The following is a 283,097-nucleotide window of genomic DNA, read 5'->3' as shown; positions in this document are numbered from 1 at the left end:
AAGAAAAAAAGTCAATTTATAGAAATTAGTGCGAGTGACACGAAAAAGACATTCGTTCTCAAGGCACGAAAAAAAGCTGAATTTCGTGTCATGGACACAAAGAATCAAAATTTTCGTATAACATGACTTTCTATGAGATCATGTTGCAATCATATTACAAAAAAAATTATGTTATAGATTTCTATAAATAGTTTTTCATGCCTGTTGCACGACTTTCTTTTTGTGTAATTTTATATATTGTTTTCTCAGTTTTTTCCTATTTTCTACCATTGTCGCTTGGGGTTAGAATCACTTTTTGTTACATTTTTAGACATCCTAACCAAAACACCAACTCCAGTCAACAATGATTTAAAAATATAAGGGGAAAAAAGGGAAAACAATACACAAAATGACACGAAAAAGAAAGAAAGTCAATTTATAGAAATTAGTGCGAGTGACACGAAAAAGACATTCGTTCTCAAGGCACGAAAAAAAGCTGAATTTCGTGTCATGGACACAAAGAATCAAAATTTTCGTTTAACACGACTTTCTGTGAGATCATGTTACAATCATATTACAAAAAAATTATGTTATAGATTTCTATAAATAGTTTTTCATGCCCGTTACACAACTTTCTTTTGGTGTCATTTTATGTATTGTTTTCTCATTGTTTTTCCTATTTTCTTACCATTGTCGCTTGGGGTTACAATCACATTCTGTTACATTTTTAAACATCCTAACCAAAACACCAACTCCAGTCAACAATGATTTAAAAATATGAAAAAAAGGAAAACAATACACAAAATGACACGAAAAAGAATATCAATTTATAGAAATTAGTGCGAGTGACACGAAAAAGAAATTCGTTCTCAAGGCACGAAAAAAAGCTGAATTTCGTGTCATGGACACAAATAATCAAAATTTTCGTATAACACGACTTTCTGTGAGATCATGTTGCAATCATATTACAAAAAAAATGATGTTATAGATTTCTATAAATAGTTTTTCATGCCCGTTGCACGACTTTCTTTTGGTGTCATTTTATGTATTGTTTTCTCATAGTTTTTTCCTATTTTCTTACCATTGTAGCTTGGGGTTAGAATCACTTTCTGTTACATTTTTAAACATCCTAACCAAAACACCAACTCCAGTCAACAATGATTTAAAAATATGAAAAAAAGGAAAACAATACACAAAATGACACGAAAAAGAATATCAATTTATAGAAATTAGTGCGAGTGACACGAAAAAGACATTAGTTCTCAAGGCACGAAAAAAAGCTGAATTTCGTGTCATGGACAAAAATAATCAAAATTTTCGTATAACACGACTTTCTGTGAGATCATGTTGCAATCATATTACAGAAAAAAATATGTTATAGATTTCTATAAATAGTTTTTCATGCCCGTTGCACGACTTTCTTTTGGTGTCATTTTATGTATTGTTTTCTCATTGTTTTTCCTATTTTCTTACCATTGTCGCTTGGGGTTACAATCACATTCTGTTACATTTTTAGACATCCTAACCCAAACACCAACTCCAGACAACAATGATTTAAAAATATAAGGGAAAAAAATGGAAAACAAAATGACACAAAAAAGAAAGTCATTTTATAGAAACTTAAGGCATCTCAAGGCATGAAAAAAGCTGAATTTCGTGTCATGGACACAAATGATAAATCAAATTTTTTGTGACTATAACACGACTTTCTGTGAGATCATGTTGCAATCATATTACAAAAAAATTATGTTATAGATGTCTTGTTTACAGTGTTTCTTTTAACTTAATAAATAACAGAAATACACCTATTTTAAGAGGTAGTTTTTATTTTATTTTCCAAATAGCATCACAAGCCATTCACACATACAGCCATTCAACAAACAAACACCTCCAATAAATGTTTCCAAAAAAAAAAAAATGTACATTTATTTTCATCATATATAAATTATAAAAATAGAAACTTAGAATACAACATATCTGTACATCAATAAACATATTTCATCATTCAAAATAAACAACCAAGAGCCTGGAACACTAAATGATTTGTTATTTTTATGAATATTAAACAAGTAATTGATAAGAAACTGGTAGAGGGTGAGGCTTTGTCTCAAACAATCACCACAAACTGACACAGGAACAGAATTAGGATTTTGAGAATTATGATCATGGGGTTACGTGTACCTGTTTATTAGTCAGCGCCGACTAAGATACATGTCCAGAAATTGTACATACCGGTAATCCAAGGAGTAACCTTCACTTTGCTTGGTGTAATGTTACAAATATATGAGAAATAAAAAAAATAAATAAATACAGAAAGTAAGACAGATCCAATGTTTTTTTATGTCAGTGGCATTTAAAAATGCATCAAAGATGGGAGAATAACTTAGGAAGACTCCCCTAGTGGTGAAAGAGAGAATAAAAAACTGATAAAACTCCCATTTTCTTGTATATATATATATATATTCACAGATATTTACAAACATTATTATGGCTACATAAATATAACACTCTTGCAGGAGTGCTCTTGTAGCCCCTGATTTATAATTTTAATAATTACAAATGTACTTGTCTCATGCACCTTCCATAAATACACCTTCAAAGAGGTACATTCTCTGTCCTTAAAGGGAAACTCTTTAAACAATCAATGATCTCCTTCATTTGATTTATTCATTCATGCTACAAGAGATGTCCATCATCATTTTGTGGTCCGTGTTGTCTTCATTAAACTGTGCAGATTAATAGTACGTGCTACATCTGGTCCCATACGGACGGCAGTGGTATGATCGCTTCTGAATTGACACCCCAAACATAACCAGCCCCATTTCAGAGATAAACAACAGAAATCCTCAGGCAATGGGGCTGAATCGTTTGGCAGTGACAAATCAAATTCACAGGATTGACATGTGACACGTTTTATGTTCCTTAATAGGCCACAACTGGATCATGGTTTTGCAAGGTCCCTAGGCTCACATCTTAAGATGCCTATACTTTGTTACTTGGACTGAGAGAACTGAAAGCCATAACCCGTATGCCACAGTACCCAACAGTAACAGTACTCCCATTATCGCTTTATTACTCAAGCAAAAAAGTAATCATGGATCCATTATATGTCATTAATTTGCTCCTGAGCTCCATCAATCACACAAAGCCCTTTTTAAAGGCGCACATCAAATCTGGTTGTCTGGTCAGATTTGACATGGCTCTGTGCTACTCTGGTCTGCAGACTGATAAAGGTCATTTTTGCTTTTAAAAAACCTTTTAAGTACTAGTACTGAGCACACAGAACTACACAGACTAGTATGATAGTAGTATGTCAGTGTATGCATGGCTTTGAGGATGGACCGGCAGCTCGTTCTTCTGCAACACATGCAGAAACGGTAGTATCTACACTTGAACGTATGGACTTAATGGAGTACAGCATTAGAGGAACTTCTAGCACATACTGTATGATTGTGTGTCATATTTATTTGGAATGTATGTTGTCGGTTTCTCTGATTGTCTGCTCTCTTATCCACACTTGGAAAACACAAAGAAAGTTGCCTGTGTTTATGAGCATGCATACTCGGCCTTATGCGAAACAAAGTGCATGTCTGTCTTTAGATAGAGCTCTCCTCACATTGTGCCAGTGGTGCTCCTCTTGGGAGTGGCAGCTTGGATAACTCCTCCTCCAACTCCCTAAGGTCCATCCCAAGTTCCTCCTCCTCTCCATCTGGTCCCGCCCTTTCTCTACCGTCCAGCTCATCGGCCAGGTTAACAGCCGACTCCTGCAGTTTTAGTCCACTTGAGTTGGTGTAAGTATGCAGGCTGTTGCGGCCGACTGCGTGCACACTGTGTCCGTTCAGAGTACCGTTCCGTTTTTCCGTTAAAGGAACGGCTTCCGAAAACAAACTGGCACTGCTCGGAGACTGTGGAGTGTCTGTAGAAGGAAGCAAGTCTCGTCCTTTTTCTAAAGTGGAGGATGAGTGCCCGCCACCCCTCTTGCCACCCTGCCGCTTTTTAAACAGGAATAACAATATAACGCCACAAATAACACCGAAGATGAATAAAATGAAGGGTAAGGCCAGGAAGTGACGGCCCCCAGCAATGGCCACAGTCTCCCCAACTCTAGGGTTGTCGAGAGTGAGGTGGTATGCGGCTTTGCGACAGGGTGGCTGATCTCTTCCTACTTCTTCGCATAAGCAAAAGTAGTTGCCCAGGCTATCCGGCGTGACCTGCACCTCCAGGTCATAGTTGTGGCTGCGGGTTTGACTTAAAGGAGGAGATTCCCAGCGGCATGGACGTGGAGACACTTGCACGCAAGAAAGCAGAATACGCAGACCCTCTACAACACGCATTTCTATTACTGGTGGGGAGCAATGACCTAGAGAAAATAAGAAAATTAGTGTTAGAGCAAGTGATTTATGAATATTTTAATACAAAAATGTAACATATGATGGCTTTAAGCGTATACTTTCAGATAAAAAGGTTTGTATGGTCAGTTAATTTTGCTTAAGTGAACCTAAACTGTCTGACACAATGGGCCCTATCTTGCACCCAGCGCAATTGACTTTGTCAGTGACGCATGTATCATTCGTATTCATTCCACAGACGCATGTCAGCAAACTAGGGAATGAACTTGCGCTCCCTGGGCGGTTCAGGGCAAAAAAGGAGGCGTGTTCTGGCGCAAACCATCCCTGATGCTATTTTGCAGTTTCAAAAAACAATTGCGCCACTGACCAAAAAAAATAGTCTAAAGTCAGTGGCGCGTTGCGCGTGGTTCATTATGTTATTTTAAGGGCGCATAGCATGCACAACGCGCACACAGTTTGCTTATCTAATCTACACAGATCCAACAGTTATTTTTGCAAATCATAAATTGTTACAATAAAAAATATTAACATATGAGATAAGGGAAATCATAGTGGTGAGCATTGTGGTGAGTTTTTATTTATTGTGCGTTAAAAAATTCTCATGCAAATAACGATTAAAATATTTTCATAAGTTTGTTGTGTGGCTGTATTACGTTTATTTTATGTAAATAATAATTAAAATGTTTTCATAAGAAACCTTAATGTATATGAACTTGATTTGTAAGTGTACTTTGGGGTTGGACCTTGCTTGCGTTTCTTGGGTCCGATTTCAAAGCCCCCAAACCCTTTCAGCGGTGAGGGTGGGCGCAGCGGTGTCCTCTGCTGGCGTCAGGTCATGTGTAGAGGCAGATGCACCTCCCGTTACACGGCGTGCCCGATTTATGCTGGCAAGGTTGGGATTCCCCCGTCTCCTGACATCATTGTAGCGCTTGGCGCAATGATAAGGATGCTAGCTGATGAGACAATTGTGGCTATTTCCTCTCACGCCTGTTTAACCGACGCTGATTTGGACGGGTTTCACCTATCGCCATACAAAACAACTTCTCTGTCTTTGACTGCTCTTACAAGAACGTGGGTCTCCTCGGCTGTGAACCACTCCTAGCGTGCGCCTGGTAAATCCGTCATAGTAATAGCAACCCGCCATGGAACTTGCGCCCTTGCGTTTAAAGGGAATGTTGGATAGCGTTCTGATTGGTTTATTTGACGTTACGCCCAAAGCACACCTATGAATAATGAACCTACTTCAGACCAACCCCTTATTGATTTGCGCCTGGCGCAAGAGTTATTTCTCCCGCCGGGAAAATAGCAACAGCGCCCAAGATCCGCCCACAAAGTCACTTGCGCTTTGCGCTTCGGACTTGCGTTTCAGATCGTTAAAATAGGGCCCAATATTACTGTATATATTAAAACAATGTACATTTCATAAAAAGATTCTCCACTTTCATTCAAAATCCTGATGATTTACTCACCCCATTTCATCCAAGATGTTTTTGTCTGTCTTTGTTCAGTTGAAAAGAAATCGAGTTTTTTGAGGAAAACATTCCAGGTTTTTCCCTCCATATAGTTGGACAGACAGTTTATATTTTCAAAGCGGTTTAAAATTGCAGTTTTAATGCAACTTCATAGGCCTCTAAACAATCCCAACCAATGCATAAGCATTGTTATTTAGCGAAACAATCGTCAATTTCATAAAAAAGTGCTTTTAAACCACAACTTCCCATCTTACACTAGCCATGTGACGCACCAGCGTGACCTTACGTATTACGTAATGATGTCGGAAGGTCACATGTTACATATGTGAAACGCACAACTGCGTACCATTTTTTTTTTGTTTGTAAAAACTGCTGTGGTAGGGATATGTCATGCGTAACCTTTTGACATGAATACGTATTACGCAAGGTCGTACTGGCGCGTCACACGGCTAGTTTTTATTTTACGAAAATGGCGATCGTTTGGTTGGATAAAACCCTTATGCTGGATTCACACCAAACGTGGTAGAAGCGACAAAGCGCGCTATTTGCCTGTAGTTGGACGCTTGAAAATTTTACTCGCTTCATTTGCGCGTGAAATTCTAGTCATCGAGACATTCGTGCGGAAATTTGCATCATGGGAGGGGCTTCTGCAACTATGCTCGCTTTCTGTAATCACGTCACTACTAGAGCAAGCTTCTGATTGGTTAGCGCGCCGTGATTTTTCACCAAAGTTCAGATTTTGCAACTCGCGCGTTTCCCGCAACAACGCTCAATTTGCATTATTGGCACGTCATTCGCATGAACTAGACGCAATACTAACCAACTGCAGAAGCACAGAACCATACGTCATGACAATCTGAGAATGACAGCACCAGCCTGACAGTCTGAGGGCGTAAGTGGGCCTTATAAGGCATTCCTGTACTTCTGTGTTTTTTTGGACCGTGTTTGGACAAGTGTTATGCTACGTACGATTTAACTTCGTGTCATGCAAATTTTTAGCTTGAGTTGAATATTTTCAACTTGTGTGAAGGCGCGTTTGAGGCGAATAGCGCGTGTTTTCGCGGCAATCGCGCCGCCCAATTCGCGTCATTAGCATCATCCCGCGCGAGGACGCGTCTGATCGCGTCTTCGCATTGACTTTGTATGTAATCTACTTGCGCAAATCATTGAACTCGTGTTTGGTGTGTAAAACATCTTGGATGACATGAGGATGAGTAAATTATCAGATTTTTTAATGAAGGTGGTAGATTCCTTTAAGGAGTTTATGATTGTTTCTGTCAGACCTACCTTCACCATTGTTGCACTGGCTGACCAAATCTACGACTTCACCGGGTCTGAAACACAAATGTATCTCACTGTAACTTTTACGTTAATAGTAAAGATGCATTAATGTATCAATGCTGTATCATTTTTTTCCCCAAAAACAGACACAAACAAGACAAGCAATGAGAAGCAATTGAGATATTAAAGAAATTTAATTTGTGATTTTAATCTCTTGAAAGTTGATTTCACACTTGTGAATATAAGTGTTTGTGAATTACCCTGCCATAGCACAAGCTTTATGCCTCCACACACAGCCGAGGACTTGGGCTCGTGCACATGCTTCGCAGGAAGTGTATGGTGAACAACCCACTACTGGTAACTTCACCAAAGTGAGAGGAGAACCAACCAAAGCCTCATTCTGTAGTACAGAAAAAGTGAGAGTGAGTTATGCGTTCAGTTTTTTGGGGGAAACAGGAAACCAAATTACAACATTAATCAAAGTTAAAGGTACATAACTGTTTTATATCCCAGTTAAAGAAACAGACCACAATAAACCATTTGTGTTATTACCTCATATAACATTATGTTATTCACTGGCTCTTGTGCAGAAAACAAGCTGAGTTCTTCAATAAGAGTTGCATTCGGGCCAACTACAGCAACTTTGTGTAGCTCTCCACGATCTATAAATGCACACATGTATACAAATGTTACCCAACATAAAGAAATACTGTATCAGTTCACACACGATTACGTTATTTAAAATATATTTATCCCCCCATACCTGTTCCAAGATACAAAACAGTGGCCGTTTGCTGCTTAAAACCATTGGGTGCTGTTGTCAAATTAACAGCAAGTTTAGTGTATGTGATGCCATTCCTGATCATCAGCGGTGCTGCCACCACACTGTTCTCCATGAGCGGGTGATCCCTCACAAACGTCAGCACTTTATCCGGCAGCTTCAGGCTGGACTCATAGCCCTGCTGCTTCAGAGCACTGTTCAAACACTGACACAGAACACAAGGCCAAAGTCAAGATAAAGATTCAAGGCCAGATTAAAACAGATGCTTTTTATATATGATATAGCCTATATAATATCATAGGTATATAATAGTGCTGTATCATGCCACAATGTATAAGATAGCATAGCATAGCATGGCATAATATAGAAAATGTTTGTAGTATAGTATAGTACAGAACAGTATAATAAATGTTGTATGTTGTAGTGCAGTGCAGTAAATGTTTGTATGCAGTTGTATGTCATAGTATATAGTGTAATAAATGTTTGTATGCTATGGTCTGTCAGTATAGTGTATAGCAGTGATTCTTAACCAGTGGTCCCCACAGCGGCATCTGATGGGCCACAAAAGCAGTGGTAGACTACTGACAAATGATTTCTAAAAATCTTTTATAAAAAATCTTTATAAAAGTTATATTCGCATCAGATTTTTCTTATAAATTTATATGATTTCAAAATGCATCATTTTTTGACATTTAAGATACTTTCAGTTGTTTGGCATATGCATCAAATAAAGCCGCATTTTACTTTCTGCATGTGTACAAGTATAAATCATTTCTAATGCAACCGCCGAAAAAATTAATAGACTTTATAATCAGACCATAATAGGGCATGTGAAATATGTGATTTAAAATCAGGGTTATTCCTTCAAATATTCACTTTCTAATATTAAAACATTAGCATTGTGTTGTTAAAAAGGAATTTGAACCTGTTTTCTTTGCAGTAAGAATTATTATTTTTTTTTGTTATTTTTCCAATTTCAATTTTCAGTAAATAAATGCAAATAAAAAAGGAATTTTTTGGCAGAAATATTTTTGGTAGTTAGATAGAATAAAACTATATATATATATACATACATTTTTTTTACTTAAACACATAACTTTAAATAGTACATTTATACAAACTATCTCTCAATTTTGTCTGCGGCTGTATATTTACCTTTAAATATGTATTTTCTAATAAAGATAAAGTCTAAGCCTAAAAGTCCAACTTTACATCTTTCTATTTAAATGTTTTTTTTCTGCACAAAATGACACCTATGTGGTTTGGTTTTTCCATTGGCAGTCATCAACATGACATTCCTCGTTCATCTACAGGGGTCCCACCAGGTGACGTTAAAGGCATGTCACAATGAATAGTTTTTTTTTTGTTTTTCTGCATTGATACTATCATGTTTAGAAAGGTGGTCCTCGGAATGTTTGGTCATTGGTGGGCTGTAAATTGCAAAAGGTTGAGAACCCCTGTTATACAGTGTAATAAATGTTTGTATGCAGTGGTCTGTGACAGTATAGTAAATGTTTATATGCAATGGCATGTATAGTATTGTATAGTATACTACAGTATAGTATAGTAAATGTATGTATGCAGTACTATGCCAAGTATAGTATAGCACAGTACATTACAGTATAGTGTAGTGTAGTATAGTATAGTTCAGTACAGAATGGTATGGCTTGGTGTGGTATGGAAAAGAAGAGTGTGTATTATTAAACATGGTATTGTGTGACAGTGAGTTTGCAGGTATTTACTTGTCCTGGTCGTGGTGTTGGTATGGGCTCTGGGTTAATCCAGTTCTCACAGCTCTTCTTTAGCTCTTTATAGGGACCATTCATCACCTTTGTGATCTCCTCCAAACTGTACACACACACTGCAGAAAGCTCCTCCCGTTCCCTAAACATCAACACAACGGTCAGGTGGTCAGAAAGTTAAAAAAAAATCACAAAAGCAAAATAAGAGCATGCTGAGAGAGATGAGATCAGAGAAAATCAGATCAGGTGTGAGATAGATCGATGTACCATTGTGAGGTAAATATCCCATAAAAGTGTGTGCTTCTGGGGTCTCCGGGTTGGTGCTGTAGAGTAAAGACATCTGTCAGAACGTTAAATCGCTGTCCACTTGCTCGATCTTCGCACACCAGCTGGGCCTTCAGAAACGTTGTCCACCTTTTCTGCAAAGTTTTCATACCACCTACATCAGACTGTGAGAGAAAGTGAGAAAAGTACAGTTACATAACATATCATATCAACTGAGAGCAGACTTCCTCTGAGGAAAACAGATTGGATTATTACCTTGCAGACTCTTGCCACTCTGGGAACTTTGACTTTAGTGTAAAGGTCGTACTCTTTAGCCACTTCAGTGAAGAAGAAGTAAATTTTATCATCCTCACCGGTGGGGTTGTTCGGCGCATTCTCTTGGATAAAGGCAGAACTGATAAACTCTGGATCTGTGTTAAGAAAACAAGCAGGGTGATTAAATCATGTTAAAAGTACACTTTTATTTGGTGGGTGTGTATCCAAGGACAGCGTGTAAATTTGTGAGGAGTGTCTTACCACTAAGCCAGTTGATGGATTGTTCAACCCGGATGCGTTCCTGCTCGACGCCCGTTGCCCTGGAAATATCATACATTGTGCCAAGGAAGTTGCTAGTGGCGGCAGTATAAAGAATCCCTCCTGAAAAAAGAGAGATTTGGGATGGGTTATTCTTTTATTTGAATAAATATTTGTGACCTTGCCTGTGAAAATCCAGCTAAAGTCATTTTTTGTGATTTACTGTTTTCTACATAAAACCATCCTATATAATGTAAAGAACATTCTGGGGATATATAACCTTGATATCTTTAATATTGACTGAGTAAGGTCAAAAATTGAAATCGATGTAAAAATCAATGACTGAAACCAAACTGATGCTTCTAATTGCATATGCATAATGATGAGACGGAAATATAAGGATAACGACATTTGGTCCCAAACTAGCTACCCCCTACTGTGTGCTAGCTGAATTTGGGTCATATTTGCAACTGAAGCGTTTTATTAAAATAAAATATAAAATATTTATTTTCAATGTTTATGCAAACAAATCAGAGTTTTAAAGGGGACATTTCACAAGACTTATTAAGATGCCATTAAATCTTTGGTGTCCCCAGAGTACATATGTGAAGTTCTAGCTCAAAATATCATATAGATAATTTATTATAGCATGTTAAAATTGCCACTGTAGGTGTGAGCAAAAATGTGCCGTTTTGGGTGTCCTGTTAAATGCAAATGAGCTGATTTCTTCACTGAATGACAGTGCCGTGGTTGGATAGTGCAGATTAAGGTGTGCTATTATCCCCTTTCTGACATCACAAAGGGAGCCAAATGTCAATGACCCATTTTTTCACATGCTTGCAGAGAATGATTTACCAAACCTAAGTTACTGGTTTTTTTTCACATTTTTTAGGTTGATAGAAGCACTTGGGACCCAATTATAGCACTTAAACAAGGAAAAAGTCAGATTTTCATTATATGTCCCCTTTAAACCTAAAATGGGTGCCAAAATTTAAAACCTTATACAAAAAAGTAAAAACGTAAAACATTTAGTAATATTTAGTCCAGAGGTTAATGGTTTAATGTAAAATATTTTGCAAACAGTACAGTCTACTATATACAAACTGTACTATTAAATTTAATTAAAATTGACACAATTTCACATGGCCAGGTCCTCCTATGACAGATTGCTTGTGCTGTGCAATGCAATTGACAGTTTTTGCCAGGTCTAGGGGTGGGCCGATCCGATATTCGGTATCGGTATTAGTCCAATATTGGCGAAAATGGCTGGTTCGAATATTGTAGAAGTCGAGGAGTACAATCCGATACAATACCAACATGGACCTTTTCATGGCAACTTGACGTAAAGCGCGACTTGCTGAGCAAAATTAATTTGCACAAAGTTGCACTTTAAATTGTCCAAAGTTACACCTTAAATTTCTTCTTGAATTTTTGTTTCATTAAGTCTTGATTTTGCACAATCATTTGTTGCACAGTAAAACGTTTGAGTTCTGTAGCTCTGTTTAAGATTTTTGTACGGCTAACAAATGTGTTATTTGCAGCTTAATTGATTAAAAGGGCGATAGAGATGGTATTGGATCGGTATCGACAAATACTCAAGGTTGTTGTATCGGTATCAGACACGAAATAGTTATATCGGCCCAACCCTAGTCATAGCATACATACAATTTTCAAACTAAAGTGTTTCATCAATATATTGTAATCTTTTTAAATTCACACCTGCCATAACAGCAGTATAGCGCTGAGTGGGTTGAAAGGGGCACTTTCCCTTCCCCGTCTCCATCTTCACACTGCCATCCTCAAGCTTCTCCAGTGAAAATGTAGAGATGTCCTACAGACAGCAGAGCAAACAGACAATAGTTATTTGTCCTTAAATACATCAGAAACTGGTAAAACAGGACAAAGTAGGGAGTAAGAGAGAGAGAGGGAAGAGACTAATACAGATTATACTGGTACCATCTAAATATACACAAACATCCTCCTAAAGTGAGATTTTGTTTAACCTTGAAATATTTTTGTATTTGATCCATGTGTGGCAGACACACACACACACACACACACACACACACACACACACACACACACACACACACACACACACTTACAATAAAGACACACTGGGGGTCGAAGGCGAAGGTTCCACAGGCATATATCCGTCCATCTTCCGAAAACTCAAGCAGACGGACGTAGTTCTTGCAATCGTCCTGTGAGGGGCAGCAGAGTAAAGAACACTCTTACGACAGGTGCACAAAGTAAACTATTGAGGAATAATGCCTACCATTCAGGTTATATATGAAGAAATTACTTATAACATAAACAATAGACTACTATTAGAAGAACTACTATTACTAATTACAAGCAAATTATTTAAAAGTAAATAGCAATTATGTATTAGTAGGTATAATTTACTATAATGGTTTATTTATTTATGAAAAACTTGGTATAGATGTATTAGATTACTCAAAAGACACATTTTGGAAAGTTGGCATGATGTTCTTCATGGCTCATATGGATGTTGTATGGGTGACTTTGAACCCATTGCTGGGCAGAACAGTGTGTATATTTCTGTATCTTTGACAGTAAATGGTAACCAGAGCTATATCTGAGACCCCCAGATGTTTATAGTAAGACCCCCCCCCCCTCCCGTGGAAAGCCTAGTCAATCGATTGTGATTGACGTGTCACAGTAGGAATAAGTGAAGGGCAATTTATAAAACACAGAGGATTTTTTTTCCACAAATGTATGCAGACATTGATGCAAGGTGAAACTTGAGAACCAACTTAGCTTGACATTTTTACACAAAACCTATTTTGGTACTATAAAGAACATAAATATATCAATAAAGATAGAACCATGCCATATTTATCAAATGTGATACTGTTGTAGATAACAGCCACATATCTAAAGGTTCAGTCATCTCAATCCTTCAGATCTTTCTCTTTCGCTTCCTTTCCTTCTCTGTTCAATCACTACACAGCTTTTGTTTGCTTAATCACACCCTTCCTGACCCTCCCCCATTGAGGCCTCAACCCACTTGTCAATCATCCACAAGCCCCTCCCCCAACATATAAATGCTAACCACAGATAATTGAGCTCATTAACTCTCTCGCTCTCTTACATTTGTCCCACGTGTCGCTCTTCGCAAAGAAAAGTGGATAGAGAGTTTGGAAATTAAAGTATTACTACATCTTAAAAATATTCTTTAAATCAAACAAAGCAGGCAAATGACTCATTTCCCATTCATACATAATTTTCTACCTTTTCAGAAAATTTTCAAAATTGCCTGCTATTTGTGTCAATAACGTCCCACATCATCTTCATGCACAAATCCTCACCTTAGTTTTTCCCTTGGCAACACAAGAGTTCCTCTTTTCTTCTGCAACACTCCACTCAATCTACATAGATATTGAAAGAGAGAGAGAGAGAGAGAGAGAGAGAGAGAGAGAGAGACAGGGATAAGTACTTCAGATTCCGTGCATGTTAAAAAGAAGCTGTGTCAGGCCTGAATATTTAAAGATTGTTTGGCATGTACAGTGCCAGTGATAATAAAAACAAGAGAATGTGCAGAAAGTTTCTTTGCAGAAAGTTCGGCAAAAAATGATATTAAACCCATGATTTACTCTTCCCCTAGCCGTCCGAGATGCATATGTCCATTATTTTTCAGACAAACACATTTTTAGTTATTTTAGAAAATGTCTTCGATCTTCCAGATGTTCAAATGTAAAGCTACGGGGTCCACCTCCTTCAAGTCCCCTTCTGAAGGTAATATGCGCTGTGTTGTTTTAAAAAATATACATATTTAAAACTTTATAAACGAAAATAACTAGCTTCAGGCAACCCGCCATCTTACAGTCCCTCCAGAAAAACGTGATTATGCGATCGCATGATTCAACCGCATAATCTGCCAAAGTCTGCATATTTATGCGGGGGTCGCATTTTTTCAAATACTACGCACTTTCGCAGCATAAATTACAGATTTCCGTGCGCAAAATATGCGGTCTTGCATGATTTCATAATCCCCCCAATTCAACCACGCCAATCATAACGACACGCCCCGTTTCTATAACATTAAATTACTAGCTAAAATGAAACTTAAAATGAACACTTGAACATATATCAGCGTGATAACAACTACCTGAAAGGACCAAAACCATCTTTCAGAAACTTTTATTGGAAGTGTATTTTTTTTTTTAATTTAGAGCAGAGTTCCGTTCGTTTGAATAGAGAGGGCGGGGTTTATGACTTGTACTGCAGCCAGCCACCAGGGGGCGATCAAAGAGCCAGTGGCTTCACTTTTCAAGACTTATGAGGCACACGCGGTATGAAGTTAGCGGAGGGCTCTCTGCTACTGTTCTGTGCCCCCACCCTCCGCATTTGTCATATGATGTCAGATGGAAGACCCCGTAACTTTAAATTTAAACGACTGAAATATTTCTAAAATAACTGAAAATGTGTTTGTATGAAAAATGGTGGACATATGCATCTCAGACGGCTTGGGGGTGAGTAAATCATGGGTTTTATATAATTTTTGGCCGAACTATCCCTTTAACGACACTTAGTTATTTAATTGTCGAATAATTTGGGTTAAAGCTGCAATGTGGGACTTTTAGAAGCATCTAGTGGTGAGACAACCAACGGGTCAGTCCACAGCTCACCCCTCCGAAACGCATAGTGAAGCTACAATAGCAGCCACAGGACAAACACATCATCATCTGAGACAATGTAGTAACAAAACATGCTCTTTAAAACAGTTTGTACATTTATGGCTTCTGTAGAAACATGATAGCGCGAAATAGCGACTTCCATGTAAGGAGACTAGCAGTGTATGTAAATAAAAACGGCTCATTCTAAGGTAATAAAAACATAAAAGTTGATATTGTAAGGTCTTTATATACTACTGACGATATGTATATTTTATTGGATTTCTGTTAAAGGGACACTCCAGTTTTTAAAAAAATATGCTCATTTTCTAGCTTCCCTAGAGTTAAACATTAGATTTTTACAGTTTTGGAATCCATTCAGCTGACTGGCGGTACCAGTTTTAGCATATCTTAGCATAATCCATTGAATCTGATTAGACCATTAGCATTGCGCTAAAAAATAACCAAAGAGTTTCATTATTTTTCCTATATAACTTGACTCTTCTGTAGTTACATCGTGTACTAAGACCGACGGAAAATTAAAAGTTGCGATTTTCTAGGCAGGTATGGCTAGGAACTATACTCACATTCTGGCATAATAATCAAGGCACTTTGCTGCCGTAACATGGTTGCAGCAGGCGTAGTGATATTACACACTGCCTGAAAATAGTCCCCTTGATTACTTTCAATAAAAAAATTGCAACTTTTAATTTTCCATCAGTCTTAGTACACAATGTAACTACAGAAGGGTCAAGTTTTAAATAGGAAAAATATCAAAACTCTTTGGTTATTTTTTAGAGCGATGCTAATGGTCTAATCAGATTCAATGGATTATGCCAAGCTATGCTAAAAGTAGTTCCGCCAAACCCGGAGATCAGCTGAATGAATTCCAAAATGGTAAAAATCAAATGTATAACTCTAGGGGAGCTGGAAAATGAGCATATTTTCAAAAAAAGTGAAGTGTCCCATTAAGAGAAGATCCATCTAAAAGTCCCACATTGCACCTTTAAAGTAATAGGTCTTTAAATTCGATCTCCTTCCGTTACAGCTTCCGAAGATTTTGAGTCTAATCTCAAAAATCGAAATCGAAAAATCCCATGCCCACGTGTACAGCTGTTCATATCAGTATAGGAAATGAGTTATCAAGATATCAGTGCTATGACCTCATCACAGTAGCTTTCTTTGATCTTATATCTAATATTACATGACACATAACTGAGTAATTTAGCTTCCAGACAATGAGCAAAGTGCAATGTCCTGGGCTCTGACACATACTGTGTGCGATGTGCTCGGGGGTAAATGGACGTAAAGCCACATTAGAGCGTGTGATACATTTTGACCCTGATAAGAGGAGACACTGAGCTGCTGGGCGAAATGGGAGGGCCGTCGGGAAGGGTTAATTTAGTTAGTGAGCTGCACTAGCGAGCAGGAATGAGATCATCCTTCTTAGCTTGATGAAAAGCATTGTCTTCAATCTTGTTAGGCTGTCTATTATGACGACTCGAAGTGAGTGTGTGCAACTTGATACTGTAACTTGGCACAGACATTTTTCATTGGACCAAAATGGCAAAGCTAAACTCATTAAACACTCAGGCGTCTGTGTTCCTCTTTAATAAGGATATATATATATAAAAACCCACATGCTATAATTTCAACAGCAGAAGAAAAACGAAAGCTCACCATCTTCCTCTTTGAAAAATCAGCAGTATCCACGGCAATGACAGCATCCCGTGCACCGAGGTACAGCATCCCGGAAGAAGCATTCAGTAGGAAGGTGCTGAGGTTATATATGCCCCCAAAATCTCGGGAAACCAACTTAGACATGTCTACTGAGAAAAAGACAGAAGGTTTCATTCAACCTCACCAAATCCAAGTAACAGACACATAATATACACACACTTTGAAATTTTTATAACATTAGGCTCATATGCCTGCAGCAAATTTAATAAACTGAGGGCGAGAGGAGAAAAAAAGACTGGTCACGCTCGTATTGTAGCGTGATATAAGTGTCCTTAAAAGCATCACCAAAAACTGACCCTAAAGAAAAGTGTCTACCCAAACACAAAAATGATTTGTGTGAGCATCTTCAAGCCATTAAACAGACACATTATGTTCAACACGAATGCTCTTTCTCTTGAGCGGTTCAGGCTGTTAATATCCTGTCCGCAGTTTAACGTCTGACCTCATGAGGACATTAACTGCAGATCTGATGTGAAACAGAAAGGCTGGCGGGTTGTTATCAGTGGCCCTGTGACCTTCAACATATCTGCAGTTAATCATGTGCATGCATGCATGGATCTGTTTGTGTGTTTGTGCTTGTTTGTACGGACTGTGCCAAATAGGATCTAAGCCCATGTGATCAGATTAATTACTTCTATGTAACCTCTTTCCACCCAGTCACCACTAATGCAGGGCAACTCAACTTTGCAGATCTCATTTCTAATTACCACACCAGCGAATTTCAATACACTTGGTACCTAGTAATAACAACCAACAAGACTCTGTGCTTTCACCCATCAAGAGTTTGATTATGTGAGTCATCATTATGCAGAAAAACTAGAGGGGTTACATGTGTCTGAATTCACACACACACATACATAGTTATAAAATAAGCTTTGATTGTCCTCCGTTTTAATGCGGGTTCATTCAAGGTTACAAAGCAGACAATACTGAACATTACTGGTGTATATTTTTTTTAATTCATGCTTGTGTGGCGAATAAACATAAACATCTGATGTCATTACAGTCGGGATTGATTGTGTTCGGCAGGGGTATGTTAAGAACTTGTTTACTGGAAAGCATAGTAATGATATACAAAAGTGACAGTAATGAATGATCAAAATAGATCTGTATGTTTTAGTTAGCTGTTTTACTAAAAATAAACTGCACCTTAAGTTGCATGCCGCGTGTTTGCACGCATATGCCTATGAATAATACCAATATTTAAAGGGATAGTTCACACAAAAATGAAAATAATGTCATTAATGACTCAACCTCATGTCGTTCCAAACTCGTAAGACCTCTTTTCATCTTCGGAACACAGTTTAAGATGTTTTATATTTAGTCCAAGAGCTTGTTGACCCTTCATTGAAAATCTACGTACATTATACTGTCCATGTTCAGAAAGATAATAAAAACATAATCAAAGTAGTCCATGTGACATCAGTGGGTCAGTTAAAATGTGTTGAAGCATTGAAAATACATTTTGGTCCAAAAAGAACAAAAATTACGACTATTACGCAAGACTAAAGTTACGTGAGTGCAGTGACGCGGATGACGTGCTATCCTCAGACATGTTTGCAAAGTTTTTTTTTTCAGACGTACAGTGCGCGTCTCCCTCAGACGATAAATGAAGCCCGGGCGCACAAAAAATAAACAAAAAAACAGCTGGGGCGCACCAGATAACACGTTAGCCGCGTCACTGCAGTCACGTGACTTTAGTCTCACGCATGCACTTCACAACAGACGCGGAAGAGAAGACAATGCTGAATAATGTTGTAATTGTGGTTATTTTATGACCAAAATGTATTTTTGATGCTTCAACACATTCTAACTGACCCACTGATGTCACATGGACTACTTTGATGATGTTTTTATTACCTTTCTGGACGTGGACAGTATACTGTATGTAGATTTTCAATGAAGGGTCAACAAGCTCTCAGACTAAATATAAAACATCTTAAACTGTGTTCTAAAGATGAACTGAGGTCTAAAGAGTTTGGAACGACATGAGGGTGAGTCATTATTGACATTACTTTCATTTTTTGGGAAAACTATCCCTTTAACAGAGACAAGCAGGCTTTAATTTGGGTAGGTGTCTGTTCTGTAACTTCCTGTGTCAAATCAGATTAAAAAAGCAATGCCTTTAGTGTACATATCATCGAAAGATGCAGCAATATGTGCCTGAAACATATTTTACATTATGCAGGAAAAGAAGGCAAAGGTACTTAAGGTGATTGCGCGTGGGTCGCATAAATCTTAATGCAATGGAAGACTTTTAAAGTATCTGCAGTATGCAAGAAATGCTGCATGCACTACAAAGACAGCATGTGACATCAGTGGGTCATTTAGAATGTGTTGAAGCATCGATAATACATTTTGGTCAAAAAATAAATAAATTATCACTATTAAGCAAGACTAAAGTCACGTAACTGCAGTGACGCTGATGACGTGTTATCCTCAGACATGTTTGCAAAGTTGTTTTTTCCAAACTTACAGCGTGCATCTCCCTCAGATGGTAAACGAAGCCTGGGCGCACAAAAAAAAGCTGGGGCGCACCAGATAACACGTCAGTCGCGTCACTGCAGTCACGTGACTTTAGTCTCGTGCATGCGCTTCACAACAGACGTGGAAGAGAAGACAATACTGAATAAAGCAACATCTTAAACTGTGTTCTGAAGATGAACAGAGGTCTTACGAGTTTGGAACGACATGAGGTTGAGTCATTAATGAGATTACTTTCATTTTTGGGGAACTACAGAGGCGAGCATGCATTAATTTGGGTAGGTGTCTGTTCCGTGACTTCCTGTGTCAAATCAGATTAAAAAAGCAATGCCTATAGCGTACATTTCATCGAAAGATGCAGCAATATGTGCCTGAAACATATTTTACATTATGCAGGAAAAGAAGGCAAAGGTACTTATGGTGAGTGCGTGTGGGTCGCATAAATCTTAATGCAATGGAAGACTTCTAAAGTATCTGCAGTATGCAAGAAATGCTGCATGCATTACAAAGACAGCATGTGTGTCACAATCTGTATGCACGCACAAACACAGACACGCACACAAACACGAGCACACACAGAGGTACTTGTCATCTGATGACATCACAAGAATGCATCAGCATTTTTTCTCAGTCACCAAACCAGCTTTTAGATTTCTGAATTAATGCCTAAAGACAAGATAATACACAGACCGGTGGTTTGTTTGATGTCAAATGAATATAAAAAATGACAGGATAACTATCTGTGTTTTTGATTTGTTTGTGTGCAAAAGTGAAACCGCAGGAAGTGCTTTACAAAGAAAAATATATGAAATTACAAAAAAATCCAAAAATAAACAATAAAATAATAGCAAGTGTTCAATAGCTTACATAAGGTAGAGGTTGCTTATCAATTTGATTAAATAATAAACTTTATTTACATAAAAAAAAAAATTGTCAAATGAAGATAAAATAACTTTTCATAAACAGTTCCAGCTCAAAACAACTTTATGGATAATGTTTAAAGCAGTACAATGGCACATCTTTAGTCTTTAGTTGTCATTTGTAACACATTTGTAGTATTTTCAGTCTTCTCTCTTTCCTTCTCTAGCTGCATCTCATTCAATCTGTGCCTCACAACCTGCCAGAAAGCCCCACCCAAGACTGATTGTCACTTCCAATAAGTGTCAAGCGAAAAGGAAAAGCAAAATTATATAGACATTTGCTTCAGGCAAGGTCCTCCCTAAATGTCCTTGTGTCACACTGCTTCCTGTCCCTCTAGGTCCTTCCAAAAATGTCCATCCCCCTACTGTGCATACCAACATGGTGTTGGTTCCTAGAGGTAGACCATCTGCCCTCAATCCCCCAAACCAAATGCCAATCCCTAAACTGTGTGTCTGACCGCTCATCTGAGGCAAGACACACAGTTGTGTGTATGCATGTGCACAAGGAAGGGAGACAGAAAAAATATCTGTGAAAATGTACAGTAGCTGATGCAATACAAAAAATGTCCATAATTCTGCCACATTTACATAAGCAAGAAGAAATTTTAAAATGTCGCTCAAACTCAATCGCTGTGCTGTCATGGGGTGAAAAAGCAGCAAACGCCGACTTTCTGCCATTAATCATTCATTCAGTCTTAGGACATTAATCATGAATGAAGAACCAGAGCTGGAGGGGTGCTTTCCTCATACCTCTTTTTAAATAAACCAAAATGCTTTTTTTCTTATCAACCTCTTAAACTCATGCCTGCTCTACTGTATAACCACACAATTTGTTAGATGGGTTACATAAATGTTCCCTGCTGGGAGATTCTGAAAATTGGTGCCTTTGGGAATATACTTTAAAGGGGTCATATGATGTGATTTCATGTTTGCCTTTTTCTTTAAAGTGTTAAAAGCTATTTATGCATATAGAAGATCCATAAAGTCTCGAATCCAAACAGATATTCCTTCCAAAAGTGAAGGCTCATCCACGCATTCCTAAAGCGCCTCATGCAAACACGCCCCCCACATATATACCTCTCTGGGTGCATCCGAATTTGAAGGGTGCGTCCTCTGAAGGCCCTATTTGAAGGCCATTTCGTAGACTCATTTAAAAGCCTTCTAAATCCTTTGAAGTATCCAGCCTTCGAATTGGGATGCACCCAGTGTGTTGGAAGATTTGCATAACAACACCCAATTTATTGTATACACAAAGAAAGAACGCAGAACTTTTATTTTCGATGTGAATTGTTGCCGCTGCTGCCATGCCGTGGAGAAGCTGTGCTTTGGGAGCTGTTATTCCAAATAAGGTAAGGGGCATAACATTTCAGTCAAACGCTTGAGGTTTTGGCCAATCACAATGCACTGGATAGTTGGCCAATTGGAGCACACAGCGTTTTTTATAACAATGAGCTTTGTAAAAATCATCGCATTTCAGAAAGTTTTTGACTTTCATCATTTGCATGATTTCTCTAGTTGCATGATTTTGCAACTGTTCACTATTTCTTCTCTACAGGGCTGTCACAATGGCTGTCTCATCATGATTTTTTGACCTCATCGTGATGATTTCAGATCACCACAATGATTGCACATCTCTTAAAAAACACAAGGGGGAGCTGCAGCACCTGAATAAATGAGAGAGTATCAGATGACGCTCCTTAACTGACAGTGTAACGCGATACATAATGCAAAGCCATTCAATACAGTGGGAAAAACAGCATTTAAAGAAATGCTGCAAAACTTTTTATAAGCAGTATGAACTACCAGGTAAAACATACATTTCCAAAACAGCAATTCCAAATTTAGGGAAGTGAAGGATGCTATTTTTAAGGATCTGTAAGGAATTGTTTTTTTTTTGCAGCCACTACAGACATGTGGTTCAGTACTAATATGACCTCAGTAGGATTGGCTACTATTTAAGGCCTGTTCTGGTATAGTCAGTTTATTTTAATTGCATTTTTATTTTCAGTAATTTTTCAGACACTTTATTGTGTTAATTTCTTACGACGGGTTTTCAGTTTTTAAAAGATATATTAATTTAATTAATATTAACTGTCAGGTAAACCTTGCAAAATATTTAATTTAAATAATCACAACAATGTGTGAAAATAAAAAAATGTATGAAAATTAAATGTCAAAACAATAAACAGACAATAAATCGTCATATTAGGCTATATATCGACAAGGACAAACCCTTATTACTTCTAGCGATATTACACTAAGTTCACACACTCACCTGGACTATTTTTTCAGTAATACTTCAACATTGACTCGTTTAAAATGATAACTCATACTGTGGTTTCCCCACTGGGAATTTTCTGAGCCTTATCTGCTGTCTCGAGAGAAACTGTGAGAATAAAATGCTGAATCTATGAATTATGATTTATTCTCCACTATCACTTTATGGTGCTGTGTGGAGATGGTATTACAGCTGACTGGCTAAATAAATAAAACCAGAGCCTAAGTGAGGAAAAAGCGTAAGATAGAGAAAAGGAGTATCTTTGGAAAGCACATAATGAATGCAATAAATGTAACCTCATGCATTTATTAGACAGTGCGGTGTGAATCATTATGAGTTAGACGAGAACAACAGATGTGACTCTGAATGATGTCACTGTGAATCATGCCTCACTTTATTCATAAATAATCTAAAACCTGAATCATGTTGATTATCTCATCCTTTAAAATATTGAGAAGGTGAAAAGACGCACTATACTGCACTTCATAAATTGGTCTGGATGATAATTGCAAGAGGTATTTTATAAATAGGTTTGATTTATACTACATCAGGACACAATGACGATAAATCCTTTCTCTGTTTCTTTGTGTCGAATTATCACTGAAAAATGCAGGGTAGAGGCTTTGCAGCTTTGCATATGGGCTATAAGATATCACATTGCATCAGGTGTATTTGGTTGCATTACATTAACACACTGTAATCGTTTTTAAAATAAAGTATAAAAAATAGCTTAAATACTATAAGATTAATCAAACTGGCTTTACATTTCAACTTAATATTTGACAAATTGACATTTTAACTGAACTTTAAAGGATTAGTCAATTTTTAAAAAAATAATCCAGATAATTTACTCACCACCATGTCATCCAAAAGTCGATGTCCTTCCATGCTCAGTCGAGAAGAAACCATGCTTCCCGAGGAAAACATTCCAGGATTTTTCTCATTTTAGTGGACCCCAACACTTAACATTTTAATGGAGTTTAAAATTGCAGTTTCAATGGACTGTAAATGATCCCAAACGAGGCATAAGGTTCTTATCCAGCGAAACGATTGTCATCTTTGTCAATAAAAATAAAAATATTTTTTTTTAAACCACAACTTCTCTTCTTCCTCCGGCTGTGTGACGAGCCGGCGCGAACTCACATACTTGTGTAATGCCGTGGAAAGGTCACGTGTTACATATATGAAACGCACATATGAAACGGACCATTTTAACCTAAAACTGACACAAAGACATTAATTAGTATCATTCCACATACAACACCGTTGAACGGTCCTCTTTCTCCACACTTGTAAACACTGGGATGTAGTTTCGCATACATCATCCGTGACCTCTTGACGTGATGACGTATTATGTGAGGTCGCGCTGGCGCATCACAGGACCGGAGGAAGACGAGAAGTTGTGGTTTAAGTGCATATTTTTTATTTTCTTGCCAAAGATGATAATCGTCCCTTATGTCTTGTTTGGGATCATTTAGAGCCCTTTGAAACTGCAATTTTAAACTGCATTAAAACTGTTAAGTGTTGGGGTCCATTAAAGTCCATTAAAATGAGAAAAATCATGAAATGTTTTCCTAAAAAAACAATTTATTTTCGACTGAACAAAGAAAGACATCAACATTTTGGATGACATGGTAGGGAGTAAATTATCTGGATTTTTTATTAGAAAATGGACTAATCCTTTAACTTATTGGGCCCTATTTTAACGATCTAAGCGCATTGTCTAAAGCGCACAGTGCAACTTCTAAATGGGCGTGTCCGAATCCACTTTTGCTAATTTAACGACGAAAAAATGGTTTGTGCGCCGATAAAGAATTTACAAACGGCTCTCCTTTCAGCACTTGGACAGCGTCACGAGATTTTTTAAGCATTACTTAAAAATGTTTCTCATCTCACTATATACGCAGGTACAGGGTCATCATATACAATAAATCCGTGAGGTAGCATTTAAAAAACATTTAAAAACAGATGTATTTGTTTAAAGCAAAGGATTTATTTACTTACCAGGCTGCAGGTGAAAGCAGCTCTTTGCGCCTTCTAACGTGACGTCTCATAATTAGTCCTCATTTATGTCCAAGAGACTCAATAATAATATTTTACATTCAATCCTTTAATCTTTCATATTTATTGCGCATTCATGTGTGTGATAAGCAAACCCGCGTTGTCCTCCCGTTTATAGGGGCATACTAATGCGCTCTTTAAATAACAAAAAACATATTGCGGCTATTTTTAGTCTATTTTAGTTGCCTCAAAATAGCAACGCGCCAACAATGCGCCTGAATAGCAACGCGCCAACAATGCGCCTGAACACACATCGTTTTTTAGACCAGAACGCTCATGGGCGGAAATGAATTTGCTATTTAAACAACGTGGCGCTAAACGTGAAAATTATAATTGCGCAGGGTGGAAACTAGCAAAAATACACTTACGTCGCGCATTGCGCTGCATTGCGCCAGGTGTAAGATAGAGCCCATTAACTTAAGTTAAACAATTTCTTAACTTTACAATTTGTTTAAATTTTAAATTTTCTAGCCTTTTTTAACTTGAAGCAACTCGTCACTAGTCAAACATTTTCACAGCCAATTTGATTAATCTTATTAAAATACTTAATGCACCAATAAATGTTTGATAGTGTAATTATAAAAAAAACATACAGACAAAAGTCTTAAATTTCATAGAAAAAAATGACAGAAACTAATTTACTCAAATATCTGACAAACAAGTATAATTGTTTTTCCTGTGGTTATATTTTTAAAGACTAGTTCCCACACATCTCAGTTGCTTGGTGCAATAAGGTCCTTAGGCAGTAATTTGTCAAAGTATGTGCATGGTGACTAAGTGTGATTGTTAGGGACAGGTTTTATGACAGTGGCCGTTTCTCAATGTCAAGGATATTTCCTTGGCAGGACTAGTCCTTACAAGTCACTTCCTTCAGAGGCTAGGCGAGGCTCCTCTTTAGAATTTGGAGAACATGTAAATGGAACAGGCTAGCAAGTGCACGCCATTGCGTCATTACGTCAGTAAAAAGGTATGCTTTCAGTGCTGCGCGCATAGAATTGTGGGTGATTTGAGAGCGGGAAGAGCGCAAAGGATACACATATGCATCCTTTCCTGTATATTGGATATTTTTCGAACGAAGGACTCAGTCCTTGGTTGCAATTCCAAGGATCCTCGACATTGGAACAGTCCTTCGACGGATGTAGATGATGTTGCATCCTCGAAATTCTGGCTTCTGAGGATCCTTCCTTGACATTGAGAAACAGTCAGTAACTTTCAATAGCAGGGGACTATTTTCGGGCAGTGCGTAATATCACTACGCCATGCTGCAGCAAAGTCACTGATTATTACGCCAGAATGAGAGTATAGTTCCTAGCTATATCTGCCTAGAAAATCGCAATTTTTAATTTTACGTCGGTCTTAGTACACAATGTAACTACAGAAGAGTCAAGTTTTAAATAGGAAAAATATCCAAACTCTTTGGTTATTTTTAGCACGATGCTAATGGTCTAATCAGATTCAATGGATTGTGCTAAGCTATGCTAAAAGTGGTAGCCCCAGACCCATTGATCAGCTGAAAGGATTCCAAAACGGTAAAAATCAATCAAATGTTTAACTCTAGAGAAGCTGGAAAATAAGAAAAAAAGTGGGGTGTCCCTTTAAGTCAGTAGTATCTTTTCTGTCCTCATAACTTTATGGGACTCGATTCTTGCTCTATGTCAATTGTTCGGCATTCACAGGATCAACCCCTAAATTATTCTGGACTTGACCACAAACTCAAGCATCTATTTGACATAACTCAATATGACAGCTTGTCTGGAGGCGTGACTGTAAACAACATCAAGAATAACTTAAAGTGACTGCAGAGAACTGTGGTGAGAGTTTGCATATAACTCCAATATTTAGCAGCTCTGCAAAGTGACCCGTGGAGAGCGATGTCTACGTTAACAAAAACAGGAAGGTAAATGTAAACATTCAATTTCCCACTAAGAGTCTGTGATAGGTAGATAAACTCAACAGCTGTTCACAACAGAAACACCTTTAACAGCTGCGATCTTGACAATTACTTAGTTTAAAATCACAATGGGTTTAATTAGATTGCACTTGAAATAATCCATGTAATGCTGATATGATATGGTCTATAGAGCAGCAGAGTCTCATGCGTGCTATGCAAATATCTTCTCTCATACTTCCTTCCTCTTAAGCTTATATATAAAGGTTTCTACATCTGACAGTCCTGCTCTTTTAACACTTACACACACACACACATACTCAGAACAACACAATACAGCTGGTGCATAGATGTACACCAGCTGCACATACAGTATGGGTTTTTGGTTTTTTGTGTGTAGTGCAAAGTTGTTCAATGGAGGCACAGCAGGCTATAGAGCTTGGATTAGGGTTAATCTATGATGGTTTGTTCTTAAATCACGTTTTACCTGAGATAAAATATCACAATGTCTCAGATCTTGTTGTCTCTCCAACACAAGACATTATGCAACATGAACCATCTTTCTTAAAGCTATAATCCATAACTTTTGCCTCTCTATCATCATCTGTGTTTGAAACATAAAATTGCAGTAATTTGCTACCCTGCACGGATGAATCTGATTATGTCTGTAATCACAGCTGATGCGGATCTGTCATTATACATAAACATGACCGTTGAAAGTACATACTAAAAGTCATATATCCCCCAAAAAATGTAATCTGAATTAGTTATACATCTGCCGCGTTCTGTTCTGAATGGCTAAATAAAAAACAAACGTTTCAACACAAGTCACATTGCTGATGTTTTACCTGTTCAGAGGAAGAAGTCATGAGGCCACATAATAAATTTGCATGTTTACATGGTATTTCCCATATGACGCTTAAAACAAAAACAAATTATTTTATTATTTTTATTAAATCAGAGAGATTAAATGCTGCCATCTATGATAGGTTTAACTTTTAAACAACTGTTAAAGGATTACTAAATTTTCTTAAAGAGTAACTATCGATCCGATTCACGATTTTACATTTCCTTTCGTGTATAAGTGTGTACTAGTACATGTTAACGATATGCAAAGGGTACAAACCCCAAAGGAAACGATGACGTGATTTCATACATAAATCTCTTTTCTTGGACTACAACAAACACACGGATTGTAGGCAACAGTTTACTTCCTGGGCCTGTTGACGTGGACACAACCGACATTATCATAATTCCTCCAGTTTTGACTTACCGCCTGTAAATTAACTCCTGTCAGCATTGCACTGTGAGCGAATCTTTCAAACATGGTAAGGAGTGTCATATTTCCGGCTGACGTCAGAGGTATTCACACTGAAAAAAAATGATTCATTTAATTTAATCAGTTTTTTTAAGGTAAGTGGTTGCAATCAATTTATTTAAGCTACATTTAAACAAAAGTTGTATTTTATTTTACTTTACTAATCTTTTTTGTTTAAATGTATCTTAAATAAATTGATTGCAACCACTTACCTTAAAAAAATTGATTAAATTCAATGAATAATTTTTTTCAGTGCAGGCCAATCACAACGTACAGATTAGATGGCCAGCAGGGACAGCGCTTTTCAGATCTATGAGTTTTGTACAAAATTAATGCGTTTGAGGAAGGCAGGAAATCTGGAGCTAAAAAAATTACGGTATGTGGAAATTAATGTGTTTTTTAAACAATAACCCACGCAAAAACATTGTATTATACCAAATACATAAAATAACATTGTTTTTAGCAATTTTTAGCAAGTTGTGTTTTAAAAGTGCATAATTTTTAATTTTCTTGCAAAAAAATGACAATTGTTTTGTTAGACTCTTATGCTTTGTTTGGGATTGTTTAGAGCCCTTTGAAGCTGCGTTGAAACTGCAATTTTAAACTGTATTTAAACTGTAAAATGTTGGGGTCCAATAAAGTATATTAAAATGAGAAAAATCCTGGAATGTTTTCTTTAAAAAATATATATTTTCTTCTCGACTGAACAAAAAAAAACATTGTGGATGACATAGGGGTGAGTAAATTATCTGGATTTTTTTAAGAAAGTGGAGTAATTCTTTAAACAAGATACAAACGGTCTATCCACGGCAGTACAGACATGCAATAGTAGTTGGGTTCACTTGAGGTAAGTTCAAAAAGTTATATTTTTTTGCGAAATAGCATTATAATAAGCTTATCATTGAATATTGGGGTAAAATAAGAAAACAGTATTAAACACAGATTTTCAATATATTTACCCCCCAAAAAAAAATTTTAGCAAAAAAATATTGCAGCTTTAACGGTTCCCGTAAGTAATTATACATTTTTAACAAATTTTTGGTTAAAATATTTATTTTTATTTAAAGAATAGCTATGTCAGAAACACGCACACACAGCAAATACCCAGATAACATACCACAAGGTTTTTCACTTTCTGCTTGCCTGTCAGACCACACTGATAGACAGAGTTAGCCTGGCTCATATCAATTACACCTTTTTTACGCGTACACATTCTTACAGGCTCGACAGATACGTTTCATAGGTGAGAGACAATTATCTTTTGCTGTGTGTAGTATGCTGTGTGTGTGTGTGTGTGTGTGTGTGTGTGTGTGGGTGGGTGTGTGTCTGTTTGCAATCAGCTAACTGGTCACATTGTTACTCTGAAATACATTGTGCATTTAGTGATTGATGACAGAGGTCATGCATTAAACAACATCCTGTTCACAACAGTGTGTGTGTGCGTGTGTGTGTGTGTGTGTATGTGTGTCAGCGAGAGAGCACAGGAACCCAAGTTTCCATGTCAAACAAGTCCTCTAAAGGTTATATTGTCTCTCTCAGTGATCCTTCTATTCTTCAAATGCTTCCGCTAAACTGGTTAATTTTACGAATACATTCATCAGTTTTTTTGTAGTTTGTGTCACTTTCCAAACACCTGTCATAATACACTTTTCTCAGTGATCCTGCAACGTCTGTAGAGCATCATGTACTCAACTCAGCTCAACCTTTATGTACAGAACATAAGTGTTTTACGAAGTGTTTTACATTGCACATTCATTCATAACATAATAATCCCCTTTATTATTTATAAAACCTATATGCAATTAAATAACTCTGTCAAATCGCTCACAATACTGTGATGCCCGACAGACCCGATGTCAGTCTGCGTTTCTCTCAAAATTAGATTTTTCGTTTTTGTTATATTTAAGAATAAGTAACTGGGTTCTTTTAACATCACAAACCAGCACAAATCAAGCATAAACGAACTGTGCTTGTTTGCAGTGATTTGGGTGACATAGTGTGAAGAATGACGTCACTGCCCCTAATCAAATTAGTTATTTCTAAGCAAGGTAAATAAATACACAAATAATTTTCACGACACATATCGAGCACAAATGAACAGCACTGATTTGGTACGATTTGGGGTGGAGAGTGACGTCACCGCTCTCGAAAATATTCTTCTTCTTCTATTTTTCTTCTATCTCACACAACAGCACAAATCGAGTACAAACGAACACCATCATTTTGAAGCGATTTGGACAACATGGGGTAAAGAATGATGTCACACAGCCCAAAAAATATGTTACAACACTCAAACACCAAACGGCACAAACCAGTGGCGGCTCGTGACTGCTCATCTGAGGGGCGCTAAATCAGAATAAGTGTTCGGAGTGTCATATGTGTTGCTTGCATTTTCAAAATATGTGCTTGTTGCATCACGTGTTTTGCCAAAACCGTTTATGATAAAAGAGACGCTCACGTTCACAAAATACATTCAAGACATTCACTTAATAGTAAACTCTGATTACGCATGAGATTATGCGAGTATCTGGCAAATGCGAGCGTCTCTTTTATCATAAACCCTTTAGACGCATCTGCAGCAGGCACTTATTTTGACAAGACACGTCATGCACACAGGACCTCTCGATGCGCAGAATACATATTTAGAAAAAAGGAACCAGACGGGCTACATACATGTCGTGACAACTTCGCATCGAGCGCCCTTGAAAAAAGAATTCACCGGCCGCCACTGGTACAAACACAGCACAAACAAATGGTATAATAGTTTTGGTGATTGTTTAATTATATAGGGTACTAACTTGACAAAATACAAATGTGTTTCCCAATAAGACTTAAAAAAATCAAACTACATGGCTGACCTAACATGAATTAGAAGCTTGTTCCAAGTTTGGGGACACCAACAGAAAATGCACAATCACTCTTCAATAGCAACACAGAGGAACTTTCAACAGGAATTGTTTAGATAAAGTGGTTAGCAATGGAAAGATCATGGATTCAGTCCCAGAGAACACAAATACTGATAAAAGAATGGTGTACATTGAATGCCCTGTATGTTGCTTTGAATATAACTGTCTGCCAAATGCATAAATGTAAATACAAGTGCAAAGAATTTCGAATATTTCACATTTTGCAAATATGTAAGAATATTTGATTGCATACATTTTATTCATGTGAGCTGAAAGATGCAGATGATCATTTAAAGCGTTATAAACATCACTAAAATAGCACCCAAATCTACACTAATCGATGCTAGAGCTACGATCAACTCCATGTTTTATTTGGCATAGCGATGAAGACTTCAAAGCATAGTGTTTTGGCAATGAACCCTCTTTTTGTATGTTTGCAGGTCCCGCATAGAGCTCAGCTGAGATTACAACACTTTAGACGAGGTGAGAAACAGTGCGAGAGAAGAAAAGAAAGAAAAGCAGGAAGACTGCGAACAAAATCAAAATGGACATCATGAGAAACACATGAGCATGCTGAGGAGGAATGTTTCGTCTTATTTCCCTCCTCACTGGTCTGGGTTATAAGATATGATGAGAGCGTGGTGCCATCACTAATCGCACTTGCCCCAAATACGCTGCTGCTCAAGAGGATTACGAAGAAGAGCGGGACCAAAGCTCAACCTAAAGCTCTCATACAGCACAACTCAGCAGGGAAAAACAGGAAAAAAAATGTGTGGGAGGCAAGCAGTGAATTATCTTCATAGATCATGAGTTAATTTTTTTCATAGACTATATTAGAAATCTTGAGGGAGAGATTCATTGAATTTGCACCCTCTGGTTGTGTTGTTTTAGCACCCAATTCACAGGAATGAACTAAACTGCCGCAGAAAAATGTGTTATTTTGGCATACATTACTGCGACAGAACCGCGTCACTTTAGCACTGCAGGCCAGACACCTGAATTGGCTGAGTAATGCTGGCCATTTTAATGTAAGCCTGGTTGCAATGCTTTCCTCCAGTAATTCATAAAAACTGCTGTCATTATAACTAAAAAAGTTCACAAACTTTAATTGAATAAATAAATAAATAAAACTGCTGAATGATTACCAAATCTGAATACCATGATATTTAAATGGTACCCAGAGGTTGTTTACAGAAAAACATAGTGAACATGACATTTTTTGTCCAAAAATGTGTGATGCATTGTTACTGTGCTGATTAATGTGGGAAAGATAAACACTACTTATTTAATTATATTTGGCTCTCGGTCAATATGTAAACTTTAAAGGTGCAGTGTGTAAATTTTAGCGGCATCTAGTGGTGAGGTTGCGAATTGCAACCAACGGCTCAGTCCACTGCCCAACCCTCGCTTTTGAAATGCATAAAGAAGCTACGATACCCACCACCGGAGAAACACTTCATCACAGAAGACAACTTAGTAAAAAGGTTTGTCCATTAAGGGCTTCTTTAGAAACATGGCGGCACAAAATGGTGACTTCCATGTAAGGGGACCCTCGGTGTATGTAGATCAAAACGTCTCATTCTAAGGTTGTAAAAACATAATGGTTCATTTTAAAAGGTCTTTATACACCCCTGATAATATAGTTTTGTATATTATTTTGCTTTTCTTTCAAAAGATCTTTCTAAAAATTACACACTGCACCTTTAACATCATAATCCCCATCACTATTCAATTCTTCAACATTTCCAACAAAAACAGGCCAAGTGCTGGTGTTGCCAATTAGGACATAGGACCAATAAGAAGCCCTTTGTGTCAGTAGGTCATCTAAATAGTCTCTCTGTAGTTAAAACTGTACTAAGGCTTTTAATCTTACTAAATACTGTGAGCTCCCAATCCACAGTCTTCACAGTCTTGGACACACGAGTCTGCCCGTCTGTCTGTGTATTTATTAATCTGCAAATCTATTTTCTGTTAAATACAGATGGCAGAGTAGAGTGAGGGTTGGTTTTCAGGGAGAAAACGCAATATAATCGCACAGCAGATGGAGTAGTCCATGCATGTAAGTTTAAGTCTCATGTTCCCCAAAGGGTCGAGTTCATAGTTCAAACGGCTGTTGCCATGCGATCGGCTTTCCGAAGCACTAATGATGAGTGCAAACATTAACTGCATGAGTTTGATGGAAATGACTAAACAATGAGCTTTATACTCACTGACAGTTATTTAAACAGTGCTTTCAATTTATACTAAGCTGTTTTTTAAACTACTAATACACACTCCAACAGTTAAAACTTTGGACCTGTTGTTTGTTTATTACAGTATATGCCTTTGCATGTGTCTCTGCCTGATAAATGAATTAATGTGAAATGTAATTTCAAAAATGTGACCCTGGACCACAAAAACATAAAGGTCAATTATTTTAAATTGAAATTTATACATCGCCTGGAAGCTGAATAAATAAGCTTTCCGTTGATGTATGGTTTGTTAGGACAGGACAATATTTGGCTGATATACAACTATTTGAATATCTGGGAGCAAAAAATAATATTGAGAAAATCATCTTTAAAGTTGTCCAATGAAGTCCTTAGAAACACATATTACTAATAATAAATATATTTTACAAATGCAAATAGTGCGAGCCAGCCAATTACGTTTATGCAAGACCGGAGCATGTGTTGCGGCCACTGTGATTGGCCGTAGGCCACGCTTCAGACAAGCCTTCCATCAAACGTTTACGCTTTCGCCCCGTGTGAATATACCGTAACTAGAAGAACCAAAATGGCATAGCATACTATTGTGGTATATGTTAGTAAATATAGTATGCAGTATATCATGAAGAGTATGGAAATTGTAATGTACCAAAGAGAGAGATAAGACTAAGTGAGAAACGCACATCAATAAGACATTTAGTTTTGACTTCCTTTGGCACAGTGCAAGACATTCTGCATATTTCTGCCACTAGCCTGCCATAAAAAGTCATAATATCATATGCACGTCACCCACAGAGAAGTGAACCCTTCAAAACAGGCTTTTCTGAGCCTCATTGTTAAAAAAAAGCACTATGGGCCATTTGCAGTGCATAATCTCTGAGGGAAGTCTCAAAAACAAGCTTTCATCCTGCAGCTCATACGTCAAGACTACTGCTGGGTAAATTCTGTAAAGGATTATCTCTGTACAGTTACCACATACTTAAAGGAACAGTATGTAAGAAATTTATATCAATTAATCATAAAATGGCCCTGATATATCACTAGACATAAAGAAATCATTTTCAACAGTGGTCTGGCCAGGATATTGTCATTTAAAAAGTGGAGTTGCAGCCCTCAACTGATGTTTATGTTGTCATTTTGTGTATTGGCCACCAGTTGTATGATTGCAGTACCAGTTTTAGCCACAAGTTTTGCTATTGCAATACCAGTTTTGGCCACAATCCTACATACTGTTCCTTTAAGAGATGTAAAAGATTTTAGTTTGATTTCATAACAAGTAAACTTAATTTAAAAAAGTGAATTTTAATTTTGAATATGAATTTTCACAATGTATTCGTTCATAGTCCCAGTTTGCATGCATGTGAGCTGGGATGGACTCCAGTGGCGGCCGGTAACTTCTTTTTTCGAGGGCGCTCCATGCGAAGTTCGTCACAACGTGTATGTAGCCCGTCATGTGTGTAGTTCGTAATTTCAAAATATGTGTTCGGCGCGTCGAGTGAACCTATGTGCATCACTGCTGCAGACGCGTCTGAAGGATTTATGATAAAAGAGACGCTTAAGTACTCGCATAATCTCATGCGTAGTCAAAGTTTACTGTTAAGGGAGTGTCTTGCGTGTATTTTGTGAGCGTGAGCGTCTCTTTTATCATAAACGGTTTTGATGCGTGTGCAGCAGGCACTTATTTTGACGAAAGACGTGATGAACATAACGCAACAAACACATATTTTGAAAATGCAAGCAACACACGACTCGGAACACATTTTTTTGAATTTGCGCCCCTCGGATGAGCAGTGACGAGCCGCCACTGATGGACTCATGTGCCAAATGTGCCAAACCTGACAATAAATGTTGTCTTATAATGAATTTGCATGTTCGTAGAGTAAGTTACTCTTACACGATCAATATCACAAATGTACTTAGTTTAGTGACATTAAGTGGTGGTAAATGTGGTCTCTGCCAACTAAACATTTAGTTTTTCCACAACCAACCCAAATGTAGCCTACTCAGTGCACACAATGAGTAAAATTCGGGACAAAAATACAAACAGGTTTGTCTTCACTGTTACAACTTAACTTATACAAACATGTTCATCTTAACTGTGTTTACATATTAACATGAGTTTAAACACACAGCACCCAGAGATTTTAATCATTTCCTCTCTTGGGGTTAAATATTAAACTGAACTGTATGTGTACTAGGGGTGTAACGGTACGTGTATTCGAACCGGACCGTTTCGGTTCAGGGCTTTCGGCACGGTGCACACGTGCACCGAAAGGCCGAATGCATTTTGTGTGCGCCTGTACGGAACATAATACGTGCGTTTCCGCACGAACATATTAAGTGGCGGAAGTCTCCGCGTTCAGTGCAAGTCTTCTGTCAAACATATAACATAATTCGGCCCGCAGAAAGATTTTTATTTACTTAGTTGTATATCCGTTTGATTATTGATGTAAACGTTTACGTGTCGTATCTAAAAGCGCATGTTAAACGCGTGTCAACGCGCTGCTTTGTTCTTTCAAAAGTCCGTGAGAGGATGCGCGTCTTTCGTTGCTACGCAATCATGAGACGCGCTTTCTGTGACAGCAAGAATAAGGAATGCGTGATCAGATTTTTCATCTGCACCTCACGTCAATCATATCATTGTCACAATGCGATCAGCTGGTCGGGACAGAGAAGAGCTGTAACCCGGGCTTACTCAGCTGTTACTCAGCTGCGGAGGGGTTCGTAAGTAAAGTCACAGCTTACATTGATGACACAAGCAAAGATTAGGAGAAACGTGCAAAAGATCAAAGATGGCTATGTATGCAGCTCACTAATCTCAAAATGAGTGTATAATAAGTATATCATCATGTTGCTTGCTATGCAGTTACACATAGAGCAGTAATATTATTTTTATACAGAGATGGTACATAGCCAATTCAATTCTGTGAGTTAAACAATCCAAAATAAATCAAAACAGAACATTTTTAGTGGCAAAAATGTAGGCTAATAGTTCATAAATGTATTCAGGAATTGAATTTGTTAGTTCAAGGTTTTAGTAGAAAAAAGTTTAAGAGAAGGTTAAGAAAAGAGTTACCTTCTGTTATAAAATAATGTAAAAAAGAACTTTGCAGTAGTATTTTATTTATTATTTTTTCATTTTATATATATTTTATGTGTTATATTTTAATAAAAAGTGTTTAAAAAAAGTGTAAACAAATTGTAAAAAAAAGTTTATAGTAATAAACAACCTGCAGTTTAATGTTTGCATTTTTCCCTTACTGTACCGAAAATGAACCGAACCGTGGCTTCAAAACCGGGGTTCGCACCGAACCGTGATTTTTGCGTACCGTTACACCCCTAATGTGTACTGTTCGCCATCTTGAAATCAAATGTTGAGAGCATTTCTCAAAAAAAAGACAAGATAGCAGATGGTTCAGTGATGACTCAGTTTCAAGAGCAGAATGCAACCTCTCTTCCCCCTCTCTGAAAATTTTAGGTCTCTGTCCCATCAACCTCCATTTCTCTGCTTTATCCTTGTCTAATCATTTCCTCATTAATTATTGATCAGATAACCTCTGACCTTTTAATTGAATTAGGCAGATGATGTGTGGGTGCGCTAACAACACTAAATGGACCTGTGGGCTCATGGGATCAGGGCACATCTACCAAAGTCTCAAAAAGACAGCAAAAAAATCTGTCCCATCTTGCTATGATTTGTCACAATTTGATGTGACTTTACAGCACTGCTAAAGGGGAGCAAAAAAGCTGCGCTTGTTAGAGGTAATGACAGAGGCCCAGACTAGTGTAGAGTTCGCAGTGGACTATTACTTAACAGCTCCTATGGTACAGTGTAAAATCAGAGGACCACTAGGGCTGATGTACCATTAGGACAGAGAAAAGAGGCATCATTTGGTGTTCTTTCACTCCAAAAAATAATGACAGAGGGAAATGTGACATTTTTTAGGTTATTATGTTTTTCGGTTTGTATTATAAAAATGGTATAACTTCCCAGCTAATGGCTGCCCAAACACAACCCAGACATTCAGGCAAAATTTGGACTGTGTGTGAAAATTTAATAGATGTCTCTAACCATAGCCCAAAAAAATAAATAAATAAATAAATCAAACTAAACATCTTGTAATCACTCTTGACTTTGCTTACATGATGGGATATCATAAAACTCGCAAGTTATTTAAAAAAAAAAACTAGGGGTTGGCAATTGTGGCATCGACGATCGATCATGAAAATCGTGTGTTTTTTGTGATATTGGCGGGATTCAGACGTCTGGTTAGCATTACAAGTGCCTGTATAGTAACGACTGGGTGGGTGTTTGATGTCGAGATGAGCTGCGGCGTATGACCTCAGTACCATGCATGATTAAAAAAAATCCTCTTTCTAAATGCACCCGTGCCGCGGCAACGGTGTGAAGCCAAACACACCTCACATTACCGTCACTGAGGCACTATGGTTTTCACTTTGGTAAGATGAAAATACAGTCAGTCAGGTGCAAAATCGACAGCGCCGTCACAAGTTCAATGGGTTATCATCTCATATTTAAACATCAAGAGATACCAGAGAGCCACATAACATCTTGCCTGAGAACACGTGAGAGGACAACACGACACAGCTAATCATTAAAATGATAGCAAAAGACTTAATGCTGCTTAATGTTATGAAGCTTATGCTTTGACTGGATGTGTTTTAAAGCGAGCTGTTATGGCACATCCACAACGGGAGTTAAAGTTTCTGTTCAGTACATAACTTAGTTTAAGTCTTGCATTCTGTGCAGATAGATGCACGTTGTATACAGTAATACATTTATGTTGTACAAGGCTTAATATTTTGCAGAGTGCGTTATATATAGAAAGCACTTTAGAATGTGTTTATTATTCATTTAGTTTCACTTCATCACGCAGCTTTTCCTGTTAGAGGTTTCTGTTAAAAACATTTAATTCATTAATAATCTAACATGTGTTCATTGTTCTGTTATAGTTTCTTCGAAATAAAGATTTATTTGAAAGGTTTTAATAAAAATATTTTAATTTTCACCATGATGTATATGCCCCGCCCCTTTGTTTGCTCAGCCCACAATTAATCGAGTACACTTTTTTCAGACCTATGGATTATTCGAAATGAAAAAAGACATAAATGCACATGCAACCAAATTCAAGATTATTTTGTCTAGAAGTTGGATACTCACAGCTGGACTATACTGGGTCTACAGTTAACCTATGCAGTGAAATGACAGCTACTGCTTACTGCGTTTAAACTATAGACGAGTTAAATAATTGATCATGTCTTTAAACTAATGTTAACGGTTAAAAAACTTGAAGATTGGAGAATAGTGAAAAGAGATAGAGAGACAGACAGACAGAGAGAGAAAGAGGTGTAAATTATAAGACAGATCTAAATGAAGGGAATAAATGAGTCATATGAACTAGACAGAGGAAAAATATATTTTCATTGGTGTATTCAACTAATCTAAAAACACACTTCACAATTACATCAGCCCAACCTACAGAATAAACCCACATGGGTGATTCTCGCGAAATTAGACTGATGAGGTGTCATGAAACATTTTGATAAAAAAATGCAAAGTAAGAGAATCAAAATAAGAAGCATACAGTTACAAACATCTCTTTATGTACTATTTTGCACATGATTTCAAATGACATTATACAAACCAATTCTGTTGTTTTTCCACATTAAAGGGGAAAAATGTCATTACCGCAACGTGTCCATGACTGGATGTGGGTTCTTTGACATGGAAATAGTTATAATTATAAAATCAAAAAAATAAAAAGCTTCAGTGCATGTTATACTATAAACATTTACAGTAAAGAAACATGATATTTGGTGATCATTGGTAAATGTAGAGACAATAATAAGGAATATAAATGTGTCCAAGACCAATTTTCTCATCCTCCGCAACAATTTTCAATCATTGTTTAGCCCTCAAGGAACTAACATTTTCAAAAAAAAAAAAAATGTTGGAAGGGACATAATTGACTGTGACACTCAAGATGGCTACCAGGTAAGCAGTTCTTATTTTTTCTCTCCAGATAAAAGTTGAAAATCTTAGTTCTCATTGCCGACACACAATTTGTAAATGCATATATTTAATGTAATATCATGTTGCAGTAATGATAATTTTTGATAATGATAATCTAAAAAATTTAAGAAATTCTATAGGAAGTATTTTTTAAATCCTCTAGAAATAATGGTTATAGTAAGTTCAGACCTTATTCTTATATGTGCAAAAAAATAGGCTTCAATGGCTTTTTAAAAATTCTTATGCTGGACACCTTCTAAGTCTGGATTTCGTGAGAATCACCCACATACCTTAAAAAGGACTCCAAAACTCCCTTAATACCTCCGTTCCACCTTCTCACTTTCACTATATACAATATGCTGTCTATCAGTTCTTTTTTGTGGCTTGCTATCACACACACACACACACACACACACACACACACACACACACACACACACACACACACACACACACACACACGCACACACACACACACACACACACACACACACACAGACAAATGTATAGTTCACTTACCTATGGAGTTCACAGTCCAAAAAGGCACATATGGAAAAGAAGAAAAAAAATAACATTAGTTAGACGGTCAAGAATACTTAAAAATTTACAGCTCACAGTTTTATGACACTATATTACATTCAAACGGATACGATTCTTACAGTATGCTATAATAAACTATAACATCTTAGTTGCTTCTTATATTTTGCAATCAGATCAAATGTTTACTTTTAAGGACTAACAAGCTCACTTGATTATTTGATTATTCAGAGTCTCTACCACACACTGTTATTGGATTTGAAAATTAAATAATATGGATGATTCTCGCGAAATTAGACTTATGAGGTGTCATGAAACATTTTGATAAAAAAAGTAAATGCAATTCATGTACTATTTTGCACATGATTTCAAATGACATCTTACAAACCAATTTTGTTGTTTTTTTCCACATTTAAGGGGAAGATTTGCATTACCGCAAAGTGTCCATGACTGGATTTGGGTTCTTTGACATGGAAATATTTATAATTAAAAATTAAAATAAGTAACAAGCTTCAGTGCATGTTATACTATAAACATTTTCAGTACAGAAACATGTGGTATTTGGTGATCATTGGTAAATGTAGAGACAATAATAAGGAATATAAATGTGTCCAAGACTAATTTTCTCATCCTCCGCAACAATTTTCAATCATTCAAAGTCCTCAAGGAACTAACATTTAAAAAAAAATAGTTGGAAGAGACATAATTGACTGTGACACTCAAGATGGCTACCAGGTAAGCAGTTCTTATTTTTTCTCTCCAGTTAAAAGTAGATTTTTTTTGGCATAGTACCTAGACAACTATTTGGTACTCATTACCGAAACACGAGTTTGTAAATGCATATATTTAATGTAATATTATGTTGTGGTAATGATACTTTTTATCTAATAATCTAATCTAAAAAAATTAAATAATTCTATAGGAAATATTTTTTAAATCCTCTAAAAATAATGGTTATAGTACATTCAGACCTTAATCTTATAAAAATTGGCCTCAATGGCTTTTTAAAAAATCCGATCCTGGACACCTTTTAAGTCTGGATTTCATGAGAATCACCCATATGTGTATTTTCTCTCTTAAAGAGTTTTAGAAGAAACATCTGAAATTCAAAATATTCATGCAGTGAAGAATGGAGACTGACAGTCATTCGTATATATAAAGAAAATTCTTGGATGACTGGCTCTGCAATAATATTATTCTGATTGTGGGCCTGTTATATAAAGATTTACTGCAAACTCCAATCCAATTTTTCCACCTGTGGTAAGTTAATATAAGCAGACATGTCTGGAGACCTTGAGCTAGGACATAACAGCCATGCTACAGTGATAACCTAAAAAGTCAGACATAATAACGCACACACCCACTCTGCTTCTGTTTTACTCTAATTAAAATAAAACCCCCTTAACACATGCATAAAACTATCACATGAGCTCCTGTTCAAGATTAAAAACACACCCGGCACACAGACACATGCGGATAGACACATAAGAAGCCTTATGATTCCAGTAAAATTGTTTATGTCACATCTGCCATTCATCTGTTTTGGTCTGCCTCTGTCTGTGTGGTACAAAACATCTTTGAAGCACATGCCACGCTCTCCAGAAGATCTGGGCTCAGTACGGCCACAAAGCAGCCAGTCAGAGCCGCTCACGAAGACAACAACAGGCTTGATGGACGACACTATGGCACATGACCGACTCTATTTGTGGCAGCTATTTTAAAACAAGACTGGAGTGCTGCTGAGTGTGTGCTTGAAGAGAAAGAGTCTTTAGGAGCACTTAGATGCAGTTCCGCCATGAGAAAATGAGACGCACTCAGGACAGAGAGACATTTCTGTTGGATGCAGATTTATCAATACACACAAGCGCACACACACCACTTCTAAAGAGCCAGCAAAGTTGCTCATTGTTCTTCATCTCAGGGACTGGCGGGGAGTGTAAAATAGCCCCTCTGTCCATCCTAATGTGTGTGTGTGCGACCCATGAGAAGCGAGACAGTCCGACCATTAAGATGAATTTTCCAGGGATTTCACGGATCTTCTGCTCAATAAGATTGGTGGAGCTACATATCAACCAGAGCAAACGGCTGGACGTGTATGTGCACGTGTGTGCACATTTCATTTCGTCCCCCATCATAAAACTATAATGAACTATATCAACCCTTATATACTGTAAGTAATACTGTGTCCAACTTTATCCCCCACATCCACACATTCATTTTATCACAACCCAGAACAGTAGACTTTTTCCCATCTGCTGAGCGCTGATGCTTTGGGCCAAAGGTTTAATCTAATGCCTCTGCTAAATTTAAAATGCATTATTAATATGCACGAGGTGAGGAATAGTTCAGCCAAAAGACGATCGTTAAGTTTGTATCCATGGCCCTTTAAAGCTGGGTTATCGTTTTCTGCACCAGACAAAAGCTAAAAATCAATACGATTTAAACAAACGGGAAAGTTTTAATGTGATCTGGCTGTTTCGTTTGCACAACAAGGGCATTTTAGGGTCCTGAATACGCACATTTTTGAAGACAGGTTTCAAAGTGCATGTTTTTGTATACTACATACGTGTAAAACTGTGATAACGGTGACATCATGTGCATGTGTAACTTCAGTCTATAGGCATGCCCAGTAAAACAACAATGCCAGCCTACAGGAGTTTATCTACGTTTTACAAAAAAATGTACAAAATTTTGCCACTTTGTTGTCCAGGGTCACTTTAATTTTATCGTTCGTCTAAACAAAACTGCTCGATGCTTTGGCTGTCTTGAATGTTTGTATTTATCTCTTTGTCAAAAGAATGTGCCACATAATACAACGTATTTAATCATCTTTGCGTATCTGTGTAAACCATAGACTGTAAAAATATAGATGTAGTGTCCGTGACGTCACCCGTAGGTTTGTGAAGAGCGTAAGTCGTGGATTTCCGAAAATGGGCAAAGAGGCGGAACGTGGGTGGAGCTGAGGTGTCTGGTTGCTAAATTCGCCCGCCTAGCTCGATGGTAGTGACAGCAGCGGCAGTCTACCTGTCACTCAAGTGGCCACTCCCTTAATTATGCAGAACTTTAAAGGGGGTCGCGCAGCTCAGCGTCGCGTCTAGAACAACTCGGAGGTATCGTAAACCGGAAGTGCACATTAAATAGCACGAGCTTTGTCAGATAGCGTCTATTTTTAAAATGCTAAATATACATTAGCAGCCAATGTTAATCAATTTTAATGCCGCTGAGCTGCGCATCCAGTGTGCGATCCCCTTTAGGCTTAATATCATTTAAACGGATGAGTTACAAAATATTCACCCCCTCACAGTTCTCATGAAGGGCAAAGTTATTTTTTGTACTAGGTTGTAAAAATACTTTTTTCTGCTGTAAAGTTTTTGGCCAGTGAATGAATTTCAGTTTAAGTAACTTTCGTGTTGGCTTCATAAGAGAAACCGGAAGGTTGCCCCTTGGTGTAAATGCAGATCTTTTTGACAGCGCTGTTTTGGTTTTCATTATATTTTTTATATACGCAATGGAGAAACTTTTCTATTTACTATATCGTTGTCATATAAACATAGCCTTGGTTTCTATTAGTCCAACAGTTAGTCCCGCCTCCAGAGTCACACCATTGGTTGATGCATAATTTGACATCAGACTGTCATACTCTTTACCCTCATTAGGTTTTCTGCCAACAAGTGGCTTACATATAACATATTTTTACATCTTTATATTTAGACTAAACATAACTAAACTTGTTCTCTTATTATTCACCACTAAAAATATTCACAGCCTGTGTCTATTTCGCTGTTTCACTTTGGTTTTGTGAGCCCTCTGTTTGACTCACCTGCCATCGGTCACATATTTAGTTCTACTGTTCTAGCTAACAACCTCAGTGCCATTTATCGTTAGTTGGTTATTCCCTTTTCCGCCACTTCTCCCTCTTCCGGGTTCATGCAAATCTAACTGCCTCTATTATCCCTGTGCTGTCCCATGCCAGCGGGAAGCCTCTCCTGGGAATCTCATCCCTATTTCTCATTAGCGTTTCACAAAGAGCTGGAGGACATTAGCAAATCTCAGCGGGACTTTGCTGCTGCCCACAAACAAAATGCAGAAATTTCAAGGAAAAACTTTTGTCTTCAAGCTCAGCAGGAGGCCAAATTCGAGCCAGTCCTTTAGGCGAACAGCTTGGTAGAGAAAAGTCAAGGGTGGATGGAGAATAGAGAGACAGAGAAAGTTGGAAGCAATGACATTTGGAAGAAAGACACAGGAGCAAGTTGGTAATAGAAAAAAAATGTGTGATGCTTCATTTTTAAACAACACATGTAAAATGTTGTGTTGCTTTCAAAAAATATCTAAAAATTTGAGTGCTCAGTGTTGATTTTTACAAGTGTTGCTTTCTGAGGTAACAGTATTTGGAGTTTTGAGTTCAGTATCAAATGCTATCCAAAATTTATTTGAAAAAAATAAAAGACTTTTGTAGTGTTTGTACACCACAGAAGTCTCACTTAAAACCCTATGAGAAACATGTGAGATTAATGGTGTCTAGAAATTTTCCATTTAAACTCATTGATGAGACTTGCATACATATGTTTATATGCTTCTCTACAGTGTGGTTTAAAATTAAAATCAAACCTTAAAAATGCATTATCGAAAACACGAACACAACAGCATTATTTGTGTTATTGTATCATTAGCCCTTTTCACACAGAGAATACGGAAAATACGTGCGGTATTTGTCCTGGATCGTTTGATTTTTGGTTCATTCACACTGCCATTGATTTTCCGGAAACTGTACGTGCATTCACACTCATACCGTAAAGACACGTGACGTATTTAAAGTCCTGCACTTGGTAGTTTTTTTCCACAGCTTCAGCGCGGATAGTAAAAAGCTTCCTGATCTCTGCTTCCGCCCAGTTTGCCGACATTTCTTTTGTTGTGATTGCTGATCTGTGTTTAAATCCCTGTATCAAAGAGCTAACTATAACTTTTTGTTGCGATGACACACGCATCCTCACTACGGCACTGTCGGCACAATCCCCTTACATGATTGTTTCTGCGTCTTGTTCACACAGAATGCTTTCCGGTAATGTTACTAGATCCTCTTTATTGAGGTGATCCCAGAACATTTATGGGACTTGTTTGTGTTCACAAAGAAGCCTCTCTGCCAATTTTACGGAAATTTTCTGGGACCATAGTGCTGTGTGAATGGGGTTATTGAGAAATTATTTGGAAATTCGGAGCATTAGAATGTGATTTAACTTATTGATTTCACAATAATATCAATCATGGTCTTGCTCAGTCAATACTAAAGATATCAATGTTATATTTGAACTGAATGCTCATTACATTATTGTTTTATGTACAACACCGTTAATCACAAAAAATGACTTTTGCTGGGTTTTCACAGGCAGGGCCACATGGTCTTAAAAAAGTCTCTCTATTCTGTCTGTTCTCAGAAAGAAGGAGGGTCAGTATTTTGCATATCGGCACTGCTAGTAGAGATGCCACAGAAGGACAAACTAAATAAACAAATCTGAAAGGTCGCAGAAAAAACGAAGGCAGTGGAGAGTCAACCTTTAAAACCACATGGGGCTGTTTATGATGGAATGCAAATAAGCCATCTGCAGGTGTATCCAGTCTTCCAGCTGAGCAGATTCGGTCCACATCACACGAAAAATATTGCGAAAAATGATGAAATAAAACAATAAACTAAGGACAATGTACAAATAAAAGTGTCTCATGACGCACATACCACAAAATCTGCGTTTTACAAACTAAATACTGAAACCAGGATGTTATTCAAAAGCCTTTATTTGCCTGTCACTGTACAACGTGTTGTAAATGGCACGTTATCTGTAAAACAGGTATCTGGACCTCTCTTGATGATCAACATGATGACCTTTGAACTGTACCAGTTTGCTCAACATATGGTCATGAGCTTCCACGTGAGAAAAAGGATGATATCACATGATGCCAAACATCAGAAGTTTTTCTCAATGAGGTTAAAAGACAAAAGCGATCACAGGTGCGGAGCATGCACGAATACAACACACACATACACACCATAGCCAGACACAGGATCAGCCTTGTCATCAGATACTGCTTTAAATCTTATTAGGTTTCTTAGTGGTCAATGTGTCCTTTTATTCTTCTTTCTCTACATACACATATCATCCAACCCCCTCCAATACTGACTTACCAAACATTTCTTTAATCCTTCACGTACACATACAAAAAGAAGCATATGATAGTATAAAGAACCTCAGAGAGAAAGATTTTAATTCACTTATAAAATATTCATAGTGTTCATTAGGTCAACTTCAGTACTGTACAGAAAGTCTTAACTTGGCTTGTTGTGAGCCACCTTGCTTTTCCTATTTGGTGGTTGTTAAACATTAACAAGGTAGATGCTTCAACATTCTGCATTCATACAAAAAACACAACATTATTTTTGTCTCTGATGAAATTCTCTTGGAAAACATTCATTGATAGTCAACAAAACCCTCTTTCACGGTGCACTGCCCAATACAATCACACAAACTCACAGGCTTTAAGGCACTACAGTACATCAGATGCCTCATAAAAGCATCTTCATTGAATGATTCCTGCTTTTCCTGTCCCATCAAAGAAAAATAGAGCAGGGAACATAATGGTGGCAGAGAGGAAGAGAGTGAAAGAAAAGAGCACCGGAGAGAGAAAGATTTACCAAAGCTTTTCTTAAAACCACAGACACTATAGCTGACTCATCTCATTGTTTGTAAACAGATTAATTCCCACAGTTAATGTGTGTAAAATGTCATCTTTACAGTAACATAGCCTAAAGTATAACTGATCCGCTGTTCATCCACAGGCTGATCATTTATCAAAGCCATGCCCGTATCAACTTCACGATCTTTGACACAAAGCAAACTTCCATTTGTGTTCAGCAAAGCAGAAAATCCAATAGCTAAACCTTTGAATTACTCATTTTTGCAGTATTTGAACCCAAAAGTACCAAGTGTTCTGCAAAAAAAAGGTAGATCAGAAACAAACACAAAAAAACAAAGCGACCTCCATAAAAACTCTTAAGCACATAAGCACACACGCAAAATACGTAGATATGCAAAAGTCAATTTACAATGACTAATCTATGCAAATAAAAGAAAGAGAGACTTTGATATTACAACACCATATAAGAATAATATGTTTTTTAAACTTTGGATAAAGGGTGATGTGCATATGTGAAAGTGCTATGTGGATTGTTGCTTTTTTTCATAATGTCCAGAAAAGTAATAAAAACATCATCCAAGTAGTCCATGTGACATCAGTGGGTCAGTTAGAATGTGTTGAAGCATTGAAAATACATTTTGGTCCAATAATAACACAAATTACGATTTTATTCAGCATTGTCCTCCGCGTCTGTTGTGAAGCGCATGCGCGAGACTAAAGTCACATTACTGCAGTGACGTGGATGGCGTGTTATCCTCAGACATGTTTGCAAAGTTTTTTTTTCAAACTTACAGCGCGCGTCTCTCTCAGACGGTAAACAAAGCCTGGGCGCACAAAAAAAAAAAACAGCTGGGGCGCACCAGATAACACGTCAGCCGCGTCACTGCAGTCACGTGACTTTCGTCTCGTGTAGATTTTTTATGAAGGGTCAACAAGCTCTCTGACTAAATATAAAACATCTTAAACTGTGTTCCAAAGATGAATGGAGGTCTTACGAGTTTGGAACCACATGAGGGTGAGTCATTAATGACATTATTTTCATTTTTGGGTGAACTCTCCCTTTTAGGAGGAGTGTGTATGCCCTAAACATGCATTCTTTACAGGTGTTTTCTACATCACCTGTTTGATAGGAAGTCTTTCTCCTCTCTGTTATAATGAGGTTTAGCCTCATGCGCTGATGTTTAACACACATACGCACATTCACGCACACAAATAAAATGCATGTTAGTCACATTGCAAAAAGATTTATCTATGCATATCATTAAAGGCATTTGTTTTCCTCTTTCAACTACTCCCAGTTATTTACAACTGTCTCTCTTCAATTCTGCACCCATCAACAACTCAAAACATACAGTGTGTTACAGATGTGTTGCTTCAGAGAAGCAGTGCTTTGGGAAAGAGAATGCATGGATGTGGGGCTATGTGCACAGTGCACACTTCCTCTCATGCACCACCCCCAACCTTACATGAGCACGTGATTTGACTGAAGGTTCTGGAGTCATAGTTCAAAGAGCCCGATACACCTACAGATCTCAGAAAGAAGAGGAGAGGGGGAGAATAGATGGGCGATTCAACAGACGTTATTAGAAGAGAACAAGAGCTTAACAAAAGTCTAAATATAAAGTCAAAATATATTGTGCCCTAGCTAAAAATTGCATTAATACGGTCTTTTGATAAAGCTTTTGAAATGGGCAATATATTACACTAACATATATTGAGTAATGGCCCTACGGCAGTGGCCGTTATAATAAAGATGATTTTATTACACGGCCTAATGAAATAAGAGCTGCTGTGATTCTAATTCATTTGCCTTTCATCGGTCAAACTAAAACAGGCTGAGGGTTTTTATAGAATGTGAGTACAGCCGAGGATACATGTGTAACTTCGTTCAAAACCGAATGGAAACTTTGATGAAGGGATTAAAGGTTTTTTTTCTGGTTTTAATAAACTAACTCACAGTTTAGAAAGAACAACAAAATAATTTCAATACCAGACTTATTGATGTGGGGCATTTGCAAAGGGAATACAACCAAGCCACAGCAAAAAGCTACAGCATTGCCATTTCAAAGTTTTACATAACAACTTACAAGACATTGTGCATCACTTATTTAAATGCTTAATGCTCCTCCATATTAAAGGTCCCGTTCTTCCTGTGTTTTTGAACCTTTGATTGTGTTTAATTTGCCCAATATAACGTGTTCATGTTTCATGTGTAAAAAACATGGTATTTTTCACACAATTTACTTATCTGTATACCGCTGTTTTCACTGTGCTCAAAACGGGCTGATGTCTTTCTTGTTCTATGAATTCCCTCCTTCAGAAATACGCAACGAGTTCTAATTGTGTATTTTGTTTAGTGTGTTGTGATTCAATAGCAGCTTAGCTTGCCGTTAGCTTAGCTGTCGACTGACGTATTCCTGTTGGCGGAGTTTAGTAAAAAAACTGTTCTAGTGACGTCATTAAAGCAGGAAGTAAAGGGCTGTAGTCCAAACCGGCCGTTCACTGTAGGCTTTGAAAGGGGAATTCTGGTAAAGAAAATATATCGCCTGGCAGTGAACTTTGAGCTTTATCATTTTACAGGTATTATTTATTCTATTATAGCAACATTACACACTAACTAGGGTTTTAAAAATGGGATCAGGGAGAACGTGACCTTTAAGAATTGAGAAAAACTTCAGTACTTTGTGTACTTTTTTGGAACTTTTGTGTTGAGTTCTCCGGGAGAGTGAGAGAGAGAGAGAGAGAAACAGGTAAAGAAAGAGAATTTAAAAGGAAGATATGATTTATTATTTAAAAGATGAGTCATCCCAGTTTCACAGAAGGCTGATGATGTACTTAAAGATGACGATAGTCAAAAGAAAAGAATCATGGTTCAGTATAAGCAGACAAGTTATTCTGAGATCATAGAAGAAAAAAACTTTTAAATATAACACAAGAGACCAAGGCCCAGTAAACGATAGGTGTGGTTTCCCAGTTAGGGATTAGCTTAAAGGACTAGGCCTTAGTTTAATTAGGAAATAAAACTAGTTTTAACAACCATGCCTTACTAAAAACATTACTTGTGTGCATTTTGAAGCAAAACAAAGGGCACTGGTGTATTTTAAGATATGTCAGTGCAAGCTGTTTTCAGTTTTGACAGCTCTTGCAGTTATTTTAGTCTAGGACTAGTCTAATCCCTGTCCGGAAAACCGACTCTAAGATTACACAGACTAAGTTTTCAGGCACAAACTACTTCACATGAAGCAGACAAGCGTCTGGACTGAAAACGGATCTAAATGAAATGACTCAGCTTTATCACGCTGCCTAAGCAGATACTTTATCAGTTACATGCTCCACTTAAACAAGAGCTGAACCTTAAACAGCCTGTCCTTGCAGCTCTGATAATGTAAAAATAAAAATCATTAAATCTTGAGGAAGAAACGAGGCAGTGAAGTTAGATTAGTAAACAACAATAAACTACATTAACCATGTGACAGAGGTGATGAAAAGGCGACAGGAAGAAATTCAGTATTTGGCTGTATGAAAGCCTAAACTAAACAACAGAGTAACAACTGAGTGTGTGAGTGAGAAAGAGAGCGAGAGAGAGAGTTTGGGTGTTTCTGGAATCTGTCCCATCGATCAATAAAGCTTTCCTTCCACTCAAGACCCTTAGTCACATGACTCTGTATTGTAGGGCATCTGTCTAAAAGAACAGGGGAATGAAGAGAAACAGACAAACTAAAAAAAGAGAGCGAACAAGATAGGGAGAGAAAGAAATAAAGAAACGTTGACCGGGTGCTAAAGGGCAGCTTCTTGTTTTACAAAGATCTAGATAACGAATATAAATCAATATTCGGATGGCTGAAATGTGGATAAAAATGCCAGGAAGATGTGCATCTCTTAGTTTAAATCTTACTATAATGAAAACACTTACAAGGAGCATTCCAAACACTGGGAAGCATTATAAGACAAATATCTCTTAAATATAGGCATAAAGGGATATTCGGCCAAAAATGATATTACTCACCCCGAAGCCGTCCAAGATGCATGTCCATCATTTTTCAGAAGAACACATTTTCAGTTATTTAAGAAAAAGTTTTAGATCTTTCAGTTAATCAAATGTAAAGTTACGGGGTCCATGTCCTTCAAGTCCAAAAAATGTGCATCCATCCTTCATAAAATAAATCCAAACGGCTCCACGATGATAAACAAAGGACTTCTGAGGGTAATCAGCGCCGCTTTGTTGTAGAAAAATCCACATTTAAAACGTATAAAAAAAATGTATAAACGAAAATAACTAGCTTCCGGTAACGCCGCCATCTTAGTCGCGTCTGCATTCAGGATGAGAGCGTACACAGTTTACAGCGGATTTCCACCAACTGCGGCTGCAGATCGGCTCCGCTGCGTTACGGCTCCGCACTCCGCCGTCCGCCAATACCCACAAGTTCCGTATTTGTTGCACAACGGCTGCGTGCTGAAGTGACGAGGACCCATGAGGTCTCGCAAATTCATATGATGATCGCGCCATATCTAGTTCTGTCTCCGCCTATTATGATGTTAAATTATGACGTTTTGCTGGACCAGCCCAGATCACAACACAAGATCTCGCAACTTCAGGTACACTGTAAAAAATACTTTGCTGCCTTAAAATTTTTTGTTAAATCAATGCAGATTTACAAGTCATGTCAACAGAGATGAGTTGTCACAACTTATAAAATATAGTTGAGAAAAGTCAACTAAATTTTATAAGTTATAACAACTCACCTGTAGTTATAACAACTCACCTCTAGTCAAGATAAATAATAGTAAGTTGAAATGACTTGTAAATCCGAGTTGACTTAACAAAAAAATTCAAGGCAGCAAAGTATTTTTAACAGTGTATGATCACGCGATAGTCATGGCTCCGCCCTGCGGAGCTGTCCGGCCAAAATAGAAGCTCTGCATATTTGTGCCGGAGGGCTGCGGATGGCCGGAACTGTGACGGAATCGGAACGCAGTCAGTGGAAATACACACATTGACTTGAATGGAAACCGATTGACTCCACCACCGTTCTGCAGCGGATCCGCAGCCTTTACGCAGTTGGTGGAAATTGGGGGTTACAAAGGTTTTTCTGCTGCTACTCTGTGCCCCCGCCCTCCTCGTTTGTCATACGTCACTAAGAAAAAGTGCGTAAACTACGCTAATACTCTCTCCTGAATACAGAGGAGTTTAAGATGGCGGTGCTACCGGAAGCTAGTTATTTTCGTTTATAAAGTTTTAAATATGGATATTTCTACAACACAGGGCAGGTTACCCTCAGAAGACTTTTGTTTATCATCCTGGAGCCGTTTGAATTTCTTTGGGGAAGGATATATGCACATTTTTTGAAATTGAAGGAGTTGGACCCCGTGACTTTACTGTTTAGCAGCTGAAAGATATAAGACATTTTCTTAAATAACTGAAAATGTGTTAATCTGAAAAATTATGGACATATGCATCTCGGAAGGCTTCAGGGTGAGTAAATCATGAGTTTAATATAATTTTTGGCCGAACTATCCCTTTGAAGTGATAGTTCACCCAAAAATGTATATCCTGTCATTATTTACTCACCCCCAAGTTGTTACAAACCTATAATTTCTTTGTTTTGGTGAACACAAAGGAAGATATTTGTAACCAAGCAGGAAACAGGAGCACAATTTACTTTCATAGTAAAAAGGGAAAATACCATGGAAGCCAGTGATGCTCAGAAACGGTTTGAGATTCAGATGTGTTTCTCTTTCTCTCTGCAGGGCTCCACTGTAGTATTTTTAAAATACATAATTATAGTGCCCATAACTAACAGTGAACATTATGAGTGTCATTGGGCGAAGAGCCAATACAGCCAACATTTCCAAACTTACTAAATGGTAGATTTGAGCAGGGCTGTAGGCAATGACATGACTGTATGACTGCAGAAGCCATCATCCTCCCCCACAAACACAAATCATTACTCTCACAATCCATTAAACTATACAGACACACACGGACACGCCCGTACAATACATGCATGTCTACAATCACACTCAGCCCATCCTGTTATCAATCATATGTATGTGACATGGGTCATTATTCCCCCACATACATATATTCATATAAACAAATGCTGACAAAGATAAACGCAAACCACTCATAGTAGATGTGCAGTGATTGAACACCAGTCCTTCAGGAAAGTACTCTCACTTACACCCTCCGGTCTGCCCTAGGCCAAATGCATCCCGGCTACCATGTTTGTCCAGTCATTAGGCTTTCGAACTGGAGTCAATGAGCCATTTGCCCACAGCAAAATGCAAAAAGGAAAAAAGAGGTGCTTCTTACATCCTGACTCGAAACCACATTTACCAGTGGAGGCACTTCACATTCCATCAGCTAAAAGCCCTGAACGGCCATACAACCCGATATTATCTATGAATATCAGCATCAGTTCAGCAATAGCGCTGTCCAGCTTGTAGTCCAATAAAGCCTGAGGAGAGTTAGTATTTTTGAGCAGCAGTCTCCCACTGGAATTTCTAATGGGTTTTTAGAGTAACGGTTTTTGATTTATGAGTAAAACAAGGCCTGTCGGGTTAACATTTCCTGAAAAGACTTTCACATTTTGTTCTGCAACACAAAATACGTACATTTGTACGTTTATTAAGTTTAATGCAACGCAGGGTCAAAAAAGGACGAACCCAATGCTGTCCTATGCTGGCTTGTTTCATCCCCAAAATGTTGGGTTGTTTTAACCCATTGTTGGGTCAAAATTAACATTTAACCCAATGACTGGGTATGTCCATTTTTGACCCAATGCAGAATAAACTGTTTAAAAATGTAAAAATACGATTGATATCAAATATTACTGAAGTCGATTAGACAGCAGTGTCTACTTCCCCAAAATTTGAAAACAATGTTTTCAAAAAGGTTTTCCAAACACACATCTCTCAATTGACGGGAAACAGCTGGTCCCACCCTAAACTCACACCATTGGTTGACGCAGATGTTGACAGGTCCATCCGCACAAAAAACACAGAAATGTTTTGACAGTTCCACAATTCCACCAACAAAAGGCTTTCCTATAACTGTATCTGCATATTATGCAAAGATAAAATTGTAATATTAAAAAAAAACATCTCTTTTATTTTATCAGTAGGAGTGGTTTAATTTACAACTTTTCCTACTTCCTCTGAATGCAAAAGAAGGTAAACTATCAGGTCACTTGGTGATGGGGTAGGAAGCCAAGGGGCGGGGCTTCTTCCTTCCTGGCTGGCTGTCTAGCACAATGGCAGGGTTTCCCAAATGAAACAACACTGCTGGGAAACCGTCGCACATAGACGAGGACGGAGGATTAACAGGAAGGTTTGGGTGAGATGTTGAGTGGCCTGTGTATGAGTGACTGCATGTGACTTCAAGTGATAATACCTCTGCCAAAACTTGTCACACATACTCGCTCTTCTTAAAGGGGACATTTTACAAGACTTTTTTAAGATGTCAAATAAACATTTGGTGTCCCCAGATGAATGTGAAGTTTTAGCTCAAAATACCATATTTATTATACCATGTTAAAATTGCCACTTTGTAGGTGTGAGCAAAAATGTGCCGTTTTTGGGTGTGTCCTTTTAAATGCAAATGAGCTGATCTCTGCAATTAATGGCAGTGCCGTGGTTGGATAGTGCAGATTAAGAGGCGGTATTATCCCCTTCTGACATCACAAGTGGAGTTACATTTTAATGAGCTATTTTTACATGCTTGCAGGAAAGGTTTACCAAAACTAAGTTACTGGGTTTTACTTTTTCACATTTTCTAGGTTGATAAACACTGGGGACCCAATTATAGCACTTAAACATGAAAAAAGACAGATTTTCATGATATTTCCCTTTTAACACAAACACTTTCTATGTTCCCCATTTAATTTAATTGAGATATTTTATATATAATAATGCATAATTAAGTCAGACATGCAGATATGTACACTTAATCCAGACTGATGCAAAACAATGTGCACTTTGGGGGCGTACATACCAAAGCTTTTATGCTCGCATCCGGCGTATGTTTTCAATTGTTTTCAATGAAAGCTCAGCATTTTTCAAAAAAGCCAGCAGCTAGCGCTTTTTTCCACGCTGAAAGCCGGCGCTCTGCGGTTTTTCCGCACTCAATGCTGAGCGCCAAGAGTTGAAAAAAATTCAGCTTTATGTGAAAAGCTCAGCTCATCAATGCGAGTTCTCACATGGCCATCCAATCACAGTGGAGAAGGAACAAGACAAATATCACAACAACCAACCGACGCATCATACAACGGCTGATAAACAAAGCAGAAGTATCACAGCGACCAAAGCCCTCAGCTGTAGAAAGCTGGCGCTCAACTGAAAAAACAGCTGGCATTCGGCAGCCTCCAGGCGTGATTAAAAGCTGTGGTGTGCACACCCCCTTAGTCAGTGATGCAAAATAACAAATCAGCTGGGATTCATATGCAAATAAAAATAATTTTTAGTGGGTAAGTTACCCTGACATTCATACTGGTGTCATATGGGTGACACCTCGGTAACGCATAGGTGTAGTTTATTACATTAATGCTAGGTATGTTCACAGCAGGCGTGACTCTCATTGCGCTCCCTATGTAGTGAATCAGTATTATAAACATGAATTAGGGCAGAAGCAAAAGCTAAACATTAACACACTAATGAACGAACTGCAGTACAAATAATGCCATACTATGTCACAAACAAGGCTAAGCTATCTATTGCAATGACATTCATACATTTCTAAGTCTGGCTTTGTATTCTTCAAATAGGTTTTACAGTATAGACTTGTCAAAATTTTTCATATACACAGGTGTACTTGCCAAGCACTAAGTCCAGTACAAACACATACAATCATCACAGCTTCATTTCCTGGTGTCAAGTCTAACAGTAGTACCGGATAAACAGGTTGAGTCTTACTCATCTGCAGGTTTTCCACGCTTTATTATTACAAGAAAAGATTAACCCTCGCAAGCCACAGCTGACCTCCATTCTTTATGCATTACACATCAGACCTGACAGACCAGTTCTCTCACTTATCCCACCTCAATATTCAAATACACACACTGCTGACCAGAGAGTCTGTGAGTAGGATTCTCTGTGTTTTTTTGCTGGGGTGATGATGACACTGTGTGCTAAGGGCAGGTGCATAAACAAAGCCATCCAGTCATGAGCGTGTATGTGTGTTACATAACAATGCAACACAGGGTGACTTTGAATAGGCATCCCTTAATGTGAACAAGAGATGAAACTGAACTGTGTTAAGACAGATAGGAGACACCAAAGAGGGATTCTATAGGAAAGTGGAGTGTAATCATTGTACATTTTCATTTAGGCATTTACCAGACGCTTTTATCCAAAGTTACTTGCAGTAGGAAAAACAATAATGAAGCAATTCATTTTAGGTATGATCTGTATTTCCATGCTATTTGGCACCGCAACACGCGCGCAATTTTGTGTCACTGTGCAAAATGCACACTTTTTGTGTCACCTGCTGATAAAGATAAACAATGTTTTGCCAGCACACCCAACGAGTGTGAGCTAATCAACAGCGAGATCATGTGACACTATAGTTTACATGTAAATATACACCTGTGGTGTATACTTTAAAGAGTAGTCATATGCGTTTTATAGTTCCCATGAAAATTTAAGTTGTTTGGCTTTAGTATGACGTCAGCTTTAAATATAACTATAAGCTAGTTGCTTCAAAATACTGTCAAAATTTGAATTAAGAAGATGTAAGGCTAGGTCTTACTTCCGCCAACATGATATGGCTCAATGATTTTGATGACATCATTCTGCAACTTTAGCTTCAAACTGAACACTATTGGCTATTTTAAAAGGAAAAGTAGGCCAGTCAATGTTTCCCGCTAACTACCACATTTAGTGGAATTTACGTCAGTACATTGAACAAAGCAACACATCGAATTTCAAAGCATTTCATTGGGTCTTAACAGTGCAGCAAAACATGCAATGTGATAGTAACACCGACAACTCAAAATGACTTTCCCTTTGGCAACTGTTCTGCTAGACTGGATCAGACCATTTATGAAATAGTGAAAGGGGGTCTCTGATTACAATGCTTAATACAGTCCAGTTATACAGGCCAGAAGGAGTCTAAATCTTCCCTAACTTTGTATTCATACTGGCCTGCTCCTAATACCCCAAGGCGAGCATTACTGTCAGTACACTGTAAATGTTCCTACAGTTTCTGTATGAATAGAAGTATGATCATTCATATCTAGTCTCTTTATCTTTTTATTACATTTTGTGACGTTTGTATATTTGTGATCCTGCCTATGAAAACCCAGCTAAAGTCATTTTTTGTGTGATTTATTGTTTTCTACTTAATCTAAAAACATAACCTTGATATCTTTAGTATTGACTGAGTAACGTCATGTCAAAGTTTGAAATCATTGTAAAATAAGTGAGTAAAATTAAACGTTGATGGTCCTAACCTGAATTTAACCTGAATTTCACAGACAGGGTCATATTTTTTTCTGAACTGGGTGGTTGCTAGGGTGTAGCTAAAGTAGGTGACCAAAGAGAAAAGAGCCCTTCTTAAAAGATACATATTTAAAGGCGGAGTCCACGATGTTTGAAAAACGCGTTGGAAAAGGAGACGGGCCGACTACCAAAACACACTTATAGCCAATAAAATCAAATCAAATGCCGGGTTGCGTATGTGTGGGGCGGGTCTATCAACAGAAGGTCCAGATTCTATTGGGGTAGGGGCGTATTTGTTTAGGTGATTTCAAATATCAACATTGGCTTTCAAACATCATGGACTCCGCCTTTAACAGCACAATTCTCTATAAATTATATATTTATGTATGTACAGTACCATATAGTCCGGAGTATAGTTTTTCTTATGTGTATGCGAACGTACACACACGGAAGAACGCACAGCCTTGCAAAATATAGTTAATTTGACTATTCATTAATTGTATTGAATGATTTGTACGTGTACACAGACATTCGACCCTTGCGCATTGCGACATAATGCAATGAATCTCCTGGGATACATTCTACATTCTCCTGTAGGTGCATGCACGTCCTACACGTTCAATGTACACTGGGTTTCAAAAATCCGTTGGTGGGAGTAAACATTGACCATACTTTGGCCTTTTAGCCTAGGTAGACTTAAGAATTCAGATGAACCCCTAACCATTGGTGTGAACAATATTAAACGCAACCCCAAAGAGTTTTTTTTACCTTAAAATAACGTTTCCAAAAAAGGTTGAAACCGGGTGAACGGCACTTTCGCTTTGCAGCCCTCTATCGGCCAAAACCGCACTACAGAAGTTTCCAACCATCAGGTCGCGGTCCTGTAATTTAAGTGAAAACTACAAAAACTTGCTTTATGGCAGACCTACAATCCAATCAGAGCCAGCGTTGCTGCAGTATTTACGACAGTGGTAATGGACAATTACGCTTCTAACCTGTAGGGGGAGCAAAGAGCAAAAACTCTTTAGTGTTGCTTCAATACTATACAGTACTACTACCACAAATGGCTTTCTGGGTAAACTATGTTGCATCTTAGGGTGCTTTCACACCTGCCTTGTTTAGTTTGGTTGAATCGTACCAGAGTTCGATTGCTCAGAAGGTGCGGTTCGTTTGGGCAGGTGAGAATGCAGCAATCGAACTCTGATGCGCACCAAAAGCGGACCAAACAAGCAGACCGAGACCACCTTGAAGAAATTTCGGTACGCTTTCAAACGAACTCTAGAGCGGTTAATTTGTGGTAAGAACACGATCCGAGATCTAACCAACCTAACTGCAAAAGTACTGCGCATTTTGGACTAAACCAGCTGCCGTAGTCAGATGCGCAGTGCATTATCGGATGAGGAAGGGTTTGTTGACAGTTTCTATTAGCAATATTAGCACAATGACAGATCGCGGACATACCATACGTTTGTCTAGAGTGCTGTATACAAACTATGTATAACAACCACGGAGACATAATTACAGCGCGCAGCCATCTGTCCATGGGGTCTGATGTATTTTCCTCCTTTTTGTTTACTTCCGGGGTTCCGTTGGAATTTCGCGCACGTTGATTCTGACCAATCGAGAAGCAGTTTAGGAAATATGTTCAAATACTTGGCCAATGAGTGATGTGGATCTTAGCACATGACAGAATTTTGGTTCGTTTCAACTGGTGCGGATCAGAGCAATCAGTGTGGTGTGAAAAGGAACCAAAACTGCTAAAAAAGTTACAATGTATAATTTTTTGTTTTTGGTCCGGAACCAAATGAACCAAACTACAGATGTGAAAACACCCTTAAATTATTTGTATCTAATAATCGTCTCTAACAATTGTCTCTTTTTCATCTACCTCCTATGTTTATTGCATCTATTATTTATTTATTTATTAATTATTGCCAAAGGTTTATTCCTTGGATTTTTTCTTGGTGGGCTCATCCACAGTAGTGTCAAACATTTAAATACACTGAAATACATTGTTACATATACATATACAAATGTATATTTCCGCACTGTTATAAGGAATGAAATACAGATGCAGAAGAGTTGAGAGCATGAACAATCCTAAGTACTATTCAAAAAACATGTAGTCTTAGTTTTAATTGCTCTGAGGCGTCTGCCTGAAGGAAGAGGCCTAAGGAGGTGACTAGCCGGATGTAGGGGATCACCAATCATTTTCAAAGCAACCCGAGGTATATTATTAATCTGGGTTCTCTGTTGATTAATAATATACCTCGGTTGCTTCAAAAATTATTAACAGCACAATGGGTTGGTTAGACCTCCATTTTTTAATGTACAGTAATCCTGTAGTTTGGTACCTAATCTTCTTTACCCCCCCAACCTCTTATAGTAAGGCCCAAACCTTAATTACTTGATTCCTCAACTATAAGTACGTTGAAGGATGTTGGTGGTCTCAAATCCTCTGGCATCTACAGACATGTGAGAATGATGAGGGATTGTGTATGTTGTAGAAACAGTGAGGCAAGAACAAGGATTATGCAAAAGCAACAGACAATAAGCAGAATGTCCTGAATGACCTGTAACTCTGTACGACGCTATTATATTTCACTAACGAAGGATGTTTATTTACACAGTAAAGTACTTTCGGCGATTACAAAGGTTTACAAATAAAAGAATCATGGTTTCATTGTGATAAAATATAATGATAAAACCATCAAAGGAGAAGTAAAGAAAACAGTGTGCGGCAATGAAGTGTGTGAAATTTGTACATTTGTGACCCGTCTGTGAAATCCAGGCTAGGAACAGATAAAAAGCATCAAAGTTTGATTTCACATTGATTTAAATCCTTGAAATTGCCTAACTCAGTCAATATTAAACATAACGAGGTTTTATTTTTACAGAATTAATTTTATGTAATTTTATATGAAGAAAACAGTAAATCACAAAAAAATATTTAGTGTGGGTTTTCACAAACAGGGTCACATTTGTGCGTCAGTATTTTATGAGTATGTACACCCGTTCACACCCAGAGCTGCCTGTAGTTTTTATGATAGTATTATTGACAATGAGGTCATAGTTGGTTTTAAATGAGTGTGTGTGTCTGTGTATGTGTGTGTATTATCTGTAGGAGTGTGGACATGATACAAGTTTAGGGTTTCACAGTTATTGAGTTTCTCCTGTGTGTGTAATAAAAGGATATGACTTCATGTGTTGATGTGTTAGATGAGAACTCAAAGACTAGTAGTAGTCCAATATGTTTAATGGCCGATATCTGACAGATTAAATTAAATGATCGCAAATGTGGCGTTGACAGTATTATTATGACAAAGTAAAGAAACAATATCGAAAAAAGACCAGAAAATGTTCATGCTTGTTCATTTTTAAATTGCTAAAAAAAAACACCCTGGCTCATTTGTCGATCTATCGCAATTCAAGACAACTCATGGCAACAGTAACTCCCATATAGTGTCCAAGAGTAAACAGTATACAGGTGAATTGCTGTAATGTATACTGTTATTGTGTGTTTATTTACTCAGAAGTCATTTTTACACATTAGCCGTGTTCCTGTTTGTTCTTTATCACACACTAATATATAACAAAGCCGAAAGCTCACTTCCACCATTAACAATAGCACACAAACAAGCACAAACAGTGGTATTGTTTGCAGGTCGCATTAATCCATATCACACACTCTAATCCCCAGTACACAAGCTTTTTCTCCACTTATCCTGCAGTAATAGTGTTTAAAAGAAGCTCTTAAAAATATTTGCTTATGAGGCTCGATACAGTGAAATGTTTGTGTAGTCAAGCATTCATTAATTATTAATGATTGTCTAAATGATAGAGTGTCTGCAATTCAGTTTAGATCCTGCTTTTCTTTCTCTGCTTTCCTCTCTGAAAGACCCACTGAGAGGCGTTCACTTTGCATCAGTATGTGTCTGTCTGTAGCTGTGGAGAATAAATAGATTCAGATGCTTTCACTGGAACAGACAGACACCCAGCTCATTCAAAAGTCAAAGAGTAGTGGGACACATTTATCAGCAGTGCACTGGCTTTCCCAGTTAGTGTCCTTGATCAAAACAACGGCGCACATCTGACAACACAAATAAATCCATTAACCACGGATCAGCATCCGACCTCTTTGTCTTTCTCTCTCTCTTTTATCCTCTCTCAGTGTATCCATCAAGCCTGGTTCTTACTCAGTATACAGTATGACTTCATTCATGTGTGCATTGCATTTTACCTTCAGCTGCCATTGGCGTAGTTTATTGTATGTGTCATGACGACAGAATGTGATTAACAATCCCTGACACACGACACAGTTTGTTTAAACTGAAGCATTCACACACCCTTTGAACACCAGGTGATCCAGCTGCACATACAGGTACATCTATAAATGGCATCATGACTTTTAACATTTACAGGAAAGTGAAAACAAATGGAGCAGTTTTAATGACGCTCATAGCTTTCACTCCAGTGAAAATCAAATTTTCCCAGAATTCATTTATAAAATTTCTGTATTGACAAATCAGCTTATGTTGAAAAAAATTGCTTTGGAAGTATCCCGAAAGTACAAGTTACTAAAATGTATACAGTATACATATTTAAATACATTAAATTTAAACAGTTGTTTCTTCTGACATCCAACAGCTGATCAGACAAAGCATTGTTTACTATGACTAAGCAAATACTGTACACTTTTTTTTATAACACAAGCAAACAAGCTTAACAACAAGTCTCAGCTGACTGTCACTAGGCATGGTTGCCTGGTAGCTCTGGACATGGACGTCTTATGAGAAACCATGAGACTAATGAGAGAGAAAGAGAAAGAGAGAGAGAGAGAGATAGAGAGAGAGAGAGAGAGAGAGAGAGAGACAGAGAGAGAGAGAGAGATGAAAAACACAGCAGCATGTCCTCTGTCACAATCCTATGAAGCTGTGTATATAAAACAAATACTTGTCTGGATTCAAACATTCAGAGCAGTTTAATCTCTAAATACTATACATGGTTAAAACTATATAGATAACTAAACATAATAAATACTTTATGCATGAATATATATTTTTTGCTGGTAAATGAAACTGCATTGTTTAACTTCTTGTCATAACAGAAGATATGCTAGAATCGTTTATGGTTTGTTTCACATTCCACGTTGCTGAACTTCTTTAAAGGAATATCACTTGTAGCATAACACAAATCCAAACCGTAAAAAATGAAACGCATAACCTTAGTTTGTCTAACTTTTTGATTGTATTATCCCAAATCTGTCATTTGATCTGCAGCATATTTATAAATTGATGTGATCGATCTCTCTGTGCATGTGGCATGCTCTGCCTACAGTCTATTAGCATGAGGTTTATTGACCAAACGTTACTTTGTGTCAAAGTTTTAGCACTGTGATGAGGTCACAGAGGTAAAAGGTCACTAGCTTTACTATTCAAAAACAGTTGTTTACTCTCATTTAATAGATGCTTGTGAATAGTAGCATTGCAAAGATAGCAATATTTTAATACTGTAATACTTTGTAATAATGCTTACTTACTTGAGAAGCATTTGCATACATTTGCTCCCTACTAGAGATGCATAACTATTAATCGCGATTAATCTATAGCAGAATAAAAGTTTTTGTTTACATCATATATGTATGTGAACTGTGTATAATAACTTTGTATAGATGAATGCACACACATGCGCGTATATATTTAACACATTTTTGCATATACATTTATATATTTTAGTGCTGGGCAAAGATTAATCGCGATTAATCGCATACAAAATAAAAGTGATTATTGCTATAATATATGAGTGTGTGCTGTGTCTAATTATTATGTATAAATATATACACACACATTCATGTATGTATTTAAGAAACATTTTCATGTTTATATATATTTATTTATATTTTTATATAATCTATATTAAATATAAATTTAAAAATGATATATAAATAAAACAATTCTGAAATGAATATATGAATGTGTGTGTGGTTAAATATACATTATAATTAGACACAGTACAAGCACATATATAATGCAAAAAAATCACCACTATTTTGCATGCGATCAATCGCGATTAATCTTTGCCCAGCACTAATATATTTATGTATAATTTATATTATATATATAAGTATAACTACTTAATATATAAATATGTTTTTCCTTAAAATTATACATGCATGTGTCCATATTTATATATACATATATGTGTGTGAACTGTGTATAACAATTAAGATGTAGGCAAAAACTTTTATTCTGCTAATCGCGTTTAATCATTATGCATCCCTACTCCTTACGATCATGCAGTGATAACTTTAGATTGTTTAAAAGTGATCCAAATTGTGATCATGTCACATCCACAATAAAAAAAGGATGTTTGGAAAACACTGTGATCCTTTGTTTTATGGTGGTTGTCTAGTTTATTATGCATTTTATAGTAGTATTTATTTATACTTTAAAGTTAAGTCAACTTTCGATACACAAGTTGACGCATTACTGTTTTACTGATTTTTAAAACTGAAATGTATTGGGTGTGTCCAGCATGGTTCTTATAGTAAGACACTAAAACAACGACACAGTTCATAAACAAATGTAAGATCTAAAGCCTTTGACAACTTCCTTTGTCGTTTCCTGTCTTCATAGTTGGATATGTGCCTCAATAAGTTTGCCTTTAGAGCGGTTTTCAACACACCCATTCTTGAGTAAAATAATGCTTTCAAATTTTTGCTTAAAATCAAACATGCTCATTTGAGGTCTTTACAAGTCATTACAAAAAGTTTGCTTCTAATGTTTCCCAGTGTTTTCAAATGCCACGTTACAACATTCTCAATCTGACATGCAAATCTAATTCTTACTAAAAATGACTTAACACAGATTGTGACCAACAGAGCCTGCACATAGCATGAAACGCTCTACCAATGGAGCATTGCGTCACCCTTACACATCAAAGGACAGGCAAACACAGGTAAGAGGAAGTGTTGAACAGGTGGTTATGGGACGACTCATACAAAGCTCAGTAATAAAGGTCTTCATAGCGATAAAAGATGACCCTCTGACGTGGAGATGAATCAGTAAGAGCTTCTCCAAACCGCTCCCAGGAGGAAAGCAATGCATTATTTAGTGACCTACATGCTGACTGAAACATTTCACTGTTACATATGAACATTAATGCAGATTCAAAAACACATCCACACAAACGAACCAAATTTTCTTTGTAAAGAAAATGTATGACACCCCAACCAACCAAACCTATCAACAGTAACTAAAAGCAAAATTACACAATTACCATTTAAATATTGACCCCAGTGAACCTCATCAAAAGGTAAATTATTAATTAAATAGCCTTAAAAACTCATAACTGTGACATTTTCCTGTACTTTACACTTCACCACTTTACATTAATGCAGTGAATCTGTGGATTTCAAAGGTATGGTGCGTCACAAGGACATAAAGGGAAATGCCTGGAATTGGCAAATGTAACTTTACGTCATAAAAAAGGCGTTCGCTGGAACTGATCTGATAAGGGCATGTATTAAAGGACCACTCCACCCCAGAATAAAATCTCAGATGTTTACTTCTTTCTTTCTTCAGTTGAAAACAATCGGAAATTAAAAAATATCCTGGCACTTCCTTGCTGTTTAATGGTATTGATTATGGATCAATGTTTCGAAGCTCTAAAAAGCGCATCCATCCATCCATCCATCATAAAAGTAATCCCATTGGGTTAATAAATATCTTATGAAGCAAAATGATAGGTTTGTAAGATAAAACAGTTTTGCCATTGTTACAATGCCTATGTAATGTAAATAGACATAAACAGTTCCAGGTTCAAATATAGTGGCATGTGAAAATTCATTGCTGCGCCTATTTTAATACTATATAGCAGGCGAAAATCAGCAGTCGAGGTGAGTAGTATGTACAACTACATAGTATTCGATTTGTAAGTGTGCATTTGATAAACACTTTACTAAATCTAACAAGAAATGTATTCCTTGTGATTAATTTGTAGTTGTTAAACAATGCATAAATAAAGTCATGGTCACGGTTGTTCTGATTGCATCATAATGTATCCGAAATGTATTCATACTGCACCAATACGTTTTCACATGCCGGCATAACTATGCTTAAGAAAGACATCTTGGATGACATGGGGGTGAGTAAATAATCAGTAAACATTCATCCTTGGGGTGGAGATAACCCTTAATGCATGACAGTTCCAGAGAGCCTAAATTTGGGCTCATTTAAAGAGCCATACAGATCCAAAACCGAAAATTGCCTGTATTGCAGTGTGTCATGTAGCTGTCCATCAATGTAAACAATGTGCAAAGTAGTTGAACCAAAAAGTGCACGATTAATAAAGTTATTGGCTTCTAAAGTAGGGAGTCGACTCTGAATCGCTGAAACGAGTCGTCATATGGATTGAATCTCCTGCCTGACTTTATCCACGTAATACTAACATTTTGCATAATAATCTCCGCCTACAGCCTTGCCTGGGAGAAACGAAAACTATGACCTGCGCACAGCTAGTTAGTGTGTAAACATCATATTACGCTGTGTTTTCAGTTTGTGTTGTTTTCACTACCAAAGGATGAAGATATGAAGAATCAGTGGTTAAAATGACTTTTTCAAGGAAAAAATACCCATATGGTTCAGTGCCCACTTTATTTGGAACAACATGCATCTCCTAACCACAACCTGTAACTTACATACTTTCTTAAAAAGTATGTAAGCGTAAAATGTTAGTGTCTGTTGTCATTTTTAATGCTTGGATTAATGATGAATAATGTGTATTTAAACTCTTAATATACTGTCAGGGAGTCACATTAGCAAGCGGCTAACGCATATGCACTTTTGTTTTCATTTTTGCTATGGTCCGGTTAGCTTACATACTTGCTTAGTGTAAAAACATACGTTTCTGTCATCGTTTTTATTGCTTGGATTAATGATGAATGATGTGTATTGATGTCGATAATGTCTTCTCAGTAAATCATGTTAGCACTAGTTCAATACATGTTGCACTATTGTTGGTCTGTGCCACTGATCTGTGGTCTGTGCGGAGACTGTGTCAGTTGACCAATCAGAGCAGAGTAGGCTACTGCGAATTGTGGTTTAGGCAGACTGAGTCGTTGAACGGCTTCACACGAATCGTTTGGGGATCTCTGAGAAAATTTTTAATTTATATTTTGAGAAAATTACAGTGTTTTTTGACATTGCATGCATTTAAACCTGTTTTCCGGCACTTATAAACAGTGATAGGATGCTTACATTTTGTATCTTACTGGCTCTTTAAAGAATACAGACATTTTACTGAGTCGCTTAACCAGTACTACCAATAGTAGATGATTAAATTCTCATTGTTGTCATTTTTTCTTTATTGTCACAACAATGTCACAATAGATTCATTATCAATGGTTTTAAATAAGCTTAAATTACTTTAGGCAAATATAATAAATTTTTTTGTGTGAAATATGACCAAGTCATATTCCAGACAGATTTTTACTAGATTCGTCTGCCTACATGACACAACTAATCGTTATTAGGCAACAATTGTGTGTGTGTGTGTGTGTGTGTGTGTGTGTGTGTATCCTATCCTACTAAAGGGGCTAATACGCAAATGCTCGCACCACAAGGCATGATTATTTCTTGTCACACTCTGATCTAACGCTCCTCTCTGTTACATCCATTCTGCCATGTCTCTACTTTAACTTCACTCTCTCTTACGATATGACAAAGCTTTCAGCGTGTTTAATATTTTCCCCGAGTGAAGTATTGGATCAAAGGCTGTGTGCTTTTAGATTTTCATCTTCTTTCTAGGCTAGTCTTCATCGTGCCCGACTCAAACCCCCTTCTGCTTTACTAAAACACAACACTTGAATTATCATAATGGAACAAGGCAATAATAATTTTTCAGCAGAGAAAAACACAAACACACAAATACACACGACTTCATGTAGCACTCTTCCCTGCCCAGCCTGGATACAATCCAAATAATTTCAATTTGTGAAAGAATCTCTCAAGAGGGACATGCATCAAAATAATTCCTTTGTCTGGGATTTATTCCTGCTCTGTCAAAAAAGATACATGCAGTCTAACCTTTTAGTTTGATGAGAGACAGAGGGTAGCATCTGTTGCACAGCCTTAAACACATGCTGAAAATCATTCAGCATCTCTTTCTCCTTTACTCTTCTATAATAAACACACACACACACACACACACACACACACACAAGAGCTAAAACTGCATCTGGACTTCTCAGCATTCACCTCTTTTCATATGGCCATAAGCATAACGGAGTCTTTGGTGGTTTTCTTTTCATTCTGATCCAAATTCAGACATCTAATCTCTAATATCAAGCTCAGGGTTGGGGCAACCCGCAACGAGTCAGGTCAGGAAAACCTCTATTTGACAACTTAACCTACATCAGTATTTCACAAGCCATCCTGTTTTAATTACCACCTCCAGTCCCCCCAATTACTGGCAAGCAATAAAGAAAGGGATGAAAGCGGGAAGGGCACCTAACAAGGCTTGAATTTTACATCCTCCACCTTCCGCCATGTGTACACACACACAGTGCAATCACAGATTTCCATTAGTCAGGTCTTTTCTGATTTAAATAGGGAGGGTCACACGCATGTTTGTGTGTATGTGTGTGCGCATGCATGTAGAAAAATCCCAGTGTTCCTTTGTTCAAGGTTGCATCCTGCCATTAAGATTTGAATAGGTTAGCTGGGTTTCCTTGCTGGAAAAGTCACACATTTAGAGCAGACCCCAAAAGCGAGAGAGCCTGGAAGCCACAAATATGAGCTGGGGTAGAAGAAAGAGATAATAAAAAGAAAGACGGTTCTAGTAGACAAAAAGCCAGAAAGCGAAGGTTCACCGGAATTTTACATTTCCAATGCCACTCCAATGCTAATGATATGCTGTACTAGCACTAGCGCACTAGCAATGCAAAGATCATGGGTTCGATTCCCAGGGAACACTGGACCTTGATGGCACTGTACGTTGCTTTGGATAAAATCATCTTCCACTTGTGTAGATGTAAACTCTCTGGAAGTTTTTCCCATTTTTATTCACAAAACAAAAACTGTTGGTCAAATTTATAAGAAAAATAATAGTATGCATGTCCACAACAAGTTGCAAGATTGTTGTTGTTCCAGAATTGTATACATTTCTTTGTTCTGTTAAACACAAAATAATATATTTTGAAGAATGTTTGAGCAGTTCGGTAGCACTTTAAACTTCGATAGGAAAAAATAATATGGAAGTCAATTGTGCTCCAAAAATGGTTACAAACATTGTTCAGAATATCTTCCTTTGTGTTCAAAACAATGTACAGGTTTGGAACAACTTGAAATGTTTGTGAATTAATGATAACAGAAACATTTTGGTGAACCATCCCTTTAAGGATTAACAAAAAAACCACTTATAACCAATATTAGCTGAGAAACGATTAATCGCGACTAATCGTTTGCAGAATTAAAGTTTCTTTCTTAAAATTATACATGCATGTGTGTGTATTTATATAGATAATTATTATACACAGTACACACATGATGTAAACAAAACCATTTATTCCGCAAACAATTAGTCATGATTAATTGTTTCCCAGCCCTATTAGTGACTAAGCATAATGTAATGCATGGGTGCTAGGAAGAACAACAAACATATGAAAACCAAGAACTACATCCAGAACTAATTCAATAATATCTAAGAACAGACAGATACACACTCCTCCAACTCTGTCATCATGCCCTTTCTTTCCTTCAGATCAATACTTTCCAATCAGTGCAGAGCTCAGCAGCTCTAGAGCTCTGTCCCATCCCATTGACTCACATGGCCTCATTCATCAATCATGATGCCTTATTATATATTCATGAGCTGAGTCAGTAACTGGCCAATGAATGGCAAAGACACAAATGCACTCTATTGTAAGATATGGCCACTGCATTGCTCTGCTGGTGCAGTGTTTGAGATCAAGTGCAAGTTTTTCAGGTCCAATATAACAATGCCAAACAGAAACAAATGTCAAAAAATGGTCCCTAGCTGGGGCAGTACCCTTTACAGATATTTACTTTTGGTACCAGTATGAACCTTTGATGTACTATATGAACTCTGTGGATGCAAAGGTGTACCACACCAATGATGTCTAGGGACTATTTTTTGACATTTTTTTCTGACAGTGTACTACACCGCGGTAGACGCACACACAATCCGGGAATACACTGAATAAGTACCAGACAGATCCAGGCTTAAAAAAATAGATGTTTAATTTAATAGGCACATGAGAAATTTAATGAGACAGCGAGAGAGACGCCTGCTACAACCCTGCAGTGTGAGTTTTATTGGGTGTAGCAGTCTGTACTCAGCTCATCTGGAAAAGGTTGCCACAGTAGGGACCGTTCCACCTCCCCCAGAGGGAGCATACACACACTGTATTTACAGTATGACACTTCAGCACAGAAACAGGTAGTTATATCTCCAGGTGTGATATACAGAAGCTCATAGTAACTGCCAGTAGTCGATTCACTGCCTTGAGCTACTGAAACAGTTTTGTTCTTAAACAATTTGAAAAGCTCCACACTGTAAAATATATTTGATAGTAATTTTACTTCAACCCTTTTCCTTTATTTTATTTTATATTTTATTATACCATAACTTAATTACACTATCAGAGAAAATTCTGACTTTGTCTGTCTAATTATGAGATAGAGCATCAAAGTTATTTCAATCTTTGACATGACCTTACTCAGTCAATATTAAAAGGGACATTCCACTTTTTTTGAAAATATGCTAATTTTCCAGCTCCCCTGGGGATAAACATTTGATTCTTACCATTTTGGAATCCATTCAGCTGATCTCCGAGTCTGGTGCTAGCACTTTTAGCATAGCTTAGCACAATCCACTGAATTTGACTAGACCACCAGCACCGCGCCAACAACAACGAAAGAGTTTCGATATTTTTCCTATTCAAAACTTGACCCTTCTTTAGTTACATCGTTTACTAAGACCGACGGAAAATTTTAATTTGCAATTTTCTAGGCAGATATGGCTAGGACTCTCAAACTGGCATAATAATCAGTGACTTTGCTGCTGTAACATGGCTGCAGCAGGCGTAGTGATATTACGCACTGCCTGAAAATAGTCCCCTTGATTACTTTCAATAACAGGGGACTATTTTCGGTCAGTGCGTAATATCACTACGACTGCTGCAACCATGTTACATCAGCAAAGTCCTTGATTATTACGCCAATTAGAAAGTATAGTTTCTAGCCATACAGGTATCTGCCTAGAAAAAGCGCAACTTTTAATTTTCTGTCTGTCTTAGTACACGATGTAACTACAGAAGAGTCAAGTTTTGAATAGGAAAAATATCTAAACTCTTTGGTTATTTTAAGCGCGATGCTAATGGTCTAATCAGATTCAATGAATTATGCTAAGCTATGGTAAAAGTGCTAGCGCCAGACCCAGAGATCAGCTGAATGGATTCCAAAACGGTAAGAATCAAATAATTAACCCTAGGGGAGCTGGAAAATTACCATATTTTCAAAACAGTGAAATGTCTTTTTAACGATATCAAGCTTATATTTTCACAGAATGTTCTTTACATTATGAAGGAAGATTTTAAGCAGAAAATTACTTTAGCTGAGTCACAATTTATTTGTTTTGTCTACACTAAATTTCTCTAAAACACAGAAGGGTTAGCAGGAGTGATGATGTTCCAGGTCCATTGAGTATGTTGATCCAGGAATATGACCTACTTGGCGTAATCATTATAAGCTGAGGACAACAGTCCATGCCAAGAGCAATGAATATATGCATACAAGTCAGTCAAATTGTCTACCATTCGATCTCTTTTGAAGAATTTTGGGGGCGGTTGGCTGAATATCTGTGCTAAGGAGGAGAGGGTGGGGTGTGGGTAGTGGAAACATCTGGCTTTGTATTCTGATATATCAACACATAGATCAACTTGAAGCCTACAAGGTCTCCTGCTACAGCTTTTGTGACAAAAAAAGGTTGATCTGATTGTTATACTTGAGTGCTAATGGATTGGAAATACTATGTAATGACATGTATCTTAAGGGTGTGTAGATATTGCGTGTATATGAAAGAAAGGCCCAAAGACAGAAATATGACAATAATGTGTATTTTCAAGGAAAAACTGTTATTACTGTAACAAAAAATAGCTTAACCATGACTGTCATTTTGTACCACGGCTGAAAAAACTAAGAAATCTGTGGTTAAAGAGCAAAATGCAAAAAGTTTAAGTAAAGGTCATGCTGTCAAATCTGACTAGACAACCCATTCACAAAAGTAGATTGACCTTAGACATTTGACCTTTGCTATCTGCCACAATGATCTTGCCCTCAATGTCTGAAAAGACCTTCATCAGACCTTGTGCACTGCTAGCTTGCTGTTCTCTTATTAAATTGCGATTTTTATAAGTACACAAATATAACCTTGAAAAGAGACTTTATACTGTTTTCATAAAAATAAAGGAGAATTTGCAAACACTCCCTCCCTTATCAGGCATGATACATTTACATCCATAAAATAAATAAGAAAAATAGGATCACAGACAAGACAAAACTATTTAGCTTCATTTTGAAAGAGACCAAGCAAAAGGTCAGGAATCTGACAAATGTTTTATCATACACAAGTACGCACATCCCCCCATATGATCCCCATTACAAATGCTTCACAGAGAATTAAATTGTTGTGCCACAAAATTAATACGGCTATCTTCAGTTTGCTTACGTTCGCTATGACATTTAACACAAAAAAATCCATTGCCTCTTTGTTGGGAATGATGTAGAAGGCACTTGTAAAGTTTTCTGCTGATGCATGGGAGCCTATATGCTGTAGGAGTATACAGTTTGAGAAAAATGCGAAAGTCATGACCACGTGTAGGTGGAGGTGAGATTTTACGAAACAGGGCACGGGACTCACCGTTAAACCTGCTGACTTATAAATCACTAGAAAACAATGCTTCCCATGTATTCGGATATGTTGTTACATTGTGTTTTAAGTCATCACAAATCTGATCATTCCAACCCAATTTCATTGTAGTTCATAACTATTTTATGAGGTTGGCTAATTTATACAAATTCTTATGAATAAACAAACATAGAAGGCTATTGGGAAGTGTGAAATGGTGACCACTAGCTGCTAATCAGTATCACATGAGCAGTATTATAGAAACTCAGCTATTCAAGTGCACCCATATATAAGCCAAGGATTTTTTTCTCTATACATTCAGGCTGGAAGTCTATCACAGAAATAACAGATGATGATCATCAGTATCGACATACTGTCTGTACCTAGCACAGGGGTTTTCATACTGTGGATCACACAGTGGCTGTCACTTGGCTGTTGTGGTGACACAAAAACTTAAGTCAATATGGTTTTAAACTTAAAAGCTTTTCATTCATACAATGATAAGGAAAATAAAAAATACAAATGTGTATTCTCCATATTTCCATTTAAAAATATATTGGTGGGTCTTGAGATAGATTATTCTTTTGGCTCCTGTAATGAAAAGTTGGCAAATCCCTGTGCTAGTAGATATTGGGTTGGTGTTATTCCCACTGCATGTTATGCACAGAGCTGATCTCCAATGGGTTATCTCAGGTGCGCAGGTGAGTGGTGTACAAAGTGCTTTATGAAAGTAATGCTACATGCTTTCAGATTTACATTTATAGAAAGCAGTTTTCCCAAACGGTCAAGTTTCGTTTTAAGGTAGCCTAATCTGCGTGTAAATGGTGTAGATTTTAAACTTTGCTGAAGGGCGAGTAGTGAGAGTTTCGGCTGAACTGAAGGCAGCCCGTGTGAACACATCCTCATGCAAACGCCGTCGTCATTTACATTTACAAATTCAGAAAAACAAAGCTGGGGAACAGGTAACTCATGCATATGGGTGATCACAAATAGATGAGCATGACGTAAGATAGAAACATCTAATTTGAATACAATTATGTAAAATTAATCGTACAGTGTTTGAGTGATGAAGTGAAACGCACACAGAGCTACAATGCGATGTGGGTAACAGATGTTGCATGCTGCTTAATCCATAAATACACATACAAAGTTATAAACAAATAACAAATGAACCAGAATTAGACAATTAAGTCCACGTGGTGACGTTTTTCTCTTGTGGTCATTGCTTAGAAAAGTGAGCGCGCACAGGTTGCCACCTGCTTCACGCATCTATTACTAGACTTTCTTTACTTCAGAAGAGGTAGACTTTAAAATAAACATATTGAACGACACTTTACGCATTTAATTTTAACTTCTATTTGAGTAATTTAAGTCACTGTTTTAATTATATCAAAGTTTACCGATCTAACAGCGTTTACTTCCTATCAGAGAGAGGACAAAACTGAACTCACCTTCATGGCTGTTGATAGTTGCGCTCCAGGACACGATGGCCGAACCCAACACACTTAAAACAAACAGACCAGTAACTGACTTCATGTTCCGACAATCCGAACCGCTCTTCTGTTAGTTCGGAGGAAATCCTCAATTTCCAGTCTCAGCTCCAGGTCATTGTACCGAGATGGTTGTATATTTTGGCTACGCACTGCACGGGATAGGTATATACAGCTACTGTATAAATACGGTGTGTTATTTTACTCAGCTTAATGTCCGCATATTCTTGCAGCACGCATTGGAATAGAAATCAAACGTTATAACGTCATTAGCAGTGTTTTTCTTTGAGTCGCGGAAAATAAACACCGGAACAATTCAGCACACCTTACAATAAAGGTATAAACCAATCCTTCTGGTGAAAATGTTAAACTTTTCCGAAGTTGAACACAACGTGCGATACATTCAGACTCGGAACCGTAACGCGCGTGTAGTCCTGCTTTCAAATCCTTCAGTCCGTGCACCGGCTGAGCACAATTTGAATGGTCCCACAAAAAACACCGAATATTCCCGTCCGAGCGAAGAAAAATGTTATATGTCCGAGTAAGAATAACAAATATAGTAAAAAGTGAATTTAAGCATCATAGGACAGAAAACCAAAAGACGTGTATTTGCTTTCCAACAAGACGCCTCAGCGATCTCTAGTCAACAGAGGCTATACGGTCAAATCCAAGAGTGCCCCGCCCCGTTTTCTACGTCATCAAACAGGTACGCTATCACAGAGGGCTTACCTCAGTCAAATATTATAGTTTTGGATATGTTTTTTAACAGTTTTCATTCAACAACATTTATATATTAATTCGTTTATTTAAATAATTAAAAATAATTAAATGACAGTAAAAATATATGTAATATATTGCATCGAGAGCTGTCATATATTTTTTGCTATGTATGATTGATGTTAGTCGTCGTTGCGTTGGGACCGTGCATGATGAATGAGAGGGTCATAGATGGAGTGGTAAATCCACCCTTATTCCCTACAAAAGCACAAGGGAGGGTGGATTTGCGCAGGGCACGACCCGCTGTCCATCTGCTGCTTTGTAATCCGTGGGTGCACTCTCTGGATTTCACGGGGAGCAGTACAAAGGCCAGCAAATCTAAGATACGGTCAAAGGTAATGGAGGAACAAGTTGTGAGTCTGAGATTATCTTTTTTTATTATTGTTATTATTTAAAAATGTATTCAACATTCAATTTCTGCACTTACCCTGCTGATGAAAAGGAATAGAAACCATCATAGAAATGTAACTTATAATAGGAAGTTTTAATGGAAACTATAATGGTCTCTCTCGTAATGTATTGGCTTGTTTTGGTGGGATGTTAGCTATAGGACAGATCGGAAGTACACAATTAAAGCTTACTGGAATACAGCCCAAAACACAGTATATAAAAAATGTTATGATGGTTCATAAGTAGGCTGTAATCTGATCTGTAACGATCTGTAATCGTTTTCTTGTCAGCAGGGTAGGAATAAGTGTTGACAGATAACGCCCTCCTCTGGACAGGTGAGCATCTTGTTTTTAAGCCAAGTGATGATTATAAACGAATTATTGTAATTGGAAAATTGAATAGTTTTTTATGCATGAACCAAATTGCGTACAAAAAAATATTTTACATGGGATTCTCACCATGGTCTTAACCTCTCAACTAACTGAACACGAATTCCTCTTAACCTATACCGAACTCCAGAAATGAACACTTTTTATGAAAACAAAAGGACAGAAGCAAGCACACAGGTGAATTCCTAGAGGCCCAGTAGAGCTATGCCTTTATGAACTGTCCCCATATCAGCTTCCCATGTCAAAATATGCCCGCATCATTTCAGACAACATAGAAAAACTGATCTCTGATCTGCTCTTAAGCTCTGTCTCCCCCAAAGGGCATCATTTATAGAAAGACCAATCAGCTATGGCATGCTGAGAAAGCCGTAAAGGGATTGTCATGGAACTTATCTGGTGGAGGACATTATTATTCTTCCCCTGATCTGAGGGAGTTACACAGTGTGAGGCCTGAACCCTTAAAGTGAGGTCTCGCTGTCCCCTGAGTGTAGAGAAAAAAGCGTTGCGGTGTACATAGAGACCCCTACAGAGATGTCTTTTTAGGGTATTTCTAAAGGCTCACAATCACAATGTAATATCTTAATGGAGGATGTAGAAGATCTTTGCGTTCGTGCGCAGACGGAGGGATAATACATTTTTCATACAAATTAGATATGGCTAAATATGTAAAATATGCATTAATTAAGGTGATATATCTATTAATTAGCAAGACCTATCAGATCAAATTAATAGTTTGGTACTCATTTGGATAGAAATCCATTAACAATTTATTTATGTGTATGTGTGTATACGCCAGTCCTCATCATCGGTCTCCAGACTAAGAGGTGACCTTGCAGAAGAACAGCATCAGACACAGTATCATAATTGGATTACTTCCTTGTCTGGAAAGGCACAGTAGTAAAAAAATCCTCATTGTAAATATGTGTGTGTGTCAATGTAAAAATAAGTACTGTACCAATTAATGTATCAGTGACAACACCACGATAAAGGATTTACATTATATAGTCACCAGGAATCACTTTCTCAAATGCAAAAAGTTATTATTCTATACAGCAGACCGAACTACTGTATGTGACCGAAAACTGTTCAAGGTGCATTGGCAGGCATAAGCCAAGACTACATGCACCAGGTCATATCAAACTGACAGTTACTCTAGGGCTGGAAATGGGGGGATTTGGAAGGACAGCGCGAGTGAATTTCAAGGACGGATAATTCCAGTTTAAATGTAGTTTAAAATTCTATCCGCATAATAGCCTCGAAACACTATAAATACAGTATAACTGGTTTAAAAATATGTCCACAACTAGAGTGAATCCCGGCAATTTCATCACTGGTGTGTGCACAGATACACAGAGATGTTTAAACTTAATGCACGAAGATGCAAGACATACATTTATATAAAACATATCAACAGCTGTGAAACAAAAGCAAAACGGGATCTACAATTGAATAATTTTACATACACATTTCCACAGCTGAATATTTTTCCATTCCATCAGTGTGTTTACCAGTTTATTGTGACCAGTCCCTTCCCCCAAACCTGTTCCTCTCACCTCCAATATCTTCTCCACCTCATTACTCCAACACTGTTCATTGACTGGCTTGGGGAGCATGTTGAGTCATCAGAGATAAAACGACAGGTCATTTAGCAATTCTGCCATTCGTTCCTTGGTCTTCTCCACATGTATGATACCAGTATAACTTGCACATTGACCTCAGGCAAGACAAAGGTAGAGTGATAACATCTCTAAGCATATCTGTTCACTATCTCTGGTCAACATCTCTAAATAGCCAATCTGGATAGTGGTCCCTGAGCAGAATGACATGTCAGGTGACTTTTAGCTTTGTACTGATGCTCAATAAGGGGGATGGTGAGGGTGTTACATGGATGTTTTCCATCCCCCATGGTAAGAAACGGAATCACTAATGTCAAGAAGAGTTTCGTTGTGGGAGTGCATGGCAAGAGGGTGTAAAAATGTGCTTTGACAATGACTCAGTCGTGATTTATTACTAAAGTTTGATCCTGTTTGATTTGATTAAATTATTTAAAATAATAGAAGACAGGGAAGATTGACATGGTGGCAAACTATATTCAAATTACACCATAGCAGCCTCTGTCAACGCTTAGACAAATCTACTGTATCTGGTCTAGAAATCCTTTTGGAATCTGGATTTAGTTTAATTTGATTTTAAGTAGATTTTTGTGGTTTTTAGGGAGGGGTAAAGTTTACAGATGTTGCTCGAACAGCCATGTGAATTAATCAAAGCATGCTCTAGTTTGGTTTTCATCTCCGAAGCCTCTAGAAGAGCATTTACACTTATGTTTCTTAAGATTTGATAGCTTTCTGATCAGTTATACCATTAAATGACCAAGTCTTAATTGCCATATTACAGTACACGGTCAGAAAAAATGGTCAATGTATGCACCCAAACTGTCACTGGGGCGGTAGCCTTTTAGAAGCTTTGCACCTAAAAAGTTCATATTAGTACCTCATTGGTACCAAATGTATAATTATCTGTACGTAATGGTACATATTAGGACCTTTTTAAAGGGTACTGCTCCAGCTACAGCTGGTGTATATACACTCACCTAAAGGATTATTAGGAACACCATACTAATACTGTGTTTGACCCCCTTTCGCTTCAGAAGTGCCTTCTACGTGGCATTGATTCAACAAGGTGCTGAAAGCATTCTTTAGAAATGTGGGGCCATTTTAGTACAGAGAACTCATTGTCATGTTCAAGAAATGAATTTGAAATGATTCGAGCTTTGTGACATGGTGCATTATCCTGCTGGAAGTAGCCATCAGAGGATGGATACATGGCGGTCATAAAGGGACGGACATGGTCAGAAACAATGCTCAGGTAGGCCATGGCATTTAAATGATGCCCAATTGGCACTAAGGGGCCTAAAGTGTGCCAAGAAAACATCCCCCACACCATTACACCACCACTAGCAGCCTGCACAGTGGTAACAAGGCATGATGGATTCATGTTCTCATTCTGTTTACGCCAAATTATGACTCTACCATCTGAATGTCTCAACAGAAATCAAAACTCATCAGACCAGGCAACATTTTTCCAGTCTTCAACTGTCCAATTTTGGTGAGCTTGTGCAAACTGTAACCTCTTTTTCCTATTTTTAGTGGAGATGAGTGGTACCTGGTGGGGTCATCTGCTGTTGTAGCCCATCCGCCTCAAGGTTGTGTGTGTTGTGGCTTCACATATGCTTTGCTGCATACCTTGGTTGTTACGAGTGGTTATTTCAGTCAAAGTTGCTCATCTATCAGCTTGAATCAGTCGGCCCATTCTCCTCTGACCTCTAGCATCAACTAAGCATTTTCACCCACAGGACTGCCGCATACTGGATGTTTTTCCTTTTTCACACTATTCTTTGTAAACCCTAGAAATGGTTGTGTGTGAAAATCCCAGTAACTGAGCAGACTGTGAAATACTCAGACCGGCCCATCTGGCACCAACAACTATGCCACGCTCAAAATTCTTTAAACCATTTTATCATTCAGTTTGGAGTTCAGGAGATTGTCTTGACCACACCCCTAAATGCATTGAAGCAACTGCCATGTGATTGGTTGATTAGATAATTGCATTAATGAGAAATTGAACAGGTGTTCCTAATAATCCTTTAGGTGAGTGTATTTTGACCATGTTTTCTAACAATGTGCCATTTGAATAATTAATAATTTTTTTGTAATCAATGCATGACATTTTAATTTCCAGATGGCTACATTTTCATTTTCCTTCTCTGTAAAAATTGCATTTATGTTTATAATTTTCAGATACATTATTAATGATGTGCTGTTTTCCCCATTGCACATACGTTTGATAATATAATTAGCAGCTTATTGAAAACTGTGACATTGGCAGAAACCAGCAAAGATTCAATCAGATATGCGTTTATCCAGTAGTCAAGCTCCTTGGTTTTGCTGAGAAAGAAAACGTTGGACTAACTACACCCGCACACCCAGAACAATAAAAATGTCAAACCATCCTGTGCCAGCACAGATTCATAACCTCTAATAATAGTTTAATATCATTAACCTACTATATAGTATGTACTTATACTAAAAAGACTCTGTTTGATTTAATAAGCACCTTAAGAAAGAGCCATTTGCTCAATTATATAGAAAAACTTTTCATTAAAATGAATTAGCCTGTATTGCTCAGACAGGTAGACATGCACACACGTTTAAAAAGACACATATATTCATGTACTCAGCTCCATTTGCTTTTGCCCATTAAATATAATGTACGCACTCTTCTCGTTCTCTCTTCATACATTTCGCTATTTCTACACCATTTACTCATTCAATTAGATTAGAATGGAGAAAGAAATGGATGAAAGGCAGAATAAGAAATCTGAGACTATGAAAGTGAGATGGTAATGGAGTAAAAGGAAAACAAAGAGAAAGCAAAAAAGGACACATTTTTGAAACAGAAAGATGTGGGCTGCAATCTGTTCAAATTCAGTCTTGATGATTAAATGAAACAAAAAGGTCAAGAATCATTATGCCAGCATTAATTATAATTATGTCATGAATGAATGATAAAAAAAAACACAGCACATCTATCTTTAAGACCCCATTGAATATGTCAAAATCATCAAGACATTCATTACAGAAAGCCACAGTAGGGGGTTTGATAAGGGGGTTGTTGTAATCGCATGCATCGAGTGCCGCACAAAATATCAAATCATCTACCAACAAATCACTTTCTTGATTATTACTGAGCAAACATCAGGGTCTTACAGGTCTCCAGGGAGCTAATAAACATGACATTTTCTAAACAAAGCTAAATATTCATGACTAATCTGCATACCTTGGATGGAAGGCCGACCTGCAATCATTAAAGGGACGATGGAAATTTGGTGTGCTATGCGTTTTGTGTCAGAAATGGGTCATAAACAAGAGGCTAAAGATTTCCACATAAACATTAAGTAAACTTTGATTACTGCAGGGAAAAAGAACCGACTAAATATACATATGAAGATAAAAGACTTGTAGTAGTAGTAGCTCTTTATTGTCAAAAGATCTCATAAAGAGGAGTGTTATGTGTTGACCTGAAAACTTACATATGGGTCATTCTACAGAAAAGGTGGAATTCGGGTGATGGAAATCTGCTTAAATGAACTTCTTTCAAAACACCCAAAACTTCTATAGCATTAATTAACTTGTCAAATCTATGAATCCGCAAAACAGGGAGCTTAATCTATGTTTAATTTTTAATACATTTTAATAAAGAATCCATGACGTTGTATCTTCAATACCAGACAAAATGAGAATATAATAATAGATAATGAATATGATAAAACTTATAACCTTAAACATTTTTCCATCTTGTTTTGTTTGTATGCTTTTATGTTGGTCAGTTAAAGGAATAGTGCTTAGGAGGAAGTACTCATTAGAGAAGACGGTAACACCAATGACGGTAACACCAATGATGATAACACTAATGACAATTTACAGAAAAAACAAACATTTTAACAAAATGGCTGCCATTAGCCATGTGCTATATCATCAGAGATGTAACTATCACATACTTATTCAGTATAAGGTATTTTTATGTAAAGATCTTGATACTCCCAGCTATAAAAAAGAGTAACACTAATGACATCCAAAAAAATCTTATATCAAAATTCTTAGATATATCATGATGTTTTAGACAAATAAGGTAAGACATCTCACAAACCTTTTGCGTTCCTCCATGCACTTCTTCCACTGACCTCTTGCCCCAAGAAAAACTTCAAAGAGCTGATGCATTGTTTCAAAATAAAGGTGCTTTGGGTAGGGTAACACCAATGACATAAATTTGGGGGACAAATCTTTATTTGATATTATTCATATGAATAGTGTATTTTTAACATTTAAGTGTTGTAGTAAATTCATACAGGGTTAAAGGTAAATGTAAATTAGATTTGTTTTATAAAAAACATGGTTTTAAATAATAAGTACACAGTTCAAATTCCATGTATGATCAAAGGGACAGGACAATTTTCAGGACCAGACATTTTAAAAAAAAGTTTAAAAAAGGGAGAAAAAAATTACATAAATAAATTCTCTCATCATGTTAAGGACAGTCTATATTTATTAAATATATATCATTATGGGATTATTTTGTCAAATTAAATGATTAAGGGCTCTGCAAAAGAAGGGACAAGCATTTCCACCTTTTTTGTAAAATGACCCATATACTAAGATTGATATACACTTAAAATAAGTGGAGCTGGTAACCGGGTCTTTTAGAATAGTCATGAATATGTAAAAGCAAGCTGTATGCATATATTAAAGAGCACATTTAGAAGTATAGAAGATGTCAGTAAGTGGGTTCCCCATATACTCTACAATGAGTCATTATTACTAATCCACCGTGAACGACCTAATCCAGAAATCCGACAGAGGGCAGATATTATGCTTTCAGTCTACGCCCCCACTAATTAAGAAATTAATATGCATGATGCAAAGCAAGGGATGCCAAAGAAGAGGGTGGATAAGTTTATACTTATAAAGAATCACGGTTATGTAAGTACAAATCTACTACCAGGGGCTAATCTCCATAAAGAAAAGCAAGCATGAAATTAAATTGGACTTTGAATATGTGGTACATTAAAAAAAAGAATTCCCCAAAAAAATGGAAATGGGATGGCTGCTTTTGAGATTATGTTTCCATAAATACATTCTCCTCATTGCTGTACACACACACAGAATAAACCACACAGAAAAAAATCTCCAACCCTCCTGAAACTGTTTTGGTTATTTTTCTGATTACAGGTTAAATAGACTCACAATCTAAGGAAAACTCAGTAATGTTTTTTTGGTTTTATGCATGATTTCATGGTAAATTTTGCATGATGGATAATTAGAATATGATGTACAAGGAGCATGAAAGAACCATATTCCAAAAAAAGGGATATGTAAGAAATATTTAAAAATTATTATGCGTATAGATAAGCCCCATTTCATACATGCCATAAAAATGCTTATTAAATCATCATTATTTGTGTGCATCACTACTTGAGAAAAAATACCTTCAAACATTTGATCACCAGCAAACCCCCCCAAAAATCGAAGAAAATAGAAAGGAAAAAATCAACAACTGACCCACATCATCTTCAGCCATGAGCAACATCTTTGCGAGTTTTTTCTGAAAAGTAGAAGGCGTGAAAGAGGGAGAAATGAAAGCAAAAGACAAATATGTTGAGAGTCACAAATTCTTCTTTGCTTGGGGATACTGCATTTGAAATTCAATTATTATATTTGCTTAGAGAGCCGAAACAGAGTTCATTAGATTTGCATAATGCTCAAATTATTTGGCAACTGTATATTGTACCTATAAGGCTCCCAGAGGCCGGTCAACCAATTAAAAATCACATTCAAAGAGAAGTTATACAAATATAGAAATGAGAAGCAGACATAGTGACTCAAAAGTCCAGTTCTAAATTAATTAAAATAAAATGACTTAAGCTTTGGGTTTGATATATAAAATCCAATACCATCTCCACCCCTTCCCAAATATATATATTTTTTGCTTTTTTCTCTTTCTTCGGTATGACTCTTCTTCTGGTTGCCATGGCAACTGTGTGTAAACTGTGAGCTATCTAACCAGAGGCTCTCTGGCCTTGGCCAAGTTAGACAACGAGAGCTTTAGGACCCTGGAGCCAACAGCAGCCAATCCATCTGCCACCATGTTGGCTCTAAGCCAATGTTGCAGTCCACCCCCTGCAGATCCAAGATGGCTGAATCAGACAAAAGCCAGTGGAAATGCACAGGTGGGGGGCATCAGGTGTTGCGTAGATGTGGCATCATATGGAGACTGTCTGGCTGTGAGAGGGGCTGGGAAAGCAAGCTGTCACTCAGTATGATGTAAAAATTGCATTATAGGAGCACATGTGTAGCTGCTGATGGACTGATTCTGTGGGGAAGATTTTTGGAAATGGTGAGCTCAAGACATATGGTCTTTGCTGCGATGGATGGACTTTAAAGAAACTATAATGAAAGCAAGGACAGTCTTAAAGGAATAGTCAATTTTCTCAAAAGAAAAATCCAGATAATTTACTCACCACCATGTGATCCAAAATGTTGATGTCTTTCTTTGTTCAGTCGAGAAGAAATTATGTTTTTTGAGGAAAACATTGCAGGATTTTTCTCATTTTAATGGACTTTAATAGACACCAACGATTAATACTAAACTCAACACTTAACAGTTTTTTTCAACGGAGTTTCAAAGGACTATAAACGATCCCAAACGAGGCATAAGGGTCTTATCTAGCGAAACGATTGTCATTTTTGACAAGAAAAATAAAAAAATGCAGTTTTAAACCACAACTTTTCGTCTAGGTCCGGTCCAGCGTGACCTAACATAAATGCGTAGTGACGTAGGGAGGTCACGTGTTACATATAAACGCACATTTGTGGACCATTTTAAACAATAAACTGACACAAAGACATTAATTAGTATCATTCTACATACAACAACGTTGGAACGGTCCCCTTTCAACACACTTGTAAACACTGGGGCGGAGTTTCGCGTTCGTCTTCTGTGACCTCTTGACGTCATGACGTATTGCGTGGGGTCACGCTGGCGCATCACGACCGGATCTAGACGACAAGTTGTGCTTTAAAAGTGTATATTTGTTATTTTTCTTGTCAAAAATGACAATCGTTTTGCTAGATAAGACCCTTATGCCTCGTTTGGGATTGTTTATAGTCCTTTGAAACTCCGTTGAAAAAAAACTGTTAAGTGTTGAGTTAAGTATTAATTGTTGGTGTCTATTAAAGTCCATTAAAATGAGAAAAATCCTGCAATGTTTTCCTCAAAAAACTTAATTTCTTCTCGACTGAACAAAGAAAGACATCAACATTTTGGATGACATGGTGAGTAAATTATCTGGATTTTTCTTTTAAGAAAATAGACTATTCCTTTAAATAAATCTGCTGAGATTTGAGGACTTTGGGGTCACTATAGGAAAACACTATAGTATACTCAATATCACTCAACAATATCAGATTACAGCTCTTCTTACTTTAAAATGTGCAGAATACGAACCGATTTACAGGATCGCAAATGAACCCTGGTTAAAATCTGTGTGGCCAAATGATATACCTGCATTTCCCATGTTTACATATAAATAAAGATCTGACTGCTCTTCTCTCCCATCAACTTGACCTCATTTTTGTCTTTGTTCAGATCAAAAGCAAAGCACCGTGGGAGTGTACAACAGAGAAGGGCTATGATGTGATGTCAATACATGAGAACAAAACATCCTTCTGCTGGCACATAAGAGTATAAAAAATCATTTTGGTATAAAAATTTTATGTAAGCGGAAATATCATGGAATTTAACTAAATGCGGTTTTATGCACGTCATACTTTATACCTCTGCATTATTTAGGAATAAATACAAAATTTATATTGGGTAAAGCTTGAAAAAGCTTTTAATGTTTTAACAACATTTTTCACATTTTGAATAACTGTTTAAATTTTTACTCTTATCTAAAATATGGAACTGAAATGGCTTCATTTTTAATGGGAATGTGAACAAAGAAGGTTATGCATGTCAACAAGATATTAAGGACATCAAAGATAACATTAACTAAAGCTGTTATTACAGACAGAGATCAGACTAGCTGGCAGACAGATTTTCCGCATTAAATCAAGTAAAAGTGTCTACCTAGTAATCATGTAGCTTTAACTAAGATCTTTCTCATCAGGGATCACTAATCCTTATTGAAAAATTTAAGAAATGTCACTGGATGATTGCTGGATGATATAATGCACTATTATGAAGAGGACGCTCACTGTAAAACTGAACAGACAAAACAAGACCATGTGACCTCCAGACAGCCGTGATCAATCTATGTTGGATTAATCTTAAAACCCTGGATTATAACTAAAGTATACTAGATTAAGAGGTTAAACACATGGGTTATTATTGTTAAGGGATGGTAAATTCTTTTGACAATATTTAAACATACAGCATTTTCATGGGTGTCGGAAGCCCAAAAAATGTAGGTGGGTCCAAAACATTTACTGGAGTAGATGCTAAACTGGAATGTGGGACTTCCATCGCCAGAATGGCCATGTTGAGCGTTGCATTTTGCAATTCAATTTTTTTTTCAATTCAATTCAATTTTATTTATATAGCGCTTTTCACAATACTCAATTGTTTCAAAGCAGCTTTACATTAATAGAAGCAGTAAAAGCACAGAAAAATGACAGATAGCACAACATAATACACAATAGCATAAGCTGTCAAATTTGCTGAGGCTATGACTCGACATTATGAACGAGCGTATTACTAATGTAACGTCTAGGAGAAGAAGCTAAATTAAGCCCAAGCAGGCTACCTCCCCGGGGTAAAAAACCCCCTAGGAGAAAAAAAACAAAAACCCCGGGTTGTTGAGCCGAGGAAAAAAAAATAAAAAGTCCTAGGAGGGAAAAACCCTTGGGAGATATATATGTATATAAACACATATAAACGGATAAGGAGATTAAGCGGGGATTAAGCGGGGTTTAAGCGGGTTCTGCCGGTGGTCGTTGGTCAGGCATCAGCTGGGCATCACAGTGATGGACGACCAGTAGATCAGAGGTGAGTCGACTTTCACATCTACCGGAACTGGGTCTGTTTGTCCCATTGTCCTCAGGGTCGAGGACAGGACAGGGAGAGAAAAACAAAATCATATTAGCGTAGGGGCCGTTCACATGTAATGCAAGTGTCACACAGTGATGTGGTTTAATCAGCTTAGTTTCAGACAGACTAACTATTGCGGCATAATTATATTATCCACAGTTGAGGATTTTGCAAATTGGGGGCCCACTGCGACGGTATATATGGTAACTAAGGGTCACCTTCTGATTTTTAAGAGAAAGAGAAAATGAAACCTGTCGACCCGTTTGACTAAGGCCTGTAGCCCCACTGTCGTCGTTAATGCAGGTTCAGTGGCAAACGGGTCTATATTGCATGCTATTTACAAGATCATGAGAAAACGCCAACATCGCAACCTGACCATACGTGCCAACCCGTTTGACTAAGGCTGGAGGCCCCACTGTCGTCGTTAATGCAGGTTCAGTGGCAAACGGGTCTGTATGGCATACTATTCACAAGACACAAAAAAGCGCCAAAATCGCAACCCGACCATACGTGCCAACCCGTTTGACTAAGGCTGGAAGCCCCACTGTCGTCGTTAATGCAGGTTCAGTGGCAAACGGGTCTGTATGGCATAGTATTCGCAATATAAAGAAAGCGCCAAAAAGCCCAACCCAACCGTACGTGCCAACCCGTTTGACTAAGGCCGGATGCCCCACTGTCGTCGTTAATGCAGGTTCAGTGGCAAACGGGTTTGTATGGCATACTATTCACAAGAACACGAAAGTTCCAAAATCGCAATCCGACTATACGTTAAGATAAGGTTTTTATTTATTTATTTGGTTGGTCTGTTTTATGACCGCGAGTGCTTTGTTCCGTACAGATAACTATTTCGAGTTAAGTACTTTTACTAGACAAATTATGCGAATGCTTTGTTGAAGAGAAAAGTTTTAAGTCTAGATTTAAAATTATCGACTGTGTCTGATTCTCGGACATCGGTTGGTAAATCATTCCAGAGCTTAGGGGCCAAGTAGGAAAATGACCTTCCACTTTTAGACACTTTTGATAGTCTAGGGATAATCAAGAGACCAGAATTTTGTGACCGTAGTGTGCGTGATGGATTGTATTCTGATAGTAATTCTCTAAGGTATGAGGGTGCTAGGCCATTTAAAGCTTTGTAGGTGAGTAGTGATATTTTAAATTGTATGCGAGATTTAACTGGTAGCCAGTGTAAAGATGCCAGAATTGGGCTTATGTGGTCGTACTTTTTAGATCGAGTAAGTACCCTTGCGGAAGCGTTTTGAACTAGCTGAAGCTTGTTTACTTGATTTGCATGGCATCCCCCGAGTAGCGAGTTACAATAGTCTATTCTAGAGGTCATAAAAGCATGGATAAGCTTCTCTGCGTCAGATGTAGACAGTATATGGCGTATTTTCGAGATATTTCTAAGGTGGAAGAAAGCTGTACGGCAGACGTTGGCGATATGACTATCGAAGGATAAGTTGCTGTCGAACATCACACCTAAGTTCCTTACCGTGGAAGATGGCACCACAGTGCAGCCATCTATGTGCAACGTGTAATCTGACATATTATGTTTGTAGCGATTCGGTTCAATAATAAGTATCTCTGTCTTATTGGAGTTCAGCTTAAGAAAGTTATGTGCCATCCAGTCACTAACATCGCTAAGGCAGTCTGTTAGCTTAGAAAACGTGTGTGTTTCGCTGGGATGTGAGGAGATGTAAAGCTGGGTATCATCCGCATAGCAGTGAAAACTTATGTTATGTTTCCTGATAATGTCTCCTAGAGGTAACATGTATAACGAGAACAGGATAGGACCTAAAACCGATCCCTGCGGTACACCGTATTTAACCAGGGAGTGATATGACTCTTCCTCGTTTACATAAACAAAGTGATAGCGATTGGTTAGATACGACCTAAACCATGCTAGCGCCTGACCACTGATACCAACATAGTTTTCTAGTCTATTGAGTAAGATTGTATGATCTATTGTGTCAAAGGCTGCACTAAGGTCTAATAATATAAGAATTGAGATTTCACCACGATCGGATGTTAATAGGAGGTCATTTGTAACTCTAAGCAACGCTGTCTCTGTGCTATGGTGGGGCCTGAATCCTGATTGGAACTTTTCATATGTACTATTATTTGTCAAAAATGTGCGTAACTGGCTTGCCACTACCTTTTCTAATATTTTCGAAAGAAAAGGGAGATTTGAGATTGGTCTAAAGTTATTAAGCTCTCCCTGATCAAGCTGTGGTTTTTTAATCAGAGGTTTAATAACTGCTAGTTTGAAAGATGTTGGAACGTATCCTATTTCTAGCGATGAGTTAAAGATATTTAGAACCGGGGTTGACACTACAGGAAATACCTCTTTAAGTAGTTTTGTGGGAACGGGGTCTAATATACAGGACGATGATTTGGATGACGTTACTAGTTTAGAGAGCTCTTCTATTGTAGTAGGTTTAAATGAATCAAGATGTTCGTGTGGTAGTCTAGTGTTAAGTGAACTAACGGGTAGAGTGGTGGCTGCCTGTGTAGCTACGATGTTTTCCCTTATAGCCGTAATTTTGTTAGAAAAGAAGTTCATGAAGTCGTTACTATTGTGTTGGAGTTTACTATTGGTTTCTGTTTGTTCTTTGTTTCTAGTCAGTTTTGCAACGGTGCTAAAGAGGAAACGAGGGTTATTATGATTCTCATTTATAAGCTTGCTAAGATAGGTAGATCTGGCGGTTTTAATAGCCTGTCTGTAGTGTTTAACACTATCTTTCCATGCTGCACGCCATACTTCTAATTTTGTGCTTCTATAATTTCTTTCCATTTTCCTAGTTGCCTTTTTAAGAGCTGCGGTGTGATGATCATACCATGGAGCTGGCGGCTTTTCTTTGATTCTCTTTTTTCGAATGGGAGCAACGGCATCCAATGTGTTAGAACAGACATTGTTTAGGTTTTCTATTACAATATCTAGATCATCACAGTTATCTGCATGTTTAATTTGGGACAGGTCTGGAAGAGTGCTAATAAAGCTATCTTTAGTGGTGGAAATTATTGTTCTGGCTAATCTGTAGCATGTTGTGGATTGAGTGATCCTATCTAGAAGTACAGTGTATGACACAAGGTAATGGTCAGAAACTGCATCACTCTGAGGTGATATTTTGATGTCATTAATATTAAGCCCGAGTGACAGAATTAAGTCTAATGTGTGCTTACGAGTATGCGTTGGCCCTGTCACGTTTTGTCTAACGTTTTGCCCCAGTGTTATATCCAATATTTCTGGCTAATTTCGGTTCGTTCAAGGTTAAACATTCCAATGGGCAATTCGGTTTTCGACTGAACAAAAAACAACAAAATTATATATGAAAACCTTTTTATTTTCAATATCCCTCACATAAATAAAATCTGAAAAATTCTGTTTTGAACAATCATAAGATAACAAGCCTGTTGGCATTTACTGTACCCAGACATCCTGGATTGTGTTCAGGGATATGGGCTTCAATACTAGAGGTAGGAGGACAACCCTCACCGAATACTGAATGACCAATTCAGACAACAGATGTTATGACCACATCTATAACTTGAACAAAAAAGGTGACTCAGAGAGACAAAATACAATCCATTATTTTTATTTTTTACACATTAAAGGTGCAGTGTGTAATTTTAGAAGGATCTCTTGACAGAAATACAAAATAATATACAAAACTATATTATCATGGGTGTATATAGACCTTTCATAATGAATCGTTATGTGTTTATTAAAATGAGGCGTTTTATCTACATACACCGAGGGTCCCCTTACATGGAAGTCGCCATTTTGGTCCACCATGTTTCAGAAGCCTTTAATGGACAAACTTTTTATACTAAGTTGTCTCCGACGATGACATGTTTGTCTGGTGGCGGCTACTGAACCTTCTCTATGCGTTTCTAAAGTGAGGGGTGAGCAGTGGACTGAGACGTTGATTGCAATTCACAACCTCACCACTAGATGCCGCTAAAATGTACACACTGCACCTTTAACAGAGAAAATGGTTAATATTGACAATATTTACAGACATAGTCAAATTGTTTTTTGTATCTAAAGCACTGTAACTGGATAATTTTGTTTTGTGTATTGTGTATGTATTGCCTTCGAATTTGCAAATATGCTATATTTTCAAAATTAAATGTCCCTAAAATAGACACACAAATGGAACACTCAGATATAAATAGTGACTTTTAAGCGTCATTGTGCGCATGGTGACAGGTGGTAACACAAAAATGAGTAGGACAACATGAGAATGACAGACATCAGAAAATCTCTAAAGATCAATATGCAGGTTGCCAAGCAAAGCGGTTTATAATGATATGTGTGTGGGTCAGGGTTTGCCTGCATTATGGTGGCCCTGAATGTTCATTCACTCATAAATCAGTGTTGTTCAACAAAATTAATTTATTGAGGCTGCTAGATTCCAACAGAGCACCTCAAATGAGAGTTTAAATATAAAATAGGCTCGGTATGAAGCCTTTTTTGTAAGTATGATTTCTTAATGCCTGACAAGGTCACAAAAGCATTGTACTAAATACAACATTTGTAAAAAAAAAAAAAAAAAAAGGAAAATTCCCCTGGGTTTACATCAAAACAATATTGATGTAATACTTCCCTATTTTTACTTTTATGAGACTTAATGAAATGGGTGAAAGAATGAAAAGACATCTGTAGTACGTTGAAATGCTGCTAAAAGAAAGCTGTACAAAAAATACTTGAGGAGAAATAATTGCACCACCCATGGAGGCATAATAATGAAAATCTTTTCCTCTCTCTTTGCCCGTTGGTTATCAAAAGCCTTCCCACTTTTCTGTAACTTAAAATGGGAGGGCACAGAGAAGTGCAGCACTTTGTCCCTGAAAAGCTGACCTTCTCTATCTGATGGAGACACAATGGCGCTTTCCCTCTTTCTACCTCTCTCTCTCTCTTTCGCTCCTCTCTTCGTACAATAGGATTAATGGCCTGATTTCTATTTCCCTCCTTTAACTCATCCAAGTGGGGAGGTAACTAATCCACTTACTCAACGCTGAGTAAATGGCACGTCCATTAGGACCCTTAAACGGGACCCTAGGTTTTTAATTGGTGCAGGGAGATTCTGATACAGCATCTGTTCTGTCACCATATGCTCCATCAGTGCCACCAAAATTACAAAACAAATACTATCTTTTTATGATGTATTAAAGAGTAGGATAGTAATGTGTCTACCCAAAGGTTTTAGATTTTAATGTCACAAACTGTCACATACACGTTTTGGGTCTGCACTAATGTTTTGAAGTTTTCAATATACATTTCTCATCAAAATCCTTCTAAAAAAAAGTGTGATATAACACATTTCGATAAAAATAATGCACCGTAAGTTTTTTAGATAAAAGCATCTGCTAAGTGCATAAAAGTAAACATGACAATGCCGTAAAGATGCATGCTGTAGCTACTGTAAAACAGACACAAAAGTCTTAGCACTGCTGTGATCTTCTCATTAAAGTCACTTTTCACTGAAAGTGGCTCTTGGCCAGCTGGGTTGAGAGATGCAAGGGATGCAATGCCATCTTGCTGTTTCTGGCAACAAATAAATTAAAATGAATCCAAACCTCCTTCTGTTTGTCTTTCCTCGCTCTGTTGATAAATAGCTAGCATGCTAAATCAGGACATGTGATTCGAGATAATATTTGATAAATCTGATATGTTTCTATTGCGTTAATGGTGGTGAGCCACTCAAGGTCTTGATTATTGTGTTTAGGAGAATAAGTGTCTGCACTTCTTCTCACTCTTTGGGTTTTCTCAGAAAAAAAAGCTTTAATGTGAGAGTTCAACATGATTAATTGATGTGGCACTGGGTTTCGCTTGGGACATATTAAGCATCAAAGCCTGTCTGTGTGTGAGAGTGGGAGAGACTGGGAAAGAAAGACAGAGGGAGACAGAAAGAAAGAAAATGAGAAGAGAGGATCTGCACTCGTTGACCCTCAGGGTGAAGCTAAGATGATTGCATGAGTCTTAGTGTTGTAAATGCTTACATAGACATTTTTATGCATCATAGGTGGCAAGAGGTGTGCACACTCCAACTCTTGAAAGCATTTTTTAAAAAGACTCAAGAGGGTGCAATACTGTAGTGATCAGTTTGATCAAACTCTATATTGTCGCCATTACTCTAGAAGGTTAAAAAACTATAAGTATTTCAAACAATAAAACAGTAAAAAATAATACATAACCAGGTTTAAGGAAATATTTTAAAATAAAAATATTCCTACCACCACTATCAGATGCAATCCATGCAATCTATCCACAAAAATTGAATTACTAGGCATCACAACCTCACACATCTAGCCATTTAATGACAGCTACAGCTATGATGACAGACCAGGGGTGAATTCCAATCGGACGTGATCATCCTTATGCCATATTCCCTTCGAATATCAAAGCTCTTGATGTGTAAACTCTGAAGGAGATGCAAATACTATTGCTTCAAATGTGCTTAATCCCGGCCTCTCGCCATTCAGAAATACCTCTTTGTAATTAGAATCCGTTAAACGCCACTTGGATTTGTTGGCAGAATCCGTTAAACGCCATATCGACTTTGTGCACATCTCTTCTAAGTGCACAAAATATAAATTAGATGAATGACGACACGCCAAACGACCGTTTATCACATTCAGGGCCATATTTTAAAGCAACACTATGTAGTTTTTTTTATCTTTAAATAATGTCTCTAAAATTATTTATTAATAATTTATTATTATATTATTTAACTTTTAACTGGACAAATTGTACTGTTGCTGCAACCTGAGCAGCCTCCTAGCTGCTACAAGCACACTCTGAAAGTGGCGGTGGAGGGTAGAGCACACAGCCCCGCCCCTCCCCCTGCTTGCAGAAGAGTGTCTGATACCAGGCACTGTTGCGCTTTTCAACCACATGGGGGAGCTGTACGTCATTTTTACATGGAAACTACATAGTGTTGCTTTAACAATCTAACCGCATTGTCTAAAACGCACGGCGCACGGTCTAAACAGGCATGTCCGAACCCACTTTTGCTAATTTAACGACGGGAAAAATGGTTTATGCGCTAAGCGCACGGCCTAAAAGGGTTTTTCCTATTCTCCTAATGAGTAATGGGTTTGTTTTGGGTGTAACGTGCAATAAACCTATTTAAACAATGTGGCGCTAAACGTGAAAATGATAATTGCGCTGAAACTAAAAGCAAAAGACACTTGCATTGCGCATTTCTGTACAAATGAAATGAATGTATGAGAGTCTGGTTGGACCAGACTACTCTTAGAGTCCCTTGACATGAGTCCATGATGGTGCACTGAAGTCGTATTTTTGCACAAACTCGAGCGTCACGCCGGAAATAGGATAAGAAGTTGCCCATCAGTGTGAACTCCTCCTATTCGTGGTCTGATTTCGCAAGGACTTCTGGGTTGGTAAAGTGCGTGATGCCTGCACCAGTGTGTGCTTCGCCAAAGACTGCAACAAGGGTGCGCTGATGAGCACACTTTGGAGCGTAAAAATTAAAGATGGGACACCCTACGGACTCGCAGACTAAGCGAGCATGCACAAATTAAGGCCACGAGACCGAACGTCTAAATGAAGTGCGTCATTTGGGACAGGGCCTCTGATGAAGCCAATACGGTGGTGACTTAAACTGCAATTCATTGACTGGCCACTAGAGGCTGGCTTCAAAAAGAGAGTCAATTTCAATAGACCTCCATGTTAAAACTTTACAGTAGAACGTAATATGTTTACAGCCTGGTACAAAAAGTGTTTTTGGTCTATATAGCTATTTTGCCCTTTATGACAACTGTGGGGGGGGGGGGGGGTTGTAACTCATCCGTTTAAATTATAATAAGCCTTAAAGTTCTGCATAATTAAAGGCGCAAAGAGGATGTTTCCGCCGACTGAGAATCCAAAGACCGTTACTGAGTTTTTAAATAAGCACATGCGTAAGAACAGCCTCCCTCCTTCACAGCTCAGTTCTCGGAAACGCCTTCCATAACACGTGCACGAGTATTTGCCCCCGAGTGTTTGTTTACCACTGGCATATGCTGTGTTGCGTCAGTGGAGTCATTATGTGAAATGATATGATAATAAACACATAAGACGTTAGATCAGTCGACGCTAACTTACTCCCATTTCAACTAGCATGTAGCAGACTGGTCACGGCCTTACAACTACAGTACAAGAACAACGTCAATATACCTGAATAACAGTACAACAATAATTATTCCACAAAGAAAGAATAATCACTGTTACCTGTCGAGGAGAATTTTTGCGACCTGCGCGTCTGTCTTGACACCTCTCTGTTCCTTCATTGCTCTCCAGCGTTGAAATGTTTCTCCAATAACAACTCTGGTTTGTTTACATTATTCTGACAATTTTCTCCTCTTCTCAGCGACTTTACGTCCTCCTTCGGGTTTCTTCTCTTCCATGGTGCAAATTCGAGGAGGAAAGCAGGAGCGACAATGAAAACAAACCGAAACTAAAGACTGAGTTTCATGCGCTATGCGCATGCGTCACTCGCGCATGCCATTACGTTTCTCACAAGGAACGTAATGGCAGTGATTGACAAGCCAGAGGGCCAATCGCTCATGCGATGATTGCGTCAACTATTGGCTGATGTTTTTAAGGCCCTACCTTATGCACAGATGACATATATTAATATTATTACTTTCAGTGCACCTAATAAATAGTCTTTTATCATTTAGTAAAGACAGTTTCAAGTAATATTGCAAAAATGTATTGAACAAACATCCTCTCTTCCACCTTTAAGGGTGTGGCTACATGAGTGAGCGGTGAACTGCCACTGCTGTCACTAGAATCGAGTTGGGCGGGCATGGTTTTAACAACCAGCCACCTCAGCTTCACCCATGTCCCGCCTCTTTACCCATTTTTGGTTATTCGCAAGTGATGCGCGGCCCAGATGGCAACGGCAGGCACCGCCTACTTTAAGCTTCAAAAAAGCTCTTCACAAACCTATGGGTGACGTCACAGACACGTCCATATTTTTACAGTCTATGTTTAAAAAGCATATGATAGCCGCCACAGGACAAACATGTTGTCATCGGAGACAACGTAGGGATGAAACGCACTCTGTAGAGCAGTTTGTCTGCTTAGGGCTACTGTAGAGAGATGACGACGACTTTCATGTAAAGGGACTCGTGGTGCATGTAAATACAAATGACTCATTCTAAGGTAATAAAAACAATACAGTTTATTATGTAAGGTCTTTATACACCACTTATAATAGTTATGTATGTTATGTATACTGCATTTCTGTCAAGAGATCCTTACACATTACACCTTTAACACTCATCATTAGATGTGCTACTACTTGCAACTTAAGTGTACGTTTTTGCCACAAAGGTTTGCATGCACCTTTTCAGCAAAAGACAGTCAAATTTGTTAAATTGAAATGAAGTGACTTTGTGAAAATATATTTTTCAATTACTGCTTAATAACATCTTTATTGTCATTATAGTGAAATTACTGTGTAACTAAACATAATAAGAGCCTGATAAAAAAATGCTCACTTACAAGAAAACATGTCAGATGCACTTAGAGGGTTTTGCAGCTGAACTCCATATAGCAGGTAATACAGTAAAACATCCTGATGAAATTTACAAGAGGAGGAGGACTAATAGAATACTTGATTTTCTCCCTCATCTGTGCAGTCAAGCCTGACCAGACACATCCACACTCCCGGCATGCATTTTTCTGAAGGAACCATAAGGCCTCACAGCTTGCGGGCAGAGTGGTGCGATATGACACTGCACTTGAATGCTTGGTACCAGTTGGCATTCAGTTGGCACAGTCTGCCTTTCCTGCCATTTAAATTTTAAAGTGCACATGACAAATATGAGGGCATTTGACTTTGAAAGTGTATTATTCTTTGTGAATTTACAGTAAATGAAAAAAAATGAATCAAAATAATTCAACCCTCATGTTGTTTTCAATCTGTCTGACTGCTTCACGAATTCAGATGTTAGGCAGATGTCAGACAGACAAGGTCAATCACTGTTGATTTTAACTGTACAAGTGCAGCATTAACATTCTTTCTACTCTTTCTACTGTGTTTTACAAATAAAAAAATACATGGAACAAAAAACAAAAATAAAGGTGCTGAAAGGTTTTTCACAGTGATTTAGAAGTGTCTAATGACCCTGCGCCTTCTGGTGTTTCTGGGTGAGGGGTGTTAAGATGTGTCATACAAGCTGATGCTTTTTACAGAAGTGAACTTCTTTTATGGTTCTTGTATAGCATTGACCTTTATTTAGTAGTGTAGTGAGATTTTTTTCAGGTGGACTATCTCTTTAAGTTCACTTCTGAAAAAAGCATCTAAGCTTGCCAGGTACAGTATGACTCTTTTCTTTTTCAGTGAACCACACAGGCCCATCTGTTTTCTGTGGAACAGCTGAATCACAGGGCCACCGAAAGCACAGGTCTTCAATCGCTCTCGCCGTATTTTGATGCCATATGACAATTTAGGTTCAGTAATTTAACTTTAATGGCAATGAGAAGGTTATTAGTCAGTAATTGAAATGTCTTATTTTCACAAATGTCACTTTAGTCATTTCATTGGTATGTAAAATATTGTTCGCTGCAAAACCTTCTACGTGCATGCAAGCTTTTTTGGAAAAACTTTCTAAACTTTTTAAAATAAATTCACTTTTTGTGGATGAGACATATAAAAAGCAGCAAAATCACTAAAGGTGCAACAAGAAACATTGCAAATGAATCAAGCACACATTAGGGGTGCTGTGATGCATCTGGGTGTCACATTCGGGTCTGTATTTAGATCCAAGTACTCAGAGTTGTATAGTACTTAAGTATTTTTACTTTCTACATAAAAGAAAAAATTCGTACTTTATTAGTGTTTTTCTTTGGAAAACAAACATTCCAAAACATATTATCATAAGTTTTACTCCACTACATTTCATAATTTCAAGTTTTTGGTTTATATTTAATATTTAAGTACATTAAACATCTAGTAATTTTTTGTACTTTTACTTAAAGGGGACAGAGAATGAAAAACCATTTTTACCTTGTCTTTGTTGAATAATGGTAGTCTACTCACATTCACAAACATACAAAAAGCGCTAAACATGCTAAACATCTCAGTCTCATAGAAATTCCTCTTTTAGAACTGTCAGCCAGAAAACAGCCCAATCTGAAAAACTGATGCTTATGACATCACAGGCATCTAACTGCCCATCCACTTTAAAATAATGGGCTACATTTTTTGAGTGGCAGCAAAGTCAGCCAATCAGTAATGAGATTGCAAGTTAAGCCAGTAACGGGGGAGCCAAATGCAAAACCAATTGTTTGACATTCCCCACCCTAATAGAGCTATCTGAGAGAGGTTTTTAGGAAGCTTTATCTAAGGCATTACAGACCCAAACAAAAAAATTTTTGTCTACATGTCACATCACATGCAGAACAAGAATAAATACTCCGTTCAACCATTCTATGTCACCTTTAAGTAAACATTTTTTTCGTACTTTTACTCAAGAAAGTAAAAGTACACAATTTTTATGTAATTAGGCATTAAATCAATTTTAATATGCAATATATAATGAATACACAGTATGATTCTATGCTTTAGAATGTAGTGAACATTTTTTAGTAAAGAAAAGTAATTTTTTCCCAAGACAAACACTCTGATAAAGCACAGATGTTTGGAAAATGTAACTAAAATACTTAGGTATTATACACCTCTGCAAGTACTGACAAGAGACGCAAGTAATTTTTCCTATTTAAAACTTGAATCTTCTGTAGTTACATCGTGTACGACCGACGGAAAATTGAAAGTTGGAAAAATATCAAAACTCTTTGATTATTGTTTTAGCGCGATGCTAATGGTCTAAACTATGCTAAAAGTGGTACCGCCAGACCCGCTGAATGGCCAAAACGGTAAAAATCAAATGTTTAACTCTAGGGGAGCTGGAGCATATTTTCAAAAAAAGTGTCCTTAATGTAGCAATGTACCTAAAAAGGCAAAACCTCCTATTGTGTTTAATATACCTGTAAAGGAATAAAACGGAACCTTAGGGTACCACCCAGAAAAACAGTTTTGTATCTTTTATGTACCTTTTTTTCTGAAATTGTAGTCTTTGTCAGTAGTCTTGGCAGTACAGTACTGATTCCTTTTCTGTTTCCACAGATTGAAAAGTCAGTCTTTGAGAGTTTTACGTCCTGTTCCTGTTCTTTCTGACCCCTGGCCACACCAGCACTACCTGTTTCCTGTATTCTAGCAATAGGGGCCATCACTGAGGAAACCAGCTCTCAGACAGAAGCATTTTAGAGTTCAAGAAGTACGGGGGAGAAAAAACGAAATCAAGTTTAAAAGTGAGAGAGCAAGAGAGATGTCATTTAGCCTTCAGAAAAATAATGACTTGCATATGAAAGCCATTTAGAACTGCTTAATGCATTTGCATAATGTCCATTTCAAATGTGCTTTGCATTGTGTTTTGTACCTGCGGTGCATTCACGCACATGTCATGCCCTGTTTCAGTACAGTAATTAGTCATTAGCCATGCCCTGCTGCTTTCGTTCTCCATACTTCAATCAGAAACACAGTCTGAACAAAGAAAGGACTTCACAGGTCAGGTTCCCTAATAAACATTGTCTTATCATCTCTTGAGGCAGGCTGGTAAACTCATCAGGGGCCACAACAGATAAGGCTTTTGAATAACAGAACTTTACAGAGAACAGCAACATGCTTTGCACAGTGATTTGAAACTGACTGCTTTTGAATGTGGGTGAAATTTGAAGATAGGAAAAATACTCCATAAACCATTGAGAAAATTAAAAAATATTGACATTGAATAAAACCACACTCACTAAAAAGTCCTTCCTGCGCCAAACTTGTCATTTCCTGTCCATGGGGAACTGTTCCATGTTGAGGGTCAACATAACAGCTATATGACGAAAAACCATATCAGACGCAATTCATCTTTCCATTTTTCCATGTGAATGTGATGATAGTGGAAGTTCAACCCTGCTGAAAAAAACAATAAAACCATTACAGAAAATTCTAATGGTTTCCATTAAATTATCAATAGGAACCATTAGCTTTTACCATTAAAACCACTACACTGTAGTGTGTTTTGGGCCATATTCCATTAGAACCAATAAAATTCCCAATAAGACCAATAGAATTTCTGTGATGGTGTCTATTGTTTTTTTAGCAGGGAAAGGCAACACATGCCACATGAGATCAAACAAATAGTAGCTGAAAAAGGATTACAAAATAATTTGAGGCTTATGTTGCGTTCTGTGTTGACATGTGCAGGTAGAGATTGATGTTTAAGGTAAAAAATTAAGTTTTAGTATAAGTAATTTTGGGCAAAACATGGTGCCCTAAACTATGGTATACATGATACACTCTTAAAGGGACACTTTTTAAAAAAATATTCCATATATTCATTTTCCAGCTCCCCTATAGTTAAACATTTGATTTTTACCATTTTGGAATCCATTCACCTCATCTCCGGGTCTTGCGCTACCACTTTTAGCATAGCTTAGCATAATCCATTGAATCTGATTAGACTATTAGCATAACGCTAAAAAATAAACAAAGATATTTTTCCTATTTAAAACTTGACTCTTCTGTATTTACATTGTGTACTAAGACTGAAGGAAAATTAAAAGTTGCGATTTTCTAGGCAGATATAGGAGCTATACTCTCATTCTGGCGTAATAATCAAGGACTTTGCTGATGTAACATGGCTGCAATAGACATAGTGATATTACGCACTGCCCGAAAATAGTCCCCTTGGTCACTTTCAATAAGTAACTGCGTAATATCATTTCGCCTCCTGCAGCCATGTTATGGCAGCAAAGTCCTTGATTATTACGCCAGAATAGTTAGTACACGATGTAACTACAGAAGAGTCAAGTTTTAAATAGGAAAAATATCAAAACTCTTTTGTTATTTTTTAGCGTGATGCTAATGGTCTAATCAGATTCAATGAATTATGCTAAGCTATGCTAAAAATGCTACCGCCAGACACGGGGATCAGATTAATGGATTCCAAAACGGTAAAAATCAAATGTTTAATTCTAGGGGAGCTAAAAAATTTGCATTTTTTAAAAAAGTGGAGTGTCCCTTTAAAAATAAGGGTGCTTTACGATCCCATAGAATAACCATTTTTGGCTGAACGGTTCCATAAAGAACCTTTAACATCTAAAAACCTTCCTGTTGAACAAAGTTGAACTGAATGAAGAAAGGTTCCTATAGATGACAAACAATTTAATAAAGAAATGGTTCTTCTATGGAATCACTGCGAAGAACCTTTAATGCACCTTTATTTTTAAGAGTGCAAAATATGAGATAAAAGGTCAAAAGATGTGGAGTTGAGGACTCTCCCTTTGAAATTCTTCAAACATTTTAAAAACTCTAACAATGTACTGTATATATGAGTTTTTCTTTAAGTAAGGATTTCTAAACTTCATTGTGTACGCAACATGTTCTAAACGTGCCGCTGAAGTACCTTTGTGAAACTGCTAGTGCCATCTCACTAAATTAAACTCTCTTTGTAGAAGAGACTTTCTTTATTCTGAGTGAGAAAAATAAAGCTTTCATGGTTTTCCACCTTTTCTCTTTTATTCCTTTTCCATGTGTGAAAAGATTACGACTCAAATCCAGCCCCCTCAAATTCATCTTTCATGCAAGACTTTTCAAAAGCTCTATTTGAGAGAGGACCATTTCCATGACAACGGGACTGGATTAGGTTTAAAAAAATACTTGCACCAATTGCAATTGTGAAGACCCTTGATTCTCAAAGGTGCCTGATGATTTCTGATGGGAGCGAGCAGAGTGACTGAAAAACTGTGCACAAAGGAAAACTAGAGCGTATAAAATTCATGGCAATTTTGGGATGTAATTTGGGCATTGTGTTTGTCTTTGTTAAATAAGGTTCTCATTTAGACTTTTTATATTTAAAAAAATACAAGCATGTAAAAAAATCTTGGAAGAGGTGCTGAATTTTCCATTCAGCTCTGTCTTCTCACCTCCATTCCCAAACGACATAATCAGGCAGCATGTGATAAACTCATGAATAGAATAATGAGGGAAACCCCTTAAGCGTCCTATTTAATTGGCATTCCTGTTAGCACCACCATTCATTCAATACTGAACGTAACTGTCGAACATATATTTAACAACACATGTAAGTAACATACAGTTTTATTTTTACATCCTGCATTACAAGCACCAGCACTAACAGATACTTGTGTGAAGCACCTGGGTGGTTATATAATTGCAGGTACATCTGGTGTCAAAAGTAATAATGTTTATTCATTATTTTACCACCCAGTCTCACCCTATGTCGTCAATATTTGACGACACTTGACCATTCGTCAATATGTGACGCGGAGGGTATACCTTTCGCGTCATTTTTTGACGAACTGGGGACTTCAATACTATTACGTCCGTTGCATTCTCTTCTCCTATTTTCTTACCATTTTCGCGTCGGTTTAGGGTTAGATTTACATAATGACATCCCTACCCAAACCTAACTCTAACCCCAACGCCAGGTGACAACTGTTTCTAACCCCAACGCCAGGTGACAACTGTTTAATTTCGCGTACACTGTTTAATTTCGCGTACACTGTTTAATTTTGCGTAATCTAACCCTACGCGAACCGACGCGAAAATGGTAAGAAAATAGGAGAAGAGAATGCAACGGACGTAATAGTATTGAAGTCCCCAGTTCGTCAAAAAATGACGCGAAAAGTATACCCTCCGCGTCACATATTGACGAATGGTCAAGTGTCGTCAAATATTGACGACATGGGGTGAGACTGTGTTATTTTAATAATTTGGCACTCATTGTCAGGCCATAACAGTGCAAAGTATCTTATATAGCTTAAAATAATGGTTTCCTGTTGTCTAAGTGAGTCAGTTCAGTGTCAGTCAGAGTCAATTTTGTTATATGCAAGTCTGCAAATCTGACCAAATATGCAATTTCTATAAACACTGTAAATTCATACTCAGGCACCTGTCCCAAGATAACAAAGAAATTTCGACAAGCTATAAAATTAGGTCAGTAAGTACAGTAAGTACACTGAAAGATTGAACAGTGCATGACTGAGAGGGGGGATGCGATTTGGTGGTAGGTATGTATTACCCCTCATGATTTCACAGCTAAATGTCATTGTATAAAGTTATGTTTAATTCAGTCTTTTTGAATAAATGAATAGCTATATTCTTCATGCTGCACCCAAAGACAAACAGTTGTCCTGTCATGCTGCAAAAAACATAAATCAATCTGCAGATCTAAACGGTATTCATTTTTTGTCTAATCACAGGCACAAGAATGTTATTTAAATCTAGTGGTTTTGTTCATGACTGAACCGATTTCAGATTAAGAGGTTTGGGGGTACTGAGAAAGAGCTAATCAAACACTTGGATGCTTGAAAATGAAAAAGGATATACAGGTCATGCAAAACACAATAGTGTAAAGATACCTCTGAATATGAATAAATTCAAGATTTTTCAAGAAAAGCAGACCATAAAACAATATGCGGAAAAACTGTATTGTTTCACTTTTACAAAATGCTTCTTATGCATTTTTAACAACAAATTGTATGGTTGATCGTAACATCTGGATTCTGAACTTCCATGAGACGGGTATTATCATCTGAGCACAATTTTGAAAAAATTTCAGTTGCAGTTCCCTGGTTTGCATAATAATTGGTTGCATCAGAAATCATTACTGGAGTTGCAATGCTTCAGCAATGCTTTCATTCAAATGCATTTTAAACAGGTTTAACTATAGCTATCTAAATTCAGATGATGGAGAGACGAGTAGTCACTGGGATCGAGAGGAGGGCTTGAACTGCTTGGTGACATGTTAAATGGTTTCTGATAATTGCTAAAATGTTACAGTGGTATGTTAGTGTTCCACTGTGAAAATCATTTAAAGGGACACTCACCATTTGCATTAAAGGGGCCATGGCATGAAAATCTGACTTTTTCCATAATTAAGTGCTATGATTGGGTCCCTAGTGCTGGTATCAACCTAGAAATTTTGAAAAAGATCAACCCAGTAACTTAGTTTTGGTAAACCATTCTCTACAAGCACATGAAAAAATAGGTCGTTGAAATTTGGCTCTCCTTATGATGTCATAAGGAGCTCTTATTATAATAATACCACCCCTTAATCCAACCACAGCACTACCATTTAGTGCAGAGAAAAAAATAATTCACAGAACAATTGAGTTTCAATTTCAATAAACCACTATCATTGTGATCAGTGTTTGCACTTCATCTGCTCATGTGCTTTTTAAAGGACACACCCAAAACGGCACATTTTTGCACACACCCAAAGTGGCAATTTTAACATGCTATAATAAATTATTTATATGGTATTTTGAGCTAAAACTTCACATATGTGCTCTGGGGACACCAAAGATTTGACATCTTAAAAAATTCCTGTGACATGGCTTTAAGCTTTGTATAGTTAGAACCCCAGTCATGTTTTTGAATGGTTGTGCATCATTTTCCCAGTTACTGCTGAGACAGGAGAAATACAGATTTCAATGTTGCACTTCCTTCTTTCAATGTGATAAAAATTATCATTTTGCATCATTGAAAGCAGGAAGTCCAATATCTTTGTTGAGGGGGTGAGACTACAAACACCCCTTTTCTAGGTCAAATAGGCACCAAACTCGAAATGTATGTTACATTTCGACTACAAATATGACACATTTTCAATAAAGATTAATATTTTACAGGTGAAATGCTCCTTTAAACAAACTCCACAAACCCGAAGTGTTTTTATGGGTTGTGTTCCTGTTCCCTTCCTAACTTGTAGACACTGTTTTGAGATGAGACATCCCCAAGCATTCCATAGCTTGGATTTCTGTTTTGCCAATTTAGTCAGGCGGTGTCACTACTGGGATTGAAGCCTTCGGCCTGCTTTACCTTATCTCTAAGAAACAGATGTGGAAGCTTCACGCTGATTTCTTCCTATACCAGAGAGGTGATGCGTCTTCATGTGTCAGGACTGATTTCACAACATAGCTTTTAGCTAAAGCCTCTTAAGGCTTCAGTAAGGGAGTCTGCAACAGTGCCTTTGCTTGGTGTCATAAATCACTGATTTTATTCATGCAAGAAACTTAACAGCTAAGATTTGAATTCATATTTTTACTTACCATATTACGTGAAAGTCGTGAAGCTGCACCATGAGAATCTTACTTGATCTCAAATTATTTTAAAAGAAATTATGAAATGAAAACTGATTGTTAAACTATATGTTTGATGTAATTGAATAGAGTAAAACATAATTTTTTTATTCAATTTTACTCAACTTGAGTCAATTCAAGTCGACTACCTACATGGATCTGTGGAACAGCATACTTGATTCTGATCACAATCTTTTTTCATGCCAGATTAAACAAAATACTAAACTGTCATAATATTTTAAAACAATATTTTATGTCCAATTATTTACTTGTGGCAAGAAGGCGTAGTAGTTTACATCTAGTCAGTAGTTTTCGCAACGTAAACCCCTTAGTATATAAAATACAGTATAAGCACTATTTAGTAAATATAAGCTATAGTAAACAATAGGCTAATATAGTAGTATACTCTTGTAATTATAGTATAGTATAGTAGTACAATGAATAGGCTTTTAATTACACTGTAGTATACTATAATATTTACTATAGTAAGGTAGAAACACTGTAGTATCTAGGCATTTCATTACAGCTTACTATATTAAATTGTAGCCTATAAATCTTTATATTTTTTATCTGTAATACAAGACGGTTTATTATATTATATTAGTGGTGCTTGCAGTTATGCAAAATTATATTATATTATATTATATTATACCCCTAGGTGCTCGTGTCGTGTGCGCGTGCTGTTTCGTTTCCTGCAGATCACGTGCACAAGCAAATATGGAAACAGAATGTTTTATGTGATTTAAAAACTTTGATGAATGTCGTTCGTCTTTTGGCAATTCTTCTCTCTGTTACAAAATATAACAATAATACAAAAGCCTGAAGACATTTATGCCACTACAAGTCAGCAACAACTTTTAAAATCACCAAATTTGAGTGACTTTACGTTAACTGGAATGTCAACGGTCAACGGTAAGGTTAGCCAAGCACGCGCAGCAGAGATAACTTACATCTGAAGACGGGCAAGTATTTGTTAAATAATGTAAATATCTATTTCTTTATATTAAAACTAATCAACAATTCTAACAATTAACAATATCTAACAATTACATCCACACTCTGGTTGCATTTTAACAAAACAAAACAAAGAACCAACAACAACAACACGTAGACCAGTAAAGATGGCGCATGCGTGTCACGAGTATCCCGAATCTGTGAGGGAACCGTACAGGAATACAGAAGAAACACCTGCTCATCCTTCATCAGCTTTCTCATCTGCTGATCGTCCCAGGACAGCGAGTCTGTGGAGCTGTGTATGGAGCGGACAAAGTGTCTTTTGTCCCCTGTGTCGTGCTTAAAACGGAGGGAAAGCCCGAGGCACAGCATTAGTGCGCTCAAAGAGCTCTCTTGTCAAGTGGGATAGCATTGATGAGTCCTTAGATTGCAAAAAGCCGCTGCCTTATTTAACCAGTTTGCCCCTTTTGCCCTGGTATGGCCAACAATATCACTCTTTGTGTTTTACAGAACATATTGATGCTCTCCGGTCTTTACTCATTTCTTTGAACACTTTGTTCCCATTAACTGATATGATTAAGCCCGATGTTTCCCGAAAGTTGTTGTTGTTATTTTGATATTGTGTTCTGTTGAAATAAACTTTTGGTTTTATTATAGAAATACCTGTACCATTAAGAGGGTAATCATATTTAATTTCACATTTTCACATTAAATATTTTTTTTGTGTGTGTGTGTAGGATAGCCATGAGTGTGAGAAACAGATCCTGCTCCTCCTCCATCCTTCAAGCATGCAGTTCATCCTTTACCAGACAGCCATCCCGTGTTTTGATAGTGGATGCATCGCCGCCCTGGTGGTCAGAGACATGCCCTGTTCTGTGTCAGGCTTTGGAAAACTTCTTTATTCTCACCAGCAGTCTAGCAGGTCCTGTCCGCCTGCCGCTACTCAGTATCTTTGCCATCAGCGTACAGCTGGAGTGCCTCCTACCCTTTGTGGTAAGGATAAATATGTGTAGGCACCATGTGCATAATCAAATAGTAAAATAAAACTGCACCTCTTTTAATAATCTTCAATTCCTAAATTCATTCCTTAATTTCTTTTGCTTCTGCAGCATGTTAAGGGGAATTTGACACGTCTTCTTTCCTGTGTGGAGGAACTGCGTTCTCTGCCTCGGGAGGGCTGTGTTCGGCAACGGGGGGCACTCATTAAACAGGCAGTATTGGACAGCCTGCAGCAGTTTAAACAATACATGTGTCATACAGCTCTTGGGGACATAAACAACAACTGCGTTGAGGTGACAGCTTGGGTTTACATCTCTAATACTGAAAGATAATTAGATTGGCATGAGCAAAGAGTCTGAGGCTGGTTTAATTCCTATAAATATCATAAATTCCTATTTAATGATAAGTCCTAACATAATGAAGACATGCCTTGGTAACTCATCTTTTAAATCAACAGTGAATGTCTTTTGATTTATGCTTTTGCCCCAGGCTTCATTTTAGAGTGATTCAACAATGCTTTCTTTAAACCACACATCACAAACAAAGAAATTGCACAAACATTCACATTTAGATTTCCTTCCACTGAATTCAAAGATCATTTAACGTCCACCGTCAGCCATGAATGGAGATGTTGGGGCACTAGCACAGACCACATGGCCCTCAGCAACTACTCTCCTCTCAGGAGGCTCCATTTAAACCTAGCACTAATGTCTCTCCACAGGAAGCAGAGCAGAGGTCAAGTGAATTTAATCAGATTATAAGTATGTTTTTTGTAGCATAAATAGGATTATATGGTGCATATGGGGCTCGATCTGGTCTCACTTTGCAGTGACAGTACAGCAGAGTTTTTGTCATGGTACAAAAGATGTCTATTATGTGATGATGTATTTATGCATTATAAAATTAGCACTGACTCCCTCCGTTTAAATATGCAACAGATCATAGCAGTTATTTGTACTATTCAATGGAATATTTCTTTAGCTGAGGGATTGGCTTTGATGATATTTTATGTTTATTACATTCTTACTGTGTCTGTTGCTTCATACAGTTAGAGAGAGAGAGAGAGAGAGAATGTTTTTGTGCTGTGTAGTTTCTGAGGAATGTTTCACTGAAGCCTTGACTTGGAATGTATTTCAACATGAGAGACAGCTGATGACCGTCAACAACAGCTTTTATCTTTGCAGTCATAAAATCAAGGCCATTACAGTGCATTGGGTTTTGCAGTCTTATGGATACACTGTGCATGCATTGTTTGAAAATGTCAGCAGAATTTTGCCGTGACTTGCGACATACAGAAAAACATCTAGCATATTATTTCAGAAATCAAATTTTTGTTGCTAATCGTATCTTAAAGAGCACATATAATGAAAATCTGACTTTTTCCATGTTTAAGTGCTATAACTGGGTCTTCAGTGCTTCTATCAATCATGAAAATGTGAAAAAGTTAGTTTTGGTAAACCATTCTCTGCAAGCATGTGAAAAAATAGCTCATTAAAATTTGCCTCCCCTTGTGATGTCAGAAGGGGATAATACCGCCCCTTAATCTGCACTATTCAACCACACACTGTCATTTAGTGCCGAGATCAGCTAATTTGCATTTAAAATGACACACCCCAAAATGGCACATTTTTGCTTACACCTACAAAGTGGCAATTTTAAAGGGTCAATCTACTTTAAAAATATGCTCATTTTCCAGCTCCCCTAGAGTTAGATATTTGATTTTTACCGTTTGGGTGATGCTAATGGTCTAATCAGATTCAATGGATTATGCTAAGCTATGCTAAAAGTGGTCCTGCCAGACCCGGAGATCAGCTGAATGGATTCCAAAACGGTAAGAATCAAATGTTTACCTTTAGGGGAGCTGGAAAATGAGCATATTTTCAAAAAAGTGGAACGTCCCTTTAAAGGTAGGGTAACAGATTTGATCCTGGAACATTTTTAGTTATGCTGGTTAAAAGTCTCCTCACATCCTGATAGCAATCACTGTGTTAAGTTGTTTAAATGTATTTGTAGAAATGTATGTCATCTGTGAAAGGCGTAGGACCAAAAAATGTCCAAACCAATCATAGATTTTGGTCCGAACGGACGTTTCCTTTTTTGTCCCTGATACGTAAGCGTAATTTGAATGCCCACCGCGCAGCGAGTCCACGCAGACACCATACGTCATCGGCGCGTTCAAGTGCGCTCACACAAGTCTGGGGCATTTTTTCTGTCTGGAGTTATTCACAGATTATGAAAGTGCAAGATAGATGCTTTTAAATGTACAAAAACTGCTATCTTAAACATGGAGAGGCTTCTTCGTGATCTCAACTAACAAAAAAAAAAAAATCTCATTATGTCGAAAGTTGTGCTGCCGAAGGGTGTCACTGGTTTCCGTGACGGGTCACATTTGTGACGTCAGAAGGGATAATACCTCCCCTTTATCTAAACTATCCAACCACGGTGCTGCCATTTAGTGCAGATATCAGCTCATTTGCATTTTAAAAAGACACACCCAAGCACATTTTGGCTCACACCAACAAAGTGGCAATTTTAGCATGCTCTAATAAATTATCTGTGGGGTATTTTGAGCTAAAACTTAACATACACACTCTGGGGACACCAAAGATTTATTTGACATCTTAAAAAGGGCTTGTGAAATGTCCCCTTTATATCCATCTATCAAATATGGGGTTAATGAACTGTATTGCAGGTTTTGTACATATACATAAAGTGAAAGTGACATGATTGTCAAGTATGGTACTGTAGTCCATACCCGAAATGTGACCTGGGGGGACCAATTTGGGAAACATGCCTTGCACAAGGTCACCTCAGTCACAACCTGCCAGTCATGAGACAACGATCAGGTTATAAGCCTGACTCTCTAACAATTAGGCCACACTCGCCCCTAATGGTTGCATGCCTGTTTTGCTCATTTTTGATGATCTTCGTTTAACTGCATGCTTCAGTAATAACTAACATTGATGGATTTTTATTTTGTAGGTGACCGTGTTGACCTGTCAGTCAGGCCACGCGGTTTTGAAACAGCTGGAGAAGGATCTGAAAAACTCTGATCTGATGAGTCTACGCAGACTTCTGGTTATACACATCAGCCTACAGCAGAGTCTCTCAGAAAGATCTCCAACCTGTAGCCTAGACATCCCATCTTCAGAAGATCACAATGACCATGAAGGTAACGAAACTTACATACCGGTAGTCAAAACTTGAAAGGGAAGTGTACTTTTAGTCACGTTTAAACTTAGAACTGCCCTTTATACCCATGCATGAAATACAGTAGGGGCACAATTAATGTGCAGTACTTCTGCTGTGTAACATCTGCTGGAATAATGGAGAGTTTAGCAGGCATAGTTTCCTTTCAAAAGATGAAATTAAAAGACATGACTAACATATGGCAAGAAATTTCTATCCAAAATGGCTTTTGGATTATGCTTTGTTCTTTGCGCATGCTTTTGCCAGGAGTCTGAGCCGTCTCTTGTTTTCTGCACAATTACTTTAATTAAGGTTTTGTGGTCGGCAATCAGGGTGAAACCCAGGCAAACCAGGCACCAATTCAGAAAACAGAGCCAAATCTGTATGTGATCTAAGAAGTTGTTATTTAGAAATCAAGAGATTGCAGGTGGAGAGACGTGCAAGGGAAGAATATTTATGTTTGCACATTATAAAAAAGCAAGAGATTACATTTAACTCCTGAAGTCAAGGAATCACTCTCTACATTTCATTTTTTTATTTTAGTTCATATACATGATTATGGTAATTGTTACACCCTCATTCACATAAATACAGTACCTGGGCAGTGTTCAGTTCCGGCCGAAATGTTTCTATTGGTTTCATTTAATGCTCTTTAAAGCGTGGGTGGCATGTACGCCACACAAATTTATTGACTGTCTGCAGCAGTGGGGAATTAAGTAGAATTTCGGCTGGTGAGAGGCAGCTCTGATACGCCTGTTAAACTTAAATGTCTCCATGTTTTACCCTTCTCCAAAAATGTTTACCGTAGTGCCTTACAGTATGTGTGTGGAATTTGTGTATTGCTCTTTTTATTTCTATATAGTAAAACTACATTAAACCTCCTGGCTCCCACTGCTATAGACTCAAAAGGGTACATCCATGGAAAATAGGGTGGGCCGGACATTGAGGAAGAGGAAAACTTCCATACAGCTGTGCAACAAATCACAACAGTTCCTTTCAATTAAAGGGACACTCCACTTTTTTGAAAATATTCTCATTTTCCAGCTCTCCTAGAGTTAAACAATTGATTTTTACCGTTTTGGAATCCAATCAGCTGATCTCTGGGTCTGACGGTACCACTTTTAGCATAGCTTAGCATAATCCATTGAATCTGATTAGACCATTAGCATCGCACTCAAAATGACCAAATTGTTTCAATATTTTACCTATTTAAAACTTGACTCTTCGGTAGTTACATCCCAGGCACAATTGAAAGCTACCAAGGGGACTTTTTTCGGGCACTGCGTAATATCATTGCACCAGCTGCAGCCATGGTACGGCAGCAAAGTCCTTGATTATTATGCCGGAATGAGAGTATAGTTCCTAACTTTTAATTTTAGTACACAATGTAACTACAGAAGAGTCAAGTTTTACATAGGAAAAATATCAAAACTATTTGGTTATTTTTGAGCGCAATGCTAATGGTCTAACCAGATTCAATGAATTATGCTAAGCTTTGCTAAAAGTAGTACCGCCAGACCCGGAGATTGGCTGAATGGATTTCAAAACAGTAAAAATCAATTGTTTAACTCTAAGGTAGCTGGAAAATGAGACTATTTTCAAAAAAAGTGGAGTGTCCTTTTAAGAAAAAGCTACTTCTTTTGAAAGAGCATTAGGTTTAGGTAAACACAATCCTTTTCTTGAATTAGCAGATACATAATATTAACTGCTGTACAGTCACAGACAAATCACTGAACATCAGACTACTATGATCTAGCAGATACTGTATGTCTAGTAAAGGGAACTTTGAGGTCATGCAGTCCATTGTGTTCAGCTGGATCAAGTCCACACCAGTTTTATTATTGATTGTTCTCGGAGGGGAGAGGCTAATGGGATAATAGCCTCATGTCAGTTGACTGTACACAAACACACAACTCCCTAGCTTAGTTATGACCCTGACTGCTCCCCACTGCTCCACAGACTCAGGTGTGAGCAGCTAGAACGACACTGAGGTCTCACATCCCTCCCTGTCTGACATCCTGTTTTTTAACTTCCAGCAGACAAGCTCAAGCACGAGGAGGTGCTCACAATCAGCATTTTAACTGAGGAAGGAAATAGGACTGAGTTATTTGTAAGAGAGATAGCCTGTGTTCGAGAGCTCTTCTGCATAGTACATAGAGAGAGAAAGAGAAAGAGTTAGTGTTATCTGGGCCACTTTCTGTCTTCAAAGGCCGTTTCATTCCTATTATACTTGATAAAAATTGGAATTGATTTGAATATTTGACACATTTTGTCAATACACCACAATGACAGTAAACAGACATTATTGCTGTCAGTTTTTCCAGTGACAAAGCAAACAGAAGTCATTCATTTTCAGTGTAAATTGCCAGTTTGGTAACTTGGTAATACACAATTCACAATTGTTTGTCATGCTTAATGTATGCGTTCATAATCATTTATCAGAAACATGCTTAATGCTGTTTTTTTGTACTGTGCAAACAATATTATAGTCAAATTTACTTTAAAGAAATAGACCCCCCCAAAAAAAGCTTTTTCTGTGTTCCTCGGAGGTAAAGCTGACAGAAAAGAAATGAAGCTAAGTAAATGATGTCAGAATTCCTGGGTCTATTTTTTATCTTGGCTTTGAAGTTCCACTGTGTAGATGTAGATGGGAATATTTGTGGAAAGAATGACCAAGTGTGCAGCACACCATCAATTAAGTCTCATTGGTGGAGTGGTTAAAGGAATATTCCATTTTCTTAAAAGAAAAATCCAGATAATTTACTCACCACCATGTCATCCAAAATGTTGATGTCTTTCTTTGTTCAGTCCAGAAGAAATTATGTTTTTTGAAGAAAACATTGCAGAATTTTTCTAATTTTAATGGACTTTAATAGAACCCAACATTTAATACTTGACTCAACACTTGACAGTTTTTTCAGCGGAGTTTCAAAGGACTGTAGACGGTCCCGGACGAGGCATGGGGGTCTTGTCTGGCGAAGCTATTGTCATTTTTGACAAGAAAAGTGAAAAATATATACTTTTAAACCACAACTTTTCGTCAAGGTCTGGTCCAGCGCGACCTAACGTAAATGCGTAGTGACGTAGGGAGGTCACGTGTTAGATATATAAAACGCACATTTGCGGACCATTTTAAACAATAAACTGCCACAAAGACATTAATTAGTATCAGTTGACATACAACAACGTAGGAACGGTCCTCTTCCAAGACGCTTGTAAACACTGGGGCGGAGTTTCGCGTTCGTCCTCTGTGACCTCTTGACGTGATGACATATTGCGGTGACGTAGTGAGGTCAGCTGGCGCATTACGACCGGATGTACACAACGAGAAGTTGTGCCCCAAAAGTGCACATTTGTTTTTTTTTATTGTCAAAAATGACAATCGTTTCGCTAGACAAGACCCCCACGCCTCGCCCGGGACCGTCCACAGTCCTTTGAAACTCCGCTGAAAAAAACTGTCAAGTGTTGAGCCAAGCACCAAACGTTGGGTTCCATTAAAGTCCATTAAAATTTGAAAAATTCAGCAATGTTTTCTTCAAAAAACATAATTTCTTCCGGACCGAACAAAGAAAGACATCAACATTTTGGATGACATGGTGGTGAGTAAATTATCTGGATTTTTCTTTTAAGAAAATGGACTAATCCTTTAAAGGGAGACCACTACTGAGAAAAATTCATATGATAACATTTTACCAGTCAGTGATCACTTAAAGAGCACCTATAGTCCGATTCACGATTTTACATTTTCTTTGGTGTGTGTGTCTTAGTACTTGTTTACGATATACAAGGTATATAATACCGCATGCAAAGAACATAGAAAATACACAATAGAGACAAACATACAGCATATAATATTTACAGTGAGGAAAATAAGTATTTGAACATCCTGCTATTTTGCAACTTCTCACATTATGGAAACCAAATGTCAATACATGGACGGTCAAACTTGAAGTCATTTTGGTAACAGTCAGTGGACCCTATAAGGAAAGTAGGCCAATAAATCTATAAAATTATATGCAAAGGGTTTTTGTCTTGATTGTAGGGTTATCAAATGAATAATTATCTTGAAACAATGGTTGTTTTTCTGATGGCAAATGCTGCACATGTATATAAGCCTTAATTCAAGCTAATTTGTTTTCCAGCCATGATTTAGGAGCCTAGACTGGAGAACTGTGGTTCTTGTTGGTGTTATTATGATGAAAGCTCTTGTAATCACAGACGCTTGGCAGTATGTGGCTAAACCCTTGACCTGATAAAAGATCAGCTGCTCACTCAAGTGACTACATTATCAGAACGTTAAAGTATATGTTTATTCAGTGATGAATAAGACTGTTTGAACCACTGAGTACTTGACCTTTGACATTCAGATCGCTTGCACAGCAATTTATGTGAATTATGTACAGAAAATGAATGCATATTTAACAGTGGCGGCTTGTGACTGCTCTTCTGAGGGGCGCAAATTTAAAATATGTGTCATGTGTGTTGCTTGTGTTTTCAAAATATGTGTTTGTTGCATCATGTGAACCATGTGCATCACGTGTTTTGTCAAAATACGAGCGTGCTGCACACGCCTCAAAGAAATTTATGATAAAAGAGACGCTCACGTTCACAAAATACACGCAAGACACTCCCTTAACAGTAAATTCTGATTACGCATGAGATTATGCGAGTATCTGGCAAACGCGAGCATATCTTTTATTATAAGTCCTTTAGACGCATCTGCAGCAGGCACTTATTTTGACAAGACACATGATACGCATAGATTCACTCGACACGCCGAACACATATTTTGAAATTACGAACCACACACATGACGGGCTACATACATGTTGTGACGAACTTCGCATCGTGCGCCCTCGAAAAAAGAAGTCACTGGCCGCAAGTGATATCTAATGCATAATACGTTTTAGCGACACAATTTTGCTACATAGTTCATTTTATAGATGAATAAATCTACAATTAAAGATTTATTTGGTTTAAACAAGTCTGTAGGTAAAATAAATAACAGGCACATTACCATAATCATGCATTCATTCATTAAAGGAAATGTTCTCATCACTATTTTTAACAGTTTTCATCTCTCCAAATGTTTTTTTATTTATCTTTCTGTAATCTTAAAGAGTAGGTCATGTTACATGCAATATAATCTGCTTACAATTCTATTAAAAGGGGACAATATGAGATTTATTCTAAAAAGTATTGTAAAAATATTGTGACTCAGTACTGGATTGAAGGTTTGTCCAAAGTAGGAATTTTAAAAATGTTCAAATATACACCTCTCTCCAATTTGAAAAAGATTTTGAATGTTTAAGTCTAGAAAAATGTTGTCACGCTCCACCACTCCTTCGCCAGAAGACAGAGCATGTCTAGATGGTCCACTCTCTCTATATATTTCTGTCATTCTCTTGCCCTTCAATCTCTCCATCACTCTGAACTTTTTCTCATATGCCTTGCCTCTCTCTTTACGGCTCACACTGTTTTAAATCATTTCAGAAGGGGTAGATTTAGCTGTGTGGTTTGGAGAGCCATGGGAGCAGACGAGTCTTGTTGTACCACCCATGCCCATCTCTAAATATCCATCGCACCCCTCCTCTAAGTCTGTTACGTTGCCATGGTAATTGCATGGTGCGATTAGGGTAACATGCTGATGTGAAAACCAGGGCCTATGTTAATGTCACCCAGGCTGTTGTTTGGTAAAATAAAGTGTTAGTGGGTGTAAGCGTTTGGAATTTTTTGGATATACAGCCAGTCGTTAGGAAGCTTGCCGGCAAAATAGATTAGCATCATGGGGCTGCTGGCCACAACAACAGACAGAATGATGAGCTGTGTTTCATTGTTAATTGTGCAGAAAGGCTGCGCTCTCTCTGTGTGTACACCAACCATCTGTTGCTATTACATCGAAATTGACAAGTTTTCTCATTCTCGATTTTTAGGCTATTTTTTCAATTATGCTAACTCATTTACCGTAGCCAAACGAACATAAAGACTGAAATCTTTATGTGCATGTCTCAATAGGTTTTCTCTTTACTAGCCAGCAGTGCTGTAATAAAGTTTGTTATTTATTTATTTATTTTATTTATGCTTTTGGCAGACACTTTTATCCAGAGCTACTTACAGTGCATTACAAGCTATACATTTTTATCACTATAAGTTATTTGTGTTTGTCTTGTGTTTTTTGAACCATCTGTGATCGAGACAGGGTGGATTGATAGACCAACATAAAAAAGTTACAAAAATCCTGTTGTGTAGATCTAAGTTGAAAGAAACTATTATTTACATGTTTAACAAATAGAAGATCAAAATAAACTTCAAGGGCCCTATCATACACCTGGCGCAATGCAGCACAATGCGCGACACAAGTGTCTTTTGCTTGTTTCAACCTAGCAAACCTAGCACAATTATCATTTTAACGTTTAGCGCCACGTTGTTTAAATAGCAAATGCATTTGAACCCAACTTTGCGCCCATGGGCGTTCTGGTCTGAAAACGAGGTGTGTTCAGGCGCATTGTTGGTGCGTTGCTATTTTGAGGCAAAAAATAGACTACGCCATTGACCAACTAAAACCTGGTTTAAAGTCCATGGTGCAATATTGTTTTTGTTATTTAATGAGCGCGTTAGAAATATGCGCTTATAATCGGGACGACAACGCGGGTTTGATTATCACACACTTGAATGATTGTGCAGCAGCACAAAAACGCTTTTAAATATGAAAAATTAAAGGATTGAACTGTAAAAGATTATTATTGAGTCTCTTGGACATAAATGAGGACCGATTATGAGACGTTAGAAGGCGTAAAGAGCTGCTTCACCTGTAGCCTTGTAAGTAAATATATGCTTTGCTTTAACTGCCTGCTATTTTTACTTCCACAACTGAAAGAAAACGGCTTTTAAAGGTTTTAATAAAAAAAAATTCTATACAAATAAAAAAAACACATTTTTTACATGAATCTTAAACTGGTGGTTTTCTTCCTCCGCTTAGTTTTCAGTTTACAAATTCCGCTTTCTAAATAGGGATTAGGCATGGCGCCAGCGCAACTTGCTTTTAAAGGGGATGAGAGCTGAGACTCTCACTGGTTTATTGCACATTACGCCCAAAACACACCCATTACTCATTACGAGAATAGGAACAAACCTATTAGGTCATGCACTTGGCGCATAAACCATTTTTCCTGTCGTTAAATTAGCAAAAGTGGATTCGGACAATGCGCTTAGATCGTTAAAATAGGGCTCCAAGATTATTGCATGGCTGTGTAGGTTGTACTTAAAGAGCTGCTAGTAGCAACACGATCTAGTAACAAGAGTGCTTCGGTTGTATTTCTAATCAGCTTTACAAAATATTTTTTGTCAAGAAAATAAGCACAAAATTCAGAAAATGTAGATATTTTTACATTTTGTTGTCTGAGGGTTTGACATTTTATACAAATTAGACTTTAATGTGAGTATTTTGTACCTCAGCTGGTATCTCTTATCAGCAGAATTCTTGTTTTTGCATCTTTGTTAAGGGGAAACATTTTTGCGTTAAATGTGGTGAGATACTTTAAAGCAGCGGCACATATTTTGTGGAAACACTCCATTAGAATGTAAGACATTTCCTTTTTTCCCCAAATTTCAGTTAAGTAACATCTGGCTCCTTCTTTTTGTAGCCCATTAGTGAAGTTTGTGTTGTATGGAAATGACTATGGGTTGCATCTAAACAAGATAAAAATAGTCACTCCCATAATCTTCCTTTAACAAACGCATGCACACAGATATTAGATTTAACTTGAAATGGCTTGATATCAGTGCAAAGTAATGAAGAAAGCTTTAAACACTTTATCTGATTTCTGGGTAATCCAGAGCTGTTGGGTGTTGTTTATTTGGCAGTATGGGGTGCGGTTTTAGATATGCTACATTTTTCATCATATTTTTGTGACATCATATTTTATACTGTGTGATGTATGCATTTTTATAAAGCACAAAAAAGGTTACATTATTCCTTCAAAATACATTTTCAAAATGAATGAGCATTAAATCGCTCAGGTTTACATAAAGCCTAGCTGAGTTATTATAACAGTATGGATGTATATAAAGTTAAGATGTTAGAGTCTGTAAGTGTGATTAGAAGTAGGGTGACTAATGTAAGCTTGCAATAAAAGAATGTGGAGTCTGGTGATGTCAAAAACATCTCTTGCCTGAAGGGAATCTGCAAAACAAGGCATATCCATAAACTCTCATTTATCCATGCAAAGTAGCATGACAGATTAACTATGACTCATCAGTAGGAGTCTTTGTTTAAGGATGCAGACATTCAATTGGCTCTTCACATAGAGAATCAGTGTCCTCTGCCCACATTCCAAAACATCAAAAGAAAAAATTTACATTGTGTATGTAAAAAAAACCATATTTTCCGAACATGCATGCTATATGTCCACATACATAAACTAATTTGATGTATATTTAAATGAGAATTGCCATACATTTACCTGTTATAAAATTAAGTAAATCACTAAATCTGTACTTAAATATCAACTCTGTTGTGAGGTAATACTTCAAATCAACCAAGAGGCAGATACAGAGATGAAGGGAAAAGGGCAGGCAGGATACAGAAAGATGATTTATTGAATAATCTTAGTTGCATTTTCAGTGGTCTGTCTCATTTTGCCGATGGTCGGACGTCTGACTTCGTCTGACTAGAAGCAGATTTGCCGTGTTATTATACAAAATACAGACAGTGAAAAATTACTGTTTCACAACCTTCTCCTGACGTTTATAAAAACCTTGAAATGGAGACCATTGAAGACTCATATCAGCATTAAAAGACAATACAGCGGCAACATAAGATTAAACAACATTGAGAAAAGTAATGTAGAATAGAATATCTGGTCTGAATGAAATTAATATAATATAAAAGAATAATAAAAAGAATAAAAGTGAATGATAAAATATGAAATAAATTAATTATTAAATTAATGATAAATAAAATAAAAATGTTTTTACTCAGATCTTTCATCTGTATTTATCCACCATACAAACGGTGCTACTGTAAATAGCACTTGGCTCATAATCATAGAAGAACCATTTTAAGTGCCATATAGTACCTGTGTAGAACCATATTGTGCTATGTAGAACCATATGTGGTGCTACAGTGGTGCCATATGACCCCTGTATGGTTCTTCATGATATAGCACTAAAAATGGTTCCTCTATGATTACGAGCCAAGAACCACTTTTAGTGCTATGCACTGTTTGTTTTTAGTGTATTGTGACTTGGTTGTTTTTTTCTGATATTTTTAGTAATTTATACTCTAAGATAAGCCATATTTTCAAAAGCTAAACAGGAATCTCTGATATTTAAATTTTTCTCTATTGCTTTCTCTAACTTCGTCCCTTTCCAAACTGGAAAAATTTTGCTTTTTGAAATATGATAATTGATGTGTGTAGGAGTATGTGGGAGTGTGTGTGTGTGTGTGTGTGTGCTGTGCTGTGTGCGTGCGTGCGTGCCTGCGTGTGTGTGTGTGTGTGTGTGTGTGTGTGTGTGTGTGTGTATGCATGGGAGTGTCTGGCTGGCATGGTGGTCTGTCCTCACACTCTGTTTCATCATTTAGTGTGCGTTTCCCATGAGAATGTGACTACAGCACTGATTCTGTTTGTAGAGGATTTAAAAGTAAAATGTTCTCTATTTTTCTTTCTGTGCTTTTGATCTTGGTCTACCTTTAACTCTCTCTCTCTTAAAAACATGATAGCTATTTTAAGTGTTTAATTTGGCTCCTTACTTGTTTAATACAAGATAAAATGAAAGAATGAGTCTTTTGATTTTGCTTGTTGACCTTAACGCTTTATTTAACATGTCTGTACTTGTACAACATAGATGTTTAGCTTTTCTCCTCATAGCAATGTTTTTATCTCTTGATAGGATAAGATTCGAACGCAGGTTTCCATTTAGTTTTTTCCAAGCATGTAAAGCATATCCATCCTGTACAAAAGCTGAACTCAGCAGTCTGTATTTCAGGAAACTACTCTCATTGCTAACAGTGGAAAAGGTCATAGAAAGTCATAGCTGGTACCATCAAAATACTAGCAGGTGTGTGTGTACAGGTGATCATCAGTCATCACTTTTTAATAGTTATTTTATGCAGGGTTGGATGTTGTTTTCCGGTTGCCATCTTCATTATTAGTTTATTTTAGATTTTAATAAAATATTTAATGGTAACCAAATGCATTTGTTTATTTAACTACCACAATGATTTGGCTTTTTCAGACTTACATAGTTGAGGTTTGATGCATGTTAAACTTCCTGTGATTTTATGCACTCTTTTAAAAAATATCAATGACACGCCATTAGTGAGTTGTCCAGCATATCATCACTGAAAGCTATTAGAGATGTCCAGCCATCAACATCCTGTAGAAGGTAATGGTTGTTTTCAGTCTGTGCAAATGGATAGGAGATGAGGCATTGATTTAGTTGTAAGGAAAACATTTCCTAAATGAATTTAAATAAACTGTTTGCATTAAGTTCATAAACAGTTGATGTCATCAGTTTACAACCCCTTGCAGAATCTGCAAAATACAGTGAGGAAAATAAGTATTTGAACACCCTGCTATTTTGCAAGTTCTCCGACTTAGAAATCATGGAGGGGTCTGAGATTGTCATCGTGGGTGCATGTCCACTGTGAGAGACATAATAAAAAGAAATCCAGAAATCACAATATATGATTTTTTGGCTATTTGTTTGTATGATGCAGCTGCAAATAAGTATTTGATCACCTGATAAAGTCAATGTTAATATTTGATACAGTAGCCTTTGTTTGCAATTACAGAGGTCAAACGTTTCCTGTAGTTATTCTCCAGGTTTGCACACACTGTAGGAGGGATTTTGGCCCACTCCTCCACACAGATCTTCTCTAGATCAGTCAGGTTTCTGGCCTGTTGCTGAGAAACACGGAGTTTGAGCTCCCTCCAAAGATTATCTGTTGGGTTTAGGTCTGGAGACTGGCTAGGCCACGCCAGAACCTTGATATGCTTCTTACAGAGCCACTACTTGGTTATCCTGGCTGTGTGCTTCGGGTCACTGTCATGTTAGAAGACCCAGCCTCGACCCATCTTCAATGCTCTAACTGAGGGAAGGAGGTTATTCCCCAAAATCTCGCAATACATGGCCCCGGTCATCCTCTCCTTAATTCAGTGCAGTCGCCCTGTCCCATGTGCAGAAAAAAACCCCCAAAGCATAATGTTACCACCCCCATGCTTCACAGTAGGTATGGTGTTCTTGGGATGGTGCTCATCATTCTTCTTCCTCCAAACACGTTTAGTGGAATTATGACCAAAAAGTTCTATTTTGTTCTCATCTGACCACATGAATTTCTCCCATGACTCCTCTGGATCATCCAAATGGTCATTTGAAAACTTAAGACGGGCCTGTACATGTGCTGGTTTAAGCAGGGGAACCTTCCGTGCCATGCATGATTTCAAACCATGACGTCTTAGTGTATTAACAACAGTAACCTTGGAAACGGTGGTCCCAGCTCTTTTCAGGTCATTGACCAGCTCCTCCCGTGTAGTTCTGGGCTGATTTCTCACCTTTCTTAGGATTATTGCGACCCCACGAGGTGAGATCTTGCTTGGAGCCCCAGTCCGGAGAGATTGACAATCATGTTTAGCTTCTTGAATTTTCTAATGATTGCTCCAACAGTGGACCTTTTTTCACCAAGCTGCTTGGCAATTTCCCCGTAGCCCTTTCCAACCTTGTGAAGGTGTATCATTTTGTCTTTAGTTTCTTTGGACAGCTCTTTGTTCTTGGCCATGTTAGTAGTTGGATTCTTACTGATTATATGGGGTGGACAGGTGTCTTTATGCAGCAAGACCATAGTTGCTCTTTAAAAGTTTATATACACACATTTTTAATGCCCTAAGATATTACCTGGATGGTCAGTAACAGTTTTTTTGTCTTTATGTGATAATTGTTCATGAGTCCATGAGTTTGTCCTGAGCCATTAAACTGTCCACTGATCTTTAGAAAAATCCTGCATGCACATTCTTTGAATTTACATAATCTTCTGGCTATTTCTCCTTTTTTAAACAGATGGTACATTGTTAGTACTCTTTAAAAGGTCCTAACATGTAAGTTATCATTTAGGTACAGATATGTATACGTTTGGTACCAATACCAAGGTTCTCATATAAACTCATATAAATTTAGGTGCAAATGTGTACTTGCTGACTTTTTCAAAGAGGCGGTTTGTCTGGACCAAATCTAAAATGCTTGTTTGTGTTGTCCTAACTGAAAACAGCTAGCACAGTTTTGGGTGAAATATTTCTTTAAGAGAAAGAAGTACAGTGGTATGTAAACAGGATGATCGGTGTAAATTGTTATTTTTATGATCATCCTTATTTGTTCTTAAATAATATCATTCTGCGAGGGATATGTAAATGTAAAACCCAATTGTCTCCTTATATTGAAATCTGACATTTAGTAGAATACACTTTGTGAAGGCCCCAAGTTTGTCTGAAAGTTAGAAATATGGCTGAGGCTCACTTAGAGTATAATGAGATCATTAGCATGGTACTCTTAGGACATCTATCAAAAGACATTTTATATAAATATTTGGGGATTTTTCACAATGCACAAAAGTTTTCAGAGGTGGTTTGTTTAATGAGGGATTGTATTTACATCCTTTTATTCTTAAAATATAAAATGGGTTGCCAGTACCACACCACCCCCTAGAACAAATAAAAGGTATTGCACCTATCAAGGCAGCACTGGTCAAGTATAAACTTGTGCAGCATTACTTTACAAAATTTCAGGTGTGCCAAATAGACAAATAATTATTTTGCATGAGGGTAAATGATGACTAAAATGTTATATTTTGTGTGAACTATAAAGCTGTGAAAAGCGTATTGTAATAATAGAATTGAAACGGGTAGTGTTGCGTTGTTACATCATAGGATGGCTAATGTTTTTATAGGAAAAAGGAATAAGGACAACAACAGAAGTGGCATAATGAGATGAATGTAATCTATGCATCAAAATGAAGTGATACGGGGGTTGACAATGTGTGTCAGTGTGATTGCCTTTTATGCCTTCACACTCTCCAGCCACACTTGTCTTTTTCTCACTCTCTCCATCTGTGCCACATTTACTGGATCAGAGCAATGAGAGGACTGATATGAACACCAAAGAGCTAAAATCGCTGAACTAAACTGATCCACACTTTATATATACTCAGTCTTACTTAGTAGAAATTGATTAAAATGTGAGTTAATGGCATAGGGATACGCAATTACTGCTAATCAATTGAATCTAATTGGTTTAAATGCAGCTCTTTAACCCTTTGAGGGTTTATGTTTAACCTTCTGTTTTTGCAGAATGTATGTTGACACCATTAATGTTCATCAGTGTATGTTTGCTACACGGAAATGTAGATGGGATGGTGAAGATTATGTGCGCCCCTCCTTTAACAACCACAAAAAGCAATTATCATAGACTATCATTGTAAAGTGTAAGTCTCAAAATGCCCCAGACGCCTTTCCATCCAAATTCCCATGACATTTTAATGTTTTTCTTCTCTTACTGTAACAATCAGGCTTTTCTCTCAGTTATTGAGTTTGTTTAGGGATGAGAGATTAAAGATGTATTGTGAAACCCCCATTATCCTCTTTAGGCCCTATAGAGTTCTTGAGAAACATGAATAATTTAGGGGGATTGAGAGTCCAAAGAGTGGCCACATAGGTTTGCTTACAAAGGTTTCAGTTTTCACTTTTAACTCTTGCAGTACATTCAAAGACTATTTGAATTAATGTTTTGTTAAAGGAATAGTCTACTCATTTTCAACATCAAACCATGTCACCACCCCAACCAAGAAGAGTCGATACATCCCTCCACCATCTGTGCGCGCGCACGCAAGCGCCGGAGCACGCTGCGACACCTCGATAGCATTTAGCTTAGACCCATTCATTCCATGGTACCAATCAGAGATAAAGTTAGAAGTGACCAAACACATCAACGTTTTTCCTATTTAAGACGAGTAGTTATACGAGCAAGTTTGCGGATTTAAAAGAGGAACTATATTTTATGGCGTAATAGCACTTTTGGGAGTGCTTCGACTCGGCGCAGTAACACCCTCCCTCTCCCATTATGAGAGGGAGAAGGGGAGCAGACTTTTCAGGTGAGTCCAAGTACTCGCAAAAGTACTACCACGCCACAAAACATAGTTCCTCCTTTAAATCCGCTTAGAGAAGCGCTACGTTTTATTTTGTACCACCAAACTTGCTCGTATAACTACTCGTCTTAAATAGGAAAAACGTTGATGTGTTTGGTCACGTCTAACTTTATCTCTGGATGGTGCGGTTGAATGAATGGGGCTGGGCTGGATGCTGTCGAGGCGTGGCGGCGCGCTCCGGCGCTTGCGTGCGCGCACACAGATGATAGCGGGATGTATCAACAATTCTTAGTTAAGGTAATAACATAGTTTAATATTGAAAATGAGTAGACTATAAGATATTAACTTTTTGTTTCCTTCCAGAAAATTACTTTATTTTGCGCACATTTTCTTGAAAAATGCGATGGAAAATGCAGGATATTTATGCAATTTTATGTGATAAAATTGCGAGAACTTGCCAAAATTGAGGGAATTTGCAAAAACTGCGGGAACTTGCAAAAACTGTTTGCAGCTTTTGCAGCTTTTCATTGATGTTTACGTTGCGTAATTACGTCAACTCCTAACATTCTCATGACAACGGGGACATGGCTGCCCATATGTGAAGTAAATGCAACATTTTTCTACTTTCTGCTAAGTATGCTAATATGACTTTTTGCTAATGCGGGGATTATGAAATCATGCAAACCCCGCATTTGCAAGTAGAAATGGGCAATTTATTCGACGAAAGTGCGGCGTATTTAAAAACTACGGTCCCCGCATAAATATGCGGACTTTGGCTGATTATGGATTTAATCATGCGATTGCGTGATCACGTTTTTATGGAGGGACTATGAGATTTTGTTATAATTATTCTCTGCATCATCAAACATTTTAAATTGGGAATTTTTATTTATACAGGTGAAATTGGACTTACACCACTGATTTATACTACAATAAAACTAACAAAATGGTCAAAAAAATATGTAAATATTTGCAAAATTTAATATCAGATGCAAAATTACATATCAAGACTTCAAGTTTGTAGAATGTTTATCTTTGGTGGGATTCAGAATCAGTTTTACAGCTCCCTCTACTGGAAGTGTGAAGTACGGCACACTTATTCTGGCAGCAAAATGCAAGTTTGATTATTGGAGGGTAGGAAATGCTAATAGTACAAAGCACGTTGTTACCAGCATTTTGATCCTTGAGTTAAAGAAAATAGGAGACAAAAACTTCTGATTTTTTTTTTATTCAAAATTGTTATGTATTTCCCTTTGTTATGTAGAGAGCCTGATGTTGGGCACAGAGATGGACCTGCAGCAGGTGGAGGGCACAGTTCTGGCTGTGGAGAATGCTTTGAAAATGTGGCTACATGAGCAATGTGTTGACCGCGAACACCTCCACCTGCTGTTACCCCCCTCTTTGACAGCACAAGGTTCAACATCCAACCCTGCCAACGGCATACCAAGCCCTGGTATTCTTATACAGAATCATATACATTCAAACACAGACTAAAAGCTAATCCTAAAATGTCTTTCTTGTTCCACTAAAATATTATCTGCAACGTGTTCTGTGCACATCTCCAAAATGAATATTTTAGTGGGTCTTGTGTTTATGAGTTTATAACATATTTTTATGCTTACATCCCCCTCTGCAGTCTGTATAAAGTGTGACATGCAGGAGAGGCTTCTAAGTCCAGTTCTGCTTCCCAGCACCACTGTCTTTGGAGTGAGAACAGAGAACATGCAAGACTTCCAACCCCCAAACAAGATCAGGACCAACCAGAGCATTTTGCCAAAGTGCCTACAAGTTGTTAAGTATGGCTTTTAATTAGATCAGATGACTGTATTCAGGGTTCTCACGGGTCCTTGAAATCCTTGAAACTTTGTGAATCTGGGGGAAATAATTCAAGGCCCTTGGAAGTTTTTGAAAATATACATGCATAGATACAGGTCATTGAAAGTGCTTTAATCTATTTTATGCTGAAGTTTTCTGGAAAAAAAAATATTATTCCCTGTGTAGTGTAGGATAATATCATAAAATTTCTAGCCTTTTAAGCACACGTGCTAAACTGTTCTCTTTAAATGCTTATATCTTCTGTATGCAAATGTTGATTCATACCAAAATGCTTTTTTGCATAGTTGTGTTTGACACATGAAAACGTCTCGGGTTACGTATGTAACCGTTGTTCCCTAAAAATGGAACGAGACGCTGCGTCTCCCTTGCCATGTTTCCTGCGTCCCTGCAACGCCGTCTTTGGCAATATTTCAGATAGCGATATACTTCCTGGCTCCCGCGTCACCCTGTCTTTGTCGTTAAGCCACACCATTGGTTGAATTTGATATACACATTCAGACGGACTTAACCCTGGAGGCGCCCACAAAGTGTCACCGCAGTGACGCAGCACGAGTTCCATTGAAAGGGAACTGTAACAATGTACCTTAAAAGGTAACACAATGTAACCTTGCTCTTACTTGAAATGTGTCCTTGAATTTAAGGACCTGGAAAGTCCTTGAAAGATCCTTGAATTTGAAGTTAACTAAGGTGTGAGAACCCTGTGTATTAGACCAAAGCATTTTGGCTCAATACAAAAAGTACAATACAATTAAATACAAAATATAAAGAATATATATATATTCTTTGGCAATATAAATATATATTTTTTTATTATTTTTTTTAAATACAATAATAGATAAATGCACGAAAATTCTACATGGTTTTGTTAGGCCATTTTAAAAGCATTCTGGTCCAATTTAACCCCTTGATATTAAAATGTTCTTGTCTCTCTTGAATGCACCAGAGAGTTTGCAACTCATGTTGAGTCTTTGCAACATGAACACAAATGGCTTTGTTGTGTTTGGAAACTTTCTAAATGTAAAAGTACACTAAAAAATAAGAGACAGTGAATTAGTCAGGTTTTCATCTGTCAAACAGAGAGCTCTGTGTCTGAGGCCTCTTTCTCATACTGAACACAGTCATGCATTGTATTCCTCTTTTGAGCATTTTGCATATGGATTTGCATACTCATGAGCTTATTCTTTCAGGCGCCGTGATATAATCATACTGCAGCAGTATTTCTCACCTGTTCATCATAAGCCAATTTAAAATACACTTACGTAATTCTCTCTTGCACGCCAAAGTTGTTTATTTGTGATGAGCAGGTGCTTCTTGCTTTTGTCATTTTTGGATCATGATGACCCACCAGAGCATTTTATCATTGGATAAAATTGTTATAGAAACACAGATTTAAGCCTACAGATAAAGATCTATACTGTATAACGTTACTGTATTTTTGTGTGTAACACAGAGTTCTTCATGCTGATGGAGTGTGTCAGTCCATGCTTTATGGATTACCTCTCATCATCAGACCAACCTCCTGCTGGCAGCTGGACTGGGATGAAATGGAATCAAATCACCAGATGTTTCATGCTCTCTGCCACACACTTAGAGTCAGTGTCTGACTTTTGTGTTTCTGTGTCCTCTATGTGTAGTGTAATGATCTGAAATACCGCCGTATGAGTATGCTTGAAGGACAGGCCATATGTTCCTTCAAGAGATCGATATTGACACATATGCAGTAAAATACAGTGTTAAACGGCACATCTTATGCAAATTCCACATTGACTAAGTGTTAGGACATAAATGTGTGTTGGCTGTGTGTGAACACAACCGCCATACAAAAAAAAAACAATCCACCATCTCCTTCTTTATTTAATCCCCATTAACCAAAGCAGTCTCATTAGACATGCTGTTTTAATTCTCTTGTAAATGTGACGTCACACTGATAAAGCCCCGCCCACGGTCATTGATTGACTGGTTAATTTTACCCAAAAGCTTTTCACATTGTAGCACTAATGTTGCTAAAGATACAATTGTCTCAGATTTTTAACCATAAGTGCTCACTGTCTGTGGTAAGGGAGTGAGAAGCAGGAGGTGTCCACATGTGAAACAGCGCTTTATTGCTTCCACTCTAAAAGGAGCATTTTGGACATGCTATAAGAAATGATCTGTGGGGTATTTTGAGCTTAAACTTTACTGAGACCATTCTTGGCACACTTGATTATTACATCTTGTAAAAATGGCCATAATATGTGCCCTTTAAATATAAGCATAGTCAGCTTCTTATGGGGCGTACACACCAAATGTGAATTCAACTATTTGCCTCAAACGCATCTTTGGACAAGTTAAAAATATCCACTTAAGGGGAAAATTTGCATGAGGCGAAGTTAAATCCTACGAGTAATCTAGAGGGACTAACGCGATGCTTCGCGTTTGGTGTATGCACTCAATTTGTGCATGGATGTATTTAAGTGTTTAAAACATTGTTTTCAACAGGGGGTCTGTGGTGGTTTTCCAGGGGTCCTGCAAAAATGGTTGGAATTCAAAGACATTTTTGGAGAAATTTTAAAGGGACTATGGCATGAAAATCTTTTTCCATGTTTAAGTGCTATAATTAGGTTCCCAGTGCTTCTATAAACGTAGAAAATGTGAAAAGATCAACCCAGTTACTTAGTTTTGGTAAACTGTTCTCTAAAAGCATGTGAAAAATTAGGTCATTGAAATTTGGCTCTCCTTATGATGTCATTAGGAGATCTTATTATAATAATACCGCCCCTTAATCTGCACTTTCCAACCACAGCACAGCCATTTAGTGCAGAGAGAAAGAGAGAAAATAACTCACAGCACAATTGAGTTTCAATTGCAATAAACCGCCATCATTGCGATCAGTGTTTGAATTTCATCAGCTCATTTGCATTTTAAATACACACCCAAAACGGCACATTTTTGCTCACACCTACAAAGTGTCAATTTTAAGTTGTTATAATAAATTATCTATATGGTATTTTGAGCTGAAACTTTACATGTTCTCTAAGTAAGGGACACCAAAGATTTATTTGACATCTTAAAAAAGTCTTGTGACATGGCCCCTTTAATAAGACATCAAATAAAAATGCATTAATAGGCTAATAATAAAGATTAATACTTATTAAAGGCGGGGTGCATGCTCTCTGAAAGCCAATAGTGACATTTAAAATCACCTCAACAACACGCCCCTACCCCTATAGAATCTGGACCTACTTTTGATAGACCCGCCCCACACATATGCAACCCAGGCAACGATGTAGGTTAGTAGACATGCGCCTTACTGCTGATTGGCTACAAGTGTGTTTTGGTACTCGGCCCGACTCCCCTTAAACTCTATTCAGTTAAAGGGTTAGTTCACCACAAATGACAATTTTATCAGACATTCACTAATAATATTATTAAGCGACGAGAACACTTTTGTGCACAAAAAAACCCGAACAATTGTATTCAACAATTTGTTCTCCTCCTTAGTCGGTCAGTGGGTGTTCACGAGCAGACTACGGTGCATACTGCTGACATATTTGTCAAAGTTTTTTTTTTAAGCCATTATGCAAACATTGTAAACGATACTTAAACAGCCATATAAATCAACAAATTACTTGCCAGCATATTCTCTGTCTGTATGCTGGCAACTCCATCAGCGAGTCACTTCAGCAGGATGCGTGAACGCACGCTGAAGGTCTGAAGGAGGAGAACAAACTGTTGAATAAAATTGTTCATTTTGTTTTCTTTGCGCACACAAGTGTTCTCATCCCTTCATAATATTGTTATTGAACTACTGATGTAAATGGACCTTTTTGGCGATGTCTTTCATTCTTATTTGGGGAAAGAATTGTCAATCAAACTGAAGTCCATGGGACAGTCACAAGCCTCCCTGTTTTTGTCAAAAATATCTAAAAATGTGTTCTGAAGACAATTGGAGGACCTGGTGGGCTAGATTCAGTGGTTTTCAAACTGGGGGTGGCGAGATGGTGCCAGGCGGGCCCCAGTTTTATGCCATTTTATAAAATACATTCATTTATCATGAATTTAGCACTACTTTTAATATGTTTTGTCTAATTAAAATGTTACGTTTCAGAACAAATTTGTCATAATCGTCTTTGGGGGGCAGCAAAGGAATGCACCGTACACGAGGGGGGCCGCACACTGAAAAAGTTTGAGAACCACTGGACTAGAACGACACAGTAGTAACTGATTTATGATAAAATTTTCATTTTGGTGAGAACTAACCCCTTTAAATGTTACGTAGTAAGCCAAAAATAATTATTTTAATATCTACGTAATGTATCCTTCATCCCTGGTCCTTCTCTATTTATTGGGGGTCCTTGGCCTGCAAAATGTTGACGACTTCTCATTAAGAAAGTTAAACAGAATATAAAATATGTTTTTTTAACCCGTTAATTGGCGCTGTCCTGTGAGTAGGACACCTACGTTTATTTCAATATTTTCGATGTAAATGTTAATCTATCACGACAAACTATATATTGTTGGAAAGGTCTAAGACTGTAGTTTTCATGTTTCAAAACCTTTTAGCAGTAATAATAATGCAGTAACTGTAATTATTCATTTGTGACACAAGTATGCAGCAAACCTCAAAGCAAACCAGCACAAACCTCAGTTTTTTGACAATTTTATGTATTAAAAATTATATTATATAGCATTTTTATTTATTACAAATAAATGTAAACTGCTTTAAAAAAAATAATATTTTCACCTCCAGACACTTCCCTAAAAAACGTTGAAGTGTCTTCTTTAAAACCAAACATTACCAAAATTAAAACCAAAATTAGGCTTCTAGACCAAAAAAAAAAATGCCAGAGTTATATTAACTTAAAGGTGTATATCACCTTTACCAACCCCCCACTCAAAAATGGCTGCGCCAGTTAAAGGGTTAAATCATAAAAAGTTCTTGTAATACAACATAATGTGTATGAATGTGTTTTTTAGACCCGTGATTGGTTCCTGATGGCACGTTCGGAGTCAGGCTTGGGTTCTGGTGTGCTCTCTTACTACATACTCCAGTCCTCGAATTCCCTCTCTCTGCTTTTGAAACCAGTGCTGACACGAGAACTAATGCTTCCATGCAGTCTGCTCGATTCAAGGGAGGACCCCCCACTCCATGCGCTTTCCATTGTAGAGGTACAGATTACGTAACTACATATTCGGACCCTGATCGAACAGACCCAAAATAACCATTAAAATGGCATAAAAGACTCACAACTTAATCGGTCTGGTATTTAATAATGTAACTGGTTACATCACTTCCATAATATTTGTATAATGATGTCAAGGCTTAATACAACCAATGTGGGATCACTGTGTCCAGAGCTCCCTGGAACAGCTCGAGAAGGACCCCGTCTTTAACCCCCTCTGTTTGGACACCAACCTTTACGTGCACCTGAGAATGAGAGGCTTGCTCACTCGCTCATCATCATCACAAACATTTGGTGCACATGGGCAGGGTCGTGGCCAACGCAGAGATGCCAGTCGGCCACCAGAGGGCCCCACACAGCGTCAGGTTAGAGATGGAGGGGAAAATGTCTTGGGTACACAGAACAGTGTGTTGTGGAACACAGCTGAAATACAGATGTGATTATATATTATTAATTAATAATTACCTCTTAGTTTTCAATATTTAATGCTAAAATAATAGTTTTGAACAGATCAGTGTTATAGTGACTGTATAAGACTAATTATAATGAAGTATTATCAGCATTATGATTACTAATGTAGTACTTGCTCAATGAGATTTAAAAGAAATGCACATATGTCAAATCTAATTTTCATATTGGTGGTATGATATGAACCCTTACACTTTGTAGTGTCTGTAGTTGACTCATCATGACCCAATTAGATGTAATCAGGTTTCAGGCAAAGTCAGGCTTCAACAACTATGGGGCGGCTTCCTGTACAGGGTTTATCCTAGTCCCAGTTTAAAATGCATGTTTGGGCTGCCTTCATTTAACACATATATCTTAACATATATCAGTGCCACTGTTTTCTCTGAAGATCCACACCTGTATTGTTTTTTGTTTGTAGAAAACACTTAAATGTCCAAATTTAAAGGAATAGTCTACTCATTTTCAATATTAAAATATGTTATTACCTTAACTAAGAATTGTTGATACATTGTTGATACCCTCTATCATCTGTGTGCGTGCACGTAAGCGCTGGAGCGCGCTGCGACGCTTCGATTAGCTTAGCCCCATTCATTCAATGGTACCATTTAGAGATAAAGTTAGAAGTGACCAAACATATCAACGTTTTTCCTATTTAAGACAAGTAGTTATACGAGCAAGTTTGGTGGTACAAAATAAAACGTAGTGCTTTTCTAAGCGGATTTAAAAGAGGAACTATATTGTATGGCGTAATAGCACTTATGGGAGTACTTCAACTCGGCGCAGTAACACCCTCCCTCTCCCATTATGAGAGTGAGAAGGGGAGCGGACTTTTCAGGCGAGTCGAAGTACTCCCAAAAGTGCTATTACGCCATAAAATATAGTTCCTCTTTTAAATCCACTTAGAAAAGCGCTACGTTTTATTTTGTACCACCAAACTTGCTCGTATAACTACTCGTCTTAAATAGGAAAAACGTTGATGTGTTTGGTCACTTCTAACTTTATCTCTAAATGGTACCATTGAATGAATGGGGCTAAGCTAAATGCTATCGAAGCGTCGCAGCGCGCTCCAGCGTTTACGTGCACGCACACAGATGATAGAGGGATGTATCAACAATTCTTAGTTAAGGTAATAACATATTTTAATATTGAAAATGAGTAGACTATTCCTTTAAATAAGGCCTTGCCCTGGATTAATCTAAACCCTGTACAGGAAACCGCCCTTTTGAGTCTCAGCATTTTAGTTAGAACTAAAATGCAAATAAATATGAATTTTCTTTCTATTAATTGTCTGTCCAAAAGGCAAAATTGAGAAGTTATGCATGTGTGAGATTAAAAGAGGGAAGTTATGGCCCCAGAGAGCAAAAATGAAACCAGGCACTGGCCTAATATTTAAACACCCACGCAAGGGGAAGATGAAAAGAGCGAAAGGGAGAAAAAGAGAGATAAAGAGAAACCCAAAGTTAATTTTGAAACCGTCCACAATCAGACTCAACATGACTGGTTTGTGTTTTTCCAACCACAGACACGTTTTAACGGCCCATCATTAATAGGTTAAAGATGTCATGCAAATTTAACAGGCAAGAAAATGTGTCATTCTTTTAACTAGTGTACTGAAGAACATAAGTGGGTATGAAGTTTATATTAAAAACAGAAAAGCGACACGATCACTTTGACATATAAAACAAGAGGAAATTAGAAAAAGAAGTCACTTCCGACATTTTAGAAAGGAACTAGAAAGCACTTAAAAATTATATTTTGGTTTTGAGCATGTGACCACTGTAGGGCAACTGCCAGGTCACGGTGACACTTATGACTTTGAGGAGGAGGAGGTTAAGTCATTACACCTCTTCACAAAAACAAAATTTACTCATTGCTTAGGTGGAGTCTTTAAAATATTTACATAAAGAAATGTGTGAGATCCTGTGTCAATCTATGTGTTTGCATGCCCGCTAACTTTTTTTGACCTTCTTGTTTTGAACTTCAGGGTCGACAGTCTCAGAGTCGTGTACGGGCGACAGTGACCCCTCTCGCCTCCACTCCTCCAAACAAGATGCCCCGCTCATCCCTCACCCCTAGCCACTCCCGACCCTGCGCCCCTGCCCTCTTTTTCCAAGACAGCTATGAGGAGGACGAGCATCTGATGAGCAAGTAAGGAGAGAGAACCAATATGAAAGGAAATCACACATTTAAACATTACATTGACACCAATTGCTGTGCATCACCAGAAACTGAGCGCATTCATTTCTGAACTCGCTTCGAGAGGATGTTACATACCACATCATATACTTGCACATGACCGGATATCCAGTATCAAATAGGCATATATTTACCTACATGTTTTTGCTTTTACATAGGTTATTACTATTAAGAGTACGCTTACTGTATTATCTTGTGGTGTCTTATTAAAAATACAGCACTCATTTTAAATACAGTGTATACCTGCCATTTGAATCAAAAGTAAGTTTTAAAATCACATGACAGCAGAAGTATTCCCTATTTCTGAGACGCGTGTTCACAGCTCCTTACATCTGAAAAGCATTACAGTGCAGAATAAACAACCTCATTAAAAAAAAAAAAAACTCAGCAACTGTGTGACTGACTTTACAAAATCGACCCCCATACAGTATTCAGACACCCAGAATGCATTTCACAAAAGCTGCTTTGTTGCCCAAATTCTTATCATTAAAACACTCCTTGTACTTAACATGATATTTTTGGAGAAACTAAAGTAACCACCGGACCGTGCAATTTAACAAAGGCTGCACCGCAGCTGGAAGAAAATTGCTGAAAAGAATAATTAAAAAACCACGAGAGAGGCCGTTTAAGAACTGCCTGCTCATTGCAAATGGTAGAGAGATTGAGGACTCTGTGGAGTGTTGGGGAGGATGAGGGACGTAGTGGAAAAGTAGGGCCATTGTCTTCCTTTATGGAAGCCTCCACTACAGCCCCAATGGACACTGTACATGACTACGTAGGAATTCAAGGCCTTCAATGAGCTACAGAGAGCGAAAATGAAAAGGGGTCGCCCGCGTAACCCTGGAGGTGCCGGTTTAGGGTGAGTTGTGAGAGCTGAGGGAAATGATTTCGAAACCAGACTGAGGTCATAGCTATAACGTTACTCAATGGGCCCCTCTGACTAAAGCTCATCAGTATTGCCTCATTAAGATGTCCGCCATTCCACCCACCTGGCACTGCCTACGTCTTGCTTTATGACATCATGGTGAGGTTCGGCGCTACGCAAATTCAACAAAAAGCAGACGTTGGATCTGGCGTCATTTTTCCATTTTTTTTTCTACATATTTTGAGTTCGCAGTTTCCTTGTGTATTGGTTATGAAAGAGGTTCAGTGTGTTTTTTTGTAATTGTCTCTCTACTTCTGGCCAGCTAATGGCTTAAGCATGTGTTGTCTTTGGGGCCATACAGTATAATAACTTTACAGTATTACTTTAAGCTATGCTTTACATTTTCAGCTGTTAAATGAGTTATTCTTGTGCATATTGTCATTGCAAACACTTTTGTATTTATTGTATGTATATTTGGAAAGACTTTCATTTCTGTCATTCCTGGTTAAATGTTAACTGTTGTCCATTTCAATGGGACCTTTAAACTGCTATTTAGATTGAAATCAAATAAACAAGCCTTTTTTCGGTGTCAAAATCTAGATATTTTTGTCTGATTTTAGTGACTAAAGCAATAGGCTTTATGCCCAGCTGCACTACTTCCTGAACTTCAGCCAGCTCCTTGTTTCCTGACTGCCATTATTGGACAAACTGATTAATCCAGGTGTGTCTGATTATTGTTGTTGTGACTACTGAGGTCAGGCACACCTGGATTAATCAGTTTGTCCAATAATGGCAGACAGGAAACAAGGAGCTGGCCGAAGCCCAGGAAGCAGTGCAGCCGGGCACAAAGCCCACTAAATGGCAATATTTATTTCACAACGAGTGTTAAAGGGATAGTTTACCCAAAAAACAAAATTCCGTCATCATCTACTCACCCTCATGTTGTTCTTAACCTGTATTAAGTTTCTTTATTTTATACACAAAAGAAAATATTTTGATAAATAAATGGTAAATGGTAAGCACACGGTTGACAGCACCCATTGACTCCCAAAGTAGAAAAAACAGTGGGTGCTGTCAACTGTGTGCTTACCATCATTTATTAAAATATTTTGTGTACAGAATAAAGAAACTTAATACAGGTTAAGAACAACATGAGGGTAAGTAAATGATGACAGAATTTTCATTTTTGGGTGAACTATCTCTTTAATATTTGACATTTAAAAGAATAATCTTGTTTATCAAAAATCTGATATCACATGGCTTTAATACAATAGTTTCACAACATTTATGCTGCAATATAATTATAATTAAACACACTTTATTTACATATTTACAATAATAAAAATAAATAAGCCTGTACAAAAGGAACGTTTTTGTCATAGGGTTGGCAATCGAAAATCAATTCCAAGTCTGGAATCGGGTCCTTGCCATTAAGAATTAAAATTTCAATTCCTCTTATCAATTCCTGCATGCACATTTCAAAATAGGAGACCTGCAACAGTTTACTAGGATCTTTATATTCACAGCAGTTTTTTATTTCACGTACCCCGAATCTCATTATATTAAAACCGTTCTAATTAAAATTAACCAATGTTTATATCGCACTAACCATAGTTTAACTATGGTATTTATACTAAAACCAGCGGAATAACAAATTTAATTATTGTCTTAATTGCTTTTAATATTTGTAATAAAAGTATGGTAATACAAATGGTAATCTTACACTTACTATAATAAAAAGGGAGTATTTACTTGTTATTGTCTTGTAATAACACTACTCATAAATATATAATTTTATGTAACATCAGACAGCAATAAGTAGACTATATGACCATACGTGACCAGGGCCCAAAAAAACATAAGTAGCACGGGTATATTCGTAGCAATAGCCAACAATACATTGTATGAGTCAAAAAGCCAAAAATCATTATGATATCAAGTAAAGATCATTTGTTAATTTTCTTATTAGTATATCAAAAATGTATTTATCATTATCTATTATTATCATTATCATTATTTATCATAGTAACATGTGTTGCTAATGAGATTTTTTTGCACACTCAGATTTTAAAATAGTTTTATCTCGGCCAACTTGCCGTATACTAACATACACCATACATCAATGAGAAGTTTATTTATTCAGCTTTCAGATGATATATTAATCTCAATTTAGAAAAATGTACCCTTATGATTGGTTTTGTGGTCCAGGGTCACATATGGTTTGGTATCTAAATGTTGACTTATCTTTTTCATTTCTTTTTGAGTCCAGTAAAACAGAAGCAGAAGCAGAATTGATCAAATTCAAATGATACCCAACTATAGTCATGTGTTTAGGAAATACACATTTTGAGTGTGTACACTGCAAAAAATGACTTTTTGTCTTGTTTTAAGTACAAATCTGAAAAATTCGGTAACACTTTACAATAAGGTTCATTAGTTAACATTAGTCAACTACATTAATCAACATGAACTAATAATGAACTGCACTTATACAGCATTTATTCATCTTTGTTAATGTTAATTTCAACAATTACTAATACTTTTATTAAAATTTTGTTAATGTTAGTTAATGCACTGTGAACTAACATGGACAAGCAAATAAAGCTTTATTTATATTAACTAACGTTAACAAAGATTAATAAATACTGTAACAAATGTATTGCTCATAGTTTGTTCATGTTAGTTAATACATTAACTAATATTAACTAATGAACCTTATTGTAAAGTGTTACTAAAAATTCTTAATGGGCAAAAATGACCATAGAAAATAAGTCTGGTTTTTGCTTGTTTATGCACAAATTCACTTAAATTTACTATTTTTTTGTCTAAAAACGACTTAATTTCTAAAGTCATTTTGCTCATCAAGAAAATGCATCTTGATTTAAGAAGTTTTAGTATTTTTGTCTTGTTTTAAGTACAAATATCTAAGAAAGTAAGTCATTTTTGCAGTGTAATACCAACCTGATCTCATGAGAATTTATATGCATTTTATGAGTTGGCTAATTCGTACAAGGTGAATCATACAAAAATGTTCAATTAGCATATAAAACAATAATGACCCAAACATCACAGGGGCAAGAGCAAATCGAAAGCAAATGTGTACGAATTAGCCACCTCGTAAATACATAAGAATTCCCATGAGATAGCGTTGGTAATACTTTAAAGAAAGCATGTTTATGCACTTTAAATGTAAAGATTTTACATTAAGACATTAAGATCCAACTGGTTCAACTTTGGTAGTAGCAAGATGTCATGTAACTAATGCACTTCCCCTTCATTTGCCTCATACATTGGAGAATGACAGCTTAGTTCTGTTTTCCGTTTGGTTATCCAAGCATTAAACGGCCAGCGGAACGAAAACAAATGAAACATTCTAGAAAACAGGAACTAGTATAACAAGCGAAGCGCATCCAAACTGAAGCAATGTGAACTTTTAGCCACATGATGCTAAAAGTGAAAATTCGATAACATGACCTCTTTAACACTCACTATTTACAGCTTCCACCGAAATAGAAACAATCGGTATGATAATTTCAGTATGATAAGCCAAGTGAAAAGGTACGATTTTAGCTGATGAACTCGGCCTACACATTCACTGCTGTTTTGTTTAAAGAGCACATAGACGATACGAAGCACAACGTGTTGAATAGATCAGATTTTGGCGGTCGACTCGAGAAATAAAAAACTTAACAGGAGGAGAAAAGGCTGGGGAGAGGACAAAAGGAAATGACTGAGAGGGCCAATGAGAAAAAAAACAGGACAGGGAACAGTCTGTACCGTTAAACACTGCCAGCCAGACACATATCAACTCGGCCAACATTAAACTCCCACTTTATGTAAGGCCCCTATTTTACACAGCTGGTTAATATTCACTGTGCATCAGGATTATCCCTCAGATGTCGAACTCTGTTCAAGACAACAGAGCAGGAGATGAATAAGGGATAGAGAGTGAAGGACAGGGCATTCTGGGTGATTTCATGCCCCCTTAGTGACTCAGGAGACAACAAACCAAGTCCAGATTTTTCCTTGGAATTGCATTGTACAGTTACGCAAGAGGAAATGTAAGAGTGAGTGGAGTATTGGGACTCTTTACTATAATTTTTTATTATCGTCATGTTTAACAACAGCACAGCTGCTGACTCATACGCACAAACACACACACACATAAACACGTACAACAGTGGATTTAAAGGGATAGTTCGCCCAAAAATCAAAATAATGTCATCAATGACTCACCCTCATGTCGTTCCAAACTCACAAGACAACAATTGTTTAAGATGTTTTATATTTAGTTCGAGAGCCTGCCGACCCTTCATTGAAAATCCATGTACGGTATACTGTCCATGTCCAGGAAGGCAATCAAAACATCATCAAAGTAGCCAATGCGACATCAGTGGGTCAGCTAGAATGTGTTGAAGCATAGAAAATACATTTTGGTCCAAAAATAACCAAAACCACGACTTTATTCAGCATTGTCTTCTCTTCCACGTTTGGTTTGAAGCGCATGCACGAGACTAAAGTCAAGTGAAGCGGATGACGTTTTATCCTCAGACATGTTTGCAAAGTTTTTTTTTCCAAACTTACAGCGTTCGTCTCCCTCAGACAGTAATCGAAGCCCAGGCGCACACAAAAAAACAGCTGGGGCGCACCAGATAACACGTCAGCCACTTTGTAGAGAAGACAATGCTGAATAACTTCGCAATTTTTGTTATTTTTGGACCAAAATGTAACACATTCCAACTGACTCACCGATGTCACACAAACCACCCCGATGATGCTCCATTATCCCTCTGGACATGGACAGTACACCGTTACTAGATCCTCAAGGGTCAACAAGCTCTCGGACCAAATATAAAACATCCCAAACTGTGTTCCGAATATGAACAGAGGTCTTACGAGTTTTGAACGACATGAGGGTGACATTAAGGACATTATTTTCATTTTTGGGTGAACTATACCTTTAAATCCTTATGCTACAATATCCATACAAAACAATTCAAGGTTTGTTTTGTCTCTGCACTTCAAACAAATTAAATCTTTAGTTTTAAATTCTCTTGCATGAGGGATTAAAATATATGACAAGTGCTTCATAAGCGAGTACGATTTCTAAAGTCACAGACTCAAATTTACATAACGTATTTGCGCGACAAGTGCAAAATTGTGACATGTTCCAGTTTAAGCCCTTTAAACGGCATTGTCCACACAAACAAACATTTTTGGGAATTCTTCTCTGCATTTCCCAAGCTCGCCATTATGGCAAAGAGAGTTTGTACAGTTCTAGCTCTCATAGTGGTATTCGCATAGTAGATTAATAAAATGTTCAGGTATACCATTGTTGCGGTATCAGAGTTTTGTCATTGAGTTTTCCCTTAAATGACACAGGCGTTTTTTAAAAAGAAGCCTGGGCTTAGTCAGGTCAAATATCACCCAAGTTGTCATAGATAATATCTGGAGTTTGCATGGTTGGGTGCCAAGCATTTGCTGGAGGATTACGTCTAGATACTTTACTGTACAGCTCCGTCTTGTTACCTGCCCTTTCTGCACCACCACCTCTTCTACCAGCTCCACCTTCCCTGCTGTTGTGGCTGTTACTGCTATTATTGTTGTTTATGTTAGCATTGTTCTTACTTTGAGGAAGAGAAGGAGGGTCTTTTTTGAGTAGTACTACTTTGCCTGGCTTTGGCGCCGTTACAGGCTTGGGGCCTTTAGGTCTGGGCGTAGGCAACGGCTGGTGAGACTTGCCAAATGGCGGGACGGAATACTCATCCATATTGGGAATGTAAGGAAACTCCTGACCTTGAGGCTCCTCCAGTCCCCTGGTTCTCCAGGGATTCGTTTCCAGTCGCGCTTCGTCGTAAAGCGCTGAACAAGGCTGCACAGTTAGCGGTCCTGCACATCCCTCTGGTTCATCATAGATGTGCTCCTTTGAACCTCCATCTGCAGGGTGCCTGTTATTCAGAAGTCCCAATGCAGCTGTCCTCTGCACCAAATCCAGACTGATCTGATCGTAGATGTCCGAGTAGAGCGGGGGTGGGCGACCGCCCCCTTCTTCACCGGTTGGCCTTTGACGTGGGGTGGGAGTAGGCATGGCAGTTTTGATGCTATCCACCGGGTCAGAGTACAGACAATCTCCCAAAATTTGTGGTGCACGAACTGAGTCAGCAGGCTCTGAGTACAGGCTACTCTGGTCCTCTAACAGCTGTCCAGTTTTGTTCCCACGAGGCATGGGAGATCGTGGAGGGGTCCCACCGACAGGAGCCGGTGGTTCCGGGAGGCTTCGTCCCTTTAAATTTTTCCCATCGTTATCCCTTCGACTGATTATACCATCTGCTGATCCAGGCTTGCTTCCACCGGAATCTCCATCTGGTTCTCGATTGTTTCCCTCTGAAATGGCTGCACGAATCTGCTGAAGAGCAGGGCAGTCGGAGTCTAATGATGGACAGCTTTGATGTCGTTCCTCGGCTTGGGCTTTCTGCTCCCGAATAGCGTTCTCTACAATGTGGAAAATCTCATTCCCTTGCTTCGTCTCAAAGGTGAAGTTCCCTGGCCCGGATTCACAGCGTCGGCCAGCCTCAAAAGAGAACATAACCTGGAAAACACATGAGAATTGCAAAACAATATTTGATTCATTCTGGTAAATGATACCTAAAATAATTTGCATTGTACATACAGCAAAAAAGCTTGAAATAAACAACTCAAAAGCCAGCTAAAATCATTTTTGTGATTTACTGGATAAAATCATCCTACACAATAAAATTTAGGTGAAAATGTAACCTTGATATAGGGATGCGCGATAATTTGCATGCGATATTAGCGCATCTTGTCAGTAAAGCTGGTTCTTTGATTAGTAGTAAATCACCATCATCTGCTATTCAGATGGAGAGGCATTTACTACACAAAGCCGTAGTTCACTGACAAGTTCGTCCATATCGCAGGCGATACGTACGCGATAATGCAAAATTGCCCTGATGGTCAGTGAACTATGGCTTTGTGTAGTAAATGCTTCTCCATCTGAATAGCAGATAATGGTGATTTACTACTAATCACGGAACGGACTTCACAGACAAGATGCGCAATGACAATCACATGCAAATTATCGCACATCCCTACCTTGATATCTTTAATATTGACTAAGTCAGGCCAAAGCGAAGTGAACTTAATGACTGAATTCAAACTTGGATGCTCCTAATCTCATTGTTATATTATGATACTTTAGCCTGGATTTCACAGACAGGGTCATAAATAACCTTTATAAACCATAATAACCTGAGCTCAATAGTCATTCACCACAATAGACCTGCCTTCCACCCACTCGTAAGGGAGAGAGGAAGGCCAACTTCCTGTAACAAGGCAGTTTCTATGGTAATGCAGGAAGCAGAGTTGGAAACAAGCAGTCAAAGTTCCTGCCTTCGATGTCATTTGTAATATGCGGTCAGCTGTCTGCAGCAACGATGGGTTAAACCAAACAGCCATTCGATTATTTTAGACACAAACAGCCTACTTGTGTATTTGTGGGTGTTTGGGAGCCAAGGCTGACACTAAATTAGACATTGTGCAATCAACACTTTTACACCTCCTATGTAAGAAATAAAATAATATTAAATAGTGAATAAAAAAACCCTGAATTGACTACAACTCACCCGATCTCTGCCGTATCGACGGAGAAGCTTGTAGGGCCATACCAGTAGTTCTTTTTTAGTCTTGGGATCTTTTAGGATAAGGCTGTCTGCATTTGCTTTAAGCCAGTAATTTCCAGAGAGAAGACAGCGTTCTGATGCTTCAGTCCTCTGGATGGTCACCCAAAATTCATTAACTGCAAAATACGGCAAAACACCCATTCAGGTTGATAAGTTTATCAGTGGCTGAAATAGTCACTTTAAATACATTTTATCATTAAAGTATTTAAAAAAAAAACTAGGTATGGCATCTGTGGCAAGAAAAACTGGAAGTGCTCTGAATCTCAGGAAATTAGCCAACATTGGACTTTTTTATATCGCATAGGAAAAACCCACAAGAGTACAGTGCAACCAGGATGTTTCGCATTTGATGGGTCCTATCGCTATTTTCCTGCTTATCAGGGACCACAAAATACTTTCCTTTCAAAGTGCCTCTGTGCCATGATAACAAGTTTGTAAAACGAATGGCCTCAATCTAATCAACATTCATTGTCTTGTCTACCTCTGCACTGGCTTTCAACCACAATACAATAACACGACTACCCAAACATGTTATACTCCGTATGTCTTTTCTGGGGTTATAACATAGCAGTAGGCAGCAAATTAGCTATTTAATCAGAGCATCAAACTCTTTAAATGTCAGCTCCCACACTCTTTGAGGAAGTCAATGTTGCCCTTACTGAAAACAGAAGTGATCAGAGACTATTTTTTGTCTCGAAACACTCGAGGATGAATAGCAGGATCAAAGTGGTACTGAGTTGCTCCTTGAATGTTTACCTCTCGTAAGACTGGATGTACAGTAGTGAGTGCCAGCTGTGAAGGAGGGGTTTAGGAAAATGCTTGACATTCTGCTCTACTGTTTATCCTTATCCAATTCACTTGTTAGCCATCTACCTCTTTCGGTCTGACTTACTGTGACTATTATTATTGAGGGTGCACCGATATAACGGCCGATGATGCTTGCTATGCTTCTCAATGAATTACGGTGAAATCCTACTACATCCAAAAGCCAGATGGCGCTCTTGTGCAGAAACTAAATATGCGCTGTAGACGAAGAACCATTATGCTGCATTCACACCAGCCGCGGTAGAGGCATCAAGCGGGAGTGATTTCAATGTTACGTCAATGTGAAGATGCGTTGACGTGTGTCTGGAGGTCTCGCAGGGTCGAATAAGGCGTTTGCACCGAAAAATGCGCCACATTAACCTATCAGGAGCTTGGTCTAGTCGTGACGTGATTACAGAAAGCGAGCAGAGTCGCAGAAGCCTATGGAAGGCCCTCCCATTGCGCGAATTTCTGCGTGAATGTCTTGATGACTAGAATTTCGCGAGTAAACTCAAAATGTTCAAGCAGCAAACTAGACGCGGTAGACACAATTTTGACGCACGTTACACACGCAGCCATGACATGGAGCTCCAGGACTACTGGTGTGCGTATACTCATAGAAAGCAATGTGTTCGATTTTTTTAGAACGGCGCTGCGCTGCGCGGCTGGTGTGTGATCCCCTTTAGAATGAGCTGTTTTTATCTACATACACGGAGGGTCCCCCTTACATGGAAGTTGCCATTTTGTGATGCCATGTTTCTACAGAAGCCCTTAACGGACAAACTTTTTTTTTACTAAGTTGTCTACGACTATGACATGTTTGTTCCGTGGCGTCTACCGTAGCTTCTCTATGCGTTTCAAAAGTGAGGGACTAAGCCGTTGGTTGCAATGCGAAACCTCGCCACAAAAATGTACACACTGCACCTTTAAGTGAATGTCTTGCGAGACGTGTCTCTTTAATCATTAACCCTTTTGATGCGTATGCAGCAGGCACATATTTTGACATGACACATGATGCACATAGGTTCCCATGATGCTCCGCACATATTTTAACATGACGAGTCACACATGACACCCCAAACACATATTTTACCGGCCGCCACTGGTCCATTTGCATCCAACACAATACAATCTCAGAACAAAAGGACGGTACCCTTTAAAAAGTGTCTAAAATTTTAAATACAGATATGTATATGTGTGGTAACATTACTGTACCTTTACGTTATTAATATGTACTCTTTAGGTACAAAGGTGTACTTTCTCAGACAGGCCCCAGTGACATTTATTGTACCTTTTATCTGATAATCTTAGGTTCCTGTTTATTTGTTGAGGCATGGAATCTATACATTTGCATATAAAAGCTATGTATATTTAGCAACAACATGTTCTTTCACAGCTGAACTGACAGTGGAAGTGACACTGCATCGTCCACACTTTCAGAAACGCATTACCTATTATGGACAACTGCAGCACAGCTTTTTGGTTTTGCACATGAAGCTAATGTATGTGTGTTAAAATACGTTTTCATATTTGCCCTGACAAACAAAATTACTGGCAGGGGAGACTGCATAGCTATTAAAATGATTCATATTTCTGAAACTATGCAAGTCACAGTGTGATAAAATACACTCTAAAAATTGCTAGGCTACTTTCAAGGTAAATTAATCCAGAAAATGTTTTTATTTGACTCAACAATGCCCAACAACCCAGCATAGGTTAACTTACAACCCAACGGCTAGGTTTGTCCCTGTTTGACCCAGTGCTGAGTTGAAATCAACGCAGCATTTTTAGTGTAGGATAGAGGAAAGAACTGTATGAAAAACAGCTGACCGTATATCCTTTAGTTTATACAATTTGTATAGCAAATTCATACTATGCCATACATCCGTACCTTCTTCTCTGGAGTAGTAAATGAGATTCTCTGCCATCTGAAGCTCTTGCTGTCCATTCGAGTCAGAACTACCAACAGAAAAACCTCCCTTATGCAGAGAGAAATAGAGATGGTGACTTAGTATAGAGGTCATCTGTGTTATTCCCTTACATTTCTAGAATGTAGCTCAACATTACCAAGTAACATTTATTTAAATGCTTCACATAATAGTTTAAAAATTGCATTTGCGCAGCTCAGATGCAAAAGCCAACTCTGTCAAAAATGAGATAATGATATTAACCAAATGCTCTCAACGTGTACATAAAATACATTCGCGTCTAATCCCACTTTCAGACCATTCAGAAAAAACACTTTAGGCAGAATCCATCAAGAAATCATGCAAGATGCACTTAGCGGGTTTTGCATCTCAGCACTTCATTTGTTGTTACAATAAAGATGCATTATATACGTCGATTTATTTAAAACTGATTATTCTTTTAAGGTGCTACAGAAGTCTTAAAGGGGACTTTTTCCACGTTTACGTGCTATAATTGGGTCCCCAGTGCTTGTATCAACTTAGAAAATGTGAAAAAGATAAACCTAGTAACTTGGTTTTGGTAAACTATTCTTTGCAAGCATGTGAAAAAATAGGTCATTGACATTTGTCTCCCCTTGTGATGTCAGAAGGGGATAATACCACCCCTTAATCTGTACTATCCACCCACCGCACTGCCATTTAGTGCAGAGATCAACTAATTTGCATTTAAAAGGACACACCCAAAACGGCACATTTTTGCTTGCACTTTTGTGGCAATTGTGACATGATATAATAAATTATCTGTATGGTATTTTGAGCTAGAACTTCACATGCGTACTCTGGGGACACCAAAGATTTATTTGACATCTTAAAAAAGTCTTGTGAAATGTCACCTTTAAATAATGAATTTTATGAAGATGCATCTGGGACATATTTAATTTCAGTCATAAAAATTATACTATTGCATAAGGAAAAAGCGGTTTTAGAATATTTGTTTACTTAGAAACATTATTTGGTTTTACATCCAAATTTTACCATGTAAATGTATTAATTTACACAAAATTAATATTACTTTTTATGAAATTTTGCATTCATAAAATTTAATAGAACAACCTTTCCCATAATGTAAACTTATGTAATATTAATCCCTAAAACAGGCTTTATTTTCAATGCAAAATCGATTTCTTTTAAGTTTCCATATCATACCTGAAAAGCGATCTCACACATCTTCTCCACCCACTCATTGGTAACATATTTGTCCGCTGCAAAGACATACGTCTTGTCATTGGTCTCAACGCAGAAAGCAGACATGTTTTCTTTGGGGCAGGTTTCAGTGAGAGCAGGCAGTATGCTGATGCATTCTGACAGACGAATTATCTTTTTGTCCAGTTTCTTAGTGCTGGGTTTATCGCTGGCACTGCCCGAACAATCATAAAACTCAAGCCTTGCGATGCCATTTTGACTTGCTGGGTACAACACAAACCAGTTCTTCTTCCATTTCTAAGAAGAGAGAGAGAGAAAGAAAGAAAGAGAGAAAACTAATGCATTAAATGAGTTAGCAGTTTGGTTTTTGTTCATCTGTTTTAATCTAAACAAACACATACACATACACACATAAATCATAAATCTTAAGTGAAAGCTCTTAATAAGCTCTTTCTACTGCCAAAAAGACACAAGTAAATTCTTAATTAAATCTGAAGCTATAAAAGATATAAATTAGTGCGCAAAGCAAGATCAAACCATTGCCAAAGTTTGTGAAATGTCACTAATCCCTTTCTGGTTCTCATCCCTCAATATATTCTCAAAACATTTTTTAATTGTTTGAATAGTAGTAATAATTAGTATATTAAAAATAATTCTCTCTTTCTCTTTGCATTAATATTCATATGAACATTTTAATATATATATTGATTCTTGGCAAGAGAATTAAAAAAAATACTTTATCATTAGGTAGTCTTAAAATAGCATATTATCAATTTCCATGTCACAACCACTAAGACACAAGTCAACAGGTCTGCTTGTATGTACTTTGTATCTTTATTTAGCATCTGTGGTCAGCATTGCTGAGGTCAACAAGAGGAACTTGACAATGCAAGTGACACTGGCAATGACTATGAAGCCCCTTCCTCCAGATGTACAAGCAACGTCTGAAGCAAACAAACACCTATGTGTGCGAGACAGACAGTGTGAGATTCAGTTCCTCACAACGGTCTTATTTATCATCTAACATAGAAACAAGCGCAGGTCTGTGTGCAAAATGTCATCTTACGACAGGGTTCAGGTGTGATTCATAAAACATTTGTATACTGCTAATCTCATTGTACAAATGATCGTCCATTGATAAATACAGCGGATGAAAACATAAGTATTAAGTATTTAGTAATAAGTAACATAAGTTATTAAGTATTTAATGTAAGAAAATATATATTTACTATAGTAAAATATTTAGACAATAGTGTTTTAGACTATTAGTCTAAAAATCTATTAGAGATGTGTAGTATAATCATTTTTATGATGAAATTTTCTGCACTGTTAAAAGTGTTTTTGTGCCTTAGGGGGTTTTCACACCTGCCTTGTTTAGTTCGATTGAATCGTACCAGAGTTCGATTGCTCAGTTGGTGCAGTTCGTTTGCGCAGGTGATAATGCAGCAATCGAACTCTGGTGCGCACCAAAAGCGGACCAAACAAGCGGACCAAGACCAGCTTGCAGCTTCTAGAGCAGTTCGTTTGTGGTGAGAACACGATACGAGATCGAACCGACCTAACTGCAAAAGTACTGCACATTTTGGCCTAAACCAGCTGCCGTAGTCAACTGCGCAGTGCATTATCGGATGAGGAAGTTTTTGTTGACCGTTTCTATTAGCAATATTAGCACAATGACAAATCGCGGACATAACTGGAGTTGCGAGGAGGTGCGGGCGGAGCCTCTGAAATTTTTTGTCTTTGCCGTTTGTAGTGCATTAAACCGTTGTTTTCAAGCCGCATCCGCGATTCATTCTGAAAATGGACATTTTGTCTAGAGTGCTGTATACAAACTATGTATAACAACCACGGAGACATAATTACAGCGCGCAGCCGTCTGTCCATGGTGTCTGCTGTATTATCCTTCTTTTGTTTACTTCCGGGGGTTCCGTTGGAATTTCCCGCACGTTGATTCTGACCAATCGTGAAGCCGTAGGAAATACGTTCAAATACATGTGGCCAATGAGTGATGTTGATCTTATCACATGACAGAATTTTGGTTTGTTTCAATTGTTGCGGATCAGAGCAATCAGTGTGGTGTGAAATGGAACCAAATCTGCTAAAAAAGTTACAATGTATCATTTTTTTGCTTTTGGTCCGGACCAAATGAACCGAATTACAGATGTGAAAACGCCCTTAGTATATTTAACTAAATAAAATGAGTAAACTGTGTTACAATTTTTTTATTTTTTTTAATCAAAATATGAGTTAAAATAACATCATAATTTGAGTAATTCTAAATGAACACATCATTGAGTAAATTCAACTTCATTTTATCATGTATAATTCACATAAATTTGTAAGAAAATTAACTACTTAATTTTGTGTTGAAACTACGTGATTTTATTATTAAACATAACTAACTAGGCAGTGGACTTGTAGTTCCCAGCATGCTTTGCGGGACTGCATTTGGAGAGTATAATTTGAATTTAAACTTTATTTTATGTGTTTTTAACTTGTTAGTTTTTAATGTTCATTTATCTTCTAGATTTGGAAGAGTTTCTGTTTCTTATTTTGAGTTTTGTAGTTACCATTGTTCAGAAGACTGGTGCTTGTGCATAGACTGCATACTGAAGTATGTCATACTTTACAGCTGCCCAAAACGAAATTGGGTGGGCGCATTGATTGAATAAACAATTCGTGCCCTCATCTCACAGAAATATGAAGTCTAAATTAATGTTTATGGAAACAACAACAAACCATAAAAAGTTACCTGTACCAAGAAAAGTAAATTAAACTAACAGAGTAATACTAGAACTATTAGTTAACTAAACTTAATTTTGTTGCATTTGTATTAAGTAATATTACAGTGTTTATTATATTTAAGAAAGGTTGCAAGTTGACTCAACCTAAAACTTCCCATGCAAATCACTTGTCTCACTTTTTATAAGTTAGATCTAGGTATTACTTTTTACAGTGTGCATCGGTGCATACAAATATAAATAAATTAAATAAAAATCATACTGTACTCCATGTGGATTTCGATTCAGGTTTTGTACATAAAAGTAGGTAGAATTAGTAAATTAATGACAGATCACATTAAATACTTGGACTGTAAAAAACTCTTACTTTCTCTCTCTCGCTCTCTCACATGCGCACACACATGGAACTGGGTTAAATTAAATGTAGTCTCATATATTTCTGAACTTGGACGGTTGTTTAAAGGTGTTGAAAGTTGTTAAAGCTTTAAAGCGCAAAATACAGTAATTGCTATTTACTGTAATACATATTAAAGTATTTTTTCTGTGGGAAAGGAAAAGCAGAATTCTAATTTTCCATTTGTTAAACTAAATGATAACACTATTTCTAACCTTTTTCCGTTATTCCTTTTTAGATATCAAACGAATAAAACATACACCTTAACACCGACGATGCCTTAAAAAATGATGCAAGCTGATTCACTGTTGTGTTGCAGATGTTTCATAGTTTGTATTCATTAATGTGCTGCTCAAAAGCCAATGCATTATATTAGTTTTAAAGAGCCACTATCGTCCGATTCACGAATTTACATTTCCTTTGGTGTGTAGGCGTGTATTAGTACACGTTAACGATATGCAAAAGGTATAAACCCTAAGGTAAACAATGATGCGAGTTATCATCCCCAACTTAAATATCTTTTCTTGGACTACAACAAACACACAGATTGTATTTAACAGTTTACTTCCTGGGCCTGTTGACATTATCATAATTCCTCCCACTTTGACTCACAGCCTGTAAATTAACTCCTGTTAGCATTGCATTGTGAGCGAATCTTTTAAACATGGTAAGGAGCGTCACATTTCCAGCTGACATCTGAGGTATTCAAGCCAATCACAACGTACAGGTTAGCTGGCTAATCAGGCACACCGCACTTTTCAAATCGATGAGTTTTGTAATCAAAGCTTTGAGGAAGACAGGATATCTGGAGCTACAAAAATGCACGGTGTGTGGAAAAAATGTGTTTTTAACCATAAACCACACAAACACATTGTATTATGCCAAATACACAATATAGCGTTTTTTTAGCAATGAAATAGGTGCACTTTAAATCTATGGTATCAACTGAACAAATGTTATCTGTAAGTATCTGTACAGTAGAATGTCCACTACATTCCTCAGCAGATCTTAGCCCAATGAACATGAATGGTTGGGATAATGTGAGCATCCATCTCTGTTAATTATCCTCTTGTACAGTACAGTATCATCCTGAGTTCATAGCATGTGTTAGCACATGTACTAGTTAACGTGAAGATTCAATGCTCTCGGTGTCCAGTAACCACAATATAAAAGGGAACCTGTGCATGGTGAATTGATAGTGCTGCTATTATGTGAACAATAATGCAAAAAGCAAAGATAGCAAAAATTATATTTAAAGTATAAAGTATATCAGAAGCACATCATAGTGACGGATTATATATATCACACATGGCAACTGACCGTTGCACAATGTTAAAAGCTGGCATGTCAGTGTGGCAAGGAGGAAATGTGTGGGATTACCCAGCATGCTTTGCTTCCTCCACCATTCTGCAGGTGTGTGTGTGTGTGCGCGTGTGCACTTGATGAGGACTTCATCAGACACACAAACCCAACTTTGACTGAACTAGTTACTAAAATAATTTCTGAAAATAGTCATTGGTTGTTAAAATTGTATTCAATGAGAAAAAACATATAAATAGCACCAAGGCCAAAAAGTGAGCTATAGCATAATATAAATATAAAAACAATATTAAAATTAAATGTTTCAAATGAGGATATGTGAACAGGGTACAAACTGGTGTCCAATGGCTTTTTTAAAGTAAAAAGTATATTTTTATACCATTAAAGTAAATGCTTAGTAAAATATTTTTTTGTTGTGTGAAATATGAAATGTTACAGTTTTAAATACAACAAATGTTGCCCTTAATACATTTATATTTAACATGTTAGACTAATTCAATGTTTATACACGTATAAAATCAAATAATCACCATATCTAAAAAGTTTAAACATAAAAAATCTCACAGACACTAAGTGTAGATATTATCTGTTACTGTGACATGGGTTGTGAATTTTCCATCACACTTCATTTCTATCCACCAGTGAAGTATTGTCAGAAATGCTATTTTTACAGTGACACCTGTGGCTAGTAGAGCAATTTTAGTCTCATTGTGCACTTTTGCGGATGTTTGTCTTTTTTATTTTGCTTTTACAATGTAAGAACAATGCAATTTAGCCATTTTATATGAATTATTTTACTGGATTGCACTTGAACTCTCTCACCCCACTATTTCAGTATTTACTACTAGTATACATTAAAATAATATCAGTTACAGTGAAAATGTTTAAAATCAGGAAATGCAATAGATCAGATATCATATTTTTCATGTGTCACCGTTTGAGCTGTTCTTGATGGGTTTGTCTTGTCACAACATTACATAAACACTAACTTAAGAAAAAATAAAACTTGCATTGAATGCATTTGCACAAATCTTGTTTTTAAGACTAATTTCTATATTGTAGTAAATATTAACTAAAATATTTTGCAAAATCGAAACAAAAGTAGGTCTGAATGAGTTAAATTAGACTAATGACCTTTAAAGCACTTTGTATATCCATATAAAGCAACACTGGAAATCATGCAAATGATCAGAAGGAAAGTTAATGATAACTTCCTAAAATCTAAAATTAGAATTTTAACCGAGGAAATGTGTAAATGATCGCTCCTAACCTGAAAATATTACTATGCATTTTATCTTTATTTCATTTGCTTTACCTAATAGTCAAGCTCCATGGATTGCAAACAAAGCATAAACAAGTTAATCAGAGTAACAGTAAACAAATGTGCTGACCGATATGAATGTAAATTGATGCATTTACAACACCCGTACACAACCCAGAGTGATGTCATCTTGTTTATGCTTAACCAATGTGTTTCAGTACGTCACTGAATGATTCAGTAACTTTGAACAGGTGGTCTATAATACGTATTTTCATAAATAACATATTAACAAGATCCCCACTACTGTCACTAAAGTGTTATTGAATGTATTAGCATGTTCATATATATAAGTACAGACAGACAGACAGATCTAAACAAAAATGTGAGAGACAGACATGCGTGCCAACTCACCAGAGACTTGATCACATGAAATACATATATTTATAGCTAAAATTGTTATATATAGTTTTTATGTCTGCTCTTATTAAATGTTGTTCCTTGTTTGTCTCTTAAATGTAGCACTGGGGATCTAAGAGAACGAGTATTTCACTCCCCTGCATCATTACTTACTATATTGATGCTTTGACAAAAACGATCTTGAATCTCCAAATAATGCACAGGGGAAGATAAACAACTTTCAGTTAGTATATCATATCAGAATATATAGATGCAAACTGTATATGTGTCTCTGTACCCATTTATTTATCTGATGCTCACAGCAGGTGCATAAATATGATTATTTAGCACATTATCTTATTTAATATCATCAAGCAGCAAGATACAAATCCCCAACAGGACACAGAGCTTGAAGATGATCAATGCGTTAGGTATTTATGAATGTCTTTGTGTTCACTTTAATAACACTTAAAAGAGGTGTGTCTGCAGTCATTTAGTGAACATGATATTCTTATTAGTCGCAGTAAAGTTTCAGTTAGTCGTTGTAGGAGCAAAGGGCAGTGTGGGCAGGCAAAAACCAATGCCACTTCACTCTTCTACACACAAACCAGGGCTCAACGCAAATCATGTTATACTGGCCCGCTCGAAAAATATTTCAGTTTTACATATTTAAAATAATAATTCAAAATTAAAATAAAGTCAAGTATATAAATATACATTTTATTCATCATTTGAAACAGTGTTGTTAATATGTTGTCTTTCAATGCGCTTAAAATTCTCTTCATTCATACGTTTTGCCATTAAGTTCAGTGGACCAGATAAAGGGTTATCAGCAACCCATTTCACATCATGCACGCTATGTGCTGTCAGCTTTTCTTGTGAGTTTCTCGTTTCGTTTACGGCATTTGCTTGTTTCAATGAAAAAGGCTACCGACTTGTCTGCATTACCTGCAAACTGACGGCAAACATCACATTGTTTCTTTCATCGTGTTTTACCCAAGTTAATGTCTGCTTCCAAGATGTTTAATAATTATGTTTTTGTTTGGCCCCATAATTAGAGGTCATCACCGTCTTAACTTTTTGCTCTAATAGTTGACGTAACACGCAACAACCAATGAGGTAGGAGAAACCTCATGACATGCTGAGAAGTTAACATTCGCAACGCTAAAAATGTTTCTCGATGGTTACATTGCATAAGAATACATACAGACAAATGGCCGCAGGCAGACAATATATTTTAGGGACTGAGGGTGAACCACTGGCCTGATTGGGCAGGTAACAATACTGTTTACTGGCCCAAACGGCTCTCACACTGGCCCCAAGCCACCGGGCAGTCCTTTATGTTAACAACTAAACTGTACATTACGTGAGCATGTCTCGCATAACCACCAAAACACAAGACACAGGGCAACGGTAATGTTTTAGACTTTTTAAATGATATTTCCAAAAGCTATAAATATGCACGTTTGATATATTTTATAGGCATTTAAGAAATTTAAAAGGATGGTTTTTACCAGACAGGGCTAGACTAAAATGCATGTTGGAGCTAAGACTGTCACAATGATTAAATAATCGTCTCATTGCGATTGTTTGACCTCATCGTGATGATTTCAGAACACCGCAATGATTGCACATCTTCCTAAAAAACACAAGGGGGAACTGCAGGAATTGATTTTTTTTGTTATCCAGTACTAAAATGACATAGTAGGATTGGCTACTATTTAAGGCCTGTTCTGGTATAGTTTATTTCAGACACTTTATTGTGTTTATTTCTTAAGAATTTTTAGTTTTTGAAAAATACATTCATTAAATAATTACTTTTTAATAAATGTTATGTGTATTAATATTTACTGCCAGGTAAACCTCTGCAAAAGATTTAATTTAAATAATCACAACATTGTGTAAAACTTATTTGATGAATAAACAAAAAATGTATGAGAATTAAATGTCAAAGTAATAAAACAGTCAATTAATCGTTATAATCGGCAATTTTTTAAAGTCAATTAACCGTCAGCCAAATTTCATAACCGTGACAGCCCTAGTTGGAGCTGCCTTCATTTAAAAACACCTTGTATTGACATATCTTAACATACATCAGTGCCATTGTTTTGTCTCAAGATAAACACTTGTATTGTTTTTGTAAGCTTAAATACTTAAATGTCCCAATATAACTAAGGTCTAGTCCTCAGCGATGCTTTGATGTGAGCCAGCACAATCTAATGGCAATTCGTTACGAGGTAGCTAATTCATATTGATATAATCTCGTAAGCTTTGGTAGCCTATAAGGTACAGGTATGTTGGGTTTAGTGGTGGGTCTTTATTACTATATTTTTCTAATAATCATACACATTCACAATACAAATTCATATGAATTGGCCACGTTAAATAGTTTCAAATTTTGTTGAGAATCAGGCTGTGTGCAACTTCAGACCCCAGCAGTACAGTCCAAATTTATTTCATCTTAATTACCAAACAAATAAGTTACGTCGACGAAGGGCTTCAAGTTTCACGTCCTCCAAAGGCCACCTAATAAAACCGCCGAAAAGTGCAGCCAAAGCCCATTTTTATGCCAGGGATTGTCACTCATTACTTAAGGTCTATGCTTGCTAAAAATACTACACGAACAGCTGTACTCATTTATATCTCCTTCTCCTTTTCAGTGTCTGTTTTGTTGGCCGTACTTGTATCTGCTTTCTTTGTATGGCATTGTTAACGTGTGAGACTACCAACAAATGATAATTCTGCATGATTCAAGCATCACGCTATCCTCATCCATCCTCTAAAAGTAGAGTCAGCACGCACATGATTCGTGCATAACTAGTTTTCTTGTTGACTTGGTTGCTGTAGTAGTAGAAACTTCTTTGCGTTTCTGCACGAAGATCTGAATGAATAACACTACTGAACACCAAACGGTCCAATTTGAATTTCGGCTGTTGCCTGGGGCTAAAGACAAGTAGCTATGCATGCACTCATAATTTGCCTACTTCAACAGCACAAAGGCGTTTCACAGAGATAGACTGAGGAAGTGAATAATGAATTAATGACAAACGGTTGCTGCACAGTTAGAAAAGAAACAAGACATTTTTAATCCATCTTAGGTCTTGACTGAAGACATGTGATACACATCAATGTCAAAGCCAAATGAATGATGACTGTAAATGCTTTACATATTCTGTCATAGAGAAAACAAAACAGACAGCTTTTGTGGCTATGTATCTGTGATGTAGCATTTTCCATCGCACGTGGACAGTTATAGAGAGTGGAAAATATATTTGCGAAGAAACAGCTGACTATGTGCATGCATAACTTAGGTAAACTAGGAAACGTTGTTCTAGTACTTTTAATAAACAAGGGACAAAATTAAAATCTGATGATGTGTGCTGTTTAAGTCAAATTTAAGTGCCTCTATTCATTCATGTGACCATCTCATGTGGCAGAACAGATAAGAGTCACTCACTAACGTTACAAGATTTATGACGGAAGTTATTAAAACATAAATATACGTAAATTGCCCTCATTCTTGTTTTAAAATTAAAAATAAAAACTAAAATAACAAATCTTTTTTGTAGATGTTGTATTATATGCCCAATTTCTATTGTTGCTCTGTTGTTTATTTTGCTGTTAAACCGACATAATCAGTTTCATCAGTGAAATGGACTGAATTCAGTCATGCCAAACTGCGCGTGCAGTGCGCTGGATTGTTGACATCAGATTAACCATTTCAATCCTACGAGGCAAACTCAGCGTAAGCATGTGTCTTACCTTCCCAAACTTTTGATGTTGGACGTATAGCTGTCCTTCCTTCACGTGCGTGTCCATGTTTTAAAACGACGTGCCACTGCGAAACGAGACACGCGATAAATGGATGATTATCAGCCTTTCGCCTTTTTAAGATTTCCTACCGCGTGAACTTCCGCTTGACTAACTGTTGCTTCAGCGGCGGTGCGACGGGAATTCATTAAGATCTGTCTAGGAGTCAGAAAGTGTTTAGCTGAAAAAAGCGATTGAATTTGAGCGTGTTTGCATACTGATGAGGGTTTGAAACGCGATGTGTGTGCACTGCTGCCGATCTGTCCCCTCCTCGAGTAGAGGAAGCGCAGTGTCTGTTTCTCTTTCCTCCCACCTACTCCCTTAACTCTAACTAACCATAGCCAATGCATTAAAACGTAGCACTTATCTTTTGCAATATATAGCCTTTTCATATTTACTTTATGAATTTTTATTGTCGTGTTTGAAAATACTCACAAGAGTGTGGAAAGGTTATCACTATACTGTATTAATGTTATTTATTGCATGTATGCATTTGTAAACATTGTGTATATTTTAGGTATATATTTAGCATCGCAAACCATACCATTTGAATTTCTCACGATGAGGCCAAATCATGCAGTGAAACATGTTGACCTACATGATAAGAGTCTTTATTTTTAGATTGGAATGTATTGTTTGGTTTTGCATTTGATCTGTGACCTTCGTAGGACTGCTTCTCATATTTGCTTACATGTGTGTGCACATTGTACTTCTTTAATTTTGTGCATAATGTCTGTTTTCTCATTTAGACATGTTGTGGTCTCCATACCAAAGACATAAACTCTATATTGAGCTGTAAATGTCAGTTTTTATTAGAAGAGCTGGCTTATGGTAGCATCATGTACCATATTTTTTGAGTGTATCCAATTTTTCGAGTCATTGGCTTGTACATTTTATTTTATTCATTAGCCAATAATCTAACATAATGTACATTAGGTAATGTGTTACTTCTCATAGTCTGAAAGCATAAACACAGTCTAAACCATAAGACTTAATACAAATGGGGCGGTTACCCAGACAAGGCTTATGCTAGTGAAGGCTTATGAGCTGCATTAATTTAAAAACATCTTGCATTGGCATATTGTATCACATACCAGTGTCATTGTTTTGTCTCAAGATGCACACCAGTATCAATTTTTGTGAATTATGTTTGCAAAAACTACTTAAATATTGTAAACTATGGCCTAGTCCTGTCTTAACGTAAAGCCTTTCTGAGAAACCGCCCCAAAACCCTACCTTTCTTGTTTTAGAGTAAGGTATACATTTTGACCAAAAAAAAATTAAATGGTCCAAAAGCAGTTTGTATGCTATAGCTGCTTGGAAACCTCTAACTATCTATATGACACTGTGGTCTTCTGCTTTTGAACAAACTATGCTAGTTAACTGCAGTGTGGTCGGAAAAAATCGAACTCTTAGTCGTCTTGTGTATCTGGTCTAATGCATTTATGGCTGTTACTATATTAGCAAATAACAAATTACAGCATTATTACATTTGTGACACCCTTGTCTCACCATCTCTAAATATACTCATGTTAATACAGTTTAACCTATTTAATATAATTTAAATTAGGTAAAATTTGTTTTTGTAGCCGTCTGTCGTGTGATGCCTGTAGCACTATTGTCCTAGAGGATCACTGTTTTGTTTCACTGTGTACAGGCTGTGTATAGAGATGGAATGACAATAAGACACCCGTGGTGGCTACTATGATGCGTATAATACATGAAGAAAACATGAAGATTTAAGAAAAACTAAACTCTGCAATCAATTTTTTATGTTAAAATTATTTTCTCTCTACCAGCCAGTGAGACAGTGTGTGGGTTTATATACAAGGTGAATCACAAAGACAGTGGGAGGTAAGGAAGTAAGTTAACACAATCACTGCTAAACTCAAGCGCATGACCTGAATGTCAGTTTGGCATTCACACTAACTATTAGTACCCCAGCTTTAAAATGTATAGCTAGTAGTTTTTGTTGTCTGTCTGTCTGTCTGTCTGTCTCGGTGGTTCTCAAACTTTTTCGGTGTGCATCCCCCCTTGTGTAGAGTGCATCCCTTCATGCCCCCCAATAATCCATAACATTTATGAAATTAAACATTCCAAACTTACATTTTTAATTATACAAAACACAATAAATGATACAACGCAGTGCTGTTGGTTTGTAGCTTTATTTTTCTGAGGTATCTATCTATCTATCTATCTATCTATCTATCTATCTATCTATCTATCTATCTATCTATCTATCTATCTATCTATCTATCTATCTATCTATCTATCTATCTATCTATCTATCTAATGTAGACAGGGTATGAACTTGGACCATAGACTTGGACCCACTATTGGTTCTGTAATACTGCCATCTACTGGTAAGAGTTTACTACCGGAATATTTAATTATTTTCTATTAGCAAAATATGTATTTGTATAAATTGTTTTACTTAATATTCCGTTTAAAACGTAACGTAACGTTACTTGCCTCAGCCACGATCACAAACATTATAGCAAATGAATAAAAGCACAACCAAGCAAAAACCAGGTCGTTTATTCTTATCTTTTTTTTTAAATAAGGCAAAGTATAAAAATGGGTGTGAATCGGGATTTTATGTTGAGTCAGGTAATAAAAATATTGTGGATCTCTGTCAAAGTCCGTATGTTATGTCCGTATGTCTGAATGTTTGTTCGCGACTTCATGCGCGGAGCAAACGACGTGTGGCATCAGGTACCGCGAGAGCGATATGAAAAGACAGCTTTCAAATTGCTCTCGCGGTAATTAGATGTCATGGGCTGACAGTCTGCGCAGCGCTGCATGAAGGCGAATTTATCACCTGATCCGGAGGAGTCATGTGACTAAAGAGGAAGCGGCGGTAAAGATGAGCGCTGTGTACGGTGGAGTGGAGGGGTGAGTTTCTTACAAAAATCACTATTAAACAACAAACTTAGAAACTTAGTTATTTTTAAACAAAAGTAACGAGAGCGCCTGTTTAAAACGTGTTTATAGTGTCTTCGTTCAGTCAGTGTTTATGAATGAATCAGGAAAAGTTTACCATTCATTGCAATTGAAAAGCATCTGTACAGAAATGAACTATGAGACACTGTTTGTCTTTTTACTTGACATGGATTGACAGCGGTGGGACACACTCTAAAGCTGTTTTGCTTTCTGCTGATGGATGTATCCTTGCTGAAACAGATGGACCATGCACCAACCACTGGGTGAGATCCAGCATCCTTTAAGAGACACTCCACTTTTTTGAAAATATATTCATTTTCCAGTTAAACATTTGATTTTTACCGTTTTGGAATCCATTCAGGTGATCTCTGGGTCTGGCGCTACCACTTTTAGCATAGCTTAGCACAATTCATTGAATCTAATTAGACCATTAGCTTCGCTCTAAAAAATAACCAAAGAGTATCGATTATTTTTTTCCTTTTTAAAACTTGACTCTTCTGTAGTTACATTGTGTACGAAGGACCGACGGAAAATCAAACGTTTTTTCTAGGCAGATATGGCTAGGACTATACTCTCATTCTGGCGTAATCATCAAGGACTTTGCTGATGTAACATGGCTGCAGCAGGCGTAGTGATATTATGCACTGCCCGAAAATAGTCCCCTGCTATTGAAAGATACTAAGGGGACTATTTTCGGCTGCTGCGTAATATCATTGCGCCTCCTGCAGCCATGGGGGAGCTGGAAAATGAGCATATTTTCAAAAACAAGTGGATTGTCCCTTTAACTAATCCAACCTCAGCGAGTCTGTAATTTAATGTGTTACTCTGTATCCTATGCATTCTGTTTATAGTTGGTTGGTGTTGATAATTGTATCGATGGTATCAACGATATGGTCCAGAGAGCTAAAATCAAGGCTGGGCTGGACCCAAACACACCAGTTTGTTCATTGGTGAGACGTTGCATTCATACCCATTACACTTCACCTTCATGTTGTAAGCACTTTGACATTATGTGTTGTGTTCATTGGGCATGTCATTGAGCGGCGGAGAGCAAAAAGCTGCTATACAGAAACTGATCGATGATATGAAGGGAAAATATCCAAACCTGAGCCAAAGTTATTTTATTACAACTGATGCCATTGGTGCTGTGGCAACCGCCAGTGACCACGGTACTGTATAATGGATCACGGCACGCGCATCGCAGACAGTCATCATAACCACATTAGTCGTACATGACACTCTCTTTTTCTTTGTAGGAGGTATAGTGGTCATATCAGGGACTGGTTCAAACTGTAAGTTGGTGAATCCTGATGGCACACAAGTTGGCTGTGGGGGCTGGGGTCACATGATGGGAGATGAGGGTTCAGGTAAACTATGCCATATAAGAAACCTTATGGGTTGTTGCACAACACACTCCACTTTAACCTGTCTATCTTATCTATGTTATCTCATCTAAGACATGCATTGTAGAAAGAGTCTAAGACTCCATTTACACATGGTATTTTCATCTGTCACCGTATGTGACCTAAGTGTAAAATACAGGTGTAAACCAGTGGGTTTCAAAATGCTTGTCATCAACAAATTGATGTATTTAATGAGAGTAGTTTAGCTGTTCAAAGATGAGGAGTAGGGGTGCGCGGGGCAAAAATTAACACGGGGTTAGTTGTAACACGGACTGTTTACATTGTTGCACAGGGTTGAGTTTTTTCCGTATTGATTTCACTCTGCCAAAAGACGATCTCCCGCAAATTATTGGAAATGTATAATGTTTTTTCAGAGAGTTATTGATGAACGAGTGTTTTGGTGGCATGTAAGTACATTTTTTCATCATATGTTTTTTTCGGTTTCTAAGTTGGGTGTGTAAGATACCAAATCCAATGCTATGTCATATTAATCAGTGTCTTGTTGACTAAAACATAGCATCATTTTGAAATATGTCTGCAGTTCTTAGCAACTTTTTTGATGGGCTTGAAAATATTTTCACCCAGCGGGATTAATTGTAACGCTGTGTTACAACTAACCCCTCAGCACTTACGATATGAAAACCGCTAACATTAGCATAATTCTTGCCGTTGTTTTAAATACGCTACACACTAATGATTGCTGGCTGCCAACAAAATAAATGTGCCGGTCTTATCAAAAATCGTGTGTCAAATTTATTTTTGTTAATATTGATTGAATAAGGTCACGTCAAAGCTTAAAATCATAATGAAGTAAATGGCTAAAATCAGACTTTGATGCTCATTATCTCAGAATTTGATTTTGAAACTCTAGTATGGTTATTACAGACTGGGTCACATATAAAAAATGTTTTGTCATAATTGTGCTGATTTTTCTCAAATATTTAGACATTTGTATCCATTTATAATTGTAATAAATGAATACAGTGTGGATACCTGTCTATTATAGACAGATATACAAACACTTCAAGTATATATTATAGACAAAATAGTATTGAAATATTTGCTGCAAACTTAATTTTTAGCAAGTGTTAACTATAACCCCCTGCCTGTTACAATTAACCCCACCTATGGGGTAAGTTGTAACGTTTGCCCTTCTGTCACGTTTGGTGTAATTGTCTAAGAATGGTAAGTACTAGAAACAAACTTCAAATGTTCATTTGTAGCAGATATGTGTGTGTTGCTTTTGTAAAAATATAAATAATCAAACAAAAATATTTTTTGAATGATTTAGCCAAAACCAAAAAGCATTAGGTTGTGCCCCACTCCTAATAAATGGATTTTTTTTCAATGTCTTTTTCTCTAGCATACTGGATTTCTCATTTAGCTGTCAAAACTGTTTTCGACGCCAGAGATAACCTTATCACACCCCCTCACGATGTCACCTTGGTTAAGAAGGCCATGGAAGAATACTTCCAGGTTGAGACTTTTATCAGTTCATTTAAGCTGAATGTTATTCTTAAAGGCGGAGTCCACGATGTTTGAAAGCCAATGTTGATATTTGAAATCACCTAAACAAACACGCCCCTACCCCAATAGAATCTGGACCTTCTGTTGATAGACCCGCCCCACACATACGCAACTTGGCATTTGATTTGATTTGATTGGCTATAAGTGTGTTTTGGTAGTCGGCCCGTCTCCTTTTCCAAAGCGTTTTTCAAACTTCGTGGACTCCGCCTTTAAGTAGTAGAGATGAAGTTTAATTTTCAGTGTTCACCTGCAGGTGTCTGATCTAATGGGGATGTTGCCTCATTTGTACAGAAACTTTCAGAAGTCGCACTTTGCAGGATTTTGCAGGAAACTGGCTGAAGGTCTGTATGTCGTCAGGTCACACTAAATACATGGCAGTTGCGTGTGTCTGTTACACGTAGCACGTTTTGACTTTTAGTGTGTTGCGTGTGTCAGGTGCTAATGCTGGTGATGCGTTGTGCAAACATGTGTTTACTGAGGCTGGAAAGGCCCTTGCACAACACATTGTAGCTGTTTTGCCTAAAGTGCATCAGGTACATTCAACAATTTTGATTTCTTTTCCCAGCAGACCTTTATCTTTTTTTTTTACTATTGCCTTCTTGTTTATCCAGGATCTGTTTACCGGTGAGCTTGGATTGCCTATCCTGTGCGTTGGTTCGGTGTGGCACAGCTGGGAACTGATGAAGTCGGGTGCGTAACATCATTATTGGGGTCTTTCAGCTTTTCTGTAGTTATGTGTAGTTGTGTAGCCACCATATTACTCGATGATCAGGGTGATGAAAGACTTGTTAAAACCACTTTCAGATTAACTAGATTGCGGTGTGGATGTGGTCTGTCTTTGATACAGGTTTCACTCAGGTCATATCAGAGGCTCGGGCTACCGGTTACAGTCACTTCTGTAAGTACAGCCTGCTCACTTTACACCAGTCCTCTGCTCTTGGTGGAGCCAAACTGGGAGCACAGAACGCAGGTGCCACCCTCCCGTTGGACTACTCTGCCAATGCCAATGTGTTTTTCAGCCATACTTTTACCAATCAGTGATCGGATGAAACAGACCTGAGGTCAGAAGCAACACTACATTCTTAATAAAGGACAGAAGTGGGAGCTACTGTACCTGTTTTTAAAGTGATGGGGCAAATATGTTTTTTAAACATTCCTCTTGAGGGTGCTGTTTTTTCAATCGACACATACTTTATCTTATTAATCAGGTTATCCTATATAAAACAATACCAAATATATATAAAAAAAGTTTATATAAAATGAGTAAATAACTAAAATAAATGTTTAGTTGTTTCTGCACATTTATAACATGTAATCATGTTTTTTGTTTTTATTAATACATTTTTGTTAAAACTTTTTTTTATGTGACAAATGCCATAAATGAGCTGACATGTAGTTACTGTGTGGACAAGCCACAAGTTTTGGGGTATAGTTAAAATACTTACTGTAATAAACTACAAGCCCTTCCTATTTAGCCGATTGTTCTTTCAAAATGTTTTGGTTGAGGAGCTTTACCACTTTTATCACTTTGTGACTACTATATAAAGTAACTTTATAGAGTTAGAGATAAAACTTTTATAGAGCCAAAGATCAGATCAGAGACCATATGGAAAACAAGTATATTACAGACAGGGTTCCCATGGGTCCTTGAAATCCTTGAAAGTTTGTGAATCTGGGCGAAATAATAATGCAAGGCCCTGGGAAGTTGTTGAAAGTGCTTGAATCTATTGTATGCAAGAAGTTTTCTGGAAAAAGTCCATATTATTCCGTGTGTAGTGTAGGATAATATCATAAAAATTCTAGACTTTTTAGCTAACTGTTTGCCTTAAATGCTAATATCTTCTGTATGCGAATGTTGATTCATACCAAAATGTTTTTTTGCATAGTTGTGTTTGACACATAAAAACGTCTCGGGTTACGTATGTAGAGAACAGGGACGTGCACAGACATTTCAAGGGGCAGGGGCTCAAGTGAAATAAAGGGCACCTTTCATAATTATGTATTTTTTTTCTTCTTTTTTTTTTTAACAAAAAGTATATATATTAACACAATTCTGAGTTCCTTTTTAAAAAAATTATTTAAAAAAGTTAATTAATTTTATCTTCCTCAAACTCACGCAATTGTTTAATTTTCAAAAGATGTCTACGAAATAATCAGTTCACACAGACACCATGGTCTGCTTAGTAGTCTAGGTTTATAGAGCAGCAAAGGAAGCCATTACACAATGTGCATGTTTTGAAAACATTAAATTACATATTAATTACAAATTTGTTAAAATGCTAATAACAGAGTTGTAACTGCTGAGTTAGCACTACATGCCAATAAATGCTTTATCATATGCTAGCGTTTAGCTGATTAGTTGTTAGTTGTTACTCAAAATGTATTTTTGTCTGATAAGGGCTCAAAATATAAGGTCTGTGTACTAATATGAGCTTCTGGCATGAGCCTCAGAGCAGAGCAATCAGAGCAGAGCTCAACATTATTATTCATGACCCTTTCAAATAGGGCAAAAATAGACCATTTAATTAAAATGACAAATTCTAGGGTTGTAAATAGATATGTAAAAACGTTTCTGGATAATTTTTGCACTTAATAAAGCAACATACCTTCTATGTAATTGTCAAAGAACAATTTAACATATTATGACAACACATCCTATGGCACCTTTAATCTTAGGTTTCATATTTATTAGGGTTACACATGTCAGAAACAACAAATATAGATTAGGCCTATTTTATTTGTATTTTATATTTTACTTTTTTGTGATGTCAGTGAAAATTCTGACTGGGCAAGTAAAATACTAAACCATCAGATTTCTTCCCAATCTACTCCAGCACTCCAGTATGACACATTATACTTTTTTAACAGCCATTACAAAAAACGCAAACAAAAAGCTTACTACTGCAGTTAGCAATTATTTTATTGTTTGTGCTTTATTATTTTATGAGCAGTCTGTTTAAACTACATACACTACACTGTTACACGTTTGCAACTCTTCAGGTTAATATGGGATTGCCATGGAAAACAATGTCCCTGAATCGTTATGTGTAACAACGTGTCCCATATTTTGTGCATAAAACTGTTAATAGAAGAATGCTTTCTTCCTCACACACTTTACCGGTAGCTGCCTGCATAATCATGCACATGATCGCGCCTCTTTCAGGCTGAGCTTTGGCGCTTGAAGCGCGAATGATGCAGCACGAGTGTAGACAAGCCAATCATAAAGCGAAATAAGTTAGAGAGGCGGGACTAAGGAAAGGTAAAGCCAATCATATTAGCGATGTGAATTTTGGAGGCGGGACTCATCTGTTAACCGTTTGTGTGCCACAAATAGCGCTATTTTTCTTTATATAAGAGTTTAAATCTCATTTAAATGATTCCTGAATAAATTCATGTTAAATTAAATAAGCAACAAGTAAAAACACAAGAAACAGACAGACATCAGTTGTTATATGAATAAAGATCATATATATATATTTTTTTTTAAAAGCACCGCAGAAAAAAAGGGCACTTTCTCTCCAGGAATAAAAAGGGCAGGTGCTCAAGCCCCCTTTGATGTCTATGTGTGCACGTGCCTGGTAGAGAACAAGACGCTGCGTCTCCCTTGCCATACTTCCTGCGTCCCTGTAACGCAGTCTTGGCAATATTTCAGATAGCAATATACTTCCTGGCTCCCACGTCACCCTGTTTTTGTCGTTAAGCCTCATCATTGGTTGAATTTGATTTACATATTCAGACGCACTTACCTCTGGAGGCGTCCCCAAAGTGTCATCGCAGCATGAGTTCCCATAAAAGGGAACTGTAACAATGTATCTTAAAAGGTAACTCGATGTAACCTTGCTCTCACTTGAAATGTGTCCCCACATTTAGTCCTTGAATTTGAGGGTATTGGATCTGGGAAGGTCCTTGAATTTGCAGTTAACTAAGGTGTGGGAACCCTGTACAGATTTGCAGGGCCTTTCAGACTATCAGTCAGTAAATGTCATAATTAGTTAATAATTATAATAATAATTAGTTGCATTAAGAAAGATGCTCAGGATCATGAGCATCACCAAATGGAATTATAATAACATAAAATATAAATAATATAATAATAATGCAAAAATAGTAGTCTGCAGCACCTATTACACTTACGATTGTTAAATAGTTTTGTATATTAAAATAAAAAATATTATTATTATATTAATTGTAAGTTGAGATCACTCTGAACAAGGAAGCGGGAAAGTGTAAAGGCAAATATCTGAGTCCAAACACAAAACCCTACCTCAACCACATCCTGCATGTGATCGTAAAACTGCTGTATTGGATCTGCCTTTACGACTACAACATGAAGGCGTGGCATAATGAAAGTATGACAGCAGGACTGTACCACACAACACTGTGAATGGTACATTCACAAGAATCTCTATAATATTACAATTCCACCCATCAATAATACATCCTGATTTCCTGATCAGTGGGCTTTGTGCCCAGCTGCACTGCTTCCTGGGCTTCGGCCAGCTCCTTGTTTCCTGTCTGCCACCACTGGATAAACTGATTAATCCAGGTGTGCCTGACCTCAGTAGTCACAAACAAACTGATTAATCCAGGTGTGCCCGACCCCAGTAGTCACAACAACAATAATCAGACACACCTGGATCAATCAGCCTGTCCAATAATGGCAGACAGGAAACAAGGCTGAAGCCCAGGAAGCAGTGCAGCTGGGCATAAAGCCTATTAAACTTTTACAAGGCCTTCCCATTACCATACAGACCAGAAAAATGGACCATTACAGTGAGATTGTAACATAATGTACTAACAGCACACAGGATGGGTCAGGTCGGAGCTGATGGTGTAGTGGGCAGCGCTCCGACATATGGTGCAAACGCACTTCCGGCCTTTGCCGATCCCATACCCCTCTCTCCACCCTCTACTTTCCTTTCGTCTTTCAAACTACTGTCTATCAATAAAAGGCAAAAAATGGCCCAAAAATAACGGGATGGGTTAGAACTGTGTTGATTTTAAATACATTATAATAGAAACGACAAACTCAAATAGTAAGTATAAGTACAAATAACGCAGATTTTGCAGATCCTTATCCATAAATGGGTCTTTTGATGTTGATCTTCATTTTGAAGTCGATAAAGGACTGTATAAGTTTACCTGTTAATTTGAACCCTTTTCTTATGATTTTCATTGAAAAATGTACAATTCTACACTATGTTTCCTGTAGTCAAGAATTTATTAGTTAAAACTCATCTTTAAGCATCATAATAGCATATCTAAAAGTTTTACCCGTCACAGTAATTTCTTCATGGTTTAAAACAGCTTGATTGTATCTCTTCACCTTTGCCTCATTTAGTATATGCAGATCTATGAATGCGCCTACACTCTTTCACATTGCCTCGTACCATAGATATATATGTAAATCCATGCTACATTTGGCAGTTTCAGCCAGATAACTGCTAAGTTCGGTTTCACACAATGCATACGTTTGCAGCACTGATCTTGAAGCGCTGATATGAACAAGTTACAGGAGTTGCAACTGTGCTGCAATCATATCAGTGCCGAGTCTATGAGGCATCCAAACATAATATCTATAACTTGTGGTCCACATGTTTACACTAAATGTGTTAATATTATTGGTTACATGTGTGTGGCGTTTTAAATCAAGTGGGAATCATTTAAAACCATGGGAATGAGACCAATTTTATGGAGAAAATATTTAACGATGGTGTTAAATGATGAAATTGCACATGGCTTGTCTTAAAACATATTATAAACACCACATAGACGTATAAACAATAATAAAAACCTGATTTTCCCCAGAGTGGGACTATAGCATCTTAAAGTGAGAGCGAATTATCTTGTTTTAATCTAAAGTATCCTAGTTTGGTTAATCTATGTTTACAGTAAATAATCTTAATACCACAGGTGCATAAAATGTGTGAAAACCAGAGTATGAGAATGCATATAAAACCTGTGCTGATGCATAGTCAAGTGTCAACCACAGGTTACGTGTCTTTGGTTTTTTCACTGTCTTGTGCAGAAATGAGTAAGGCAGGTGTGCTATAAAGCTGTCCTCCATTGGTAATAATGTTTCTTTGTAGGTGGTGAGGTCTATGTGGCTTCTCCTTTTGCCCTTATTTAGCTATTTTCTACTTATTCTTGGTTATGCACATTAACTATAAATGGATGGCTGCTAGCAACTGTGCAATGTGCAGCTTGTGGTGTACAAAGCTTTCATGTGTAACTCAGAGAATCTTAATGTCTAAACCTTGGATGTTTAAAATAATAATTTTCTTAACTACTTTTTAAAATATTCTCACAGACAGAATATACAATATACTCTAAAAAAGAAACAAATGGTTGAAAATAACCCAAAAGGGGCCTGTCCCTTTTTGACCCAATTGCCAGGTTGAAAATAACCCAGCATTTTATATTCAGTGGCGGCCGGTGACTTCTTTTTTCGAGGGCGCATGATGCAAAGTTTGTCACAACATGTATGTAGCCCATCATGTGTGTGGTTCATAATTTCAAATTATGTGTTCGGCGCGTCGAGTGAACATATGTGCATCATGTGTTTTGTCAAAATAAGTGCCGGCTGCATACGCTTCTAAAGGGTTTATGATAAAAGAGACGCTCGCGTTTGCCAGATACTCGCATAATCTCACGTGAAATCAGAGTTTAGTGTTAAGGTAGTGTCTTGTATTTTGTGAATGTAGCGTCTCTTTTATCATAAAGGAATATTCCATTTTCTTAAAAGAAAAATCCAGATAATTTACTCACCACCATGTCATCCAAAATGTTGATGTCTTTCTTTGTTCAGTCCAGAAGAAATTATGTTTTTGAGGACAACATTGCAGGATTTTTCTCATTTTAATGGACTTTAATAGACACCAACAATTAATACTTAACTCAACACTTAACAGTTTTTTTCAACGGAGTTTCAAAGGACTATAAATGATCCCAAACGAGGCATAAGGGTCTTATCTAGCGAAGCGATTGTCATTTTTGACAAGAAAGGTGACGGATATGTACTTTTGGACCACAGCTTTTCGTCTAGGTCCGGTCCAGCGCAACCTAACGTAAATGCGTAGTGACGTAGGGAGGTCGCGTGTTACATATATAAAACGCACATTTACTTTTTAAACAATAAACTGACACAAAGACATGAATTAGTATCAGTTGACATACAACAACGTAGGAACGGTCCTCTTTCAAGACACTTGTAAACACTGGGGCGGAGTTTCGTGTTCGTCTTCTGTGACCTCTTGTCGTCATGACGTATTGCGTGGGGTCAGCTGGCGCATCACGACCGGATCTACATGACGAGACCTTGTGCTTTAAAGGTGTATGTTTGTTGTTTTTGTTGTCAAAAATGACAATCGTTTCGCTAGATAAGACACTTATGCCTCGTTTGGGATTGTTTATAGTCATTTGATACTCCGTTGAAAAAAACTGTTACGTGTTGAGTTAAGTATTAAATGTTGGGCTCTATTAAAGTCCATTAAAATGAGAAAAATCCTGCAGTGTTTTCCTCAAAGAACGTGGTTTCTTCTTGACTGAACAAAAAAAAGACATCAACATTTTGGGTGACGTGGTGGTGAGTGGGTTGTCTGGATTTTTTGTTTTGGGAAAATGGACTAATCCTTTAAATAAACGGGTTTGACGCGTGTGCAGGGGGCACTTGTTTTGGCGGGGCACGTGATGCACATGGTTCGCATGATGCAACAAAGACATATTTTGAACACACGACACTCCTAACACGTATTTTGAATTTGCACCCCACGAGCCGCCACTGGTGTACATACAATATAGGGTAAAGCGGGGGTGAAAGTACATATTTTTCAGAAAAACAATTTAAAAGATAATGTTTTGGATTGATATATTTTGGCTGTGGTCAATAACTTACAAGTATGGTCTATATGAATACCAGGTGGTATTTTGTACAATTGTCACACGACTTCAGTATGTTTTCACTTTAAACATAAGCTGCACATTGTTAATTTCGACCCCGTCAGTTGGGATGAAAGTAACATGCAGGTGGGTAAATAGTAACACAACAGTACAGTCTAGATTTATGTGTGTTACTCTTGTTTTTATTACATATACCTGACTTGTGAATATGTTACTGCAAACAATTTTTGTCCTTTATCTTTGCAAAAAAATTATGAAATTACATTTTCATTTAACATTTCAGTTTCTTCAAAAGTAACCCGACAGTACCAGCTCAAATTGTTTAAAATATTTTTTTAATGTCAATCCATTTCTTAAAACATTTTTAAACAGTATGATGAACAACATGAAAATTAAATTAGCATTATTCTCAACATAATGTTACATAAGCCTATAGTCGTGTTTCCATCCAGCTGTTTGTGTAATTTCAAAATATGAAAAAACATCAGGATGGAAACTGCAAATTTACAGGTGGAGGTGGAAAAGCTAAGATATGGCTTTAAGATATATTTTAATAAATGCTGCAATGCACAGAAGGTCGCCACTTAAACAGTAGAAAGAGTTACTCTGATCTCGACCAGAACTTCTGACATTTAAACCAGATTTACTCTCCGTTCAGACCACCAGCGATCATTAAAGGGATAGTTCACCAAAAAAATGATCATTTACTCACTCTCATGTTGTTACAAACCCGCACAAACCTCTTCATTCTGATGAACACAAAGAAAGATATTCCGAGAATGTTTAAGTTCGTGGACCCCATTTACTTCCATAGTAGGACAAAATAATACTATGGAAGTAAATGGGGTGCACAAACGGTTTGGTTACAAAGATTTCTCAAAATATCTTCCCCTGTGCCCATTCAAAGAAATCTGTGCGGGTTTGCAACAACACGAGAGTAAATGATGACAGAATTTTCATTTTTGGGCAAACTATCCCTTTAAAGGATTAGTCCATTTTCTTAAAAGAAAAATCCAGACCATCCACTCACCACCATGTCATCCAAAATGCCGATGTCCCTCCCCGTTCAGTCGAGAAGAAACCACGTTCCCCGAGGAAAACATTGCAGGACCCTTCCAATTCCAATGGACTTTAATAGAGCCCAACATTTATTACTTAACTCAACACTTAACAGTTTTTTTCAACGGAGTTTCAAAGGACTATAAACAATCCCAAACAAGGCATAAGGGTCTTATCTAGCGAAACGATTGTCATTTTTGACAAGAAAAATAACAAATATGTAAATGTTGGGCTCTATTAAAGTCCATTAAAATGAAAAAAATCCTGCAATGTTTTCCTCAAAAAACACAATTTCTTCTCGACCGAACAAAGAAAGACATCAACACCCCGGATGACATGGCTGTGAGCAAACCATCTGGATTCCTCCCCCAAGAAAATGGACCAATCCTTTAAGGTTAGTGAGTATGAGGTAGGTAGTCTCATTGGTAGCCGCTCATGATTTGCATAAAGTTAAACTTTTCTCAACTTTGTCGCATCAATGGGAATGCCCGCTTCCTGTCACCACTGGTCACTGTCGCCGAAAGTCACCAAGCTTCCATTGAAATAAATGAGATCAGGTCGATCTACTACTACTAGTTGCTGGCAATCTGATTGGGGCTTTACTTTTATACTGATAATTTAAATGACAAGGCAAACTTTAGGACGTGTTACAGCACTCAATAACCTGTAGATTGATCTAGAAGTAGTACTGCTTATGTAATTTACTTTCTGTGCTCGAAAATAGCTAACCGCTGTAAATGTTGACGAAATCATGTAATATTTGGCAGCTGCGCCAAGGGTTGCGTGCTGAATGGGTCATAGATTGCAGTGCAGATGTAGTCAGGGGATTAAGAAAAAACAAATGCTTGTGTTGCTTGTCAAAATCCCAACATATTCCTGTTTGTAGTCTATAGTCTGAATGTTGTGAAATCAATGGCATTATTATAGCTGTCAATCAGAATTTATAAAATAAAGCCAAATCAATTCAGTGGAGTCAGACAAAAGAGGTTCTATTTGGGTATGAACATCTTTATTTGCCTTTATCCTTCCGTTTTAAAAAGAAATTCAGTCCTGCATGTAGCGATTTCAATTCAAAATCAAAAATTGAATTCATTTGAATTCCCCAACATCCTTTCCTCAGCATCCAACCCGAACCAAGAGGCCCACCCCCAGCCACATCCCTTAAAACTAAGGAATGTGAACAAAGATACATCAAAACCTCCCTCTACAAAAGATCAACAACAAAAAACACAAAAACAAAAAAGGAAGGAAAGCAAAGACCTGATCAGGCACACACTGCGAAACAGGAAAATCTGACAGGAACAGGTCTTTCAGTAAGGGAAGTGAAAATAAAACAGCTTTGTAATGATTTTCGCTTTTGTGACAGCACCTCCTAGAGGCAGTGTTTAAACTTAATACCCTCGGTTTATACATAACAGAAATATAAAGCTTATAGACAATCACCCCTCCCACCCAAAATGTTATCCACATTTGTATTGCCGCCCCTTCAAGAGTGTGTAAAGAGTGCATTTGTGTGACCATTCTAAATATGGGCACACGAGTCTCTGAGTATGTATGCGGGTACAAGGGGACATCTGCAGATGGGAAGAATGATCCTCAGTATTTTACCCCTGGCACAAACTCCTTGGCCTCGGGGTTTAACATGCTCTTCCGCTGGAACAAAGATGAGAAACCAAATATAAGCCATCTGACAACATGGAACATTGAAAATGTATTTTCAGTTTGGAGTTAAATATCACAGAGACAATTTTATAGAAAAAATACTCAGTAATGGTGTGTCCTAAAGCATATTTAAAACGCAACAAAGACATATAAACCCCCAAAAAACATGATTTTCACAACAGGGGGACTTTAAAGGGATAGTTCACCCAAAAATGAAAACTCTGTCATCATCCACCCACTCCCATGTTGTTACAAACCTGCATAAATTTCTTTGTTCTGATGAACCCGACTTTAGATATTTTGAGGAATGTTTACAATAAAACCGATCGTGAGCCCCATTCACTTCCATAGTAGAAAAAAGTACTATGGAAGTGATGGGGCTCACGATCGGCTTGGTTACAAACACTCCCCAAAAACATCTCCCCTCGGGTTCATCAGAACAAAGACATCCATGCAGATTTGTAAAAACAGAGTGAGAAAACGACAGAATTTTCATTTTTGGGTGAACTATCCCTTTAATTCATTTCCCAGGACCAGATAAGACTGCAAAGTTAAAGGATTAGTCCACTTTCTTAAAAAAATCCAGATAATTTACTCACCACCATGTCATCCAAAATGTTGATGTCTTTCTTTGTTCAGCGAGAAGAAATAATGATTTTTGAGGAAAACATTCCAGAATTTTTCTCATTTTAATGGACTTTAATGGACCCCAACACTTTAATGCAGTTTAAAATTGCCGTTTCAAACGACTCTAAACAATCTCAAATGAGGCATAAGGGTCCTATCTAGTGAAACTATTGTCATTTTTGGCAAGAAAAAAAGCACTTTTAAACCACAACTTCTCTTCTTCCTCCGGCTGTGTGACGAGCCAGCGTGACCTCACGTAATTGCTAATGCCATAGAAAGGTCACGTGTTACATGTATGAAACATTGGTCCATTTTAAACAATATACTGACACAAAGACATTAATTGGTATCATTCGACATACAACAACTTTGGAACGGTCTTCTTTCTCCACACTTGTAACACTGAGGCATAGTTTCGCATACATCATCCGTGACCTCTTGGCGTGATGACGTATTACGTTAGGTCGCGCTGGCGCGTCACATGACCGGAGGAAGACGAGAAGCTGTGGTTTAAAAGTGCATATTTTTTATTTTTCTTGTCAAAAATGACAATCGCCCCGCTAGACAAGACCCCCACGCCTCGCCCGGGATCGTTCAGAGTCCTTTGAAACTGCAACTCTAAACTGCATTAAAACTGTTAAGTGTTGGGGTCCATTAAAACTAGAAAAATCCCGGAATGCTTTTCCCAAAAAACACAACCTCTTCTCAACTGATCAACATTCTGGATGACATGGTGGTGAGTAAATTATCTAAAAAAAATCTACGAAAATTGACTAATCCCTTAAACATGTGTATCTGCTAAACATATGTCAGTGTTTAGGAGTACATATGACATTTCATTATATTCATAATTCTTTTCACGGAGTATTAATACGATTCGAAGCTTACCAAGATTTCCTCTGCATTGCCGTCACTGACAGAAAGTCCATTAAGCTGTTGTTGTATTTGTCCCACCGAGGGCAGGTCCCTTGCAGGAATAAACCAATCCTGATCCTCCTCATCCAACATTTCCTGAAAACAGCGCTCCAAAAACTCTTGTTCAAGCAATTCCTCCTCGATCTGTCGAGAATGACACAAATAGAGTTCAATTCCAGGAAAGTGACTAAAAAGACATTTGTTCATATTTGAAAGGGCCAAGACCGACAATCTGCGTTTTAGTACGTTTGTGCAACCTAAAATCAGGCCTTTACTATATTGTTTGTGCATAGTTATGAGTTTTTTATATATCAAATCATCCTACATAAATGTAAAGATCATATAACCTTGATATCTATAATATTGTCTGAGTAAGGTCATGACAAAGATTAATATCAATGTGTATTACTATATGCCCCAAAAATTATTCCTCATGAGACTGCAGCCAAAGATGAGCAGAACAATTAAAGCTTTGGCAGAAAAACCTGGAGAGATAAAATGTGGGTGTGGTGTGTCAAAGGGGTTTGCCCTGGTTAAACTGACTTTTGTTTACATAACTAACCCATAGCATAACTAACACACACCTTTGCCAAAGGTATGAAAACAAACTTGACTGCCGAGTTTCAGTATATTTGTTTTGATGGTGTGGAGGCTGGTAATTTTACAAATGAAATGGTCTTTACATTGCTATACACACACACTAACCTGTCGATTGTACTCCTCCTCATTCTCCATCCACATGTACTCTGCAAAGGGGTCGGACTCATTCTCTGCATGCCCATTGGCTACAGAGTCCTTTCCCTCATTTCCAGAAGCCCCGCCCACCGACATCTTCGATAGGTCAGGTCCATTCATTTCTGCTGGCTCTGAAACATATATAGATATTCAATATGTAGATAATGTGTGTATTTGTTTATGTGTATATATATATTAAAACAAGAGCAAGCTCATTTGTGATGACATAAAGGTGAAAGAGACATTAAAAGGCTTGGGGGAGTGTTCGAATTCGCAGACACCTGACAGGTGTTATGCCTGTAGTATAATGTGAAAACTGAGACATCGTAAATAAGCAAACACTGAAAACCTGACTAGACAGATGGCTCAGAAAGCCCACTGTAGGAGGAGCATTACACATCTCGCTTATTTATATTTCTTCAAGTACATAAACGTCATCTTAAATAGTTAAGTACTCATTTTTATGGGTTTTATTAAAGTAAACAATGACATCCAAACAAAATGGCAAAACTTTCCTATCTTAGTAAAAATAACAGAAAAACTTTTCATCTTAGTAAGAACTACATGAGGTTAAAGTTTGTGAACAAATTTTATGTTGGCTTGAGAAAGCCTAGTTTGAGAGTAAGAGATGGGTAGTTTGACCAAAGATAGATGGATAGATAGGTAGTTAGGTAGGTAGATTTGCGTAAGGGTTAGGAATGTGCAGGGAATACATTAATATACTGTTTGTAACGTGTAAAGTCTGTGTGTTTTTGTGTTTTTTGTGTATTGTTAGTGTGTGTCTGTGTGAGTATGTTTGTGTGTTTGTGTAATTTTGTGTTTTGTGTATGTTGTAGTGTTGGGCGATATGCCCTATTTTGAGATCGACCTATCGTCAGCCTGTGAGATCGGCGATACACGATAGTATCGGGTGGGCGAGGCAGTAGTTTACTCATTTTTTTATTTGTTAATTTTTTACTCATTATAACAAGTCACTTGATAGGTGGACAACAAAGAACAAGAGCAACACCGTCATGATTGCAACCTTCTTAAAACTGATGCCATTAATCCGAGCGCGTCATTAAAACCCTAACTATGATTACTTAATAACTGTAAAAGCATGCATCTTCGCACGCACACACACGTGTGCGCACATACAAACAATTCAATGCATTTGTTTAGTGCTGTTAGAGAGGGCTACACGTGTCAAGCAGTGGTGCTCTCATGAGGTGCCTTTTTAAACGCATCGGTCCAGCGGAACGCGATCATATTTTAAACACAATCATATATTAAACACGAGGGACGTGTTGCTACAACTCATTGAAATGCATATCATAAACAGGATTAATACGTAGTGATCTGACTTCGGACAGAGCGCAGCTCTCTGTACGTACGCGGGAGTGAGAGAGGCGCTAATATGCAGCGGGTCATATTTTAAACAAAAAGTAAAGTTTGCCTCAGCTCGCATGAAACGCATTAAACTGAACAAATACATAAGGATTACTTTAGTTTATGTTTAGACTTCGGACAGACGCGAGAGCGCGTGCACGTGAGACAGACAGAAGCGCAGCTGGATTTAGTGCTAGAAGGAGTCCAATAAGCGCGCATTAAGTGCAGGTACGTGCAAGAAGGATATCTCTATTTACAAGCTCTCTGCGTAAAGTGAAGCCTACAAACCCTCATGCGAGGAAAAGCATTCATTGTGGATGTTAATGTAAAACTATGATGATGATAATAATAATAACCATTCGCCAACTATCATCATGACTATCGCCATGAAAGCCTGCCATTGGCGATATGTCTGAAGATCGTCGATACACGATACTATTATGTAATAGTAAACACGATAATATTGTGTTTGTGTGTGTAATTGTGTATGTCTGTGTGGTTGTGTGTGTCTGTGTGTGCGTGTGTGTGTGCGCGCGTGCAATTTTGTGTTTGTGTGTAAGTAACAATAACACAAAAACGTTCCCATCTTCGTAACAATAACAGAGAATCCCAAATCATGACATCACAGATGTTTGTGTTAATAATTAATGGGGCAGATTCCCAGACAGGGTTTTGATTAATCCAGGACCAGGCCTTAGTTGTAATAGGATATTTAAGTAGTTTTTACAAACCATCCTTACAAAAAACAATACTGGTGTGCATCTTGAGACAAAACAATGGCACTGATATGTCAGTACAAGGTGTTTTAAAATTAAAGGGACAATAAGTAGGATTTACCCCCATCTAGTGGTGAAATTGTATTTTGCATTCAAACGAACAGTGCTCTCTTGCGCCTCGCCTTTCCAAATGCGTGTTGCAAGTATGGTAGCCGTTATGTATTCACTGATATCTTTGTCCGTTTCAGCTGATTCACGTGTTCTGAATGAAAACGCTTGTGGAAACGCGTTGGTAGGTTAGTGCTTTTTGTCCCTCTCTGCTATTATAGTTTATCAATACGGCGGAACGACATGGATCCTCCTTGGACTTACTCGTTCAATGTAAGTAAAGAGAAGAAATTCTAAGCTTACAAAGAAAAGTCAGATTACTGGCAGAGGTCATTTGACACCAACGAGGACATATTTATGAATAAAGACATTGATTTTGATTAATGAAACACTTAAAATCCTACTTAAAGTCCCTTTAAGGCAGCTCAAACATGTATCTCAGTCTGGGACTAGGATAAACCTTGTCCTTGAAATCGGCCCAATAAAATAACATAAGGGTGAGTAATTGATGACATTATTTTTATTTTTGTGTAAACCATCCCTTTAAGTGCTATGGAGTAAGACGACTCTGATTTTGTAACACGTACTACAAAGTAATAATCTTGCGACACACATCTACTTGGAAAAATATCTGTATGTTCTTTTTCCTCTTTCTCGTAGTTTGTGGGGTTTTGCACAATTTTACAGCGTCATCCTCGAATAAACAAGTAACCTAACTACAGCATTTACCAAAATCCTTCACTTGTCTAGTTTGGCAGTCACATCTATAGTAGTAGTTCTTTCTCTCTCAGCTTCAAGTAACCATTTTATCAAACAGCAAAAATGTACAACTATAAAACCTTTTTGTGATGCACTCAAAGTCAAGATACTTTGGCATGATATCTAAAAATGTCAAAAGCGGCAACAATCGCACATTAGACGGCATGGCACGGGGATGTTTGTTTTAAACAGATACACTACACTGGCACAGCTCATAGTGTTGACAGCTTTTCATGACATGTGTTTAAATATTGCCACAGAGGTGTCTGTTACTGAACACGTAACAAACACATGCACTGTCTTAATCCCTGTTGTTTGAACTGACACAAACAAGACGTTTTGGTACATGACCTTCATATAGCCAAGTAAAGCCAGTTTTGTGTTTTAGTAAAATGAATAAGCCTTTTGAGTAGATGTCTGATAAATAAATGAAGTTGAACTTTGTGTGGAGTGTGCAGCATGTTTTTGACAGATTCATAACGACAACAAAACAGGCTTTACTGCAAATACACAAGGTTAAAGCCCAAATAATTTGAACCAGGTTAACATTTTATAATAAACTATTTTTCTATATAGCACATATGTAAACACAGTTTTACATAATATGCATGCATGAAAACACAAAGGAAAATGACCACATGTAATCGAGTATTTATGATCAACAAACTTGTATAGTTGCTTTTGTTGTAACACTTTAAGATTAAATGTGTTGTTTATGTGCTTTTAAAAATATTATTTGCGTCATAAAACTTGTAGTGCGCATTAGAAGCTAATAACAAAAACAGGTTAGACAAGTGCACTTTTAAGCATGCACTAGAATTGCACACTGCAGGGAACCTTAGAGCTTATGCAACAACACAAACCCGTCCGACTACGTCACTACATGCGTGTGTTTACATTTACACCACTGCACTAAATTATAAAAACAATCGTGTGTATCCACGCCAAACGTACAGAACATTGATAATGCAGTATATATAACGTGGTTTACAAAACCTAGTTTCATGTAAACGCCAAATAATTTCCCCAGGAAAATAAATATATTTCCCACAATACACCGCAAGGACATGTCCCGACATAACCACTGTTACAAATTTATAAACACTTTCAATACAATTATGTAAATCTAGTTTCGCAATACATCGAGAAAAGCGGAATAACTTGTGAGGAAAAACACAATTGGGAGTTTACCTCCGTGCATTTATGCACTGGGTAAAGCACACACACAATATCGAGATTGAACTGACAGAAAGGTCGCAAATGCAAAGACAACCTTGACGTCGGTGGTCGAGATAAGCTCAAGTGGGCCTCAAACACCCCTGATATGACATAAGAGTTTTCTAAAAAGCCAGAACAACTTCATGCATGCCAAACAAACACAAGAAAAACATTTGAAATCGACGTCCAACCCAACAAAGACTCTGCACGGCCATGTTTGCTGTCTTCATCGCTTTTTAGATAGTAATAGTACATCCAGTCAATGACAGATAACGCACGTCTCGAGGCGTGCATGTCGATACACACACACAAAAACAGATGAAGGCAGTGCAAGAGACAGATTCAAAACATCGTACCTGGCATCGCTGACTCTTATGATATCCGTCAGATCTACGTTAACAGAGTATATATGCTAACAACGCCGTGCGGAATGAATAATCCTTAATTTGAAAGGTAGTTGAGCTGAGATGAGATGGCTGACTGCCATTAGAAAAACACATTACGAACGAGATGGTCATGTGCTTCCTGCTTAAACAAACACACCTCCCACCCCCTCTCTCTCTGTCTCAAGCAAACACATGCATATGCAAAACTGCATTTATAATGATTTACCTAATCTGATCGTTTAAACAGATTGCCATGTTTAGGGAAACATGCACGTGGAGTTAGAATGCATAATACTACATGCATGTTATTGTTTAAAAAGCCACAATGTTTGAATTAACGTTAAGTTCACAAATCAAGTCTCACAAACGCTAATGCTAAATTCTGTTTTATTAATGTATTTTTGGTGCGCGTGGTATTGCATATGTCAATATTAAGCAAGACCTACTTTTTGTCAAAAAAAAAAAAAAAAAACAGTCACGTTGTCAACTTACAAACCAACATAACAAACCAGTATAACGCCACATTGGGCTTGTAATTTGTTTCAAGATCAGCATTTATATTTCTGTATAGTTATTTGCCACTTACTTTCAATAAATTCCTCCGATGGTCGAAGGTGATAGCTATCTTGATGATACACGCGAAAAAATTTGAAAATTTCTGCATACAAAAGGAAACCGTGCAGAATCTCTTATCGTGTTTTGACTCATAAAAACCACAGGGCACGCTGATAAAGTGCTAATAAAGAAGAACTGGGTCGCTTTGTCTTGTTTTCAACGTGCAGCGTGAATCGCCAAATGTGCACGTCACGTGACTGCAGCTGATCACACTCATACTTTATTGATTGGGATGTTTATGTTTGTTTTAGCATTTTATGAAGTCACTTTATTTATAAATTGCAAAGACACGCAGAAAACTGTTTGTAACCCTCAGCACGTGAATAATAGTGCCCAACAGTACAGTTAACAGTATGATAATTTTGTTACAATCGGCTGGATGTTTACTGGTTCGGTTGAATTTGCACAAATGTTGTACGCCTTGCGCAAATGTGACTTATATTTAATAGGTTTATTATTTATGCTCTGTTCGATCGGAGTAGCCAACTATGTGTAAAACACGAACAAGCTGTGTTTCCACTATGAGCCAAACGAGGGCGAGCTAGTACCCGTTGGTGCGATACACCAACGGCGCCGCCATATTGGACCGGGCAAGACACGCGTACGTAATATCCAGATACTTATAATCGCTGTATTTCTATGATCCAAGTACGTATTTTTTACGATTATAATGTTAGTATGTCTATTGTATCACGATATGTCTTAGTATTTTTATGGTGCCATTCAGAGGGGCTTTATAAGTGGCAAATATGTGGGTTGTGTGTGTTGCAAATGTGCGCGTGTCCAGCAGGTGGTGCAATAAAGCTGTTAATGAATATAAACATATTTATATTTATTTACTATGTTTTATGAATTAGAAATGGGAAATTATTAAATATTTTAACTTTAATTCAAATGTTTCTAAAAGTTTTGTATTTTTCAGGTTAATATTTGTATGGTAGAGACTAGAAAGCAAAGAACCGAGATGCGTCTGGCCATTAAGGCTACAGGAAGTGTCCTTATAAACTGTTTATATGTTTAAAATGTTGTATAAATGTTTATGTTATAATACCCACTATTCGGTTGTTATGCAAACTTGTTTCCTTATAAGCAACATACAAGCGCACACACACACATTTATAATTATTTATTATGTACACTGTTTAATTATGTTCTAGTCAGGGCTAGAGTCAGTTTTTTAGAGTCACAAATAGTGGCTGTCCCACTTAATATAGCAATGTGTATGTGATTGAACTGGGCCCACCTTTTCCTCAAGTACAGACAACAGTCACAGGAAAGACAAGGGTGGGCTTACACTCACATATACGTAGTAAAAATACATGCACGCATGCCACATACACACATGCATGGAAATACTATTACATGGATGTGACAAATATAAAATCTGGATAGATTTAGTGGCAGATAGTGAGCAACTACATCGGCTACCTCAAGAATGGTGGTGTGTTGGTAAAATATATAACAAAAAATAATACCATTTCCAATTCTTATCACTTAAAGGTGACACTTCGCAGGGTAATGGGCAGCTCTTTGAAAGCGGAAGGGTGGTGTCTACAAGAGGAAGTTTTTGGGTGTGTTCATGATGAGGGCCAAAGCACTTCCTGGTTCAGTGTGCAGCACGAGTAGCTCAGTCGTACGGTTGTTCACTTCCTGTAAACTCACTTTGGTTACTTCCTGTCTATGCCAAAGAAAGCAATGGGTGGTCTGGTGTGTTTATACTAACAGTATGGCTAGAATACACTGTAGTTGGTCAGTTGATAGCAGCAAAAGTGTCATAGATATTCAAATTGATTTAAATATTAATTGCAACTTATTTGATCAATCAGTAGCCTTATTATTATACTTGAAAAAGGATTCCTTTTTTTAGTCAGTCAAGTTGAGTTGCATCTTCCGTATCATTTGCATTAACCAGTAGCGAATGATACAGATGTTTGCTTTTTCCATTGATTAATGTTTTATCTAACCTAAACAAGCTGGAATGAGTCAGAACAAAGACTTCTGGCCCCTCAAAACAGATGCATGATATCCTGGATATTATAAATGCGTCCTTACAGTGAAATAAAAGGACAAAGAAAGAGAGGGAAAAATGTTGGCACTTATGGCCCTGAGATTGGCCCTTGAGGCTCAGAGAGGTAAATGTCATTCATAATGTAATCCAGACCTAGCCAAACAAAATTTTTACAAAGCATGGATCCATGTAGACTAGAGTTTCCTTTGAGGAATGGGTAGAGAGAGAGAGTGATAGTCCTCAGAGTCAGACCCACAAGCTTTTGCACTCCTAATGAAATCCTCTTTCAACTGAGCTTCAGAAACACCTGCAAGAATTAAACTGCATGCTGATGCACATAAATTGTGCTATTTTTTCGTATTGTAGCTTATTTAACCCTTAGGGGTTGTTGGGGACATTTTCATCCACTATGGGTTTTTAAAGTCTTAAGTTGGCCACAACTTTCTCTGTTTCTCAGTAAATCAAATGATTTTTGGTGACCAATCATATATTGACAAAGTTGTATATAAATATATTTAGAAAATGCTTTTTAAATACACCATGGGCAAATTTACTACCCTTTCGTGTTGTTTGTGGATGAAAACATCCACTAAATTAAGCGGCTGTAAAAATGTTTCAGGTGAATACTTTTTTTTCAATATTTTTGTGTAAATCTGTTAATTGCCAAGTTCATAAGTGATGTCACTGATTTGGGGAAAAAACACAAAATGACAGATTTTCAATTTTTTACCTTTATCACAGTCTTGGGCATGTCAAAGATTAGTAAAAACATTGGCTCTGGTGCATTTTTAGTTTTTGTACAGCATCAGATTTTATTTTTTCTACCTCATTTACTGTTCGTGGCTGTTTTTGACCCATTGACCATTATAACGATATTTTTTGATTGCAAAGCCATGACATCATATAATCATGCATTCTTGATTGTTGGTGGTCTATTCCTTTTTCAAAGAGGTAAAATGTGTTATTTTTACTGTTGATCACCATGTGGCACCATTAACCCTTTAGCGGGCCTATGCACAAGCAGAGCTTAATTTCTGGCTTGTACACTGAGTTATATGGAGTAAAACAGCATATTATTTTGTGTGTGTGCGCGCGCGTGCGTGCATGCGTGTGTCGTCATGGCTTTGCAATCAAAAAATGTTGTTATAATTGAAGTCATAGTAATGCCCTGAAACTTGCTTATATTTATAACAAACACTTCATCACATTTTATCTTGCACTGCAAAAAAATTCTATATAAATTACAGTATTACTGGCAGCTGTTTGCCAGTAACTTACTGTAGATTTTCAATTGAGAATGAATATTTTTTATCTTTACATAATAAAACTAAAATAACAGCCTCATGCATGTTTATTCTGTATAAACAAAGACTTGTTAATGTTTAAAGTTCATTTAACCTTGAACAAACTGTTGCTACTAAATAACATCAATTTAAATCTACTGGCAAGCTGACTACAGCAAATTCTTTTACAGTGTGCAGATTGTAATATTGAGGTTGTTGAAGTTTATGTGAGAGTTTTGTTAGAAACAACAAAAGAAAAGAAATGGAATACAGAAAGGAAAGAAAAGGTTTGAGCTAGAAAGAAGAAAGAGTTGGATGCAGGGGGTGGTAAGGAGGAAAGGAGGTGTAACAGGAGATGAGGGGTGAGATGACTTAATCAGAGTACACTGCCATTCTAAATACACTCCACCCTCCCTCTCTCTCTCTCTCTCTCTCTCTCTCTCTCCTGAACAATCACGCCAATACACGCTCATTGAATCTGTTTCAGCATGAAGTCAAAATCCCCTCCCTCTATCGGTGCATTCACATCGAGCCCCTGTATATGTGCGCTGCTGCCTCTCTCTCAACCATTCCTCCCTAACATTCCAGAGGAGATGAGGGATTGACTGCTAGGATACAGAGAAAGTTAGGGGAATATCTTTTTCATCTAAAACACGTTGGATCGATCCTTCAGAACTTTTTCTTGCTTCAGACACTTGGCTAAACCTTTTATTTAAGTCTCTACTGAAACATTCGCATCTGATTTTCCTTTTGGGATTCTGGACTTGATCGGTGACTATACAACCCTACAGGGGACACCAGAGCATTGTTTCTTATAAAAAAGGGTGAGTTAACAAATTACAATGCTGGCACAGATAGGACGTTTTTAATGGGACCAGTATCAGGTGCAATGAATGTGCTGTATAGACAGAATGGTATTGATGGGGCTATGTAAGAGAAATATCAGCGCAGGTGTTTCTAAGCTGAATATGTACTGAAATGTGTCTTTGGTCATTCTCTGGACTGAAATGATTGTAGGGAATGCTTGGTCTCTGCAAACATTACTGTATGAGACACTAGCGTTTTAGATATATTTCATGTAGGGTGGACACTACTAGATAACGCTTTCAGAGAACAGGATGCGTGTTTGCTGCCGATGAGCACACTTTAACAAACACGCCCACTCTTGATTAGTGTTCTTATCAAAAATCTCAAACTATCGTATTCACAGTAATTGTTTGTGTGCACTTAAATGAGTGCATCTGTACATTGTGAATGATAAATTTTTGCATAGACTCAAAAAGGCACGAAAATAGAGCAAAGCATGATATAACATAGCATTGTTTCTTTGGTATAACAAGCTCTCTGGACTGAGTGTATCAAGTTTCAATAAGCTTCTTGTAAATGATGGGTTTTTATGCGTGTGTGAGTTTACACTAAATGTTCTTTGTTTCAGGAAAAGTTTGCAAGTTTCTAGAAACCAAATGTGGTATCCATTGCACCAGCTCAAATATTAGCATCTGGAGAATATATTTCAGTCAGATCCATTTACTGAACAAGCATTGTGGGAGGCCCAAAGTCACCTCTCTCTCTCTCTTTTTCTCTGTTTCTCTCACCTCAGTCCATTTTCTTTTCTAAAACTCCTTTTATTAAAACATGCACATAGTGTTTATATACAATGTTAATGGGGCCCTATGATGTGCAGCGGCTGCAGCCTATTCCCACTTGCGCATTTACAAACACTACGGTTTGAAACAGTTGAACAAGAAGAAAACAGGACAGAGTCCAAAAGGTTTTAAGGCTGGAGAGAAAAAAAGGGAGAAAAACTAGGGGGAAAACACAAGGTTGAGAGTCAGAAACAGCATTTTATTGTTCCCGTTCTGCCCATAAGATAAAAGCAATGAATCTTATTTAACTAAATCCTGATTATAGTTGTTTACGTTGTTGTAATCAAACGAGTGCAAACAATGTTTACTTACCACGCTTCGTTGTTTATTAGTTTCAGATCATTTGATCTGGACAACAGAACCCAACCACATGCAACATGGAGAAATTCAAACATCATTGCTGAAATGTTTTCACAATTTTTTGCAGTGTTGGGGAAAGTTACTTTTAAAAGGAATGCATTACAATTTTAAGTTACTTCCTAAAAAGTAACTAATTGCATTACTTGGTTACTTTTCATGGAAAGTACTTACATTACTTTTAAGTTGCTTTTGCATTACGTTTTCTTACTTGGCTGAGGCTTGATCTTTTTCAGGCCGTGTAGGTGTTTTTATGACTGAGAAGTTCTGCTTTCAAAAATTGCATATTTCCATCGCAGAAATGTCAAGCTCTGGTCTGCCATCTCCGTTTCTGACTCAACCTGTTTATTATTCAGTACATTATTTTTTAGTTTTTTTTTTAAATCAAATTAATTAAACTGAAAAGTATTAAAGGAGAGGGAAATGCGTTAATGATTTAAATTTTTCTTTTTCTTTTTAGGCTGTGAAAGCCCTGTCCAAACACAATGGCCGCCATCTTGCAACTTAACGCCAACAATTTACAAGTGCCAGGTAATAATTTGAAACAGTAATAATGGAATCTAAAAGATATATCCTTCTAAGGAACAGATTATAATGGGTTTTATAATGAGCCAAACATGTATTACATTTCATACACTGTTAGAAATAAATGGTCCTTAGCTGACACTGGGACTGTACCGAGGGGCAACCTTCTGATCTCTCTGATGAAGCAATACGGAAGTGATTTAAACTGCAATTCATCAACTGGCCGCTAGAGGCAGGCTCCAAAAGGGAGTCAATTCCCATAGACCTCCATGTTAAAATGCCCAACTTTACAGTAGAAAATAATGTTTACAGCCTGGTACAAAATTTGTTTTGAGTCTGTATAGCTAATTTTGCCCTTCGTGACAACTGTGAGGGGGTGAGTTTTTTTGTAACTCATCCGTTTAAATTATATTAAGCCTTAAAGTTTTGCATAATTAAGGGCGTGGCCAATTGAGTGATGGTTGAACAGCCACTGCTGTCACGAGAGTCGAGCTCGGGGGCATGGTTTCAGCAACCAGCCACCTCAGCTTCACCCACGTCCCGTCTCTTTAGCCATTTTCGGATATCCGTGAGTGGGCAAGATGGCGACGGCAGGCACCGCCTACTTTAAGCTTCAAAAACCATCTTCAGAAACCTATGGGTGACGTCACAGACACTACGTCCATCTGTTTTTACAGTCTATGGACTGTACCCTTTCAAAAAGTACACCTTTGCACCTATAGAGTTCATATTAGTACCTCATACTGGTACTAAATTAATTTATATCTGTACCTAAATGGTACAAATTAGGACCTTTTTAAAGGGGACTGTCCCAATGACAGCTTGGCACCACCAAATAGTGGTGAGCAGGAATTATGTTGTAATTCCTGTCTGTTTCATCAACAATACAGGACGGGGTGTGACCCGCTCTTATCTACGCTCTGCACTCTTGAGAATATCCACAGACATGGAAAACATTCCTGTCATAGCCTTGAGTAAATTCCACCCATGTTTGAGAGTCTGTTTGAAGGCATGTTAGAATGACCCTGCTGAAGGTCACTACATATTGATAAAGTATCTGCCGTAGTATTACGGCAATTTTTAGGAATTGTTGGAATCCTAGTCTGGAAATTCCTTGCCAGTCTTGCTGCACAAATAAGATGCCCACAGTAAACGTGTTAATGAGTAGGATACTTGATGACAGCGTTGAGGAGAACACTTGACTAATCATTTCATCTCCAATGTTAGTTAAAGACTGAGAACAGGCAGATGATGTGTTGGAATCATGTTGATTCCAGACCTGGAAAGAATTTCCTGTGCCTTAAATATCCTTGAAAGTATGGACCATAGCGCGCACAAAGTGTGATCGACAGTGCAGTATTTTTTCACCAAAACCAACCAGCTCGATATCCACCTGTTTCGTGACGTAATTGTGGGCGGCGCCATCTTTTACCTGTTCTGTTTATGACTTCCGGTGAGCCACTAAAGCTTATGGTAGTCTATTGCGAAGGACACAAGTGTGCCGTTTTGACTGGCTGTTTAATGTTTATTATGAAATCCAGTAAGACCGACATAATTTTAGCAGTTAGGGGTTGCCATAATAGCAAAATGCAAACGCAGTAAATCTTCAAAACATTTGTTTTAACCATAATCCATGCACAAGAGCTGAATGTGTATGTGGCGAACATGTAACCATGATCTGTATTTACAAATCCATACAGTAAAACCTTTCATAGAAACTGCCAGTAAACAATAAATACAATAATTGTTTAAAAACAACTAATATTATGCTGATAAAAATATGCTGTTTATTTTTTCTGTTACTATATATTATTACAAAAATGCGATTACAGTACAGAATATATACAACATAATCTGGTTAGTTAATGTTTATAATAGTTCGTAAAGTGTAATGGTTTCTTCAAATAACTTACAATGTGTTGAATGAGAAAGATACTGCTGACTGTGTCGGACCGTGCTCGATGTGTCGCCATAAACAAGTCCATTAAAAATTGCTGTTTGAAAAAAACTCACACCGGAGGGACAGTTGTGACATTTTAAACCAGCCCCTGAAAAATTAAAAACACAAAGTCTTGGTAAATTCCATGTACAAACACTCGACTGACTTTCCCATTGTTAAGATACTGGTATGTCTCTGTGCTTTTATATTTGCACATTGAAGACCCCTCACCTCCGATCAACAACACGAAATTATTGAATATATCTTCATATATCAATCCACTTCTTAATTTCATCATCACACTGGTTCACACATGGCAGGTGTAGTAAATATTAACTGTTTAAATCATGTTTTATGCGTGCTCCCACTTCACTGTTTTCTACCGGCTGGATATTGAACCGGAAGTCCCACACCGGAAAGGAAATATGTCACATCACTTACTTCCGTGTTAGAGAAAAAGGTGGATTAGTGAATGGGCAACCAACAGGATGGAATTTTACAGGAATTCCTAATATCTCCTAATTGCTCTCGGTGTTTTCAGACACAGGGAGTCCACATCTCACATGAGTTTTAGCAGTTTTAGTGCTGCCTTCATCTCTCTTTCTCTTTTAGGTGAAGATAGATCAACCTCAACATCTCCATCTGGTTCTCCCTCTACTTCCAGAATTGAGTGCAGTATCACCCCTCTAACACCCTCTCCGTCTCCGGTAAGGTCATGATTTTAACGATTAAGGGCTTCATACTGAATTCATGCACTTGCAGTACTGTGTCCTCTATTCACAATAAATCAAACTCACAAGATCTGAAAAGGGTGCAACGTTTATACAGTAGCAGGTGGTTTTGTGCTATGTTAAATTAACTTTTTAAGCTTTAAAATTTTTTTACTGTTCTAATTATGATGCTACCTGAAACTTCTTTCAGGTGATTTTAATGATTAAAGCTAAAAGGTTAATAGTTTGCATCTCTGAGGGTAACACTTAGGTCAGGGAAATGATCGAGAGATAAGGCGAAAGAGAGGGAGTTAGGAGTAGGTTACTCTCCGTACCAGGGGAAACATTTAGGAAAAACCACCCATCTGAAAAGCGATAAGGATGTGATTAGGGGTTTAAAAATGTGTATTATTTCTTTTTCTCTCTACAGAGGACCGAGCTGAGACCACGCGTGGCCCATCCGTTCTCTGTGGTGGTGGCTATTGATTTTGGTACCACCTCCAGTGGTTATGCCTTCAGTTTTACAGAAGATTCTGAGACCATTCACATGATGAGGTATTTATAATATCAGTTTACACTCAATCAATGGTCCTTTGGGTGGTACCCTTTCAAAAGTACATAATAGTATCTATGCGTGCACATATTGGAGTGCATCTTACCAGCTTAAAGGTATATATTGGTACCAAATGGTACACCAAAGTTTTTATTCCCTCAAGAGTCTAAAATGTATTCGTTTTACAACCGGTTCTTCCCAAAGGCTGTCAGACTAATAAACCATCATCTCTGACATTGGGACATCTCTACTTATTTTTTCTAACAGACGATGGGAAGGAGGGGACCCAGGTGTAGCAAATCAGAAGAGTCCAACATGTCTGCTGTTGACCCCTGAGCTCCGCTTTCACAGTTTTGGCTTTGCAGCTCGAGACAGCTACCATGATCTCGATCCTGAGGAAGCCAGGCATTGGCTCTACTTTGACAAATTCAAAATGAAGATCCACAGCACCCGTGTAAATACAACACCTATATTTACTTTACAGTGTTTTAGCTAAATATACAGTATGTTAAGCATTTGAGTAAGTGTTCAGATTAGGGGGATCAAGAAATATCAAACACTGTCAAAAATGCCAGATCTTCTTTTCATTGATGCAGAGCATATGGGGTTTTATTATGTGAGTAGTTGTGCAGTAGTTTATTTTGGTTTTCTTCAGGATCTCACTATGGAGACAGAGCTGGAGACTGTTAGTGGAAGAAGAGTTCGAGCCATTGAAGTGTTTGCTCATGCTTTGAGGTTCTTCAGAGAACATGCATTAAAGGTATACATATACAAAACCACAACAAACTGGTGTCCTAAATAACATTGAGAGCATTAGGTACTTATCTGTTTATTGTATAGCAAAACTAAAGGCGGGGTGCACGATATCTGAAAGCCAATGTTGACATTTGAAATCACCTAAACAAACACGCACCTACCCCAACAGAATCTGGACCTTCTTTTGATAGGCCTGCTTTACACATATGCAACCCAGGCAACGGTGTTGGTTAGTAGACACGCCATTTACTGCTGATTGGCTACAAGTGTGTTTTGGTACTTGGCCCGATTCCCAAAGCGTTTCTCAAAAATCCTGCACCCCGCCTTTAATATATGGATTATATTGTGATGTGGATTTGGTTCAACCTCCCCTGGGTCCAAATCCCCTTTTCCTTTCTTCAAACAAGAGCACATCCACTCTCTGTACGCTGTAAGGGTTCTGGGCCAATCATTAGTCAATCTTGGCTGGACCCAGACCATTCCTCCTGTCTTTCCTTGTGGGAAAACGCTAGCGTGCAGATTTCTCCCACACCTCCGGCCATGCATCCTGAGGGTCATAAATTCGGCATAGAGATTTCATTCTTGTGAAACATATTAGTGTACGTAATGTGCAGGATATACGGGCTATCAAAAACTAAGACACACACGAAAATATCTGTGGAATGCAGTTTAGATAAGAGCAGGAAAAGTTTATGTGCGTGTATGTGTTTTTCAGGAGGTGAAGGACCAGTCATCTTCAGTGCTGGAAGGTAATGAAGTACGATGGGTCATCACGGTTCCTGCAGTTTGGAGGCAGCCCGCCAAGCAGTTCATGCGAGAAGCTGCATATCTGGTAAAAGCATAATCGTTCAGTTTTTAGTGCATACACCATAACTGACACAGCACAGTCTATAGCTACGTCTCATTTCGAAGGCTGCGCATCAAGGTTTATTATTTCAAAAAAGCAACCATTACACTTCGAAGAAAGAATGAAACTACAAGGAATAAATGAAGAGCTCAGATGCATAACCCTCTTGGCCGGTTTCTTGTACAGGGTTTAGGTTAATCCAAGGCTAGGCCTTATTTATGTTAGGTAATTTAAGAAGTTTTTAAAAACAAAAAACACTGCAAGTGGGCATCTTAAGACAAAACAATGTCACGAAATATGTTAAAATGAAACAGGACAAGGTGTTTTTAAATTAAAGCAGCTCAAGCAAGCATTTTAGTCTGGGACTAGGATAAGCCCTGTTTGGAAAACCGCTCCTCTAAGTGCTTCTGGCATGTTTTTGTAAATTAGCATTTTTTATTAGGTTCTTATGTTTAGGTTTAGTAATTTCACTTTATTAGAATTTTATTGGAAATATTAAATGTTATCAGTTAGTAATTAAAATGCCTTAGTTTTACCATTTATAATTTAAATGGACTTCGTTGATGATGATGCCTAGCAGGTTGGTCCTATAAAACTCCATGGCTATCATGTCTTGCCATATCCAAACATTTTTCTTGGATATGAAATTGATTAACGCCAAAAGTTGCTCTTTTTTAAATAAAATTGCATTCAAAACTACTTCGAACACTATCTAACTGTGGGTTTACACCAGAGGCGAGTTCAACGATTTGCGCGAGTAGATTACATACAAAGTCAATGCAAAGACGCGTCCTCGCGTGGGGCGATGCGAATGACACGATATGGGCGGCGCGTATGCCGTGAAAACATGCGCTATTTGCCTCAAACGCCTTTTCGCCAAAGTTGAAAATATTCAACTCGAGCAAAAAATTTGCATGACACGAAGTTAAATCTCGCGAGTAATCTAGAGCGAGCAATGCGTTTGGTGTAAACCCACAGTAAGGCTGCATCAAAAAGTAACTTCGCGTCTGCTGCCGTGTTGGATAAACAAAACTGCTTCGGTGTGTTGCATAGACGTCGTTATCGTCTTGCTGCCCCCTCCCCGTTCTGTGATTGGTTCCCTATTTCAGGGGAAAAACTGGTCCATGGTTTCCATGCTAGACTTGCACGGTGAATACATTTACACGGAGGGCAGCATGAGGAAACCCAGGCTACCTTTAAAGGGTAAAAAAAACGCATGTTCATTAAATTCTTCTTTCATGCACTTAGATGACTTTGCTGAAAAATGGTCATGCCATTTATCAGATGCCAACAAAGCAGTGTTCAAAATGGCCTGAGGCTGGGATTGAGCGGATTTGAAGCAAAAGTATTTGATGAACCTATAATACTAGTGCATTCAGTCAATATCATCTCATTTTTCACAGGGATTGCATTTATCGGCTTTTTACCAAGGAGGATTAGGGCAAAGCTAAAATAAAAAAATGAAACCATCTTGAGATTAAAGTCATTAAAATGTGAGAATAACGTCATTATTTAAAGAAAAAAAGTCAGAATTAATATAATTTCGAAAATAAAGCGTTATTAAATGAGAAAAAAGGTCAGAATAAATATAACTTCGAGAATAAAGTCGTTATTTAACGAGAAAAAGGTCAGAATAAATAAAATTTCGAGATATAGCATTATTTAATGAGAAACAAGTCAGAATAAATATAATTCCGAGAATAAAGTCGTTATTTAACGAGAAAAAAGTCAGAATAAATATAATTTCGAGAATAAAGTCGTTATTTTACGAGAATAAAGTCGTTATTTAACAAGAATAAAGTTGTTATTTAACGAGAAGAAAGTCGTTATTTAACGAGAAGAAAGTCGTTATTTAACAAGAAGAAAGTCGCTATTTAACGAGAAGAAAGTCGTTATTTAACGAGAAGAAAGTCACTATTTAACGAGAAGATAGTCATTATTTAACGAGAAGAAAGTCGTTTTATATATATATCTTTTTTTTCTGTTTTTGCAATGTTATAGTGATTATATATAATTGTTTCTTAGTCTCTTTAATATAATACATCCAGAAAATATAGGACATGTGTATATAGTATTAAAAACTGTATAAAAATGTAAACTGATTTGTCAAGTTTTTAGGGTAAACTCTCCTTCTTTTTACTTTATTCTGCTCAAAAACGCTCAAGATGTGTTTAGTGCCAAGAGAGGTCACACTAAACACTGACGATGCGCAAAAAAGACATTTAGTCCTGAAAATAATTTTTTGTACATATTTCCCTTATTTCTGGTTATATCTTAATAAAATAGATTGAAAAATAAATATGGATGGACATTAAAACTTCTAAAACAGTAGTCTGGTGGTGGTGGCCTAAGACTTTTGGACAGTTCTGTATATATTATAATGCTTTGACATAAGTATCCGACCAATGCAACCTTCGAAGGACACTAAAACACAATTTTTTAAAGACACATCTAATCCTCACACTTGAAATGACTTCTTGCATATTAAAACACAAACTTTCCCTCTTTCTCTTCTCCAATGCTCACATATACACTCAATTAAAATAATGTCCTGCAGACTTCCAGTGCAGTTCAGGAAATCTGCACACATGAAAAGGATTGTCTGTTAAGTTCATGATATCCATTAAATCTCTGTGCAAGCCTATATAACGTGGTATCTCTTAAATGTGTTTGCGAGAGAAAGTCTATGTGCTTACAAGTATGAAACTTTTCTTTGAGCAAATCACGTTGAAAGGTCAAACATTAATCGCCCAGTTTCATCATCAACTAAAGCCACAAAAATTTTCCTATATTTAATCCAAACCAGCTAAGCCATATCAGCACACCAGATTGTACTGTATTAGTCCTAAAAGGACTGGATCTCACTGCTACCCTGCTTTTTCACTAGAAGTGAGGCAAGTTGAGGTTAATTTTCTCCTCTCAATGTCACAGAGGTTAAACAATGCAGCGAGTAGCACACAAACACAGGAAAACCACGCCTGTCCCAGCCAAGCAAGGGGGGGACAAGACACCCCTCCCATCTCCCACTATACTACTGTAGCTCCATTAAACCAGCTGGAGCAGTTTAATATTACTTTCCAAGATGTCTGGAGATCTTTTGTCCTGTTACCTTGGTATTGTAAAAGCGGGTTTATGAGGTATATTATGTGATAATAGTGTGGTGCATTTGCTAAAAAGTGGTGTTTCTAAGTTTTTTCTTCTTAAGTCTGCCTATTTTATCAATTGCCAGGTGGTGGAAATGTAAAGTTTGATAGCTTATGATGGCACACCTTACCCAGCTTAACAGTGTAGGTCAATTGGAAAGGTCATGGGTTTGATCCCCAAGGAACACAAATACTGATAAAAAAATGCACCGTAAATCACTTTGGATACAAGTGTCTTATGAATTATGCATTTACAAATTTAATAACTAGGGTGAGGGATTTAAATAATGATAAGTATGATGATAATGTTGCTTATGGTTAATGCTGCTGTTTTTGTCACTGTAGGCAGGTCTGGTCACTCCAGATTGTCCCGAACAGCTTCTCATAGCACTTGAACCAGAGGCTGCCTCTATCTACTGCAGGAAGCTTCGTCTACACCAGGTCATTGACCTCAGTCAACGACCAATGACTAATGGTCTAGATCTGGATGGGTCCCGCCCTTTCGATTCTAGTTTCAGACAAGGTAAAAAAGTCCTTCTCTTGTCAATGTTGATTTGTTTCATTCTCAACCTATCACTCACAGATCAATTCCAGGCAAGAGTCCAATTTTTGTGCATAAAGCGTATCAAATTTCTCCATTAAATGGAAACCATGTTTCAAGCATGAGGAATAAAGGTTTGCTTTTCATTCTTTGGAAATGGAACGCTGTTTTTGTTTTGCGTGGGTTTATGCGGTTCAGATTGATCCATTAGATGCAGAAGTGGGTATAAAAGCATGTGGTTTGGGTTAAGACAAAAAAAGCGAGATGACATTTTCTTGGTTTGGGATATTTTCTTGGTTAGGGTGTCCCCTGAGGTCACCGAGCTAAGAAAACAACCTCTTTGAAGGATCTACACTGTTTTTACTTCAAATGCTTGTGAAAAAGAATGGGGCTCTCATGTTACACGTTTTATACAAAAAGAATTGGGGGTCTAAAGACACTCATCATTCATTCCTGTTTTTGTACTCAAACATACGTACACATTCTTACACACATTTCACATTATAATTGAAACAAGGTGCTGCTGAATCATGATCTCATTCTACTCTGTACTGTTTACATTAGTTTCCCTTGATGATTCTTTCTTTCTTCACACTTTTTATATGCTAGTCTGTTGTATTCAGTGTTGATTTCCACTTCTGTGTTCTTTTATTGCCAATATAACACAAAGTCCCTCATTGTGTGTCTTCAGGACAGTTACCATCAAATGTGTAAATCACATGGGTTTTTTTCTCTTTGTCTTTGTCAGCTCTCTGTAATGACTTCCAGACTGTCCCTAAAGAACAGTTTGGTTTCTGCTCTCTCTGTGTTTGGTAGAAGATGCATGAATGTACAGCAGCATGCTTAAATCCTTTTGTGTTCATACAGACTGTACCTGAGAGGAAATGTTGAAGTATTGCCAACCATAAACAGTGTTCCTCATAAAATTGGCTAACGGGATTAGCCTTAGGAATCCCCCCAAAATATCACTCTTTAAAAAAAACTGTAAACTATAGCCATGTTACAAGCTTATTTTATGAGGTATAAGCATAAGGCTTAACATAAAGCATGCTTACATCCCAAATATCGAGTTTTACAAACAAAGCCCTTAAGTTCATTAAAGCAGACTGCTTTGTTTTTGATCCAGGTACTTACAGTCTGCACGTTTCACCTGATGGGGTTTTGATTAATGCTTCCCATGTGTGCATGCAATTGAGATTCAAAGGAGTCATTTTGTGTTTCAGCTCGCGAGCAGCTCCGCAGAGCAAGACATAGCCGAACATTTTTGGTAGAGAGTGGTACTGGAGAATTATGGTCTGAGATGCAAACAGGTAAGAGTTGGGAATACCCTACTGAAAAATCCAGCTAAAACCAGCATAAGCTGGTAGCTGGCCCCAGCTGGTTTTAGCTGGTTTAAGGTGGTTTATGCTGGACCTCCCAGCCTGACAAAGCTGGTCATGCTGGTGGGCCAGCTGGTATTCCAGCATGACCAGCTAAGTCCAGCTAGACCAGCTTAAAATGCGAACAAAACACACCTAGACCAGCTTGCTACACCAGCAAAACCAGCTTCCTATACCAGCAGGACCGGCTAAAACCAGGCTGGGGGCCAGCTAAAACCAGCTCACCAGCTTATGCTGGTCTTAGCTGGATTTTTCAGTAGGGTAAACAGACATTTGTACATAGATGTAGGGCAAAATGAAACATAGCTGTGTTTCCATTAAAGATTTGCACAAAATTTCAGCATTATTTTCTAAATGTCGACAAAAAACTATTGCGAAATGACGGCGTTTCCATTCACCAATTGTTTTGTTTGACATCATGTGGCCCTGCAAGAACCAAAGGGCAACCTTCCGATCTCTCTGATAAAGCCAATATGGAAGTGACTTAAAGGAAAACACCACCATTTTTCAATATTTTACTATGTTCTTACCTCAACTTAGACAAAATAATACATACCTATCTTTTTTCAATGCGTGCACTTTTAATCCTTGTACAGCGTGTTGTGAATGTGTTAGCATTTAGCCTAGCCATATTCATTCCTTAGGATCCAAACAGGGATGAATTTAGAAGCCACCAAACACTTCCATGTTTTTGTCAGGATCCTGCCAGAGTCTTGTTTAGTATTAATATCTAGTTCAGTATGGCAGGGTTCTGACAGTACAATGTTTTGTGTGGAAACGCGTAGTCTCAGAATTGTTATATTAGACCATGTTTTTCCCGTGTCTCGTCACTTTTACCCCGCTCCCTGGTCATCCTCTTGTCTTTATTGTTTAATCATTGTCACCTGTTCCCCTTCATTAGTTCTCCCTATTTAAAGTCCTTGTGCTCTGTGTTCTGTCTAAGTTCGTTTTGCTTTGTGTCTTGCCTGTAAGTTATCCTGTCTAGTTTATTGAAGTTTTTGTTAGAGTTGTTGCATGTAATTGTCTAGTTCAGTGTTTATCTAGTCCTGTTAGTGATTTTGTTTCATCTGTATGATGCTATTTTCCCCCTCATGGGTTTTGTTTTCTTGTTTTTTGTATAATAAAGTTAGTGTTGGTTCATCTCTGTCTGTACCTGGGTTTGTTCCTCAGCCATTCCTGACAGTTTTTCCTATTTAAAGACTGTTACATGAGTAGTTACACGAGTGAGTATGGTGGCACAAAATAAAACTTTTGTTTGGAGACATAGGAATGAATGGGGTTAGGCTAAATGCTAACAAATGCAAGAAGCGCTGTACAAAGATTAAAAGTGCACGCATTGAAAAAAGATAGGTATGTATCAATTCATCTAAGTTGAGGTAAGAACATAGTAAAATATTGAAAAACGGAGGTGTTTTCCTTTAAACTGCAATTCATTGACTGGCCGCTAGAGGCTGGCTCCAAAAGGAAGTCAATCACCATTGACCCTCATGTTAAAATGCCAATCTTACAGCCTGGTACAAAAATAGTTTTTGGTCTGTATAGCTAAGTTTGCCCTTCATGAATTTTTTTGTAACATTTAAATTATATTAACCCTTAATGTTCTGCATAATAAAGGGTGTGGCCACTTGAGTGACAGGTGAACTGCCACTGCTGTCACTAGAGTTAAGCTTTACCCATTTTTGGATATCTGCGAGTGATGCGCGGCGACGCGTGACCAAGGGTGACAACAGGCACCGCCTACTATTCAAAAAACATATGGGTGACGTCACAGACACTACATCCATCTTTTTTTACAGTCTATGGCAAGAACCAACAGGCAGATGACGTCAAAGTACACCAAGAGCGTTTCGAAATTAGACTTCTACGTGTGATTTCTTGTCTCGATCTTGCGGTACTTTGACCTCATCCGTCTGTTGGTTCTTGCAGCGCCGCATGAAGTCGAACAAGCCTAATGTCATGCGACTAAAATGTAATTTTGTTGTCTCGTGTTAAGTCATTCTAAAAACCATGCAACGGGTGTGTGCGACTTCATATAGGACTGTTCAGATCGACATGAGGATGACATCAAAATACCGTGAAAGTGACTCGAAAGCATACAGAGCAGTTGACTCCTAAATTGCAGTATTTTGATGTCATGCGTTTGTCGGTTCTTCTGACGTTACACGAAGTTAAATACATCTCTTCTGTCTTGTCCTCCAACCAAAAATACTGCACCATATTTAAAGAATGATCATATGACTTTTGCGCATGTCAGGTTACCTGTAATTGCAAAAATTGCTTCCATTGCAGTTTTGAAATATATTCCTTTTTTGTATTGTTTGAAAAACCACCTCACTAGAGCATTAAACAACGTTTTTCCAATTTCGGTATTTTAAAACACACTCTTTTTTAATGTGAGGAAACAGATCAACAAATAATAATAGACCATGATGTTAAGACTTTAAACAGACAACCAAAAGCCAAAAATCATAGTCTAATGATCACCACAATGTCAAATCCCACACATGCATATTTGTAGAGTACATTTTTAACAAAAACATGTAAAGTTATTTTTGTACTATTTCCCGCTGCCTCTCTCTGTTATTCCTCGTGTGCATATAAATGTTTGTAATGTTTATGTGACACTAACTTTTAGGCATATGTGTACGAGGCCCTTCATTATAAAGAAATCATGGTTATGTTTAAACTGGCTGCAAAGGCTCATGGTTACAACGTGTGTGTGGTGCTCTGGCACAATGACAAGGTGCAGGGTCAAAATAATCAGATCTTTAGCTCCAGATGTTTCCTGGCGAGAGAGAGAGAAGTGAGGCAGAAAAAGCATTGAGAGAGAGAGAGAGAGAGAGAGAGAGAGAGAGAGAGAGAGAGAGAGAGAGAGAGAGAGAGAGAGATTTTTGGGATCTAACTCACTTGATACACAAAATACAGATTGCATTTGGTACTGTAAGTCTCTTTCTGTTGTCTCATACATATACAATAAAAGAATGCCATTTCCTAGGCAATTGAGTTATTGCTGCGCTGTAAACAAACACAAAATAAGCTTCCTCTCCTAAGTAATTAAGCAAAGTTATTTGGCAGGAGCAACGTTAAGTCACTCTTATCTCAAAATGTATCATAAATGTCTGCGGGCTGTTTGGTAAAAGGCAATCTTCCTGAACACATCAGGTCAGAGAGAGAACAACATGGGTGTTTTTTAAACATATAAGGGTGGTTTCACGGACAGGGATTAGCTTAAACAAGGACTAGGCCTTAGTTGAATTAAGAAATATAACTAGTTTTAACAAACATGCCTTAATGAAAACATTACTGGTGTGTTTTTGAGGCAAAACAAAGAGCACTGATGTATTTTAAGATATGTCACTACAAGTTGTTTTAAGTTTGGACAGCTCTTACATTTATTTTAGTCTAGGACTAGTCTAATCCCTGTCTGGGAAATCCTTGTTTTGGTAAGAATTACTAAGTAGTTAATAACTAGGGATCTGTGAATGTCAAGTTTAAGCACATGCATTTGTGTTTTCTATGCATTTTCGGCGTTTTTGTCAAACAGCGAGTCGCTGGAGAATACTTGCAACTGTCGTAATTTCCCACTCTAGTACTCCGAAGATAATGACCAGATAATGTTTCACAATTTCATACAAATATTAGGCTACTGCATAGTCTACTAAACTACAGATGATGGTAATAGGATAATAATTAGTTTATTCCAAGTGTAAAGTGCATATAATAATAATGTACCGCATTTGCTAGCTTATAACGTTTTTACATGATTGCAGCTAAATCACAAGTAAACATTACAAAATGCCATGACAAAGTTAATTGTGTACGTTCGTTATAATGTCACTATACATGATTATTGCTATTTATCATAATAGTTTGCAAATTGTGCATGTTTACACTATTTACAACCTTTAGGCTTATTTATGTCCTGATAATTATGTGAGATATTGACAACTGTTGTCATGATAATCGCATGACATACTACAAGCAAGCGCAACAACATACAACATAGACCGCAAACAAGTTTACAAATGAGAGATTTACTAACTAGTCCATCAACAAGATCGCCAGATCAGCATCACATACAGTGCTGTCTTTTAGCTCACGCCAACTAATAAAAACCTGATCGAGTGGGACTCTTGTCCGGTTCCTAACGCGGTCAGATTCTCTTTTCCTTTTCCTACTCTCTTCCAAACGCGCTTTCTTAACTTTTAAATCGTTTAGCCTCACGTCTCAAATTCGCGCGTGCAGTTGTTGTTATAGGCTTGATCTACTTCATGCAGCGCTGCAAGAACCGACAGCCGGATGACGTCAAAGTGCCGCCTCGGATCATTCTCGCGGTACTTTGACGTCATCCGGCGGTCGGTTCTTGCAGCGCCACACGAAGTCGAACAAGCCTAACGTGTGTGACGTCGTTGGCGTAAAGCAAGGGTGCGTTCCACAGTTTTAGACACACACTCGCGAACTTCCCTAAGCACTTCCCCTCGCGGGGAATCCCTGTCGCCATTTTGAAGTGCGTTCCACTTCGTCAAGTGGACGAGGGAAGTTTGTATGGACAGACCCTCGCTCCCTCGATTTTGACTGAGGGAGCGAGTCTGCTTCATATGTACACTTCATGCAACTTCATATCCCACAATGCAACACGATTGTGACGTCACTTCAGCAACTCGCGCTCTGCACATGGAGGGGGCGGTCTCCACTTTCAATGAGATCAAGGGCTTAGGGCGATCCATTTGAACCCACTTCAAGTGTTCTAGCAGTAGTGGGCACTCGTACAACGTAAGCAATGACGTACATCCGAGTGAACGAGACTGAGGGAAGTTAGCAAGGGAAGTTCATAAAAAAACGAACTGGAACGCAGGGCCAGTCTTGATTCTCTCGAGATTTGTCAGGGGCGGTTCTCTCAAGCTTGCATTGCTGGTTTTGCTAGCGGCGTCCTCCCCGAGCTTCAACAGGAGGATGATTCGCCCCACTATGACTTTGTTTACCACTGAAATAACTTTGAAGCTGTTATATTAAGGTAAAATAACTGCATAGTGTGTCTTTAAAGGTGATCGGTACATGGTGGCAGATTGTGGTGGCGGGACAGTGGATCTGACTGTGCATCAAATCGAGCAGCCGCAGGGCACTTTGAAGGAGCTTTACAAAGCCTCAGGTGAGTTAAGAATTTAAGCCAGATCACCTTTATCACACTTACAACTGCCCAAGATCATCCTCACACCTCTTCTACAGGAATAGATTCACGAGTTTGCATTAACAGGCTTAGAATTATAAAGTTCAATCTGACATTTTTGTCAAAATTTAGTTATTTGCATAATCTGTGACAACTTATTTGCATTATGTGATGTTTTTTTAAGTTGTGTACATTTTAGGAAGTTTTAATTTGAAACAAAAAGGTTTGTCGACAAAGTCGAATGGAAAATTTTGGAGCTCAATATCTCAAAACTTCTGAGAATGCAGAACCTTATAATTTAAAGGTGAGGGGAGGGTTGCAAGCTTGGAATATTAGCCTGAACCCAGAGTATTTCCCTCTCTATAACTGGGATAGATATACTAGCTGAGAGTAAGGCAATGGGGTGGAGGTGGGATGCTGCAAAAAACTGTCACAGGACAGAGGCAAGGGATGGCCATATATAGACGGTTTCAGCAGTAACAACATAAACAAGCGGCCTCAGCGGTCCGCACGTAACTTCTGGTAAACTCCGCTAATAATAAATAACAACAAATTACTTTAAACGTAGTTTATTTATATAACAAGCAAAAAAAACAACACATTGATTACCTAGGAAACCAAAACATTTGTTATTTTCGACGAGGCATTTGTTCAAGAGATCAGTTTAGCAACTAGTCAGACCATTAAAAAAAACAAAACCGGAAGTAAAGTTTGGATCCAGACGTGAATCACGTGCGTCCGATGAAACCGTCTATAGAGATTTCTTTGCACTGATTGGTTGGATTACATGATTATGCTCCTCCCAAGCTTAGTTAAATAAACTTCATGTGAAATCAGAGAGCAGGTCTGATTCTAACAAATGCTGAATGTAATTTTGCCACATAGAATGAATTCATAAACGAGTCCTAATTCGAAGGCTGCGTCCTACAAAGTTTTTTGCAGAAAACGGCATTGTCACTATTTTAGTATTATAAATTATGTTTTATATTAATATTATTTCTGCAATACTGTGTATGTTGCATTTTACTTAAGTATATTTCTAAGGCTGGTTTATTTTATCATATCAGACGATGCATTTCCATTAAAGATTTGCACAAAACTTTAATAATTGCTAAATCAATGTTCTATTCCATTAACCAATGTTATGCACAAAAACGTCGTTTTTTTTCAAAAACCATGGGGACGGCGACAGGTATGTTCGACTTCATAGGCGCACTTCATGTGACTTGCGGTCTTGTGGACTCGCAATGGTCGCCGAATGCACGTATCTGCCATAAGTCCGTAAGGTGTCCCATTTGTTATTTGAGGTTTAAAAAGGGTGTTCATGAGCGCCATCTTTTCGGTCGATATACGCTCTTGATGGGGACACAGCAGACTTCTTCCTGACAGTCAAAGCAGCGTTACGTCATGACACTGCAGACTTGTACGAAGACCGGAGTCTTTGGCCCTGTCCCAAATGGCGCACTTTATGTGGACTTTTGGTCTGTTAGCCTTAAATTAGTCTGTCCGTAGAGTGTCCCATCTGTAATTTTTACGCTGTGCTTTTAAGTGGCTCACTAGCACCCCCTTTGCACCCTTGGTGTCGTCTTCGGTGAAGCCTGCACTGCTACAGGCTCCACGCACTTTACCACTGATGGGCCACCTCTCTTCCTATTTCCGGCGTGACGCTCAAGTCTTTCCCAAAATACGACTCCGGTGTGCCCACGTGGACTCACGTCAAGGGTCCCTGAGGTCTGCCACTACATGATATCATCAAAGTGTTGACTCTTAGGAAGTCCACATGTTCGGAGTGTGCCATTTGGGACAGGGCCTTTAGGGTGCCATTTGGGATTGGGCCATAAGCGATTCAAAGGCATACAGAGCAGTCAAGTCTTTTTTTTATTGAACATTTATAACATTACATAACAAAGTTGACTTCCGAATCGCTGTCGCAGTATTTTGTTGTCATTCGCTTGACGGATCTTGTAATGCCACATGAAGTTGACCACACCTATTGTGTCTTGTCCTCCAATCAAACAATACTGCGCCATATTTATGCACGTCATGTGACCTGCTTTTTTATATAATCCTTTTTCGAATTGCCTGAAAAACCACCTCCCCAAGCGCAAAAATGTGTTTTATTTTGCCATATTTCAGAGTTTATGCGAAATAACTGTTTTTTCATTGGCCGCATTTTCAATTTGCTATTTTAATTTACAACATTTGAAGGGTAATGGAAACACAGCTAATGTGTTATATTTTCTAAACTATCATTTTTTTCTGGTTTCATTTTTATTTTAATAATACAGAAACAGGTCTTATTCACTAAGCATGCATACGCATGAATTTAATGTAAATGTTATCTTTATCAGGTGGTCCCTATGGAGCAGTAGGTGTGGATCTTGCCTTTGAGGCTATGTTGTGCCAAATCTTTGGGTCTGACTTCATTGAGAGTTTCAAAGCGAAACGTCCTGCAGCTTGGGTGGACCTTATGATTGCCTTTGAAGCACGCAAACGTACTGCAGCTCCTGGCCGGGCCAACTGCTTAAACATATTGCTACCCTTCTCCTTTATTGACTTCTATAGGAGTCATCGGGGACAAAGTGTGGAGACCGCCCTGCGGAAAAGCAAGTACGGCACTGATCGCTTTATTATGGTAATGCTAAACAATGTATTTCATAATGAAAATGTGTGTCTAACTATGTATTGTATCTTTCTCAGTATGAATTTTATAAAATGGTCATCTCAAGGGATGCTGAAACTGTCAGCAGAGGCCATAAATGAACTCTTTCAGCCGACCATTAACAATATCATCAAACATATTGGTAAGATTCCTATCCTCTCACACACTAATATAAAGCTAAGGATTGTTGGTTGGTTAATTTTCTGATGTCTTAACGATTTCTCTCTTTCTGCCAGATGACCTGATGCAGAAGGAAGAGGTAAAGGGCGTGCGCTTTCTCTTCTTAGTCGGTGGATTCGCAGAGTCGCCCATGCTTCAACGAGCGGCCCAAAATGCACTTGGGCAGAAATGTCGCATCATAATTCCACATGATGTGGGTCTAACCATCCTGAAGGGTGCCGTCTTGTTTGGTCTAGACCCCACCGTAGTCCGTGTACGCCGTTGTCCGTTAACTTACGGCGTTGGGGTTTTAAACCGTTTCGTGGAAGGCCGACACCCACGCGATAAGCTACTCATCAAAGATGGCCGAGAATGGTGCACTGACATCCTAGACCGCTTCGTAAGCGTCGATCAGTCGGTAGCTTTGGGTGAGGTGGTGAGGCGGAGCTACACTCCAGCAAGAGTGGGACAGAGGAAGATCATCATCAACATCTACTGTAGCGACACTGATGATATAACCTACATTACCGACCCGGGGGTGAGGAAGTGTGGCGCTATAACTCTAGACCTGCTTGAGTTGGGGTCAACAACAGCTTGTGCCGGTGATGATGGTAAAGCAGCAGCATTTGAACGAAGAGAGATTCGTACCACTATGCAGTTTGGAGACACTGAAATCAAAGTGACGGCTGTTGATGTGGCAACTGGGAAATTGGTGAGGGCGTCAATTGACTTCCTGTCCAATTGAACCTGTTTTGCTGTTTTTGTAGAGGACTGGAAAGAGTGGATGGACATTTAACACTAGATTTATAACGGCTGGTTTATTAACTGGAAGGGTAACCTTCCTGTCTTCATTAGGCAGAGGATCAGCTTGTTTCACAAGAATTGTCTCTGTATTAAATGGACTTTAAATTGCTCTAAATTAAAAGTTAATGACTATCAATGCCAAACTCAGTAATGACATCTTATGTATGAGTAGTAAAAACAAAGTTTGTTTGTCAGCTAAACAGACAAAATCTGTACTGTTTCTGTAAAACTAAACAGAAACACTTACATGTTAGAATGAGACTTATCAACCTTGTCTGTACAACATTATATTTAGGGCTGTCAATAGATTAATCGCGATTAATCACAAACAAAATAAAAGTTTGTGTGTGTGTAGTTATTTTGTATATTTCAATACACACATACATGTATACATACCAGGACCACACCCCCAAATGCATTGAAGCAACTGCCATGTGATTGGGTGATTAGATAATTTATTAATGAGAAATTGAACACGTGATCCTAATAATCCTTTAGGTGAGTATATATATATATATTTTTTCTCACCTAAAGGTCAAGACAATCTCCTAAACTCCAAACTGAATGTCAGAATTGGAAAGAAAGGTGATTTAAGCAATTTTGAGCGTGGCATTGTTGTTGGTGCCAGACGGGCCGGTCTGAGTATTTCACAATCTGCTCAGTTACTGGGATTTTCACGCACAACCATTTCTAGGGTTTACAAAGAATTGTGTGAAAAGGGAAAAACATCCAGTATGCGGCAGTCCTGTGAGCGAAAATGCCTTGTTGATGCTAAAGGTCAGAGATAAGAATGGGCCGACTGATTCAAGCTGATAGAAGAGCAACTTTGACTGAAATAACCACTCAATACAACCGAGGTATGCAGCAAAGCATTTGTGAAGCCACAACATGCACAACCTTGAGGTGGATGGGCTACAACAGCAGAAGTTCCCATCGGGTACCACTCATCTCCACTACAAATAGAAAAAAAGAGGCTACAATTTGCACAAGCTCACCAAAATTGGACAGTTGAAGACTGGAAAAATGTTGCCTAGTCTGATGAGTCTCGATTTCTGTTGAAACATTCAGATGGTAGAGTCAAAATTTGGCGTAAACAGAATGAGAACATGGATCCATCATGCCTTGTTACCACTGTACTAGTCTCGCGTAGCCAGACCTTCAATATTGAAGGTCTGGTGTTTTTCGCTGCTTTTTCTGGACAAGTCCCGCCCACGAGCTGTTTGACCGACATGTCAAACAACCAATCACAGTTTGTTTCATCTAGCGTCACGTTTCGGACTCCCCACAACAACGAGCCGGCTGGCAACAAGTCAGTTATTGAAATGACCAGCCGCAACCGATTAGCATCTAAATAAACAACATTACTCACCATAGGACAACGTTGAGCACTTCATCAACAGCCACACCAATGAGACGCTCCCGTTAAACGTCTGTTTGAAGCATATCTCTCCATTTTTTAACACATACAAGCAATTCAGGAGAACCAAACTTTTTGACTCCACTAACTGCCTCAAGCAAAACTCTTGGACGTCTTTTAGAGAGTCGATGCCGCAAACTTTGCATATTTTTAAGAATCCAATGTTTAACTGATCATGATAACTGCTCATTATTATCCACGTGAACACTCTCTTCACTCAATGGAACGTCAGAGCTTTGTTTTCCAGGGACCGAAACTAATCGCGACACTCGCGTCTCCTGGAAATCCGTTTTTTTCAACCAATCACAGCCGACTTTAACATTCTCACAGGGTTTCCAGAAAAGTGTACGAAAAACATCAGACGTTCAGCCAACAGTTTGTGGGCGTGACGTCTGAGGCTGAGACTACCACTGTGCAGGCTGCTGGTGGTGGTGTAATGGTGTGGAGGATGTTTTCTTGGCACACTTTAGGCCCATTTAAATACCTGAGCATTGTTTCTGACCATGTCCATCCCTTTATGACCACTATGTACACAGCCTCTGATGGCTACTTCCAGCAGGATAATGCACCATGTCACAAAGCTTGAATCATTTCAAATTGGTTTCTTGAACATGACAATGAGTTCACTGTACTAAAATGGCCCCCACAGTCACCAGATCTCAACCCAATAGAGCATCTTTGGGATGTGGTGGAGCGGAAGCTTCGTGCCCTGGATGTGCATCCCACAAATCTCCCATCAACTGCAAGATGCTATCCTATCAATATGGGCCAACATTTCTAAAGAATGCTTTCAGCACCTTGAATCAAGCCCACATAGAATTAAGGCAGTTCTGAAGGCGAAAGGGGGTCTTTCTTAAATACATACATGCATGTGTTTGTATTTATATATAGCCTACAAAATAATGACACACAGTGCAAACGCATATATTATGCAAAAACAAACTTTTATTTTTTTATGCGATTAATCGCAATTAATCTTTTGACAGCCCTAGTTATATTCAATCTTTAAACTCATGGCCAACAAAAAACAAAACCAGTTCTATTGGTAAAGTATCCGTATGATACGGCAAATCTAAGCGTCCATATAGTTTTAACAAAACCTGCTGTATTTTACTAGGTAGGTAGAAGTTAGAAAAGTAATTGTGATACCCAAAAAGCGTGTTAACATGTCAGAACAATACAAATAAAATACAAGATTCATGTTTCTCCCTTTAACTTTTTCCTTTACCTGGTACAAATTACTTCAAGTATGTTCGCTTTAGTAAATGCGACACTGCCAATTATTCCATGCATGCATTCACATACAAAACTTGTCACCAAAAACCAAAATACTCCTTTCTCACTTTGTACACAACAGGTATTTAAATATCAAAAAAGGCACTTAAGGTTTATTTTCTAAACGTTTTAATCTAAAAGATTTGTCGTGAGAAAATTAAGGGGTGACAAGGCAGACTGTTGCGCCACCTGGTGTTCAAATGAGGTGGTCATTGGGAACGCAGTGAAAGAGGTAGAAGTAAATATTTTTTATTCATTTTTTTATTTTCTACATACGTAGGTGACAGATAATTACGAGACGACATGGTTTTGTGTAAAAAAAAAAGTTTTTTAATCGCTTCATGAAAGTCGTCTTTGATTTTTTTTTCGTGATCTTCCCGCGCATTTACTACAGCGAGCTCGCGCTTATGAAACTACCCATTACAACGTAAATTACTTTGGGACTAAACTTACAAGTCTGTCTATCTTGGTAATTAGATTTTTTTTTACTTTTTTTAAGTCTAGACATTTACCGACATTTCAAACTTCATTCAATCATCATTTCTTCAGTTTTGTATAGGAAGCACATGAGGTAAGATATTTCCCTGAAACTTTATAAACTATAAAAATCATGAAACAAAAATTCACCTTGGTTTAGAGATGCTGTTATCCACATGGTAATCTTGATATTACAGTAAAAATTTTAGTTTTTCACAATGTTTTGTTTAATACTTGCTTACTGTTAATATTATTTAGCTGTTTGTATATGAATCTATATGGCTGAAAGTATTTTTTTTCTTTAACCATAACCTCTACATTAAAGGATGCAGTTATAAGAAATGTCAATCACAAAGTTTGAAACGAGACAAAATTGAGAAGCAACAGTATTGGTTTTAATGGTCCAATAAATAGTTCCACCGAATGATCAACACAGGAACATATCTCAGCAGACTGCCTGCATATCAGTGCTTATACAGATCAACAAACCCATCACACACTTATGCATGTACGGTTTGTGTGTGTTTTCAGACTATCACAAAACAACATTCAAATCTCCCGCTATCCAACAGATGCTCAAATCCTTACTGATCGTGCACAATTAGCAAAATGTTAATTATTCTGCTTTAGCCGTTTTAAACACAAATGCTTGGATCTGGGGGACCGTGGAGTAACAAAAACAGGTCAAAAACCAAATTAAGGCCCCTAAAAGCCAGCATTTGTTTAGATCTTCTAAAAGTCCAGAGATTCTGCCCGAGACACTGTTGGAGATGGGTGTGGATTAATGGGCATGTCGGGGTCTACCACGCCCTCTGCCAGCAGATGCCGATGGTGCGTCAACAGAGGAGCGAGGGTTCTTGATGGTCTCATCCACTGAGAGGATGAGGCACGCAGCCTCAGATGCAGCGGTCAGGGCATTGATACGCACAATAGAGGGCTCCCATACACACGCCAGGTAGTTATCTGCTATGTCTTCATTATTTATGTCCACTCCGTACCACATGCCACCCTGAGATGAAATATATACAGAGCCTTAATACAACATCTAAATTATTTAACAAATATAAACATGTCTATATGTAGTGCCAGGTAAAGATAAATGAAATTGTATGTACCTGTGCATGCTTGGCCCTCAGTTTGTTTAAAATATTGGTGGCATCAAAGCCTGCGTTGTCGCACAGCTGTCTGGGAATAATTTCAAGGGCTTTGGCATATGCTCCGATAAGCAGCTGTTGCTTCCCTGGAATTGTTCTAGAATAATCCCTCAAATATTTTGACAGCTCCATCTCAATAGCGCCACCTCCAGCCACAATGGAGTCATTCTGTGGTATTTGGAAAAAAGGAACTACATTAACCATGTTAAACTTACAACCCAGCTATGCTTAACTAATGCAAAAATAAGAGTGTCATGCCATTTACCGACAATTTCAGAAGCTATGAAATTCAACCCACCTTTATAGCTCTGCGTACAATCATGATGGCATCATGCAGCGAGCGCTCCGTCTCCTCCATGAACTGCTCGGCTCCGCCCCTTAGGATGATGGTGCAGGTCTTTGCCTTCGGGCAACCTTTGAAAAAGTTATATCTGGAGGACACATACAGCGTTTAAATGCAAAGTTGAAACATTTGGGTTTTATTGACTGATCTTAATAGGGATAACAAAAAAGATACCTCTCTCCGCCAACTTGCACTTCTTCGAAAAGCTCACACTGTCCAAGGACATCATCGGTCAGGGCGCCGACACTGGTCTGAATAGAGCCTCCACAGGCCTGAATGACATAACAAAACACTGTAGATATCCTGTATCCCATGATGTCATTAAAATTACCATTTTAAATTTATATGAGCATTTTGGACCAATATGAAAATAATAGACCATCATAGTTCTCTTGAGGTCTTCCTCTACAACACGGCCTGCACAGAAAAGATCTCTGTCTGCGAAAAACTGTGTGGCCACATCTCCGATAGGCAGCTTGGACAGCACCACTTTAGCCCCAGATTTGTAGATCTTCTCCAGCTTATCATACAGAATGTTCCATTCGGCATCCACAATGGCCTGATAGTCCTGAAGACAACCATACAAACAAGACCTTGAACAGCTGAACTGCTTTTTTGGGAATAATGGTTTACTACTATACTTAAGGAATATTACAAAAAGCATTTGGTGAACTTTAAGTTGCACACGTCACAAAAACCTTAGCATCAAAAAGCACATCTCCAGAGGATCGGAAAAAACTGATAGTCCTCCACAGAGTTGACACGGACTTCTGCATTGTCCTTTTCTGCCTTCAACTCCAGTTCAATGTTGAGCAGGGCAATCTTTGGGTTCACGTAGCGTTTGGGCTGCATCTCAAAGCCGGCATAAGAGAAGGTCTTTTTAAATGCCACTCCAGCCACAATTTGAGATTCCTGGAAGTAAAAGGATAAGGATGATAAACTTACTAGTTACTAGTTGTGACTAGGGATGCAACAATTATAGATTTTATAGTCTGATGAATAATCATGATTGTACGATTATTACGGATTCATCAATTTTACAACATTAATGTATAAACTCGCATGGACACTCTTTTGAACAATTGTTAAATTCTTTTGTATTATTAGTTTGTATATTTTTTTTTAAAGAAAAAATAACCCAGCTGGCTTTTGACTTACACAGTATAACTGGGTGATTCTCGTGAAATTAGACTTACGAGGTGTCATGAAACATTTTGATAAAAAAAGTAAATGGAAAGTAAGAGTATCAAAATAAGAAGCATACAGTTACAAACATCTCTTCGTGTACTATTTTGCACATGATCTCAAATGACATCATTTTTTCCACATTTAAGGGGAACATTTTCATTACCGCAATGTGTCTATGACTGGATTTAGGTTCTTTGACATGGAAATATTTATAATTAAAAAATCTAAAAAATAAAAAGCTTCAGTGCATGTAAACTATAAACATTTACAGTAAAGAAGCATGTGGTATTTGGTGCTCATTGGTAAATGTAAAGACAATAATAAGGAATATAAATTTGTCTAATACCAATTTTATCATCCTCTGCAACAATTTTCAATCATTATTTAAGCCCTCAATGAACTAACATTTTAAGATGGCTAGCAGTTCTTATTTTTTCTCTCCAGATAAAAGTTGAAATTTTATGTCATAGCACCTAAACAACTTTTTAGTTCTCATTACCGAAACAGTGTAAATGCATATATTTAATGTAATATCATGTTGTGGTAATGATAATGATAATTTTGGATAATGATAAAAAATCTATTAAAAAAATGTAAATAATTCTATAGGAATTTTTTTTAAATGCTGAAAATAATGGTTATAGTAAGTTTAGACCTTAATCTTATATGTGCAAAAAAAAATTTGCTTTAAGGGCTTTTTAAAAAAAAATCTGATGCTGGATACCTTCTAAATCTGGATTTCTTGAGAATCCCCCCAACTACCTTTTGAAACCTGTATTAATTTAAATGATTTGTTTCATTAAATGTAATTTCACCTGTGGACTGAAAAAATGTGTCTATTAGTTTGAAGTTTTAGTAAAAATAACAAGAACCTCTCAAAACGAATAATAATAAGGTCATCGTGGACCATGTACCATTTTTACAGGTGTAGCTTAGTATTACACAAAAATCAAATATAAATATTAGGGCTCGCAGTGTTAACGTCTAAACTCATGCTATTAATTCATTAATCATAACTGCATTAAAGTAATTAAACACAATTAGTTGCAGTCAGTCAGACCGCCAGCACCACGCCCAGGCTTTATCCACGAGCAGTGGGCAGGAGGTTTTTAATGCTGCACGGACTGATTGGAGTGTGCCTCTGTTTCACACACACCAGATCCACAAACAACCAATAGGCGTGTCAAGCGCGCATATTCTTTTGAAACGCTCTCACAGAGCTTTGTCATACAGTGTGCCAACCAGTCTGCGTCATGATGCACGTGCCTCTTGGTCGTTCGTGGATCTGGTTTGTGTGTGCGTGCATGAAACAGAAACACATCGTGTAACAAAGCCTTTAACCGATTACTTAACCGTGACATTTTAAAGCGCGATTAACAGTGAAAGCGGTTCCTTATATGTGACCATGGATCACAAAGTAGCACGAGTATATACAACCACAGCAGTCTGTACTGTAAACTAAATCACTTGTGAAAACCAAATCTGGTTTATGCACAGTGCGAACCAATCCAAAGCAACAAATGCCTTAAATCTAGAATCCTGAATGATCTCTCTCACCTCCAGAGCTCCACCCTGCACCTTCTTTACTCCGATCATCTTCAAAGGCAGCAGATCATCCAGCATCATAACTGCATCCACCACCATCTTAGAGAAGAAATCCTTTTGCCCTGCAATCAGCTTTGAGTTCAGAGCTGTAGCAGCGCACTTCTCCAACAACTTCCTCTGCTCCCTGGGTTGGTGATAGAAGACAAACGATTAGACCTGTAATTATTGAGATAAAAATACATCATTAGATAACGGTACACAAGATCTGGACTCCTCCTTGTCATCCTTCTTGATCGTAACAGCAATTTCTTTGATCTTTTTGACAGCGAGCTGGGTGGCGACGCGAAACGCTTTGATGATGGTCTGGGGGTGAAGCCCTTCCTCCACGTATGGTTTCAACTGCTTCAGAAACTCGGCGGCGAGCAGAGTCACAGAGGTTGTTCCATCACCGACCTGAAAAACACACACAAAGTCCTCCAGCTCAGTGTTGTTTTCAATTATTATTTTTAGACACACAGCACAATAGGTGTTCATGATGATGTCATCGTTGTGAAACAAAGTTTACCTCAGCATCTTGAGACCTGGCAATGTCTACCAAAGTCTTGGCTGCAGGGTGCACAACTTCCAAAAGCTTCAGAATAGTGGCTCCATCATTGGAAATAGTGGCTTTGCCTGGAATATCACCACATATTGAAAGTAAGGTAAAATTATTTTCAAAAAATTTAAATCGAATGAAAAACACTTGTTGTAACTACGCCACCTGTTCAGTATAACCTTACCTCTGTTGTCCACCACAAGTTTATCCATGCCACGGGGACCGAGAGTGGTCCGCACGGCCTCTGCCACAACCTGACAGGCATTGATGTTGCTGACAAGTTGTGGGACACCCTGTGAGGTGTCTGTGCCCTCCTTCAGGAGGATAACTGGAGTGGGCTGGGCAGAGATGTTCATAAATTAGACAAAGCCGTTTGTGTCAATAAACAATCCCTTTAAATATTATTTTAGTGTAGTAAAATCTTGGACAAATGCTCTAAACAAACTGAATGTCTAGCAAAACTGTTCTCACATACACAATGCCTTCATCTTCACCATGAACCAACGGTAAAATTCTCTATTAGCCACCCGAACGCACGATATATCGTTAACAAAAAGGCTTTCTGTGCTAGAAATAAAGAGACTTCATTCAGGAAATATAGCCTGGAGACGGATAACAATAAAGGGTGTTAACCGGTTCTCTTTTTCTCCGTTAACTGCGAAGATGCTAAACTAAAGTCTTTAGCATCACTTGGCAACAACGCTGATTGAACTGATCAAGAAAGCCAAACGGGTATAAAATATGAATATATTCCGAAAAAAGCAATTTTTATATTTCGCTTTGTAATGCAAATCTCAAATGCAGACAGACGCTCACCAGAATGAAACATTAGCCACCAAGCTAGCTAGCATTAATGTAAAACTTTACGAGCAGTATCTTATTTACGAGGGAAATAATCTAGCAGACATATTTTGCGTGCTTTTTCCTTTCACGTTGTTTCTCTATTAGCTCTTTAAATGCGTTTAAGTGATCAGATGACAGTGGATTTGAAGGTAAAGCAGCCATGAGAAAACACTCACCATCATGTTTGCAGGCTAGAGGAGGACCGTGCCGGGTGACGTACCCACAATGCACCTGGAACTCTCTAGAACACAAGGCGCGTCGGCTGCTTAACCGATGATGACCAAAAGAGGGCGCTCTTATTATAGATTTCATAGCAGCTGGATTTATAACTAGCAGTGTACTCGTGTACAGTCATGACCATATATATTAATTTTCGCAGTCTGCTGCTTCAGTGTTTTTAGATTTTTGTCAAATGTTAATATGGTAGTATACTGAAGTATAATTACAAGCATCAAGTGTCAAAGGCTTTTGACAAGAGAGTCAAAATTGGCAATGTTGACCTTCTTTTTCAAGACGTCTGCAGTTCGCTCTTGCATGCTGTCAATTGACTTCAGGGCCACATCCTGACTAATGGCAGCCCATTTTTGCATAATCAATGCTTGGATGTTTGTCAATTTGTGGGTTTTTGTTTGTTCACCCGCCTCTTGAGGATTGACCACAAGTTCTCATGGGATTAATGTCTGGGGAGTTTCCTGGATTTCGATGTTTTGTTATCCGAGCCACTTAGTTATCACTTTTGCCTTATGACAAGGTGCTTCATTATGCTGGGAAAGGCACTGTTTTTGAATGGTTGGGAGAAGTTGCTCTCTGAGGATGTTTTTGTATCATGGCTGTGTTTTTAGGCAAAATTATGAGTGAGCCCACTTTCTTAGCAGACTTTGTGAAAATTGATATTTGTGTCATTCTCAAAACTTTTGGTCACAGCTGTATATGTAATGTATAGACTACATTAGGCTATAAATAAATAAGGGGATAAAATAAAATGGATGCATAAACAATCAAACAAATACATTTGTTTAAAGTTACCTTGCATGCCACAGGGGGTGCACAAGATACATTTAGGTTTTCCTAATTACAAGTAATTGGTCAAATGGAATGTGGAGTAATTGGATTTCACGTTTTTGTACTTTTTGTATTGAAACGCATATCATAATTAGATACAGCACCTACAATGACTTAAATGACTTAAAGACATTTCATAAGACTTTTTTAAAATGTCAAATATATATTTGGTGTCCTGAGAGTATATATGTGAAGTTTTAGCTCAAAATATAATGTAGATAATTTATTATAGCATGTTAAAATTGCCACTTTGTAGGTGTGAGCAAAAATGTGCCATTTTTTAGGTGTGTCCTTTAAAATGCAAATGAGTTGATCTCTGCACTAAATGGCAGTGCTGTGGATAGTGCAGATTAAGGGGTGGTATTATTATCCCCTTCTGACATCACAAGGGGAGAGCTATTTTTCACATGCTTGAAAAGAATGGTTTACTAAAAACTAAGTTACTGTGTTGTTTTTTGTCACATTTTATAGGTTGATAGAACACTGGGGACCCAATTATAGCACTTAAAGAGATAGTTCACACAAAAAATTTAAATTATGTCATAATTTAAAGGCCCTCTAAGCAAATCCGTGTGACGTTACTTTTTGTTGATGTTTGAACGGTTTTCAAACAAACGGAGCTTAGCTCACTCCTCCCCCTCCCCCTCCCTTCCGTGCTTTCATGAACGCGCCCTACCCCCACCCCCAAATCCTTTTTGGCGTTTATTGGCTGGAACACTTTGTTATCGTTTCTGGTGGTAGGTTTGGCCACTTTGTTTTTATTGCAGTTTGTGGAGCCTAGGCTGTCTACAGAGATCGCGTTCCAACAGGTTTTCTCATAGTTTTTGTCTAACTCCATTGACTTGTAATAGATGTGCTGTGAGGTACGGTATTACTCCGCTGCTGGGAACGTTGTATGTATTCTTGCAATTGGCAAAGGTGGAATATCGCCACCAACTGGGCTGGAGTGTCTATTATTCAAGCTCTCAACGGAAGAATGTACGGATGTGAGGCGTTTGGAAAAATAGGTCCACAAGTTTACAACGAATGGTAAAACAGCTGTTGGAAAGCATCTTTTGCAGCGATTTTTGTGTGAGCATTTCAGTGAACCCCCCTTGACCACTCGGTGAGTTTCACGTCTTTGTAAACGAAAGTTTAATGCATTTTAGGAAGGATTGTTCCAGTGCACCTATGCAGCCATTGTAGAGGTGGGAGGTGATAGGACAAACACAGGACAATTCTCAGGCCAGCATGATATGTCCAAATTTCAGTCAAAACCGTTCTATTTCATCATAAACAATTTGAAAACAGGGCTTTAAGTGTAAAATACCGAACTTGTCCTTTAATCACTCTCATGCTGTTACAAACCTGTATAAATGTCTTTGTTCTGATGAACACAAAGGAAGAGATTTTGAGAAATGTTTGTAACCATACCGTTCACTCACCCCATTTACTTCATGTACTTTATTTACTTCACCCCATCCCACAGTATTCTTTTTCCTACTATGGAAGTGAATGGGGTCCACAAACAGTTTGGTTACAAACATTTCTCAAAATATCTTCCTTTGTGTTCATCAGAACTTCACAAGTTCACACTTACAAATAAGTGGGATAGATAAAATTTGTAAATGCATTTGCCGTGCTGTCCGGGGAGAGGGCTCGGAGCTCGGAAATGGGCCCGAATGCAGAGTCCCCCCCCCCCCCAGTAACTTGGTGAGTGAGAGGAGTTGGTGTGGTGGAGGGATTCTGAAGACTGTAGAGAATCCTTAGGTGAGTTTGACTGTGATTATATATATGGGCTTGCCTACATAATGATTGGGTAGATTTGTCGCTTACTGATTGTAGACAGCTAAAACATCATAAAGAAATGTATGTGGTTTTGTAACAACATAAGAGTGAGTAAATGATGACATTTTGAAATTTACCCCATTTGTCACTTCTGTCTCATCATGTGACAAGTTGTTACATCATTTAAATCACTGCAAGATTGTTCTGCAAAAAGATGCAGGCCACATTAAAACAAACAAACAAGCAACACTGCTTTGCAAACAGTCAATACTTCACTACTACCACGTATAATGTAGTTTTTTCTGTCTCCACGCCTGCCGAATGCACACAGTCATCATGTTTAACATGACCTGGTTTGTGCACTGTATAAACCTCGGTATATTTAGGTTGTCAGTAACAGCATATGCTTATTTTATTATATGTTTAAACTCCGTGTAACTACAGGCTTAGGCTGCTGTGGTTTTCTAGTGGTTCTGGCTAGCATAGGGTGGCATATGCCTCCCTCTGTGATGTGCCTGCAGTCTGTGGTTGAACTCAAGGCTCTCAGGGTTCCCTGCTTTTAGACACATGTAATTATCAGACGTTTATATATATATCTGCACCCTGCCTCGCCCTTTTATGGAGGGTACCTTTTAACTGTGATATTTCTAGCATCTGTGGCAGCTAATCCACCCATCTGTGAAATAGTCTTGCAGCTGAAAACCCTGTACTGCATAAAAGTGCCATTTAATCGTATTTTAAGATTATGTTTGGAAATGTGTTATTCAGATTTTAAGGATACTTTTGAATCTTCAATTTGTACATTTCTGTTTGCCTGTCGAGGCTTCAGACAGACATAGAGCAAGCTCACAACCTGCCATGTTTTACAGCACAGTCTTGTCTGGAATGGTCAGGTGAAGAAGTCTGAATGTGATTTGAACTGTCAGCCTTTCAGGGCATAAAGCCCAAACTCTTCGAGCTATTCTGAGCCCTGCCTATACAAACAGCCTTTACGATTTGAACTAAATCTCAGGCACCCCTACTTACAGTATAGCACTCTAGGAGATCTACCACAGATCCCATTTTGCTCTCCCTCCCTGTCTATCCCTGCCATTATCTAGCCTCTCTTTCCAATTTCCGATCTCTCCTCCTTCACTGTAAACTTTAATGTGGTCACGGCACTATATATGTATGCTCTGTGCGACAGGGCTTAGGCTGTAATCACAAACAGCAGTGATGAACATTGCTGGCTTCTGGCATCTTTAATCTCTTCCCCATATCCAGTTGATTATGGACCACCAAGCTCTAATGCTTCATGTGGACTAGATGATTTCTTCTATCTCTGAAATTCAGCGGTGTGTCTTTGAGATAAGGATGACGAAAACAGTTCCATTCTAGGAATTCTGGAAAATGGAATGGAAAGATTACACAATGCCTTGGGATATGGATGTGTATTAGGTTCACACACACACACATATATATAGAGAGAGATATTAAACCAATAATGAGAATCCAAGCACTGATATTTTGAAATTAGAAATCAAATCACTTGAGAGGGCAATTAAATATTTAATAAGTGTTTCTGCATTCCAGTGAACCCTTACTCGGTTCCAATGCAAGTGTCTGAATATTTCAGACAGGCAGATCCATAAACACCAGAAGTGGTTTGCATGTGTAGCAGTAGATGAGCCATTTATCTTAAAACATGGTTTACAATTAAAAAGACAAATCAGCAAAACCTAATCTTACTCTCAGGTTTGGGACCTGTCGATTCACGATTTTATATTTCCTTTGGTGTGTTTGTATACGTGTTAATGATATCCAAAAGGTGCAAACCCCAAAGTAAACGATGAGGCGAGTTATCGTCTCCAACATAAATCTCTTTTCTTGGACTACAACAAACACACGGATTGTAGGCAACAGTTTACTTCCTGGGATTGGTGATGTGTAGATAAGACCGACATTCCTTCCGCTTCGGACTCACAGCCTGTAAGTTAAAGGAGTAGTCCATTTTCTTAAAAAAAAATCCAGATAATTTACTCACCACCATGTCATCCAAAATGTTGATGTCTTTCTTTGTTCAGTCGAGAAGAAATTATGTTTTTTGAGGAAAACATTCCAGGATTTTTCTCATTTTAATGGACTTTAATGGACCACGACACTTAACACTTAACAGTTTTTTTCAACTGAGTTTCAAAATGATCCCAAACGAGGCACAAGGGTCCCATCCAGCGAAACGACTGTCACCTTTCACAAGAAAAATAAAAATATGCACTTTTAAAACACAACTTCTCGTCTATCTCCGGTCCTGTGATGTGCCAGCGCAACCTCTCGCAATACGTCATCACGTCAAGAGGTCACTGACGAATGCGAAACTACGCCGCATGGTTTACAAGTGAAAGAGGACCGTTCTGACGTTCTTGTATGTCGAATGATACTAATTAATGTCTTTGTGTCAGTCAGTTTATTGTTTAAAATGGTCCGCAAATGTGCGTTTCATGTATGTAACACATGACCTTTCTCCGTCACTACGCAATTACGTGAAGGCGCGCTGGTGCTTCACAAGACTGAAGATAGACGAGAAGTTGTGGTTCAAAATATTTTATTTTTCTTGTTAAAAATAACAATTATTTCGCTAGATAAGACCCTTATGCCTCGTTTGGGATCGTTTAGAGTCCTTTGAAATTCTGTTGAAATAAACTGAAAAAAACTGTTACGTGTTAAGTGTTCCATTAAAGTCCATTAAAATGAGAAAAATCCTGGAATGTGTTCCTCAAAGAACATAATTTCTTCTTGACTGAACAAAGAACGACATCAACATTTTGAATGACATGGTGGTGTGTAAATTATCTGGATTTTTTTTAAGAAAATGGACTAATCCTTTAACTCCTGTTAGCATTGCATTGTGACCGAGTCTTTAAAACATGGTAAGGAGCGTCACATTTCCGGCTGACATCAGAGGTTTTCAGACCAATCACAATTTACAGATTAACTGGCCAATCAGAGCTTTTCAAATATGTGCGTTTCAGGGAGAGAGTGAGATCTGGAGCTACAAAAATGTACGGTACGTGGAAAATAATGTGCATAAACCACGCAAACACATTGTATTATACCAAATACACAAAATAACGTTGTTTTTATCAATGAAATAGTTGCTCTTTAAGATTATGCAGATCAATGGCCATTACCAAATCAATATGAGTGACAACTAATCTGAAAATTAGAGGATGTGACTGCAATAACATCTTGGTAATTAAGACCCTAAATAGAAAAAAAAAACATTAAAAAGAATACATTTATGCATAAGCCAGATATATTCATATATATTCAAAGTGAGAGTATTTTAGCTACACATTTTTAATCAGTATGTATTCCCTTGGAATCAAACCCACAGCCTTTTTATAGTTAAAGCAATGCTTTGAGTTACAGGAACAATAAAACTTGGAAACTTTAAGCAGATCATGTTGATTTATGTTGATTATTTTATGGAAAGATTTTAAAGATTTATACAACGGTGTTTGAAACAACCCAGCATTTGGGAAACAAATTTGCATATGAAATACATAAAAAGGAAACAAAACGAGGTTGATAAATTTCTTGTGTATTAAACACGTCATATAAATAGGTAACATAACAGCTGCTGAATAACTGAATATTTTCCTCAACACAAAACATTTGTGTAATTTAAAGAAGATTATTCACACATTAATTGCACCAGTCGTCATCTTACCTTATTATAACGTAAAAGGGTTTGGCTGCCTGCTTGAAAATGATGTAGACCGTGGAATGTGTGTTCCACTCCGCCCTCCCCTCCCCCCTATCTCTCTACACACAGCAGCGCGGATGCTGATGCTGATGCGAGTAGCTCCTCTCCATTCCGACTCTCACATCCTGAGCGACGACACCCACCGTCATCCGCTCCTCTTATTCTTTTCATTCAACTTAAGACATTAAGTCAGTGGATATATAACAAGATGTCGTTTACCACTCACGAGAGGGATTTGGCAAAATGCTAACGAGGACGTGGACATAAATCAGTTTCATCTCAGCTTAAGAGGAAGAGAGTCGATTTCATTCCTTAACAATCCTGCCAGCTCAAATCAGTGCCAAACGGGACCTAACATTATAAAGTGGCGGATGAAGAGCACGTTATTTACAGACACCTTTATTACAAGACCTGGAAATGACTGCGTAAAATCCACAATTGTCAACAAGAAAGAAAACGATCTTCAAGTCCTGCTTTAAATTGGAAAGGTCAGTCAACTTAAGATGAAGTCTGTCAAGTTGCTGTTTTATATTAATCTGGTGTCATTATAAATGGGCACAGTCGACGTGACATTTGCAGCCATACAAAATTGGAGAGCGTTAGGTTAAAGATGAGTAAAAGTTAAATGCTGCTCAGTCAGTCGTGTCATCCACGCGTAACACACGCCGTGTCGGGTTTGGTACGTTGCTGGTTGTTTCGTGTGTCACATGCTTCTGCATTGGTTGGAATGTGTACACGTTTAGTTTTGAGCGTATACGATAGCCTTTAGTAAAAATACAAAACACCCAGCTAACGGAAAAATTTGTATTTAAAGCGCGCGCACGCTGATCGGTAGCGCAGGCAGCTACTGTAGCAGCAACATGATCGTCTTCAATCTAGCCGGGGTATTAGGGTGATTAAGTTGTTTATTTGTGTTACAGTGGAGTCATTGTCAGCTCACCCTTGTACTGAAAAGCTTGCGGTGTGTGAGGAAACGATTTGACCGCCACTACTCGCGCGCGCTGGGGAAACAGAGATCAGAGACATGACCGACTAACGCCATCGACAAACAACACCACACACACCGGTTGATAAACCGCACCGATCCCCATCATCCCCCTCGAGCGACCACCTGTTTCTTGCCAAGACCAACCGGTAGGTGCTTTAATGATTTGATTAAACATAATGCATGTCTCAAATGATTTTTACATTTGCATATTGCTTAACAGTAACAGTTTGAAAGATTACCTGCTGAAACAGTCATGAACTGACATAGTGATGAAAAATGCATATCTTGAATGCACTGTAAGGATAAACGCTTCTGCCTAACACAGAATAGATCCATAATCTATTTATGAAACTCCATCAACATGTGTTGTTCAGTCTTCACACAGTTTTTATTTATAGCTACTGGTTGATCTCAACCTGCTTGTCTTAAAGGTCTCTGCATTGTCCAACATTTGAACTTACAATAAAATATTCTAGGGTTTGGCATAACTAGAAATATTCATTTCTTATACAATTGTAGTTTTTTCCTCTTATTTCAAATAATTTCAAGACATCTTTGTTTGTTGAGGCGGACCCCTGCCCTGTTTGAGATACACTGACATACCTATAGACCCTCTCCATTGCTCACCACTGGAGCGTCTCTCATTCAGATGATGCTCTTGCAATCCACTGGCACTGCACAAAACATATCCGAAGCCGTGTTACGCAATTGGTTATGCTGGTCATGATATAGTTAGACAAACACAACATGTGTGCGTTATCAGGGCTTGGTTTGTGCGGAGCAAATCCATTTTAGATGATAGATTATAGAGGAGTGGAAAAAAACAACCTGTGTCATGTCTCAGTTCTACAGAATAAAACCAGATTTTTTTGTTGTGAGTATTAAAGTTATAAGAATGAGAATAGAAAATAATTGCTCTGTCATTATTAAAATTGTCTTACTTAAAAAGGCGTTATTAGTCATAGAAAATTGTCGAGATGTGATACATACCAGTATGCCATCAACAATTTACAAACAAAATGATTTTGTTAGCTCATCCACAGGCAGAGATGCTGTTTAGTAAGCAATTATACTGCCAAATACCCTTCTGCATTAGCCTTTAGTGCAAGTTCCCATTGTTGAATGAGTGTGTGTGTGTGTGTGTGTGTGTTTTAGCTCTTAAGCATTTTAAATGGGTAATTTACAGTATCACAAAAATCAATTCAAAACCCCTGATGGATCAAAAATAGAGTATGTGGCTTTTACTACGTCTTTAAACTTTGAGGCCATAAGTACTGTTGACTAAATAAATGTTTTTATATGTGACAACACTTGTTTGCCCATAAACACATTTTTGTCCAATGAACTGCTCTCTAGAACAAGAATGTCCTGATGTAGCCATGTTGAGGGATGGCGGCCGAGGTGTTTAGCTGCCCTCCAGCTAAACCACCAATGCCCCCCATACTAGACATACTGACTATAGCAAAATATTTTTGCTATACAGTTTCTCCATGAACTCTTTTATTTATTTGAGTATGGGCAAGATTTCTCTGGGTCTGGTCAAATTTTTATTAATATGACGAGTAAGTGTGCCAGGAAGCATGTCTTATTTGACCTCCGGGATAAGAGTGGTTGAGTGAACAAGGTTATTAAAATAGATGAGTTGAGGAAATTGAGATTTTTGAGAGGTGCTAACATTATGGATTGTCAAAACTAACACTGTCATTATTTCCTGTCACCTATTTCTCCAAGGAGCGTAAGCAGCAGGCTAGGTCTGGTAGCAAGCATACACCATAACTGTGCTACTGAATTCTGTGTTTATAATAGAAACAGGAAGCACTTAAGTTTACTCAAGTTTATGATCCTTTTTTAAAATGCTCAGCACTCTCTTACTCTTAGTGGTGGCATCATATTTTAAAGCATGTCTCCATTATAGTTACGACATGGCAATGAATCCAAAAGGGCAGACCAGGATAAACAGATCAGATCAGAAATAGGCAAGTTTGCATCTTTTAATATATATATTTTTTGCATGTTTGTCACACTTTAATGTTTCAGATCATTAAATAAATTTAAATATTTATCAAAGATAACACAAGTAAACACAACATGCAGTTTTTAAATGAATGTTTTTAATATGAAAGGAAAATAAAATCCAAACACACATGGCCCTGTGTGAAAAAGTGCTTGTCATCCAACCCCCAGTAAAAGAAAACAACTTGAAGGGACATTCAACTTTTTTTGAAAATATGCTAATTTTCCAGCTCTCCTAGAGTTAAACATTTGATTTTTACCGTTTTGGAATCCATTCAGCTAATCTCCGAGTTTGGCGCTACCACTTTTAGCATAGTTTAGCATAATCCATTGAATCTGATTAGACCATTAGCATCATCCTAAAAAATAACCAAGGAGTTTGGATATTTTCCTATTTAAAACTTGACCCTTCTGTAGTTACATTGTGTACTAAGACCGACAGAAAATAAAAGTTGTGATTTTCTAGGCAGATATGGCTAGGAGGACTATACTCTCATCCTGGCGTAATAATCAGGGACTTTGCTGATGAAACATGGCTGCAGGAGGCCGAATGATATTACGCAGCAGCAGAAAATAATCCCCTTAGCAACTTTTAATGGAAGGGGACTATTTTCGTGCAGTGCGTAATATCACTACGCATTGGTTTTTGTGTGATGGTGCATAGCAGTGCAACTTTAAATCGGTTGCATTTATCCTAGTTTTGACATAAGTCAGTGGTTTGTCTGTTTACTGATGTCTGCCTCGTGTGAGAGGTTATAGTATGACAGATAAAATAATGGATTAAGGAGGGGTGGATAGAGTGAGGGATGATTTCTGATTATATGAGAAAGCCAGAAGGTCTCTCCCATGTCAGCTTATAAAAGTGATGAGAAATACAGAAGAAGCAGTAAAGTGAGACTGAGAGGTGTTAGAAAGATATCTATGTGAGGATGTGTTAGACACTGAGAAAATGGGGTAAAGCATGTTGCCTTATTTAGGTTGGATTTCTCTCAGGCTCTTGATGTTAGACGCAACTCTCACACACTCTTGAGAGCATTTCGTTTTTTGAATTGAGGGCATACATCTCTCTGACAACTCTTAAACAGCACCAACACAGACCACTGAGACTGTGGAGTCTACTTATAGAAATCTTTCGAAAGAGCATTTGTCAAGAGCATTTCTAGAACCCCTTTTGTTTGCTTTTTCATGTTGCTTTATATAAACTGCACTTTTATACAGCCAGATGCCACCCGTCACACCGGCAGATGTTGTTTTTGCATCCTTTAATTCATCATAATGAAACAAGACCCTTCATCAAATAAATTGATGTAAGATCAATGTAACGTCTTCTGTCACTTACAAGCATATAGAAATAGTAAGTGAGATAAATATTTTGTCAAATTACCTCATTAGTGTCATTGTTATACATTGAAGTATTTGAAATAGAAGAGATATGTGACCCTGCTTGAAAACCCAGATAAAGTATTTTTTTTTTGTGATTTACTGGTTTCTAAATTATCCTTTCTGTGTTCAAGGTCATGTCAAAGATTGAAGTCAATGTGAAATCAAACTTTGATGCTCCTAATCTCAAAATGAGATTGAAACTTTAGTCTAGATTACACAGACAGGGTAATATACACTCACCTAAAGGATTATTATGAACACCTGTTTAATTTCTCATTAATGCAATTATCTAATCAACCAATCACATGGCAGTTGCTTCAATGCATTTAGGGGTGTGGTCCTGGTCAAGACAATCTCCTGAATTCCAAACTGAATGTCAGAATGGGAAAGAAAGGTGATTTAAGCAATTTTGAGTGTGGCATGGTTGTTGGTGCCAGGCGGGCCGGTCTGAGTATTTCACAGTCTGCTCAGTTACTGGGATTTTCGTGCACAACCATTTCTAGGGTTTACAAAGAATGGTGTGAAAAGGGAAAAGCATCCAGTATGCGGAAGTCCTGTACTTGAAAATGCCTTGTTGATGTTAGAGGTCAGAGGAGAATGGGTCGACTGATTCAAGCTTATAGAAGAGCAACTTAAATAACCACTCGTTACTACCGAGGTATGCAGCAAAGCATTTGTGAAGCCACAACACGCACAACCTTGAGGCGGATGGGCTACAAAAGCAAAAGACCCCATCAGGGACCACTCATCTCCACTACAAATAGGAAAAAGAGGCTACAATTTGCACGAGCTCACCAAAATTGGACCGTTGAAGACTGGAAAAATGTCGCCTGGTCTAATGAGTCTCGATTTCTGTTGAGACATTCAGATGGTAGAGTCAGAATTTGGCGTAAACAGTATGATAACATGGATCCATCATGCCTTGTTACCACTGTGCAGGCTGCTGGTGGTGGTGTAATTGTGTGGGGGATGTTTTCTTGGCACACTTTAGGCCCCTTAGTGCCAGTTGCGCATCATTTAAATGCCACGGCCTACCTGAGCATTATTTCTGAGCATGTCCATCCCTTTATGACCACCATGTATCCATTCTTTGATGGCTACTTCCAGCAGGGTAATGCACCATGTTACGAAGCTCGAATCATTTCAAATTGGTTTCTTGAAGATGACAATAAGTTCACTGCACTAAAATGCCCCCCACAGTCACCAGATCTCAACCCAATAGAGCATCTTTGGGATGTGGTGGAATGGGAGCTTCGTGTCCTGGATGTGCATCCCACAAATCTCCATCAACCACAAGATGCTATCCTATCAATATGGGCCAACATTTCTAAAGAATGCTTTCAGTTCCTTGTTGACTCAATGCCATGTAGAATTAAGGCAGTTCTGAAGGCAAAAGGGGGTCAAACACATTATTAGTATGGTGTTCCTAATAATCCTTTAGGTGAGTGTATACTGTGTATTAAAGGATGTGTGGAGAAGTCATTTTAGGTGATGCTATGGGTTCAGACTATGCAGCCTCTGTCCTCTTGAGGACATTATTTTTCTGACACTAGCAAGCTGTGACTCTGGCACTTTAACTCAGCATGCAGGCAACCACGTGAAACCGCTGAGATGCAAACTGCTTATGGCTAGATGCCACTTTGCAATCCATGTGTGTGTGTATGAGTGAAGTATATCATCCTACTGTTTGCTAATGTCACACTGACTGTGTGGCTGACGATGCTCAGCATGGCAAAGGGTTTCTTTGCTTCAGTGCTTCAGGAACTATCTAGGAATCATCCAACAGTGATGACAGTTCAGGCGCTTTTATTCACAGAGCTGTAAAGCCTCACAGAGCTCAGAGGGTTTTTTTTGGAACGGAGATAATCTTGTTTCTATCGAAAAGTTTTGAAAGTTAATCTAAAGTGACAGAGTTTTGAAACTAAGACTTCTTCCCACCTTCCCCGCTGGTTTCTGAATGAGCTCATTAATATTTTTAGATTTTGTTAATGGCTTTTTTATTTACTGTCTTGTGATTAATATAAACGATACATTTTGGCATTATGTTAGCATATAATTAATTACAGTATGCAATCAGAATATGCTTATTGATCATTGTTGTTGCTAGCTAGATTTTTCTTACTGTTTATTGTTATAAACAGATATACAGTACTGTGCAAAAGTCTTAGGCCTCCATAAACCTAAATAACCTAAATAAAATTAAATCCTAATTTAAAATTTTTACTTCATTCTGCTCAAAAACACTCAAGATGTGTTTAGTGCCAAGAGAGGTCACACTAAACACAGACGATGCCTAAAGAAGACATTTAGTCCTGAAAATGTAATTTTTTATTTCCTGTATTTTCTGTTTGTATCTTAAAGAATAATTCCAGTATTTAACACTTTGACTCTTATTTCTGGTTTGTTTTGGATGAACTACAGTGATGGACACTGAAATTTTGACAATGTCATGTCTTGACTTTTTGACTTGTTTAGAAGCGTCTCTTGACTGCTTCAGAATGGAAGTCAAGGGCCATGCACAAACATGTCATTAAAACAACACTTAACGTTCATTTTCAAAACTGTGCTACTCACCGAGTGGTACGTGGTGTTCGTTGATGATTAAAAACAAATATATCGGCGGCGCAATGTATGATTTCAATCTATGTTATTTGCTATAATGGATCTATTTTTTCAGATACCTCACAACCGCGTATATACTTCTGATCTATATTTGAGTCTTACAAAATGCCAAATAAAACACAACTGAAACTGTATTTCGCTACACTACTTGTTTTTATTCATCATCGAACACCACGTACCACTCGGTGAGTAGTACAGTTTTGAAAATGAACGTTAAGCGTTGTTTTAATGACATGTTTGTGCATGGCCCTTGACTTCCATTCTGAAGCGGTCAAGAGACGCTTCTAAACGAGTCAAAAACTCAAGACACGACCCATTGTCAAAATTTCTGTGTCCATCACTGTAGTTTATCCAAAACAAACCAGAAATGAGACTCAAAGTTTTAAATACCGGAATTATCCTTTAATAAAATAGATATAGATAGATAGAAAAATAAAAATGAATGGACATTAATACTTCTAAAACAAGAAGTCTGGTGGTGGTGGCCTAAGACTTTTGCACAGTACTGTACATTAGAAAAAACCTATTTACATCATAAATAATAAATAAGATTTGACTGCCATGGACTGTGTATAGCGTCAATTCACAGTGACGGTTTATCTCATAAATATTTATTATGGCATGCTGACATTTCTAGGTAGTCTTCCAGACCTGCTCACTCACGTAAACTACTAAATATTTATAAGACAAACTCATTTAAAGTTTCCTTTTTTTTACACTTTGGGCTTGTGTACCCCACTGCTAAATGGCATTCAAACATCTGACAGGGAATGTTTTGTAAATGTTTTTCAAATAAGCAATAAAGTTAAGGGTGTAACTTGTAGAAAGCTCTCTTTACAAAAATGCTATATAATATACATAATTATATTATTAATGATGTATAAAGACCTTCAGAGTAAACTGTATTTTTTTATTACCTTAGAATGAGCCGTTTTCATCTATATACACCGCGGGTCTCCTTACATGGAAGTCGCCATTTTACGCCGGCATGTTTTTACAGTAGCCCAAAACAGACAAACTGCTCAATAGAGCATGTTTTGTCACTACATTGTCTCATATACTGACATTTGTTTGATGCTAGTTTGTCATGTGCTGGATAACGTAGCTTCTGTGTTTTGAAAGGGAGGGGTGAACTGTGGGATGCAATTCACAATCTTACTGCTACATGCTGATAAAAAACTACACATTGGACCTTTAAAGTCACAATGAAATTGAAATTAAAAACTATTTTTGGAAAATTGTGGAATTATTTTTACAGATTTTTTCTAAAATTCTTCGTTATCTTTAATCAAAAATACAAATCTCTTCCCCTCCTTAAAATGATATCTCTTTACGGGTATGGCGTGTGGGTGGTGCCTAGTGAAAGATCGCAGCGATTAGCAAATAGCAACATGACCCATCTTCCAACGATCCAATCAAATCTCGATGAACGAGCCCATTTTTTTTTTTTCATTTTAGAAGTCGTTTCACTTGGATATACATCACAGTGGGAAAAATCGCTACTTGCGTTTCATTGTGACTTTACATTGTTATAAAATATTTAAAAAAAAATACACAGACATCTATGTGCATTATTCAGGTTATATCAAAACTAGAGATGTACATGTGTGTGCAATTGACAGATTGGATACCTCCATGCTAGGTGCGCAAAGAGCTTAGTCACAGACAAATAGCTTTCTTCCAAAACCTATAGTAACCTCTCTCGCTGATAAATACATAGGCAGCATCCTGCTGTCAGGGAACGTAATGGAATAGTGACCGATTGGCAAGGGTTCAGGCTCCACATACTGTAATTCCCAAGCTTCCCATAAATTTCAGTAGTTCAACAGTAGCACGTTGGTGAGATATATTTTAATAAGCTTAAAAATGCACTCACAGTAATATTGGGTAAAATAATCAATTTTAATTAAGCTGGACTGATTTTTATGGATATTTTATTTTTCACTATTGAATGAAATGTACTCTACTGTGGTCTCTTGCCAACATCCTGGATTTATTTCTCAATGATCTTGTCACATTTGGCTTGCATTTCCCATAATGAATATAATATCTTACAATTCTCTGACCCTGTAGCACACTATAGGAACTATATTTTATGGCGTAATAGCACTTTTAGGAGTACTTCAACTCGGCGCAGTAACACCCTCCCTCTCCCATTATGAGAGTGAGAAGGGGAGCGGACTTTTCAGGCGAGTCCAAGTACTCCCAAAAGTGCTATTACGCCATAAAATATAGTTCCTCTTTTAAATCCGCTTAGAAAAGCGCTACGTTTTATTTTGTACCACCAAACTTGCTCGTATAACTACTCGTCTTAAATAGGAAAAACGTTGATGTGTTTGGACACTTCTAACTTTATCTCTAAATGGTACCATTGAATGAATGGGGCTAAGCTAAATGCTATCGAAGCGTTGCAGCGCGCTCCAGCGCTTACGTGCACGCACACAGATGATAGAGGGATGTATCAACAATTCTTAGTTAAGGTAATAACATATTTTAATATTGAAAATGAGTAGACTATTCCTTTAAGACGAAATAACATATATAAGTCACAGTAGACTATACGTTGCGTTTATTTAGAAAATTATTTCACAAAATCCAAGCCGAAGAAAATAAATTTAATCTGGAAAGGCAAAATATTCAACTAAACAATAGCAGACAGAACAGCAGACTGAATAGATGTCTGTACGTTAAAGTAATATTATCAGTTATTTAAACGATAAACCATAGCATACAGAACTTACCTGGAAGTTTGAATAGGCTAAATTAACCGAAAAAGCCAACTAGCGTGAAGTTCGCATACTCGTCATTCCACTTTACTGAATCCATTGAATTACATAAATACAGACACATCATATGGCGTACACTCGCGGCTGTAGACGGTAATGTTGTCTCTTGCCTCATAAACGTCAAAATTATTCATACTGACTTACAAGGCCAACCTGACTATAAGACGCAGCACCAGCCAAGTTATGAAAAAAGACGCGGCTTATAGACCGAAAAATACGGTACTTAACTGAAAGATTATAAAGTTTAGGTATCCAGACATTTAAAAAAAATGTTAATGTTAAGTAAATGTTTAGAAATTTTTGTAATAACACTTGTTAATAATGTTTATATGTGTGAGATAGTGAGTGTGGGTTTGTCCAGAGATATGGTTACAGATGCCAACACAATGAAAATGTATTAAAAGGATAGTTCACCCAAAAATGAAAATAATGTCATTAATGACTCATCCTCATGTCGTTTCAAACTCGTAAGACCCTATGTTCATCTTCGGAACACAGTTTAAGATGTTTTATATTTAGTCCGAGAGATTTCTGACCCTACATTGAAAATCTAGTAACGTATACTGTCCATGTCCAGAAAGGTATTAAAAACATCATCAAAGTAGTCCACGTGACATCAGTGGGTCAAGAATGTGTTGAAGCATCGAAAATACATTTTGGTTCAAAAAGAACAAAAATTTCGACTTTATTCAGCATTGTCTTCTCTTCCGGTTCTGTTGTGAACCGCGTGCACGAGACTAAAGTCAAGTGACTGCAGTGACACGGATGATGTACGACACGGCTGATGTGTTATCTGGTGCGCCCCAGCTGTTTTTTTGTGCGCTGAGCTTCGTTTACAGTCTGAGGGAGACGCATATTGTAAGTTTGGAAAAAAAACCTTTGCAAACATGTCTGAGGACAACACGTCATCCGCAGTCACGTGACTTTAGTCATGGACTACTTTGATGATGTTTTTATTACCTTTCTGGACATGGACAATAAACCGTACATAGATTTTCAATAGAGCGTCAGAAAGCTCTCGGACTAAATATAAAACATCTTAAACTGTGTTCCACAGATGAACGGAGGTCTTAGGAGTTTGGAACGACATGAGGGTGAGTCATTAATGACATTATTTTCATTTTTGGGTGAACTAACCCTTTAATTCAAATGTCCCTTAAGACTTATTTAATGGCTCACTACTTAACACTGAATTGTCAGAATTTCCTCCATTGTACAACTGATATCTTGGGAGTTAAAAGCTGATAACAGGGAAGTTAATAAAATGACAGATACCCATGAATAGTATGTACTCGGATATAAAAATATGTATGGTATAAAACACAACTTTCTTGCAATAAAGTCAAAAGACATCAGGTTGAGGAATAGCAAGCTTGTTCATATGAATCTTATGGTTTAGGTGAAGTGCAGCTATGTATCAAATGTTGAAGCTGGATAAAATCAAATCTGGAGTATCGGCTGAATAAATATAGCAATAATTTACTCCAAAGCCATAAATAATCATGCGGTAACAGATTGTCCCCTTAAGCTTTCCCTGGAGCAATTCGAAATGTCAGTGGGATTTGTATTAAAATAATGATTGTGCGAAAGCAGAACGTTAAGCCGTGTTTTGTGGTTGCTGTTGTGCGAATGATTTACTGCATTAGGTCACTGAGCAGTCATTTCATTTTCGATACTGGGCCTTTTTTCTTTAGCAATATGGGCGAGTGAGGTTTAGGGAGGGAGAGAGAGTTTGTAGACTCATTTGAAGGGCACACGAAGCCATAACCTTTACCTTTCCATAGCAAATTAATCAAAAACACAGCAAAGGCTATAAACTGCTGGCATCTCAGAGCTGTCAGATGGTCTACAGCTCTTAATTGATGATCTTGTATCCATGTGGAAGTTTGGCCATCAGTAAGCTCCTGTGAGCCAAGACACTTAAAATGCACCCCGTACACCTCATCAGTCAGAGGACTGCTGAATTACTGCGGTTCAGATGTGAGCTTCCGTTGTGAATACTGTATAAACTGGATATTAGTTTTTAAGAAAAATTATATTTGTTTGCGAAAGTAAGACCTGTCAGATACTGCGCAAAGTGCGCATGCACAAGTCCCTCCACCAGAGGATGTCACTCTTTAACAGTTGATGAACGATTGGCTCTTTTTGTGGGAAGGCGTGACTAGAGCGTCCATATTGACCTTTCCGATCTCCCTATTCATGGCAATAGCAGTGACGCACCTTCTGTAATGTTTGATAATGTAGAGGCAGCCGGTAGTTATTGGGAAATAAGCCCCGACAGTGTGATCAGGACCCGACGCGAAGCGGAGGGTCTTGTATCACACTGAAGGGGCTTATTTCCCAAATAACTACCGGCTGCCTCTACATTATCCCGCTTATTACACGGCTACTTGCCACATGTTAAAATTAATGTCAAAATGTTCCATTCTTAATTGTGGTTGTCCAGTGTTTGTCACAAGATGGCGCCAAACAGTAATCTTTGTTGGCGCGGAGGGATTTAAAACATACAAGTAGTCCGGCTATGCGTTATTACTTTGGAGCAGTTATTATTTGAAAAGAACGAACCTGCAAATGTCTCAACTGACCAATCAGAATCAAGCATTCCAGAGAGCCGTGTAATAAGGTCTTATAATGCATGCACATTTGCCACTGTGTGTCGCCCATCCCTTACAATGAGGTTGCTAGGAGGCATTCCAAATTCTGGTTGTCTTAGTTACAAGTAACCATCCTCTAAAGTAACTAAAGAAAGATGGATGACATGAACTACACAGCTTTACTCCCATTGGTAGTCACCCGTGAAAGTCGCACATCATTTGCATAAAGTCTAACTTTTCTCACGCCCACTTCTTGTCGGCAAAAGTCACTGGGACAGTGTCACCGGAAGAGTACATATCATGAAAATGTGACTTTTTCCATGTTTAAGTGCTATAATTGGGTCCCCAGTGTTTCTATCAACCTAGAAAATGTTAAAAGTTACTGGGTTGGTCTTTTTTGGTAAACCATTCTCTACAGCATGTGAAAAAATAGGTAATTATAATTTGCATCCCCCTGTGATGTCAGAAGGGGATAATACCGCCCCTTAATCTGCACTATCCAACCACGGCACTGTCACTTAGTGCAGAGATCAGCTCATTTGCATTTTAAAGGACACACCCCAAAAACAGCACATTTTTGCTGACACCTACAAAGTGGAAATTTTAACATGCTATTATAAATTATCTATATGGTATTTTAAGCTAAACTTCACATACATACTCTGGGAACACCTAAGATTTATTTTACATCTTAAAAAAGTCTTGTGAAATATCCCCTTTTAACAAATGTGTAGGTTGGGGCGGCAGTGGTTCAGTGGTTTGTGTAGGTGGTCTACTAATCGGAAGCTGGTGGTTCAATCCCCCTGACCAAGTGTCGAGGTGTCCTTGAGCAAGTCACCTAACCCCAGCTGCTCCCGACGAGCTGGATGGCGCCTTGCATGGCTGACACCACTGTCGGTGTATGAATGTGTGAGTGAATGGGTGAATGTGAGGCAATATGTAAAGTGCTTTGGATGGCCACTGGTCTATGAAAGCGCTAAGTCCATTTTCCATTTAAATGTATTCAAAACTCTATAACACAACACTTTTGCCTTGCACGCATTGGTATCTCCTTTAGAAAATGCAGATGTAGATCTAAGATCTCTCTTACAGTGGTGCAGTGTGTAGAAATACGCAAGTATTATCGTTTATCAATCTTGTAATATGCCTTCAGAGCTGTTCTTGCCATTAGACCGGGACAAATCAATTCTGTTATCGGCAGTGCACAGTGCATCCAGTCACAAGAATAATGAGTTGCAGTAATAGTGGCTAAAGCATTTACTAGATGACTGATCTAAATGCAATGTCTAATATCATTTTTTATCAATAAGTGGGAAATAATCAATGCTTTATTATGTTTTAATATATACATTTTCAGCGAGGTGACATTCATTTGCTGGCATGCTTTTAAACATACAATACCTATAGATTTTTTTCTTTGTTATGAGGTATTTTGACACCATCTATTTAAGCATTAGTCTTTGTGACTTGTATAAGTGTATGACAGATTATTAGTCTTAGTTACATACTACGCATAACCTTGTGGTTTGCTGACACTATGGGAATTGCACTATGCGGGTTGGTGAAGAAAGGGCTTTGAGTAGTACTGTATCATAAGGTTTTTGATGTTCCTGTTTGTTTCCAGTGACAAGGGCACACAAATTTGCACTCATACACATAAACTTCATCCCGCTGAGCTGCCAGATGCTTGTTTTGGACTGTCTGGTTCAACACTTGCTGCTCCTGCCCAAACAGACCGGGTTCAGCTGCTGTTGAAGGTCACCATGTTTACACTCTTGAATCTGTCTGAATTGATGCGTCTGCCTCTTTTGCCTGTCTGTGAATCCATGTCGGTCGGTCTTTTTCTCTGTGCAGGTGCTTTTATGCTTCCCGGGCCTTATCAGCGACAAACACAGGTGTATACTATACACACATGCAGCTCCATTCACAGTCTAAATTGCTATTTTGAGCTTTCATTTACAATGAGAATTAAATTCATGACCATGAAGACATTTGTCTCCTGTTCAATCTAATGTTACAGCAGTTCCCACAACAATTAACATGCATTTACATCTAATTAACATGCATGGCCACAACCACAGCACAAGACCATTGGTGTTTATCATTATTTGCCAAGCATGCAATGATCTAATTATGAAATATAATAGCCTGCCACAATCAAAGCTATCTCACTGTGAGACTGATGGGGTGAGTCCTTTATCTATTTAGATTTAGAGGATGTGTTATGATATACTGTAAAGTTGGCTATATTTGGTCTGTGTCCCTATATTTTACTATTACGCGTCATTGGTTTTTGCCTTAAGAAGTCAGCAGGGATCGCAGTTAGAAATACTGTGTCTCTGTTAAACATGTTAGATATCAATTAGGGCTGCACGATTCTAGCTAAAATGTGAATCACGATTTTTCTCCATGGGAAATGAGATCACGATTCTTTCACACGATTCTCATTTTTTCAACAAAAAAACATGAATTGCACTTGAGTAAAAAAAATTGCTACATAGGACGTGTCTTAAAAGTCTCGTTTCCTTATTTTAGACTCCTTAAGATGAGTAATTTAAAATTTGTTAGCTGTTAAACATAAACAATGTTGACATTTAATTAATAAAAAGAATTGGAATAAATAGCACCTGTGCTTTTGTACACTCAAACTGGCCAACCTTAAACATTAAAAACATGAAACATTTAAAACACTAAATGATCAACATTTTGAGGCATCAAAAAGTCTTTCTGATGGGAATTTGTGACGGTGATACAGAGGCCATTTCTCAAGGCTGCAGCGGAGGTCGCATTTCTAAGCTCCATACGTCATCAATTTAAAAGTTGACTATCCTTCTGGGTTCCCACGGATCCTTGAAATCCTTGAAAGTTTGTGAATCTGGGAGGAAAAAATCAAGGCCCTGGAAAGTTTTTGAAAATATACATACATAGATACAGTTCATTGAAAGTGCTTGAATCTATTTTATGCAAGAAGTTTTCTGAAAATAAATATTATTCACTGTGTAGTGTAGGATAATATCATAAAAATTCTATACTTAAGCACACGTGATAAACTGTTCAATTTAAATGCTTGTATCTTCTGTATGCGAATGTTGATTCATACCAAAATGCTTTTTTGCATAGTTGTGTTTAACACATGAAAACGTCTCGGGTTACGTATGTGACTGTTGTTCCCTGAGAAGGGAACAAGACGCTGTGTCTCCCTTGCCATACTTCCTGCATCCCTGTAACACCGTCTTTGGCAATATTTCAGATAGCGATATACTTCGTGGCTCCTGCATCACCCTGTCTTTGTTGATAAGGCCGGTGAGGTGTAACCCGAGACGTTTTCATGTGTCAAACAAATTGGTTGAATTTGATATACACATTTAGATGCACTTAACCTTGTAGGCATCCCCAAAGTGTCACCGCAGTGACGCAGCGCAAGTTCCCTAGAAAGGGAATTGTAACAATGTATCTTAAAAGGTAACATGATGTAACCTTGCTCTCACTTGAAATGTCTCCCCACATTTAGTCCTTGAATTTGAGGGTATTGGACCTGGAAAGTCCTTGAAAGGTCCTTGAATTTAGCTTAAATACCAAGCTTGATGACATATGCAGCCTGCATATGCGACCTCCTGAGGCTGCAGCCTTCTGATTGAGAAACGTCCAGAGATTTCCATGCCTTTTTTCGGAACCAATATTGTTGCATTGTCCCTCTCTCCGTCGCCACCAGGATTTTCCGAAATGAAGCTCTTCTTTTCTGTGCGAAAATTGTTGCTTCAAATCCACCAAGTAAACCGACTGTGTTTAGGTCTGCCGCCTTGTTATACGTCACACGGGTGACATTGTAACGACGCAAATAAGGAAGAGGGAGGAGAGAAACGATTGGGTCTGATTGGTAAATGAATAGAGTATGCAATGACGTCAATTTTCCACATAACCACGCCGGACTCGGAGCTCGTTCTGTTGAGTGACAAAACATTCAACAAAATGGCTGGTTTTCATAGCGGCTGCTGCGAAAACGCCAGTAAAACGGACTATTATCAGCTTAAATTGAATTTAGTTGGCCTTAACAGTGACCCTAACAACTTGCCAAACAACCAGTAGTCTGTGGATAAAGATCATTAAGATAAAGATCGCATTATGAATCGAGATCAGTTTTTTTTATTAATTGTGCAGCCCTAATATCAATAACAATTGATACCCTGGACCACAAAACCAGTCATAAGTAGCACGGGTAAATTTTTAGCAATAGCCAAGAATACATTATATGGGTCAAAATTATAATTTTTTTTGCCAAAAATCATTTGTAATCATAGGGGAACCATTTTTAGTTCTAAACAGAACCTATGTAAAACCTGTGTATTACCTGTGAAGAACCATATTGTATGTTAAACCATAAATGGTGCTTGGGTCATGATTTAGCCCCATTTATGGTTCTACGGAGGTGCTATATAGCGCTATAAATGGTTCCCATATGATTACGAGCTTTTTAGTACTATTTAGCACCATTTTTAGAGTGTATTTTGTAAATTTCCTACTATAAATAGATATAAATAATATCTCAGCCAGATATTGTCCTATATTTTTAGTTGCTCTTATAGTAGTTTGCTGCAAAGAGACAATGTACAGATTCTGACTAATGTTCAGGCTTTTAATTTTTTTGAATTTGTGAGCCTGTTTGGGAAATTTTGAATCTTTCAAAAGTCTCATAATCTAATAATGAGATTAGGAACATCAAAATTTGATTTCAATCTCTGATTTCGCATTAATTTCAATGTTTGACATTGCTCAAGATTATATAAGATATCAAGGTTATACTTTACAGAATGTTCTGTACATTAGAACGATTTATACACAAATAATGAGGCTGGGTTTTCACAGGCAGAATCACAGTTGCACACAAAATGTAAGTAAACATGGCAGATTTAGCATTGCCTGGCAGTCATAATGACTATAAATATATCACAGCAAGGGCCAGTGGCAGTCCTGACTCACTTGGTGCCATAGGTGAAACAAGACATAACCTAAGGAAAACAACTCTGAACTACTTTGTAATTCTGTATATAAGTTTAAAAAGAGTTCAGACAGTTCAGATTTTGTTTAACCTGAAGGGGACATCAAGCATATTTAAAACATTTTGAAAGTACTACAGTTAAGATGATGCCTTATAATGTAGACATAATTCAAAATGAACATACTTTTATTTATTCCTCAAGTATTTCTCAAGGTCTGACACCCTGTATAGAAAGGAACAGGTGTTGTAGTTCGCCTACAGGTCTTGAATCTGAACATGTGCCAGCTGGTGGGATTCAGGTTGAGTTGACTACTGTCAGAGGCTGTTCCTGGGTCAGTTCAAACTGTGCCAGTGTGGGACAGGTTTGACCCCTGCAGCCTCTGACAGTAATCAGGCTTGTAAAGAAGGAAATGCAGGTGGTGGGGAAAACAGATAAAAATTTCTCCTGATTTTGTCCTGTCCCTGTTTCTCCAAGGTCAGCCATGATGGTTGCCCTTTAATAACCTCCACTAAATGTTGCGTTAAGGAACATGGTACCAGATTCAGCTTTAAGGCTCTTTCTGCATCTTATTGCTCTCTTTTTTTTTACACTAAATGTTCTTATTGATGATAATAAACTTTTATTGTTTAGCAGTAATAAAAGAACTTTATTAATCTGTCTCCTTATAATCTGTGTCCTCTTAGTGAGGTCATAGCTCTGACAATTTATTAGTGATGATACCTGTTGAGATTAACCTTGACAGTCACATTTTGTTATTTTGCTGGCGACTTGGCATTTGTGTCCATGTTTTTCCTTTAGGTGGAGTCATAACTGTGTCAGTATCAGTTTTATCAACTTAAAATTTGCTTTACACTATGAATTTAAAAGAAACCAATTAAAGGGATAGTTCACCCAAAAATAAAAGTAATGTCATTAATGACTCACCCTCAGGTCGTTCCAAACTCATAAGACCTCCAATCATCTTCAGAACACAGTTTATGTTTTCTATTTAGTCCGAGTGCTTTCTGACCCTCCATTGAAAATCTACGTACGGTATACTGTCCATGTCCATAAAGGTAATAAAAACATCATCAAAGTAGTCCATGTGACATCAGTGGGTCAGTTAGAATGTGTTGAAGCATCGAAAATACATTTTGGTCCAAAAATAACAAAAGCATTGTCTTCTCTTCCACGTCTGTTGTGAAGCCCATGCGCGAGACTAAAGTCACGTGACTGCCGTGACACGGATGACGTGTTATCCTCAGACATGTTTGCAAAGATTTTTTTTCCAACTTAATGCGTTCGTCTCCCTCAGACTGTAAACGAAGCCTGGACGCACAAAAAAACAGCAGGGGCGCACCAGATAACACGTTAGCCGCGTCACTGCAGTCACGTGACTTTAGTTTAGCATATGCGCTTCACAACAGTGCTTTACGTTCTGTAAGTCTTACTTTTGACACCCACATACTCAACTCCAGCTTGGTAAACAGAAAACTATGCTTTTGGTTCATATCCTGTGCATGCTAAAAACAGATTATACATTAAACATGAAGCAAATATAAGGATCTTTAAAGGAACAGTATGTAGGATTGTGGCCAAAACTGGTATTGCAATCACAAAACTTGTCGCTAAAACTGGTACTGCAATCACACAACTGGTGGCCATAACACAAAATGACAACATAAACATCAGTTGAGGGCTGCAACTCCACTTTTTAAATGACAATATCCTGGCCAGCCCACTGTTGTCAGTGATATAAGTATTTGAAATGAAAATGATTTCTTAATGTCTAGTGACATATCAGGGCCATTTTATGAATAATTGATATAAATTTCTTACATACTGTTCCTTTAAGTACAAAGTATAATAAAACACACATTTTACTCCGAAAACAGCTTTCAGAAAGTCACTGTAAAGTAATTCTACCTGTGTTGTATTTTGGACTCTATTTCTCACTTGTAGCTTAAAGTCATTTTGGACAACCCTGTAATTCATACTCCACCCCTCTCTCCTCATTATTACTTACTCTCAGTACAGCGCTATCCAGTTTCTGCCTCCCTGCTTCAGGTTAAACTCTGAACTCGACCACATTGGCTTTTAAAAATGTGGCCCACCCATGAGGGGAAGATCATACTTGCAGATCCAAATCTAGGCTTTGACTGAGAAAACATTCTGAGGTCCCCTCAGCTTTGCTGTAATGTATGCATTTTTTTCAAGCAAAAGTACTGACTATATTTTCATAGTTTGTGTACAGAATGGCAGTGCATATTTTGGAAGTTTAAAACAATTCTTGGGAAGGTCAGCAATGTGTTTAACTCAGTACCACAGCCTTAATAAAGCTACTAGATATACAAATGTTTTGAATAATATATGTTCTGTAAAGGTTAGATTAATGGGTGTGATTAGGGTTAAGGGATAGGAAATATTAAACGAAAGAAAAGGAAAGTCAATTGAAAGTCTAAGATACAAAAACAAAGTGTGAAGGGCAGACAGGGCATGTGCTAAGCCAGGGTGATAATGAGGTTTGCTGAGAAGATGTCAACTCTTCACCAGTGAGGGCACAAACACAGAAAACTGCAGGAAAACAAAATACACACATGGATTTGCAAACAGAGTGTGTTCTCATACTTGAAATAACATGAGACATCGTATTGCAGTTTTCTCTAAAGCTGCTTTAAATAAATATGCATTCAGAAAATCCTTATACAAATTACAGTTAATTGCGATAATTGTTTTTTTTATCTGGTTTTTTTTTACATTTTTTTACATCATCTAAAGTTGTGAGTGATATTCAAAAAAATGCTACAAACTAGGTACAGTGTGGTTGTAAATGTGTTTGCTAGGTGCTTTCTACGATCATCTATGTTTTTCATATTTTCTAGCTTAGTCGTACTCTTAAACATGGCTTTGTAGACTGCACTTATGGTTAGCTCAAAATGTTGTTGTCAAAATATTGTTAGTGACAAAGTGTTAAATGCTCTCCCTTATTTGAAAGTAATAAAAGCAATGCAATGTAATGCTTACCCAGGTAAAAAGGACCCACACCCAAGTCTCTACGATATTTTAGTCTGGCTCAAGGACTTTTTGTCTTAGACCTTTAAAGATTTTATTATAATTGTGCAAGCACAACCAAATTGTACCTGTCAGCCTTCATCAGTGCATTATAAAATTAAGTCAAATCAAATTTACAGGAAGAATACACATTATATACAAGTACAAAATATAAACCACATAAAGTATAAAAAACAGAATGTTAAGTATTGTAGTAAACCATCATGTAAAATAGCAAGGTGCAAATCCAAGGCAGGCTAAAACATAATGTTCTGTTATTATTTCTAATCAGACAACCGTACAGTTCACTGTTATTAAGGTAAATGAAACTGTAGTTTAGCACATTTGTTTCTGTGCTGATGTATGTTGAATCACAGTTTTAGATTTATGTGTTCATTGGGTCTGTGTTTTAAGTAGTGCTGGGCAAAGATTAATACCGATTAATCGCATACAAAATAAAAGTGATTTTTTTATATGTGCAATATGTGTGTACTGTGTGTAATTATTATGTATATGTACATACACACACAGTCATATATGTATTTAAGAAACATTCACATATGAAGAGTTTCGTTGCAAAATGAGATAACCACCGTTTTTTTAATTGTTCAGAAATCTCGTTTTTTAGTTGTGCATTCCAATTAATTTCAATGCAACTGCAGTTGGTTTGTTTTGATTTAAACCTTCATAACTTAAAAAATACAGCTAAGTAGCACCATAAAACAAAATAATAACATGATAACATAATAATAAACATGTTTTGTCAAAAATGTTTAAAAATGGATTTATCTCGTTTTGCAACGAAACTCTTCATATATATATATATATATATATATATATATATATATATATATATATATATATATATATATATATATATATATATATATATATATATATATATATATATATATATATTAGTTTATATTTTTATATATTGTATATGATATATAAAAAAAAAATTATAAACAAAATTTAAAATGAAACATAATATTAACATAATTTATAATGAAAAGTGAACATTTCTGAAATAACTATGTATGTATGTGTGTGTGTGTGTGTGGTTAAATATACATAATAATTACACACAGTACACACACATATATTATGCAAAAAAATCACTTTTATTTAGTATGCGATTAATCGCGATTAATCTTTGCCCAGCACTAGTTTTAAGTTAAAAATGGTCTATGGTAGGTCTGTGGTGTATATAAAAGTCTTAGGCCACCATGTTACCATTAGATTTGTTGTTTTTGCAATTGTATATTGATCATATATAGTCTTTTTATTACACTGAAAAAAAGTTTTTTATTTTATTTTACTTTACTGATCTTTTTTTCTGTTTAAATGTAGCTTAAATAAATTGATTGCAACCACTTACCTTACAAAAAATTTTGTAAATTGAATGAATAATTTTTTTCAATGTAGAACACAACCAGAAAATACAGGAAATGTGTATGTATTAAAAACAGTATAAAAATATAAGCTGCTGCTGAAGTGTCAAGTATCCTTCCACTTGAGCAATAGCAGGCAGCTGCAGGATCTCTTAAACCTAAATGAAATAATTAATTTCTAATTCTAATCGAATGACTTCAGGTCTCCTCAAAAAAGCTCAAGATGTGTTTCGTGCCAAGAGACTGATGCCTAAAGAAGACATTTAGTTCTGAAAATTGTTTTGTTTTCAATTTTGTGTACATATCTCCTGTATTTTCTGTTTGTATCTTAATAAAGAGTGAAAAATAAATATGGATGGACATAGAGAGAGAGAGAGAGAGAGAGAGAGAGAGATAGATCTGTAAAAAAAAGGTGTGTGTGTGTAGTATCAGAGAAACACTGTAATTATTGACGACAGAAGTAAAATCAATACTAGACTTCATGCTGAAAGAAATAAAAGTAACATGCTGTGTTTTAAATTGTTTCTCAGCATGCCCAGCTTATAACAGGTGTGCACTCACAAACACACTTACACAACAATAATTGAACATACAGTGGTTGTATGCTTCTTTCAGTTTGTGCACTTTTCCACAGTGTTGATTTGTATTATAAAGAATAATTGATACAAATTACAACTGTCTCATCACCACAATCAACAATTTTCTCACCAATAGTTATTTAGTAGTGTGCTTGGTTCTGTAGAGACAGGTGTCTCTTTTTAAGGCAAAAAAGTAAATAATTTATTTACTTGTTTATTTAGGATCCAATTATTTCAGACACATTTGCCAGTTAATACCAAAAATAATTTAAAATGCCATTAGCATCTTTTCCATTGTCTTACAATTTATTGAGTAGTAAAGAATCTTCCTGTCATGCATAAATAAAAAGTATGCAATTGCCCATTTGAAATACTCAATTGATGGTGGCCCAACAGTTAATCTTTAGATCTGTGTTTCCTTTTTGAAGTGCATGTAACAACCTGAAAGCCCTTTTCATATATCTCATGTTAGTCCTGAGTCAGCACTGAAAATCTCATAGCTCACACGCGCACATATATTCCAGATCTGACTGTGACTTACCGACTCCACAAGCCCATAAACATTTTTAGACATCTTACCCTGTTGCACACACACAATGTGCCAGGCCATTAGCTTATTAACACAAAGTTCACAATTTACTGATGGTGTCACTCACCTTAGATTTTCTAACATATATTTTTGTGTGTGTGTGTGGTGTCTGAATACATGCAGCATACAGTAGATTTAGGGTGCGTCTCATTTCTTCTTACCCCTTCCCCCTACCCCTCGGTTTTGCGCATTCATTTGAGGCGATGTGGCATCTCAATTGTCAGTTTGATCAAGGGCTAGGGCCAAGGCGTAGGGATACATAGCCCTTGAAACGAAGTGTGATAAGAACCACACTTGAAAGTAGGGTGGCCATTCGTGCCAGTTCCGCCGGACACGTCCCGAACATGTTTTTGGGTGCGTTCTCCAGAAGTCGCGTTGCTCGACCGCATACGTCATTGAGGTTCTCACATTTCAGTTAAAATACATTAGAAAATTAAGATTTATTTCTTTTAAGACAAACAATCATTATAGTTTCATTATTACCTTGAAATGTAACGGAAATTGAAATTTGAACCCGAAATTTTAAACCTTGATGACGTTATATGGGGTTGACCAACGCGACAAATCCGGAGAACGCACCCAAAAAATATGTTCGGGACGTGTCCGGCGGAACTGGCACAAATGGCCACCCTACTTGAAAGAGAGGGGTAAACATTAACGTAGGAATTTCTCAGGAGAGCCGGCATCAAGATGTTTTATGGCTGAACGTCGAACTGTCGAGGAGTCGCACAAAACTTTATTTTCGACAGTTTAATTGAGATTATATTATGACACTCGTGTTTTATGATACTTTTAATAAAATGTTCAAGCGGTTTTAATTGTAATGTTTTTGTTTTGAAACGCTAGTTAAGGCGCTAGCTAGCAGCTAAGTTATGCGCTGTTGAGCTCAGCTCTGGCAATCGATACCACAACTTGAGACGACGGCATCTTCTTTGTTTATGTCAACGCTTGTCTGTTTACGTAGAAGCCAGTTAGCGGCAAGGGAAGGTGACGCAAACAGTAATCAAGTGGTGTCTCATTTTTTAGACCAATGATCTGTCCTACCCCTTCCCCTTCACTCAGTTTCAAGGGGCAAGGGGAAGACGAAGACAAAGGGAAAGGGGTAAGACAGAGAAATGAGATTGGCCCTTAGGCCTAATCCACACGGACATATAACCGTGACTTTTTTATGCGGTTTGGTCGTTCATCCACACGAAAACGCAGTATCAGGGCACTGAAACCGAACATTTTTGAAAACCTCTGCCAGGGAGAGGATTTTAAGAAACGCTGGTTGCAGTGTTGTCGTGTAGACAGTAAAACCAGGGTTTTTGCCTTGCGACGTCACTTTTGTTAGGCTTCTGATTGGCCAAGGTGGCTTTACGATTTCGGTTAACCCGGAAAATGTTTATATTTGACCAGCATTTTGAGTTAAAACAACCCAGTATAGGTTAAATTACAAACCAAAAGTTTGGATTAGTTCCTTTTTGACCCAATGGTGAATTAATAATAACCCAACATTTTGGCTGTGTGCATTATTTTCCACTAATTGTTTGCTTTTAAAAAAGACTTGCTTAGGAAAAGTTCTGTGAAGTCATAAAAATTTTGATTTTTTAAAAAATAAAAATATAAAAATTTGTGTATCAGTAAATGCGTATTGTTAACAAAACAGTGTGTGTGTGTGTTGTTATTTAACCATGCAGTGGCGGCCGGTGACTTCCTTTTTTTGAAGCGCACGATGCAAAGTTCGTCACAACATGTATCTAGCTTGTCATGTGTGTGGTTCGTAATTTCAAAATATGTGTTCTGCACGTCAAGTGATCCTATGTGCATCACGTGTCATGCCAAAATAAGTGCCTGCTGCAGACGCGTCTAAAGTGTTTATGATAAAAGAGATGCTTGCGTTTACCAGATACTCGCATAATCTCATGCGTAATCAGAGTTTACCGTGAAGGGAGTGTCTAGCGTGTATTTTGGGAATGTGAGCGTCTCTTTTATCATAAACGGTCTTGACGCGTGTGCAGCAGGCACCCACCCTGACAAAAACCGTGATGCACACACGATCTCCCAAAGCGCAGAACACATACCCTGGAAAAGGGAACCACACACGTGACAATCCGAACACTTATTTTGAATTAGCGCATCCTTGTATGAGCAGTCACGAGCCGCCACTGTAACCATACCGTAGTGATGGGTGGGCGGGGTCAGGGAATTAATGAAAATCGGAAACTGGAGCAGAAAATTTGTTAGTTCAGCAAAGGAGAGAGATGGAAAGTGGGAGCTGATAAAATGTTGATGGGGTGTGGAACGTGAGGGATGGATGGTAGTGTAGGTGTGACATGCTGGCAGGTCGATGGAGGAGATGTAATGTGCTGAGACGGAAAAACAGAGAGAAGCAGACAGATTAAACTTAGAAAGAAAGTGACAATTGAAAAGGCTTTTTAGTAGCCTTGTAATGGTCAAATGTAATAAACATCAACCTTCATGGTTTAGGGAGTTTTAAGAGATGCATATTGTAATATATCTAAACATTTTATTCATAATATAAAGAATCAAGAGCCAGAGTATAAGTCTAAATAATATATAATGTGTATCTCAGACATTTTATTTATGTATTAATGTTTTTCCTAAAACACATACTGTACTGTATGAAGTTACTTGTGTCGTTTTCTCAGGAGAAGCAGAAGACAGAAGCCCAAATCTCAATTTGCTCTTGATGTAATCTCACTGCTGTCTAAGAGAAAAAATTGAAAGATTACAGAGATCTCTCTTTTTTAATCTCATGGGCTTTATTTTCCCTCACTCAAAATCTCCCTCTCTATTTCTCTTTAGGTGGTGTGTAGTTCAAAAGTTCCAGCACAAATCTTCAAAGATCAAGCTCACCTGCCATGCCTTTTTTCTTCAGCTCATCCCATCTGTCCTTCATAACCTTGATCCTCCCCTTCCTCTTCTTCCTTTCCCTCTCCATCCCTTCTAAAGCTGACCCCCATGATGTAGCCCAGTCTACCTCCAACTGTTCCCAAAGAGATGTTTGTTCAGAAGGGGTCATCCTGCCTGTTTGGAACCCCCTGAATCCCTCAGTTGGTGACAAAGTAGCCCGTGCCATAGTGTACCTGGTGGCGCTAGTCTACATGTTTTTAGGTATGTCAATCATCGCTGACCGCTTCATGACTGCTATCGAAGTCATAACGTCACAAGAAAAGGAGATCACTACGAAGAGACCCAACGGTGAAACGGTCACAACCACAGTTCGTATTTGGAACGAGACCGTCTCCAATCTCACGCTCATGGCTTTGGGTTCGTCGGCACCTGAGATTCTGCTTTCTGTCATCGAGGTCTGCGGACATAACTTTGAAGCTGGATCTCTAGGTCCCAGCACAATCGTGGGCAGTGCTGCCTTCAACATGTTCGTTATCATCGGAATCTGCGTCTACGTGGTACCCGAGTACGAAACCCGGAAGGTCAAACATCTACGAGTGTTTTTCGTGACTGCGGCGTGGAGCTTGTTTGCCTACATCTGGCTCTATCTGATCCTCTCCGTGATCTCTCCCGGTGAGGTGGAAGTGTGGGAAGCCGTCCTGACGTTCCTTTTCTTCCCTCTTTGCGTGGTCCAGGCCTGGATTGCGGACCGCCGTTTGCTTTTTTACAAGTACGTTCGCAAACGTTACAGAGCCGACAAAGGTCGTGGAATCATTGTGTCCGAGGGTGGAGAGGAGATTGGCAGGGATGGGGGATTCACAAAGATGGACATGCTGGAAATTGATGGAATGACGGCACATCTGGATGGAGTGCATCTGGAGAGTCGACTTAATGGACGCGACCAAGACGATGAGGCAAGAAGGGATATGGCAAGAACGCTGAAGGAACTCAAGCAGAGACACCCAGACAAAGACATGGAGCAGCTTATAGAAATGGCCAATTATCAGGTATAAAATTACTATACTGACTTTTAAGATGGTATGATTGTAAACTTGCAGCTTTTTTAACAAGCATGGTTTAGGATTTCACAAACTAACTAGGAGAATGAAATAAATTTTGAAATCTAAAATGTTCCTATAGCTTTATGTAAAGAGCATTGCGTTAATAATTGGGATTCACCGAAAATAATTTTTTGGGGGCCTATATGGATACCGATTTAAACAGAAAACTATTGTCCGATACCGATATTAAACACTTGTATTAAGTACTATACAGTTGGCCTATTAGCTAGTTAATTTCTGCATCAAATTATTTTTACTGAACGTGGATTGGATCTATTTAAAATTCAACTGACCAACATAATATAAGAGCAGGGTTCCCGCGGGTTTTAATAAGGCCTTAAAAAGTCTTAAAAACGGCCAGATTTTTATCCTAGGTCTTAAAATTAATTTACCCAAGTCTTAAATTTCTTACCTTCTGTTCATTCCTAAAAAGCGTTGTCCGCAGAAAATAAAATAGTAATTTAAAACGCTAAAGAACTAATCAGTGGCAGAGGCAAAAAAGTGTATGATGGGTGGGTCTCTAAAAAGAAACCTTCCGCACTTTGTCATAATCCACACAAATCATGCCAAAAACTATATTTCAGGTGTTGTGATCTGACTGTATACTGTGGGTTTGGCGAGAAACAAACCTTAAATTTAGTTTCGTATTAGCAAAAATCTTTTCTGGGTTAATTTAACCAACCAGCCCGTGGCTTACCTGAGCATTTGCCAGGTTCTGAAACGTAGAGGACCCAGAACCCATAAAAATATTTTGTTTTCTTAATGCAGATTCACCCGTTACTGTGTATTTAGAGAGGCTAATAAACGTGATGGGGGTATATAGGGCATATTTATGCATAAAACGTATGATTGGAGTGTTTTTGGCTCTGTGATTCTGCTGGTTTATTCAATTAAATGCAATAAATTAATTTATTAATAACTTGTATTAATATGCATATATTAATGCTTTTAGAGATTAATAATAATTGAAAGTTTTCTTTGTATATTTATACAGTCAGTTGTACATTATATACATGCATAAACATTATGGGGTGGTTTCCCGGACAGGGATTAGCTTAAGCCAGGACTAGGTTAATATTAATAAAAGGATTAGCTAACAAAAACTAACAGTGAGCTGTGAGATCTGATTTATTAATCTTTTAATGTTAGTTAATGGAAATACAATTGTTCAAGTTTCCTGTGCAATAACTAATAACTAATTTACAGTCACATTTTGTCACATCTAAAAATAGTCAAATAATCTTGTAGAAGTATTGTTTATTGTTAGGTCACGTTAACCAGTTTAGTTAACTAGTGTTTAACAAATACAGTACAACCTTATGTAAAGTATTAACAAAATATCTGTTAAGTTCATGTTGTTACATTTATGTGGTAAAATGTAAAAAAAAAGATCTTATAGGATATTTGTTTCACAAGTTCACATTAACATATAATCAATAGGAAATGAGATAAAGCATATTTGACATGCTGTCTGAGGTAAGGGTTCCGAGTTCAGATTTTTAGCCCGAACCCACAGTAACCCCCCAAACTGGGATAGATGTACTAGCTGAGAGTGAGGCGATGGGGTGGAGGGGGGATGCTGCAAAAACTGTCACGAGACAAAAGGTGAGGGATGGCTATATATAGACACCTCTTCGCGCTGATTGGTTGAATTACACGACCATGGTCCTCCTGAACTTAAATAAACTTCATTTAAAAGCTGATTTTAGCCCTAAAGTTATTTAAAAGTCCTGGTATTTTCAATCTGGTTCATTTAAAACAAGACCCTGCACCCTATAAATCTTGCAAAAGTATCAAAAATTTTATTAGTTAGCAACATTAACTCATAACTTTTTTTATACTTTTGCAACATTTATAGTGTGCGGGATCTTTCTGTTTTTTTTATTTTTGACCATATTTGGTATATTTTTCGACGTACCTATTACAAACAGGTATGCGAGGTGACTGTAAAATGTACTTTTTTGAGCTTGGAAAACTGGTCTGCAACCAAACTACAGGTTAAAAAGACCTAAACCAAGGTTCCTCAATCTAACCTCTGCAGGTTCTTATACAGCAGCAGAAGAGCAGAGCTTTCTACCGCATCCAGGCGACGAGGATGATGATTGGTGCAGGAAACATCCTGAAGAAACACGCAGCAGATCAAGCCCGTAAGGTGGTCAGCGGTGGAGAAACACGAGAGCAGGAGGATGAGCCTCATATTACACGATTAGAGTTTGAACCTGCACTATATCAGTGCTTTGAGAACTGTGGCTCTTTAAAACTCACTGTACAAAGGCATGGAGGAGATGCTGGATGTACTGTTAAGGTGAGTTCAAAGTGAAACTCTGCAATTTTTGTCTGTATGTTGTGCTGATCAAAACTAGTCGTCACTTCCAGTACCAGTTCTGTTTTATAACATTTTTGATACCACAGCAAAACTACTATGCTATTGAATGCATTGCTTTAAAAAACGTATTAATATAAATGCTAACAAATGTAGCTTTCAAGTAGTAAACATCTTGTTTTTATTACACATTTAGTAATAAAGGACAAATAGAAAATTAATTTAGTAATTTTTCTTTTCTCATGTCAATATTGTTTAAATAAATTATTTTTTATTTGTTTTATTTTTTAAATAATTAATTATTATACTACATATACCACTTAACTCATAAGCAATTCTTTTGATACTATAATCAAGAAGTGACTCACTTTGACCTTTTTTAATATGCGCGGAAGTGTTTTTCTCAGGTTATTAACTGGGAATAAGGGCACAAAGACCTTATTAACCTTTTTTATTCAACAGGTTGACTACCGCACTGAAGATGGCACCGCCAATGCCGGTTCTGACTATGAATTCGCCGAAGGCACACTGGTCTTCAAACCTGGCGAAAATCTTAAAGAGCTAACCGTCGGCATTATCGATGATGACATCTTTGAGGAAGATGAATACTTCTATGTCCGCCTGAGTAACCCCCGCATAGTCGGATGGGCTGATGGACATCCAATTGCCTTAGAAAGTGGAGCGCCGGCCCCTACCGCAGCCCTCGGCGAAGCCCACACAGCAACCGTCACGATCTACGATGATGACCATGCCGGGATTTTCACGTTCGAGAGTGAATCGATTCGAGTCAGCGAAAGCATCGGAATTATGCAGGTAAAGGTCCAGAGGACATCTGGAGCACGTGGTCTGGTCGCTGTCCCTTATCATACCGTGGATGGGTCTGCTCATGGAGGGGAGGACTATGAACACGTGTCTGGAAAACTGCATTTCAAGAATGATGAAACTATGTAAGTGATTTCTGTCAGTTTCGTGTGAGATAGATAGAAAGAGAGAGAGAGAGAGAGAATGCATATGTCTGTCAGTAGTTTTGTTCAGATATATTTGTGCTGAAAGATTCTTCCATTTTAATTAAAACTTCCTTGTAAAAATGACTGCTTTTAGGCCTGTAGATGAGGAAAGCTATTAGATTGCTATTTGGATTTTTTCATGCATCTGTCTCAACTGATTTCAAGGCAAGAAAAACGCTACAAGGAATTAATTTTCGTTCTATAAGGAATGCATTTCTCAAACAGAGTGTAGTTTGTAAAATATCTGTCAGAAAGTGTTGGATACGTGAGAAGCCGAGCAGGGTCCAATTTAAAGACATTGATTTTAGGGGTTTTCGTTGACATGATAAACTTCACATTACGTTTCACATAAGCAAAAAAAAAAAACGAAGAATAAATCTTATATACCTGTACACTTACCTAAAGGATTATTAGGAACACCATACTAATACCGTGTTTGACCCCTTTCACCTTCAGAACTGCCTTAATTCTACATGGTATTGATTCAACAAGATGCTGAAAGCATTCTTTAGAAATGTTGGCCCATATTGATAGGATTTGTGGGATGCACTTCCAGGGCACGAAGCTCCCGCTCCACCACATCCCAAAGATGCTCTATTGAGTGAGATCTGGTGATTGTGGGGGCCATTTTAGTACAGTGAATTCATTGTCATGTTCAAGAAACCAATTTGAAATGATTCGAGCTTTGTGACATGGTGCATTATCCTGCTGGAAGTAGCCATCAGAGGATGGGAACATGGTGGTCATAAAGGGATGGACATGGTCAGAAACAATTCTCAGGTAGGCCGTGGCATTTAAATGATGCCCAGTTGGCACTAAGGGGCCTAAAGTGTGCCAAGAAAACATCCCCCACACCATTACACCACCACCACCAGCAGTGGTAACAAGGCATGATGGATCCATGTTCTCGTTCTGTTTACGCCAAATTCTGACTCTATCATCTGAATGTCTCAACAGAAATTGAAATGACTCAGACCAGGCAACATTTTTCCAGTCTTCAACTGTCCAATTTTGGTGAGTTCGTGCAAATTGTAGCCTCTTTTTCCTATTTTTAGTGGAGATGAGTGGTACCTGGTGGGGTCTTCTGCTGTTGTAGCCCATCCGCCTCAAGGTTGTGCGTGTTGTGGCTTCACAAATGCTTTGCTGCATACCTCGGTTGTAACGAGTGATTATTTCAGTCAAAGTTGCTCTTCTATCAGCTTGAATCAGTCGGCTCATTCCTCTAGCATCAACAAGGCATTATCGCCCACAGGACTTCCGCATACTGGTTGTTTTTTTCTTTTTTCACACCATTCTTTGTAAACCCTAGAAATGGTTGTTCGTGAAAATCCCAGTAACTGAGCAGATTGTAAAATACTCAGACAGGCCCGTCTGGCACCAACATCCATGCCACGCTCAAAATTGCTTAAATCACCTTTCTTTCCCATTCTGACATTCAGTTTCGAGATTTGGAGATTGTCTTGACCAGAACCACACCCCTAAATGCATTGAAGCAACTGCCATGTGATTGGTTGATAAGATAATTGCATTAATGAGAAATTGAACAGGTGTTCCTAATAATCCTTTAGGTGAGTGTATATTCACCCATATGTTCTAATTCTAATCTAAAAGTTTCTATTTGTGTAATGCAGTTTAGTTGTAGGATGCAAAAAGAACAGCAAATGAAAAAGATATCTTAAGAAATTTATTTATTTATTTATTTTAAAGCTGGGCAGTTGTTAATTTACTGTTCAATAAGCCTGAACACAGGTATAAGTAGCAGACAGTCTATAATAAAATTAAATAAAAAATGCTACCAGAAAACGAATACACATACATTTCCAGAGAACACACATACTGATAAATAAATGCACTGTAAGTTACTTTGGATAAAACTGTGTGCCAAAAAAATTTAAATGCATGAATTTTTCAGCAGGGTTTTAATCTTCTCTGTCCTTATCCATTTTTCTTCAGTTTTGTCATCTGCATTTACAGATCATCTTAAAAACAATATTCTCATGCATACTGCCATTACCATCTAAACTTCATATCTATTGTTTACTCCACCTATTCTCCATCCTCTCCCTGTTTAATAACTTCCCAGCTCTGTATTCATCCATCAGTACTCGCTGAAATAATCTCTTTGAATATATTGCAGTTGTATATTGGTGCGCTTCAGCCTAATATAAAATATAAATGTGTGTGTGCAGGACCGTGTGTTAAAAAGGTTAGGGAAGGTTAATATCAGTGTGGCCCCTGTGGGCTTGGCGTAGATGTAAAGTCTAGTGGACGGTTGAAGAGGCGGCGGGACAGCGTTAATGAAATACTGAGAGGGGTCAGCAGAGTCTTCAGAAGACAGAAGAGATGAGAAAAGACAGGGAGGTCTGGAGGATTCGTTTGTGTATGTCTGAGTGTGTCATTGCTTGTTACTTTAATGTGTGTGATATGTTTAGGACTGGGCCTTGGTGCAGCGGCGTGTGAAAGAGCCCTGAAATGAGGAGGCAGTGTCCCTTTCGTGACTTTTGTTTTGTTCGTTCCAATACAAATACAAAACATGTTTGATGATACACAGTTTCAAGGTTAAATGCAAATGAATATATGGGTGATTCTCACGAAAACTTGGTTTTAAAAATGTCAAGCATGAAAATGTAAAAATTGCTTAAATTTACTTTTTTTCCCACCAGACATTGAAAAACAAAGTCTGGAGTAAATGGGAACATTAATTTAAAAACTTTTACTTATCATTTAACACTTTTTGTAACATAATTTAAAAAATTTGTCCTAAAAAATCTCATAACCGCAACAGTCAGAAAACATCAACACTGACATATTTTCAAAATGACATGACAAACCTGAAAGAACATAATTTGGAGATTCTGCACATGCATTTAAAATCAAAGTATTATGCTCCTATTAATTAAATTAACATTTAATAAACATCTGTTGCGGTAATGATAATCAAAATGTCGTGTAAGCATTCTGACAAGACAATATTTCAAATTAACTGTAAAAAAATGATCTTACCTGGTAGCCATCTTGAAGTAACTGGTCCATGTGCTTGGTCACTCAAAATCAAACTTTATTAAAATTCTGTATGTGTGCTTAAACTGTTCTCAAAGTGTGTTGCGGAGGATGAGAACATCAGGCATGGACACATCATTTTCCTAATTTTTCTTCATTATTATTATACATGAATATTCAGTAAATATTTTTTTCTGTCATCTAAAGTAGTCTAGCAAAACATCCATTTATTTTTTTTCTTAATATTTTTGTGTTCATTTGATTAAATTCCAACATAACGCATGTTCAAACGCAGCCGGACACATTGCGGTAATGAGAATTTCAGCAGGAAATGAGATAAAATTTACAATTATAAATTCTTATGTTGAAATCACACATTGTGCAAGGTAGAACACAGTATTGTGTTAATTCTGATGCTTTTTAATGTTACTATATTACACATTTTAAAGCTAAAATCATTAGTGCCGTGGTGTTTCAATGGTTTCGTGAGAATCACCCATATATCTTATAACACATAACAGTTTAGTTTTATTTACACCAATTTCTTTCCTTTTTCACATCGTTTTGAAGTCACTTCTGAGAAAAAATTTTCTGCTTTAGTGTCAGTCTGTTGTTGTCATGCTGATTTATTGCTCAGGATTTATGAGATACAAAGAAACACTTTCGCATACGCAAACTTTCATTCGAACCGTCTCTCTGTGCTGTCTCTTTGTATTATTCTTGTACTCTTCCACTCAGTCTGTCTATATAACAGGATTTTCTGGTGGCGCGCTTGCACGCTTTCAATATTTCACACACAAAATTTCATTTTCTCCTTTGAATCTATTACATTGTCAGCTTCTCTGTCTTCTTTCTTTTCTTTTTATTTTTCTTCACTGCCAATATTTCTAATTTATGACTCCATTTTACTTTTAGTATCTCTAATATACATCCTATAAAATACTTGCTTAAAAAGCACTAGGAATATAACAAACCTACATTAAACTATTGCTACAGATACGCTAACATGGCATCTTAAAAAAAGAAGAGAATTGCTATAATACCATAGATCTATATTTTTTATATCACACCAATTTTTTTCCTAATGTCTCTACTGTCTATACTAACATGTGTTTACTGTAAAGCTGCTTTGCAAAAACGTTGAATTCAAAATTAATTGATTATTTAATACAGTGTGTTTTAAACCCCTTTGTTTCATTTGTCATAAAAATTTTCTCTCTCTCTGTTTTATTCCTCTCTCTTCCTATCTCTCTCTTTTTTGGTGACTACTCTGAGCATTAGACATTTATTCCAAGTGGATCACAGTTAGAAAAGACAGGAAGCACTCTATGGAGACTCACGCTGTGTTCGAAATCGCTTCCTTCCATATTATATAGTAGGGGAAAAGCAGTAGACGAGGCGAGTAGTACAATATCCAAAATAGTATTCGAGAAATAGTAGGCAGAAAGCCCCCGGATGACCTATTACTTCCGGCAAGATCCTGATGTACTGTATGGATTCAATGGACACTTTAGTATCTTGTGAGCCCATGGGAGAGGAGTTCTTCCAACGAAGAAGAAGGGGAGGTGTTGTTTTATTCAAAAATGTCTTAAAGTGGTTCATGCAAATGTATATTAAACAGCTGTCACTTGTAGTTACATTGCACTTGTTTAATGTCAATTAAGTTAACAACTGTGATGTATCAACATGGCAGTTTTAGTATGTTCGAATTTATACTATCCATATTCATATTATATAGTACCTATTTTTTTAACGGTCAATGATTTAATTCTGTACATATTGTCATAGTATGTTTGGGGTAGCTTGTGTACAGTATTTCACGTTTAGTCTTGCTTTCAGACTAGCCAACAACCTGTCTACCATTTACATAGAGAAAGATTTATAGGACATTTTCACACTTGTGTAGTGTATTCTGCCTGTGATGTTTCAGAGTGTTCAGATGTTATTCCCTTGGGTTTGCCGAAAACAAGATGTTAAAGATAGATAAAAAAAACGTTCTACTTGTTTCTATCCAGCTTTAAAACTTTGGATGTGTGATATTAAAGGGATAGTTCGGCCAAAAATTATATTAAACCCATGATTTACTCACCCCCAAGCTGTCCGAGATGCATATGTCCATCGTTTTTCAGACGATCATGTTTTCAGTTATTTTAGAAAATGTTTTAGATCTTTCAGTTAATCAAATGTGAAGTTACGGGGTCCACGACCTTCAAGTCCAAAAAATTTACATCCATCCTTCACAAAATAAATCCAAACAGCTCCAGGATGATAAATAAAGGTCTTCTGAGGGTGATCCGCACGGTGTTGTTGTGGAAGTGTCCATATTTAAAACTTTATAAGCTAAGGTAACTAGCTTCCGGTGGCGCCACCATCTTAGACTCCTCTGTATTCAGGAGAGACTATTAGCGTAGTGTACGCACTTTTCTTAGTGACGTATGACAAATTCGAAGGGTGGGGGCACAGAGCAGCAGCAGAGAAACCTCCGTACGCTGCGTAAAGCATTTATTTTGAGTGCGGACGCGACTAAGATGGCGGCATTACCGGATGCGAGTTATTTTGGTTTATAAAGTTTTAAATGTGGATATTTCTACAACGAAACTGGGCGGATTACCCTCAGAAGGCCTTTGTTTATCATCGTGGAGCCGTTTGGATTTATTTTGTGAAGGATGGATGCACATTTTTTGGACTTGAAGGTTGTGGACCCCATAACTTCACATTTGATTAACTGAAAGATCTAAAACATTTTCTAAAATAACTGAAAATGTCATCGTCTGAAAAACGATGGACATATGCATCTCGGACGGCTTCGGGGTGATAAATCATGGGTTTAATATTATTTTTGGCCGAACTATCCCTGTAATTAAATAGAAAATAAACATTCAGATTAACACACTTTATTTACCAACAGCACATACACATACATACATACTAAACTTAATACGTTTAAAAAAACGTCTTTTTTTGTAAAGTCAACATGGCCTCCTACCTCTCTATACGTATTTTTTCATTTTATGGTTTTTCTCTATTTAATGCTGCAGTAAAGCCTTATCCTCATTATGCCATGTCACTAATCTTACCATGGGTGTACCCTGCCCTAACCTCAGACTGCCATAGGTTCTCTATATGTAAAACCACATTACAGAAAAATACAGAGGTCTGCTATGTTATCCTTTAGTTATGTTCTGAGCATAGTTAGGATTGAGAAGCATACGCTGTAATTGACTTGGTCTGAAAATAAACATTGCTAGTTTGTAATTTCGAAACTTAGCATTAGGATAAGATGCAAGCAGAGAAAGCGCAAAACAGTTGGACATGTGTTTACTAAGGCCTCTTTGAGCAATGATTCATTCTTAATTAAATCTTAATTTGAATTTGTGTTTCTGTCCGAAATTTGCTTTTAGGCACAATGCGATGCTTGTTTTTGCCTTCATCTTGTATGTTTTTGTCTGGGTTTATTAAATACAGTGCCCACATTTGCAGATAATCCCATCATACACATACACTATAGAGTGTTTTAATTAGAGGACGGATGTCCAAGCAGGGGAAGGCTGGAGGCCGATTGTCCCAGCCATGATTACAGCTTTCACAGCTGGCTCACTTCTCGCTCGGCATTCTCCTTAAATTCAGCTTCTTATTCTCTGCGTGACAGCATCACAGACGCCAGTTGAGTCCTCTGCTGCATGCGGTATAAAAGTATTGGCACAGCTTTTAAAATACATCTGTAAGCTACCATACACTGCCATGATTGAACTGCTTTATAAAAATGCAACTTAATTAAAATGCATAGTGATTTGATCCATTGTATGAAGAGTTTACATTTAAGTGATTGACCAGCCCTGGTGTTGCCATGGCAATGACTCCTGTGCCAATTTGTTAAAGAGCACCTATTGTCCGATTCACGTTTTTAAATTTCCTTTGGTAAACGATGATGTGAGTTATCGTCTTCGACGTAATCTCTTTTCTTGGACTACAACAAATACACGGATTGTAGGCAACAGTTTACTTCCTGGGATTGGTGATGTAGACAAGACCGCCATTATCATAATTCCTCCCGCTCCGGACTCACAGCCTGTAAGTTATTTCTGTTGGCATTGCATAGAGACAGAGCGCAGCGCGTCATAACCTGAAAACCATGCCCACCGGGGGGGAAAGCAATCCAACCGTCTCCATTGACTTTGTATTGCGAGAAGCCGCCTCCCTGTCATTTCTGGCCTATAACAAAACACCGAACAATGCCCAAAAGCTGCCGCGTGACAACATGCACAGCCAACAAGCCAAAGAACCCAGAAATAAGTCCCTACAAGCTGTCGAGCCGCAAAACCCAGCCCTCAAGGAGAACAAAGCGGATCGCCGACCACGTCTCCCCCCACTGGACGCAGCCCCACCAACAGGAGCACCATGAAAAGTTGCCTGCCTCCACTTCCGTGTCCCCAAACGCTCGTCTTTTTGAAGTTGAAAGCTTATAAAAACGTATTTGGTTTTTTTTGGATTGTTAGATGTACACCTTGTCACACCGCAGCTTTTAGGTATTATTCTGTTTTTAAGTTTAATCTGTAAATAAGTTTTTATAAGCTGTCGACCCCAAAAAAACGAGCGTTTAAAGACACAGAAATGGAAACAGGCAACTTTTCATAGTACTCCTACTAGTAAAACTGCGTCCAATAGGGGGAAACGCCGTCGGCGATCCACTTTATTCTCCTTAAAGACTGGGTTTTACGCTCGACAGCTTATTAAAACTTATTTCTGGGTTCTTTGGCTTGTTAGCTGTACATATTGTCACACAACAGCTTTTAGGCATTATTCAGTTTTTTTGGTATAAGCCAGAAATGACAAGGAGGCGGCTTCTCGCAATAGAAAGTCAATGGAGACGGTTGGATCGCTTTCCCCCCGGTGGGCGTGGTTTTCAAATTTGCATAACTGCGCTCTGTCTCTATTGTGACCGAATCTTTCAAACATGGTAAGGAGCGTCACAATTTTAGCAAAATGCCTGGCTGTTCTAGCAGCAAAAAACTTACATTTTGTTGCACTTAATAGTGACCCAAGCATCTTGTCAACCCACCTGTGGTCAGTGGAAGTTGGCATGAAGGATCGATTTACTTCTTTCGGTGTTTCTTGGCGATAAAACGATAGCTCCGAATTCTTGTTAACGTGTGCGCGAATGTACGCGCATAGTCGAACGCACAGCTTTGCAAAGTATAGTTTATTTGACTTAGCTACATAATACAATCTCCTAGGCACATACATTACACGACCAACCCACACAATGTATGCAGGGTTCAAAAATCTAGGCGGTGCGCGTCCAGTACGTGTGCACTCCTCTGATTACAAAATTTATTTCACGCGCACTGTATGTGGACCCTCGCGTACATGTAAATAATGGACTATACTTCGGCCTTAATTTCTAGGTTGTGTCAACCCATGGTTGAGTAAAATTTGAATAATCTCAACCATTAAAAAATTACTTGATATCTATATTTGACCCAATCTTTGTTAAACCCATAATCTTTTGAGTAAGGCATTGATATTAACAAAATTAATTTAAAACAGCATATAGCTTTTAGTATATTTTAATGAAGTAAACAAATAGGTTTTTAGGTTATAACCAGTGTTGGGGAAAGTTACTTTTAAAAGTTACTCCCCAAAAAAGTTACTAATTGCGTTACTTAGTTACTTTTCATGGAAAATAATGCTTACGTTACTTTTTAGTTATTTTTGCGTTACTTTTTCTTGACTGAGGTTTGATCTCTTTCAGGCATTGCAGGTGTTTTTATGACTGAACAGTTTTGAATTCAGAAATTGGATATTTCATCACAAAAATGTCGAGCTCTGGCCTGCCATCTCAGTTTCTGACTCAAACTGTGCCCACACAAGCGTGTATGCATAGAGTGCATAATGTGATACGTTTAGTTTAATTCAGTACATAATTTTTTTAATCAAATTAATTAAACTAAAAAGTAACAAATTACTTCTTTGAAAAAGTAACTCAAATATTAATGTGTACATTTAAAAGTAATGCATTACTTTACTCGTTACTTCAGAAAGTAATATTATTACATAATGCACGTTACTTGTAATGCGTTGCCCCCAACACTGGTTAACTTATAACTAGAGATCGACCGATACTCGTTTTTTTTTTTAACTGATAACAAATATTTGGATTCTTATGTGTCCGATAACCGATATGCTGAACCGATTTTTATTTACTGTTATACTTCTGTTTTTGACATAATTACTACAACATGACTGAACTGAACAAACTCTTATAATTATAATCATCATTATAATCACTCCCTCTTTGCATACAAAGTCATAAATAGAGGGGTCTGAAAGAGTGATGAATATTATTAATTTAATGAATAATGTAGAAACTATATTCCCAATACATGGACCATTCCAAACACCCCTATCATTTCGTCAGAAATGGAGTGATCCAAAGTTCACGCTGGGGTTGCCAGGTAACGCAGCGGGAGAGAGAACAGTATAGCGAAGTTGGCTGCATAGTCTACATAGTTTATAGAGTAAAACAGGTGGATTAAGTGCCTTTTTTGGGATATAATATCTTAGTCTTGACCAGCAACCTGTAGCCTTCAGCAATCCAACCAGTAGTTAGCAAAGAGATTTTACAAATAATATCACTGACTGCAATCAGGAAAGTAACAAACAAAACAGCTTATAGACGGTTTCAGCAGTAAGAACATAAACAAGCGGCTGTGGCGGTCCGCACGTAACTTCCGGTAAACTCCGCTAATAATAAATAACAACAAAGTACTTTAAACTTAGTTTATTTATATAACAAGCAAAAAAAACAACACATAGATTACCTAGGAAACCAAAACATTTGTTATTTTTGATGAGACATTTGTTTAAGAGATCAGTTTAGCAACTAGTCAGACCATTAAAAAAACGAAACCAGAAGTAAAGTTCGGATCCAGACGTGTATCACGTGCGTCTGATGAAACCGTCTATATATCACTGAACTTCTTAACTGGTAACGTTATTTGATGTCAAAATAATTAATATTTTGTTGTTATAGCTTATGAAATGGTTGTTGACAGCACTGTTTATCTATGCATTAACTGTATCAAACTGTAACCGCTTGCGGAGGTAATAAATAATTAATTAATATCCACAGACATTTATTTTGATTTTTTAGCAAAATAATATTTATCTGGTAAATGTTAATACAACTTTGTGTAAATCTTGTTAAAAGTTAGCTACATGTGGTGGCTGTGCTTCAGCCTTTAACCCCGGTAAGTAAACAGCAATATGAACGTGATTTTACGATGCTAATGATAAGCATAAATAACAGAAAAACGAATTTAATTTAGCGTTTTTAATCCGATATTACAAAACCGATATCCGATCATCGGAAAATTCTCAAATATCAGGGAAAATATCGGAAAACAGATATATCGGTCGATCTTACTTATAACTAAGAAACAAAAGGACAAAAAACTGTAAGCGATCCTTGAGCATACTTGTAACATCAAGTATTGATCAAATCCTGAAGTTAATATCCCAAATTGAAACCTAAAGCACAGATCTGAGGTCTTGAATCTGTTTGCATCCACAAAGGTGACCAAGTCTATAGAACATTAATATTTTACCATTACAGGCATTATAACCATTGCAGGCAACTCAGTCTCTGCTTACCTTTTTCTTAGCTAAGATGGATTAGTCTGCACTGGTTTACTCTGTCAGTGATCTATGATACAGTACTAAGCAACTTATCTTTTCCATTCTCTTTGCCTTTACTTTCTCTGTTTCTCCCTATGTTCTGCTTTGTTGCCCATACATTTGTCTGCTCATTTATAGATTAAGGGTCTGTCAGCATTCCTGTACTCCCAAGCAAGCGCTTGGTTATCAGGGGAATATTTCTTTGCATGCTCAAAACAAAGCTTTTAGCAATAGGCATAAATCACACCTACTAGATGCAGCCAATAAGGCGACATGATTTTATTTTCACAGAATGCAAAGCTTTAATAAACATTTGACACCTTTGCTCAGTGTATTTAAAGAATTATTTGGTGTTGTAAAGGCTTGTCAAGATTTTAGGGAGGAAGAAACATGCAGGAGAACTGCTGCTAATACCAGATATTGGCTCCTGCATCTGTATTGTTTATAGGAGATTTTGACAGACTGGCAGCAGGCTACTGGCATGCATTCCCATCAAATTCAGCCAACCACGCACTCACCTTGAACTTCTGTGAGCGCTGATGTTCCTGCGGGGCACATGGGTGGTTAATGAGTTTTAACATGCATAGTAAGCTAAATAGTTAATGAAGGAATGAAAGAAGAGCAGAAAGAGTGATTTAAGGATGATAAAACATACATGAGAACATACAAAAGAACCAGGTGGTGATAGATGGCAGATACGGTGGTGGACATCTCATTTTGTATGTGATAAAGATGGATAATCCCCCAGTGAAATGGTTAATATAGAAGAGGTTCAACATGCATTTTATTTTGTGGGTTTGGATAAGGGAAGATTTTTCAATTTTCTCATTGAGTAGACTTTATTGAAAGAGTCAGACCATCTGTTAGTCTGGTTATGTGTGCAAGGGAAGCGATTGCAGATGTGATTATGGGGTTATCAGACCTGTTAGTGCTTTCGCAGGTTAGACTTGACAGAAAGATCTGTGAAATAAAGGAGGCGAGAGCTTGAGAATACAAAATATATATACCACAGCTTGTTACATAGGAAAAGATGTTGAGATGTTTCTGTTCTCAGTCTCTTGCAACTCAGATGCAGCTATAGGACATACATCAAAATGTTTATACCTTTCCATAATCAATAGTCAAAACAGCGTTCATCTGACCATCCAGTCTTGACAATAATAATAACAATAACAGTAAACAAATTTACATTTGAATTAATTTGTTCAAATGGATTAGATTTGCTACAGCAATTTTATCATGGGAGTGATACCAGAAGAATTGGAGTAATAGAAAGATAGTCTGATGTTTATATATGCTTGGAAATGATTGACATCTATGGTGTAGATTCGGCAGGGACAGCCTATACCTGCAATTTTGTAAATTAAAGTGGGTGTAAGTGGGAGATTGTAGTGTATTGTATAGAGTAAGTTGTGCTATTATTGAATGTAAGTTTTGTAGTTAAATAACTGCAAGGTTTAAACCTGCATTCATTGCCTTCCTAATTTGGGCCTTAAAGGAATAGTCTACTCATTTTCAATATTAAAATATGTTATTACCTTAACTAAGAATTGTTGATACATCCCTCTATCATCTGTGTTCGTGCACGTAAGCGCTGGAGCGTGCTGCGACGCTTCGATAGCATTTAGCTTAGCCCCATTCATTCAATGGTACCATTTAGAGATAAAGTTAGAAGTGACCAAACACATCAATGTTTTTCCTATTTAAGACGAGTAGTTATACGAGCAAGTTTGGTGGTACAAAATAAAATGTAGCGCTTTTCTAAGCGGATTTAAAAGAGGAACTATATTTTATGGCGTAATAGCACTTTTGGGAGTACTTCGACTCGCCTGAAAAATCCGCTCCCCTTCTCCCTCTCATAATGGGAGAGGGAGGGTGTTACTGCGCCAAGTCGAAGTACTCCCAAAAGTGCTATTACGCCATAAAATATAGTTCCTCTTTTAAATCCGCTTAGAAAAGCACTACGTTTTATTTTGTACCACCAAACTTGATCGTATAACTACTCGTCTTAAATAGGAAAAACGTTGATGTGTTTGGTCACTAGCCCTTATCCCAGGTTGTTCCAACTGTCTAATAATAAATTGCCGCATTTAGTAAGTCTTACACTTTTGAGCTAATTAGTTTAAGCAACTTATTCAAACAAACAAATCATCTTTTAATCATAATTTGCTCTGATGCTCCTGATCCTCCCATCCTCAGAGAGAGTTTATCTGCAGCAGCCCAAATGAGGAGAATTTTTCACATTATGCTTGTTTGCTGGGGTCTGAGCACAAGTGTTGCCACAGCATTGGTTTGGTTTTACACTCACTTGATTCAATCAAATCTCGGTTCACTTGCGTAATCTTATGTCATCACCAACGTGCATGTTCAAGAGGATGTAAATCACAATGCGACTCAGCATATTTTTTGTTTTTTAATATGTTTGTGTTATCATGCACAGCAGAGAGAGAGCAACAGCTCATGCATTGTGTGTGCATTGGCTTAAGAGCATGCACAGGTTCTTTGCTTTCTCAACCCAGCACAGTTCCATTGCAACCAAGCTCAGACCACCACCTTCATGTAATCTTGGGTTCCTCCTTCAGGTAGTCTATTGCACTTAACAGCCAGTGTGAAAGCACCCTTAGATTCCTTGTCCTACTGGCTTCTTACAGTCTGTCAGTTCTCACATGAAAAATACTGTACAACTGTATAGCAATTAAATTTACTACAGACAGTAAACAAAAACTGAAGTTATTTAGAATACATTGTATTATTACACATTTTTCACGAAAGATGCACATTATCGATGATGCAATAATTTTACTACAGCTTACTATTGTAAATGCTAAAGCATACTACAATATTTTTATGTGAGTTCTGAAGAGGGAAGGCTACAAACCTGAAACACATCCATACAATAACTTTTGAGGTCTTCTGCATTGTAAATTATTAAGTCCATTGTTCTATCGTCAGCAGTATAGAACAGTAGAAATAGCATGGATAAATGAAAGGGCTAAGGGGGTGTGCACACCAAGGCTTTTAAGCACGGCTGAAATGCCAGCTTTTTTTCAGCCGACTGCCAGCTTTCTTCAGCTGAGTGCTTTGGTTGCTGCAGTCTTTGTTTATCTGTCGTTGTACAATGCACCGGTTGATTGTTGTGATGTTTATCCCACCCCTTCTCCACTGTGATTGCATGGCCATGAGAGAACTGACATTGATGAGCTGACCATTTTACCCCAAGTTGAATACTTTTCAACTCTCTGTGCTTTCGGCATGGAAAAATCGCCAGTTGCTGGCTTTTTAAAAAAAAAAACAGCGCTTACATTGGAAACAATTGAAAACATACGCCGGCCGCCGGCATAAATGCTTTGGTGTACACACCCCCTAAGGGTCACCATCATCCAGGTTGTATGTATGTAAATGAACATCAAATGTTTAATCCACACTCATATTATGTAGTCAACAGTGGCGGCCGGTGACTTCTTTTTTCGAGGGCGCTCGATGCGAACATGTAGTATCCAGTCCTGAATGTGGTTCGTAATTTCAAAATATGTGTTCTGCGTGTCAAGTAATCCTATGTGCATCACGTGTCTTGTCAAAATAAGTGCCTGCTGCAGATGTGTCTAAAGGGTTTATGATAAAAGAGACGCTCGGGTTTGCCTGATACTCGCATAATCTCATGTGTAATCAGAGTTTAGTGTTAATTTAGTTTCTTGTGAGTATTTTGTGAACGTTAGCGTCTCTTTTATCATAGACCCTTTCGACGCGTGTGCAGCGGGCACTTATTTTCACAAAACACGTGATGTACATGGTTCACATGACGCAACAAACACATATTTTGAAAATACAAGCAACACACATGACACTCCAAACACTTATTTTGAATTTGCGCCCCTCGGAAGAGCAGTCATGAGCCGCCACTGGTATTCAGGAAATACTTGTAAACATGTAAAGTAGGACCAATTCCATTTCTACCCCTTACCCCAACACTTTCCCCCTGCATTAAAGCATTCAAAGGTTAATAAGAACAACTGACAGAATGCCCTGCTGGTACTGTACTTACTATTAAGTTTACAAACGGGGGTTTATTTCAATCCAACATTAAAGCAACACTATGTAGTTTCCATGTAAAAATGACTTACAGCTCCCCCATGTGGTTGAAAAGTGCAACAGTGCCTGGTATCAGACACTCTTCTGCAGGCAGGGGGAGGGGCGGGGCTGTGGTTCCTACACTCCACCGCCACTTTCAGAGTGTGCTTGTAGCAGCTAGGAGGCTGCTCGGTGCAGCAACAGTACAATTTGTCCAGTTAAAAGTTGTTCTATCACTGAAATAATTTTAGAGACATTATTTAAAGGTAAAAAAACTACATAGTGTTGCTTTAAAATGCTACAACACTCATAATGCAAACGCAATTAAAACTGAAGCTCACCTGCTTGAACTCTAATGAATTCAGTCGACGCCTTTTAATGTTTTTCCTCCTTTCATCCCGACAATTCACTTGTTCTCTCTGTGATGCGCTTTAAATCTGAAGTATTTCTGTAAGCGAGTAACGCGACTTTGTGGAGATCAAACGGGGCATTAGTTCCGGTTTGACCCGGTTCTGCGGTTGTTCCGGTACTTTAAAAAACCTGGTACCGATGACTTTATTTTTTAGTACCGACTTTGTATCGAAGACCCTGTACTTTTGACAACACTAATGACTACAGATGAAGACGGCATCTTTTAAGTTTGTGATAAACATCTACTTTGACGTAAGACGTATGATGTCATATGACGGTGTAGTAGCGGTGTCCCATTTCTTAGGGGAATATTTTTACTCTTCCCCTTTTTACTCTGTTTCAAGGGGAAGGGGAGACAGGTACGTGTAGGGGTATAAAATAGAATTGGAATTGGGCCTTAGCATTCTGGTGTCTCCCAATTACTGCTTACACATAAATGTCATTTTATTTTTTTTAGATTGTTCTTTAATTAGAAAGCGTGCCAGATCGATACACATGCTCAGCAGAAGACTTTTAAGCAGTGTATGACTGAGCACTACACGCCTGACCTTATTTGATCAATAACTCCACCCAAAATGTGTCACCCACCATTCATCATGAGGGAAGAAAGTGTGTATGTACTGCTCCAAGCAGCTTTGCCCTGGTTTCACTGCCTATTGTGTGTGTGTTTTAGAATAGGGAGCAGGTGGTGAAATTTTGAGAACATGAGCAACTCATAAATGATGAATGTCTTCGTTGCCTTGCCTGTACGCATCACGGCTATGATCTATATAGCAACGCACCCTTGCCTGTCTCTAACACACACTTGAACAAACAAACAAACAGATGCTTAAAATACTTACAAGACAATAGCCTACAGCCCATCTTTGCTCAAGTGCATAAACGGGCAAATGCATATCAGATCCCACAGTGAGTAGTGAGATCGAATCAGCTTTCTGTAATTGAATTATACTTCGCTAATTGCCTTGATTGAGTGAGATATTGAGTTTCAGATTGGAGATATTGATTGCATTATGTCAATCAAGTATAATGTTTCAACTGCTACATTTACACATCTATACTGCATAGGGTACGGGACAGAGATTAAAAAAGCAGTAGTAATATAAGGAACAGTAGTGCTTTGCTTCACTAATGAGGTCTTAAATAATGAAACGATTATAATAATGAAATTCATTGTGGTCATTGTAATTATATGTTGCCGTGTAGCATTTATCTTTATTAATCAGCCTGTTTTCGTGTGCAAGTTGCATTAATTAAACCACGTAAGCGGTTTAACAAACTCAACACGTTGCTCCTTATCTATTATCAATTATCACAATCCACAACCTGCTAATTATCATAACCAAGAGCTACAGCAACTTAAATAAAGGTGTGAGTGTGTGTGTGTGTGTGTGTGTGTGTGTGTGTGTGTGTGTGTGTGTGTGTGTGTGTGTGTGTGTTTGTGTGTGTGTGTGACTCAGGTGATAATCAGGTGTTTGTGTCTGCACATTGCCTTCAGTTCAGTAAGCCGATATTGAGACTATGAAACAAAGAGGCTGTGATTTTGTCTGAATCTCTATTTTGATTTGATTTAATTGTATTAACCACAATGTCTTACACATAACCACAAAAGACATCAAATACAATCGAGGATAAAAACACAATGAAGTCCAAGACTTATTTCCATTGTGGCTCTCAGTATAATTGAATGCTTACAGATAATGTCTAGAAATGCTTGCTTTGCAAATGAAAACACCGACAGAAATTTAGATGGAGTGTTTTTGCACTTAGATAAGGGGCTCACTAATGCTACAATTTGTTAAGCGGAGAGCACACTCCTCATACCTTGTATAGCCAACACACTGTTGCAATGGGTGTATTTCCTAAACAGTGGCAATCCATTTTAAGCACTCGTTAATGTGCTGCTATTGTACCTTAAATTGTTTAACTCATTGTCATAGCTTTCAGAGCAAACACACCTAGACTTATACAGTAGATTGTGTCTTCACAAAAGTCAGCACAAATTGTCTCCGGCAATTACTGTAATCATTTTAAAGAGTTTTATTTTAAAGTGACACGTGTACATTATTGATCTTGGCAGTAGTAATTTATCAAATGATGGAGGAGAGCTTTGTACCCAAACATATTTCTGGACTGGATGTGTATAGTTCAGCATTTTAAATATGATTCTGGTGCCTGGATTGCAGGGGTAAAATGATTTTACTTTAGACCAAAGCAGTTGAAATATCTTTTATGTAAGGGATAATGTAGAGGCAGCCGGTAGTTATTGGGAAATAAGCCCCGACAGTGTGATCAGGACCCGACGCGAAGCGGAGGGTCTTGTATCACACTGAAGGGGCTTGTTTCCCAATAACTACCGGCTGCCTCTACATTATCCCGCTTATTACACGGCTACTTGCCACATAAGAAAAAAAACTGGACATGAATATGAATTTGAAACATTTTATTGGCATATTTGTTTTAAATTAACATTTTTATCCTTCCGCGAAACTTTGCACAGATGCATAAAATGATCGTAATACCTTATAAAGATCCTCTGCTTCATACTTGTCTCCATTTTTTCTCTTTGAGAAGTTTTAATCCCCATTCTGTATTTTTTTGTGTGTTGCCTTCGTAGCTGTCATGCTCTATTTTGTCAAGTTCAGTCTCAGTAAGCTTTCTGTCTCTTGTCGTGGTTGTCGAGTGTTTGTCACAAGATGGCGCCACACAGACAGTAATCTTTATTGATCTTTATTTGAGCGGAGCGATATTACTCGTGCAAGTAGTCCGGCCATGCGTTATTATTTTGGAGCGGTTATTATTCGAAAAGAACGAACCTGCAAATGTCTCAACTGACCAATCAGAATCAAGCATTCCAGAGAGCCGTGTAATAATGGTGTCTAATTTGCATAAGTTGGTGACTCAGGTACTAAAACAACACATAAACAATGCTTGCAGTGAACGTTATGCATTTACATTTTATGCACTTGGTTGGCAGATGATTTTAACCATAGACTGTAAAAAAAGATGGACGACTCCCGTTCGCTCTCTTCCATTGGTGAAAAATGAAGCTGCCAGTGATACGACGCTGACATCTGGGTCTTGAGTCTACGCAGTAGCGATTTCGGGACCAGTCCTGCGCAGTAGTGAGCAGGAAGTAAAGCGCGAAATCAAGGCCTCGCTCTCGCAGAATGCGCATATCACAGCTGTCAATCATGACGTGACCCCACCATTTTTAAATAACTAACTAAAAACAAATTTATTTTAAAAACAAACACTTGAATTTACATCAGCGTGATAAAAACTACAGTAAATGACAGAAACCAGCCTCAGGATAATTGATAAAAGGGATAATTGAAGTTGAATTAAATTGTTTAGTTGGTCTGAAGTCCCATTGAATAATATGGGGGAGGCGGGGTTTATCATAGATATGTATAAAGGCTAGATGTCTCGCCCGCGCTCCTGGCCAATTGAGTGGAACGTCTGCATTTGGCGGCCATCTTACCACAGGGCGCTTGCTCGATCTTAGCATTGAGTTCCAATGATGCACGTACCTCCAAATGACCACAACTTGCCCAACTTTCCACCGATTTTCAAACGGTTTGGTTAGTTACAAACGTTAAAGATGTACCTATGACACTGCATACTTATACAAAAAAATTATAATTCTGTTCATTAATCATGTTAAAGCATCCATTATAGCCACGTTAATAACGTTTGTAAGAAACCAAGCCGTTTGAAAATTGGTAGAAATTTGAGCTTTGTGAAGTTATGTGTATTAATTTCAAGCTAAACATTTTTCACTAGAAATCGAACCCATGTCTTTTGTGCTGCTCATGCAATGCTCTACCAACTAAGCTACAGGAAATACATGCCTCCCTCTATTTTATTTCCTGTCTTTCCATTCTTTTCCTTTTCCTTTTCAGTTTCATGTGTGTGTGTGTGTGTGTGTGTGTGTGTGTGTGTGTGTGTGTGTGTGTGTGTGTGTGTGTGTGTGTGTGTGTGTGTGTGTGTGTGTGTGTGTGTGTGTGTGTGTGCGTGCGTGCGTGTGTGTGTGTGTGTGTGAGAGAGAGAGAGAGAGCAGCAAGCAAAGGTAATAAAACATAGATCTGACAAGATCTTAATTGATCTGCTGGATTCAGCTCAAGAACACACACAACAAAATCTAATATGAGCACGGCAAAGAGAGGGAATGGGATGGCAGGCATGGGGAAATTTACTAGTGGTGAAGAGATTGACAGAAATGAGAGATGGAGAGACAGAATAATGGCGATATGAAAAGCAAGAGTGAGCAGAAGTTAAGTGGAGAGCAGAACTTTAAGAGCCAGAAGGGAGGGAAAGGTGAAGAACTGAAGTGTGCTTTCTCAGGAGGATTTCAGATCTCAGCTCATGAATAACCTGAGGTAAATGTGTATCAGTCAAGCTGACATTGCATGAATATAGATGGAGAAACAAAAATAAAAAGAAGTGCTGAAATTGCTCCACTGGAAATAAGGAGCATTGGAATATGAACATTTTCTTCCTAGTATGTGATAAAAAGGAATAAACTGAAGGCTTCCCACAGAAGACTTAATGTAGAGCAGAACATCTCAACGTTAACAGAAATATTTTTTTGAGTGTTCTCTGTAAAAAAAATCCAGTTTGTATTGTCTCTCTCTCTCTTTCTCTCTTTGTGTGTGTGTGTGTGTGTGTGTGTGTGTGTGTGTCTGTGTGTGTGTGTCTGTGTGTGTGTGTGTGTGTACCTGGTAATTATCACGTTGTGTGGACCAATTGTCCCCACAAAGATAGGAATACCAGTGTTTTTGTGACCTTGTGGGGACATTTTGTGTGTGTGTGTGTGTGTGTGTGTGTGTGTGTGTGTGTGTGTGTGTGTGTGTGTGTGTGTGTGTGTGTGTGTGTGTGTGTGTGTGTGTGTTTAATAAAGAAGATTAAGGCTATTGATTATGCCTGTTTTAATTTAAAGTTTCTCTCAATTTTCATTGATCATAGATTGAAAAAATTTCTTTGTGTAATGAAGTAAGCAGGAGGGACACCATGAGGTATTACAGCCATAATAAAAGTGACTTATGCATACATACAGTCTGTGTGTGTAATGCTGACTCAGATGAGACTGACTCACAATCGTAATAAATAATATCTACAGTATGTTGCTCTTTTACTTTCTTATTTTTACACCTTTTCATGTAGTTTGATATATCATGGTAATGATAAGGCCAGAAATCTTCAAGCCAGTATGTTGATAAGGACTTCTGTTCTGTGCAACAATTTAATATAGTGTATTCATATATGTTTTTATTATTTCAATCTCCTGTATATAGCAGCTGATTGTTCACTGTGTTTCAGAAAAAAATTATTATAATAAAACGTTCACACTTTATATTAGTACTACACTATAAAAATTTTGCAGCATTTTTGTCAAATCAACATAAATATTTTTATGTTAATTCAACATAAAAAAGTTAGTTAAACAATTTAATCTAAAATAATTTATGTCAACTTTTCTTAGGCCAACACTTAAAATAGTAGGTTGAATTGACTTGCAAACCAATTTGTTTTAACTTCGTACTGCATTTTTTACAGTGTACTATGTACTTACATACAGTAAGACAAAATGTGTACATACTTGTTGTTAATCCCACCCAACCCTAAACCTTGAACAACACAATAATGAACAAACATGTACACAATAAGCACAATATATTAAATCAGTGGTTCTCAAAAAGGGGGCCGCTAGATGATGCCATGGGGGGCATTCATTTATCATACATTAATATTTAAACATCAGAAAAATAAGGCTACTAACCAACAGCACTTCGTTGTGTTTTTTAATGTTTTGTTTTATTACAATTTTAAGTTTGAGAGTGTTTATGTCATGAATTTTCTTTGGTAGGTCTTTAAGGGATGTACCATATGCATGGTGGGCAGCACGCTGAAAAGTTTGAGAACCACTGTACAAATAAAGGTACAAAAGTTGTCACTGAGACGGTATTTAATAAGGTCCTAATATGTACCATTTTGGTACAGATATGTACCTTTGAGGCACAGTATGCACCTTTTAGGTACAAATGTGTACTTTCTATAAAGTTACCACCCCATTAACAACTTTTGTATCGTCTTGTACCTTTTTTCTGAGAGTATACAGTTTTTATGACAAAAAATATAAAGTGGGACAATTTATATCCACTGTGATATCCATATTAATGATAACAAAACGTACCAGGAAAGACAAAAAGTCCAACCAATTTAAAGCTATTATACTGTAGATTTTTTTTAAATCAGAAATGTTATGCACTTAATGTATTTGGTCTGTAATGTACGTTTTTGAATAAAATAATTAATAAAAAAAATCATTTTGTATTTCAAAACCCATGATGGGTAAAACCAGCTTATAATCTGGGTGGATCAGCACCACCCTGTCCCATCTGTCCCTCATGTGAACCTGAACCACAGTACTGAATGATTATCACTGCTGTAAATATAATAGGTGTTCTCACTTTGTTTATTAGTTTAAAAATAATTGTTCTGAATCCTGTACTTATAGTCTAGATTCCACCCTCAATAGCATTGTTTACATTGGCACAACACATCATCATTAGTAATGCATGAAATTATGATGAGTTGGGTGTGTGGTCAGAATTATGCAAATCCTGGTAGTAATTACAGATAAATACGTAAAGTATGAGCTAATTCAACTGAAATCTACAGTATTTACTCTGTCACAGTGTTTGGATGCATGTAATAGAGAAATTTAAACAGAGATTATGTAATGGTGTGGTAAAGTATGACACGCTCCTGTTTGTTAATCATTTATAATAAAAAAATTATTTATGGTTTGAAAAGGATTCACAGATTTATTTAAATTGTATTGTACTTTGATGATGCAGTACATCTAAAACTCTTCTGTTGTTTGTCTCTTTCTACAGGAAGACAATAGAGGTGAAGATTATAGATGATGAAGAATATGAGAAAAACAAGACCTTCAGCATTGAATTAGGAGAGCCAGTATTACTTGAGATTGGACATAAACATGGTAAAGTGTGCATGCAATATTTGTGTGTGTGTTTGTGTGTGTGTGTGTGTGTGTGTATATACATACAGTAAAGTACTGTGCAAAAGTCTTAGGCCACCATGCCAGAATTAGATTTGTTGTATTTGCAATGTTATAGTGATCATATATAATTGTTTCTCAGTCTCTTTTAATAGAGTACATCCAGAAAATACAAGAAATGTGTATATAGTTTTAAAAACGATAAAAATGTAAACTGATGTGTTATGTTTTTAGGGTAAACTCCCCTTCCACTTGAGCAATAACTGCAGGATATCTTAAACCTAAATAAAATTAATCCTAATTTCAAATTTTAACGAAATTAGTCTTTTTACTTCATTCTGCTCAAAAATGCTCAAGATGTGTTTAGTGTCAAGAGAGGTCACAGTAAACACAGACGATGCCTAAAGAAGACATTTAGTGCTAAAAAATTTTTTTTTTATTTTTTTTACATATTTCCTTTATTTTCTGTTTGTAACTTAATAAAATAGATTGAAAAATAAATATGGATGAACATAAAAGCTTCTAAAACTAGTAGTGGTGGCAAGCCTTTTGCACAGTACTGTATGTACTTAAGTGTATCAGATTTCTATCACAAAGCAAATGTACAAAAAATGCATTAATAATGTTATAATGATAACTTCAAAAGTAACAACAAAATAGAGCAATAAAGACACCAACATTTTATTAAGCATTTACAATTAGAGTCTAGGAAATCCAGGCTGAAGTCTCATAATCTAATGTCAAGATTTGGAGCATCAAATCTTTACTGTGACTGGCAGTTTGTAAAAGTCAATTACATAATTCAGCCATAATTCAAGCTTAAGAAAAAGTAGTGGAAATTATTTAAGAAGTTATTTTAATAAGCCTATGTAATATAATTTCATAGTAATAATAAAAATACACTTATTTTATTTCTCACTGCACTTAAGACTAAGCGGACATGTACACCAAAGCATTTAAAAGTGGCTGAAAACTCCAGCCGGATGCCAACTGTGGCTGTTTGCCAGCGTTTCTTCAGCTACTGTAAGCATTTTGGTTGCTGTGGTACTTCTTCAGGCGTTGTACAATGCGCCGGTTGGTTGTTGTGGTTTTTGTTCTGCCCCTCATCCCCTGTGGTTGGACGGCTGAGTGAAAAGACATTAACAGGCTCAGCGTTTCACCCAAAGTTGAAAATTGTTCAACTCTAGGCGCTCAGCGCTGAATGTAGAAAAAACGTTGAGCAGACAAAAACAGCCAGCTGCTGCTAATAAGGGTCAGATTTTATGTGTGTGCGAGGGTGTCCTCCTGAAATGACCGGTCATTCATGTTAATGCCTTCTCACTTTAATAATTCGCTATATAGTAATGAACTGTTTGTCTCCCTCATATTTACACCACCAGCAGGGTTTTCATGTCATTTTCTGCTAATATTAAACACAACTAAAGTAATCAGCCCAGCAAATGAAGCAGGCGTTAAGGTCATTAAAAGTGTGAACAAAGTGATGCCAGATGAAAGGTTGCAGAAAAACTATTAAAATTAAAGTGGATGACCTGAGTATTTGGGTTGTACTTTAATGCTCTGCTAAGTCTAAAGACATTATTTTAATGGAGTTGAAATAAGTTCTGTCTCTAGTTCTGTCAGTATGGATTGTATAAAGGTCACATTCTTCCTGATCCTGTTTTTTAAACCCTAGTTAGTGTGTAATGTTGCTATAATAGCATAAATAATTTCACTGGCAGGCGATATATTTTCTTTAACAGAATTCGCCTTTCAAAGCCTAAAACGAACAGTCGGTTTCGACTACAGCCCTCTACTTCCTGCTTTAATGATGTCACTAGAACAGTGTTTTGACTAAACTCCACCCACAGACAGGGGCGAAAATTTCATCTAAATGTTGGGGGGGACAATAAACATAAAATTTTTCAAGAACAATTTTTGAAGGGGACACCAATAATACAGGCAAAATTGTACTTGCAAAATGTGTACAGATAGAAAACGTTTCTCTTTCTCTATCAACGGACGCAAATTTAATTTTAATACACATGAATGCAGAGGTGAAAAGAGTAATAAAATATTCTACGGTAAATATGCGGTAAAAGTAAAGTTACTTTAATAATATTTTACTTAAGTAAAAGTAAAGTTACTGGTCTAAAAATCTACTCAAGTAAAAAGTAAGTCATTTTAAAGTTACTTTTTTACAGCGGGGAGAGGTTTCTAGTATAGTTCAAAAAGGAAGGATATATACATCTCAAACTATGTTTTTAATTGTTAACATCTTTACAATTAAAGTGCAATAACAAAAAGTTATTAAAATAAAAAGCTTTTTTATAACTAAGAAACATTTATGGAATTATTTAATGATTTTTACAGGTGAGTTATGCACTTTTGAAGCAAAAATAATATGAGGTCAGCAGCTAGTAAATACAATCATTATAGTAAGGTTGTAATTGATGTATTGCTGGTAACATACATTATTAAACTATATACATAAATGAGCATATAATGAGATGAGTGCCATGGCTATACACTATCCTTTACACGTTTATTGTATTCTATTTTCCCAGACCTGTGTACCTGATGTCTTTCAATCTCTCTCTCTCGCGCGCTCTCTCTCTCTCTCTCTCTCTCTCTCTCTCTCTGCAATGTCTAATGACATGCGCATTCTCGAGGACGTTCTTAAGTTGTTTGACTTGACGCGAAGCTGCTAGACCTCGGAACAGTAGCGGAGTGGCCATCGGGAGAGTCGGGACATTTCCCGGTGGGCCGGTAGTGTTTTGAGGCTGCGAGGGCCGGTCTGATAATGTATAATAGTTATACATTGCAAGTTATATAGCAACCTCGTCTGGCGGCCTGATGTGCGGCCGCTTCCCGGTGGTCAAACTGTGCAGCCTCTTTGCTCAACACAGAAGGCTATATTAAAGTGCTCAACCTGTTCGCAAGGTCCAACCATGTTTAGGATTTTTTTAAATATAGGGGGATTATTGAACGGCCCCTCTCCAAATTGCATAGCCTGTCGGCCTTTGATGTGAAAAGCCGCGTCACCGAATACCTGTTTATTTCAGAACATATTTCCACAATAACCGTGGAAAAAAACATTATAAGGCTATCTCTCAAAACTTTATATGACAAAAATTATAGGATATTTAAAGGAAATATTCTTACAGTTATTCAAAGATGCACAAATTATTCCATATTACTCCGTTTATGAGCACATTCATCTCTGGTCTCGCTCTGTTATGTAATAGCTGAATGAGGTGCGCATCTTCGTCTTTCAACCAGGTATCATTTTGTATAGTTACTCATTTAGGAAAATTAGCCATGATTTAATGATTTTATTAATATTTTGAAAATGTTTTTTTTGTTTTTTTGGGGGGGCAAATTGATTACGATTTGTATTACCCTAGTTTTACTCCAAATAGGCTACGAGACATTTTTTTTACCACGGAGGGCCGGTGGTATACGAAATTTTTTGGTCCCACTCCGCCCCTGCCTCGGAAGATAATGCGCATGTATTAAAAACGCGTCGTGCAAATTAGTGGTTAAAACCCGGTCGGCAATTCTCAAACTCCGTAGGTACTCAAGAGCATGAACCCTACCTGAATGAAACAATCGCTTTGCGTCAATGGCCAGGGGTTTCTTTCATAAGAATTGAATTGAGGGTCTGCATTAGCCCGCGCCTGTCTCGTCCCTCTCCATGGTTCTTTTTGCGCGTTCCCCAGCCCATCAATCAATCATCCGTGGCGTGTCTTTATCACCTTACTTTTTTATTTATTTTTACTCAGTAACGGATATGATTTAACATGTTGCGAAGTAGTCTTCAATACTTTAAACATACTTAAGTAAAAGTAAAGTACAGATTTTAAAAACTACTCAAAGTAAAAGTACACAAAAAAACCTCAGTTACACCAAGGTGAGTAAATGTAATTTGTTACTTTCACCTCTGCATGAATGCATAAAAATGTTTTCTTGATCGTTTATCTGCTTCTGTTCTCAGAAAACGAAATATGTTCATGTTTATATGTCAAAATAGTCCAGTTTTAAAACATATGAGGATAAACTGATAAGTGATGGGAAACGTATTCGCGTCGGCTCCGTACACTTCTCTACCACCGGACTGTGTGTCGCTAGTGAGGTAAAAGGGGCGCGGGTAGTGGACCAAACCACTGTGAGGCAAGGGAGGGGGAATCAAAATGTTTAAAACGTTTTTTGTTGTTGCTCCGTTTGCATTTGATTGATTGATTGATTGAAAATCTTTATTGACATAATATATATATTGTACAAAGAATAAATAAATAAATAAATACATAAAATGGCTTTGTACAATTATCAGTCAAAAGGATAGACACAATAAAGCCATTGGCTTATTTCCATTGTGGTCCTTCAATATATATGTATTGTATTGTTATATTTGTATTGTTTCACTTCTTACACAACTATTTTAAGTGTTATAAATCATTAAATTATTTTCAATACACACATTTTAATGATATTTTAGGGGGGACAACCCTCAGATAGGGGGGGTCCTGTCCCCCCCGACCCCCCCGGGATTTCCGCCTATGCCCACAGGAATACGTCGGTCAGCTGCTAAGCTAACGGCGAGCTAAGCTGCTGTTGAATCACAACACATTAAACAAGCTACACAATCAGAACTCATTACGTATTTCTGAAGGAGGAACTTCATAGAATAAGAAAAACATCAGTCCGTTTTTAGGACAGTGAAAACAGTGCAAAGTAAATTGTTTGAAAAATACCGAATTTTTTTACACATGAAACATGAACACATGTTATATTGCTCACTGTAAACACAATCAAAGCTTCAAACACTAAAAGAACGGGACCTTTAACATCCTCTGGCTTAGTAAATAGATTCTGTTTACAGTAAAGCACAAGCCATTAATACCTGCAGGATGTGAACTACCAGTAAGTTACTTCAGAAAATGATGGCCCATGTCAGATCATGTTAGCAGGGTGACTCGAGGCTATTCCCTGCAATATTTATGCATCCTTTTTCCGGAAAAGACCCTTCCATTAAATGCTGTACTTTACAATTCAATTAGCATAGTGAAATTTCTTGCTTGTCAGTTTTAGAAGTTAAGGACCAAATCTCTCCATCAAACAGTTCTGCTTGTAGGCATCAGTCACTTTTACACTATTCATCTCTATGACCATTTTTATCATAAGATATTTTTTATCATAATAGTTTGATGAAAGTGACATAATTGTGTGTGTTCCTCAGTCACTTCCTGCTGGCAATGAGATTCGAATCGGTGACCTTACAAACCCGACTTTCTAACCGTTATGCCCCATGAGCACTCTTGGATAAACACATGAATATATTTTTAATAACGCATTTTTTGTTTGTTTTGTATGTTTGTGCACTTTAGGAGATTCTAATGAGAACAAGCTAGAGATTGGGGCAGAGGAAGAGGAAGTGGCTAAGATGGGTTGTCCCAGTCTGGGAGAGCATACTAGGCTGGAGGTGGTAATTGAAGAGTCCTATGAGTTTAAGGTAAAACAAATCTCCTCCAAAGTCCTAACCATCCATAATAACTTTTATAAAAATGTACTATGGTTTTATTATGGTAAAAGTGTAGTAACTATGGCATATTAATTAGCATTTGTAAAACCTTTGTAAAAAACATAACTATTGTTCCATTATGTTTACGCTAGCAAACCCATAATAAATTTGGATTAACCATGTTTTTAGTAAATAAAATGTATAAAGCTGTTATGCACTTAAATGAAACATGTTTTGATAATGATGGTACTGATGTGTGTTGTAGAATACAGTGGATAAGCTCATAAAGAAGACAAATCTTGCTCTGGTAGTGGGCAGCAGCAGCTGGAGAGAGCAGTTTGTTAGTGCTGTTACTGTAAGCGCAGGTATGCAACTTCCTGTTTATCATGTACTTCCTGTTCAGGCATCAGTGCCATTATTAATATGTGTGAATTGGCATTTTAATAATTGATCTATCAGTTTCCACAATGTGCCAACTACACTTTACTGTTGCACCTTGACTTGTGATCTCGCAGGTGATGATGATGAAGAGGAGAGCGGTGAAGAGCGTCTTCCATCCTGCTTTGATTACATCATGCACTTCCTCACAGTCTTCTGGAAGGTACTCTTTGCCTTCGTGCCACCCACAGAATATTGGAACGGATGGGCGTGCTTCCTCGTCTCCATCGTTCTGATCGGCGCGTTGACAGCGATCACGGGCGATCTTGCGTCACATTTCGGCTGCACCGTTGGCTTGAAGGACTCGGTCACTGCCGTGGTGTTCGTTGCCTTGGGGACCTCTGTTCCTGGTTAGTAAAAAATGTCCCCAATTGTAATTACTTGTCAACTTCTTTTAGATCATGCAAAGAAATAGAGCACAACAAGGATTGATTTTTAACAATAACTTCTTTTAAAAATGAAAAATTATTATTAAAAAATGCTTCAGTTGAAGCCATCATTTAACTTCTTCATATGACTTTAAATAAACAACTTTATGTTTTTAATTGTATTGTTTCATTGACGTGTCATGACACGAGGTCATGCTTATTGCACTTCTTCCTCACCATTGGTGTTATTTCTTCTCTTCAAAGGCGTTTTGAAAATCCCTTAAATGAACATGAATGTTTACAGTTTGGACTGAAATTCATTTTTTTTTTTACATTTCCAGGATGTGTGAGTGATGCTTTCATGTTGTTAGGGTTGCCAGGTTGAGGGCCTTTCATCAAATCATATTTTAGGATTTCTTATGTCACTAAGCACAGTTTCTTAACAGTAGACCAGGTGAATAAAATGGTGTGTTTGTCATACAGTATGTGATTGATATTTATTAGATCAGAAGGGCATTAATGTGCTTATTTAAAGTATTTGCAGCTGTATGAGTGTTTGTGTTTGCATGTGTATGTCTGTACGTGACCTATGTTTCTTTCTGCCCAGAGCATTTAAGTGCACTCTGTCCTTTTTCTCTCTTCCTCTTTTTTCTTTCCCTTCCTTTTCTCTTCCTTACTTCCTTTTGCCTTGTATGTGACTCCTTTTCTTGTACTTGACCACTTTTCTTAAACTTCCCACTTCTGTTTAAGTCTTACAATCTATCTTGTCTGTCTGTCTTTCTTTCATGTCTTTTATCTTTCTGTCTGTCTGTCTGTCCCTTTCTTTCTGTCTCTTTCTTTCTATCTGTCTGTCTTTCTGTCCGTCTGTCCCCTTTTTTCTGTCTCTTTCTTTCTGTCTGTCTTTCCTTCATATCTTTCTTTCTGTCTGTCTGTCCCTTTCTTTCTGTCTGTCTGTCTCTTTCTTTCTGTCTGTCTGTCTCTTTCTGTCTGTCTGTCTGTCTGTCTGTCTGTCTGTCTTTCATGTCTTTCTTTCTTTCTTTCTGTCTCTTTCTTTCTGCCTGTCTGTCTGTCTGTTTCTTTCTTTCTGTCTGTCTGTCTGTCTTTCATGTCTTTCTTTCTTTCTTTCTGTCTCTTTCTTTCTGTCTGTCTTTCCTTCATATCTTTCTTCCTGTCTGTCTGTCCCTTTCTTTCTGTCTCTTTCTTTCTATCTGTCTGTCTCTTTCTGTCTGTCTGTCTGTCTGTCTGTCTGTCTGTCTTTCATGTCTTTCTTTCTTTCTTTCTGTCTGTTTCTTTCTGCCTGTCTGTCTGTCTGTCTCTTTCTTTCTGCCTGTCTGTCTGTCTGTCCCTTTCTTTCTGTCTCTTTCTTTCTATCTGTCTGTCTCTTTCTTTCTTTCTGTCTGTCTGTCTGTCTGTCTGTCTTTCGTGTCTTTCTGTCTTTCTTTCTGTCTGTGTTTCTGTCTGTCTGTGTTTCTGCCTGTCTGTCTGTCTGTCTGTCTGTCTTTCGTGTCTTTCTGTCTTTCTTTCTGTCTTTTTCTTTCTGTCTCTTTCTTTCTGTCTGTCTGCCTGTCTGTGTTTCTGTCTGTCTGTCTGTCTGTCTGTGTTTCTGTCTGTCTGTCTGTCTCTTTCTTTCTTTCTGTCTATCTCTTTCTTTCTTTCTGTCTGTCTCTTTCTTTCTTTCTGTCTGTCTCTTTCTTTCTTTCTGTCTGTCTCTTTCTTTCTTTCTGTCTGTCTCTTTCTTTCTTTCTTTCTTTCTGTCTGTCTCTTTCTTTCTTTCTGTCTGTCTCTTTCTTTCTTTCTTTCTGTCTCTTTCTTTCTTTCTTTCTTTCTTTCTGTCTCTTTCTTTCTTTCTTTCTTTCTGTCTGTCTCTTTCTTTCTTTCTTTCTTTCTTTCTTTCTGTCTGTCTCTTTCTGTCTGTCTGTCTCTTTCTGTCTGTCTGTCTCTTTCTGTCTGTCTGTCTCTTTCTGTCTGTCTGTCTCTTTCTGTCTGTCTGTCTCTTTCTGTCTGTCTGTCTGTCTCTTTCTGTCTGTCTGTCTCTTTCTGTCTGTCTGTCTGTCTCTTTCTGTCTGTCTGTCTCTTTCTGTCTGTCTGTCTCTTTCTGTCTGTCTTTCTCTTTCTGTCTGTCTGTCTCTGTCTGTCTGTCTGTCTGTCTCTTTCTGTCTGTCTGTCTCTTTCTGTCTGTCTGTCTCTGTCTGTCTGTCTGTCTCTGTCTGTCTGTCTGTCTGTCTGTCTGTCTGTCTGTCTGTCTGTCTGTCTGTCAAAAAATATTTTTTAAATATCTGTTGATGTACCTTTATCCAGAACAACCTTGCAACCACATAGCACTTAAAACACAATACATCAAAATACCTTTAGGACTACAAACAACACACTGGCAACCACCTATGAAAACATGACTTTTTATTCATGTACTTACTTTACAGTGCTTAAAAAATGTATTAGACCACCTGTCTATTTGTCTATTTGTCTTAAAGACCATCTAGCATCGTGAAGGGCTTTAATGTGAACTCTTTCCTTTTCCAAGAGTTATTGTTGTTTCATATTTTTTAACCCAAGTAAGGAGTGTCAAATTGAATTCATGTTATTATACCCAACACATTTAACTTTTTTTAGAAATCAGAAATTAATCAACTGAACATTCAATCATTACAACTTATTTTTCTATTAAGGACTGCAAGTAAAAAAAATGTAATTGGACATCTAAATAAAACATAATAAAATGCTTTACTATTGTTCTGCTTTTTTCTATTTATCTTGTTAAACAGTACATTTTAAAATTCATGGATACCAACAATAATTATATTTTAGCTGTTAAAGATACTACAGAAACATAAAAAAATTATTTTGGGCAACACTAATACTGTTAGTTTAGGGCAGCTGTAGCACAAGCATTACTTTGTGTTGTGATCTAATAAATTTAAGCACTATAAGTTATAATTTACTTCCAAAAAACTTGGTAATAATCATCTAATCGCTCTTTTCTCTGCCTCTCTCTCTCTCTGGTACAGACACTTTTGCCAGTAAGGTCGCTGCCATCCAAGACCAATATGCAGACGCCTCCATTGGCAACGTGACAGGCAGCAATGCCGTGAATGTTTTCCTGGGCATTGGTGTGGCATGGACCATAGCTGCCATATACTGGAAAACTAAAGGAAAACCATTTCTTGTTGAGCCAGGCTCTCTGGCCTTCTCCGTCACACTCTTCACCGTTATGGCTGTGCTGTGCGTCGGCGTCCTGCTGTATCGTCGGCGCCTCTCAGTGGCAGGAGGAGAACTCGGCGGTCCACGGACTTGCAAGATATTAACATCATTGCTCTTTATTTCCATGTGGCTAATATACATCCTGTTGGCCTCGCTGGAAGCTTACTGCCACATTACTGGATTCTGAAGAAAAACATGGAAACATGGAATGGCATCAAATTATTTCAGCTTCTCGAAGAGGAATGTGATCTTGGCCAGCGAAGGAGGTTTTTATTTAGTATTTATTAGATATTTATCCTGTGCCCTTAATAAGTCCAACAGAGTCTGATTTTTGTACGTTTTCTTTTTTTTCTTAATAGTGCACTCGGTAATGTTTCACTCATTGTAGGTTTTACCCCAAAAGAATGGAAAATTATATTTTAAAATCATGCACACTCACACGAGGCTCCAGTCATATTAGAGGCATATTAAAAGATATATTGACTCATGGGGGCGATGTGTTGCTTGCAAAATACAATATATTACATCAGTAATGAGGGATGGGCAGTATATCGAGTTTTGGTAATATATCAGTATTTTTTCCCAGCGGGATACAGGATGAGACAGTACCATCTATGTTGGTATGGTAGCGCAATGTAAACTAAACATTACTGAGTGCACATTTTACACATCATTCCTTCTTCTTGCCTTACACTCGTCTCTCAGTGCTGTCTTAAATCTATCCAAACCCGTAACTAATGACTCTCTTATCATATTCCTGTGTGAGCCAATCCAAGCCTTCGGTTACTAAATATGAGGTTTACTTTTTTGGAGACTTTTTTAATGTTACGTGTCTGTATTACTGTCATGTAAATGTAATGATAATATTTAAAAAGATGTTCAAATGAACAGAATGACCAAACAGAAACTATATCGTGTAGAGCAAACTGTAGCAACAGGATGGATTATCATTGCTCGTGGAAGAAGAAAAAGCATGTTTCACAACTTAAATCTGACTGTTGACTGAAGCATGTTCAAGAACACATCCTATCATATTTAATAATATAATGCTGACATTATTGGGATGCCACAAAACAAAAAGGAATGGAAATGAACTCCAGGATGGGAGAACAACTAGAATAGAATAATGACATCAGTGATGGTGCTGCATATTATTCGTGTATATGTGTGATTATTGTGCGTCTGAGACCACTCAACTACAAATAAACAACTTGACACATGTTCTCTTTAGTATATAGCCGTCTGTATATGTATTTGATTTTAGTTACAGATTGACTTTGTGTGGATGTGTGACCATATGCTCTTGCTCCTGAATATTCAGTTATGTATGGATGAAGACTGTAAAAGGTGATTTAAATAAGTTATAGCAAGTCTTATAGTAACTCGTTGAAGAGGACACAGTTATGTTTTATAAAGAATAAAGCACATTCAGCCTCTACACACCAGTTGCATAAACATAATATTAGCTGCAAAGTTAAGACTGTAGCTGCTTCCAAAATCGCCTACTTCCATACTATATAGGGGAGAGCGGGGCACAACCTAATGCTTTTTGGTTTTGGCTAAATCATTAAAAAAATATTTGAGTTTGATTATTTATATTTTTACACAAGCAACACATACATCTCTGCTACAAATGCACATTTGAAGTTTGTTTCTATTACTTACCATTCTTGGACAATTACATCAAACGTGATAGAAGTGCAAACGTTACAACTTACCCCATAGGTGGGGTTAATTGTAACAGACAGGGGGTTAGTTGTAACACTTGCTAAAAATTAAGTTTGCAGGCAAATATTTCAATACTATTTTGTCTATAAAATTACGCTAACGTTAGCGGTTTTCATGTCATAATCTGAGGGGTTAGTTGTAACACAGCGTTACAATTAACCCCGCTGGGTATAAATATTTTCACCAAAAAAGTTGCTAAGAGCTGCAGACATATTTCAAAACAATGCTATGTTTTAGTCAACAAGACTTTGATTAATATGACATAGCATTGGATTTGGAATCTTACACACCCAACTTAGAAACCGAAAAAAAAAACATATGATGAAAAAATTTACTTTCATGCCGCCAAAACACTCTTTGTTCAATATCTTAACCAAAACACATCAAAACTTTTCACAAATTCAAAGGAGATCATCTTCTGACAGGAAGAGAAAAAGACCAAAAGCACAGATTGCTTGGTCCTGTATAAATATGTAAACTAGCTGCGTTACAATTAACCCTGCGTTAGTTTGTGCCCCGCTCACCCCTACTGTAGGTGATTTTGGATACAGCGCACAAGAGCAGAGGAGACACCAAATTCAATAAAGTGAATAAAAAACATATCTGAAATATATGAACTGGGCAGCTCTTTAACTCTTTCCCTGCAATTGACAAGTTATATCGTCAATTAAGGGATAAAAAAGTGTTTCCGAAAATGATTTATTTTTATCTGCAATACCGTGATTATCCACTAGATGCACACTTACCCAATTTATGAAAAAAACTGAAGCCAAAACTCATTTTAAACTCTATGTATGTTTTAATAATCGTTCTGAATCTGGGGCCTCATTTATAAAGCGGATTTGATTGCAAAGTTCATATTTATAAAAACTGTCTTTGACGTAGAAACGTGCTTAGCGCCACGTCAGGGTCTGAGCAGACGTACGCACTTTT

At 37.6% G+C, this 283,097-nt stretch overlaps 8 protein-coding genes and 1 long non-coding RNA gene across 16 annotated transcripts; 5 read left to right on the top strand and 4 right to left on the bottom strand.

Moving 5' to 3' along the window:
* Window positions 1-3,424: 3,424 nt before the first annotated feature.
* On the bottom strand, window positions 3,425-73,586 carry sema4f (sema domain, immunoglobulin domain (Ig), transmembrane domain (TM) and short cytoplasmic domain, (semaphorin) 4F). Of its 2 annotated transcripts, none has more exons than XM_055211852.2 (14): window positions 72,916-73,586; window positions 16,723-16,871; window positions 13,738-13,797; window positions 12,508-12,606; window positions 12,122-12,233; window positions 10,406-10,525; window positions 10,145-10,299; window positions 9,872-10,053; window positions 9,605-9,746; window positions 7,845-8,067; window positions 7,634-7,743; window positions 7,342-7,481; window positions 7,088-7,134; window positions 3,425-4,339 (listed from the first exon to the last, which is right to left on the bottom strand). In XM_055211852.2, the coding sequence occupies exons 1-14, from the start codon at window positions 72,998-73,000 to the stop codon at window positions 3,576-3,578; spliced, it is 2,388 nt and encodes a 795-aa protein (XP_055067827.2). In that variant the 5' UTR covers window positions 73,001-73,586; the 3' UTR covers window positions 3,425-3,575. The 2 variants fall into 2 exon arrangements, with proteins under 2 accessions (XP_055067827.2, XP_055067833.2); XM_055211858.2 differs by having other exon boundaries at window positions 16,723-16,868.
* On the top strand, window positions 73,520-75,451 carry LOC129449259 (uncharacterized). Of its 2 annotated transcripts, none has more exons than XR_008646027.2 (4): window positions 73,520-73,660; window positions 73,858-74,066; window positions 74,415-74,456; window positions 75,307-75,451. It is a non-coding gene; the product is annotated as an uncharacterized lncRNA (long non-coding RNA). The 2 variants fall into 2 exon arrangements; XR_008646028.2 differs by having other exon boundaries at window positions 73,858-74,084.
* Window positions 75,452-104,011: 28,560 nt separating this feature from the next.
* On the top strand, window positions 104,012-154,265 carry m1ap (meiosis 1 associated protein). The gene is made up of 11 exons (XM_055211761.2): window positions 104,012-104,308; window positions 105,018-105,273; window positions 105,390-105,572; window positions 108,262-108,451; window positions 123,867-124,055; window positions 124,239-124,398; window positions 125,889-126,030; window positions 129,395-129,586; window positions 129,774-129,965; window positions 132,053-132,216; window positions 153,513-154,265. Coding segments are annotated over exons 1-11 (1,746 nt in total). The 5' UTR covers window positions 104,012-104,306; the 3' UTR covers window positions 153,589-154,265.
* Window positions 135,044-154,982, bottom strand: dok1b (docking protein 1b). The gene is made up of 5 exons (XM_055211751.2): window positions 154,615-154,982; window positions 144,744-145,037; window positions 143,522-143,609; window positions 140,770-140,942; window positions 135,044-139,718 (listed from the first exon to the last, which is right to left on the bottom strand). The coding sequence occupies exons 1-5, from the start codon at window positions 154,669-154,671 to the stop codon at window positions 138,546-138,548; spliced, it is 1,785 nt and encodes a 594-aa protein (XP_055067726.2). The 5' UTR covers window positions 154,672-154,982; the 3' UTR covers window positions 135,044-138,545.
* A 2,482-nt stretch (window positions 154,983-157,464) lies between these two features.
* Window positions 157,465-161,639, top strand: nagk (N-acetylglucosamine kinase). Its single transcript, XM_073859317.1, has 10 exons — window positions 157,465-157,557; window positions 157,784-157,868; window positions 158,457-158,556; window positions 158,634-158,774; window positions 158,862-158,972; window positions 160,372-160,484; window positions 160,789-160,876; window positions 160,971-161,068; window positions 161,147-161,225; window positions 161,383-161,639. The coding sequence occupies exons 1-10, from the start codon at window positions 157,529-157,531 to the stop codon at window positions 161,574-161,576; spliced, it is 1,038 nt and encodes a 345-aa protein (XP_073715418.1). The 5' UTR covers window positions 157,465-157,528; the 3' UTR covers window positions 161,577-161,639.
* An 8,841-nt stretch (window positions 161,640-170,480) lies between these two features.
* On the bottom strand, window positions 170,481-178,714 carry LOC129449062 (polyadenylate-binding protein-interacting protein 2B). 3 transcript variants are annotated; one of them, XM_055211839.2, is made up of 4 exons: window positions 178,574-178,714; window positions 173,403-173,563; window positions 172,671-172,841; window positions 170,481-171,146 (listed from the first exon to the last, which is right to left on the bottom strand). In XM_055211839.2, exons 2-4 carry the CDS (start codon window positions 173,550-173,552, stop codon window positions 171,090-171,092), a joined length of 378 nt encoding a protein of 125 aa, XP_055067814.2. In that variant the 5' UTR covers window positions 173,553-173,563; window positions 178,574-178,714; the 3' UTR covers window positions 170,481-171,089. The 3 variants fall into 3 exon arrangements, with proteins under 3 accessions (XP_055067814.2, XP_055067803.2, XP_055067796.2); XM_055211828.2 differs by lacking the exon at window positions 178,574-178,714 and adding an exon at window positions 177,958-178,125; XM_055211821.2 differs by lacking the exon at window positions 178,574-178,714 and adding an exon at window positions 177,657-177,802.
* A 148-nt stretch (window positions 178,715-178,862) lies between these two features.
* hspa12b (heat shock protein 12B) lies at window positions 178,863-205,702 on the top strand. 4 transcript variants are annotated; one of them, XR_012360053.1, is made up of 14 exons: window positions 182,346-182,717; window positions 184,357-184,427; window positions 186,973-187,067; window positions 187,501-187,625; window positions 187,891-188,077; window positions 188,279-188,383; window positions 189,095-189,211; window positions 192,715-192,892; window positions 194,134-194,220; window positions 199,334-199,438; window positions 201,808-202,066; window positions 202,157-202,260; window positions 202,355-204,205; window positions 204,902-205,702. XR_012360053.1 is itself a non-coding variant. In XM_073859314.1 (13 exons), exons 2-13 carry the CDS (start codon window positions 184,382-184,384, stop codon window positions 203,020-203,022), a joined length of 2,076 nt encoding a protein of 691 aa, XP_073715415.1. In that variant the 5' UTR covers window positions 178,863-179,203; window positions 184,357-184,381; the 3' UTR covers window positions 203,023-205,702. The 4 variants fall into 4 exon arrangements, 3 of the variants coding, with proteins under 3 accessions (XP_073715415.1, XP_073715416.1, XP_055067715.1); XM_073859314.1 differs by lacking the exon at window positions 182,346-182,717 and adding an exon at window positions 178,863-179,203 and having other exon boundaries at window positions 202,355-205,702; XM_073859315.1 differs by lacking the exon at window positions 182,346-182,717 and adding an exon at window positions 179,228-179,250 and having other exon boundaries at window positions 202,355-205,702.
* A 921-nt stretch (window positions 205,703-206,623) lies between these two features.
* On the bottom strand, window positions 206,624-212,246 carry cct7 (chaperonin containing TCP1, subunit 7 (eta)). Its single transcript, XM_073859316.1, has 11 exons — window positions 212,095-212,246; window positions 211,260-211,413; window positions 211,046-211,152; window positions 210,755-210,933; window positions 210,493-210,664; window positions 208,497-208,659; window positions 208,127-208,317; window positions 207,922-208,019; window positions 207,703-207,835; window positions 207,366-207,572; window positions 206,624-207,259 (listed from the first exon to the last, which is right to left on the bottom strand). The coding sequence occupies exons 1-11, from the start codon at window positions 212,098-212,100 to the stop codon at window positions 207,032-207,034; spliced, it is 1,638 nt and encodes a 545-aa protein (XP_073715417.1). The 5' UTR covers window positions 212,101-212,246; the 3' UTR covers window positions 206,624-207,031.
* A 6,299-nt stretch (window positions 212,247-218,545) lies between these two features.
* Window positions 218,546-281,671, top strand: slc8a4b (solute carrier family 8 member 4b). Its single transcript, XM_055211683.2, has 10 exons — window positions 218,546-218,980; window positions 219,413-219,626; window positions 244,275-245,368; window positions 247,464-247,727; window positions 248,208-248,692; window positions 270,811-270,917; window positions 276,299-276,423; window positions 276,698-276,797; window positions 276,948-277,220; window positions 280,244-281,671. Exons 3-10 carry the CDS (start codon window positions 244,331-244,333, stop codon window positions 280,621-280,623), a joined length of 2,772 nt encoding a protein of 923 aa, XP_055067658.1. The 5' UTR covers window positions 218,546-218,980; window positions 219,413-219,626; window positions 244,275-244,330; the 3' UTR covers window positions 280,624-281,671.
* Window positions 281,672-283,097: the final 1,426 nt, after the last annotated feature.

This window comes from Misgurnus anguillicaudatus, chromosome 21 (assembly GCF_027580225.2).
Source record: "Misgurnus anguillicaudatus chromosome 21, ASM2758022v2, whole genome shotgun sequence".
Lineage (NCBI taxonomy): Eukaryota > Metazoa > Chordata > Actinopteri > Cypriniformes > Cobitidae > Misgurnus > Misgurnus anguillicaudatus.
This window is presented reverse-complemented; position numbering and strand designations above follow the sequence as displayed.

Excerpts from the sequence above, each read along its gene's own strand:
- sema4f (XM_055211852.2), bottom strand. The coding sequence starts at position 73,000 with ATGAAGTCAGTTACTGGTCTGTTTGTTTTAAGTGTGTTGGGTTCGGCC. Across the intron at positions 12,607-13,737 it reads TTGCCAAGGGAAAAACTAAG|GACGATTGCAAGAACTACGT; the intron begins GTGAGGATTTGT and ends TGCCCCTCACAG. Across the intron at positions 12,234-12,507 it reads ACCCCCAGTGTGTCTTTATT|GACATCTCTACATTTTCACT; the intron begins GTAAGTGTGTGT and ends TGCTGTCTGTAG.
- m1ap (XM_055211761.2), top strand. Across the intron at positions 126,031-129,394 it reads CTCTCTGCCACACACTTAGA|ACCCGTGATTGGTTCCTGAT; the intron begins GTCAGTGTCTGA and ends TGTGTTTTTTAG. Across the intron at positions 132,217-153,512 it reads GACGAGCATCTGATGAGCAA|TGTCTGTTTTGTTGGCCGTA; the intron begins GTAAGGAGAGAG and ends TCTCCTTTTCAG.
- dok1b (XM_055211751.2), bottom strand. The coding sequence starts at position 154,671 with ATGGACACGCACGTGAAGGAAGGACAGCTATACGTCCAACATCAAAAG. Across the intron at positions 145,038-154,614 it reads AACATCAAAAGTTTGGGAAG|AAATGGAAGAAGAACTGGTT; the intron begins GTAAGACACATG and ends CTCTCTTCTTAG. Across the intron at positions 140,943-143,521 it reads TTACTACTCCAGAGAAGAAG|TTAATGAATTTTGGGTGACC; the intron begins GTACGGATGTAT and ends CGTATTTTGCAG.
- nagk (XM_073859317.1), top strand. The coding sequence starts at position 157,529 with ATGAGCGCTGTGTACGGTGGAGTGGAGGG. Across the intron at positions 158,973-160,371 it reads GATGGGAGATGAGGGTTCAG|CATACTGGATTTCTCATTTA; the intron begins GTAAACTATGCC and ends CTTTTTCTCTAG. Across the intron at positions 160,877-160,970 it reads TTGCAGGAAACTGGCTGAAG|GTGCTAATGCTGGTGATGCG; the intron begins GTCTGTATGTCG and ends TGCGTGTGTCAG.
- LOC129449062 (XM_055211828.2), bottom strand. Across the intron at positions 172,842-173,402 it reads AGGAGGAGTACAATCGACAG|ATCGAGGAGGAATTGCTTGA; the intron begins GTTAGTGTGTGT and ends CATTCTCGACAG. Across the intron at positions 171,147-172,670 it reads GCAATGCAGAGGAAATCTTG|CGGAAGAGCATGTTAAACCC; the intron begins GTAAGCTTCGAA and ends TCTTTGTTCCAG.
- hspa12b (XM_073859314.1), top strand. The coding sequence starts at position 184,382 with ATGGCCGCCATCTTGCAACTTAACGCCAACAATTTACAAGTGCCAG. Across the intron at positions 187,068-187,500 it reads TAACACCCTCTCCGTCTCCG|AGGACCGAGCTGAGACCACG; the intron begins GTAAGGTCATGA and ends TTCTCTCTACAG. Across the intron at positions 202,261-202,354 it reads CAATATCATCAAACATATTG|ATGACCTGATGCAGAAGGAA; the intron begins GTAAGATTCCTA and ends TCTTTCTGCCAG.
- cct7 (XM_073859316.1), bottom strand. Across the intron at positions 211,153-211,259 it reads ACTTGTGGTGGACAACAGAG|GCAAAGCCACTATTTCCAAT; the intron begins GTAAGGTTATAC and ends GTGATATTCCAG. Across the intron at positions 207,260-207,365 it reads TGAGGGCCAAGCATGCACAG|GGTGGCATGTGGTACGGAGT; the intron begins GTACATACAATT and ends ATTTCATCTCAG.
- slc8a4b (XM_055211683.2), top strand. The coding sequence starts at position 244,331 with ATGCCTTTTTTCTTCAGCTCATCCCATCTGTCCTTCATAACCTTGATC. Across the intron at positions 276,424-276,697 it reads AAGAGTCCTATGAGTTTAAG|AATACAGTGGATAAGCTCAT; the intron begins GTAAAACAAATC and ends TGTGTGTTGTAG. Across the intron at positions 276,798-276,947 it reads TGCTGTTACTGTAAGCGCAG|GTGATGATGATGAAGAGGAG; the intron begins GTATGCAACTTC and ends GTGATCTCGCAG.